This window comes from Coregonus clupeaformis, chromosome 27 (assembly GCF_020615455.1).
Source record: "Coregonus clupeaformis isolate EN_2021a chromosome 27, ASM2061545v1, whole genome shotgun sequence".
Lineage (NCBI taxonomy): Eukaryota > Metazoa > Chordata > Actinopteri > Salmoniformes > Salmonidae > Coregonus > Coregonus clupeaformis.
In genome coordinates this window covers 35,228,239-35,472,031 of record NC_059218.1, presented here as the reverse complement: position 1 = coordinate 35,472,031, position 243,793 = coordinate 35,228,239, and the positions used below count along the sequence as shown (strand labels likewise).

The window sequence follows — 243,793 nt, the reverse complement described above, 5'->3', positions numbered from 1 at the left end:
TTTGGAGGAGGAGGAATACTGCCTATGACCCCAAGAACACCATCCCCACCGTCAAACATGGAGGTGGAAATATTATGCTTTGGGGGTGTTTTTCTGCTAAGAGGACAGGACAACTTCACCGCATCAAAGGGACGAGGCCATGTACCGTCAAATCTTGGGTGAGAACCTCCTTCCCTCATCCAGGGCATTGAAAATGGGTCGTGGATGGGTATTCCAGCATGACAATGACCCAAAACACACGGCCAAGGCAACAAAGGAGTGGCTCAAGAAGAAGCACATTAAGGTCCTGGAGTGGCCTAGCCTGTCTCCAGACCTTAATCCCTTAGAAAATCTGTGGAGGGAGCTGAAGGTTCGAGTTGCCAAACGTCATCCTCGAAACCTTAATGACTAGGAGAAGATCTGCAAAGAGGAGTGGGACAAAATCCTTCCTGAGATGTGTGCAAACCTGGTGGCCAACTACAAGAAACGTCTGACCTCTGTGATTGCCAACAAGGGTTTTGCCACCAAGTACTAAGTCATGTTTTGCAGAGGGGTCAAATACTTATTTCCCTCATTAAAATGCAAATCAATTTATAACATTTTTGACATGCGTTTTTCTGGATATTTTTGTTGTTATTCTGTCTCTCACTGTTCAAATAAACCTACCATTAAAATTATAGACTGATCATGTCTTTGTCAGTGGGCAAACGTACAAAATCAGCAGGGGATCAAATACATTTTTCCCTCACTGTAGGCCTATTTATCAGAGTTAAATAATAAGCCAGGTTCAAGTAACTTACATTGTGGTGCTGAGACTTGAAGCAGCAGCCGCGGCACAATCAATCGGAAATGGACAGCTCATGGTGCTAAAAGTAGACACATTCGAGTAGGCATAATTCATTTGAACCGTATTCATTTTAATTAAACTTTACTAACAAGAGGGCTTTGTGTTGGAGCCTATTTCTTCCTATTTAAGAGATAAGAGGTAGGCTTACCTGTTTGACAGAAGAAATTAGGCTATAGGCTGCTATATCCATAGATTTGTCGGTAAATTCCTCAACCCACCATGCACTCTTTAAATAACAGCCCATCACTGACACGAAGGTAGGCTAAGTTAAAACCAAAACTCGAATTGAGGGGGTATGAGATGTTATGCCATATGCCTACTTTTCTAAAACTGTATATCAAAGGCTCTGGTCTGTCCAAGAAGTGAGACTGTAGACTTTCTCTGCTATCCAATTCGTTTTATTATTATTTTGTGTTCAGGGAGGGTTTAGGTCAAATATATTTTGCTGAAGGGAGAACCATCCATTTTCTTTTCAAAGAGGTCAAATTTTCTCCATGTAACTCTTATTATAAATAACATTTACTCCCTAAATGCAGTCTATTTCATTAGTGTTGCTGAATCTTAGCCTTGCACAACACATATGTCAGGTGAAACCACTGTCTATAAATGGTCTAGTGATATGCTGTCCTGGGATTACTCCTGTGTTCATCTGCTGCAAACTCTCCAGACATCCGTGCCCTCCTAAACATTGAGAGAGCAGAGTTGGGCTATGGCTCCCAAGCACCACTTGCCTCTGGAGCGGTGGCACTGCACAGAGCAGTAGCTGGCTTATGGACTGCGTGTCACTGTGCTGGTGGTGGTGGGTCCGGGGTCCGTTTGGGTGAGGGTGAGGTGGTGACTACCACAGTGGACACTGACTTGGGGGAGCATGCTGCAGAGCGCTGCTGGGCTGTCACCGTCTGGATACGCACCTGGAGGAGACAGGCACATCAACCACTCCTACCAACTACTATACCTGATGCCTAGGGTCAGGAGTTTCCCCAGTCACATGGTCAGGAACAACTTTTTTCCTACAACAGAATGCAGTTTGTTTGGGAGCTGGCTGAGTAATGGGTAACAGGTGAGCGACTGACTGACCTGTGTGGCCTGTCCCTGCTGCTGCAGCTGCTGTAACTGTTGAGCCGTGACAAAGCTGACTGGCTTGTTCCCAGCTATCAGCTTGGTGCCTGCAGGCATGGTGGTGAGGATGATGTTCCTTCCCAGGCTGCTGATACTGCACCGACCAGAGAGACACACACCAGTCAGTCTACATCAGGCTGCTTACTGCCATGGGGACAACTGACACATACAGTGCCTTCGGAAAGTATTTAGACTCCTTGACTTTTTCCACATTTTGTTAGGTTACAGCCTTATTCTAAAATGGATTACACTGATTTTTTCCCCCTCATCAAACTACACACAATACCCCATAATGACAATGCAAAAATAGGTTTCTAGAAATGTTTGCTAATTTATCAAAAATAAAAAACAAAATATGACATTTACATAAGTATTCAGACCCTTTCCTCAGTACTTTGTCGAAGCACCTTTGGTAGCAATTACAGCCTCGAGTCTTCTTGGGTATGACGCTACACGCTTGGCACAACTGTATTTGGGGAGTTTCTCCCATTCTTCTCTGCAGATCCTCTCAAGCTCTGTCAGGTTGGATGGGGAACGTTGCTGCACAGCTATTTTCAGGTCTCTCCAGAGATGTTCGATCAGGTTTAAGTCCAGGCTCTGGCTGGGCCACTCAAGAACATTCAGAAACTTGTCCCAAAGCCACACCTGCGTTGTCTTGGCTGTGTGCTTAGGGTTGTTGTCCTGTTGGAAGGTGAACCTTCGCCCCAGTCTGAGATCCTGAGAGCTCTGGAGCAGGTTTTCATCAAGGATCTCTCTGTACTTTGCTCCGTTCATCTTTGCCTCGATCATGACTAGTCTCACAGTCCCTGCCGCTGAAAAACATACCCACAGCATGATTCTGCCACCACCATGCTTCACTGTAGGGATGGTGCCAGGTTTCCTCCAGATGTGACGCTTGGCATTCAGGCCAAAGAGTTCAATCTTGGTTTCATCAGACCAGAGAATCTTGTTTCTCATGGTCAGAGTCTTTAGGTGACTTTTGGGAAACTCCAAGCGTGCTGTCATGTACCTTTTACTGAGGAGTGGCTTCCGTCTGGCCACTCTACCATAAAGGCCTGATTGGTGGAGTGCTGCAGAGATGGTTGTCCTTCTGGAAGGTTCTTCCATCTCCACAGACGAACTCTGGAGCTCTGTCAGAGTGACCATCGGTTTCTTGGTCACCTCCCTGACCAAGGCCCTTCTCCCCCGATTGCTCAGTTTGGCCAGGCGGCCAGCTCTAGGAAGAGTCTTTGTGGTTCCAAACTTCTTCCATTTAAGAATGATGGAGGCCACTGTGTTCTTGGGGACCTTCAATGCTGCAGATACTTATGTAAATAAGGTATTTCTGTTTTACATTTTTAATAAATTAGCACAAATGTTTTCTATATTTGCTTTGTCATTATGGGGTAGTGTGTGTAGATTGCTGATGATTTTTTAAAATCCATTTTAGAATAAGGCTGTAACGTAACAAAATGTGGAAAATGTCAAGGGGTCTGAATACTTTCAGAAGGCACTGTATACAGTGAGCTACAAAGGTATTGGGGATGGTGACACATTTTTGTTATTTTGGCTCTGTACTCCAGCACTTTGGAAATGATAAAATGACTGAGGTTAAAGTGCAAACTGTAAGCTATAATTGTAGGGTATTTTCATCCATATCGGGTTAACCATTTAGAAATTACAGCTCTTTTTGTACATAGTCCCCCCATTTTAGGGGACCAAAAGTATTGGGACAAATTCACGCATCCTGAATGAATCGTGAATAAGGATGAGTGAGAAAGTTTGAGGCATAAATATCATACCCCTCTAAAAATGCTAACCTCCCCTGTTATTGTAATGGTGAGAGGTTAGCATGTCTTGGGGGTATAATATTTGTGCGTCTGTAACTTTCGCACTCATCATTATTCACGATTCATTCAGGACTATCTGGAATCATGTTAGCATCCACATTAATGTAGACGTGTTTAGAAACATATTCTATTCATTTTGCATCATATGATGCTGCGCTTTGCATCACATGATGCTAAATGCATCATTCAGGGATGATTTCTGTATTTTTTTAAGTTACATATCTTGAAAACTTGATTGCTGACAAGCAAAACATTTTGGGACTATGTCAACAATGGACTAATGAAACAAACACCAAAAGATCGTTTTGGGGTGGAGTTTTCCTTTAAGGCTGAACTGAACATGAGGACTCACTTGGTACTGAGGTTTCCTTTCAGTATGGGCGTGGTCATCACACTCTTGCTTTTCAGTGGTTGGCTGAGGACAGACAGAGGCACTGTGAACCGAGCTGGTAACTTCCCCTGGGGAAATAAAAGAGAGAGAGGGAGACAATCATTGGATGATAATTTCAAAGGTGGGGTGGTGGGGGCTATAGAGAATGTGGCTATATAGAATGTCTTGAAAATAAAAGAGATCCTATGTTAGCCCTTCCAACAGAGGCAGACAAGGTGTCTGGATACAGAAGTGCTACAGTGCTGTTATTACACAACCATCCTGAATCCCACAGTAAATATAAGAGGGGAGTTAATAATCATGTTGGGTCTTACTGGTTGTGTGGACACCACTGTGGCTGTGACGGGGACCTGGCGGACAGTAGCTGTGGCTGTTCCCAGAGTCAGAGAACCTGAGGCAGAAGAGCCTACCGTCACCCCTTTAGCTCCGGCCAGTCCGCTGGTGGCTATGGTGACAGTGGCAGCTCCAGTGGAGACTGGTTTGCTGCCAGTGGTGGTTGTCATGGTGATGGTTTGGCCCTGTTTCTGTGGGATGACCCCGAGGCCGGGCATGATCCGTATGGTGGTGCCACTCTTCGAGTCAGACGAGGAGACGGTGGAGAAGGTTCTGGTCTTCTGCTCAGCCATAGTGACTGCTAGGGTGGGCATCAGGCGGATAGTGTCCCCTGCAGTCTTCAACATGGTGGTGGTGGTGCCAGCGGAGGCCTTGCTGGTCCGGATTTCACCCGAGGAGGAGGCTGGGCTGGAGGTGGAGTGGGGTGGGGTCATATGGAGAGTAGCAGATATGCTCTTGGTAGTGGCAGTGCCTAACATGTCGGGGGTGAGTTTGACGGTGGTGAGGGGGGACTTGGTTAGGGTGGCCATCATGTCAGGAGTGATTCGCAGCACCGTCTGTCCTTTAGAGTCTGTGGTGATGGAGGAGGGGGGCAGGCGTAGCACATCCTTGCCCTGGATGCGAAGATTGGTAGCCGTTATTGGAAGACCCGCTCTACCTTGAGACTTTATGCCCAATTGGCCTGTGATAGCCACCTTTAGAGAGATAAATTACATGAGAATAAAACATACAGGAAATACTCTCACAAATGAAAAAATGAAAGCTCTTTCATGAACACATTACAGCGAAACTACAATGATCTGAAACATTATTTACATGTAAATCCTTAAATGCCTCCTAATTAAATGTAATAACTTCCTGTTCACCTGTTTGATGATGTTCTGGCTGGTGACTCCCTGTCGGACAGTGGGGGAGGTAGGGTTGTGTACTGGGCCGCCAGGGGAGCCAGTCTGAGGTTTGGCTACAGTAACAGCAGTGGTCAGGCCTGACACTGACAGGGTTGTCTGCCCTCTGGACGCCTGCACCTGGATGGGGCTACCAGCAGACTGGGTCCTCAGTGGTAATGACACCACGGCCTGCTCACAGTTACAGGGTGGAGAGAGGAGAAACACAACCCTTTAATTACATGCACCAGTGCCTTACAGCAAAAAATGCCTCTTATCTGTGGTTCAAGACCATGTCTGATTAATACAGTTAAATATGGTGCAAATTCCAGGTAAATGTTTTTAGCTCTACTCGATTTAACACTGAAGAGACTCTCAGTTCTCTTGATAGTCAGCATTGGATTGTTTTGTTGGTAACAGAATGGTCAGTGATTAACCTGTGTGATGCCCTTGGTTCCCATGGTGACCGGCACTCTGATCTGATGAGGGGTCTGGTGCACCAGCGTGGCCTGCTGTCCTCCTGCTGTCTGGTTAGAGACCACTCGTACCTGTGAGAGAGAGCCTGACTGGTGGCCCACTATCCTGGCTGTGTGCTGGGATGTAGCTGGCTGAGAGACCTGGGGGCCAGACTGGCTGCTGGACAACAGGGTCCCCAGCTGGGGCATGGGTGGAGGAGACACCAGTAGAACACTAAGGGTGAAGAGAGCAGGGCATTAGTACTTACATAACATCAAGAAGTTATATAATTGAGCCTGATAAGAGTTAATCCATGGAAGCTGGGTTATACTGACCCAGGACTGTTCTTGACTGAATCTTGGATCCCAGCTTTGGTGGGGGTTGTGGCTACAGTGGCGAGGGGTGATTTGGGGGTACCAGGGGTGCTGGTAGTGGGGGTGGTGGGAGTTGGGGACATGGGACCCCCCACATCACCTGCTTCCAGGCCTCCAGGGGTCTTACCACCCCCCTCCTTACTTCCAGACTTCTATAACACACAGGGTGCATAGTCACCATCAACACATACCACAACCATGACATACAGTTAGAGCCAGATATATTGGCACCGTTGCCAATATAAAAACAGCTTCTATCTCCAGGACATCAGACTGTTAAATAGCCATCAATACCCAGCCTCCTCCCAGTACCCTGCCCTGAACTTAGCGACTGTTACTAGCCGAAAACTAAAAACAGGGAGGTTTTCCAATGCCTCGCAGATGGGCACCTATTGGTAGATGGGTAAAATAAAATGCCAATACAACACATTACTGAGTACCACTTTCCATATTTTCAAGCATAATGGTGGCTGCATCATGTTATGGGTATGTTTGTAATTGTTAACAAAATGTGGAATAAATCAAGTGGTATGAATACTTTCTGAAGGCACGCCATCATATACATACAGTGCATTCGGAAAGTATTCAGACCCCTTTACTTTTTCCCCATTTTGTTACGTTACAGCCTTATTCTAAAATTGATTAAATTGTTAAAATAATATTTTTTCTCAGTTTACACAATTCCTCATAATGACAAAGTGAAAAAAGGTTTAGAATTTTTTGCAAATGTATTAAATATAAAAAACAGAAATACCTTATTTACATAAGTATTCAGACCCTTTGCTATGGTGCTCAGGTACATCCTGTTTCCATTGATCATCCTTGAGATGTTTCTACAACTTGATTGGAGTCCACCTGTGTTAAATTCAATTGATTGGACATGATTTTGAAAGGCACACACCTGTCTATATAAGGTCCCACAGTTGACAGTGCATGTCAGAGCAAAAACCAAGCCATGAGGTCAAAATAATTGTCCATATAGCTCCGAGACAGGATTGTGTCAAAGCACAGATCTGGGGAAGGGTAGCAAAACATTTCTGCAGCATCGAAGGTCCCCAAGATGGCCTCCATCATTCTTAAACAGAAGAAGTTTGGAACCACTAAGACTCTTCTGGAACCACTAAGAAGGGCCTTGGTCAGGGATGTGACCAAGAACCTGATGGTCACTCTGACAGAGCTCCAGAGTTCCTCTGTGGAGATGGGAGAACTTTCCAGCAGGACAACCATCTCTGAAGCACTCCACCAATCAGGCCTTCATGGTAGAGTTGCCAGGCGGAAGCCACTCCTTAGTAAAAGGCACATGACAGCCCGCTTGGAGTTTGCCAAAAGGCACCTAAAGACTCTCAGACCATGAGAAACAAGATTCTCTGGTCTGATGAAACCAAGATAGAACTCTTTGGCCTGAGTGCCAAGCGTCACGTCTGGAGGAAACCTGACATCATCCCTACGGTGAAGCATGGTGGTGGCAGCATCATGCTGTGGGGAGGTTTTCAGTGGCAGGGACTGGGAGACTAGTCAGGATCGAGGGAAACGGAGCAAAGTACAGAGAGATCCTTGATGAAAACCTGATCCAGAGCTCTCAGGACCTCAGACTGGGGCGAAGGTTCACCTTCCAACAGGACAACGACCCTCACACAGCCAAGACAACGCAGGAGTGGCTTCATGACAAGTCTCTGAATGTCCTTGAGTGGCTCAGCTAGAGGCTGGACTTGAACCCAATCAACCTTCTCTGGAGAGACCTGAAAATAGCTGTGCAGTGATGCTCCCCATCCAACCTGACAGAGCTTGAGAGGATCTGCAGAGAAGAATGGGAGAAACTCCCCAAATACAGGTGTGCCAAGCTTGTAGTGTCACACCCAAAAAGACTTGAGGCTGTAATTGCTGCCAAAGGTGCTTCAACAAAGTAATGAGTAAAGGGTCTGAATACTTATGTAAATGTTATATCAGTTTTACATTTTTAATACATTTGCAAAAAATTCTAAAAACCTGTTTTTGCTTTGTTGTTATGGGGTATTGTGTGTAGATTGAGGAGAAGAAGAAAAAAAACGTAATAAGGCTGTAATGTAACAAAATGCGGAAAAAGTATGTGGACACCCCTTCAAATTAGTGGATTTGGCTATTTCAGTCACATCCATGCTGACAGGTGTATAAAATAGAGCACACAGCCATGCAATCTCCATAGACAAACATTGGGAGTAGAATGGCCCGTACTGAACAGCTCATTGACTTTCAACGATGCCACCTTTCCAACAAGTCAGTTCGTCAAATTTCTGCCCTGCTAGAATTGCCCCGGTCAACTGTAATTGCTGTTATTGTGAAGTGGAAACCGCTAGGAGCAACAACGCTCAGCCGCGAAGTGGTAGGCCACACAAGCGGGACTGCAGAGTGCTGAAGCGCGTAGCGCATAAAAATAAAGATATGCATCTGTTGGTCACAGATACACTACATGACCAAAAGTATGTGGACACCTGCTCGTCGAACATCTCATTCCAAAATCATGGGCATTAATATGGAGTTGGCTCCCCTCTTTGCTGCTATAACAGCCTCCACTCTTCTGGGTAGGCTTTCCACTAGATGTTGGAACATTACTGCGGGGACATGCTTCCATTCAGCCACAAGAGCATTAGTGAGGTTGGGCACCGATGTTGGGTGATTAAGCCTGGCTCGCAGTCGGTGTTCCAATTCATCCCAAAGGTGTTCAATGGGGTTGAGGTCAGGGCTCTGTGTAGGACAGTCAAGTTATTCCACACAGATCTCGACACACCATTTCTGTATGGACCTCGTTTGTGCACGGGGGCATTGTTGTGTTGAAACAGGAAACGGCCTTCCCCAAACTGTTGCCGCAAAGTTGGAAGCACAGAATCATCTAGAACGTCATTGTCTGCTGTAGCGCTAAGATTTCCCTTCACTGGAACTAAGGGGCCTAGCCCGAACCATGAAAAACAGCCCCAGACCATTATTCCTCCTCCACCAAACTTTACTGTTGGCACTATGCATTGCCAGAGAATCCACTAATTTGAAGGGGTGTCCACATACTTTTGTATATATAGTGTAGCTACACTGGTACATGGAAAAAAAAGTTATTAACTACTGAAACTACCAAGATTTGAACTGAGTTCAACTACCACCAAGCTATTGCAAAATGTAGTTGAATTACTAGTTGAACTACATGTAGTTCACTACTCCCCAACACTGCTTGTCTAACCATTCCAGGGTGCTTTTGATGTGTGTTAGGTGTTGTTGTCCTGCTGGAAGACCCTCAACCGAGACCCAGTTTTTGGACACTGGGTTGAACATTGCACTCCAAAACACCTTGATAATCTGCTGTTTTCATGATGTCTTGCACACGTTCAAGGCCCCCAGTACCAGAGGCAGCAATGCAACCCCACAGCATTATCAAACCTTCCCTATGTTTGACTGTAGGGAGGGTGTTCTTTTCTTTGAATGTTTCAGATCAGTGCTGGGTTTACCGACGACCAAATGAAGCGTTCATTGAAAAGAACACCCTCCCTACAATCAAACATGGGGGAGGTTGAAATCATCTTGAAATCAGCAGATTATCTGGTGTTTTGGAGTCCAAAATTCAACCCAGTGTCCAAAAACCTGTTCTCCATTGAAGGTTGTGGGTCTTCCAGCAGGACAACGACCCCAAATACAAATCAAAAAGCACCCAGGAATGGTTCAAGAAGAAACACTGGACTGTTCTGGAGTGGCTAGTCAAGAGTCCAGATCTAAATCACATCCAAAACCTACGGCGAGAGCTGAAAACAGCAGTTGGTGGAGGGCAACCCTCAAACATTGAAGAATTAGAGCAGTTTGCTGCTGAAGAGTGGGCCAAATTGCCAGAAGAAAGGTGCAGCAAGCTCATTGATGGTACAAGAAGTGTTTGTCTGCAGTTATCTTGGCCAAAGGCTGTGCAACCAAGTACTAGCTCCGGGTGCCAAATTCTTTGTCCATGCCATTTGTCTTTATTTTCTAAATTAAAATTGTAAACTTAAGTTTACAAGACTAAAATTGGTTCTACAATGATGAAATTCAAATAACAAGGTGTGGAGACCAAAAGTGTTTAAAATGTCTAATTACACTGAACAAAAGTATAAATTCAACATGCAACAATTTCAACAATTTTACTGAGTTAGAGTTTATATAAGGAAATATGTCAATTGAATAAATTAATTAGGCCCTAATATATGGATTTTATATGACTGGGCAGGGACGGAGCCATGGGTGGGCCTGGGAGGGCATAGGCCCACCCACTTGGGAGACTGGCCCACCGACTGGGGAGCCAGGCCCAGCCACTCAGAATTCGTTTTTTCCCCACAAAAGGGCTTTATTACAGACAGAAATACTCCTCTGTTTCATCAGCTGTCCGGGTGGCTGGTCTCAGATGATCCCGCAGGTGAAGAAAACGGATGTGGAGGTCCTGGGCTGGCGTGGTTACACGTGGTCTGCGATTGTGAGGCCGGTTGGACCTACTGCCAAATTCTCTAAAACGACGTTGGAGGCGGCTTATGGCAGAGAAATGAACATTACATTCTCTGGCAACAACTCTGGTGGACATTCCTGCAGTCAGCATGCCAATTGCATGCTCCCTCAAAACTTGAGACATCTGTGGTATTGTGTTGTGTGACAAAACTGCACATTTTAGAGTGCCCTTTTATTGTCCCCAGCACAAGGTGGACCTGTGTAATTATCTTGATATGCCACACCTGTCAGGTGGATGAAGAAATTCTTACTAACAGGGATGTAAACAAATTTGTGCCCAACATTTTTGTGAAGTAAGCTTTTTGTGCGTATGGATCATTTCTGGGATATTTTATTTCAGCTCATGAAACATGGGACCAACACTTTACATGTTGCGTTTATATTTTTGTTCAGTATATTTGAGAAGAAATGGGGAATTATTTAAGAAAAGTGCAAGGGTGCCAATATATTTGTCCGCAACTGTATGTTAGACAACAACAGACCTAATTCCATAGTAACAGTTTGATCAGCCCATCATCAGGATTCTAGACAGAAGTAACAAGTGGTATAGCAAGACTTTCCACATTCAAAGATGCAAATTCTCCAGTCTACATATAAGCTGAGAGGGTATGTCAGTCTACATTCAAGCTGAGAGGGTATGTCAGTGTGCATTAGCTGAGAGGGTATGTCAGTGTACATTAGCTGAGAGGGTATGTCAGTGTGCATTAGCAGAGAGGGTATGTCAGTGTGCATTAGCAGAGAGGGTATGTCAGTGTGCATTAGGAGAGAGGGTATGTCAGTGTGCATTAGCAGAGAGGGTATGTCAGTGTACATTAGCTGAGAGGGTATGTCAGTGTACATTAGCAGAGAGGGTATGTCAGTGTACATTAGCAGAGAGGGTATGTCAGTGTACATTAGCAGAGAGGGTATGTCAGTCTACATTCAAGCTGAGAGGGTATGTCAGTGTGCATTAGCTGAGAGGGTATGTCAGTGTACATTAGCAGAGAGGGTATGTCAGTGTACATTAGCAGAGAGGGTATGTCAGTGTACATTAGCAGAGAGGGTATGTCAGTGTGCATTAGCAGAGAGGGTATGTCAGTGTGCATTAGCAGAGAGGGTATGTCAGTGTGCATTAGCAGAGAGGGTATGTCAGTGTGCATTAGCAGAGAGGGTATGTCAGTGTGCATTAGCAGAGAGGGTATGTCAGTGTGCATTAGCAGAGAGGGTATGTCAGTGTGCATTAGCAGAGAGGGTATGTCAGTGTGCATTAGCAGAGAGGGTATGTCAGTGTGCATTAGCAGAGAGGGTATGTCAGTGTGCATTAGCAGAGAGGGTATGTCAGTGTGCATTAGCAGAGAGGGTATGTCAGTGTGCATTAGGAGAGAGGGTATGTCAGTGTGCATTAGCAGAGAGGGTATGTCAGTGTACATTAGCTGTGAGGGTATGTCAGTGTACATTAGCTGTGAGGGTATGTCAGTGTACATTAGCTGTGAGGGTATGTCAGTGTACATTAGCAGAGAGGGTATGTCAGTGTACATTAGCAGAGAGGGTATGTCAGTGTGCATTAGCAGAGAGGGTATGTCAGTGTGCATTAGCAGAGAGGGTATGTCAGTGTGCATTAGCAGAGAGGGTATGTCAGTGTGCATTAGCAGAGAGGGTATGTCAGTTTGCATTAGCAGAGAGGGTATGTCAGTGTACATTAGCAGAGAGGGTATGTCAGTGTGCATTAGCAGAGAGGGTATGTCAGTGTGCATTAGCAGAGAGGGTATGTCAGTGTGCATTAGCAGAGAGGGTATGTCAGTGTGCATTAGCAGAGAGGGTATGTCAGTGTGCATTAGCAGAGAGGGTATGTCAGTGTGCATTAGGAGAGAGGGTATGTCAGTGTGCATTAGCAGAGAGGGTATGTCAGTGTACATTAGCTGTGAGGGTATGTCAGTGTACATTAGCTGTGAGGGTATGTCAGTGTACATTAGCTGTGAGGGTATGTCAGTGTACATTAGCAGAGAGGGTATGTCAGTGTACATTAGCAGAGAGGGTATGTCAGTGTACATTAGCAGAGAGGGTATGTCAGTGTACATTAGCAGAGAGGGTATGTCAGTGTACATTAGCAGAGAGGGTTTGTCAGTGTACATTAGCAGAGAGGGTATGTCAGTGTACATTAGCAGAGAGGGTATGTCAGTGTACATTAGCTGTGAGGGTATGTCAGTGTACATTAGCTGTGAGGGTATGTCAGTGTACATTAGCTGTGAGGGTATGTCAGTGTACATTAGCAGAGAGGGTATGTCAGTGACATTAGCTGAGAGGGTATATCAGTGACATTAGCTGAGAGGGTAAGTTAGTGTACATTAGCAGAGAGGGTTTGTCAGTGTACATTAGCAGAGAGGGTATGTCAGTGTACATTAGCAGAGAGGGTATGTCAGTGTACATTAGCAGAGAGGGTATGTCAGTGTACATTAGCTGTGAGGGTATGTCAGTGTACATTAGCTGTGAGGGTATGTCAGTGTACATTAGCTGTGAGGGTATGTCAGTGTACATTAGCAGAGAGGGTATGTCAGTGACATTAGCTGAGAGGGTATATCAGTGACATTAGCTGAGAGGGTATGTCAGTGACATTAGCTGAGAGGGTATATCAGTGACATTAGCTGAGAGGGTATATCAGTGTACATTAGCTGAGAGGGTATGAAACGTCTATTTGTCAGAGGTAGAGAAATTACAGCAGAGTAGAGGCAGTGGGACTCACAGGCTTGGACGCAGGTTTAGGTTTCTGCTGCAGAGCCTTTCTGGCCTTGGCAGCAGCAGCTTGAGCCTGGTGAATCCTCTCTAGATGGGGAGTGAATATTTAGTTTTAACAATGTGCCTGTGGGCTAATGAGGTAAGCTATGTCAACCACATTAATATCTTTTCACTTTCCATTGGTAGAAAGTAATGCTCACCAAACTCCTCCTGACCGCGGTCGCGGTGCAGATAGATCCACAGCTTGCGGCCGATGTCATACTTCACACAGGGGTCCTTCTCATAGTGCAGCCTGTCCAGAGCCCCACTCACAACTGTGTTCACCTGCAGGAAACATTACATGAGGTACAGTGCTCAGTCACAGACAAACAAGGACAGACTGACCACAATAACCCAGTTGCCCTGAGTATCTAACCTGAGCACTGGTGACATCTGGTGCCAGGAACTGAGAGTCCTTGAGCAGCTCACAGATCTCAGCTCTGGTCCCCTCTCCGTTGGGCAGCCGGGCTGCTGCGTCCCGCACTGAGGGAGAGGAGGAGCAGAACAGTCCTATCTAACGTGTGGCTACTGCAACAACACCACACACTGATGGCAGGTGTCTACATGACTGTGACTGGTTACATTGAAAGGGTCAAGTCTTACCCAGGGAGAGGATGGTGACATAAGCTGGGCGGTCTGAGCGCAGCAGAGTGTGTTCTCTGGCTTTGTTGAGAGACATCTCCTTGTCAAAGACCCCCTTAACAGGCCCCACCACAGACTCAAAGCCATGCATTCTGAAGGTGAAGGCTTTGTGCGGCTGGTCATACCGCTGCTGCTCCTGATGATCAAAACAAGAACATGGATGCATAATGATTACAGAGAACACTGTGTGATCGTTGGAAATAATACTCAATACAGAAGAGATCCTAGACTAAAAAGGTAGAGACGTGACACTGACCTGCACTTGGAAAACATGCCTCTCATCTCCCGTGCTGGGCCGCACCACGAAGTCAGTCCAACTGCTTAGTTAAAGAGAGAACAGCAAACAGTATTACAATAAAATCAAAATCCCACTATGGCAATAAACACATACACTACCTAAGTCATTCTGAGTAAGAGCATCTGTGAAATGAATAACGTGGAAACTTACACTCTAGGGGTGGGAGAAGTCATCTCTGTTAGTTCTTCACATTCTGTCTGTAGAGGACATTGTTATTTTATTCAAGTGTATTAGAGGGAACAGAGAACGACCATACTGACAGAGTAGTGAGAGGTGGAAATGTGTACTTGCAATACCTTGACCACAACCAAGTCCTTGGAGTCGACCCACAGCTGACACAGAGCACTCAAATCCTTCTCTCCATCCTGACTGGGACCTTCGAGACATGAGATCGAGACAAACCTCAGTCTCAAACTATAAATATTTTCATTTGCATTGTGCCAGAATTTGGACAGATCAACTGACTGACAAAAAGGAGATCTTACCAATCCATTTCCATCGCTGTGAGTTTTCCCTGAACGCCACATAGGGAGTGAAGCCACTGGGAAGAACCAACATACCGACTGAGTGAGAGAGGAAGATAGTGAACAAAGGAGAGAGAGAGAGAGTGAGTGAGTGAGATAAGAAAGATGAGAGGATGATGATATGACATACTACTGCTTTAACGATGCAGAGAAGAAGATGTCTGCCTGATCACCTTTAGTCTCCCCAGCCAGGAAGTGCAGGGCCGGCAGCACCATCTCTGACCAGCAGGAGGCCGAGGAGAACCAGGGGTTCAGGGAACTAGCTGGAGATGTCTGCCACTGTTGGACCTTCTCCTCCAACTAACAACAGGACATACATGAATCATTATATACTCTTAAAGTGTTACAACAGTTCCACTTCAAAGTTACAGCTCAGCTCACCACATACCAACTCAGTGGCCTTGTGGTTAGTGTCCGCCCTAAGTTATACCAAAGACCCCAAAAATGGGACCCGATTCAACTCTGCTTGGCACTCGGCAATAAGGAGATAGATTGGGGGTAGAAAGGCACTGTGATAGACTAGCGTCCTGTCCAGGGGGTGTGCTTGTACGTCAAGCTGCCTCACGCTACAGAAACAGGAAATAGGATCCTGCTCCTATGAGCCTTTCTGGCTCGCTCGTGCAAAGCTTCTTACTGATCACATACGCCACCATGTCGCCAAACCTAGTAGCAATGTACTTGTGTAGGTACAGTGGGGGAAAAAAGTATTTAGTCAGCCACCAATTGTGCAAGTTCTCCCACTTAAAAAGATGAGAGAGGCCTGTAATTTTCATCATAGGTACACGTCAACTATGACAGACAAAATGAGAAGAAAAAAATCCAGAAAATCACATTGTAGGATTTTTAATGAATTTATTTTACAAATTATGGTGGAAAATAAGTATTTGGTCAATAACAAAAGTTTCTCAATACTTTGTTATATACCCTTTGTTGGCAACGACACAGGTCAAACGTTTTCTGTAAGTCTTCACAAGGTTTTCACACACTGTTGCTGGTATTTTGGCCCATTCCTCCATGCAGATCTCCTCTAGAGCAGTGATGTTTTGGGGCTGTCGCTGGGCAACACGGACTTTCAACTCCCTCCAAAGATTTTCTATGGGGTTGAGATCTGGAGACTGGCTAGGCCACTCCAGGACCTTGAAATGCTTCTTACGAAGCCACTCCTTCGTTGCCCGGGCGGTGTGTTTGGGATCATTGTCATGCTGAAAGACCCAGCCACGTTTCATCTTCAATGCCCTTGCTGATGGAAGGAGGTTTTCACTCAAAATCTCACGATACATGGCCCCATTCATTCTTTCCTTTACACGGATCAGTCGTCCTGGTCCCTTTGCAGAAAAACAGCCCCAAAGCATGATGTTTCCACCCCCATGCTTCACAGTAGGTATGGTGTTCTTTGGATGCAACTCAGCATTCTTTGTCCTCCAAACATGACGAGTTGAGTTTTTACCAAAAAGTTCTATTTTGGTTTCATCTGACCATATGACATTCTCCCAATCCTTTTCTGGATCATCCAAATGCACTCTAGCAAACTTCAGACGGGCCTGGACATGTACTGGCTTAAGCAGGGGGACACGTCTGGCACTGCAGGATTTGAGTCCCTGGCGGCGTAGTGTGTTACTGATGGTAGGCTTTGTTACTTTGGTCCCAGCTCTCTGCAGGTCATTCACTAGGTCCCCCATGTGGTTCTGGGATTTTTGCTCACCGTTCTTGTGATCATTTTGACCCCACGGGGTGAGATCTTGCGTGGAGCCCCAGATCGAGGGAGATTATCAGTGGTCTTGTATGTCTTCCATTTCCTAATAATTGCTCCCACAGTTGATTTCTTCAAACCAAGCTGCTTACCTATTGCAGATTCAGTCTTCCCAGCCTGGTGCAGGTCTACAATTTTGTTTCTGGTGTCCTTTGACAGCTCTTTGGTCTTGGCCATAGTGGAGTTTGGAGTGTGACTGTTTGAGGTTGTGGACAGGTGTCTTTTATACTGATAACAAGTTCAAACAGGTGCCATTAATACAGGTAACGAGTGGAGGACAGAGGAGCCTCTTAAAGAAGAAGTTACAGGTCTGTGAGAGCCAGAAATCTTGCTTGTTTGTAGGTGACCAAATACTTATTTTCCACCATAATTTGCAAATAAATTCATAAAAAATCCTACAATGTGATTCTCTGGATATTTTTTTCTCAATTTGTCTGTCATAGTTGACGTGTACCTATGATGAAAATTACAGGCCTCTCTCATCTTTTTAAGTGGGAGAACTTGCACAATTGGTGGCTGACTAAATACTTTTTTCCCCACTGTATAAGTGACTGAATACCATGGCGGTGCTGGCGAGGCCGTCTAGTCTCAGGATGTTCTCCAGCAGGTTGAAGAAGCTCACAGCGATCTCCTCCACCATGACAGGGCTGTTCTGCACCTCCTCCATCGGCCTGCAGAGAGAAAAGTATGGCGTGCAGTGTTCAACTGAATTCATGATAGCATCTAAATGTCTGTAGCACAAGAATATCAGTAAAGCTGTAATTTTCCTTCACTCATTGAATGTATGTACACAGATGTTCTATCATAACAATAGCATGCGATATTTCATTACAAACTTGTCAGGTAAAAGTGCCATCTTTGTGGGATGAGTACATAGACTTCGCACTGTAACCAGTGCCTGTAATCTGGTTAGGGTTATTAATCAACCTACAAGGGTGTTTACAAACACTACAGGAACAAGATCATCCATATGTATTGATCACATTTTTACTAATACTGTAAAACTTTGTTCTAAAGCTGTATCCGTACCCATTGGATGCAGTGATCACAACATAGTGGCTATATCCAGGAAAGCCAAAGTTCCAAAAGCTGGACCTACAATAGTGTATAAGAGACACTTATGTGGATGTTAAAAATATTTGTTGGTCTGATGTGATTAATAAGGAGCATCCAGATGCTGCACTTGATGAATTCATGAAAATGCTTCTTCCAATTATTGATAAACATGCACCTGTTAAGGCTCCATGGATTGATGAGGAATTTAAAAACTGTATGGTTGAAAGAGATGGGGCAAAAGGAGTGGTTAATAAGTCTGGCTGCACATCTGACTGGCTGACTTACTAAAAATTGAGAAATTATGTGACTAAACTCAACAAAAAGAAAACGTATTATGAAGCCAAGATCAATCAAATATTAACTTTAAATGAAATTATGGGCAGAAAAAACTAATTGAACTCCATTTCATCGAATCAGATGGCTTATTCATCACAATTACACAACATTAGTTTAATGATTACTTCATTGGCAAAGTGGGCAAACTTATGCAGGAAATGCCAACAATGAACAGTGAGCCATCATCCTCATGTATAAAAAAATAAAAAATATATCTAGGTAGCTTAGTGGGTAAGAGCGTTGTGCCAGTAACCGAAAGGTCGCTGGTTCTAATCCCAGAGCCGACTAGGTGAAAAATCTGTCGATTTGCCCTTGAGCAAGGCACTTAACCCTAATTGCTCCTGTAAGTCGCTCTGGATAAGAGCGTCTGCTAAATGACCAAAAAATAAAAAATAAAATAATAAAAGAAAAGCATTGCAAATTAGATTTTTGTAAAGTTAGAAAAAAAAAAAAAATTATAATGACAAACCTCCTGGCATTGACAACTTAGATCGAAAGCTACTGAGGACGGTAGATGACTCTATAGCCACTCCTATCTGTCATATCTTTAATCTGAGCCTAGAGGAAAGTCTTTGTCCTCAGGCCGGGAGGGAAGCCAAAGTCATTCCACTACCCAAGAGTGGTAAAACGGCCTTTACTGGTTCTAACAGCAGACCTATCAGCTTGCTGCCAGCTCTTAGCACACTGTTGGAAAAAATGGTGTTTGACCAAATACAATGCTACTTTTCTGTAAACAAATTAACTACAGACTTTCAGCATGCTTATCGAGAAGGGCACTCAACATGTACTGCACTGACACAAATGACTGATGATTGGTTGAAATAAATTGATAATAAGAAGATTGTGAGAGCTGTACTGTTAGATTTCAGTGCAGTCTTTGACATTATTGGCCATAACCTGTTGTTGAGAAAACTTGTGTGTTATGGCTTTTCAACCTCTGCCATATCATGGATTCAGAGCTATCCATCTAATAGAACTCAAAGGGTTTTCTTTAATGGAAGCTTCTCCAATGTCAAATGTGTGATGCATGTGTCCATGTATGCTGATGATTCAACCATATACAATGCATTCAGAAAGTCTTCAGACCACTTTCCTTTTTCCACATTTTGTTATGTTACAGCCTTATTCTAAAATTGATTAAATAAATGTTTTCCCTCAATCTACACACAATACACCCATAATGACAACGCGAAAACAGGTTTTTAGAAATGTTTGCACATTTATTCAAAAATAAAAACAGAAATTCCTTATTTACATAAGTATTCAGAGCCTTTGCTATGAGACTCGAAATTGAGCTCAGGTGCATCCTGTTTCCATTGATCATCCTTGAGATGTTTCTACAACTTGATTGGTCCCCATCATTCTTAAATGGAAGTTTGGAACCACAAAGACTCTTCCAAGAGCTGGCCGCCTGGCCAAACTGAGCAATCGGGGGAGAAGGGCCTTGGTCTGGGATGTGACCAAGAACCCGATGGTCACTCTGACAGAGCTCCAGAGTTCCTCTGTGGAGATGGGAGAACCTTCCAGAAGGACACCCATCTCTGCAGCACTCCACCAATAAGGCTTTTATGGTAGAGTGGCCAGATGGAAGCCACTCCTCAGTAAAAGGCATTTAACAGCCCGCTTGGAGTTTGCCAAAAGGCACCTAAAGGACTCTCAGACCATGAGAAACAAGATTCTCTGGTCTGATGAAACCATGATTGAACTCTTTGGCCTGAATGCCAAGCATCACGTTTGGAGGAAACCTGGCACCATCCCTACGGTGAAGCATAGTGGTGGCAGCATCATGCTGTGGGGATGTTTTTCAGCAGTAGGGAGACTAGTCAGGATCGAGGGAAAGATGAACAGAGCAAAGTACAGAGAGATCCTTGATGAAAACCTGCTTCAGAGCTCTCAGGATCTCAGACTGGGGCGAAGCACACAGCCAAGACAACCCAGGAGTGGCTTCGGGACAAATATCTGAATGTCCTTGAGTGGCCCAGCCAGAGCCCGGACTTGAACCCAATCAAACATCTCTGGAGAGACCTGAAAATAGCTGTGCAGCGACACTCCCCATCCAACCTGACAGAGCTTGAGAGGATCTGCAGAGAAGAATTTGAAAAACTCCCCAAATACAGGTGTGTCAAGCTTGTAGCGTCATACCTAAGAAGACTCGAGGCTGTAATCGCTGCCAAAGGTGCTTCAACAAAGTACTGAGTAAAGGGTCTGAATACTTATGTAAATATGATTTCAGGTTAATTTTTTATAAAATGTGCAAAAAATTCTAACAACCAGTTTTTGCTTTGTCATTATGGGTTATTGCATGCAGATTGTTGAGGGGAAAACAATTTAATCAATTTTAGAATAAGGCTGTAACGTAACAAAATGTGGAAAAAGTCAAGGGGTCTGAATACTTTCCGAATGCACTGTACGCATCAGCAACCACAGCTAATGAAGTCACTGAAACCCTTAACAAAGAGTTGCAGTCTGTTATGGAATGAGTGGCCAGTAATAAACTGGTCCTGAACATCTGGAAAACTAAGAGCATTGTATTTGGTACAAATCATTCCCTAAGTTCTAGACCTCTGGTAATGAATGGTGTGGCCGTTGAACAAATTGAGGAGACTAAATTACTTGGTGTTACCTTAGATTGTAAACTGTCATGGTCAAAACATATAGATGTAATGGTTGTAAAGATGGGGAGAGGTCTGTCCGTCATAAAGAGATGCTCTGCGTTTTTGACACCACACTCCACAAAGCAAGTCCTGCAGGCTCTAGTTTTATCTTATCTTGGTCAAGTGCTGCAAAGAAAGACCTAGTTAAGCTGCAGCTGGCCCAGAACAGAGCGGCACATCTTGCTCTTCATTGTAATCACAGAGCTAATATTAATACTATGCATGCCAGTCTCTCTTCTTATATACAGTGGGGAAAAAAAGTATTTAGTCAGCCACCAATTGTGCAAGTTCTCTCACTTAAAAAGATGAGAGAGGCCTGTAATTTTCATCATAGGTACACGTCAACAATGACAGACAAATTGAGAGAAAAAAAATCCAGAAAATCACATTGTAGGATTTTTAATGAATTTATCTGCAAATTATGGTGGAAAATAAGTATTTGGTCACCTACAAACAAGCAAGATTTCTGGCTCTCACAGACCTGTAACTTCTTCTTTAAGAGGCTCCTCTGTCCTCCACTCGTTACCTGTATTAATGGCACCTGTTTGAACTTGTTATCAGTATAAAAGACACTTGTCCACAACCTCAAACAGTCACACTCCAAACTCCACTATGGCCAAGACCAAAGAGCTGTCAAAGGACACCAGAAACAAAATTGTAGACCTGCACCAGGCTGGGAAGACTGAATCTGCAATAGGTAAGCAGCTTGGTTTGAAGAAATCAACTGTGGGAGCAATTATTAGGAAATGGAAGACATACAAGACCACTGATAATCTCCCTCGATCTGGGGCTCCACGCAAGATCTCACCCCGTGGGGTCAAAATGATCACAAGAACGGTGAGCAAAAATCCCAGAACCACATGGGGGGACCTAGTGAATGACCTGCAGCGAGCTGGGACCAAAATACAAAGCCTACCATCAGTAACACACTACGCCGCCAGGGACTCAAATCCTGCAGTGCGAGACGTGTCCCCCTGCTTAAGCCAGTACATGTCCAGGCCCGTCTGAAGTTTGCTAGAGTGCATTTGGATGATCCAGAAGAGGATTGGGAGAATGTCATATGGTCAGATGAAACCAAAATATAACTTTTTGGTAAAAACTCAACTCGTCGTGTTTGGAGGACAAAGAATGCTGAGTTGCATCCAAAGAACACCATACCTACTGTGAAGCATGGGGGGTGGAAACATCATGCTTTGGGGCTGTTTTTTCTGCAAAGGGACCAGGACGACTGATCCGTGTAAAGGAAAGAATGAATGGGGCCATGTATCGTGAGATTTTGAGTGAAAACCTCCTTCCATCAGCAAGGGCATTGAAGATGAAACGTGGCTGGGTCTTTCAGCATGACAATGATCCCAAACACACCGCCCGGGCAACAAAGGAGTGGCTTCGTAAGAAGCATTTCAAGGTTCTGGAGTGGCCTAGCCAGTCTCCAGATCTCAACCCCATAGAAAATCTTTGGAGGGAGTTGAAAGTCCGTGTTGCCCAGCGACAGCCCCAAAACATCACTGCTCTAGAGGAGATCTGCATGGAGGAATGGGCCAAAATACCAGCAACAGTGTGTGAAAACCTTGTGAAGACTTACAGAAAACGTTTGACCTGTGTCATTGCCAACAAAGGGTATATAACAAAGTATTGAGAAACTTTTGTTATTGACCAAATACTTATTTTCCACCATCATTTGCAAATAAATTCATGAAAAATCCTACAATGTGATTTTCTGGAATTTTTTTCCTCATTTTGTCTGTCATAGTTGACGTGTACCTATGATGGAAATTACAGGCCTCTCTCATCTTTTTAAGTGGGAGAACATGCACAATTGGTGGCTGACTAAATACTTTTTTCCCCCACTGTAGCTCAAGTGAACAGCAAACCTGGTTTCAAAAAACAAATAACGCAACACCTCACGGCACAATGCCTCTCCCCCATGTGACTTACTTGTTGTGTGTATGTACGGACATGTACGTGTAACTGATAGATGCACACACACACTACATGTTCATGTTTTTAAATGTATGTAAATTGTAAAGTATTTCGTCAGTAATGTATTTTTCGTTATATGTCGGGTTCATAATAAATCAAATCAAATAGACTCACTCTTCTTTGACACTGGACAGTGGAGTGACTGGGGTCTCAGGCAGAGCAGCTGTGATGTTAACGGATGGGGCTGGGGCTTCTGAAGGCATCAGAGCCTCACAGGGATCCTCAGACTCCACTTTAATTGTCCTCATCTTCTTCTTTCTCCTCTCCTCCCTCATCTTCCTCTTGGGCAGAGCCAGGTCAAACAGCGCTACATCATAGAAGATACTAGTTAAGAATGTTTCTACACTAGTTGTGCCTTACATTATTCAGAGGATCTAATACAATATAGCTATATACACTACAGGGCCAAAACTATGTGGACACTCCTTCAAATTAGTGGATTTGCTATTTCAGTCACACTCGTTGCTGACAGGTGTATAAAATTGAGCACACAGCCACATTTACATTATTTAGCAAACGCTCTTATCCAGAGCGACTTACAAATTGGACGCAATCTCCATAGACAAACATTGGCAGTAGAATGGCCCGTATTGAAGAGTTCAGTGCCTTTCAACGTGGCACCTTAATAGGATGCAACCTTTCCAAGAAGTCAGCTTGTCAAATTTCTGACCTGTTAGAGCTGCCCCGGTCAACCGTAAGTGCTGTTATTGTGAAGTGGAAATGTCTAGGAGCAACAACGGCTCAGCCGTGAAGTGGTAGGCCACACAAGCTCACAGAACGGGACCGCTGAGTGCTTAAGTGCGAAGCGTGTAGAAATTGTCTGTCCTACATTGCAACACTCACTACCGAGTTCCAAACTGCCTCTGGCAGCAACGTCAGCAAAATAACTTTTCATCGGGAGCTTCATGAAATGGTTTCCATGGCCGAGCAGCCGTACACAAGCTTAAGATCACCATGCGCAATGCCAAGCGTCGGCAGGAGTGGTGTAAAGCTCGCTGCCAATGGACTCTGGAGCAGTGGAAACGTGTTATCTGCAGTCCGACGGATGAATCTGAGTTTGGCGGATGCCAGGAGGACGCTACCTGCCCCAATGCATAGTGCCAACGGTAAAGTTTGGTGGAGGAGGAATAATGGTCTGGGGCTGTTTTTCATGGTTAGGGCTAGGCCCCTTAGTTCCAATGAAGGGAAATCTTAACACTACAGCATACAATGACATTCTAGATGATTCTGTGCTTCCAACGCTGTGGCAACAGTTTGTTTCAGCATGACAATGCCCCCGTGCACAAAGCGAGGTCCATACAGAAATGGTTTGTCGAGATCGGTGTGGAAGAACTTGACTGGCCTGCACAGAGCCCTGACCTCAACCCCATCGAACACCTTTGGGATCAATTGGAACGCCGACTGCGAGCCAGGCCTAATCACCCAACATAAGTGCCCGACCTCACTAATGCTATTGTGGCTGAATGGAAGCAAGTCCCCACAGCAATGTTCCAACATCTAGTGGAAATCTTTCCTAGAAGAGTGAAGACTGTTATAGCAGTAAAGGGAGGACCAACTCCATATCAATGCCCACGAACTTGGAATGACATGTTCGACGAGCAGGTGTCCACATACTTTCGCTTTATGATTATGATTTTGGTATTTTGGTCATGGACTTGACTTGTACTCACCCATCATGGAGCCTTTTCGACCTATGTTCACTCTAGACATCATGTCACCCAGGCGGATGTCAGAAGTCATCAAGTCTGGATGGTCCTGTGCAAACAGAATGACTAGGATTAGGATACAAGGAAATGTTGTAGAAGATGATATTAGGTAGATAGTGTCCCCCATTTCCAATCACACCTTGATTTTGTGGACAGCAGAATTCTGTGATGTTTTTGTGAATGGATAGAAGAAACTAACCGGTTGTCGTCTCCTCTTCTCTCTATGTCTCCGTAGCATGGCTCTCATGTCCTTCTCTCCCAGCTCTGGCTTATCTGTGTGAGCAGACACCACATATCTTCAGTCACTATTTCTGCATAGTCTTTACGTACATTACAGCAGTAGAGCTGGGAATTGCCAGGGACCTCACGATACGATATTATCACGATACTTTGGTGCTGATACGAAATGTATTGTGATTCTCACAATTCTATATGTATTGCGATTCGATACTGCGATTTTATTACGATTTAATGTTCCAAACATATTGCTCACTATATGTCTGCTGCAGTGAGACAGAACATAAGAACATGTGTTTTGATCAGTCATGCAACTTAAAGTGCTGAAAACATGTTGGCTCACTATTGAAAAAGAAGATGGAGAACAAGCTATAGGATGAAAAATAGATTAGTTTTGGCACACGTACAGCTGACTAGCGCAAGCTAGTGCTATCTAGCGAAATCGATACTTAGAGTCAAAGTATCTACACTACCGGTCAAAAGTTTTAGAACACCTACTCATTCAAGGGTTTTTCTTTATTTAAAAAAAACTATTTTCTACATTGTAGAACAATAGTGAAGACATCAAAACTATGAAATAACACATACGGAATCATGTAGTAACCAAAAAAGTGTTAAAACAAATAAAAATATATTTTATATTTCAGATTCTTCAAATAGCCACCCTTTGCCTTGATGACAGCTTTGCACACTCTTGGCATTCTCTCAACCAGCTTCACCTGGAATGCTTTTCCAACCGTCTTGAAGGAGTTCCCACATATGCTGAGCACTTGTTGGCTGCTTTTCCTTCACCCTGCGGTCCGACTCATCCCAAACCATCTCAATTTGGTTGATGTTGGGGGACTGTGGAGGCCAGGTCATCTGATGCAGCACTCCATCACTCTCCTTCTTGGTAAAATAGCCCTTACACAGCCTGGAGGTGTGTTGGGTCATTGTCCTGTTGAAAAACAAATGATAGTCCCACTAATCCCAAACCAGATGGGATGGCGTATCGCTGTAGAATGCTGTGGTAGCCATGCTGGTTAAGTGTGCCTTGAATTCAAAATAAATCACAAACAGTGTCACCAGCAAAGCACCCCCACACCATAACACCTCCTCCACCATGCTTTACGGTGGGAAATACACATGCGGAGATCATCCGTTTCACCCACACCGCGTCTCACAAAGACACAGCGGTTGGAACCAGAAATCTCAAATTTGGACTCCAGACCAAAGGACACATTTCCACCGGTCTAATGTCCATTGCTCGTGTTTCTTCGCCCAAGCAAGTGTCTTCTTCTTATTGGTGTCCTTTAGTAGTGGTGTCTTTGAAGTAATTTGACCAATAAGGCCTGATTCACACAGTCTCCTCTGAACAGTTGATGTTGAGATGTGTCTGATACTTGAACTCTGTGAAGCATTTACTTGGGCTGCAATTTCTGAGGCTGGTAACTCTAATGAACGTATCCTCTGCAGCAGAGGTAACAGTCTTCTATTCCTGTGGCGGTCCTCATGAGAGCCAGTTTCATCATAGCACTTGATGGTTTTTGCGACTGCACTTGAAGAAACTTTCAAAGTTCTTGAAATGTTCCGGATTGACTTACCTTCATGTCTTAAAGTAATGATGGACTGTTGTTTCTCATTTCTTATTTGAGCTGTTCTTGCCATAATATGGACTTGTTTTTTTACCAAATAGGGCTATCTTCTGTATATCCCCCCACCTTGTCACAACACAACTGATTAGCTCAAACGCATTAAGAAGGAAAGAAATTCCACAAATTAACTTTTAAGAAGGCACACCTGTTAATTGAACTGCATTCCAGGTGACTACCTCATGCAGCTGGTTGAGAGAATGCCAAGAGTGTACAAAGCGGTCATCAAGGCAAAGAGTGGCTATTTGAAGAATCTCAAATATAAAATATATTTTGATTTGTTTAACACTTTTTTGGTAACTACATGATTTTATATGTGTTATTTCCTAGTTTTGATGTCTTCACTATTATTCTACAATGTAGAAAATAGTAAAAATAAAGAAAACCCTTGAATGAGTAGGTGTTCTAAAACTTTTGACCGGTAGTGTATATAATATCGTCCAAAACAATATTGCGATATGTAACCATCAATTTTTTTCACAATCATTATACAGTATCTCTATAGATATACTGTAACTGACCGGTGGTCTTCATGTCCTGGGTGGAGAGACTGGGCAGAACCCTAACAGAAACTGTGGGCGTTGGAGAGGAAGGAGATTGAGGAGTTGGCTGCCAATAGGCTGTATCTGCAAACACAACGCAAAGGACAACTATGTGAAATAGAAAACATTGAAAGATGAACTCTGACACTTATTGAATGCTGCTAAATGCAATTAAAATATCAACAATCTAGGCTGATGAAAGCAGACTCACCATCATCGTCAGATGAGGCATTGCTGTCTCCACACTCAGTTTTAACTTCCCTCAGTATCCGGCACACTCTTCCTCTGACCCTCTGTTCCTGCACCTCACCATGTGTCTGGGTGGGATACTTTCTGTTCACCGCAATGTCAGGGCCACTGCGGACTGCCAACTCCAGTAGTTCCTAAACACACAGAAATGATATAACTGAACATACTGAGGAAGGCCATTCACCTTGTGCTTGAGACTGAAGCTTGAAGATATCTGCCATACCTTTCTAGAGACCAGGATCTGTTTGAGGAGTTTGTGGTAGTACTGCTGCAACGAGTTCAGCTGGCGTTTTTTCTGGGACTTGGCACACAGCTGTCTGTACTTAACCACTTCTGGATTAAAATGGCCATCTGGGGAGAGCACAGTGGGACATGATATCACTGATATGCCATACATAGTCCAGAAACCTACTCAAAATTAAGCTGTTTGAGAGAGGTGGAGTGTTACCTTGGAACAGTTTCTGTGCAAGGTGCAAGGGGTTTCCGAAGCAGAAGTTCTGTTTGTTGAAGAGTTCGCTGATGGTGCTGTCCTGCTCAGTAGTGTTGTCTTCTGGAAAGTGTGGTAACAGTTGACGGAGATGCTGTCTCTGGTCATCTGTCAGTACTTCAGACCAGGTACTTTCACTCAGCACAGAGAAGAAGATTTCAGGCTGTTCGCCAAAACAAATAACCAAAAAATATATAAACAGAACTGTAAATGTAACAATCGATATACAGTAAACCTATATATATATATATATATATATACAGTCTATGCAGAATACACAAATGATAAACAGCATATGATAAAGTTAACACAGAAATCAACGCAGTATGCTATTATTAGCTACTCACATCCTCAAGCAGGTCTTCTGGAAGACTCACTTGACAGTTTCCCAACATGCACTCTTCAGTGATGCACCCATCATTGCCCTCCCCTGAGTCCAGGGGGTCGGTCAGCATGTGATCAAGGACATCCATTCTGAACTTCCTTCACAACCTGAAAAGTTCAGAATGAATTGGGCGGCAGGTAGCTTAGTGGGTAAGAGCGTTGTGCCAGTAACCGAAAGGTCGCTGGTTCTAATCCCCGAGCCAACTAGGTGAAAAATCTGTCGATGTGCCCTTAAGCAAGGCACTTAACCCTAATTGTTCATGTAAATCGCTCTGGATAAGAGCGTTTGCTAAATTACGTTAATGTAATTGCATTGGTAGCTACAGTGGCTATCTAACTAAAAACACGAGTCCATTGGCATTGATAGCTAGCTAAGATACGGTAAAATAGAACAGTTTAGTCTACATTTCAACAGAAAACATTATCTAGCTGGCTAACTAGATATTTCATGGATGACAAACAAACCAAAAACACATGTCAACGCGAGCTAGCTAAATTATGCTAGCCAGCTAGCTAAGGCAAGATAACTGACAGCAGCAAAATTACGATTCAACGTGTGCTTAAACAATATATAACTAGTTTAACTAACAAAGACAAAATTAACGAATTTACCTGAAAATAGAGCACACTGACATCGGATAAAAGAGTCAGAGGGGAATCATAACAACGACGTACCGATACTATTTCCGTTCCGTCCGCTAAATCTACCGTGAGTACTTCCAATTTCCTAGATCCTGGTTGCATTCGATGCACGAAATATTCAGCGATGATTAAAACAAGTTATTTAGATAATACACAACTAAAACAAGTTCTTTAGACAATACACAACAAAAGCAATTTCACTTCAGACTCATTTCCCCAATCATACAGGATATTGTCATTTAATATGAAATCAGGCTTGACATAGAATGACACTGAACAATTGCACATTGTGGGAGTGCCAATCTCAATTTTTCAGAGATGGTGAAATTACTGTGGAGTACATTACAATAATCACAAACCACAAACTCAAGTAAAACCAAAGGTTGTCAGGACCCTGAAATTACACAAATACCCTTGTACAAGTCTTTGTGGGGTTGTTACTAGGCCTTTGTGTATTACAAGCTCAGCTTGACACTCACACAACACACACATTTAAAATGATCAATACAAATTTGCTAAACTGTACACAAGAAAAAGAATCTAACTTACATACCACAACTAATTCATTATATACTGTATGCACCAGAATGGAATGGATACATAGAACAGAGTACATAGGCTGCGTTAAAAAAAGGCAGCCCAATTCTGATATTTTTCCACTTTGACCAATCAGATCTTTTCATATCATATATTTTTCAGATCTGATTGGTCAAAAGACCAACTAGTGGAAAAAAGATCTGTGTAATGCAGCCATAGTAATGTTAACATCACTTGCTAAAATGTGTACTAGGAGCATTGAGATGTACTTTAAACGTATTTATAAACCTAGAAAAGGTCCAAGCAACCAACCATATTGGCATACTATAAACCAGAAATATATTACACACTAAACGCTCTATGACATTTACATATTGAATACAAATTTAAATCTGGCTGGGGAAGAAAATATACAAATCAATGAACTGAGTCTAAAATCACAAAAATACCTTCATTCAAATCTAAAATGTTTGTGTAAAAGTATAGCTCCCTGAATATGTAAAATATTTTCCTTGACCATTGAAAACATCCCAGAGTGGGCCCTGTTCAATCAAACCATTAACTGAGTACCCAGGACAGTCATTTTTAGTCATATGGTATCTCAGAAACCCAGTCACCTGTTTTGATCGAAAAGGACCCTAAATCTCAGAGCATGTTAGACAGTTTAAAAAAAATCTGGTACACAAGCTGTCAGGTTTACTGAGCTACAGCTATCTGAAGATCAATTAAAAAATAAATATAAACAGGCAATGAAAACATATCCTAAAAACCCCCACCTTACATTAACAAAACACTATATAAAAAGACAAAGACATATGAGATTATAATAATCCACAAAACTTAATATAACATAACTTTTGGATAAACAAACTATTGCCTAGGCAATGTAAGGATAAGGATTCTAACACATGAACAAAGCAAAAGGGAATGTCTACAAGGTCACAAAAGCTGGCAATTTAGTGCACTTGGGAGCAAAAATCCATCTTTAACCTGCAACCAATGCTTGCTATATGCAATTAATGCTTGCTAAATATTTATTTAAGCAAGATAAAACCACAGCTAATGTAATGCCCAGTCTATTTTTAAGTAAGTGTATGTATAAGTATGTAAGAATAGCATTTTCTTTATAAAGCAATACTTTTGGATAGAACCAAACACCACGTATAAGTATAAATTAATGAAAACCCCTTGTTGAGTCTTGTAGAGTCCCAGTCGTCACATTGTATGTCTACCAAGGTTATTATAGTTTTGTGTTGGTATATTTGTAAAAATTTGAAATTCAGTTTAGTTTCAGTTCGTTTTCAGACCTGATTTGTATTTTTTTTTTAAATATACACTACTATTCAAAAGTTTGGGGTCACTTAGAAATGTCTTTGATTTCAAAAGAAAAGCAATTTTCTAGTCCATTTAAATAACATCGAATTGATCAGAAATACAGTGTAGACATTGTTAATGTTGTAAATATCTTCAGTTTCTTGGCAATTTCTCGCATGGAATAGCCTTCATTTCTCAGAACAAGAATAGACTGACGGGTTTCAGAAGAAAGTTATTTGTTTCTGGCCATTTTGAGCCTGTAATCGAACCCTCAATTGCTGATGCTCCAGATACTCAACTAGTCTCAAGAAGGACAGTTTTATTGCTTCTTTAATCAGCACAACAGTTTTCAGCTGTGCTAACATAATTGCATAAGGGTTTTCTAATGATCAATTAGCCTTTTAAAATGATAAACTTGGATTAGCAAACACAACACGCCATTGGAACACAGGACTGATGGTTGCTGATAATGGGCCTCTGTACGCCTATGTAGATATTCCATTAAAAATCAGCCATTTCCAGCTACAATAGCCATTTACAACATGAACAATGTCTACACTGTATTTCTGATCAATTTGATGTTATTTTAATGGACAAAAAATTGCTTTTCTTTCTAAAACAAGGACATTTCTAAGTGACCCCAAACTTTTGAACGGTAGTGTATATGTAGTTTTTATATTATTTCGTTTTAGTGTTAGGGACAAAGCATTCGTGGGATGCTAGGAGCCATTTGGGTTGTATAGTTTGTTGTTTTTGGGATGTCACTTCTTACCACTGAAGGGCAGTTATACACAAGGTGATGGGTCAGCTCATAGGCTAGGTTAGGTTTACATTATAAAGTCAATCTCAATGTGACTTGGATTTAAAAGTAATAGAGCTGAGACTGATGAACAAAAATAAGGTGGAAGGAAACTCTCTACCCGATATTTACACCAATCCAATGCTTTTTTTAAACTTAGTAGTACATGTAAGAGGAATCAAGTTAGCTACCTAGAATATGTTTCCCCTGTTAGCTAATGATAGCTAGGGATAGTGATACACAAACTAGGCCTATTTGAAACGTCACCATCTCCTGGCAGCATTTACCCACCAGATTCAGTAGCTTAAAAAAGCTTGACAACTTTTTACATTGACATTTTAGTCATTTAGCAGACGCTCTTATCCAGAGCGACTTGCAGTATTGAGTGCATACATCTGTCAGTTATCAGTTGCAGCCTTCATCCGCCATTGAACTCCATTAAAAACCCCATTGAAAACCCAATTACAAGTTGAGAAAAAACCCAAAACTGACTAGAATCACTACTCTCGGCGGGTCTGACCTAGAGTATGTGGACAACTACAAATACCTAGGTGTCTGGTTAGACTGTAAACTCTCCTTCCAGACTCACATTAAGCATCTCCGATCAAAAGTTAGCTGCCAAACATGCCCTCGTAAAACTGACTATTCTACCGATCCTTGACTTCGGCGATGTCATTTACAAAATAGCCTCTAACACTCTACTCAGCAAATTGGATGTAGTCTATCACAGTGCCATCCGTTTTGTCACCAAAGCCCCATATACTACCCACCATTGTGACCTGTACGCTCTTGTTGGCTGGTCCTCACTACATATTTGTTGCCAAACCCACTGGCTCCAGGTCATCTATAAATCACTGCTAGGCAAATCCCCGCCTTATCTTAGCTCATTGGTCACCTTAGCAACACCCACCTGTAGTATGCGCTCCAGCAGGTATATCTCACTGGTCATCCCCAAAGCTAACACCTCCTTTGGCCGCCATTCCTTCCATTTCTCTGCTGCCAATGACTGGAACGAACTGCAAAAATCTCTGAAGCTGGAGACTCTTATCTCCATCACTAACTTTAAGCATCAGTTAGGTGAAAAATCTGTCGATGTGCCCTTGAGCAAGGCACTTAACCCTAATTGCTCCTGTAAGTCGCTCTGGATAAGAGCGTCTGCTAAAATGACAAAAAAAAAAAAAAAAATTGTCAGAGCACCTTACCGATCACTGCACCTGTACACAGCCCATCTGAAATTATCCCACCCAACTACCTCATCCCTATATTGTTATTTATTTTGCTCATTTGCACCCTAGTATCTCTATTTGCACATCATCTTTTGCATATCTATCATTCCAGTGTTAATACAAAATTGTAACTATTTTGCACTATGGCCTATTTATTGCCTTACCTCCATAACTTACTACATTCGCACACACTGTATATATATTTTCTGTTTGTATTTTTGACTTTATGTTTTGTTTACCCCGTATGTAACTCTGTGTTGTTGTTTTTATCGCACTGCTTTGCTTTATCTTGGCCAGGTCGCAGTTGTAAATGATAACTTGTTCTCAACTGGCTTACCTGGTTAAATAAAGGTGGGGGAAAAAAATAAAAAATTATTCATGAGGGTTTTTGTTTAATTTTAGTTAGTTTTGGAGTCAAAAATAATAGTTTCAGTATAGTTTTAGTTTTTTTAAACAAGTTTGTTAATTATTTAATTTCAGTTTACTAAATCGTTTTTTCAAGATTCGTTTTCGTTTCTGCATTAGTTGACTATAATAACCTTAATGCATACCAATCAAGGCCTGAGGATTTTAAGAACTTGCTCAGGCTTGACAACCCGGTTTCCCACTCAGCTACACCCTGGTCTTCTCAGCTACACCCCGGTCTTCTCAGCTACACCCTGGTCTTCTCAGCTACACCCTGATCTTCTCAGCTACACCCTGGTCTTCTCAGCTACACCCCGGTCTTCTCAGCTACACCCCGGTCTTCTGCTTTATCCAGTCCCTGTATTTGGTGACGTGGGTGTAGACGCCAGGTTTGTTCCTGCGGGCACAGCCGTCCCCCCAGCTCACCACTCCGGCCAAGAAGAAACGTCCACTGTGCCCCATGGAGGATAACGGACCTCCAGAGTCTCCCTGTCAGAAGGAGCAGGGCAAAGACAGCATGATGATGATAACGTAAAGAGGGGGAAAGATAAATATGCAACAAGAAAGATTGTCTAGCTGCTGGGTGGGTTACCTGACAGGCATCTACTCCTCCATCCAGTACACCAGCACATAACATGTTGGAAGTCGTCTGTCCTTCCATCAGGGTGTTACACACTGTGCCATTAATGATACGGACCTCTGCCTTCTGCAACATTGATGCCTCGAAACCTGGGATAGTGAATGACACTCAGTCAGCATCAACAGTAGTCAGAGGTTAAAACAAGAAGAAATGGGGCCTCCCGAGTGGCGCAGCGGTCTAAGGCACTGCAGTGCTTGAGGCGTCACAACAGATCCGGGTTCGATCCCAGGCTGTGTCGCAGCCGGCCGTGACCAGGAGACCCATAAGGCGACGCGCAATTGGCCTAGCGTCGTCCGGGTTAGGGGAGGGTTTGGCCGGCCGGGATGTCATTGTCCCATCGCGCTCTAGCGACTCCTGTGGCGGGCCGGGCGCATGCACGCTGACACGGTCGCCAGTTCTAAGGTGTTTCCTCCGACACATTGGTGCGGCTGGCTTCCGGGTTAAGCAAGCAGTGTGTCAAGAAGCAGTGCGGTTTGGCAGGGTCATGTTTCTGAGGACGAGTGGCTCTCGACCTTCGCCTCTCCGAGTCCGTACAGGAGTTGCAGCGATGGGACAAGACTGTAACTACCAATTGGATATCACGAAATTGGGGAGAGAAATTATAATAATAATAATAATAGCAGAGGAAATGTGAAGTGTATTACTACAGAACAAGGTGGGGGAAACTACTGCAGCTATACACCGGATTCTACTCACCCCCCTCTCTGGTGGTCCCCCAGCCAGTGATCCACACTGGCTTGCCAGCAGGGAAGTCATGCGTGGCTGTGGGAAGACAGATTGGCCAGATGTTCTGGTTGAGTGTGACAGGACTGTCCAGTTCCATAAGAGCTATGTCATTGTCGTAGGTATGGGCTTGGTAGCCAGGGTGGGGGATGATCTGTTTCAGGTTCTTCTTCACCGTCCATTTGTTAGTCTGACTCTGAACATGAAGCCCAAGGTATGCTTCCCATTGTTGAGGTTGAGAATACCTGTTGGAACACACACTCTTAGTTCACAGATTTTGAAAGCTGAACTGAAAACAGGAGCGGTTACAGGGAACAGTCCTTAGAGCAGTAAATAAAGTGGGAAAACGTACAGTGGTGTGAATAAAACGTAGTAAGAGTAGGAACAATAAAGTGAGTACGTACTTGACTTTGACGTCATCCTGGACACAGTGGGCAGCAGTGACGAGCCAGCGGTCGTTGATAACTGAGGCTCCACACACATGTTTAGACCCTCGGATGTGAAGGCTAACCTGCCAGGGCCACTCCCCCTCAATGGAGGCCTGCCCACCCACAATACGGGAGTGTCTGTAAGGCCGTATACCACACTCTGCACACAGACACACGCACAAACAAATCTGCAAATGAATGAGGACCACAATGGAAACAAGTCTGACTTTTTGTCTACATAATCCTCTGGGATTTTGGTACATGTATTGGTTGCCTGTTGTTTTAAACTGTCAAATAAAATTACATTAAAATGACATTCAGAAGTCAGGGTAATGGTGGTAAAAGTTGGTCTGATGATGTAGAGGCAGCTGTGTGAGATATCTAAACTTACGACAGTTTGCCTCGTCTGAGCCATCATCACAGTCCTCTTCTTCATCGCACTCTGGGTTCAGCTTGCTAATGCACATGTTGTTCTTACACTTGTAAGTATACTCTGAGCATTGCAGGACTAGAGCTGGACACAAGGAGATGAGGAGTCAGTCACACAAAGGTCAAAGGTCATGATTATATTGGTAGCCAGTTGTATTCTACTACAACTATTTCTCTTTGGATACGTACATTTTGCGCACTTTGATTCATCAGAGCCGTCAGCACAGTCAGCACGACCATCACATTTCAGTCTCTCTGAGATACAGCTTCCATTCCGGCAGGAAAACTCTCCTGATTTACAACTCCCTGCAGAGAGGACATAGGAAACAACATTCAGTAACACACAGTGGTAACAATGATGAGATAATCTTATGTGTGACCTCTCCACTGATGTATGTTGTTGACTTACCACAGTTTTCCTCGTCTGTGCTGTCCCCACAGTCATTGACGCCATCACACTGCCAGAACTTGACTTTACACAGACCATTTCTACATTTGATTTGATCTGGCTCACACTCTGTACAGAGACAAGACATCAACTTAGATCACATAATAATTTGGAGGTAGCCTAATCTCTCTTGTAGAGTCAAATCAAGTATCCGTTTATGAAGGTGACTTTATAAACATAAGCACACTCAGACGGAAACACTTGAGAAGAATAGACATGTTATAATGTAGTTATTGGTCTGTAATCACTGCAAATCTGTACTCACAACAGGTTTTAAAGTATACACTGTAGATGTTAGTTTAAGAAAAAACGGTGTACTGATAACAATGTTTCTGGCTTACGAGTAGTTGGCACAAAGGCTTCAAACTCAGCAGTGAAACCTGAATCCACATAGGACATGTCCGAGTTAAATATCACCACTATCTTGTTGACTGTGTTGGTGACCACAGTGCTGTAGGGCTTATCTCCACATAGCCTGCAACACAGAATGTCAAAAAGAGGCAAAGATCAGCAATGTGCATCAATTAGGGACATTGCTGATATTAATAGTACATTCTTCAAAATTCATAACGGATATACTGACACCAAGAAGATACCATGACTCACTTTTCACTGTTGACCTCTACATAGTCCTTAGGACAATTATTATTGTTCTGTCCTGGCTCAGACATCAACAGCTTGTTGAACTGCACCTTGACAGACTTCCCTTCTGGGACCTGAAAGAGAATAGAATGGTAGGTTGAAGTTAAAATATACAGATTCTCACTCTATAAGGGCAGCAGCAGCAGGCTCCACAACAAAAATGGAACATTTGTTTACCTCAATGTCCCAGACACACTTGGTGAGAGGTGGGTAATGGGAGGGAAAGTTTGGAGATGTGAAGGTGCCATTAAGTCCTGATAATTTACCACCACAATCTACACAGAAAGAGAAACATATCATGAGTATCATGACCATTGGGGACACAACATGATATTCATTCCACACCCCATGATCATCCTAATAGTAGCTGCACCTTGGCTCTTGAGGGGAACCTGAGAGTAGGTGGCTCTGAAGCCAGGGTAGTTCTTCTCCTTGTTGGTTACCAGTGTCAGCAGCATGACGTTTCCAGAGGAAATGAACGACAGAGGCTCATTGCGAGTGTAATATCCACATTTCCTGGACAGAGATCAACACATGATTTAACTGAGGCAGACAATTGCACTTGGATGGAACTCATGAGTCACGAGGCAGGAATCTGAAGGAAATATCAGTGGGAAAATGTTGACTATGTTTCTTGTCTCCACTTTCTCTTGATCCTAAAAGTACTGTACAACTCCTTACTACTCACTCTGCCATGACACGCTGCTCCAATGGCACCAGGGAGTCATACACCTTGATGAAGTCGCTCTGACAGTCAGCCTCTAAGCTGAAGGTGTCAAACTCCAGTTTAATCCTGTAGCCTCGGTCAGCATGTAGTCTCCACGCTACGTATGTGTTTGGAGGGTATGGAGAATCAGGAAAGCCAGGTGACTGTAATGTGGCCGTGTGATTCTCACTGATGTGATAGTAATAGGTTTGGGGGGCTGAGAAACGGACAGACAAATATAGTAGACAAGCTCAGTGAGATGCATTTTGACGGCCTGTAGCTCAATTGGTAGAGCATGGCGCTTGTAACGCCAGGGTAGTGGGTTCAATCCCCAGGACCACCCATACGTAAAAATGTATGCGCACATGACTGTAAGTCGCTTTGGATAAAAGCGTCTGCTAAATGGCATATTATATTATATATTATTATAATAGTTGAAACCATAACAGCGAATGTTGTTTCTCACCATTCAATATGGCCTTTGTCATACGTGCATCCAGAGCTGTGAAATTGAGACACATATAAGACAGTAGCATGGAGCAAATAAAACAAAACTGGTCTGATCTTTAACAGCTCTTTTTTTTATCCTTTGGATAGAGAATGTGAAAGAAATGACTAAAAAAGCTCCTATTAACATAGGCTATAATAGGGATGCATACAAGAGTATAGGTACCTTTTCACATCCCAAGGCTGAGTGATATGAACCATTTACTGTACCTCCAGACATCACATTGTTGATGAGCAGGGAGCTGGTCGGCCGGCGACCCATCCCCATCCTCCCCTTCGGACTTCCCTCCATCGGATCCATGGAGACAATAGCTTCATCCACTGCAGACTTCCGACCGATCGGTACATCAAACTCAGACAGGTAGTAGGCCACTACATTGTCCTCACTCCCTCCGTTACCTTCACTACAGTGGAAAGACACATTGTGATTTAGAATAAGCAGCAAGAAAACATAACAATTGTGGGTTGAATTGAAACAAATGTACTGTCTGCTACCCTTTGTTGTAATGTCTTTATAATGTCATCAACTTTAGGTAAGCAACCATAACTATCTGTGTATTTCAAAGTGACCTTAAGGGAGTGGTTAAATGGGGAACTAATACCTGAAGGCTTGCACTGTGGATCCCACTAAATATTTATCCAGATCTTTATGTTTAGAGTAGATCAGCTTCAGCTGAAAAGCAGCAAGATAAAACATGTTATTGTAGCTACCAGGACCTGCTCTAAATCATAGAGAAGGTGATAAAGTAGAAACAACAGAAAACAGCAGACACACAAATCCTTTATTCAACAGCCATTTAGCAAGGTGTGGTTTTAGTGTAGAGGACTCCTAAAGATACAGATCCTCATCATCCTGTCTTACCTGCTGTGACACCTGCATGGCCAGTTGTTTGAACTCATTGCTGTTGGGGTTGTCGTAGGAATCTATAAATCTTTGGTTGGTGATACTCATAGAGCCAATGTACATCTTTTTCAATCTCACCTCTCCTCTACGCACTGCAAAATAAGAGAGGGACAGGAGTGTGGACCAGAATAAGTATACTAATGGGACCAGAATAAGTATACTAATGGGACCAGAATAAGTATACTACTGGGACCAGAATAATTATACTAATGAGGCCAGAATAAGTATACCAATGGGACCAGAATAAGTATACTACTGGGACCAGAATAAGTATACTACTGGGACCAGAATAAGTATACTACTGGGACCAGAATAAGTATACTACTGGGACCAGAATAATTATACTAATGAAGCCAGAATAAGTATACCAATGGGACCAGAATAATTATACTAATGAGGCCAGAATAATTATACTAATGAGGCCAGAATAAGTATACTAATGAGGCCAGAATAAGTATACCAATGGGACCAGAATAATTATACTAATGAGGCCAGAATAATTATACTAATGAGGCCAGAGTAAGTATACCAATGGGACCAGAATAAGTATACTACTGGGACCAGAATAAGTATACTACTGGAACCAGAATAAGTATACTACTGGGACCAGAATAAGTATACTACTGGGACCAGAATAATTATACTAATGAAGCCAGAATAAGTATACCAATGGGACCAGAATAATTATACTAATGAGGCCAGATTAATTATACTAATGAGGCCAGAATAAGTATACTAATGAGGCCAGAATAAGTATACCAATGGGACCAGAATAATTATACTAATGAGGCCAGAATAATTATACTAATGAGGCCAGAATAAGTATACCAATGGGACCAGAATAAGTATACTACTGGGACCAGAATAATTATACTAATGAAGCCAGAATAAGTATACCAATGGGACCAGAATAATTATACTAATGAGGCCAGAATAATTATACTAATGAGGCCAGAATAAGTATACTAATGAGGCCAGAATAAGTATACCAATGGGACCAGAATAATTATACTAATGAGGCCAGAATAATTATACTAATGAGGCCAGAATAAGTATACCAATGGGACCAGAATAAGTATACTACTGGGACCAGAATAAGTATACTACTGGGACCAGAATAAGTATACTACTGGGACCAGAATAATTATAATAATGAAGCCAGAATAAGTATACCAATGGGACCAGAATAATTATACTAATGAGGCCAGAATAATTATACTAATGAGGCCAGAATAAGTACACTACTGGGACCAGAATAAGTATACTACTGGGACCAGAATAAGTATACTAATGAGGCCAGAGAAAGTATACTAATGGCACCAGAATAAGTATACTACTGGGACCAGAATAAGTATACTAATGAGGCCAGAGAAAGTATACTAATGGTACCAGAATAAGTATATTAATGGGACCAGAATAAGTATACTACTGGGACCAGAATAAGTATATTAATGGGACCAGAATAAGTATACTACTGGGACCAGAATAAGTATACTACTGGGACCAGAATAAGTATACTAATGGGTAATGGCTCTATAGGGGTTGAGTGAGGGTGGACAATATACTCACAGTGGAAATGCCAAACCAGCAGGCCTGTCGTGAGTGCAATGACTGCTGCCAATCCCACGAGGCCAATCCCAACAAAAAGTGTTTTATTCCCTCTCTTTTTCTCCAGCTTCTTGGTGTCTGGGGCTGGCAAGAATGTGACAGAATTTTCCCAGTCATCATCCTACAAGTGAGAAAATAATGTTATTTTACTTGCATTTCATTTCAACATAAACATGTCAGTGCTCATGACAATGGCAGCAAAAAAACATGGAGAAATGTCTCCCTAGATAGTAGTTGGGTTTATATCGACAGCACATTCAATCAATCTATGACAACATGAATGTACTAACCTGTCAAATGATCTGTCCTTAGGTGTGTTATCAGCTTCCATATTACTACTTATGGTGCCTTCATAACGCAGTTATATCAATTGTTACTGCAATTGAATTAACCAGTGCAAGTCAAGTCCTGTCTGATTCAACAACTACTACATTTTCCAACAACCACACCCTACTTGAATGTATCAGTTATAGACTACTCTTGAGTGTCTAAAGAGCCATACCCTTTTTGACAAATTGTCTCACATGCAGCCTATGCCATATGATCTACCAGGCATTCCATTTCAAAGGGAGCAGCACTGAGAGGAATGCTGCTTACATAATACACTGAGTATACAAAACATAAAGGACACCTGCTCTTTCCATGACATAGACTGACCGGGTGAATTCAGGTGAAAGCTATGATCCCTTATTGATGTCAGTTGTTAAATCCACTTCAATCAGTGTAGATGAAGGGGAGGAGACAGGTTAAAGAAGGATTTTTAAGCCTTGAGACAATTGAGACATGGATTGTGTATGTGTGCCATTCAGAGGGGCAAGACAAAAGATTTAAGTGCCTTTGACCGGGGTATGGTAGTAGGTGCCAGGCGCACCGGTTTGAGTGAGTCAAGAACTGCAATGGTTCTGGGTTTTTCACGCTCAACAGTTTCCCATGTGTATCAAGAATGATCCACCAACCAAAGGACATCCAGCCAACTTGACACAACTGTGGGAAGCATTGGAGTCAACTTGGGACAGCATCCCTGTGGAACACTTTCGACACCTTGTAGAGTCCAAGCCCCAATGAATTGAGGCTGTTCTGATGGCAAAAGGAGGTGCAACTCAATAGTGGAGTGAAGTCCACGGGGTTCCTTACAAATTCTTCCAGCCGCTTATTTATTTGGAAGAGACACGACTGAACTACAACTTCCGTTTAAGAAGAAAACAGAACTCAACAGTATTTGGAGTACATGTTTTTGTTGCTTTTCTGTTACTTTTTCAACAGAATCGCTGCAATGAATACACCCCTGGTTTCCACTCTAGAAATACACTGACATTGTACGAATGTTTTGTGCAGTCAGTGTATTTCTAGAGTGGAAACCAGGGGTGTATTCACCCAAATATATTAAAATTACACATAGCCTACATTTGATTATGTTTATCAAGTGTGCTGAGGTGGAGGAGGTGGACTTTGCTGGCTGGATGTGTAAAACCATGGGCCTCAACCAACCCAGCACCCCCACCCGCGTCACAGAATGAACAGCCCAACGCCAAGCTGCTTCCCACATTAGGATCCCTGGTGTCTCACTTTGACACACACACACACACACTTTGGCACCTGTTTCGTCTTGCTCTTAAAGGTTTCAGCACTCTCTCTAAAGTACACTTATCATCAACAGGGCCCATTGACTCATTGTATGACCACAGATTTCCCATGCCAGTGTCAGGGTGGATCTACACACAAGTCATGCTCTTTTTCTCCAATCATCATGTTAACGAGAAGGTACAAAGCATGAAAGGGCTGCCAGGTTATAATTTAATTAATTGCCATTGTTATCATCTTACCACATTTGTATTGTGAACTCCTGTAGCTCAATTGGTAGAGTATGGCGCTTGCAACGCCAGGGTTGTGGGTTCGATTCCCACGGGGGGGCAGTATGAAAAATGTATGCACTAACTGTAAGTCGCTCTGGATAAGAGCGTCTGCTAAAATGACTAAAATGTTTTAAAAAATTGATGAAACGTGCTATGATGAATTGCTTAGATTAGAGAAAATCGATAACATAACAACTGTATTAGTTACAGTACAATACCTGCGTTTTCGGGGTGAACTTCGTCCCAGAATCCATAACAGAAGAACGTCACGTGTGGAAATTGACAGATATTTGATTTCACTGTCCTTTAAAATGTTATTTATTTTTTCAGTTTCGGTCAAATTCTACAAGCCTTGAGAATGATTATCGACAGCCTCGGTCCATTGTCTTCAATATTACGGCGACAGGTGTCTCGCAGGTAAATCCACACCAGTCATTACGAATAGGTTGTCATTTCCCCCCGTTAGAAAGTATTCTGAAGGATATCAAAACAACCGAAAAGTTAATTAATTTCGATAGTAATTTGTGTTTATTTAAAAAGTCGATAGTATGCCTATTGTGGACAGATCCAAGCGACAGAAACCAAGCCGCCTATCCATTCGACTTCCTGTGTACAGGTGATATACTGAAAGGTGGGGGAGAAGACGACTGACTGAATAGAGAGAGGAACAAGGAAATAAAACCTGTGGCACACATTCTGCTCATCCATAGGTTACTATTAAAATCCTGATGTCTTCAGTTTAGACCACCCTATCCTGCTCATAGTTTTGTATCCTGTAATATTTGTCAATTTTGAAACACATAAATTTGTTGGTTTGCAAGACCAACAGCTTGAGTTGCTGGGCCTGGGGTTCATGTTGGCTTCACTAACATATGTATGGTGGCGTGGCTTATGGATCTGGAGCAAACTTGTGTGTCTGAATTCATCTTAGGGCTAGTGACTATCAAACAGAAGACAAATCACTGCCATTTAGATCAAATAAAGATATGGAAAGAAGTAGTCCAGTTGAGGACCCGAACTGATATCATTATACGACAAGTTGGTATGCTTAGGCCACACACTGTATATAATAACGTATGTCTTTCACTGGAGGGCCAGTAGTCTGTCTGATCCAGCAGCACTAGAGGGCGTAGTATAACATTACAATATGACTGTGAGTCTACCTGGTTACTATTGTTGTGCAGTTAACAATAGCTCCTGCGTCATCAGAGTGATGTGTTTAGTGCAATTTCATTGCAGTTTGACAGCATCGGCAGTATCAAAAAAACGACTGCCATATTTAGACCTGGGCAGAGCGGTGTACTGAAAGAGCAGTACTGAAACACTGTGGAAAAGAAACAGCTTGATGAGTTAGTTGGTTGTATCTTAATCAAATAGATTGAGATACTTACATTTACATTTTAGTCATTTAGCAGACGCTCTTATCCAGAGTGACTTACAGTTAGTGATTGCATACATTTTCATACTTCATCATAGCCGCGGGAAGTAGTTTGGGGGTGAGGTGCTGCGATTTTTTTTTCCAGCGCTGAAGACATCTATATCGGTCTGCTAATACAGGACTAGTAAAGGACCAGTGCACTACTTTTGTGGAAAAATGTACAGTTGAAGTCGGAAGTTTACATACACCTTAGCCAAATACATTTAAACTCAGTTTGTCACAATTCCTGACATTTAATCCTAGTAAATATTCCCTGTTTTAGGTCAGTTAGGATCACCACTTTATTTTAAGAATGTGAAATGTCAGAATAATAGTAGAGATAATTATTTATTTCAGCTTTTATTTATTTCATCACATTCCCAGTGGGTCAGAAGTTTACATACACTCAATTAGTATTTGGTAGCATTGCCTTTAAATTGTTTAACTTGGGTCAAACGTTTCAGATAGCCTTCCACAAGCTTCCCACAATGAGTTGGGTGAATTTTGGCCCATTCCTACTGACAGAGCTGGTGTAACGGAGTCAGGTTTGTAGGCCTCCTTGCTCGCACACGCTTTTTCAGTTCTGCCCACAAATGTTCTATAGGATTGAGGTCAGGGCTTTGTGATGGCCACTCCAATACCTTGACTTTGTTGTCCTTAAGCCATTTTGCCACAACGTTGGAAGTATGCTTGGGGTCATTGTCCATTTGGAAGACCCATTTGCGACCAAGCTTTAACTTCCTGACTGATGTCTTGAGATGTTGCTTCAATATATCCACATAATTTTCCTTCCTCATGATGCCATCTATTTTGTGAAGTGCACCAGTCCCTCCTGCAGCAAAGCACCCCCACAGCATGATGCTGCCACCCCCGTGCTTCACGGTTGGGATGGTGTTCTTTGGCTTGCAAGGAACCCCCTTTTTCCTCCAAACATAACAATGTTCATTATGGCCAAACAGTTCTATTTTTGTTTCATCAGACCAGAGGACATTTCTCCAAAAAGTACGATCTTTGTCCCCATGTGCAGTTGCAAACCGTAGTCTGGCTTTTTTTTCTGAGGTCATGGATGATTTCTTTTGATTTTCCAATGATGTCAAGCAAAGTGGCACTGAGTTTGAAGGTAGGCCTTGAAATACATCCACAGGTACACCTCCAATTGACTCCAATTATGTCAATTAGCCTATCAGAAGCTTCTAAAGCCATGACATCATTTTCTGGAATTTTCCAAGCTGTTTAAAGGCACAGTCAACTGTGAATTATAAGTGAAATAATCTGTCTGTAAACAATTGTTGGAAAAATTACTTGTGTCATGCACAAAGTAGATGTCCTAACTGACTTGCCAAAACTATAGTTTGTTAACAAGAAATTTGTGGAGTGGTTGAAAAACTAGTTTTAATGACTCCAACCTAAGTGTATGTAAACTTCCGACTTCAACTGTATATTTTCCAGTTTCTTGAAATACTTTGCAAATGCAACATATTTCAATGTGAAAACTGAAATGGTCTATTCATTCCTTTTCCATTTTAGTAGGCGCTCTTACCCAGAGCAACTTACAGGAGTGAGTACATACATTTGTATACTTTTTCATACTGGTCCCCCTGTGGGAATCAAACCCACAACCCTCGCATTGCAAGTGCCATGCTCAACCAACTGAGCCACATTATCACATTACATCATCACAAATCACTTGATGTCTCAATGTACTCAGTTACTGTTCTGCACATTGTTTTTCTTCATAGTGATGGAAAGTCTACAGGTACAAACCTAGATGACCAGCCTATGTACAAGACAGTAATGTACATTTACATTAAGTGGTTTGTAAGGATGGTAAATGAATACTGCACAAAAGTTGTTGTTTTCCATGTTATTTGATCAAGAAAAATATTTAATTTGATGTGGATGTTTTGTGTCTTTGCCCATAACTTTGCACCTTTTAATGTAAAAATGTTTGAGGACAAGGTTTTGTTCTTTCTGGATTCCATTAGAATGACAACCACAGAGAAAGGGACATGGCAACAACTCTTACAATTCCAACTGTTGAATCCTGCAAGATATGGTTTTTAATGATACAACTACCTTTTTTTGCCAAAGCAGAGATGCTGAAAAACATTTTTTTTGCCTGCACTACAGATGTCTATATCAGTCCGCTAATACTAGTAAAGGCCCAGTGCATTACCTTTGTGAACATTTTTTAAATCCCAAAAATACTATTTATTTTATTTATATAATTTTTTTATTCTGATTTTTCAATGGGTGCTACAGCACCCTCAGCACCCCTACTTCCCGCGGCTATGTACTTCACCTTAAACTGTGTGTCCTGACTTGCAGGCCTCATTCGTTTGAGGGAGTCGTTTATGGTGAGAGTTTTGCTCATTCTTCCTCTGACTCACTTTGCTGGACTATGCTGCAGCTGTCCAGCCATAGTGGTTTATGTAAGTACAAGTAAATTGCATCAGGTACTAAACAAAAGCCCACATTTGCCTCTCTCTCCATGTATTACAAATATTGAGAAAAATGATTTGTTAATTGAAGAGTGCAGAGATCCTTTTTCATCTATGCTGATTGCTGGACTCTATCATAGGATAGATTGCACAATGTTGTTCTGCTCATGTAGTCAGGAACATTTTCCTCTAAATTGGCTCAAAAAGTAACAAAAACATTTTCAAGGACCTGCACCTTAGGTGTTCTGTAAGGAGGATATAGTACCCATTTTTACCCCAAAAGACACCTCTCTTTCAATAATACTCTGCAATTGTGATTTGGACAGTGACCATTGACTCCTCCCCCTGGGAGTGAACAACTGTATAAATGCAGCATCAGCCCTGGGAACTGCATTTGCCTGAGAACTTAGTGTCGCCAAAACATGAAGGGATTGGGCTTGGTTGTCCTTGTACTTCTCCTGATGCTTTCGGCTGTTGAGGGTAAGCAGTGGATACAGCACTTTGGCTTTGTTATGTAATGGTGCTGGTCTGCATCATACCTGTAAAATGGGATTTCATTAGTGGACTTGCTGAATAGTTGATATGGTTTTGGAGTTGTTATTTTACCATTAAAGACATTGCAAATGTCTGATTATACAGATCCTACAGTAAATGGGCCTTTACAAGTAGGCCGTCATTGTAAATAAGAATTTGTTCTTCACTGACTTGCCTAGTTAAATAAAGGTTCAATAAAAAAAAATGTATGATCTTCAATGGTAATGTTATAGCCTGACATTGGTAATACTGTTAAAATTGATTGATCATCATTAAAGGTAATAAAATAACAGGTGAACATTTGATGTGAAAGTATTCTAGTCATTAGCAAATGACGAAAATAGTGTAGTTGAAATGTTCTGATGGTTTTACTGTTGTTCTAACAGCTGATGATGCGGGGATGCAATATTGGACGTGTGGTTATAGAGGACTCTGCAGACGGTTCTGTTATGCCCAAGAATATATTGTTGGACACCATGGTTGTCCTCGCAGATACAGGTACATGAATGATCTATTTGAAATGTACAGTACATATGTAACTATGGTGAGATTGTATATCATGTATATTGTCAGAGAGATCCTGATGGAGTCAGATCAGCTTTGTCAGACATCCACAATATGAGTATGTGTGTTGGATTGTTGCTGTTATGATGTAACACTTAGTTGTTTTTTCTTGATATTTCAAATTCAGTTGAGTTCTTTCAGCTAAGAACTATCCAATATACCTTTTTGCACAAGCCCTCACTGTGTATTTGTTCATCATTCGCAGGTGCTGTGCTGTGCGGTTTTAGCAGTGACTGACAGTCTAATGATACCTGTAGCAGGACATCACAGGCTGAGGATTGGTGTGCTTCTTTGGCATGGATTCGATTGAAAGGGGTACACTCCTCTTGCATAGAAAAGGATGATCATGGTAGCACCTATGGAACTAATCTTGGAGACTCTTTTGGATAAAGCCTACTGTGATCAAATTGCAAGCCTCTTGGTAAACGACAATGACAGTGTTTGGGGGAAATTTCAGCTGATGTCGAGATCAATTTTATTGTATTTTGCTATGGAATCTGAAGTATGTAGTTGACTTGAAGTGACTGCTTGAAGTGACTGCTTTAATTACAGTACATTTGACACGACACATGGTAATGCAACTAAAATGGAGTTAATTTGAAACGCAGTACTCAAAGTATTAAAATAATCTCTAAAATACTGTAGGATCAATCTTATAGTCCACAGTGAAATTATTTCCATAGCTATTATCAATGCATTGTCAAACAGTTGATATGTGTTTTGGAAATGAGTGGTTGACAATAAATGTGTATCAATACTTTCTTAGTTGTTTTGTTTTTTATTTTAAATATCAGGTCTTTTAATTATCTCATGTTAGATGATAGATTCCACTCTGTCGACCAGACTTGATGATTATTAAAATGGGTGTTTCAGGTACTCCATTTTACATCCTTTGTCTGATGTAATGCTAATTTGTCAATAACATTGTCATGTTTCTTTGGAAGGAGAGAAAGATATGACTATAAGGTATAGACTGATGCATGTACTCTGAACAGTGGTTGAATTAATGTTTGAAAAAAAGAAAAAAAGAAAAGGAAGGGTGCTTTATTATTTATGACCTTTCTACAAATAACAGCATACAAAGCATGATAGTGGGGGGACAATGACAGTCAGGTGACTGACCCAAATAGCTTTGGTGGAATGGTGCTTTGTGAATGAAGTGTGACAGTTGATGCTCGTATTTATGTCATCTCACAATCTATGGATATGTTTGTTTGGCATTTTCCATGGCATAACTCTGTCCTAGGCCATTTTACTATGTTATAACACCAAAGCATTACCGTTTTAGTGGGATGACTAATATGGTAGACACTACAGATGTAAAGTAGCCTCTAGACTTGTTTGCCTGCTGCTATCTTGAACAAGGTCACCTTTCGCCATAGTACAAATACATTGAGACCAGTTCATAAATAGTAATAATATCCCCAAATCATATTAAACTTCCCTTGAAATCCAAATTGATGCATACCCAAAGAGAAAACCAAACAAACTTCATAAAATGCATTGCCTACTCAGTGCTTTAACTAGATAACAACCAGTTATGGACTTGTAGGAGTGTTAACCCCGGTGTCCTGGCTAAATTCCCAATCTGGCCCTCATACCAACATGGCCACCTAATCATCCCCAGCTTCCAATTGGCTCCTTTTACATTTTTAGTCATTTAGCAGACGCTCTTATCCAGAGCGACTTACAGGAGCAATTAGGGTTAAGTGCCTTGCTTAAGGGCACATCGACAGATTTTTCACCTAGTCGGCTCGGGGATTAGAACCAGCGACCTTTCGGTTACTGGCACAACGCTCTTACCCACTAAGCTACCTGCCGCTGTAACTGTTCCCCAGGTCGTTGCTGTAAATGAGAATGTAAATGAGAATGTGTTCTCAGTCAATTTACCTGCTAAATAAGGGTAAAAAAATGAATAAATGAAGGACTCAGTCATTGTCTAAAGCTATGGCTTGTGACTGGCCTGGTGCAGTAGAGGTTAAAGGCATGGATGTTATCTGTAAACATGTGCTACTGCTTTGTGTTCTTCGTCTATCATTCTATCTTTGTACCTCTGCTATTCAGTCAGCACAGCGTGACACTACCACAATAGAGTAAACCCCCACAAATCTGTTTACATGAGGCTTTCTGTCTTCACAGTTATATCACGGCAAACCACACAGGCCTCACACCAGCTGGTTTAGCCCATCAATTTGGGGGTGAACAGGGGGGTTTCAGATGTTATTTACTGGTTCTTTATTTTGGTGAACTACAACGTTTTAGTAAAAAAAAAAAGATTTGAACATATAGTCAACTCTATTTGAAAGTTAGCTTAGTTGTGCAGAGTTGAATGTTGTTAAACAGAATCATGAATGCTGTTTTCTGGAATAGGACGGTGTAACTTTGGATAGTTTGCTCCCTGTAGTTGATCACCTTTATTACAGTGATGTTTGATGTGTGTAAAAATTATGAACATTAAAGATTAAGATTAAGTTATGGGTGGACAATCAAATGCATGCTTTTGCTTTGAAAGGGAGTCAAAAAGACGTACCTTATTCATTTAATGTTGTCAAATCAAATCTTATTGGTCACATACACGTGTTTAGCAGATGTTATTGCATGTTTCACGAAATGCTTGTGTTTCTAGCTCCGACAGTGCAGTAATATCTAACAAGTAATATCTAACAATTTCCCAACATATACCCAATACACACAAATCTAAGTAAAGCAATGGAATTAAGAATATATTAATAAATATATGGATGAGCAATGTCAGAGCAGCATAGACTAAGATACAGTAGAATAGTATAGAATACAGTATATACATATGAGATGAGTAATGCAAGATATGTAAACATTATTAAAGTGACTAGTGTTCCATTTATTAAAGTGGCCAGTGATTTCTAATCTATGTATATAGGCAGCAGCCTCTAATGTGCTAGTGAAGGCTATTTAACAGTCTGATGGCCTTGAGATAGAAGCTGTTTTTCAGTCTCTCGGTCCCAGCTTTGATGCACCTGTCCTGGCCTCGCCTTCTGGATGATAGTGGGGTGAACAGGCAGAGGCTCGGGTGGTTGTTGTCCTTGATTATCTTTTTGGCCTTCCTGTGACATCGGGTGCTGTAGGTGTCCTGGAGGTCTGGTAGTTTTCCCCCGGTGATGCGTTGGGCAGACCGCACCACCCTCTGGAGAGCCCTGCGGTTGCGGGCGGTGCAGTTGCCGTACCAGGCGGTGATACAGCCAGACAGGATGCTCTCAATTGTACATCTGTAAAAGTTTGTGAGGGTTTTAGGTGCCAAGACAATTTTCTTCAGCCTCCTGTTGCACCTTCTTCACCACACTGTCTGTGTGGGTGGACCATTTCAGTTTGTCAGTGATGTGTACGCTGAGGAACTTGAAGCTTTCCACCTTCTCCACTGTGGTCCCGTCGATGTGGATAGGGGGGTGTTCCCTCTGCTGTTTCCTGAAGTCCACGATCATCTCCTTTGTTTTGTTGACGTTGAGTGAGAGGTTATTTTCCTGGCACCACACTCCCAGAGCACTCACCTCCTCCCTGTAGGCTGTCTCGTCATTGTTGGTAATCAAGCCTACTACTGTTGTGTCATCTGCAAACTTGATGATTGAGTTGGAGGCGTGCTTGGTCACGTAGTCATGGGTGAACAGGGAGTACAGGAGGGGGCTGAGCACGCACCCTTGAGGGGCCCCAGTGTTGAGGATCAGTGAAGTGGAGGTGTTGTTTCCTACCTTCACCACCTGGGGGAAGTCCAGGACCCAGTTGCACAGGGCGGGTTTCAGACCCAGGGCCTCAAGCTTAATGATGAGCTTGGAGGGTACTATGGTGTTGAATGCTGAGCTATAATCAATGAACAGCATTCTTACATAGGTAGAGCACTGCGCTTGTAACACCAAGGTAGTGGGTTCGATCCCCGGGACCACCCATACACAAACATGTATGCACGCATGACTGTAAGTCGCTTTGGATAAAAGCATCTGCTAAATGGCATATTATTATTATTATTATTTTATTATTATTATTTATCTTGTCCAGATGGGATAGGGCAGTGTGCAGTGTGCAGTGTGATGGCGATTGCATCGTCTGTGGATCTATTGGGGCGGTAAGCAAATTGAAGTGGGTCTAGGGTGGCAGGTAAGGTAGAGGTGATATGATCCTTGACTAGTGTCTCAAAGCACTTCATGATGACAGAAGTGAGTGCTACGGGGCGAAAGTCATTTAGTTCAGTTACCTTTGCTTTCTTGGGTTCAGGGACAATGGTGGCCATCTTGAAGCATGTGGGGACAGCAGACTGTGATAGGGAGAGATTGAATATGTCCACAGAGAAGAATGGGAGAAACTCCCCAAATACAGGAGTGCCATGTTTGTAGCATCATACCCAAGAAGACTCGAGGCTGAACACGTTGGCAGAATGTAGGGGTCAGGGGTTGACCATGGTATGCAGCAACACAATATTTCCTGTAATATTTCCAGTAATTTAAACGAATGAAAATTCCAACCATTGTTTATGTTTTGGTTGTGATATGAAATAGTAAAGAAAAATAATGTATGATGTTTTTTTAAAGTAATGATTCTCTCATAAAAAGTAATTCCTTGAACACAATAGATTATAGAAATGAAGTGCTATTTGCATTGTGAAAATCTAATGGGATGTAGTTGCTCCATTGTTTGTTTTGGTTGGTGGCCCTGGCCCACTGTTTGATTGTATGCACATTACGAAGTGTGGCTCTGACTCTGGTAGACTGTAGCCAGCACTCCAATCCGCTAGGTGGCAACACGGCTGCTTATCTACTACTAACCAAATACCGGCGGGTACTGCAGAAGTTGTTCAGCGGTGGACGAGATCAGGAAGAGATGGGTGAAACATCCTCGGATGAGAATGAATTTGATGACTGGTTTATCGAGTCTTTGAAAATGTAAGTACGAGTTATTTTGTGAAAGTGAGTTGAGACTTAGATTATATATTTTAGTTGAATAAATCATGCTTCACATAACATGTTTCTGTGGGAAAACAACAGGGGTACATTCACAGGCGTAACGTTTTAGGACATTGCAGATAGGACTAGATTATAGAACAGAATCAATTTGCTGCTTTGCTTATTAAGTGAATATGTGCTGCACCTGCTCTAAACCAAGTTCCCCTACACCTCTCTTTCAGATACAATAATATTCATGAGTATCAACTTGAACATCCTACAAGAGTAATTGAATGGACAGCAGAAAAAAGTAGCTTTATTTATAATTGTCCGATGTTACAAGGCTAGTGTACATTTTGATTATAACCAACCAACCACATTGATTGTGTTTCAATGCCTTTTTGTCTTTACCCGACAGCTATCTGTGTCGCAGGTTACAGTTTATCTAAAAATGACATTTTAGAGCTGCTTTTGCCTCTGAAACTCTTCGCTGATGACAATCAGGTAATGGATTGAAATGATAAATGCTTCAAGATATCAGTGATGTATTGGAATGTCAATGACTGCCAATGTGTCTGTCTATTCAATGTGTGCAGGGTCTTTGTGCAGAGCGAGATTTCAAAGTGGTCCATGGAGGTTTCTCAGATGGTGCCGTTCATTGCCTTAAACACATTCCAGGAACAAGGTAGATATATCATATTAGCCATTGCAAATGTAACTTCCTTTTGCTGTCAAGAACTTTCATCTTCTTACAGTTTTTCTCAATCGTGTACAAGCAATTTTGGGATCTGTGTTGAAACGCATCTACAGCAGAACAGCAATGACCAAATGCTCAAATATACAGAACTTCTGATCATTTCCTCTCCTTTGAACCTCACTTGCATATCTTAATCCACCTTTTGCAGAACTTTAAATAGAAAATGTCATTAGTGAATACAAACCACTGTTAAGTGTTTTGTTCACAGAATATTAACACATTGTTTTAATCAGAAGAGAAATTTGTGCAATTGTGTTCACTGTTTCCAGCAATCAGTAAAGACTACTGCACAACATTTTTAATCATCCCATCAGGTTCATACCATGTACAATATAGGGAAAGACCTAGGCAATAGGAACTGTCTCTTTTTTTAATGATTTTGTACAATATTGTGGACATGCAGAGAATGTAGTTGGGGTACTTCTAAGTAAATTGGGGTACTTGTAAGTCATCATCTCGAACATTGTCACCTTCCATTAGGCTATAGAGCTTCGCTTTGGTTTGGATTGAGGCCTATACATTCATATCAGTTGTGTTCCTCCATTGGAATCACCTTTCCTTATTTCTATTGTGGATCGTGTTTCTGTGAGCCAATGAAAAGTCTACAAAACTATGAGCAAACCAGCATTCGGAAAGTATTCAGACCCCTTCACTTTTTCCGCATTGTTACGTTACAGCCTTATTCTAAAATCGATTAAATTGTTTTTTCCCCCTCATCAATCTACACACAATACCCCGTAATGACAAAGCAAAAACAGGTTTAGACATTTTGTGCAAATGTATTAAAAATAAAAAACAGATATCACATTTACATAAGTATTCACACCCTTTACTCAGTACTTTGTTAAAGCTTTGCTCCGTTCATCTTTCCCTCGATCCTGACTAGTCTCCCAACCCCACAGTATGATGCTGCCATCACCATGCTTTACCGTAGGGATGGTATTGGCCAGGTGATGAGCGGTGCCTGGTTTCCTCCAGCTGTGATGCTTGGCATTCAGGCCAAAGAGTTCAATATTGGTTTCATCAGACCAGATAATCTTGTTGCTCATGGTCTGAGAGTCCTTTATGTGCCTTTTGGCAAACTCCAAGCAGGCTGTCGTGTCTATTACTGAGGAGTGGCTTCCGTCTTGCCACTCTACCATAAAGGCCTGATTGGTCGATTGCTGCAGAGATGGTTGTCCTTCTGGAAGGTTCTCCCATCTCCACAGAGGAACTCTGGAGCTCTGTCAGAGTGACCATCGGGTTCTTGGTCACCTCCCTGACCAAGGCCCTTCTCCCCCGATTGCTCAGTTTGGCCGGGCGGCCAGCTCTAGGGAAGAGTCTTGGTGGTTCCAAACTTCTTCCATTTAAGAATGATGGAGGCCACTGTGTTCTTGGGGAACTTCAATGCTGCATAATTATTTTGGTACCTTTCCCCAGGTTTGTGCCTCGACACAATCCTGTCTCGGAGCTCTACGGACAATTCCTTCAACCTCATGGCTTGGTTTTTGCTCTGACATGCACTGTCAACTGTGGGACCTTATATAGACAGGTGTGTGCCTTTCCAAATCATGTCCAATCAATTGAATTTACCACAGGTGGACTCCAATCAAGTTGTAGAATGATGATCAATGGAAACAGGATGCACCTGAGCTCAATTTCGAGTCTCATAGCAAAGGGTCTGAATACTTATGTAAATAAGGTATTTCAGTTTTTTTATTTTTAATACATTTTCAAACATTTCTAAACCTGTTCTTGCTTTGTCATTATGGGGTATTGTGTGTAGATTGATGAGGAATTTTTTTATTTAATCAATTTTAGAATAAGGCTGTAATGTAACAAAATGTGGATAAAGAGAGGAGATCTCGAATACAATGTGCTTATTTTTTTTTTTTTTTTTGATCAGGAATAATATTTGATTTGATGTGTATGGAATTGTTTGCTGAAATATGCATAATTACCCATAATTCTGCACCTTTGGATAGTTGTACTTCCAATTTTGATCATCATGATTTAGTGACTACAAAGGAAATCTATTGATGTACTGGGCTTTTTAAAATACAGATTCACTTTCTGTTTTGTCTGCTTGGACTCAAGCGATAAGTATGGTTGCATTTGTCTTTTTGCAGGCAGTCTTTTTTTTAAATGAATGTATTTGCTATTATGACGGTATAATATAGTTTTGATGAATGTATTTATATTTTAGGAAGGCAATTACATTTTGAAAACGCATTTACTGTTTTGCAAAAGGCCACAGAGTTCTGTGTCTTTTGCTAAACAGAATCGACAACATTGTTCCGAAAAATGCTTGTACGCGATTTGAGAAACCATAAATGGTTACTTTCTTGTTAAGATGTGTCGTTACCAATGATGGCTTCAGCTCCAAGCTCCTGGTGTGGGACTTAGGAGGAGATGATTGTGGTGAGTAAACCTACACCTAGTGTAATGAGACTGAAGTTCGTATCTACTCTCCACTTTTTACTGTAGCTACATCCACTAGGCATGGATGATTTATAACCTGATTAGGCCACAGTACGAATTGGTCTTGCCCACATTGAAACCACATTTCTGTTACGTGATTTGTTTTCAAATGATAGATGTCATAAAGAGGACTGGAGACATACAACCAAAGAGTGCATCATCAGATAAAGGTGTCAAGATAGCCTCCGGATTAACTGGAAACCCCTGCATTCTTCATGGCTCTCAGATCAGCGATATTCAACTGACTGAGCTGACGTCAGGGAAACCACTCTACTCTGTAGGTAATAACCTGTTTTATACACACTGTAGCCTTTTTGGATTGTGTCAAACTATAATTTCCTCTACAGTATAATATTGGGTATAGAAACACATGAATAACAGTTTTCTTCTATCGTAGAAACAGACACTCCAGAAGCACTGAGCTCCCTGCAGTTTGTGAGTGGCAGTGTATTTCTCGCTTGTGCCTGCAATGGTGACCTGTATGTGGGGGACACACGGAAGCATTCAGCTCCTCAGCAAACCCCAGCTGGAGGGAGAGAGGGAGGCCACTGGTGTATGGGTGTTAAGACAGACCTGTCCTCATCAGACCCATCCTCCTGTAGTGTAGCACGGCTCTCCTCCTCCTGCCAAGTGGTTGTGTCTGATCTTAGGAACCTAAGAGCCCCCATGAGTAAAGCCCAGCTTGATGTCCAGAGGAAAACTACCAGTGATAACTTCATGAATGTGACATGGGCGCCAGCTTTAGACAACTGCCTTGCTGTGTCAGGTAAGCAAAATGTCACTCTTTCATTTCTGCTTGGATTAATGAATGTCTTATGGACAGAACAAAGTTGTTCTTGCTTTTTTAGAACGGCTGTCATAATAAAGCAGTTTCCTCCATTTTCAATTGAATTTGTCTCCTCTTCTAGGTTTTGATGGAATGGTGCAAATCTACAACACTGCCTCTTGGAGACCAGAGTTGATGGAATTCCAGCCTCTTTTTATCCACCGTGGTCACATGATGTCTGAGGATCAGTTTGACACATCATCAGCTGTGGTCACCACTCATGTTTGGCATCCAAGTCGACCTAAGACTGTCCTCTCTGCTGCTGTAGACGGGTCTGTGCATGTATGGGACTGGGTCGACAAAGCCACTGCCAGCTGTTGACATTCAAACACACTTACAGCTCAATGTTAATCATTATGTAAATATGTAAGGAAAAAACATCCTCTGTAAAGCACCATTTATTGTGATGGATAAGATGATGTAAAAATGACACTGTTATTAGTAGTTATTCAATGTTATGAGTAGTTATTCTTATACTGTACACAAAGTTGCATTATGGAAGAGGTATTCTGAGTTTATACTATTATATTTTATAAGAAAGCAAGATTGTTCACTTTTGTTACATATTTTATAATAAAATTTTAATAAGTAAACTCTGATGCTAAATAAGTCAAACCCTGGCCTGGAGATAAAGGTGGAAGGCAGTTGCATCACATTATTCGCTCACAACACTGTAAATAAAAAAGCTAAACAACACCTCTTGTCAGATTTTTCAAATTTATTTTCAAAAGATAGTTCTGCATGCCATTCACAGAAATTATTAACAATATGTTTTTATGCATTTTCTGCATAGCCAAGGATGCAGGCAGGGACAGGCTTGTTCAGGTAGTTGAGACAGGACTAATATTGTAGCATCTTTTAGAGACAGGGAACACAATCTAATTTGGCACATTGGAGTTCTCAGCAAATTAAGCTGATCTGTCCTTTAGCAGAGACTTTTCAGAGTGACTCACTGTCCGTGCATTACAGAGGGTCTGAACAACAGCATAAATTATATAAATAAAAATCACAAATTACGTAGTCATAACATTCATAATGCTATGGGGAATGTTTGAACTGTCCAGACAGGAAGGATACAAAGTGCTTAAAGACAGGATTGGATAGTATGGCTTTGGGAAGCCCATGCAGTTTGAACAGATGAGTCACAGTAGATGACAAACAACTTCATGATAGAGGGATAGTCTGTTCATTCAACAGGGAGCAGGGTTGTGGCCTGATCATGGCCTGTAGGTGGTTGTTCTCTTCACAGTGTGCTTGGCAAGCATGAGGAACTGAAACCATGACTCAATGTAGAGGTGAAAGGAGTTACATTGCAGAACTAAGTAACAAACATATGCTGTTTAAATAGACTGTCATCCCCATGACAGCATGCATTGCAGTCCATAGTCAAACTTCATAAAATGATCACATCTACAGATTATATCACATTTAACTATGATTGCGTTTCAATGAAATTGTAGTGTAAGTTGCTTTTTCTACACAAAACTACTTTGATATAAATGATCATGTTCCATTATTTTCAGAAGCTTATTTTTCTATACTAATAAAGTATAGCGATGATAGTGCATCTACTGACCACTGAATCTGATTGGAGTTGGAGTGTAGTACTGAAATAAAACCCTAACAAAAACCTAGAAGGTATTTTCTTTTTCATCAACGGTCTGCATGACATCACTGAGTGGAAAAGACACAAAGGCGATCTGTTCAATCTCACTCTTCTCCCCACATTCCATCAGGCAAGCAAAGTGCTCAGTGTCCTCACTGTAGGCCAAGTCTGAGTAGCCACTGGGTCCACTGTGGACGATCCAGGGCCGGTCCCAACCTGACGTGTGCAGTGGGGAACGGTTCAAATACACTCCCAAGTCTTTCCTCTTCCTCTTATTGGTCGGGTGGGTGAAGAGTAGCCAGGTTTGCGTGTCAGAGGCCCGTGGTGATGATGTGGTGCCACCCATGCCCTCTTCACCTTGCTCAGGGGCAGGGAAGCCAATCACACTACCTTGGCAACCACCATGGCACGGCTCCACTAACCTCGGAGCCAAGCGAGGTTTGTCATAGTAAACCCCACTGCTCTCACTCAGAGCCTCCACTCTGTGGCCTCTATGGCGGGCGTTGCAGTACAGGTGACTCCTGCCCTCGTGGTCTATGATCTCTGCCATCTCACATTCACAGGACTTTCTTTGAAGCATCCTGCCCATTTGCCATGTCTGACCGAAGTCGTCACTGTATATTGAGAGAGCGTGAGGCTGTACCATGAAGGGGAAAGGGAAGGAGAAGCATTTGAAGTGGATATAATAGGCATAGGCCGGAATGATCAATCTTCCACTCTCCATTTGAATGCCATGGCCTGGTCCCACAGCAAATGTAGCCCACCTTCTGACCGTTTTGCCAATCACACTCTCTGTCAAGTCCTTTGTCTGGCTCCAGCTCTGGCCCTCATCATTACTTGTGATGTAACACAGGTGGGCCTTATTCTTGCCTGTCCAGATCTGATGGTGCTCTGAAGTGTTCCCTAAAATGCAGATGAAAAACAGGAATAGAGTCTTGGTATTCTTCTCATAAACCGGGCAGGGGTTCATGGTGCGGTGATCTGGTAAACATGCTGATAACAGCTCCTGGGATTCTGACCACTGGGGAACAATGGAAAAGTATTTAAACAATAACGAACAAGTAGAAACTGTAAGCAGAATGTAACAACTCAATTAAACATGAAACCCTTCAACTGCGTATTGTGACTGTGATGTGTTTAGATTTGGAGGGGACATTTACCTGAGTGGATCCATTTTGTTGAGTTCCTCGCCTCATAACAATACTTTTTGTATCACCATCACTGAGGGAAGAGCGCTTTTCTGCAAAGGCAAGGAATGTCTGACTCTCTTTTAGGTAGATGAGAGCTGGAATTCTGTATCTTGTCCCAGTTTGCTCCTGTTTGAACAGAGTTGTTTTTGCAGGTTGCATTTCTATTCCTTGGAAAGAACTCCTTGATGATGTATTCCCCATAGCTGAATTTGCTGGTTCCTGCAAACAGAGGGATTACTTCAAACACATATGACTAAACCACTAAATTCACTATATTTATTCCCGGCTAAGCTCTTCGCACGACAGCTAGCTGACATTCAAGTAAATCAAGCTAATTATTTTACATGCAGAATGATAGTCTACTACGTCGACGTCGTAATAAGCCAAAACACATACTTACAGGAGCAGGCTTTTTAGCCTACAAATCACACCGTTGAGTCGTGAGACCCAGTTAAAACGACCATAGTTCAGCTACCTCTAAAACGATCTATTTTGATTATTTTTCCTTTCGCTGTTAAATTTGGAAGCGTTTCGTGAAATAACAGCGCACGTAGCTCGTCTGGGGTGTATTCATTACGTCCTGCAACGGAAACGTTTACCGTTGAAGAACCAAACGGAGGCAAACAGAGCAAATGGAACAACACGGGAAGGGACCTATCAGAGGTGTAATCATTACGTCGATTCTGTTTGGTTCTTAAACGGTAAACGTTTTCCGCAATGAATAGCCTACACCCCTGAATTTGTCCAATAGAAACTCTCGTTTTTGTTGCAAAACGTTTCCATTTGGATAAACGTGTCTGTTGCAACAGATTAGACGTTTGGCAACAGAATTGTCGTAATGAATACACCCCTGTTGTGTGAAGTCAGTGGCGGCAAAAGAGACCAAGATATTCTATACCGCCAACAGCTGGCGGGAATGTAGTCAGACTTGTTGACGTGTTGCTAGGATACAGGAGTCTTGACTGATACAATGTTTCTTCAAGTTCGCACATCATGATGGTTGGCTGGTTATGGTTATGGTAGAAGAGGTCAAATTGGCCTGTAAATTGTGTAAATAATCTGGACAGCTCGCAACAAACAGGTACTTGCTGTAGATGTAACAGTGGACGTTAATGGCTGCAGCCGGACTCTACAAATTAGATGTGGGAGACAGTTACCCCGCCAATTGTTTTCCCATCCGACCATTCTTTCATCAACGAAAAGAAGGTATGAATTCACCACTCTCCACCAACAATATTATTCACTGTTCGCTGTAGTCTTATCACTTCACTGATAGGCCTATTGAATGGCATTTGATTCATCTATCCAAGACTGTCTGGAATAAAATAATTCTGCATTGTGCTTGCTTTCTTGTGATTCTTTAGGGGCGGGTCACTGGCTGGTTGCTCACAGAAATGCAGTGGAACATAAATACAAGAATGCACAAACTAAGAAATCAGAGGGACACAGTTTTGCCTCAAACTCAATTGTGTCTGAGTGCACACGGGTTGACAAGTCTGGGACATCAGATATTCCTGGCTATACATTGGATGCTCATCTCCTGGTAAGCAAAGAACACATTTGGTTTACAACTCTTTTTCATTTGAGAAAAAACCGCAAACCCATGCCAGGAAGCTGATGACAAAGTAACAATGAACAATGTATCTATGAAATAATATATTTATTCTCATTAGTTAATAAAAAGTAACTATTTTGAGATTTGTTTCATATTGCCTTGTAGTTGTCATTGCATTGTGTGGACAAGCCATCTGACCTGTGCTCTGTTGACATCAGTGAGCAGAGATTGCATTTGGTAAGCTTTGCTCTTTGAGAGATTAACTGAATTTAGTGTTGGATTAATTCAAACAGTCTTAGCATTCCAAGGGGAGAGAGTTTATAGGTAGACACATAGCTTCATAAAGTCATGTTTGAAGTTTTTCTCTCTTCCTTCAACAGATCAATACAGAAGATTTACTAGATTTTGAGAACGTTGCTTATGTCAACGCATCTGACAACAGTCTTACCATAGGTATCATATCATGTCATTATGTTTAAAAAAAAAAACGTTTTATCATTAAACATCTTAGACATAAACGTTTATTTGAACAGAATAGAAAAGTAACAACAAAAAAATATTTTCTGTTTCAGAGCCTTTTGGTAAATTCCCCTCCCTGAGGGAACTTGAGCTATCCTTGAATGGCCTCTGCAATGTGACACTCAATGCTGAGGATTTCCCTCACCTGGAGGTAAAATTACTATGGTTCTACAATACCCTGTACTCTCATGATTAACATGTCGGCAAAGGTTTTTTGGAAAGGCAGGTAAATTCATTGTTTATGCCAGATGTTTTTTGATGTTCTAATTGAATCACTACACTGACTTGGATTGAGACGGAATTACCTTCAACTCTGCCAACTAAATTATGTTTAGCTGTATTTCATTTGACACAGGTGTTGGATTTGGCCTACAACAATCTGTCTGGTGATGACATCATGTCCATTGGTCTACTTCCCTGTCTGAAAGTCCTTCATCTCACCGGGAATCAGCTTCAGGCTCTTCCCCCCAACCTGGCAGCCCCTCGCCATGGCCCCTCACAGCGGTAAGTTTATGTTACTGGAATCAAATCATTTTTATTGTAAATAGTCAACTTTTTACTGTGGGTATGTGCAGTTTTCTGGTTTAGTTCACCCAGTCATTGATTAAACATTCCTACTCAACAGGGTTTAACCACAGGAATGAAATTAGTGGCTTCCTGATGTGCAAGTGTTCAGAAATGTGGCTCTTGTGAATTGTTATCTGGTTAAAGTTTATGGTGTAGTACCCTACATGCCATTGGGTGGCAGTATAGAATGACAAAGAAGAGAGATTTACATTATGTCTTGTCATACACTTTTGCACGGAATACCTGCAAACAGTGATGGACAATACACACTTAAGTAATTTTATGAAAACTATAAGTATATGGAATAATAAACTCATATTTACTCCTACTGAATAGGGCAAAGGATAATGGCATGCGATTTCAAACTCTTGAAGTGCTGATGCTAGATGACAATAAGCTGTCCTCTGGTGTCTTCAGCAGCCTTGCCAACCTGAAAAGGTCAGTCATTGTTTAAAAACTTAGTACTAGTACTGTCCACAGTATGTTAAATTAAGAAAATAGCCCAATACATTACAGTGCATAATACACACCTACCTGTATACCTACTGTATCTATCTGTAAACTGCCATGGTAATATGTCATGTCCATTTTAGACTACAGCATTTAAACCTGCAGGGGAATCACATCTCAGAGGTACCAGAGGTGTTGCCGAGGAACCTGCAACAGAAGGGATATTTGCAACACCAGCAGGTGTTTCACAAACAAAATAGTGACGGACAGGACCTCGGGAATCACTGTGTCTCTGAGGGGTTAGAGACTGAATACATGAATGGTTGGTATGCTATATTTTCAAAATAACGTAGCTGGCTTGTACACTTCTTTGGACAATATTCATTTGTTTACTATATCTTAAATCTAGCCCTCTCCGATGTTCCGAAACACCTGCATGAACATGTCAAGAACAGTTCAGAGGTACAAAGTTGTTATGGTGATTTTTTATCACTTCTTTGTGCTTTTATTACTTCTCCATGCTCTATAACACTAACACTTGCAACTTGTTGCTCTTTTTTCTGCGTGTTCTTTCTCCTATAGGATGAGTGTGGTCAATCCAAAAACTATAACCCCATTCACATATCCCTTGACACTGAGGAATTTTCTGGAGCATACAGTTTGCCACTACCAGAGCTTTGTTTCCTCAATCTGGCTGACAATAAGGTCTGTATATTGTCTGGATATATTTGGGAAGACTATACTGTGAGTCAGTGAAGTCACTTGTGTCTCATTATTGCCTCCAGATTGTTGAGGAAGAAGCACTGTTGTCTGTGGCCCTGTTTCCTATGCTCAGTGAGATTGTTATTCACTCCAACCCACTGACCACACAGAGAAGTGGTATGTTGACTCTCTGTACTTATGTGAAGCCTTTATTAGATATAAATTTGCGCTTTTGTTAAATAATCTATTTAAGTATGAACACATACATTTTATTAAAGGTCCACTGCAGACGTTTGTATCTCAATATCAAATCATTCTGTGTAACAATTAAGTACCTTGCTGTGATTGTTTTCATTTAATATAGTAAAAAATATTTTAAAAAATAGCTTCTTAGCAAAGAGCAATTTCTCAATAAAAATTTTAGCTAGGACTGTCTGGGAGTGGTCTGAGTGGGGAGGGGAACACTGAAAACTAGCTGGTGGCAGAGAGATTTGGAACTCTCTTTCTTATTGGCTAATTTACCGCCTGGTGATGTCACCAGGAAGGCCAATACTCCATCCCACCAAAACAGGCTGAAGTTTCAGGCGGTCTTTTCAAACAGCTGGTACACTAAAAGGGCATTTCTCATAATTTTCACAATTTCACAGTATTGTTCCTAACTCATAGTGTAGAAATATATATAAAACACAGGAAAATCATTTATTTTGACTGAACTGGGCCTTTAACTTAAAAATGTTTGCTTATCATTAATTGTATTTCCATCCAGGTGACCCACCACTGCTGACATACTTCCTCCAGGAAAGGTTGGGTATTAGAATTAGGCGCAAGAAGATATCAGAAGTTGTGAAGCCCCCTTTGATATTATGTATTGACTCAAAACGAAAGGTTTAAATGCAATATTTTTTATTCACATTTAGGCATAGCACATACTCATTCAACTAGGAAGTAAGATATAACTGCACGTTTTTGACTGCACATTCTTAGTTTTCATTTAAATATTTTTCAAACACAATGAATTTTTCATCATTCGGGTCTGACAGAGACTAACTTTTGATATTGAAACTAATTGAGGAACATTCATATTTTTCTTTTTCTTTAGGTAAAAACGAAAATTCCAAAGGTACCAAAGGTGCCTTTACTGATTCTCCTTGAAGCACCTTGTAGTCCTGCCTTACATGATCCTGTCTCTCTGGAGGAGAAGCATGTTGAAGATCACTGTACGAGTCCTCTCTCAGTAGAGAGAAAGTCAACCGAAAAGTCTGGCTGTTCCTCACACGCAATGGATATGGAAAATAGACCGGAATCTATGGGAACTGCTCATAGAGTTGAGGCAATAGATGATGCAATAGAATCATCAGATGATACTTTCCAACATGCAGAGTCATTCTTTGTGACCCAGGTGATTTGCATGGTCTCTTTCATGACATTCAGGAGGATAGTTATTTGCTTTGTGGTTTAACCTAGGTACAGTATGGTGACATGAGTATAATAGTTCACTTGTTATTCTCAGGTGACAGATTTACATGATGAATCTGAATACCATCTGCTATCTGACGAGACAGAAGAAGTCAAAGAGATTGAGGAGAAAGATGAGTCAAATGCAATTCTAGGAAAATTCAGAGGCTTTGAATTGCTATTGGATGCCAAGCCAGATCCAGACATGGTGGAGCCTGTTGGTGAGGAGGACCCTTTTATGAATAGTTTAAGTAGAATTTTCCTACGAGTCAAAGGGATTGTGTGCAATTTCAATGCTGCACTCCCTTAAGGAATGTAATGTTATGTGTTCTACAGGACTACAACATGCTGTGAGAATGTTGGAACAAAAACTCAAGAATCTCCTCGTTTACAGAGATTCCAAACCTAATCTTGATTGCCTGCAGAAACCATATAAAGAGAAGGAGAAAAGGGTGAGCTATGTGAATAACAGTCGAAGCACATGCCTGCTAGTGAAAATGTCATATGATCTTATCTGTTACAGGTTACCTGCTTCAACCAGCTGAGTTGTGTGTCAGTCAGCCATATTTAATAATAAAACAACAACCTTTAATTCTCAGATTGTAAATCTACCATCTCTGAGACCAAGAAAGCAGAGAGGAGAAAGAGTTGAAGAGATGCTCATACAAATAAAGGAGAGGAAAACAATCAGCAAAATCCCTCTAAGTACTAAACCTCTTTTTATCCTCATCAATAACATGGGAAGTGAATATCTATCTATTATATGTAATATTCTTTGTTGAATATGTAATCCTGTTCTTTCATAGCCAAAGTCTTAGAAGGCAAGGGCTTCTTCAAGGAAGAGTATGAAGAGGCTTTGACTTTGCTGAGGGATATGAAGAAAAGGTACAAGATGGTTCACATGAAGGCAGTGGAGCAAGCAACACGTACTGAGTGTGAGAGGACCACCAACCACAAGTAGAGAATCACAAACTTTGTTACTTTCATGAAATATGAACATTAAACAATTAACCAAACACTCTTCTTCCAAGTTATTCACGTGAAGATAATGATCAGCTACAAATTATTTCTGGGAAAACGTTCTTATTGAGTTTCTTTAGCCCATCTATTACAACTGTTATGTATAACATTATCATCATGCATTTGTTTGCCTCGATAGTCTGTTTCATTATTAAATAGCTGTGTTTCAACTTTATTTAACCTTGACAAGAAGGTGACACAGAGGATCTTGCAAATGAAGGCGCTGTCACCCAGGCTCGTGGCAGTTTTTTATTTCAGCGGGGTATTAATAAAATCTGTTTTAATAAATGAGTTGATAAAGCAGTCTAATAACTATTCCACTACTGTCCATCTTTCAAGGGGCCAATGTGAAATGGGGTGTCGTGTCATCACTTCAACTTTGTGTGTAATGATGATTCTGTACAAATGCAACAGACCCCGAACGCTTGATACTCTTGAACATATCACGCGCAAACACACATAACAGGAAATAAATAAAGCGCCGTCAGTGACGTCAGTATGTTCGCGCCTGAAACCGAAACTAAGGAGGCAAAACAGCTATCGAGATAGTACCGTAACATAAATTGGACAATGGATTACCTTTATTTGGATAATATTGATGAATTTGTCAACGACCAGAATAAAATCGTAAGTCACCTAGCTAACTAATCTATCTCGACCGATCCAACTAGCTGCTGGAGTCAGCTATCTGACTGTGCTGAGCCTAGCAACGCTAGATAGCTATCACTTGCCCACCTTGCTATTGAATGATGCAGTGGTTTTAAGACAGCATCAGGCCCCCAAATGTTGTGACTACACGGTCGGTTGGGGAAGCTTGGAGCTGCATTCCTTCCTAGAATATAGGAATACAGCAGATCGAGCATGCAAAGGTCTCTGGGTAAACTACATAAATTGTGTTGTATGCATCCCACATATCTCTGTTGGCAACAGAGTGTTTGCTTGTTATTGTGTGTATTCTAACAGGTGACCTACAAATGGCTGAGTCTCACTCTTGGGGTCCATGTCAACCTAGCCAAACAGTGAGTATCCAGATCCAACCTTCTAAACTGCCTTTTGAAAAATTAAAAAGGTGTTTAAACCACCAGCTGTAAATTACAACCCATGAGTCCATCATGATGTGTATATTTCAGAATGCTATATCATTACCTGGACCACAAGAGGAAAGAAAGCTCAGCTCCGCTCCATGCTACCTACCTTGTGTCTGGCAAGTTTGTCGAGAATGGTACCACGGTAAGAGAATAAGCCAAAATGCCCAATTTCATTCACAATGCCCCTACATACCTCGACATAAAGCAGTAGACCCATTTGGAAATAAAACGTTGGACATCGTATTCTTGCTTTGTTTTGGTATGTTTCAGTGTTTGTACTTAGGTCCTTTTTCAACGTTTTTTTTTTTTTTGCAGAGTCACAAGGTGTCAGTAGTGCAAGAGGATCAGTTGGAGGGTAATTTATCAGTTCTCCTGCCTCCTTTCCTAACTGTGTTTGATGTGTTGTTTCTTTGTCATCAAGATGAATAAGTGCTGTGAATGTGTTAACAAAATGGAATCTGTCATGTGTTGTAGATGTGAAGTCGAAGCTGAGCCTGACCGTCAGTGTACACGTGTACAGTGTTCAGAAGGCTGTGCTGAAAGACAGTGGTCCCCTGTACGGTGCGGATTATGATGCTGTGAAAGAGAACCTAAGGAACTGCAGCAGGTACATCCGTCTTCAAACTTGATTCAATCAAAATAATAGATTGAGAAATTGCTGTTAAATATTAAGTTTGGTGGCCTATTTATCAGAACATACCAATGTATTTGCAGGTACAGTGCCATTCGCTGTGCAGATGCAGTACCCATGTCCTCAGCAGAGGTGCAGCAGGCTCATGAGATTGCACAGGCCCCACCACCAGAGACGGAGCACACCAAATCTGGCATCAATGGTCATTCTAGTATGTCCTCTAAACCCTCCTCCAAGCAGCCCAAAGGCATTATGGGAATGTTTGCAAACAAGAATGTCTCCAAGAATCAAGAGTCTAGCAAAGAGAAAACATTGGCGCAGAAAGAGGATGCACCTGTGGTATGTGTTAGTGTTTCTATGCTCTGTAAATGGCATGTGATGTTCATTTCATCCAGTGCTCAGAATTGCAACCCATAATGCTATACCTTGTGATGTCACATTTATTTGATATTGTAGGTTGAGACCTCCAAAACTAAACCAGCTGCAAAGACACATCCTATGAGTAACTTCTTTGGGAATCAAGCAACCAGTGAGTTTTTCAACAATCCCATATCAAATATGGGGATATCGTTCTATAATTTAACATCTCTAAGATAAATCCTGTATGTCCGCCACAGAAAAACTGGACAAATCCATCAAGGAAGAGGTAGAAGCAGCCCAGATGTCCTCTTCAGTGGATGAGAAACCCTCAAGCCCAGCCCCTAAAGCAGAGTCTCCTGTCAAGGAGGAACTACCAAAAGGTGCTGTAGTTGAGAAAGATATTAGAAGGTGTGTATTATTAAATATTGTAGGAGTCCTTGTGTCATAATTACAATACCATGGGTACTGAAGTGATTATAAGAGGAAGTATTTGTTAGACACTGAAGTTGTATAGTATATTAGAACCAGTGATGGAACTGTGATTTTGGTCACCGGCCAGACGGGCTAGTAGACTGTGATTTTTTACTAGGCCGGGTATTATTTGGATCCAAAATCTGTGCCGAGCGATACTTGGAGAGAAAAAAAAATGTCACTGGCCACCGGGCTAGTTTATGACATTTTCTACTAGCCCAGTCTGAAAAGTACTAGCCTTGGGATAGCGGGCTAGCTTAACTTCATCCCTGCTCAGAACCAACATCTCGCAGAAACCTTGTCGTCTTGGTGAACGGTGAGTGTTTTGAATGGCAGTTCCAGAATATGCTTTAACAGAATATTTTCCTTTCAGTAGTAAGACCAAGCGTCTTGAACATTCCGATAGTGAAGAGGAGAAGAAGAAGGAGAAGAAGCGACGGAGGATAAAGAAGGCCCAGCCAGAGAGTAGTGATGATGACGGTAAGATCAGCTGTAAAGGGAGGGCATGCTTATTGCTCAGGCTCCCCACAACATTCACACTGGACTTCAGCATTCAACTGTTTCATGATTAAAAACAGAACTATTCTATGCTACAGTTATACCAGATTCTCCTCCACGGTTGCAAGAACAGAGGGACCCATCACCAAGCCCTGTGAATCAAGTAAAGAAAGAAGCTGTTGCTGTTTCTCATTCAGATGTAAGCTTTCACATTGTATTTATTTAAGTAGTAAACTGTTGAAGTTGCAGGATATAATTAGTAAGACATTTTAAATATTTTTTTATATTTTTATCACCAATTTGTAATGATCGTTATCTACCTATCAATCCATGCAGGAGCGTTCAGATTGTAAGTGGAGGAAGAGGAGACGCGTCTTGAAATCGCGCACCTTTTTGGATGACGAGGGATGCATTGGTAAATTATTGAGTTCTTTTTTGTTTTGTTTCTATTCAACTTTTCTTGTAAACATTTTGCTAAAGTCTAATGCCTCTGACATGCACATGAAGCCTGTTTCTTCTCCCCGAAGTTAGTCTATTGTTTATATGTTAAAGCTAAGATGTCAGATAGGCTGATCAATGTCTTAATGATGTCTGATCGCAAAACCATTTAAAACTGTCTACCTTCCAGTGACTGAGAAAGGCTATGAGAGTGAATCCTACTCTGAGACGGAGGACGACTTTAAGGCAAGTAAACCAGCCCAGAAGAATCCAACCCCACCAAAACCATCAACTGGCAAGAAACAGGAGGAGAAGAGAAGTAAGAAAGTTGCTGCAGCTGCTAATAAATCAACTAAGCAGGCTTCTATTATGGGATTCTTCCAAAAGAAATGACAGAAGCCATACTCTCATTGTACTGAGCACTGAGAAGATTAACATCCATTTTGAGGGACTTGAGGGCCAGATGGAGAGAATTTAGACTGACGCACATTATCAAATGCTCCGGAGGATGGATGTAGTTACTTCGCTGGCAACATTTGGAAGAATGCTGTAATCTACTATTCTGCAAGTGTTGAAGGGTTCATACTGTGGGGAACCAGAACAGATTCTGAACAGCTGCAGTGTGGCATGCTCTTACCTGCCTCTTTCACTAGTGCTTTTCCTTTGGTCTTGTGAAAAAAGTCTGTCAGAATATTATTATTTTTTATGGTAGAAAATTAACTTGAATGTTTAATCTGCATATTCATTAAAGATACAGTATTTTCATATATTTACTTGTGTTCTCTACAGTATATTAAAGCCAAGTTGAAAAGTGTTCAATATTCACAAAATACAGTATGATCAATCACAGAAGTGGTTTGTGTAGAAAATTGTGGTGGCATTTTAAATGCATCTTATCTTTGAGCAATAGGTTTGCTTCCTATTGTTTTGACATGCATGAGATCACTCGGGCACGATCAGGCGCTCAGGTTACGTTTGATACACAATGGTCTGCCTTTGGCAGGGCTTAACTCTGGAAGCACATTTTGGAATCAACTGTCTGATCCAGTGCCACAGCCGTGTTATTGCTTGCCGCATGGCTTGCAACGTCCCTTGATGCAGGATAGTACCCGGTCCCTTTGACAGGCTTATCAATTGAAACTGGCTCTCTGAAATTCACAGGACAAGATGAAACGACATTCATGTGCTTTGGGAATGTATGTTTGGATTAATTTAATCAATCAACAGTAACCAAATCTGAACTGACCCCAATCTTACTTTAGGTGCTCTGGGTAACGAGCATGAAGGTTGTCTTATTTTAGACGCCAACATAAGACATCACACATTTGTAATAAATCATATTAGTGAATAATACAATTACACATTGTGTGTCCCACACAGTAAGCAGATTTGTTCTCATGGGCAAAAGGCAACTGTTGAGCAAACCCATGCAATGGAAAAACAGGCCATGGACTGTCTAAACTGAGGCAGGGTTCCATCTCCTTGACTTGGCTATGCAATGAGGGAACATGATGAACGGTTTCCAGGTTTCTTCAAAGGTACATTCGAGTGAGGGAGAGGCTGGGAGGTTCATATACTATCACACAGCTGGAAAGAACGCTTTACGAGAGGATGGGGCATGCAGGTATGTGTTTGGACTAATGAATCTTAGTTTTTTGGTACATAAAACGATACTGTCAAAATACCTGCATCTAGACTGATAAAAGTGATACTCAAAGAAATACTGTGAAAGCTGTAAACAAAAATTTTACCAGGCAAATAAAAGTGAAAACACTGAATGGCTTGTTATTTGCAGATCTGAAGTTTCAGAGCCCAACAGCAGCACAACATCAAATGTACTCTACAGATAGTTACCTATGGAGTCTAGAAGCTAATAGCATTATGTATTATTAAACATATGTATTATTAAGAACTGACAGGCTGAGACTTCATGATTAAAACTGAATTCAAGGAAAGAAAGAAATTAAAAGACTTGTCAGTCAGCTGTGCGTTTGCTAAAGGAGTGACATTATTTCACCAATTTCAGAATTAGTTATACATTCAGCATAGATTAAAAATCTGTACTATGTAACATACAGTCAATTACAAAGTACTTCAACATTGAGGTCTAGTGCTGCCACACCACCTGAATGTGGTACTGAATGTGTACTCAAACTGATCCATGTAATTTCAAACACCCAACTATTCTGTTCTTTCCACATAATAGTTTCTCTGTCCACCCCTTGTTCTTTCCCTCTCCTTGATTTCATGGTCTTGCCCACCGTACGATTTCAATTATATTCCAGCTAGGCAGATGTGGAATGCACTTTTAAGCCCAGGTAGAATAAATCAGTAGGCATTTAAAAATATATATCAATTGATTCCACATTATTATATTCAAATAGGCATTGAGCACTGGATTTCTTACCAGTCTCTGAATACATAAGATACGATGTTGTCTGTGGTAAACAGGCCTTTCCCCTGCACATTCCTTCTGCAGTTTTAATTACAAGTATCTCTGTCAATAATCACATAAAACAACTAACATACACTACATTAATAGTCTAACAAGCAGAAATGCATGATGAAATCAGAAGACAAGATGGCATGGTAATTTATCTGCACATTTTAGAGCAAAAAAGTGTTAAAAGTGTGGACATCATTCTTACAGCATCCAGATGATTAAAAAACACTTGCCTGTAGAACAACATCTATGATTGATTTCATGCATACAAATAATAAATACAGTGGGGGAAAAAAGTATTTAGTCAGCCACCAATTGTGCAAGTTCTCCCACTTAAAAAGATGAGAGAGGCCTGTAATTTTCATCATAGGTACACGTCAACTATGACAGACAAAATGAGATTTTTTTTCTCCAGAAAATCACATTGTAGGATTTTTAATGAGTTTATTTGCAAATTATGGTGGAAAATAAGTATTTGGTCAATAACAAAAGTTTCTCAATACTTTGTTATATACCCTTTGTTGGCAATGACACAGGTCAAACGTTTTCTGTAAGTCTTCACAAGGTTTTCACACACTGTTGCTGGTATTTTGGCCCATTCCTCCATGCAGATCTCCTCTAGAGCAGTGATGTTTTGGGGCTGTCGCTGGGCAACACGGACTTTCAACTCCCTCCAAAGATTTTCTATGGGGTTGAGATCTGGAGACTGGCTAGGCCACTCCAGGACCTTGAAATGCTTCTTACGAAGCCACTCCTTCGTTGCCCGGGCGGTGTGTTTGGGATCATTGTCATGCTGAAAGACCCAGCCACGTTTCATCTTCAATGCCCTTGCTGATGGAAGGAGGTTTTCACTCAAAATCTCACTATACATGGCCCCATTCATTCTTTCCTTTACACGGATCAGTCGTCCTGGTCCCTTTGCAGAAAAACAGCCCCAAAGCATGATGTTTCCACCCCCATGCTTCACAGTAGGTATGGTGTTGTTTGGATGCAACTCAGCATTCTTTGTCCTCCAAACACGACGAGTTGAGTTTTTACCAAAAAGTTATATTTTGGTTTCATCTGACATTCTCCCAATCCTCTTCTGGATCATCCAAATGCACTCTAGCAAACTTCAGACGGGCCTGGACATGTACTGGCTTAAGCAGGGGGACACGTCTGGTACTGCAGGATTTGAGTCCCTTGCGGCGTAGTGTGTTACTGATGGTAGGCTTTGTTACTTTGGTCCCAGCTCTCTGCAGGTCATTCCCTAGGTCCCCCCGTGTGGTTCTGGGATTTTTGCTCACTGTTCTTGTGATCATTTTGACCCCACGGGGTGAGATCTTGCGTGGAGCCCCAGATCGAGGGAGATTATCAGTGGTCTTGTATGTCTTCCATTTCCTAATAATTGCACAGTTGATTTCTTCAAACCAAGCTGCTTACCTATTGCAGATTCAGTCTTCCCAGCCTGGTGCAGGTCTACAATTTTGTTTCTGGTGCCCTTTGACAGCTCTTTGGTCTTGGCCATAGTGGAGTTTGGAGTGTGACTGTTTGAGGTTGTGGACAGGTGTCTTTTATACTGATAACAAGTTCAAACAGGTGCCATTAATACAGGTAACGAGTGGAGGACAGAGGAGCCTCTTAAAGAAGAAGTTACAGGTCTGTGAGAGCCGGAAATCTTGCTTGTTTGTAGGTGACCAAATACTTATTTTCCACCATAATTTGCAAATAAATTCATTAAAAATCCTACAATGTGATTTTCTGGATTTTTTTTCTCTATTTGTCTGTCATAGTTGACGTGTACCTATGATGAAAATTACAGGCCTCTCTCATCTTTTTAAGTGGGAGAACTTGCACAATTGGTGGCTGACTAAATACTTTTTTCCCCCACTGTATGTTGAGTTGTGTTTAAATACTTTCTGTCATCATCACATGAAGTCCTATGATTTACAGAGCACATCTGGAGGTTGTTAAGACGGTTCATTGCCCTCCTGTTTGTCTTTATGTATAAAATACTGTTTGGGATTATATTTATATTTATTTTAGGTCTGCAGAAAATCATATCTCAAGGTAAAGCATGCTGTAATAGATCTACATCTACAATATGAAGACATGCTACAGTACAAATACAGCAAACATTTGACTACTAGCACAGCCACTGCTCAACCTCTTGATACAATTGACTAAATTGCAAAGGCACCTATTGCCAGTAACACATTATTTATTTAACAGATCTCTCTCACTCTCTCTCTCTCTCTCTCTCTCTCTCTCTGATTCTAGATGTTAGAGAAACATGTGGTTGTGAATTGCTTACAAACAAGCGTTTAAGAAAAACTGTTTTTGTTCTTGTTTTCTATTTTGAGTTCTTGTTCAGATTAATCTCAACAAACAACTTTAAAGGCAAATAAACATTCACATTTTACTTTAATAATCCCTTTCTTTTCTTCTTGAAAAACTCTTCAAAAGAAAATGATTAATTGAAAACAGGTTTTTACATATGCTCTTAGGAGTTGGTGATCTAATAGAATCTGGCAGGAGAAAATCGCTCTGCTCTCTGTCCAAAAGAAAAGATAGGCAGACATTGCTGGGAAAGGCAAAGAGGATTCTGAGGATCTTCAGGAATTTATATCCTCGGGTCAATTTCAGTGTATCTGGGTGCGCCAGTATCTCCACATCTGGCTTAATCGTTGCAATCAAGCCTGAGAGATGTTTGGATACAACTGTTGTTTTGGATCATAAATTGAGGCCTAACAGTAGGAGAATACTACTGTGTGGGGAGGCTGAAACAGTGCATTTGGCTCTGGGGCCAAGCAGCTGATTACCTCACCAACACTCCTCATTAATCAATGTGCCAAATGAGTTTATTCAAGATTGGCCCAATTCATCATAGTCTTTTTGATGCAGAAATATACTTAGAAACTGTAGTACACACTTAACATGAAATCATAGGGAGAGTGATTGAATGGTGTGACTGTCTTTAAAATAGATGCCTCCATAATTGTAAATTTGTAGTACATCTTTTGAACAATAATCATTTCAGCGATGAACCAAAATATTCTTGTTAAACGTGGTCTGGGTCTATCAATCATGCCTCCATCACAAGCATGTGTTTAAAAAAGTGAACCTCTAACAGTGGGGTTCAGGAAAGAGGGTGTAATGACTGAAGTGTTTATGACATGAATCTCAGTATTGTCCATATTTTCTTGGCACGGCCCTGATCATCAGCTGAAATGATCAGGGCCAACTTAATTAAGGAAAGGGGAAGGGTGTAAAAAAACAGTGCCCTTAATAGATTTCGGAAGTATTTTGATGAAGCAAAAACTCAGGGGTTCTCTTGAACACCTTAATCAGCTATGAAAGCAAACACATCTATCAGACTTAATTAACTTAACACAATTTGGCTCCCTTTGAATCAAAAGGCTGCCTGATTGATTTTCAATGCTTCAGTTCCTCACAAACACTGTTTCTGTGAGGCACCATAATTATGGTGTAGCAGCCTAGGGGCAGATATTTCTGATATTTATTTAGTTTGCTCACCTCACCTGCCTCCATCTACTGCAACTAATGGCTCGCTGTAGCCCGTTATCCACAGGAAATGGCTACATTTAGGATAATAAGTCGTGGGCTCGTACAGTAGGGATATATACTGTAGCTGTCTTGTAGCATACAATAATATATTGTTGCTATTCACATGTTGAGACACTTTTCAATATAACACCAGAGAAGAGAACATTTCAAACTACAGATGTAATTACAGTATCGTGGTAAATATTCTTACTCCGATTCTAAACTTGAATGTTTCTTCAGCTCTGGGAGAATTTCCTGGTCTGACATATTCTCTAACAATGGGCAGCAGCAGGGTTGTGTAGACATGCTCCTACAGAGAGCTGACCCCACTACCTGATTTATACCCACTGACTGCCCCCAGCTGTTACTATTGCCTGAGCCAAGACTAAGCATGCATAGCTGAATTGGCCAAATGCTACTTAGAGGGAATTTGAAACGTCCACTCCCAAAAATTAACAGACTATATAAATGCAGAAAAGTTTCAAGGTTTTCCACCAGCAATAAAATATAGAATCTTGAGGTATAAAAATGTAAACGTGCTAAAATTGTCAGCACCACCACCCCTGTTCACTACCTGGCCTGCCACAATGAGGGATGCTGTACTTTGCGTTATTATCTGGGATTGAAATATACAGTTGAAGTCGGAAGTTTACATACGCCTTAGCCAAATGCATTTAAACTCAGTTTTTCACAATTCCAGACATTTAATCCGTGTAAAAATTCCCTGTTTTAGATCAGTTAGGATCACCACTTTATTTTAAGAATGTGAAATGTCAGAATAATAGTAGAGAGAATGATTTATTTCAGCTTTTATTTCTTTCATCACATTCCCAGTGGGTCAGACGTTTACATACACTCAATTAGTATTTGGTAGCATTGCCTTTAAATTGTTTAACTTGGGTCAAACATTTCGGGTAGCCTTCCACAAGCTTCCCACAATACGTTGGGTGAATTTTGGCCCATTCCTCCTGACAGAGCTGGTGTAACTGAGTCAGGTTTGTAGGCCTCCTTGCTCGCACACGCTTTTTCAGTTCTGCCCACAAATGTTCTATAGGATTGAGGTCACTGATGGCCACTCCAATACCTATTTTTGTTTCATCAGACCAGAGGACATTTCTCCAAAAAGTACGATCTATGTCCCCAAGTGCAGTTGCTAACCGTAATCTGGCTTTTTTATGGCGGTTTTGGAGCAGTGGCTTCTTCCTTGCTGAGCGGCCTTTCAGGTTATGTCGATATAGGACTTGTTTTACTGTGAATATAGATACTTTTGTACCTGTTTCTTCACAAGGTCCTTGGCTGTTGTTCTGGGATTGATTTGCACTTTTGGCACTAAAGTACGTTCATCTCTAGGAGACAGAACGCGTCTCCTTCCTGAGCGGTATGACGGCTGCGTGGTCCCATGGTGTTTATACTTGCGTACTATTGTTTGTACAGATGAACGTGGTACCTTCAGGCGTTTGGAAATTGCTTCCAAGGAACAGTCAACTTAGTGTATGTAAACTTCTGACCCACTGGAATTGTGAAACAGTGGATTATAAGTGAAATAATCTGTCTGTAAACAATTGTTGGAAAAATTACTTGTGTCATGCACAAAGTAGTTGTCCTAACCGACTTGCCAGAACTATAGTTTGTTAACAAGAAATGTGTGGAGTGGTTGAAAACAAGTTTTAATGACTCCAACCTAAGTGTATGTAAATTTCCGACTTCAACTGTAACACTGCATTCTGGCATATAGCAAATACACATAACATAGGTCTACTATCAAGTCGGAAGAGAAATAAGATGTGTTTTCTTTAATGGAGAAGTGGAATGAGGCACATCTACCTCCTTTATGGAAAAGGACCACCTTGAACCTCTCAAAATAAGATATTTCCAGGAACTGTCACGTCCAACAGCCTGCAGAAATATATCACAGCTTCATTGTGAAACTATTAAGGTCTACAACTGAGGGGCTTCTGTTTCAAAATATTTTGTCAGGCCTTTAGTGAGAGATGGGTAGCACTGTCTGGCGCAATGTGTGAAGCCAACACAATGAGTCATTGTGGCTGTGAAGGGAGAGAGTGGACTGTTGGAGTTCACAGAGGAGGGATATTAGTCACAAGTCTGTGCACTGCTCCCATATTGACAGGATTCTGTGTGCGGCTCTAGTCTACTGCAATGAATATGGCACAGGGACAATTGGGCTTATCTTGCACCTGTTGACCTAAACAAGCCTGTTGGCAAGCTGTTCACAGGGCAGCTCAACGGCGAACATGGATTTCAGATGATGTGCTCATAAACCATCTATCTCAATGTGTGTAGAACAGTAATGACATGCTATCTCAATAACTTGTCATAATAGTTATTTGATGTGGTAGAAAAACACTCCAATAATATCCTCCATTTTTAAAGACCAATTATTTATTTTTCTTGGGTTTGGTGCAATTTACATACCGCAAATAATCAAATTGTGTCTAACTATTTGACAAGCATGTTACAGTTGTGTCTAGGCCAGGGTTTCCCAAACTCGGTCCTGCCCATCCCAACCCCCCCATTCTACACCTCTGTTTTAAAAGACTGGGTCCTCCATCAATAGTATTCTTATTTTTAAATATGATTCCTCCCTGAGCCTTCTTTTCTTCTTCAGTTCTCTGTATTGGAAAATGTTGGTGTCCTTCCAACTCATGACCTACATTTATATCAAATGAACAGAGCTGTACTGTTGTGCTCATCCTGATAGGCCATTATAACCCTTGAGAAAACAAACTATAGCACTGGAGCACAAATCCAAATTACAGTCACAATTTATAAAGCAGAAACACCCCTGGTCCGACTGGGTTCACTGGAGGGTAGTCCAAGGAATAACAACAGCCTGATTTGTGAAGGAATTCCTGCCTCAGGTAGAGCTCAACTATTTCATATTTTTGGTTGGCTCCAACTTTTAGCCTTGTCATTACGTATAAGAATGCCTTGCAACTGTGCAAAGGGAAAAGATGCATCAAGTACTGAAATCCCACATAATCCTATGGAAACTTGGTCTGTAGAAAACTGGCCAAACATAATGATAAACACCTCAGATAACATAATAGAAAGTAGTTCCACCAAACCAATGTATCCACTCTCATGAAAGAATACATACAAATGCTGTTGCAGGGCAATACCAATGCCCAGATATCAAACCCACATTTTCAGAGGAAATCCCTATATGTATAGCCCAATGAGCTAAAGCCATGGCATCGCAGGCAAGGACCTTCAAGTACACACTCAAATGTACAAACAAACATATCAAACAAATCAATGTTATATGCTCTGCCTCAAAATGACATATGTTAGCATATTTGTATTTACAATAAATATGTTGATTAATATTTCTCGGTACATTTTGAAAAGGCATATAATTTCAAACAGCAGTATTTAGCAGAACAGTAAAGTGATTGTAATAATTATCTACTCTATAAAGGTGTTATTGCCAGATGGCTATCTAATTTGCTCAGTGTATTTTTCTATTATATACACTACCATTCAAAAGTTTGGGGTCACATAGACATTTCCTTGTTTTCGAAAGAAAAGCAATTTTTTTGTCCATTAAAATAACATCAAATTGATCAGAAATACAGTGTAGACATTATTAATGTTGTAAATGGCTATTGTAGCTGGAAACTATTTTTATTGGCCAGTCTGAGATATGGCTTTTTCTTTGCAACTCTGCCTAGAAGGTCAGCATCCCGGCGTCGCATCTTCACTGTTGACGTTGAGACTGGTGTTTTGCGGGTACTATTTAATGAAGCTGCCAGTTGAGGACCTGTGAGACGTCTGTTTCTCAAACCAGACACTCTAATGTATTTGTCCTCTTGCTCAGTTGTGAACCGGGCCTCCCACTCCTCTTTCTATTCTGGTTAGAGCCAGTTTGCGCTGTTCTATGAAGGGAGTAGTACACAGCGTTGTACGAGATCTTCAGTTTATTGGCAATTTCTCGCATGGAATAGCCTTCATTTCTCAGAACAAGAATAGACTGACGAGTTTCAGAAGAAAGTTCTTTGTGTCTGGCCATTTTGAGCCTGTAATCAAACCCACAATTGCTGATGCTCCAGATACTCAACTAGTCTCAAGAAGGCCAGTTTTATTGCTTATTTAAATCAGCACAACAGTTTTCAGCTGTGTTAACATAATTGCAAAAGGGTTTTCTAATGATCAATTTGCCTTTTAAAATGATAAACTTGGATTAGCAAACACAACGTTCCATTGGAACACAGGACTGATGGTTGCTGATAATGGGCCTCTGTACGGCTATGTAGGTATTCCATAAAAAATCAGCCGTTTCCAGCTACAATAGCCATTTACATTAACAATGTCTACACTGTATTTCTGATCAATTTTATGTTATTTTAATGGACAAAAAATAAAAATAAAAATAAAAACAAGGACATTTCTAAGTGACCCCAAACTTTTGAACGGTAGTATACATGTACACCTGTATTTTTTAGATAATACCGTTTTTAATGTATTCCTGTATGCCAGAAAACAAAAATGAGATACAACTGTAATTCATTTAAAGTATTTTTTTCCATTTTGGTTTCTTCTACTACAAAATGCTATCAACAATGTTGACAATTCTGCTGACTAATTGTTACTGAGAATATGGAACATCACATTGTTATGAGTTATGATGCCATTTCAAAATAAACAAAAGCTTGTTATTCTATAACCAATAAGCAGTGCTATGTTTCATGTTTAATGAGATGCATATGAATGCTGTGCATTTTCCATTGATGTCCGCCATAGTAAATATGTAACTTCAAAGTCAAGCGATGAGAGTTAAGATGAGCACAGGCTTTCCAGCTGGTCTGGGTACAAGAACTTCACTACCTCCCGGATCCCATCCTCACAGGTCCTGGGATTGGGAAATTCCTTATGATTGTCTTCTTCCTCCTTGAATCTTTTCCAAGTCTCTGTGTAAAAAGAATAAAGAATTTACATGTTGCCATCCAACAGTAGACAAAAAGCGTACAAATCCATAACAACTTTTTTTTCCCCCAGCAGGAAACAAGATGGTTACTGACAAGAGGAAGCAGCCATTTTTTAATCAGTTGAAATGAAATTCCATTTCCTTTGGTCTACAATATGTCTGGTCTATGACCTTATGTCTATAAATGGTTTGAGCTGTATTGTCCAACAATTCAGATGGGCAAAACAATGGAAAAGCTCTACTTAAAAGAAACTAAAGGATGACAAGATTTATAACTAGAGAACTACTTTTAATTACCGGAAAATAAAGGTATGCATACAAAAACAAAAAAAACATACAAAAAACATGGATAAACTCACCTTCATCCAATGTTGCCAGTAAAGTGTAGTTATCTGGATTATCTATAAGGTCTTTCTTCAGAACATCCCCAGTTTCCATTAACTGTAAAACTCCTGGGAAAAGTGAAAATAAATATTGGGTGACATTCTGAATAGTTAGGTAATCCAAAGCTGTAACTTTGTTATTAACACTGCCATGCTAGTGCCCTCTAATACTCCCCCCTCCTAGTTACCTCCTACTGTCTTCCATACTTGCACTTCAACTTCAGCAGTCCCTTGTCTTTCAATAGCAATTATCCTAACTGTGTCCTCTGTGTGAACCTTTGATGATGGCTTAACTTTGTACACCAAGAGGTTGTTATTGTCATGTCCAAGATTCATGTTCATGTAACAGTCAGTCCTGTTGCTCTCAGCATTAAGTTCTAGGGGCAAAAAACAGAGAGATTACAAATATATATATTGTTAAAAGACATACTGTTGTAAACTGGTTTTGTCAAAACCTATGGTTAAAATACTTTTCTGAATTGCATTGTGAATAATGCTGAGCTACAGTACCTGGACAAATCTTGCAGCACTTCCCCTCGGTTTTAACGGGATGTTGGCATGGATACTGGCTAGGACATGTGAGGCGTTTGCAGTCCTGCATGCCATCCTTACAGGTGCATAGGATGCACTCCAGGACCTTCCCCAGGACTGGGTGCCACACATCACCATGAGAGTATGTGTTGCCGCTGTACTGACATGCTGAGAGAAAAAGGAAAAACATACACTACCGTTCAAAAGTTTGGGGTCACTTAGAAATGTCCTTGTTTTCCATGAAAACATACATGAAATGAGTTTGAATAGGAAATATAGCAAAATGAATAGGAAATGTAGTCATTGACAAGGTTAGAAATAATGATTTTTAATTGAAATAATGATTGTGTCCTTCAAACTTTGCTTTCGTCAAAGAATCCTCCATTTGCAACAATTACTGCCTTGCGGACCTTTGGCATTCTAGTTGTCAATTTGTTGAGGTAATCTGAAGAGATTTCACCCCATGCTTCCTGAAGCACCTCCCACAAGTTGGATTGGCTTGATTGGAACTTCTTACGTACCATACGGTCAAGCTGCTCCCACAACAGCTCAATAGGGTTGAGATACGGTGACTGTGCTGGCCACTCCATTATAGACAGAATACCAGCTGACTGCTTCTTCCCTAAATAGTTATTGCATAGTTTGGAGCTGTGCTTTGGGTCATTGTCCTGTTGTAGGAGGAAATTGGCTCCAATCAAGCGCCGTCCACAGGGTATGGCATGGCGTTGCAAAATGGAGTGATAACCTTACTTCTTCAAGATCCCTTTTACCCTGTACAAATCTCCCACTTTACCACAACCAAAGCACCTCCAGACCATCACATTGCCTCCACCATGCTTGACAGATGGCATCAAGCACTCCTCCAGCATCTTTTCATTTGGTCTGCGTCTCACAAATGTTCTTCTTTGTGATCCGAACACCTCAAACTTCGATTCGTCTGTCCATAACACTTTTTTCCAATCTTCCTCTGTCCAGTGTCTGTGTTATTTTGCCCATCTTAATCTTTTATTTTTATTGGCCAGTCTGAGATATGGCTTTTTCTTTGCAACTCTGCCTTGAAGGTCAGCATCCCGGAGTCGCCTCTTCACTGTTGACGTTGAGACTGGTGTTTTGTGGGTACTATTTAATGAAGCTGCCAGTTCTCGCATGGAATAGCCTTGATTTCTCAGAACAAGAATAGACTGACGAGTTTCAGAAGAAAGTTATTTGTTTCTGGCCATTTTGAGCCTGTAATCGAACCCCCAATTGCTGATGCTCCAGATACTCAACTAGTCTCAAGAAGGCCAGTTTTATTGCTTCTTTAATCAACACAAGAGTTTTCAGCTGTGCTAACATAAAGGGTTTTCTAATGACCAATTAGCCTTTCAAAATGATAAACTTGGATTAGCAAACACAACATGCCATTGGAACACAGGACTGATGGTTGCTGATAATGGGCCTCTGTACGCCTATGTAGATATTCCATTAAAAATCAGCCGTTTCCAGCTACAATAGACATTTACAACATTAACAATGTCTACACTGTATTTCTGATCAATTTGATGTTATTTTAATGGACAAAAAAAATGATTTTCTTTCGAAAACAAGGACATTTCTAAGTGACCCCAAACTTTTGAACGGTAGTGTATATACTTTAGTATTACACATTATTACAATCACAGAGCTGTAAGAGTTATAATACATGGGCTGCTCAATGACCAGGGAAGTGACCCCCTATTGTAGGACATGAAAATAGACCTACAATTAATGGGATAATAATAACAATAATAACAATAATAATAATAATAATAATAATAGAATGAATAGCATGAATGAATATGATTAATTATTGTAGGGCTATCATTTAACTCTCACCCTTCTGGTGCTTTTTCTGCAGCAGGAAATTCACTGTGGTCTCTGCAGCACCTTTGAAGTGGAGTTTGGGCAGGCTCAGGCCTCTGGGAGTACCCCTGACTGTGGATGGAGTAGAACCGACAGACCGCCCTCGGAGCAGCTCTCCAGCACACTGGTCCACTGAATGCCTCTTGTGTATTCACAGACACAAATATACACAGTTATTTTGGATTTATGTGCAGTTCCAATGCCACTGAGTTGGATCCCCACCCCACCCCAGGTAAAGTTGATTTACATGCCCCACAAATGAAGATTAAATATTAATTGTTGTCTTCTCTGCACAGGTGGCGTGTTTTGGATGTTATGGTTTTGCTAATCTACAAGACTAAAGACATGAATGAATTAACAGAAAAACACATACAACGCCTCGGTTCAGCTGTTGGCCTACATCCTCCACTGATGAGTATCCATTAATGCCACCATCTAATCAAAGAGAAATGAGGATATACATTGACTTTGATTACAACAGAAGGGTGAAAATCTGCTGTGTTAAGAAACAAATGTGATCACCTTTGCACACCAGACAGCAGGTATCTGGGAATGAGACTGGTGAGGAGCAGGTCAGCGGCTGGCAAGTTTTCAGAGCACAGAAGATATTTCCATTCTAAAAACAAGGGAGGAAGAACGCCAAAGGTGAAGGAAGAACAGAAGTGATTGTAGACATTGCCGGCCCTAAGCTACATTTTGTTGGGGGGCCCCCCAACTCGCAGGCAATTCATTTTAGTGGCCCCCCTCTTGACAGTGGAGATAAAAAGAAAATGTACGAGTTAATTTCCTGCAATTCTACTCATTTTGCCATGGGGCGTAGATAGAAATGTGCAGTTTTAAAGCTAATTTCTTGCAGTTCTACACACTTTGCCATGACTTATGCCATGTTAATATGATATCTGAGTGAGTGTGACTAACAAAATCAATGGATAGAAATTTGGGCACATGCCTGGGCACATGCCCTTTCTTGCCCGGTCGACAATTCAACCATGATTACTACAAGTTTAGATAGTTGGCTAGACTAATTTACCAATCTAAACAGTTTTAGCTGACATGGGCTAATTTAGTGACTGTCTGTGACTGAAATAACAAGAGAAAAACTGCTGATGCATAACCAAATTTCAAAATTGCACCTTGTGTATTCTACTATTCTAACTCTCAACAATAAATTGAGACCCAACTGAGTTCCTACAAAAAAAACAAAAAAAAGAGTTGCTTATGCTTGGGGCGGGCACTGCCACAGGGGTAGATACATTAAAAGCTCCATTATTATGGCTGACACATGAGGAAAAACTCCCAGTTATGTTCTCAGAGTAATAAGCTGTACACTATAAACTAGAGGAAGAGAGAGTGTGATTACCGAACATGTGCACATGACACACTGGTTGGTTTGTCGAGATGGGAAGAGGTCATGGTTGGTAAAGGTCTCCCCTGGTTGGTAGAAAGTTCCATTATACCGGCAGGACTTCACTGGGGCTCTCAAGCCTGCTGGAATCCTAGGCTCATCTGAGCAGATAATGAATGGCAAGCACAAGATGTGTAAGTGAATGCCAAAGCAGGAGGTTTTTCTTATGTTTTACAGACCTCTAGCCTTCTTTTCCTCAAGGATATAAATGGTGGATACAATTGAAGATCAAGTCCTGTGACTAGACATGACATAAAAGCACACAGGTACTAGTATTCCAATGGTGTCATAGAAATGATTAAATAACTTTAATTGTACTGCCTGTGTGCTTATTGTATGAGAATGCCTGATCCTACCTGTACAGTGAGGGCAGCACTGCTGAGAGTCAGTCACTGGGTTCTCACACCGCAGAGTAGGACACTTAATTGTGTTACATTTCACATGGCCTGTCTATGAGGGAAACGTTACATGGTTTACGGGCATACCTTAAAATCCCACCCACCAAAACCCTTTCAAGCAACTGCTAATATGATATATAGCTAGTAGCCTAAATCCTCTTTGCACACAGTAGCCTACAATCCAATATCACTCAGATTCAGACAGTTTGATACAGTAGTAGTCTATAGGGCAGTGTTGGGCTCCTCTTGGTACACTTTTACATGGTTTCATATTAGGCTACAGATGTGACAAAACTGACCAATGACTTATTCTAATTCTATGGGTACGGTACCTCAGTGCAGGAACACCGCATACAAAACATGAATCCAAAGGGTTCCAGATAAGGATGCCAGCTGTCTCCTGGACTGTATGTTTTGTCTTTGAAAGAACAGAAAACTGCAGACACTGGGTGCAAAAAAAGGGAAAGTAAAGATGGAAGGTAAGATGGAAAGCTATTTTAGCAGCAGAAGCACTTTAATACCATATGAAGCAAAGCAGGAATTTTCATAAACAGAAAACGAATGAGACTAATGTAATAAAAAATTATCTTCCATGGCTCACAAACCTGTCAGAGTAATAACTGGCAATGTCTTCTGGCAAAACACACGTGGATTAAATCAGTATGTATTGTCATAAATTATGTTATATGGTTATATAATTAATCAATTTCAACCGGAATTAGCACAATTTAATACAAAATAGTTTAATACTACACTGACCTTATAGACAGGCCAGAAATACACGCACTGTATAATCTTGCCAAATATAGAAAAAAGTTGGTTGCAACAATGATGAGAAAAGTGAAAATAACAAACCCATATTTAATCGCAAGTAGCGAGTAGTTGTAGTGTATTCCTATAGTAAAACTGTTTGCTTTTAACTACATAGACGCATTTAATCAATTGCGGATAACGGTTTAACTTTAGATTTGCAGAGAACGTCTGTCCTACCTTTTCTTGTTCTTATAACATCCGCAGCACAACCAGCGAACAAACGGATGCAAATGAATAAGAAAATATGCTTCATGTTGGGGGATAAGTCCTTGTCAACATGAAATGAAATAGCACCAACTGCGACAGCAAACCCCAGGACAGTGTGAAACTCCCCATAAAAGCACGAATTTATTCTTGGTTTTCATCGAAGGCGCCTCCTACAGGAAGAATACGCCAATTTATAAACTGGGGTGAAGTGAATGATGTGATGTTGTCAAAGTTCAGGTCAGGACTTTGAAATCATTTGCTTTCAAAGAAAGAGGATGGAATGAATAAGTCTCTTTAAGGGTGTTGGTTGTCAAGTAGGCCTAACGCCTATATTGTCAAATTACTAATTGGAGGTATAGAGCATATTAATACTGTCTCTAAAATGCACATGTAGCCCTAAAATAAACCCTATTAGACATTTCAGTGACATTATATAATGAAAGTGGGATGGGAGCCTGTGATGTCATAATAAAAATGGGATGGGAGCCTATGATGACATAATGGAAATGACATGCCCTCCTTGAGCTCAAAATCCTGCTGCTCATTTGTCAAAGATTCTAAGGCAGATAAGACCTTTCAATACGGAGAATCACCCTCTTACTGGAGCACAATGGTTAGGACCCGTGCGCAAGTGGCGCTGCTTGCTCAACGCAACGACCAGCGCCTGGGTCGCCGTGGAGGGCCACAAAGTCTGAGGCCCCGTCATGACAGACATCAGAGAGATAGGCCACGGAGTCGACGCCCCCGATGTCAAGTGGGTCCGATGGTTGAGAAATGGAGATGGCCGCGAAAAAGATTAAGCTTGCTTCCACAGTCAAGATCATTTGCAGATGTGAGACGAGGACTGAAGGGCCGACGCATGGTACTTCGTGTTGGAGAACTGCCCAATTAGAAATTAAAGTACAGAGGCCACAAAGCATTAAAGCATTTGTAAAGATACTTTTAGGCCTCCTGTTTTTGTTCTCTAGACATCTAGCTACCCTCCCCAAAAAAGCTGAAAGGGCCTACAAGGGCTACCAACACACTGCAATGTTATGGGACACAACATAAAGGCCTATTAATCAACATTTCTCCAGCATTTATTCAAACATACAGGAAACATACAGGGATTAAAACAGTTACAGCTAGATGCCATCATGCTGACATCTTTACAGACAGAGCAAGGGAAAGAGCGCATAGAATAAAAGATCAACACAGCAATGTCCATATAGCATAGGAAACTCATTTCAATCCTCATTTAAAATGTGACTGATTCAGTTTGACCAGACTAGATTACACAATGGAGTAGAGCTGTATTACACTTGCTGAAGGTAACAGTGATTTATAGACAGTGAGATCCCAGTGTTTTGCATCTCTAAATGAGACACTTCCCCATGAATATGACCCCAAAAATTGTATCATCAACTTGATGTTTGCTAATATCTCTACCATGTAGGCCTACAAACTGCAGTGGTTTCATTCTCAAGTTAAGTCTTTAGCCCCCTTGACTTTTAATTTGTGGGATCGAAACGCTGTATAGGCCTGAGAACAAAGACTTAGGGCTCTATTCAAACCATACCGCAGAAGTTCAGTGTTACCCACTGGGCACAGCCGTCAATCCTACGTCTATTCCACATTGGTTCAACGTAATTTCATTGAAATGACGTGGAAACAACATTGATTCAACCAGTGTGTGTCCAAGTGGGTACAGCGTGTTTTACATTTAGTGGAGACTGCATTCATGGTAAACGCCGCATATGTCAGCTCAATCGGGAATCACCTTTACATTTCTATCACACAATCTGTAACGCTTCAGCGATACAGATTGAATAGAGCCCATTATGTAGCTAAAAACACACAAAAACGTTCTAATAAAAAAATTGTTGTAACGCCTAATTGCCACTAGATGTCACAATAGGAATAATTTTCCTTGTAAAAGTGAAAACAGACAAAGGCTAAACCCTCGGCAACTTACTGTTGCCCCTCATGGTGGTGCTACTCTCCTCTTCGCTTTCACTGAGAAAAAGGACTCATTTGTGTGGGAGAAATTACAGGACTTTGGGGTAGACAGAAAGAAAGCCAACAGAGAAAATGCTCTTATCAGACTTCCACAAGACCAATTTGGTTGGAACATAAAAACAGTCAACCAGAGTCAAGGACAGAGGAGATACATAATTCAAGAACCTTCCGTACATACCCACAAGTTTCACCTATTGTATATGTCCTGGGAAAGATGTAGGATCTTTCAATGTAGTAGGCCTACTGTAGGTTAAGCCTGTACAAGAACAGTTTAGAGGTACTCCCTCTGCGCTCCTCATACGTTTTCTCTCTTTTACACTCAGTCACTTACTCACACACATATACAAGCCCTCTCAGGAGGTGGAGGTGCTCCCTGCCCCGGTGTCTTCATCTCCTGTCTTCTGACGTTTCTTGGCCCGGATCTCATTCATGGCCTGCTCTATGGAGCGGGTGTCCCTTTTGTTGGCCACAGGTACTGAGGGGGGAGAGACAAATACATTTTTGTTAGGCAAAGAACACAGCACACACCATGAGGAGATGTGATTCACTGAGGATGAGAAATCACATACTGAGCCTCTTCACACTCACCCATGCCATATGCCTGGTTGGCCTCTAGCGTATGTGCTGCATCCTTAGCAGAAGAGGTGCCGATCAGATGGCTGTACTTGTCACGGTAATTGGAGCTGGGAGATGCTGCCCTCTTCTGTGTCTTACTGGCGGTCTCCTCTTCCAACGCGGCCTGCTCCTGAAGAGCAGTGGGCAGGTTTAATTATCAAACACTTTCTTTGAGCAACAGCTCTGAACCCAACCTACACTCACTAGCACAGAGAGGCTGCTGCCTACATACAGACTTGAAAATCATTGGCCTCTTTAAATGGCCTCTTTAAATGGAACATTAGTCACTTTAATAATGCCACTTTAATAATGTTTACATATCTTGCATTACCCATCTCATATGTATATACTATCTTAATAATGTTTACATATCTTGCATTACCCATCTCATATGTATATACTGTATTCTATACCATCTCAATAATGTTTACATATCTTGCATTACCCATCTCATATGTATATACTGTATTCTATCCTATCTATTGCATCTTAGCCTATGCCACTCTGATAATGACATTGCTCATCCATATATTTATATATTCTTATTCCATTCCTTAGATTTGTGTGTATTAGGTATTTGTTGTGGAACTGTTAAATATTACTTGCTAGATTTAGCTGCACTGTCGGAACTAGAAGCACAAGCATTTCGCTACACTCGCAATAACATCTGCTAACCATGTGTATGTGACCAATACATTTGATTTGAGATATTGTGCTGAGTGAAGGCAAGACAGCAGCATATTAGAGAACAAAGGGTTACCTGCCAGTGGCGGCTCCTGAAAAAATTCTCAGGGGGGGCAATTTTTCTGATGATTTAGGTGACCTACACACATTTTAAAAAAGATATGTCCAGCAACAACATGAAGACAGGGGCAGCATATAAGTCAATGCCAGAAGCATTTATTGACTGATCTCAAAAGTGTTGGCTTACAAAAGCAAAATAAGTTATCACAGTAAAAATAATCAAGGGTGTTCTTTCACATTCCTCAACACTGCATAAACAATATGCATTTCCATAAACAAATGAAATATCAGCTGAAAATACAGCATCTTGGTATTTGTTCAGATTGCAGGATCAACAAGAGCTTTTACCACATTTTTTGCCTCATGGTTGAATTGGAAATATGTGCACCTGAGCATAATTCACAACAAGCAAGCAGGAGCTTTTGATAGAGGCTACTGAAAACATTGATGCAAGTTATTGGTAATAAGAAATTTTTATAGACTTCCATATTCTGTCCTCTTGTATAGATTTGTGAAAATGAACAGTGATAGACATTTTGCCTGAAAACAGAATTTGAAAATAATTTATAGAAAAGGTAAACACAGCTATCTGCATGGCTTTGTAAAAATGAACAACCATATTCTGGCCAATTGTATAGATTTGTAAATATGAACAACCATATTCTGGCCAATTGTATAGATTTGTAAAAATGAACATGAACAGATTATTTTATTTTTTTTACTTTTTTTAAAATGAAAAATAACTATTTTAAACAACATCAACTGTGAACTGATTTGGGCGTGTGTGTGTTAAAGAGACAGACAGGGAGGGACAAAGAGAGAGAGAGGCTACATTACTTGTACTGAAACTGTTCTCTTCTCTCTTTCAATGCAGCAAAGCGGTCAATGACTTTCTCATTGAAATCAGGCATGCTGAGGACTAGTTCCCTCTCCATGGAAAGCATGGCCAGTGCATTCAGACGTTCCTGGCCCATTGAATTTCGCAGGAATGTCTTAACTCGTGTCAAAGTTGAGAAACATCTCTCAGCTTCAGCTGTTGTCATGGGAGTAGTTATGAGGATGTTCAACAGAGTCACAGTCTCAGAGAACGTCTCCTGGAGGTTGTAGCTCATGAGAACCTGGTACGGTGCCAGTGCACCACAGTTTGACTTTCACGTCGTCGGCAAAAAGACCGTTCAGTCTCTCCAAAAGCACACTGGCGATTGAGACTGAGGTTGATTCCGAGATGGGAAGGAACTCAAAAAAGCGCTCCTGCACTATGTGGTTGCTATCTATGTACCTCAGCACAAGCACCAGCTGTGTCTGTGTAGAAACGTCCGTGGTCTCGTCAGCTTGGATAGCTACGAAGTTCGCCGACTTCACCTCCTCCACAATATGTTCCCTCATGACCGCTAGCATACACTCCAGAAGCTCGTTTTGAATGGTCTTTGATGTGAACTTCTTTCAAAGAGACAATCGAGTTGCACTGAACGCTAGCCATGTTGATAGTAGTACGTGAATTGATTGACGCTGCTACCCGCTCTTTTCTTAGTTACGTTCATGGTTATGTTACGTATGACGAAAGCGCGTAAGTGCAAGCCCTCAGAAACCCATAGAGATTGTATTGAAAGCTCTGATATTTGAAAAAAAAAGATTTTACATGACAGGCTATGAGAGACCCCTGGGCGATTTTCAACCTGACTGAAATCGCCCCAAAAGGGGCGGGGCCATTTGAAGCACGACTTTAGCCTGATTGGACATTTAGTGGCAGATCAGACGTCTAGATTAGAACACTGATAACTACTGTTGCCGTGATATAATTGATTAGAAAAAAAATCCCTTCCTTTTCCCGTTTGGCAGTGCGTCGCCCATATCGCCCTAATGAACACACCGCCCCTGTTACCTGCAACATGTCAATGAGTACAGCTAGAGTGATTACATCTATTAAGGTGTAGCAAGACTCAAGTGTGAACCATCAGTACTGCTATGTTATAACAAGTCTGCATTACTTTAATCGGATTTTTCTCTGTGTAAATTAATGTATTCTGCCAAATGATATACAGTTACGGACATGTATAGTATAATATGTGCTTCTCTTCAGTTTTGTTCCTCAATGAGTGTGAGTGACTGTTTGTGTCTCCAGTCTTACTTTAAGTCTGCGACGGTATTCAGCTTTCTGGGGGTCCCACTCCTCTCCTTTCCGGTAAGCCTCCAGCTCGTCGTCTGATGGAGCAAACTCCTGCCAGAGTCATTTTGAATACATATTTTCAGTTATGCATCAGGGAGAATAACAAATATACACATAATAAAATGCCAGCACTATGCACTAAAATCATAGTACAACTCATGGGAAGGGCATGCCAATCTGGTGATATTTGTGAATGCAGCCATAAAGAATATCCAAAGAGGTCTTCTTTACCTTCTTAAAAATCATGACGTATCTGCTCTCCTCATCCTCTTCGAAAGAAAACGATGCCAGACCAGCGACTTCTGCAACATCATGCCTTTAACAAGCCAGGATGTCAGTAAAAGTTTACATGTAAAAAGAGATGCGCAACTGTTACATATTATGTTTGTAGTCCTCTCATAAAATAAAGTTAAAGTTTTATTACATTATGTTCTCTATTTATAGATTAAAATATATATTTATAATTTTTCACTTACAATATGCTCCTTTCAATCTTTCCCATGGGACTGTACTTCCTCTTCTGTTGCTTAGTGTCTTGAATGAATTCTGACACCTCTTTCTCCATCTGAAAAAGAGATGAAGGCGGTATAAACTGGATTGATCTTTGCCCACCAAAGATCAGTCAATGAAGAATTGGAAACAATTCTTGGATTTGTTTCTTGGGATTTAGAGCTGTCTTGTCCAAGTTACTGACTGGACATTCCACTGGGTGAGCAGAAAATGACCCCACAAAAGGAGTCAGACAGAACATAATGACCCAGCTTCAGACAGAGCCTCTCACCCTTTTCCTGAACTCTGCTTTCTTTTTCTTCTCATCCTCCTGCATCTTCTTCATTCTTGCCGCCTGTTCTGTTGAGGGATAGAAAACAAGGTTATATTATTACATTGTTTTCATACTGAAAATGTAGGCCTATTAATTCCCACGAGTAGATGTTATAACAGATTGATTGTCTGAATAGCCTATAATTATATATATTATATATTTCCTATACCATACTTTTATTACCTGGACATTACTTTCATTATGTTGGTAAACTCTGGATTTAGTGTCATCTGAGCAAATGCATCCATAGAGCAAGAGGATCCTATGCTATAGCTGCTTACGTGTAATTCATATATCATTTCCGGACGAGGTTCTACTGACATAACCTTAGTACATGTGACTTGCATAAGAACTGTTCAGTCTGATGTTCATTATTATCAAATAACGCACCCACTGGGCACACTACGTCATTTCAACGTGGATAATTGGATAATATTTGGTTGAGACGTTGTTCAATAAGATAACAACCTATATTCAGCCACTCAAAAAGACAGCCAAAGTTAGTTGAATTTCCAATGTGTTATCAATATGCTTTCAACCATCTTCCAATGGAAAAACAACATCTGTTTTTTGTTTAGTTGTCACCTAAATGTCTATCACTGCACTTTCAACCATTTAAAAGCACAGCAATGTTCAAATAGGAATACAATGTCAGATATTTAGTTTGTTTATACAACAGATGAATGTGTTATCACTGTGCTTCATCTAATAGCAGAACCAAATGACCTGGATTGCAGTTGAGATTACATTAAAAGTACATGGCACAAGTAATAAATGTCATTCGAGATTCTGAGCAGATTATTAAAGCAATGTGAAGATCTCCACAGACCTGTGATGACCTATGCATGCTATCTTGAAAATGCACACTTTATATGATTGCATAAGAAGAAATGTATAGTAACAGTAACCTCAAACTGTGGCCATGGGTGTTATTCATTTAAAGGTTAAATGTTATATTAGTTTGTGTTAACTTTAGGTTATTTACTGTATTACAAAAGTAATAGACAAAAGCTATAGAATAGGACTAAATCAAATCAAACTTTAAATAAAGTTTGATTTGATGTAGTCCTATTCTTTAACTTAGATTTTTGGTTGAGATGGAGACTTGAATCCAACATATCAATTTGTAAGATTGAACTATCCAAGCAGAAGACATCTCCATCAAATGTTGATATTTGGTTGCGTTGACACCAAACAATTCAAAATCAATAAATATCATAACATTTTAAATCAACCCGAGGTTGAAACCCTAGGCCTATTGTATTGTCAATTTTCTGTTGAATTCTGGGTTGAATTCTAACAGTTGCTCGATGACTTGCAAATGCTATATAAAGTGCATTCAGAAAGTATTCAGACTCCTTGACTTTTTCCACATTACAGCTTTATTCTAAAATTGATTAAATAAAAAAATATCCTCAATCTATACAAAATACCCCATAATGACAAAGCGAAAACTGGTTTTTAGAAATTATTGCACATTTTTTACAAATAAAAACAGAAATACCTTATTTACATACAGTGGGAAGAACAAGTATTTGATACACTGCCGATTTTGCAGGTTTTCCTACTTACAAAGCATGTAGAGGTCTGTAATTTTTATCATAGGTACACTTCAACTGTGAGAGACGGAATCTAAAACAAAAATCCAGAAAATCACATTGTATGATTTTTAAGTAATTCATTTGCATTTTATTGCATGACATAAGTATTTGATACATCAAAAAAGCAGAACTTAATATTTGGTACAGAAACCTTTGTTTGCAATTACAGAGATCATACGTTTCCTGTAGGTCTTGACCAGGTTTGCACACACTGCAGCAGGGATTTTGGCCCACTCCTCCATACCTTCAGGTCTCGGGGCTGTCGCTGGGCAATACAGACTTTCAGCTCCCTCCAAAGATTTTCTATTGGGTTCAGGTCTGGAGACTGGCTAGGCCACTCCAGGACCTTGAGATACTTCTTACGGAGCCACTTCTTAGTTGCCCTGGCTGTGTGTTTCAGGTCATTGTCATGCTGGAAGACCCAGCCACGACCCATCTGCAATGCTCTTACTGAGGGAAGGAGGTTGTTGGCCAAGATCTCGCGATACATGGCCCCATCCATCCTCCCCTCAATACGGTGCAGTCGTCCTGTCCTCTTTGCAGAAAAGCATCCCCAAAGAATGATGTTTCCACCTCCATGCTTCACGGTTGGGATGGTGTTCTTGGGGTTGTACTCATCCTTCTTCTTACTCCAAACACGGCGAGTGGAGTTTAGACCAAAAAGCTATATTTTTGTCTCATCAGACCACATGACCTTCTCACATTCCTCGTCTGGATCATCCAGATGGTCATTGGCAAACTTCAGACAGGCCTGGACATGCGCTGGCTTGAGCAGGGGGACCTTGCGTGCGCTGCAGGATTTTAATCCATGACGGCGTAGTGTGTTACTAATGGTTTTCTTTGAGACTGTGGTCCCAGCTCTCTTCAGGTCATTGACCAGGTCCTGCCGTGTAGTTCTGGGCTGATCCCTCACCTTCCTCATGATCATTGATGCCCCACGAGGTGAGATCTTGCATGGAGCCCCAGACCGAGGGTGATTGACCGTCATCTTGAACTTCTTCCATTTTCTAATAATTGCGCCAACAGTTATTGCCTTCTCACCAAGCTGCTTGCCTATTGTCCTGTAGCCCATCCCAGCCTTGTGCAGGTCTACAATTTTATCCCTGATGTCCTTACACAGCTCTCTGGTCTTGGCCATTGTGGAGAGGTTGGAGTCTGTTTGATTGAGTGTGTGGACAGGTGTCTTTTATACAGGTAACGAGTTCAAACAGGTGAAGTTAATACAGGTAATGAGTGGAGAACAGGAGGGCTTCTTAAAGAAAAACTAAGAGGTCTGTGAGAGCCGGAATTCTTACTGGTTGGTAGGTGATCAAATACTTATGTCATGCAATAAAATGCAAATGAATTACTTAAAAATCATACAATGTGATTTTCTGGATTTTTGTTTTAGATTCCGTCTCTCACAATTGAAGTGTACCTATGATAAAAATTACAGACCTCTACATGCTTTGTAAGTAGGAAAACCTGCAAAATCGTCAGTGTATCAAATACTTGTTCTCCCCACTGTAAGTATTCAGACCCTTTGCTCTGAGACTAACTTGAGCTCAGGTGCATCCTGTTTCCATTGATCATCCTTGAGATGTTTCTACAACTTGATTGGAGTCCACCTGTGGTAAATTCAATTGATTGGACATGATTTGGAAAGGCACACACCTGTCTATATAAGGTCCCACAGTTGACAGTGCATATCAGAGCAAAAACCAAGCCATGAGGTCGAAGGAATTGTCTGTAGAGCTCCGAGACAGGATAGTGTAGAGGCACAGATTTGGGGAAGAGTACCAAAAAAGTACTGCAGCATTGAAGGTCCCCAAGATCACAGTGGCCTCCATCATTCTTAAATGGAAGTAGTTTGGAACCACCAAGGCTGGCCGCCCGGCCAAACTGAGCAATCGGGGGAGAAGGGCCTTGGTCAGGGAGGTGACCAAGAACCTGATGGTCACTCTGACAGAGCTCCAGAGTTCCTCTGTGGAGATGGGATAACCTTCCAGAAGGACAACCATCTCTGCAGCACTCCACCAATCAGGCCTTTATGGTAGAGTGGCCAGACGAAAGCCACTGTTCAGTAAAAGGCATATGACAGCCCGCTTGGAGTTTGCCAAAAGGCACCTAAAGTCTCTCAGAACATGAGGTCTGATGAAACCAAGATTGTACTCTTTGGCCTGAATGCCAAGTGTCACGTCTGGATGAAACCTGGCACCATCCCTACGGTGAAGCATGTTTGTGGCAGCATCATGCTGTGGGGATGTTTTTCAGGGACTGGGAGACAAGTCAGGATCAAGGAAAAGATGAACGGATCAAAGTACAGAGAGATCCTTGATGAAAACCTGCTCCAGACTGGGGTGAAGGTTCACCTTCCAACCGGACAACGACCCTAAGCACACAGCCAAGACAATGCAGGAGTGGCTTTGGGACAAGTCTCTGAATCTCCTTGAGTGGCCCAGCCAGAGCCCGGACTTGAACCCGATCGAACATCTCTGGAGAGACCTGAAAATAGCTGTGCAGCGACGCTCCCCATCCAACTTGACAGAGCTTGAGAGGATCTGCAGAGAAGAATGGGAGAAACTCCCCAAATACAGGTGTGCCAAGCTTGTAGTGTCATACCCAAGAAGACTCACGGCTGTAATCGCTGCCAAAGGTGCTTCAACAAAGTACTGAGTAAAGGGTCTGATTTGAATTGAATACTTATGTAAATGTGATATTTCTGTTTTTTATTTTATAAATGTGCTCAAATTTCTAAACCAGTTTTTGCTTTTTCATTATGGGGTATTGTGTGTAGATTGATGAGGGGAAAATACCCTATTTAATCAATTTTAGAATAAGGCTGTAACGTAACAACATTTGAAAAAAGTCAAGGGGTCTGAATACTTTCCGAATGCACTGTAGGCCTAAATAACATAATTGGTGATTGATAAAGTATCGTCATATTGAATTTGCTCTGTTAAACCTACTCTTTGGAATGACTTCGAAAGCAACAGTGAAGTTTAAGTGGAGATCTCTCAATAAATCATTCTCACAATAGCACATGGGTAATAGTCAGTGACAAATATAGCTGGGCTTGCTTAAAACTTTGGAAGGGAGCCCAAAGGGTAGATAGATAAATTCTCCAGTAGGAGGTGCTGCCCAGCCTATTTTTCTGATAGCAGATATGTTGAAAATCTGACTTTTTTTAAAGGTACAAATTCAACATTTTATACAAGGTTTGTCTATGTTGAAATTTGGTTACCATGAGGACATAATCATGTGGTTTAAATTTCACCCTCAAACAAGTTTAAGTTTATGACGTTATTCAAATCAAATGTATTTTCCACGTAGATTCCACGTCACAATACGTTGACAAATTACGTTGAAACAACATTGATTAAACCAGTTTGTGCCAGTGACTGTAAAAGAGGCGGTGCTGCTTTGCGTGCGCAAACATAAACATTGAATGATGGATCATTTGGCCAATGAGAGCACTAGAAGGACTGATTTTGACCAATCGGAGACATCTTAAATAAGAACGCAATTCACTACAAGGGCAAATCGTTCGTGACTAGTTACTTTTCTGTACAGATGATCGGGAGGTTGAGAACTCAACGGAAGGGATCCTGTATCCAGCTAAATTTACGAAAAACTCTTATCTTTACAATCGAATAATTACAAACGAATTGAGGATAAATAACTATAGATTAATATTGATTATACCTCGGGCCTTTCGTCGGCTCTCCTTGTCGCCGACTGTAGGAGGTTTTTCCATCGAACTCAAGATTGAGCCCAGGAGGTCCGCCATCTTGGACTGAATGATCACTACCGGAAGCACGTTGTTTAAAATCATTCGTGGTGAGGGAATACGCATGCGCATTCAACAAAGAATATTATAATAATCAGCATAACAGGCTATTTATTATAGCCTTCTATGGACAAATTATGGATAGTATTAGTGAATGTACTGAAATAATATATCCAGTAGTCATCTTTTTTGTTTCTTGAGTTTAATTACGGTGCCTTTTTTTCTGTTGTCTGATTGTCTGTGTATGCTACACGGAAAAACCCAAATAAAAAACACTTTTTTTTTCAATGTATTGCAATTTGCAATATACGTTTATCTAATATTTATAATAGCTCTAATCAATGATAGAACATTTTCTTCAAGAAATAAATATCAGGTAGCCTAGCAGTAGCGGTTAGGAGTGTTGGGCCAGTAACTGAAAGGTTGCTGGTTCGAATCCCTGAGCCAAGTAATTTAGGTGAAAAATCTGTTTATGTTCCTTTGAGTGAGGTGATGAACCCTAATTGCTCCTGTAAGTTGCTCTGGATAAGAGCGTCTGCTAAAATGTAAGACATTAAATATAAAGCATTAATATCCCTTTTCATGAAAACATACAACTAGAGATTGATCAGTTGAAGGGAGGATTATGTCTTACAGTTCAAGTCACACTAAATGTATGAAAAGAGGAACTCTGTAAACAGTTGTAGAAGACAGAAGTCTAGTAAACCATGCAGTGTGTATACGGATGCGTCATTGAACTTCATTGACATTGTATCAGTCAATGTGATTTCTCTCTGTCAAGAGGTGAAGAATCTTGTTGATCTTAAGATGAGGTATGAATCAGCTCTTTCATTCACACACTAATGGAAGGAGCAGCAGGTAGAACTTGTAACATAGTATACCTTTTCCAGCAAAATGATGGTGTTTGGACGATTTAATCTGACATAAATTCTGGTTTTCCAGTATGTGCAGTGCATAGTTCTAACACAAAAGCTGTCATTATTGGCAACACAACAAGTAACCTTGATGTCTCTCCCTGCCCACTCCCCGTTTCTCACTCTGCAAAGGTCAGACCTCCAGTTGTCTTGAGGGTTTATTTCAACACAGGAAATGGGGCAGAAGGAGAGAGTCAGCAAAGGGAAGTAGTAGTGACAGACAGCAGACTGGAGGGGGAAGATGTGAAGTGCATGAAGACTCACCAGGACGCTTCTGTACTCTGGCTGGCCATTATTCACTCACATAGTGTCTGAGCCCTGTGAAAAATAAATTCCACAAGGTTGAGAAGAGCCTGTAAATGCACTGGGAAAGGGTGTGGGTCCATGAAGGTGTGTCCATTAGAGATGTGGATTGACATTCATTTAAAAACAAATTAGATTAAGAAGGCATAGAACAAGGGGGTGACCGGTGTGGATAATATATGGCTGTCTGCTAAACGTAAACCACCTTGTCTTCTTTCTGCTCACACACAAATGGATAACCAGATCCCTCAACGAGTGACTTTGTGATGAGCATCTAAATAGCATCAGATTTGATGCATACAGTATAAGGGATGCATCAATAGAAAGCCACTAGAATCTTTTCTATAACCTGTTTGTAGCATGCAATAACTATTAACAAACCTGTTCAAAATGTCAATATTGTAAAACACTTTAGCCATTTTATGGTTATCGTGGGAGCATAGATATACTGTACGGAAGCTTGATATTATTGAAAATCAATGCAAAATATTTATCTTATCATAATTTTCACCATAGTCGGAAGGCAGACAGACCATGAAATCTACTGTGTTTGTGTGTGTGGCCCTGCCAAGCTGCTGGTAGATATGTTTGCATGACCACCTACAAAATACATAGGAGTTATATAAGATATAATTTTGTCTGATATTTTAAGGGCAAGCATAATACATTCAAAACAGGGCTTCTTTCTCTCTTTTTTTTGTTTCAAGACAACAAAATATAAGTTATGCAGGCAAGTTACAGTCTTAAGGAGTAATCTAGGCATTTATGTACATTGGGTAGTTGATTTTCAGTTCAACTTAGATTCTGTTAATAATATTACATAAACACAGCACAAAACTACATGTCAATCTGGTTGGATCTGTCATTTGCTCACTTCAGAATACTCACATGAATTCAACATGTTCCATATTCCAATTAATAACAGTAAAGTATTTACATACACCAGGGATTAAAACATAAACAAACAAGTATCAAAAATCACCGGGAACACTCATCAGTAATGACAGGGGGGATGACAATGGTGGAACAAATCTCTCTCTCATTCCAAAATCACTAGTGCCCTGGAGCATTTCCTGAGCCTTATCACAAACCAAGGGTTTACATGAGAGGTTCACATAGCAGGAGTAAGTCCTGATACTGGGGGTAATATCTACATGTAATTAACAGAAGTTAAATAGAGACGAAAATTTACAGAAATATATAAATTGGGAGAGATTCGAGAATAGTCATATTTTGTATGGAAAGAAAAACTACAATGAGCTACAGAAATATGCTAAGCAGCTGTGTGTCCAGGCTGTCCAATAAAATACCCAATATAATCTGCTTCCAAAACAACAGTCTAAATCTCAATCAAAGTCAGAATCATCATTTATGTCCCTGACCCCAAATATACCACCTCCCACCAGTCTAAATCCTGATTGCCCTTAGGTCCTGTGCATTTATTTACATATTTTGCAAAATATAGAAATACTATTTTACAGGCTGATGACAGTGTAAGTGAGTACATGTGTTTCTGTTTTGTTGTTTGTCAGTGTGCTCACCCATCATTTCTCCACTGCTAAAAGAGTTCCAAACTTCCTATGTCTAAAACAATAGTCTCATCAATTCAAACACCCCACTGGGCACAGACGTCAGTTCAACGTCTATTTTTGATTTACATTTGGTTGTCAAATAGTGTGAATACAAGTTTAAATTAACAAAACATGGAACCTTGTCATTGGATTTAGGTTAAAGGTTGGGTGAAAAAAAGAGGAAATTCCCTGACATTGACGACTTTTTACAAATCCAATCAGTTTTCCAAGTTGATTCAACATCATCACATAGATTGTTTTTTAAATTACAACATTGATTCAACCAGTTTTTGGCCAGTGGAACTTGACTTCACTCTGCTTCCCATCTCTCTGTCTGACTCATTCCCAGTGAGCTGAACACAGACAACATTATGGGGTGAACATTGCACTTTGAGGACAGCAGAATTCTTGATGTAAAGGTTATGATTTGCATGTTATGTGGCCTCATTTAAATGTTTTTGTTGCTAAAACAAAGCATCATAAAGACATTAAAAGACTGCTAGTAACCACAGTGGCTTGTACCCAGTGTCTTAGGCTGAGTAGGAATGATCTACTGTGCCTCTCATTACGGGGTCCACACTCCAGTCTTTAATGGAGGAGTAAAGAGGTTCTTCCAAACAAGCAGGGAAAGCCTTGGTTTTCATTGTCATTGACGCAGAAATGGTTTGATATGGAGGACAATACACGTCACATGGACACAGACCGTGTCAGCGGGCTGCAGACAGTAAATAAAGCAAAATGCCACGATGTGCCTGCCAGTGCAGAGCCTGGATCAGCCCGTCCCACCTGCTAGTGCAAAAATACTGCTTAGAGGGGCACTGCAAATCTGCACAAATAACTAAAGCCATGCCACATTTACACCCTGCTTGGGCTGGTCTCTCTTAAAGGGACATGCGCACAGTTTACACACAGAGAAGATACAAAGGAAGAAACTGCTGTTAAAGGACGCAGAGTGACGGGTCAGTCACATACGGAGATGACGACTCAGACACTCATGTGATGCTAACCTTTGGCTCTCTGCTGGGTACTAGGCATCATACGGACTCACAGGCAGCTGCAGAGAAAAAGTGTATGTCCTATGACAGCACTAGTCACACAGTCAGTGTGAGAGCTGTGCCTCATGTTGCTTCGTGGCATCAAAGAGTTCTCATCTCATTGATAACACTGTCATTGTTGATGAAGTATGGTGCAGTTTGCTTGAAGATACCGAGCGCCTCCTTCATTCAACCACCATCACTCTCCATCTCCAACTTTGCCCTCATTGGTCTCTCTGGAAGACAGAAACCTAATGCTCCATGCTATGGCCTCACCCTCTGTTTGTGGACATTATCAGTCAGTGAGGGATCTGTAATATATATGATCTAATCTTTGTTTTTGCACATTAAAATATTTCCTTTTTTTATACATGATACAATGCAATGCTTGAAGCAAAAATGTTGCTGAGGACATGCAAGCGATTATACTGGAGAGAGAAAACGTTCCTTGATGTCATCGTCTTTTCTCCATGTTTCTCTGATTGTCCTTGGCACCATCGTTTCCTCTTCATGCTCGCGACTCTTTCTTGGACTGGGGCTTGTTTCCCAAGAGTGAGTCAATCTCAGCCACGGTCTGTGGAGTCATCTGTGAAATAAGCTGCAGACATAACATGGCATGTCAGTTTAGGACTAGGACATAATGGTTTGGTGATTGCTTGCTTGTTTGCTTAATCTATAATGGAATTTTAAGTGACATTAATAAGAATGCCTAAAAATACAGGTTCTTTTTTTGTATCATAAAAAAAAAATATATATATATATTTATATACAGGTATGCTTATATCACGACAATGTTATTAGTTTTATGAGCTCTGATTGAGTGTGCATTGCAGTGTAAAATGAAGATGGTGTGATGTTGAGGGGACGTTCGTTACCGTAAGGGCACCCAGGTTTTCCACCAGCTGGTCAGTGTTGGAGACACCCATCAGCACTGAGCTCACTCCCTCACTGCGCAGACACCAGGCTGAGAGGACAGAGATGGACAAAACAATTAACACACAAACACATGCACACACGCACACACACACACACAGAGTCACACACACACATGCGCATACACAAACACACACTGTACCGATGGCTAGTTGTGCGGCGGTGCAGCCCAGTCTGTCGGCCATTAGGTGGAGCTCTTTAATCTTGGCCAGCTGCTTGTGTCCCTCCTCACTGTTGACACGCTCCTTCAGCCACTGGTAACCCTGCACCAATATTAAACGGAACGAACACAGAAATATTGAATTGTGTCATGCACGGTTGTAGGCCTAGTGGACCAGTGGTGGAAAAAGTACCCAACTGTCATACTTGAGTAAAAGTAAAGATACCTTAATAGAAAATGACTCAAGTAAAAGTTAAAGTCACCAAGTAAAATTCTACTTGTGTAAAAGTCTAAAAGTATTTGGTTTAAAATATACGTAAGTATCATAAGTAAATCTAATTGCTAAAATGTACTTAAGTATCAAAAGTTAAAGTAAAAGTATAAATCATTTCAAATTCCTTATATGAAGCAAACCAGATGGCACCATTTTCTTGTTTTAAAATGTATGGAAAGCCAGGGTCACACTCCAACACTCAGACATAATTTACAAATGAAGCATGTGTGTTTAGTGAGTCCACCAGATCAGGCAGTAGGGATGACCAGGGATGTTCGGTTGATAAGTGCGTGAATTTGACTATTTTCCTGTCCTGCTAAGCATTCAAAATGTAACGAGTACTTTTGGGTGTCAAGGAAAATGTATGGAGTGAAAAGTACAATATTTTCTTAAGGAATGTAGTGAAGTAAAGTACAGATACCTAAGAAAACGACTTAAGTAGTACTTTAAAGTATTTTTCCTTAAGTACTTTACACCACTGTAATGGACAAACAGTGGGGTAGCAGCTACAGAACTCCAATTAAGTAGAAAACACAGGGGAATATACACTAATTAAAAACATGTTTATTTTGTCTGGAGAACTCACTTTTATATTAGCCCTGGAGATGTCAGGTACACCCTCACTGTACTTCCCTGTAATCAGTCCACACGCAAGGGGAGACCAGGTCATTGCCCCTACACCTAGACAAGAGAGGGAGAAAGACAAATATAATGTCTGAAGAGTTCACCGCAAGCAGCATTGTGAGGACATCCGGTGCTGTTTGCTGTTTGCTGAGCTGTGTGAGTGTGGATGACTGACCTATCTTGTGGTAGAGTTCAGGGAGCTGCACCTCCACCTTGTCCCTCTGGAAGTAGTGATACTCAGCCTGCTCACATACAGGTGGGATCAGGTTGAACTGACGCGCCACTGAGTACGCCTCCTGGTGGCAGGGGAACAGAATAACACCATCACCACAGAGCACCAATGGCCTTATGTCGTTGACTGTCAAGAGCAGGTGTTTACTGGGCTGTATTAGGTAACAGGGAGAGATAACAGGGGACTCACCATGATCTCCATGGCACTCCAGCGAGAGGTGCCCCAGTACATGGCCATGCCCTGATTTATTACAAAGGTCATGGCCCGGACAATCTCTGCAAATGTCATGAACCAACTTGTTACACACTGGTAATAAACATACTGTAACAAAGATATGACATGCTTAGAATGTAAACATTAAGACACTTTTTAACGAGTGCATTCAGTAATACACACCACAAAGGGTTGTGAGCAGAGCAGAAGACACATTTCTGTTGTAACAGATGGACAATAAAGTAGAAGGACTGGTGTGACTGTGACTGACCTTCCATAGGGCTATTGACGTCATTCCGGTTGGCAAAGACAATGTCCACATAATCTAACTGGAGTCTGGACAGGGATCCTCTCAAACCTGCAATGTAATGGGCATCATCATCATCTTCATCATTATTGTCTTCATCATCATTATTGCCACTGTATCCTATTATAAGTCAATTTGACTCTACCTTCAATGATGTGCTTTCTGGAGAGTCCCCTTTCTGTCTCTGCCCTGTAGAGTGATAGCAACAATACAGAGTCACTTTGTCAGAACAATGGAGAAATTATGACTGTTATATCTGGCATCTTTTTCCCAGGATACTTACTGCCCTCCCCAATAGATCTTGGTTGTCACAACATAACTAGAACGCCTGCCAAATAAATGTGAGGAGAGGTTAGAGGGTACAAGGAAATAGACTATATTTTCATCACATAGTAATTTGATGTCAACCACAGAGAAGCTAAAAGCATTTGAAAAAGTGCCAACAGATCCAGCGATGATAAAATAGTATGAAAATAAACATCAATTTATTCAAACAATCTATCATATGTTAAAAAACAAGGTCTGTCTGTTCTTAAGAAATGTGAAAAGCAAAGTTCACAGAAAAATATTTATGATGTAATATAGTTAGACAGACAGCTATTCATATCCACATGGGTCACATTAGAAATATGAGTAATATCACCTCCATCCTTTCTTCTTGACGATGTTCCCTAGGGTGATTTCAGCCCTGTGGAGAGAAGACATGATGGAATAAAAATATGGGGGGAAAAAGGGAATAAAACAGTGGGTAGACTGAAAGATGGACAGAAAGAGATGGAGTGATAGACAGCGGCAGGAAGTGTATAGAGACAAAGACAAGGAATAGAAGAGAGCAGTGAAAGGAGGTGTGAAAAGCTGACCTGCCGGAGGCATACACCTCTGCTGTGTCAAAGAGGTTCACCCCGGCCTCATAGGCAATGGTCATCAGGTTCTCAGCCATCTGAGGGGACAGAGAGACAGACACTGAGAGAGAGAAACTGAGGGAGAGAGAGAGAGAGAGAGAGAGAGAGAGAGAGAGAGAGAGAGAGAGAGAGAGAGAGACTGCTGAGAGAGAGAGAGAGAGAGAGAAAGAAAGAAAGAAAGAAAGAAAGAAAGAAAGAAAGAAAGAAAGAAAGAAAGAAAGAAAGAAAGAAAGAAAGAGAGAGCGAGAGAGAGAAAGAGAGAGAGAGAGAGAGAGAGAGAGAGAGAGAGAGAGAGAGAGAGAGAGAGAAAGAGAAAGAAAGAAATAGAGAGAAAGAGAGCGAGAGAGAGAGAAAGAGAGAGAGAGACTAAAAGAGAGACTGAGAGTGAGACAGACAGAGAGACTAATATTGTGAGAGCGATACAGAGAGAGAGAGAGCAAGAGAGACACAGGAATTATTTGCTAGGATAATAATTGCTTGTCAATAAATTAAATGTAATACGGGTTATATGTTAAAATCCTACGCATGAACTACCAACATTATTACGCATATTAATTGATAATGATGGAAAATAGGATATGCATTCTTTTTAAAAAATAGTTATATGTTTTGTGGGTGGCACTGTGTGCTGTTTTCGATGGATGGGTCCTGGCCTCTCGGGGCCTTAGGGATCCGGAGGGACGTGGGTGGGATGCCGATCACTGGGATGACGGCTCAACTTGGGATGGGGAGGGGCTTTAGCGGGGGAATTAGTGGAGAACAATTGAAGGGTTACTCCGTAGCAATGCAAATATCACGGTACAGCTATATGGACACTCAATCATTACTGTATTTTTTATTGGTAAATTTACAAACATATATAATGATAAATAGACTTGAAACTTGTATCTCATTATGGTGTATGGTGAAATAAGTATAGCCAGTTATAATTGTAATGGCTTAGCTGATAATAACAAAAGAATAACAATATTTACATGGCTCAAAGAGAAGGAATATAATATTTATTGTATACAGGAAACTCATTCAACAATTCGAGATAAAGTTGCGTGGAAAAAGGAATGGGGGGGAATATACTTCTCCCATGGGCAAAGAAATTTAAAAGGGGTGATGATATTAATTAATAGCAATTTCGATCCGAATGTGCAAATTGTCCAAATAGATACGCAAGGTTGATGGATTATTTTAAATATGTTATTGGACCATAAACAGATATGGCTCATTAACCTTTACGGACCAAATAATGATGATCCACACTTCTTTGACAATATATATAATAAATTATCAACCCTGCAAGCAATTCAAGACAATATTATTATGGTGGGGGATTATAATACTGTTTTAAATAGCTCAATGGACCGTAAAGGAAATCACACCACAAACAATCACCCACATGCTCTTAAGGAAATTGTGAATGTCATGGATACATTAGAACTAGTAGATATATGGAGGATGAAATATACTGATCTAGTGAGATATACATGGCAGAGACTTAATCAAGCTAGTCGTCTTGACTTCTTTCTTATCTCATTCTCGTTGGCACCAAAAGTTAAAAAAGTGTTGATAGGGGACAGAATGCGGTCGGACCATCATATAATTTGCATATACATTACTCTTACTGAATTTCCACGTGGGCGAGGATAATGGAAATTTAATCAAAGCCTATTGGATGATAATTTATTTATAATTAGAACAAAGGAATTTATAACTGACTTTTTCCGACGTAACATAGGTACAGCAAATCCCCTTATTGTATGGGACACCTTTAAATGTGCCTTTAGAGGCCATGCAATTCAGTACTCATCTCGAAAACAAAAGCAATTTAGGTCAAAAGAGTTTATACTAACAAAGGAAATAGAAAGTCTAACAGAACAGATTGATGGCAATAAAAACTGTAACATAGAGGCTCAGAATAAATTAGAGGAAAAACAAAAAGAAATGGAGAAACTTATTCAAGATAGATCAAGTGTAATATATTATAAAAATAAAGCAAACTTAATGGAATATGGGGAAAAATTCACAAAATTCTTTTTTAATCTTCAACATAGGAATGCTACCAAAAATAACTTTATGAAACTGGTTACAATTGACGGAGTCACCCATGATTCACCAAATGATATTTTGAAAGAGGAAACAAAGTACTTTAAGCATATGTTTTCGTTCCAGTCGCCTCCATCTCCTCTAACTGAAGCTAATTGTAGAGATTTTTTTTCTATTGATAATGTAAAATTAACAGCCATACAGAAAGACTCATGTGAAGGTGAAATTACAGAGGAGGAACTTCTGGATGCAATTAAAGACTTTAAGTCCGGGAAAACTCCAGGGTTGGATGGCATACCAGTCGATGTATACCAAACCTTTTTTGATATACTAAGAGGACCGTTATTAGCATGTTTTAACCACTCCTATGTAAATGGTAGATTATCTGACACTCAAGAAGAAGGTCTGATCTCATTATTACTGAAACAGGATACAAGTGGAAAATATAAAGATCCAGTCCATAAAAAAAATTGGAGGCCCCTTACACTTCAGTGTTGTGATGCAAAAATTCTAGCAAAATGTATAGCGCATAGAATTAAAAAGGTATTGTCGGATATTATTCATTCTAATTAGACAGGTTTTTTACATGGAAGATACATTGGAGATAATATAAGGCAAGTATTGGAAACAATAGAACACTATGGAAAATATGGGAAACCAGGCCTGCTATTCATAGCAGACTTCGAAAAGGCATTTGATAAAGTACGACTGGGGTTTATATATAAATGCCTGGAGCATTTCAATTTTGGAGAATCTCTTATAAAATGGGTCAAAATCATGTATAGTAACCCTAGGTGTAAAATAGTAAATAATGACAATTTCTCAGAAAGTTTTAAACTGTCAAGAGGAGTGAAACGAGGTTGTCCACTATCGGCATATCTATTTATTGTAGCTATTAAAATCAGATCCAATAATAATATCAGAGGATTAGAAATCCAGGGCTTAAAAACAAAGGTGTCATTGTACGCTGATGATTCATGTTTTCTTTTAAATCCACAACTAGAATCCCTCCACAGCCTCATAGAGGATCTAGATACATTTTCGAACCTCTCTGGATTACAACCAAATTATGACAAATGTACTATATTACGTATTGGATCACTAAAAAATGAAACATTTATATTACCATGTAGTTTACCAATAAAATGGTCTGATGGTGATGTGGATATACTCGGAATACATATCCCAAAGGAAATAAATGATCTCACTTCAATACATTTTAATAGAAAGTTAGCAAAAATAGATAAGATCTTGCTACCATGGAAAGGTAAATACCTGTCAATTTGTGGAAAAATCACCCTGATTAACTCTTTAGTATTATCCCAGTTTACCTATTTGCTTATGGTCTTGCCTACGCCTAGCTAACAGTTTTTTAAATTATATGAGAAAAAAATATTCCGTTTTATTTGGAACGGCAAGCCAGACAAAATTAAAAGGGCCTATTTATATAATGAATATGAATTCGGAGGACAGAAATTATTAAATATTAAAGCATTAGACCTATCACTAAAAGCTTCAGTCATACAAAAGTTATACTTAAATCCGAACTGGTTCTCAAGCAAATTAGTAAGATTGTCTCACCCAATGTTCAAGAATGGCCTTTTTCCCTTTATTCAGATTACAACCACTCATTTTCAGTTATTTGAAAAGGAAATCATCTCCCAAATATCACTATTTCTAAAACAAGCCATAGAAAGTTGGTTGCAATTTCAATTTAATCCTCCAGAAACAACAGAACAAATAATGAAACAAATATTGTGGTTAAATTCAAATAATTAATTGACAAAAGAAACGTAATTTTTTGACAGAATGATTAAAAAAGGTATAATCTCCGTAAATTATATCATCAGTAGGACTGGTGGAGTTATGTCGCACATGCAGCTAACAAAAACATATGGAAATGTCTGCTCTACCCAAAATTACAACCAAATAATTGCAGCCTTACCGCAAAAATGGAAGAGGAAAGTGGAAGGGGGAGAAAGTAAGGAACTTGTCTGTCGGCCTTGCATTAAAGAACATAATTGGTTAAGGAAAACTGTGATAAATAAAAAAGTATATCAGTTTCACTTAAGGACCAAAGGATTGACAGCCGTCCCATATAGATTGCAAAATAGTTGGGAAGAGATTTTTGACGTACCGATCCCATGGCATAGTGTTTATGAACTGACACGCAAAACGACACCGGATTCAAAAATTAGAATCTTTCAAATTAAATTATTATATAAAATTCTTGCTACCAATAGAATGTTATTTATATGGGGGATTTTGCTGTGAAGAGACAGAATCATTAGATCATTTGTTTTGGTTCTGTCCATTTGTAGCTTGTTTTTGGACACAGGTCCAGGAATGGCTAAAGGATTGCAATATTTACCTGGAGCTAACCTTGCAGATAGCATTACTGGGTGATCTGAAAAGTCATAGTCAATCAATCAATAATATAATAATACTTTTAGCAAAAATGTTCATTTTTAATTCACAATCTGTAGAAGCAATGAGAATAGAAAGGTTCAGAACTTTTGTAAAACATCACAGTACGGTTGAAATATATATGGCAAATAGAAATCCAATATGGATGGTGTTAAGAGATAGATGAGAGGTGTTGAATGGAGTTGAAGAATGGGACTAATAACAAATAACAACAAATAATAACAAGATAACTAATAATGTAAGCATACTGTGTCCATAATAAGTATATAGGTTGTATGTTGGGAGCTTTTGGGAAAGAGCACAGTTAGAAAGATATGGCATATAGAAGCAAACCGGATGGACATCATGAAAATGATCGGAGAGGTTGAGAGTAGAAGAAGTTCAGGAGCAAAAACAAATAAAATAGAATTATTGTAAAATTGACTGTGTCCATAAAATGTAGATAGTAAGTATAAGCTGGAAGTAGAGGCCTAAACATTGTTGTTCACTAATTTACCCCAAGTAGGGAAAGGATGGCGGGGTTGAAAAGTAATAAAGGGGAGTATATATATAAATAACATGGGGGATTGGAAGTGATGCAGACAATTACATTGATGGAAGTTACAATCTATCTGCAATATTAAGCTGATCTACCCCCCCAAAAAATAAAAAAGAAAGAAGAAAGAAAGAAGAAAGAAAGAGAGAGAGCGAGAGAAAGAGAAAGAGAGAGAGAGAGAGAGAGAGAGAGCGAGAGAAAGAGAGAGAGAGAGAGAGAGAGAGAGAAAGAGAAAGAAAGAAAGAAAGAAAGAATGAAAGAAAGAAAGAAAGAAAGAAAGAGAGAGAGAGATAGAGAGAGAGAGAGTGTTAATATTTATTGTTTATTTCACTTTTGTTTACTATCTACTTCACTTGCTTTGGCAATGTTAACACACGTTTCCCATGCCAATAAAGCCCTTAAATTGAATTGAATTTAATTGAATTGAGAGAGAGAGAGAAAGAAAGAAAGAAAGAAAGAAAGAAAGAAAGAAAGAAAGAAAGAAAGAAAGAAAGAAAGAAAGAAAGAAAGAAAGAAAGAGAAAGAAAGAAATAGAGAGAAAGAGAGCGAGAGAGAGAGAGAAAGAGAGAGACAGACTAAAAGAGAGACTGAGAGTGAGACAGACAGAGAGACTCATATTGTGAGAGCGATACAGAGAGAGAGAGCGAGAGAGAGAGAGAAAGAGAGAGAGAGGAGAGAGAGAGAGGAGAGAGAGAGAGAGAGAGAGAGAGAGAGAGAGAGAGAGAGAGAGAGAGAGAGAGAGAGAGAGAGAGAGAGAGAGAGAGAGAGAGAGAAAGAGAGAGAGAGAGAGAGAGAGAGAAAGAAAGAAAGAAAGAAAGAAAGAAAGAAAGAAAGAAAGAAAGAAAGAAAGAAAGAAAGAAAGAAAGAAAGAAAGAAAGAAAGAAAGAAAGAAAGAGAAAGAAAGAAAGAAATAGAGAGAAAGAGAGCGAGAGAGAGCGAGAAAGAGAGAGACAGACTAAAAGAGAGACTGAGAGTGAGACAGACAGAGAGACTCATATTGTGAGAGCGATACAGAGAGAGAGCGAGAGAGAGAGAAAGAGAGAGAGAGAAAGAGAGAGAGACTAAAAGAGAGACAGAGTGAGACAGACAGAGAGACTAACAATGTAAGAGCGATACAGAGAGAGCGAGAGAGAGAGAGAGAGAGAGAGAGAGAGAGAGAGAGAGAGAGAGAGAGAGAGAGAGAGAGAGAGAGAGAAAGAGAGAGAGACAATTAGACACAACCAAATCATGAGAAAACAAAAAGAGAATTACTTGACACATTGGAAAGAATTAACAAAAAAACAGAGCAAACTAGAATGCTATTTGGCCCTAAACAGAGAGTACACAGTGGCAGAATACCTGACCACTGCGACTGACCCAAACTTAAGGAAAGCTTTGACTATGTACAGACTCAGTGAGCATAGTCTTGCTATTGAGAAAGGCCGCCGTAGGCAGACCTGGCTCTCAAGAGAAGACAGGCTATGGGCACACTGCTCACAAAATGAGGTGGAAACTGAGCTGCACTTCCTAACCTCCTGCCAAATGTATGACCATATTAGAGACACATATTTCCCTCAGATTACACAGATCCACAAATAATTTGAAAACAAACCCAATTTTGATAAACTCCCTTATCTACTGGGTGAAATATCACAGTGTGCCATCACAGCAGCAAGATTTATGACCTGTTGCCACAAGAAAAGGGCAACCAGTGAAGAACAAACACCATTGTAAATACAACCCATATTTATTTTCCCATTTGTACTTGACCTATTTGCACATTGTTACAACACTGTATATATACATAATATGACATTTGAAATGTCTTTATTCTTTTGGAACTTCTGTTAATTAACTTAATTGTTATTGTTTATTTCACTTTTGTTTACTATCTACTTCACTTGCTTTGGCAATGTTAACATACGTTTCCCATGTCAATAAAAAAAAAGCCCTTAAATTGAAATTGAAATTGAGAGAGAGAGAGAGAGAGAGAGAGAGAGCGAGAGAGAGAGAGAGAGAGTGTAGAGAGAGAGAGAGAGAGAGAGAGTGAGAGAGAGAGAGAGAGAGAGAGAGAGAGAGAGAGAGAGAGAGAGAGAGAGAGAGAGAGAGAGAGAGAGAGAGAGAGAGAGAGAGAGAGAGAGAGAGAGAGAGAGAGAGAGAGTCTAAAAGAGAGACTGAGAGTGAGACAGACAGACAGAGAGACTAACATTGTGAGAGAGAGGCTGAGAGGTCAAACAGGTGCAGCCTCAGAATGAGGTAGCCCTTTCCTGCAGTCAATTACCAAAAACACTCTCTTTGGCCTCATGGGTGGAATGTTATTAATATTTTTCATAATTCCATAATTCACAAAGATTAATAGAAAACACCTGACGAAAATCCGGTGTTTCTATGTCAAACAGTTTTGTTATATTTCAGTGATGTATATAAAGTGTAATATTGGGATGCAAACTCTAAATATCTGACATGGTACAGGTGTCTTCTTTTTTTTAAGCCCATAACCATGTGTGTGATGTGTACACTTTTGTTTCAAAGTAGATTTGTTGAAGACTACCAAGAATCAGTCTGTGACCCTGATTTAGCCCACTGCAGTAATTAAACAGGGTGTCCCAAATCATTGTTACATAACTCACCTCGTCAGATATCTGTGATCCAAATGTCACCCAGGTGCCTATGGTCAGACAGACAGAGAGACAGACAGACAGACAGACAGGCAGACAGATGGACAGTTCTGTTACATTGCTCAGGGAGTCTCTAATGCATATTGTTATCAGTTCTGTTACATTGCTCAGGGAGTCTCTAATGCATATTGTTATCAGTTCTGTTACATTGCTCAGGGAGTCTCTAATGCATATTGTTATCAGTTCTGTTACATGTTACATATTTTTCTGGTCCATTTATTTTGTACCCACCCAGCCCCAAGCAGGACACACGCAGACCAGACTTCCCCAGGTTCCTGAGAAAGAGAAAGACAGGGGTCACGGGTCAGGGAAAAGAAAACAAGGCAACAGTAAACATGTCGTCCCCCACAAATGATGCAGCGCCCCCCCATTGGGCCAATTGACATATTGCGTGTGTAATCAGTGTAATTTTGTAAATGCCGGATCTCTATGGCAAGACGCATCATTCACCCAAGTTTTGTCAAAATCGGGCCAGTGCTGTCTGAGATATTGCGTGTGACTAACGTATGAAGGAACGGATGGACGGAGACAGATCCACAGTTCCCTCCCCAATGACAATAAGAGGTATGAACACTTTCTTAGGGACATGACAAAGATTTACAGTATACCATTACCATGACAAAGTGAAAACCGTTTTTTAGAAATCTTTGCACATTTATTAAAAATAAAAAACAGAAATACCTTATTTACATAAGTATTCAGACCCTTTGCTATGATACTCGAAATTGAGCTCAGGTGCATCCTGTTTCCATTGATCATCCTTGAGATCTTTTACAACTTGATTGGAGTCCACCTGTTGTAAATTCAATTGATTGGACATGATTTGGAAAGGCACACACCTGTCTTTATAAGGTACCACTGTTGATAGTGCATGTCAGAGCAAAAAGGTTGAAGGAATTGTCCGTAGAGCTCCGAGACAGGATTGTGTCGAGGCACAGATCTGGGGAAGGGTACCAAAAAATTTATGCAGCATTGAAGGTCCCTAAGAACACAGTGGCCTCCATCATTCTTAAACGGAAGAAGTTTGGAACCACCAAGACTCTTCCTAGAGCTGGCTGCCCGGCCAAACTGAGCAATCGAGGGAGAAGGGCCTTGGTCAGGGAGGTGATCAAGAACCCGATGTTCACTCTGAGAGAGCTCTAGAGTTCCTCTGTGGAGATGGGAGAACCTTCCAGAAGGACAACCATCTCTGCAGCACTCCACCAATCAGGCCTTTATGGTAGAGTGGCCAGACGGAAGCCAAACCTCGAATCCGAGTGGCGCAGTGGTCTAAGGCACTGCATCGCAGTGCTAGCTGTGCCACTAGAGATCCTGGTTCGAATCCAGGCTCTGTCATAGCCGGCCGCGACCGGGAGACCCATGGGGCGGCGTGCAATTGGCCCAGCGTCGTCCAGGGTAGGGGAGGGAATGGCCGGCAGGGAGGGATGTAGCTCAGTTGATAGAGCATGGCGTTTGCAACGCCAGGGTTGTGGGTTCGATTCCCACAGGGGGTATGAAAAAAAATCAAAATAAATAATGTATGCACTAACTGTAAGTCGCTCTGGATAAGAGCGTCTGCTAAATGACTAAAATGTAAATGTAAAAGGCACATGACAGCCCACTTGGAGTTTGCCTAAAGGCACTGAAAGACTCTCAGACCATGAGAAACAAGATTCTCTGGTCTGATGAAACCAAGGTTGAACTCTTTGGCCTGAATGCCAAGCGTCACTTCTGGAGGAAACCTGGCACCATCCCTACGGTGAAGCATGGTGGCAGCATCATGCTGTGGGGATGTTTTTCAGCGGCAGGGACTGGGAGACTAGTCAGTATCGAGGCAAAGATGAACGGAGCAAAGTACAGAGAGATCCTTGATGAAAACCTGCTCCAGAGCACTCAGGACCTCAGGCCGGGGCGAAGGTTCACCTTCCAACAGGACAACGGCCCTAAGCACACAGCCAAGACAACGCAGGAGTGGCTTCGGGACAAGTCTCTGAATGTCCTTGAGTGGCCCAGCCAGAGCCCGACTTGAACCCGATCGAACATCTATGGAGAGACCTGAAAATAGCTGTGCAGCAACGCTCCCCATCCAACCTGACAGAGCTTGAGAGGATATGCAGTGAAGAATGGGAGAAACTCCCCATGTGCAGGTGTGTCAAGCTTGTAGCGTCATACCCAATAAGACTCAAGGCTGTAATCGCTGCCAAAGGTGCTTTAACTAAGTACTGAGTAAAGGGTCTGAATACTTAAGTAAATGTAATATTTAAATAAATATAAATATAAATTAGCAACATTTTCAAAAATCCTGTTTTTGCTTTGTCATTATGGGGTATTGCGTGTAGATTGATGAGGGAAAATAACAATTCAATCAATTTTAGGATAAGGCTGTAACCTAACAAAATGTGGAAAAAGTCAAGGGGTCTGAATACTTTCCGAAGGCACTGTATATAGTCGTATATCCGTAATAACATATTCTCCTCTCCACACGGGCTGATTTAAATGATTTCTATGGTTGGAGAGCCCAGTATTGGGCATGCCACATCTGATTACCCAGAAATCTGACCTTTGAAGGTAAGGATAGAAGTGGAATCAGAGAGCTGCAGTGAGTCCTGGTCATGGAAGTGTGTGCCACTGAAATTCTGCGGGCTTCATCCCTGCCCTCCTCCTCCTCCTCCTACTCCCCACCTTCGTGGGTGCTCTCCTCCATTCTAATTAGCTGAGGAGCCAACTGGAGAGGCAGCAGAGCTGCAGCAGAACTCATTGCTGCTAACTGTCTTTTCATCTCCTGCGCCTTGCCTCTCTACCTGTCTGCCTACCTGCCTGTCTGCCTACTTGTCTGCCTGTCTGCCTGTCTACCTGTCTGCCTGTCTACCTGCCTGTCTAACTGTCTGCCTGCCTGTCTGCCTGTCTACCTGCCTGCCTGTCTACCTGCCTGTCTAACTATCTACCTGTCTGCCTGTCTACCTGCCTGTCTGTCTACCTGTCTGCCTGTCTACCTGCCTGTCTACTTGCCTGTCTAACTGTCTGCCTGTCTGCCTGCCTGCATACCTGTCTGCCTGCCTGCTTGCCTGCCTGCCTTCCTGTCTGTCTGTCTGTCTGTCTGCCTGCCTGCCTGCCTGCCTGCCTGCCTGCCTGCCTGCCTGCCTGCCTGTCTGTCTGTCTGTCTGTCTGCGTCCGCTACAAATAGCTCGATGGAAAGAGACAGACTGTCAGAGCGTTTAGATCGAGGCAGTCGAGTGCTGTTTTATTTTCCCTGGTCTATTGTTATTAGCCTGGCCAGCTATTTTTAGAATTGTGCATTTGTTTGCCATTGTGTGTGTACATACATAGGCATGATGTGTGTTTGTGTGCCAGTCACATGTACTCTCAATAAATAACGCATGTGTAATTGATCCAACGTAGATGTATCTGCAGGGAGAGAGAGGATGGAGCACTTTTTTTAGTAAATTACATTAGTCATTCTATTTCCCCAAAAAATCCAGACCCTGGGAAAAACAGTGTAGCTCTCACTTTCAACACTGACAGGGATTCAAATCATAACATACTGACCACATCAACACAGATATATGACATTTTAGCTGATACAGTATCTACAAAAAATCTCAACCCTTTCCTGAAAGCCTGTTTTCACAGCTCCCATAGTAGCTTATGTCTCTACACTCTTAGAAAACAGGGTTCCAAAAAGGTTATTCCGCTGTCCCCATAGGAGAACCCTTTTTGGTTCCAGGTAGAACTCTTTTGGGTTCCATGTAGAATCCGCTGTGGAAAGGGTTCTACCTGGAACCAAAAAGGGTTCTTCAAAGAGTTATCCTATGGGGACAGCCGAAGAACCCTTTTAGGTTCTAGAGAGCACCTTTTTTTCTAAGAGTGTAGCTCAATATGCTTGCTTAATTATATCCTCTAATTTCTTTGGAGAACACAAACTGAGGCTGAAGCCTTTAGCGTATATCATGCATCAATGTGACTTTGAGAGTTGAAATTAAGTTAGGATCGGGCCCTGATACAGTCAGAGAGACAAACACACAAACAGAGGGGCATGTATGAATTAGAGCTGCCACTGCTAGATATACAAAATACACATTATTATTATTATTGTATTATTTATTATTTATTATTATTATTATTTTTGGGGGGGTTCTGGGTGATGGAGTGTCACTGTCATTGTCAGTATGTGTGACAACTGCCCCCCTCCCCCCTCTGCAGTGCTGCGATCCGCAAAGCTGCTGTCTGTCAGTCTGTGGGGGACTATATGAACACACACATGCACACACACACACACTCACACTCACACACACACACACTCACACTCACACTCACACACACACACACACACACACACACTAACAGAAAGAGAAAAGCATAAGAACACACAAAACATACAGTACACACATACTACAGTACATACTACAGTAAATACAACATTACATACTACAGTACATACTACAGTACATACCACAGTACATAACACAGTACATACCACATCACATTCTACAGTACATGCCACAGTACATACTACATACTACAGTAAATACCAAGGAACATAATACAGTACATACCACAATACATACTACAGTAAATGTTTTCTTTTTTCTTTATTTAACTAGGCAAGTCAGTTAAGAACAAATTCTTATTTACAATGACGGCCTACACCGGCCAAACCCGGACGACGCTGGGTCAATTGTGCGCCGCCCTATGGGACTCCCAATCACGGCCGGTTGTGATACAGCCTGGAATCGAACCAGGGGGTCTGTAGTGACGCCTCAAGCACTGAGATGCAGTGCCTTAGACCGCTGCTCCACTCGGGAGCCCAAATGATACATTACATACTACAGTACATACCACAGTACATACTACAGTACATACTACAGTACATACTACAGTACATACTACAGTACATAGCCTACAGTACATACTAAAGTATATGAGCATATAAACATGCATACATGTGAGCGGGTCTGTGAGCTGGTCTGTGTGTTGGTCTGTCCGCTGGTCTGTGAGCTGGTCTGTGAGCTGGTCTGTGTGTTGGTCTGTGTGTTGGTCTGTCCGCTGGTCTGTGTGTTGGTCTGTAAGCTGGTCTGTGAGCTGGTCTCCCACAACCTTCTCCTAACAACCCTACCCTAACCTGACCTTGTTCTCCTGGCACTCTTCCATCAGCGGCTCTTCTAATCCTGGGCCCGGTTTCCCAAAAGCATCTTAATGCTTAGTACTTCTTAGCACCTTCCTAGGAGCATTGTTAACTCTCCGAGCTGTTTCCCAAAACAATCGTTATTAACGTTGCACTTGAAAACGTTCAGAATCCTGCCTCAGACCACTCGAACAGCTAAGTTGCTTTTTTGCCCTCCCGCGTTACTTTATACACAAAAGATCTCCGCTAAACATAGAATCATATGGTTTAGCTGTCTCTCTGTGACCGCCACAATAACTTCAGAACAAAGTTGACTGCAAATACAAAATTGCCATTGTCTTTGCAATAGATACAAACAAGCGATGTATAAAAAGACGGTTCAAATGAAAACCGAGATGACCGCATTAAAATATAAACATGTCAGCTTCCTGCTTCCCCTGTTTGTCTCCTGGCCTCTAGAGGTCAGCTGTGTTCCCCTTTGCCTTAGTTTTTCCTCATGTGTCCTAATTAGCTTATCTATGTCACCTGTGCCTTGTTTCCCCTTGAGTATTTTAGCTGTGTGTTTTCCCCTTGTTTCTCACTTGGTTATTGCGTCCTGTCTATGTGTCTCCTGCTTTGTCCCACCGTATCAGTCCTAGTAAGTTATTCGAAGTTATCTTTAGTTTGTTTTTTCTCCCCTCGGGGAGTTGTTTTGTTTTGCCTCCTGTTTTGAACATTAAATCTACTTACCTGGAGTATTGCCTGGGGTGTTTCATTTGGGTCCTACAACATCTCCTCTGTGGCAAGGGGTAGTACCCCAGCTCTACACATTTGAGACCGGAGTTCTAGCCCGGCTTGTGACAGAATAACCAAGTCAATCATGGACCCAGAAACACTCAGTTCCCAGGACCTGGTGGCGGTGATCATTCGACATGAGGCTTCTTTCCAGCGCCATGAAGCCGTTCTCAGCCGACAAGAGGAGCTGATGGCTAGACATTCTCAACTCCTGGCCGAAATGATGAGTTCCCTTCACCAGCTCTTTGAACGCCTCCTTGGTTCTCCCCCTTCCCCCGGTCACCTCCCAGTGACGACAGGCCTTCTCGGTTGGCGGAGCCCCGACTACCACCTCCCAAGCCCTTTTCTGGGGATCCAAGCTCTTGTCAGGGTTTCCTCACCCAATGCTCCCTCACCTTGAGCTCCAACCCTCAAGTTTTCCCACAGACCGTTCCAAGATTGCCTACCTCATTACCCTTCTTTCAGACAAGGCGCTCGCCTGGGCCTCTGCGGTGTGGCAGTCCCAGGAGGCCTGTTGTGACTCCCACGCTGCATTTGTAGAAGAGTTCAAGCGGGTGTTCGATCATCCTGTCAGTGGGCGGGAGGCTTCCAAGCGCCTACTGTCTCTCCGTCAGGGCCCCCGAAGCACGGCAGATTTTGCCATTGAGTTCGAACCATAGCAGCAAGGGGAGCGGATGGAATGATGAAGCGCTGAGGGTCTGCTTTCAGGGAGGGTTATCTGAGCCCCTTCAAGATGAGTTAGCCACCCGTGAACCAGCTGAAGATCTCGAGTCCCTCATAGCCTTGGCCATCCGCCTGGACAATCGTCTAAGAGAGCGGAGAACGGCTCGCCGTCAGGTGTCTCAGTCCCAAGTTCCTCTGAGCAGCTCTGTTTCTCCTGTTTGGACTCCGTCATTCAGAGCTGCCCCGGCTCCTGAACTGCCCCAGGATTCCCCGGAGAGCATGCAGTTAGGCCGTTCCAGGCTTTCTTCCAACGAAAGGGAACGTCGCATGAGGGAGCGTCGGTGCCTCTACTGCGGGGTTGCCGGCCACTTCCGCTCCACTTGCCCCCGAGCTGGGAAACGCCTGTCCCCGCCCAGCTACAGGAGGGTTGTGATGGGGAAAATTAGAGCTCCTCCTACTAACGCGGTCCTAGCTATTCCAGCCACTCTGTCCTGGGAGGGCCACCAGCATCGGGTCCAGGCTATGATCGATTCGGTGCCGCAGGTGATTTTATGGATGTAACCTTGGCTAAGGAACTTAAGATCCCTACCCAACTACTTCCTCAACCCCAGGCAGTTACAGCCTTAGATGGCAGACCTCTGGAACCAGGAAAAGTTACTGAGGCGACTCAGTCCCCTGCGACTTACCATCTCTCAACACCAGCAGGAGGAGACCTTCTATCTCATTGACTCTCCCGAGTATCCTATTATCCTGGGTCACCCTTGGCTATGCAGACATAATCCCCAGATCGACTGGCCTACTGGCACCATTCTTAGCTGGGGTCCCACTTGCCAACTCACCTGCATGCTTCAGAGTTCCTCAGCCCCTAGTACCCAGTTTCAAGAGTCTGTTGACGTCTCCCGAGTCCCCAGTGTTTACCATCGGTTCAAAGCAGTGTTCAGCAAGGCCCGGGCTACTGCCTTACCGCCTCATCGCACTTATGACTGTGCCATTGATCTACTCCCTGGGTGCTGCCCTCCTAGAGGTCGGATCTTTTCCTTGTCCTCCCCCGAGCACGCAGCTATGGACACCTACATTAAGGAGTCCTTGGCAGCCGGCCTCATCTATGCCTCTACTTCCCCGGCTGGGGCGGGCTTCTTTTTTGTTGAAAAGAAAGACGGGGGTCTGAGGCCTTGTATTGATTACCGGGGGACTCAACAAGATCACGGTTCGGAATCGATACCCTCTTCCTCTCATGGCCACTGCTTTTGAGCTGCTTCAAGGGGCTTCCATTTTTACTAAGCTGGATCTCCGCAATGCTTACCATCTCGTGCGGATCCGGCCAGGAGATCGAATGGAAGACGGCGTTCAACACGCCCACGGGACACTATGAATATCGGGTGATGCCGTTCGGGCTCACCAATGCCCCGCAGTATTCCAAGCCCTGATTAATGATGTTCTCCGGGATATGCTTAATCTGTTCGTCTTCGTGTACCTGGACGATATCCTCATCTTCTCGAGGTCACTGAAGGAGCATGAGGGGCATGTTAGCCGGGTTCTCCAGAGGCTCCTTGACAATCACCTCTACGTTAAGCCTGAGAAGTGTGAATTTCATGTTTCTCAGACTCAGTTTCTCGGGTTTATTGTCTCTCCCGGGCACCTAGAGATGGATCCCAAGAAGGTCAAGGCGGTCCACGATTGGCCCACACCTGCCACGGTCAAGGAGGTTCAACGGTTCATTGGCTTTTCTAACTTCTATCGGAAGTTCATTAAGAATTTCAGCTCGGTGGTAGCCCCCCTTGACGACGCTTACCAAGGGAGGAGGGACCAAGATTCACTGGGGTCCGGAAGCAGCAGGGGGCCTTCGAGGATCTCAAGCGCCGCTTCACTTCTGCTCCGATTCTGGTGACCCCCTGACCCAGAGAGACCTTTCGTGGTGGAGGTGGACGCCTCAGAGGTGGGGGTGGGAGCCGTCCTGTCTCAGAGGGGTGCGGATGGGAGATTACACCCTTGTGCCTTCATGTCTCGCCGCCTGTCTGAGGCCGAGCGCAACTACCACGTGGGGGATCTAGAGTTGCTTGCGGTTAAACTGGCCTTGGAGGAGTGGCGCCATTGGCTTGAGGGGGCTCAGCACCCTTTCCAGGTTCTCACAGACCACAAGAACCTGGAATATCTCCAACAGGCTAAGCGGATGAACCCTCGGCAAGCACGATGGTCCCTTTTCTTTAATCGATTCCAGTTCATCCTGACTTACCGACCTGGCACCAAGAACGTCAAGCCGGATGCTCTGTCTCGAGTCTATTCTCCCGAGGTACAAGAGAAGCCCTTGGCATCGATTATTCCGAGGTCTAGGATCGTCGCACCTCTTCAGTGGGAACTAGAAAGAGGGGTACGAGAAGCTCTTGCCCATGAGCCCGATCCAGGCGGTGGTCCTGCCGGTCGCCTGTACGTTCCTCTCTCGGTTCGGGCCCGCGTCTTGCAGTGGGGTCATGAGTCGCCCTTGACATGCCATCCTGGCAGTGCTCGCACACTGGAGTTCCTCCGACGGCGGTTTTGGTGGCCGTCCATCAAGAAGGACGTGCAGGTCTATGTGGAGGCCTGCCCTGTGTGCAACCAGGGAAAGTCGACACGCCAGCGACCCCAGGGACTGCTCCATCCCTTACCTGTTCCTCGAAGGCCATGGTCACACCTTTCTCTGGACTTTGTTACGGGACTTCCTCTATCCCAGGGCAACACCGTCATCCTTGTGGTGGTAGACCGTTTCTCTAAGGCTGCCCGGTTTATTCCCCTGCCCAAGCTGCCCTCGGCTAAGGAGACTGCGGAGCTCCTCATGAACCATGTCTTCCGGATATTTGGCATTCCCCCTGGACGTGGTCTCTGACCGAGGTCCCCATTCTCGTCCCGGTTTTGGGGGCCTTCTGCAGGCTTATTGGGGCCACAGCCAGCCTATCGTCAGGATTCCATCCAGAGTCTAATGGCCAAACGGAACGGATTAATCAGGATCTGGAGACCACCCTGCGGTGTATGGCGGCCAGCAATCCCACGTCTTGGGCCACCTATATCATTTGGGCTGAATATGCCCACAACACCCTCCAGTCCTCAGCCACCGGATTGTCCCCCTTCGAATGCCAGTTCGGTTACAACCCTCCTTTGTTTCCAGAGGAAGAGGCGCAAGTTGGTGTTCCCTCGGCCCAGCGCTTTGTCCAACGCTGTAGGCGGACCTGGAAGAAGGCCAGGTGTACCCTCCTTCGGACCTCCCAGAGATACCAAAGTCAGGCTAATCGCCACCGCCGGACGGCCCCTAGTTTCCGAGCTGGTCAGAGAGTTTGGTTGGCCACTAAGAACTTGCCCCTCCGGGTCGAATCCAAGAAGCTTTCCCAGAGATACATCGGCCCTTTCCGCATTTCTAGAAAGGTTAACCCTGTGTCGTATCGTTTAGTTCTGCCTCGCTCCCTTAGAGTTAACCCCACTTTCCATGTTTCACTCCTTAAACCTGTCTTGTCTTCTCCTTTTGCCCCCCACACAGACCCCCGCCACCTCCCAGGATCATAGACGGCCAGCCAGCCTACACAGTCCGCCGGATACTGGACTCCCGGAGGGTCCAGAACTCTCTGCAGTATCTGGTGGACTGGGAGGGCTACGGGCCAGAGGAGCGCTCCTGGGTTCCGGCCAGGGACATCCTGGACCCAGGGTTGATCCGAGATTTTCGCACCCTGGGGCCAGGGTGTTCTGGAAGGAACGTCAGGAGTCGTTCCTAGAGGAGGGGGTCCTGTCAGCTTCCTGCTTCCCCTGTTTGTCTCCTGGCCTCTAGAGGTCAGCTGTGTTCCCCTTTGCCTTAGTTTTTCCTCATGTGTCCTAATTAGCTTATCTATGTCACCTGTGCCTTGTTTCCCCTTGAGTATTTTAGCTGTGTGTTTTCCCCTTGTTTCTCACTTGGTTATTGCGTCCTGTCTATGTGTCTCCTGCTTTGTCCCACCGTATCAGTCCTAGTAAGTTATTCGAAGTTATCTTTAGTTTGTTTTTCTCCCCTCGGGGAGTTGTTTTGTTTTGCCTCCTGTTTTGAACATTAAATCTACTTACCTGGAGTATTGCCTGGGGTGTTTCATTTGGGTCCTACAACATCTCCTCTGTGGCAAGGGGTAGTACCCCCAGCTCTACACATTTGAGACCGGAGTTCTAGCCCGGCTTGTGACAAAACAGGCCCATTTAATTCATATTGAAATACATTTCATGTTCAATAAATTGAGTTATATTTTGTTACTTGTGGGCTACTGTCTGTAATTTGTCTCAATATATTTATTGATGTGGAGAAGCCTAACGTGCGCAATGATCTGTGATTTAGAGTATTTATATTGGGTAAGCATTAATTAGAAAAAGCTGCCTCAATTGTTGCAGCCGTAGGTGGTAACATCTAGGAGCTGATCCGTCTTCAGTATTGTGAAATAATTATAATGTTAAGGTAAGATTTAAATTGAGAAAGCTGATCTGAGAACAGCGCTGTCTTTCTTTCGATCAGTTTCGACACATGGTCCAACGACGCACTGTTCTCTCTGCGTGGTGTTTTGGGAAACGCATGTTACATCTTCGGCCGTTGTAGGAAAGATGCATTGTTAAAACACTAGTAAGCCTAAATTCCATCGCTATGGGCAAACCGGGCCCTGGAGGCTTCCCTCTTATATTAAACTCTTAGAAGAAAAGGAGCTATCTAGAACCTAAAAGGGTTCTTCGGCTGTCCCCATAGGAGAACCCTTTGCAGAACCCTTTTTGGTTTCAGGTAGAACCCTTTTGGTTCCAGGTAGAACCCTTTTGGGTTTCATGTAGAACCCTTTCCACAGAGGGTTCTACCTGGAACTCAAAAGGGTTCTACCTGGAACCAAAATGGTTCTACCTGGAACCAAAAAGGGTTATCCTAAGGTGACAGCAGAATAACCGTTTTGCTCCAACTCAGACCAAGACTGGAACATACAACAAGAACTGGAACATACAACAAGACAGGGGAGTTTAATCTCAAACTGGATAGGCAGAGTATGCAAATATACATGTACACACTGCATTGCTTAAGCATCACCCAAAGGAGGGCTTTAACACATGAAGATGTGTCGTGCACACACACACACGAACACACACACACACAAAACAAACAAGCTGTCATGTTCATACATACTAATGCATGCATACTCTCATACAACATCTACACCTACTGACGTTCTATATGAAAACGAATATAAAACACACACACATGCATACAAAGACACACACATACATACAACTGATTCTCCAGACTACGGTGCAGAGAATGCTGCAATGCACCGCAAGTGTTGACTGAGAAGAGGAGAGTAAGGGAGTGTAAGAGGGAAAATGAGAGAGGGGAGACAGATCAAGGGAGGAGTAGAATGGTGGAGCGAGGGGAGAGAGATTACAGGGAGAGAGAACATTTAGAGAATTAGAGAGGAGACAGGAGTGAGAGAGAGTGAGAGACAACATTATAGAGAGAAAGAAAAAGAAAGAGAGAGACAGACAGACAGACAGACAGAGTGTTAGTGACACTGGTGGCCAGTGTGTTGTTTATAATTATAATAATTTGGTGGGTGCTTATATTTGTCCTGTTTCACACATGTACAAGTGTGTATTGTACGCATGTTTCTAAAAATAAACACTTCCATTTCACACGTGTATAATACACACACACGTACATGTGTTTTTCTCCGCTATTTTGCGACCTGCCAAAGAGGAGTCCCTCTCAGCTCTGATGAATGCTCTGGCTAATGAGTTCGAATATGCAGTTAGGGAACATGTAGAGAAAAGGGAGGTAGTGATATCACCAACCTCCACCTCCACTCCCCTTTCTCAGCTGTTTCCCTCAGAGTGGATGAAGACATGCAGAACCAGAAGACTCACACAGTCAACACAGGGGGGCTCGCTACAATCACTATCATCACTGTCTGCTGTTCTCCTTAAGAGAACTTTAATGAGCATGCCTTATAGTAGATACTTGTGTGAGGTAATGTCAATTTATGATGGTGGGGACAGTGATACTGATTAAGCTTGTTTTAGGAGAGAAGGCCTAGTATTCGCTGGCCATTTTAGTTAGCGTGGGAAAGGGACTTAATATTCTATGTTCATATTCAAACTGATTCTCATGCATAACATTTTACTGTAACGTGTGTCGAAAATAATGTTTCAGACGAATAATAATAATATATGTATTTATTAAGTGCACTCTGATAATCATCCTTGCGCATGGGGCTTAGTGACACTGTTCCCTGGGGAGCGATGGTGGTGGCAGCAGGGTGAATTTGGAGATGAGTGCTCCGGTAGAGGTAGTCTAATAAGGACCAGAGGTGTCTTCTGCTTTGGAAATAACACACACTGTGGGCACTAGGCACCACAAGGTTGTTACCGCTGGCAACTGGAGCAGCTGTCCCTATTCCATCACCTTATTCTCATAAAAAAATAAAAAATCAATGACAGAACCATTTACATTTTAGCAGATGCTCTTATCCAGAGTGACTTATAGGAGCAATTAGGGTTAAGTGCCTTGCTCAAGGGCACATTGACAGATTTTTCAGCTAGTCAGCTCAGGGATTCAAACCAGCAACCTTTTGATTACCAGCCCAACGCTCTTAACCACTAGGCTACCTGCCGCCCCTTCAGGGGTATTATTCCCCATCCAATGAAATCAATATATGCATAAATGAAATAAACCACTATGTCCTGGCATCCCATTTCCTCCTGAGCCTCATTCCCTATTTAAACTGCCTCTTAAATGAAAACATAATTGAGTGAAGAGAATGGTGTCAGGGTTGAGCTAAGGGGCATTTTCTTTTACCCATCCAGAATATAGCTGCCTATATACATGATCTGATGTAGGCAGACTTCAATCTGATAAAGACTGTTCAATTCTATTACGTTCAATCTGATTCTGGAATGAATAAAAGGGATTACAGATCTGTCTTTCTGCTGTATTTCAATATCACTATATGTGAAATAGAAACAGTCCCATTATTGTTTTCATCTGGTGATAGTAATCCTATTGAATGAGCACATAGTACCTACTGTACTTTGCAATATAACGTTCACAGCTGGATGAATTCGACGTTTATAAATGCTCAGGAAACCATCTTAATATGATGAGGATTTCCATCGTAGCTTACACACACATGCAAGAATAGACATGAGAGACACAAACACCAAAACTCCCAGCCCCATAAATGATGTAATCCTAATGCAGTTGTTCACCCTCCACGACAAATCAGGTGTTAATTGAAACGCAATGAAGTTACCCCTGGCAGCCGGTGCTGTCTGAGAGGCCCTTCATGGTAAGTGGAAGTGCTCAGGGGTAACCTGAGCTGCCGTCATGTTCCAGGGAGTGAGACGGCAGTGTCTGAGTCCTTCATCATAATGATCCATCGTTTAGGTAGAGGTTAATGAGCCTTCATTACTCTTCAGGCACAACATAAAAAAAAAAACACTCATTGAATCAGATACCCTCCCAACCTGTATGTGCCAGCTCTGTTGGCATGCCCTTTCCCTCTCCACCCAAAATAATCAGCACTCCACTCCGTACCCCTCCCTCCCCCTGCTCACCTGTATTTCATGCTGCTGTGGCGCCCTATTGCCTCCTTCATGTGGGCATGGCCCTGGGGTACCGGGCGGGACCCTGACTGCTCCCTGGGCTTGGCTGAGCCCTGGGTGTTGTAGTTGCCATTACCCCCTTGGCTGCTCCCTCCACCCCCTCCTCCGCCTCCCCCACTGCCTCCCCCAGGGGGTGGCGCAGTGCGAAGGCCACAAAGCCGGTCCTCACTGCGGCTCTTCAGGTTGTGCTCCGTGCAGGCAAAAGAGACCTGCATGGTGACCACTGCCTAGTCTCTGATAAACTAAACTGGCCCCTGGAGAGGCTCTTTGGGGTGCTGCTTAGGGTCAGACCCCAAAATACTAATGTCTGCTAAATTGATGCTTCAACTTTAAGCTGCTTTGGTAGAGTGTAGATTTACATATATATATATTTTTGATGTGATAGAGCTAAGATGTCCCTGTCCAGACAAATGCCCAAACAGGAAAGGTTTGTCTTATCTGTCCAGAGCCACAGGCGCCGGCAAGAATCCAGGCCCAACCTGGCGCACGCAGAGTCAGCGTCTGGTCTGTCTCGGTCTCTTCTCTCCTGTCTGGTGTTGTTGCAGCCCAGGCGGAGCTCCTCAGAGTTCGCTCAGTCTCAAGAGGTTTCTAGTGAGAACATTGATTCCTCCCATCATCATCAGCGGGGAGCTAGTACATAGTGTCGTCCTCCTAGGCTGATCAAGGGGCGCAGCTCCATGGGCTCGGGTAGGCTACCTCTCGAACTGCGCTCTCCAAGGACGGCGAGCGCAACAGATTCCTCACTTGAGACGAGCCAGCTGACTTGCCTAGTCTTGCAGAGACATCCGGAAAGATCGTGGTGGCGAGGAAGACGCTTGCTATATGTTTTTGCTACAGCTTGATAGATCGGTAGGGTGGTAAATCATTCATCAGCTTGCTTGTCTCCTCTTCAGCTACAAACGTAGGTTAGTCTATCAGTGTCGAGCCCAGCTTGAGCCCCGGAGTGCGCTGCGACAATCACACTGTAGATGAGCTACAGACATATTTTCGCACATCCCCATAAATGCTAACAGAATTCAACACGCGCTAAAACACCATGATCTTCTAATGCACACATCCAGTGTATTAACCCTATTTGGCACAGTGCCCAGCCTCATGCAACATCGAACTGATGCAAAAGGAAGCATCAGCAGCGCCAAATCGTGTGCTCATTTCATCCACTTTGATGAATATTGTCAATAGCATAACTGCTATAATAATCTATTTCGGATATCAGTCAGGCTATACATTTCCCTCATCAGAAAGGATCCTTGCACACTGTTACCATTTCAAAGCATAATTGGCATGATCGGCAAAAATGAGATGATTTAATCAAATGCATAAATCGATGCCACAGTTTCCCTGTGTCCATCTGTTTCATTTGAGATGATGATGGCAATTCTCTTCAGAAGTATCATTCCAATCCCTGGTTTTCCTTGCAGAGGGTCCCAACGTCTTAATCACGACACATGCAAAGTCGATGATTGCAAAAGGCGCCCACCCACCCCTCTCTCTCTCTCTCTCTCTCTCTCTCTCTCTCTCTCTCTCTCTCTCTCTCTCTCTCTCTCTCTCTCTCTCTCTCTCTCTCTCTCTCTCTCTCTCTGTACTCTCTCACACACACTCTCTGTACACATCAAACAAAACGGGTGCTTTCTAACACAGAAAATAACTATCTATTCTGCGTGAATCTAATAGCACAATTCCAACGTGGTCGTCTCAGAACATTTCATATTATTCTGTAAGGAAATCCGAGACACTCCAAGTATGATATGTTACGTTTTGTATGGTATGTATTAATTTGTGGACTTCCATCATCCATTACCAAGTGCAATTCGTACAATATGTTACAAATTGCAATTCGTACAATATGTTCCAAATATGCAAAACGTACAATATGTTACGAATTCGTAAAATGTATGATATGTTACAAATTCCAATTTATTGTGGCTAACGTAAGCTAGGTGGATAACGCTAACGTTAGCTAGCTGTAGGGGTTAGGGGTTAGGATTAAGTTAAGGAGTTAGGTTAAAGGGTTAAGATTAAGGTTAGGGAAAGGGTTAGCTAAATAAAAGGGTCAATGTTAAGGTTTAGCTAACACGCTAAGTAGTTGCAAAGTTGCTAATTAGCTCAAATGCTAAAGTTGTCCGTGATGAGATCCGAACACACAACCTTCTGGTTGCTAGAAGTTTTTTTTGCCTTAAGTAGCCTTCTATCTTATGTAACCATACCAAACATAACATATTATACTAACTTCAGTTGCCCGGATTTACATTTACTATGTCATGTCTAGTCTATGAGACCAGTCTTACAATTCACAAATAAAGAAACTAATGAAAAATTATAAAATCCCTTTCACTGGTGCACAGGCATACACATCGATAAACCTGGACTGCACTGCCAGCCTTAAATTCAATACATTGTATACATGCACACTCATGTCTGTTAAAGGCAACCTCCCTTTTTTCAATAAACCCTAATGGCCACTCCCTTTTCAATAAATACTCAAGCATATGGAGGATGATTCCCCCTCCCCCTATTTTTCATTCCATCTCTCTGTCTCTGTCACCCTCTCACTCTCCCTTTATTGAAACACAGGCTTACAGTCGAGCAATCTCTTGATAAACCACAGTCTGTGAGAGAGTGCTAGTATTATGCAGCCTAGTACTGTTGGCAGATAAGAGTGAATGGTGGGGATAGGGATATATGTGGATATGACTCAATGGTTGAGACAGCTCTTATTCAATTGGCTTTTGGGGGAACCATGACATAAGTCATCAGGTAGTCTACAGTATTGGTGCCAGATGGTTTGCTAGTGTACTGAGGGAGACCAAAACAAATCAATGATCCTAAAAGCAAAACTAAAGCATTTATCTTTTTGTTGGGAATCTGAGTGCTCCACAAACCCATCCAACTAGGATTACATACACAGACTATATTAATACATGTCTATGTCAAAATGATACATTTACAGTTACCTGTTTACCTGTAACATTTACTAACATTTACCTCATGATTAAATAAAATGTGTCATCATAATATCCCTTATGAGACTGACATTAATATACAGTAGATAAGACAACCTCAGCTGTGTGAAATACAAATACACTTTACATAATAACATAATGGTAAAGTTGTTGTGCATAGGAGTGAATGTCAGTGGCCGTTTACCATTGCTTGCAAATGGTGTCTCCAAACTACAGGCATAAACCCATGTGCTGTTGAAAACACCAGAGAGACTGGTGTGAACCAATCACACAGGATTAATTCGGCTCAGTGAGCCAATAAATGAACAGTGCATCTGTGCAGTGAGAGGATAGAATCTGCTCATTGCTCAGAGGTGAGGGTAAAGTCCAAAGTAACCAGATGCATGAATGTAACCTCATAATATACTAGAGAGCTATCTCAGCTCCAAGAAACTGTCCTTGAATCACACAGCCTCTCACAGCTGAAAAGACAGATAACTTGTGTTACTTTTCCAGGATACATCGTTCTGCACAATGACATTACATCATATTGTGGAATCTTTTAGCAGGAGAGGAGATGACATGATGATGTGTAACAATAGAATGGATATGAATACCAAGCAGTAAATAGGAATGCGCACTGGATAGTTAGCTAGGATTGTGAGTAAAGGCCTGGTATCTTTTCCATGCTTTTTCATTGGTGTGCAGAGTTTATGATGTATGTATTAGCTTTTTCAGCACCAGTGATGATGTGAGGGTGAAAGGTCCAATGCAGACATGTTTATATCAACATCAAATCCATTACTGTAAAAGATTTCCATAAAAATTGGCATAAATAGCTTTTTAGCAAAACACTATTTCTCAAGCAATACTTTTTCTAGGACTGTCTGGGAGTGGTCTGAGTGGGTAGGGGAAAACTGAAAACTACACTGAACAAAAAATATAAACGCAACATGTAAAGTGTTGGTCTCATGTTTCATGAGCTGAAATATAAGATCCCAGAAATATTCCATATGCACAAAAAGCTTATTTCTCTAAATTTTTGTGCACAAATGTATTTACATCCCTGTTAGTGACCATTTCTCCTTTGCCAAGATAATCCATCCACCTGACTGGTGTGGCATATCAAGAAGCTGATTAAACAGCATGATCATTACACAGGTGCACCTTGTGCTGGGGACAATAAAAGGCCACTCTAAAATGTGCAGTTTTGTCACACAACACAATACCACAGATGTCTCAAGTTTTGAGGGAGCGTACAATTGGCATGCTGACTGCAGGAATGTTCACCAGAGAATTGAATGTTAATTTCTCTACCATCGTTTTAGAGAATTTGGCAGTATGTCCAACCGGCCTCACAACCGTAGACCACGTGTATGGCATTATGTGGGCAAGCGTTTTGCAAATGTCAACGTTGTGAACAGAGTGCCCAATGGTGGTGGTGGGGTTATGATATGGGCAGGCATAAGCTACGGACAACAAACACAATTGCATTTTATTGATGGCAATTTGAATGCACAAAAATACCGTGATGAGATCCTGAGGCCCATTGTGAGGCCATTTTCTTTAAAGGTATCTGTGACCAACAGATGCATATCTGTATTCCCAGTCATGTGAAATCCATAGATTAGGGCCTAATGCATTTATTTCAATTGACTGATTTCCTCATATGAACTGTAACTCAGTAAAATCTTTGAAATTGTTGCATGTTGCGTTTATATTTTTGTTCAGTATAGCTGTTATTGACAGAGAGGTTTGGAACTCTCTTTGTTATTGGTCTATTCACCAATTTACAGCATGGTGATGTCACCATGGAAAGCCGAAACTCCGGCCCATGCAAACCTGTGTCACGGTTTCGGCCGAGGCTGCTCCTCCTCCTGGTTCGGGCAGGCTTCGGCGGTCGTCGTCCCCGGAGTACTAGCTGCCACCGATCGATGTTTCATGTTCGTTTGGTTTTGTCTTTATGTTGTACACCTGTGTCTTGTTAGTCCTCGTTAGTGTCCTATTTAGTTCTCGTTGGTTGTGTTTGTCTTTGTGTGTGATTGCTCTTCTGTTTTCGTGTTGGAGCTACGTACTTCCCTCCAGTGTTTTGGAGAGGGTTTTCGCACATGTTTGTGCGCCGTTTGTTTGACGCCTGTGTGCGCCGTGATTTAGCCTTCGGGCTTATTGTGCTTATTTTCTACGTGATTATTGCACTAAAGTCTTTTGGACTGAGCTTCTGCGTCCTGCGCTTGATTCATGCACCACACCCACCTTCAGCACCCCTTGACAGAATCACACACCAGAATGGAATCAGCAGGATCTGCAGTTACGCCTGAGTCGCTCGAGGAGCATGTCCGCGGCCAAGATGACCAGATACGACAACTGGGGACCGCTCTACAGGACGTCATCAACACCTTGCACCGATGGGAGGCCAGCGGGGTACCCACGCCTCCACCTACCCTGCCAATCCCATCGGCCGGTCCACCAGTCCCAGGTCCGGAACCCAGGGGGATTCGGCTCTCGCTCCCGAGGGCGTATGACGGAACAGCTGCCGGGTGTCAGGGGTTCCTCCTGCAGGTGGAGCTCTACCTGGCCACTGTACACCCGGTGCCCTCGGGACACGAGAGCGTTTCCGCCCTCATCTCCTGTCTCACGGGCAAGGCGTTGGAGTGGGCTAACGCCGAGTGGAGGAAGATGGACGCCAACACCATCTCCTACGCCGAGTTCCCTCGTCGCTTCAAGGCCGTGTTCGACCATCCGCCTGAGGGCAAAGCGGCGGGGGAGCGTCTAGTCCACTTGAGACAGGGGAGGAGGAGCGCACAGGCGTTTGCTTTAGAGTTCCGGACTCTAGCGGCGGACGCAGGGTGGAATGAACGGGCCCTCATCGACCATTTTCAATGTAGCCTACGGGAGGACGTTCAACGTGAGTTGGCCTGCAGGGATACCCATCTTACCTTCGACCAGTTGGTCGATATGTCCATCCGTCTGGACACCCTGCTGGCCATCTGTGGACGTCCCGAGGGGGGTCCGTCCATTCCGCCCTCCGGCACCTCCGAGCCGAGCCCTATGGAGCTCGGGGGTGCCGGCGCTAGAGAAAGGAGGAGGAGGAGCCCGAGGGGGCCTGTCTCCTGCACCAAGTGCGGTCGTGGAGGGCACACTGCGGCCAGGTGCTGGGGAGGGTTCTCCGGGGGAGAAGACAACAGGCCACGCACTGGGGGGGCCTCCCAGGTGAGTAGACGTCCCACTTACCCAGAGCTTTCTGTTGCGCACTTTTGTATACCTGTTTGTTTTCCACAGGTTGCACCTCATTCCCAGCTGGGAATTTTGTTGATCGGAAGTTTTGTGTAGATTTAGGGATCCCTCTCCTACCTGTTGACAAACCTTTTCCCGTTCATGCCTTAGATAGCCGCCCGTTGGGGTCGGGGTTGATTAGGGAGATCACAGCGCCACTTAGGATGTGTGCGCAGGGGGGTCATGAAGAGACTATACAGCTGTATCTGATCGACTCTCCTGCGTACCCAGTGGTGCTGGGAATTCCCTGGTTAAGCACCCATAACCCTGCTATTTCGTGGCAACAGAGGGCTCTCGATGGGTGGTCTGCTCAGTGCGAGGGGCGATGTCTGGGTGTTTCCGTGGGGGCGACTTCGGTGGGAAGTCCAAACCAAGTGCCCGCACTGCACCTTCCGCCTGAATATGGGGATTTAGCTCTCGTGTTTAGCAAGACTAGGGCGACGCAGTTGCCTCCTCATAGACAGGGGGATTGTGCGATTGATCTCCAGGCAGGAGCAGCGCTCCCACGGAGCCATGTGTATCCTTTGTCTCAAGAGGAGAGAAAGGCTATGGAGACTTACATAGCCGAATCTTTGAGACAGGGATACATTCAGCCCTCCACTTCTCCCGCCTCCTCGAGCTTCTTTTTTGTGAAAAAGAAAGATGGAGGGTTGCGCCCGTGCATTGATTACCGTGGTCTCAATCAGATTACTGTGAAATACAGTTATCCACTCCCTCTGATTGCGACCATGACGGAGTCATTGCATGGAGCGCGGTTTTTCACAAAACTGGATCTCAGGAGCGCGTATAACTTGGTGCGCATTAGGGAGGGAGACGAATGGAAGACAGCGTTTAGTACCACGTCAGGTCATTTCGAGTATCTTGTCATGCCATATGGGTTGATGAATGCTCCATCAGTCTTCCAATCCTTCGTAGATGACATTTTCCGGGATATGCAGGGACAAGGGGGGGTCGTGTACATTGATGATATTCTGGTGTACTCGTCTACCCGAGCCGAGCATGTAACCCTGGTGCGTCGTGTATTGAGGAGGCTGTTGAAGCACGACCTATATGTCAAGGCAGAGAAATGTCTGTTTTTCCAGGAGTCGGTCTCCTTTTTGGGTTATCGGTTGTCCGCGTCAGGGGTGAGAATGGAGGTGGATCGTGTGTCCGCTGTGCGTAATTGGCAAACCCCAACCACTGTAAAGGAGGTGCAGCAGTTCTTGGGCTTTGTGAATTACTACCGGAGGTTTATCCGGGGTTTTGGACAGGTGGCAGCTCCCATCACGTCCCTTCTGAAAGGGGGTCCGGTGCGCCTGCAGTGGTCAGCTGATGCGGACAGGGCCTTTGGGAGACTGAAGGACCTGTTTACGTCGGCTCCGGTGCTGGCGCATCCGGATCCTGCATTACCCTTTCAGGTTGAGGTGGACGCGTCTGAGGCAGGTATAGGGGCCGTTCTCTCTCAACGGTCCGGCTCGCCACCTAAACTCCGCCCCTGTGCTTTTTACTCTAAAAAGCTCAGCCCGGCGGAGCGTAACTATGACGTTGGGGACAGGGAGCTGTAGTTCAAGCCCTTAAGGTGTGGAGGCATTGGCTTGAGGGGGCTCAAAACCCTTTCCTCATTTTGACTGACCATCGGAACCTGGAGTACATCCGGGCAGCGAGGAGACTGAACCCTCGCCAGGCTCGATGGAGTATGTTTCTCACCAGGTTCGTATTTAAAATCACGTACATCCCTGGGTCCCAGAATGGTAAGGCAGATGCACTGTCCCGGCGGTATGACACGGAGGAGAGGTCCATTGAGCCTACTCCCATACTACCGGAGTCTTGCCTTGTGGCACCGGTGGTGTGGGAGGTCGATGCCGAAATCGAGCGAGCGTTGCGTACCGACCCCAGCCCTCCACAGTGTCCTGAGGGTCGGAAGTACGTTCCGCTCGAGATTCGGGATCGACTCATTTACTGGGCTCACACGTCACCCTCCTCTGGACATCCGGGTATTGGCCGGACAGTGCATTGCCTTAGCACTAAATACTGGTGGCCTACTTTGGCTAGGGATGTGAGGGTTTATGTCTCCTCCTGCTCGGTGTGCGCCCAGTGTAAGGCGCCCGACATCTGCCCAGGGGTAAGTTACAAACCCTGCCCGTTCCCATAACGACCATGGTCCCACCTCTCGGTGGATTTTGTGACAGACCTTCCCCTCTCTCAGGGGAATACCACCATCCTGGTCGTTGTGGACCGGTTCTCAAAGGCCTGTCGTCTTCTCCCTATGTCGGGTCTTCCTACTGCCCTACAGACCGCTGAGGCCCTATTTACCCACGTCTTCCGGCATTACGGGGTACCCGAGGATATAGTGTCTGATCGAGGGCCCCCAGTTTACCTCCCGTGTTTGGAGAGCGTTCATGGAGCGTTTGGGGGTCTCGGTTAGCCTTACCTCAGGGTACCACCCGGAGAGTAACGGCAGGTAGAACGTGTCAACCAGGATGTGGGTAGGTTTCTGAGGTCGTATTGCCAGGACCGGCCTGAGGAGTGGGCACGGTACATTCCCTGGGCCGAGATGGCCCAGAACTCTCTCCGCCACTCCTCTACCAACCTAACCCCCTTCCAATGTGTGTTAGGTTACCAGCCGGTTCTGGCACCGTGGCAGCAGAGCCAGATCGAGGCCCCTGCGGTGGATGATTGGATGAGGCGCTCGGAAGTGACGTGGAACGCTGCCCACGTCCACCTGCAGCGGGCCGTCCTTCGTCACAAGGCGGCGCCGATCTCCACCGCAGTGAGGGGCCGGTGTACGCACCCGGAGATCGAGTCTGGCTCTCTACCAGAAACCTACCCCTCCGCCTGCCCTGCCGGAAGCTGGGTCGGGCGGTTTGTGGGGCCCTTTAAAGTCCTGAGAAGATTGAACGAGGTGTGTTATAGGTTACATCTACCTGTTGAGTATAAGAATATTAACGCCTCGTTCCATGTGTCTCTTCTCAGGCCGGTGGTAGCTGGTCCACTCCAGGACAATGAGATAGGAGAGACTCCTCCACCCCCACTGGACATCGAGGGGGCTCCGGCGTACACCGTTCGGTCCATCTTGGACTCCAGACGCCGGATGGGGGGTCTCCAGTATCTCGTGGAGTGGGAGGGGTACGGCCCGGAGGAGCGGTGCTGGGTGCCGCGGAGGGACATCCTAGACCCATCTCTCCTGTCGGAGTTCCACCGGGACCATCCCGCGCGCCCTGCTCCGCGTCCTCCTGGTCGTCCCCGAGGCCGGGGTCGGCGCACGGCTGGAGCCGCGCGTCAAGGGGGGGGTACTGTCACGGTTTCGGCCGAGGCTGCTCCTCCTCCTGGTTCGGGCAGGCTTCGGCGGTCGTCGTCCCCGGAGTACTAGCTGCCACCGATCGATGTTTCATGTTCGTTTGGTTTTGTCTTTATGTTGTACACCTGTGTCTTGTTAGTGTCCTATTTAGTTCTCGTTGGTTGTGTTTGTCTTTGTGTGTGATTGCTCTTCTGTTTTCGTGTTGGAGCTACGTACTTCCCTCCAGTGTTTTGGAGAGGGTTTTCGCACATGTTTGTGCGCCGTTTGTTTGACGCCTGTGTGCGCCGTGATTTAGCCTTCGGGCTTATTGTGCTTATTTTCTACGTGATTATTGCACTAAAGTCTTTTGGACTGAGCTTCTGCGTCCTGCGCTTGATTCATGCACCACACCCACCTTCAGCACCCCTTGACAACCTGCTGAATAGAAGGTCCTGTGTAGATTGTATTTTCAACCAGCAACTATCAGAAAATAACACTGATCAAATGTTGTCACACTTTTACAGTGGTAGTTTCATCAGCTGTTGTACCATATGATATAATACACAGGAAAAACTGAATTTTGACTACATTGGGCCTTTAAACTGGGAGAGCATAACTGAAATAATTTCAGCACCATGGGCAGGTCCCTATCCAACTGCTGAAAGTGAAAATACATAATCCTGACCTCAACCACAACCTTTGACCCTTAACCCTAGCATTAGTCCAAACCTTAACCTACAGCTGTAAAATCATGTATCTAACATTGACCTTTAACCTTAACCATAACCCTGTCAAGCTGAGGGTAATGGGCTAGAAGTGGTCGGCTGTTGGGTAAAAAGAGGATGCCAGGGAGTGAGAAAGGCGGCTCACATCCTACGAACACTGACATGATTAGAATGTCAGGCACAAACATGCATTTTTACAGTCAGAAATATGGTTCACACAACCATATTTTACACCATCTGTGTGTAGAAATCCTGTTATCCAGTGCTGGGCTATTGGGACACACTAGCATTCTGTTGGTCTCTAGTGGGGAAATGTATAACTGCAAGGTGACATTTTTTCTAAAGCAGCATGCACATCTGTCACACTTTTTTAGGTCATATCACCATCATCTCTTAGTGATGATAAACAAGCCAGGGGCTTTCACCTGGGTTCTGGAGTAGAAAACAACACACACACCAACAACAGGCCATTCAAAGTGACAACTCCGTACCGAAAATGTATTTTTAAAACAGTTTGCCAGTGGATTAGCCACAGCTAGCAGGAGTAATGAGAGCAGGCTGTTCCCCTGTATGTCGCTCTCCCAAAGCCTGATGTTTGATTTGTCTCAACCCACACCCTACGCCCTTCCTCTTATATGAACAATCCCATCCTCTCTCTCTTTCTCACAATTCATTTGATTCTGTGTGAGTGAAATCAGGAGGCTTTCCTCCACTACACTAGGAAATCAGATTTAAAACGTATTGGAATATAAATCTGTTCTCATAGTTTACAGATTGATTGAATCTGAGTGAACGTGATGAGAACATACATTTATTTTCTAGTCTACACTCTTAGAAAAAAGGGTTCAAAAAGGATTCTTCGGCTGTCCCCATAGGAGAACCCTTTTTTGGTTCCAGGTAGAACTCTTTTGGATTCCACGTAGAACCCTCTGTGGAAAGGGTTTTACATGTAATCCAAAAGGGTTCTACCTGGAACATAAATTTTTACACCAAAAGGGTTAGACCCCGAACCAAAAAGGGTTCTTCAAAGGGTTCTCCCACACTGTAAACCCTAATAAGTTCACATAACTCAAAAATTATTTTGTAACAGATTACACAAAAATATTTTAGTGATGTTTTTAAATGTTTTAAGTTTACATAAAATAAAAATTACATTTACAGTTGCCTTAAATTATCTCAATGTTATCTTATAAATATTGATATTCCTCAACTTATAATTAGGGAGTAATTCACTCAAAACTTTCAATATTTTTCAACTCATATAATGTGGGAAATATACTCAACATTTTCAATATTCTTCAACTCATAAATGTGGGAAATACACTCAAAATATTAAATATTCTTCAACTCATATAATGTGTGAAATACACTCAAAATTTTCAATATTCTTCAACTCATAATGTGGGACATGCAATCAAAATTAATTCTAAACTGAAATACTGATGTCGGTCCATTACACAATTATAATCAGCGAATAATGTTAGAAAACATGAAAGTGACACCACAGTGACAATTTAACTTTTTTTTTATTCAACACAATGTGCTTTTAAAAAGGCACGAATCAAAAGGAGCTCAGTCAAAACAAAGTGCTTGTCATAAATTAAAACAAAAAAGGAAATGACTCCATAAAAACAAAATGTGTTTTAAAGTACATTAAGTGTTAATAGTTCCATATTCTGATAGTGGTCATTGCTACAGAGGGTAGATTCAGTATTTTGGGTCTCCATATCACATTATTCAGTAAACATTATGATAAAAACTCACAAAAGCTTCATGATAAAAATTCAATAAGATTCTAATTATAATCCATCCTCAACAGCAATGACAACTATTAGAATGTGGAGCCATTTAAAACGTTTTGGCACTTACTGTACCTTGAAGGCTGCAACTCACTTTTTTAAAATAAAACATTCAAATAAAAGTACTGGTTTCTACTGTGCCGTACTTCAACTGGCAACATCAAGGTAAGCATTAGGTCACACAACATTAAACATGTATAGTGCATGAATTCAACAGTCGCTTTCCCACAAGTACAGTACAAAAACTTGGGCTTGGCAATACTTCAATGTTGTGATATTTATCTATTAACAATCAATGTATTAAATCTGAGGTAGAAGAGGCAAACAGTGTAACATATTAAACATGAGGTAGAAGAGGCAAATTATTACATTTGTAAAGAGGGGAAAAAAACAAACATCCTCAATACTCAGCTCAACAAATAGTCCATTCTGAGTGATTCACTCATTGAACAAATCATTCTTCAGTGTCAGTAGACGCTCTTTCAGTGGTTTGTTGTCCTCAAGACACATCACAACTTTTTGGATAAATGTGAATGTAAGCTCAAGATTCTTTGGGTACTGTAGGTCTAGTGCATAGACATACCCAAAGAGCAGGAGAAATGAGTCAGCCAGGTGTGTGGGACCACTCACAAGTATTTCATCTTCCACGACAATACAGATGCTCTCAGGGCTGAAGAGGGCCGCATCAGTAGTATCATCAGTGACAACTGTCAGGAGAGCCACCGGAGTGTCAGTGAGGTCTGGACCATCTGCTGACTATAAAACACAAATAATACAAAAATGAGTTCAGCCCCTCAAGGATACAAATCATGCTAATGATGTCTAGACATTACGGTCACTTTGCACTTAGACTGCAACTAAGCTACATGTTTAAACTATTTTCTTTACACATGCTTATTATTTTATGTTAGTTTCACACCTACCTGTAAGCATACTTTTTGTTTAGTGGAATTCTTTATACTTACCTTTTCATTTATGTAATTTCTACATGTCAGTTTGCAGAATAACAACTCAAGGAAACTTCATAAACAGGTCCTGGGGGCTATTCCAGAAAGGAGGTTCAACAAACTGAGCCTAACCCTGAACTCAGAGTTGACTTACCCTGTGAAGTGAAACTGAGTTTTCAGTTACAGAACAGCTGATCTGAGTTAGGTAAGTTGACTCAGAGTACGTTAACTCGGAGTTGAGCTTGTGCCTGACGACTAGTAAAAAGCCATCATCAATGGAGCTCCGATACGGTTATTCACCATGGCAACGGGAGAAAACAGGAAGCAGACATTTTCTGGCTGCGGCTGTTATATAAATCACTGACAGAGTTTCAGATGCAGTCGTCTTTTCATTTTGAATTTAACATCACTTTATTTTATATTAGCCTTTAAGGAAGTGGTTGAATGTTGTTCAATGTTTTATATTAGGCTATTTTGTTTTATTTAAATCGGCTGAAAATGAAATATAAAAACATTTTATCTCATACTCAATGCGGCGACAAACTAGAAACACGGACTTTGAAATTACGTTGTTGGAAAAAATACAATTGGCTATACTGATGGTTTTCACATAACCTGCTTTCTGGAATGCCCCTCTGGTTCTCCTAGAGTTCTTTGAGTGATGTCATGTTTAAGCTGACTGAATAGCTAAGCAAAGGGATTGATAGTGAGGCCAGTACACTTACATTACAGGTCCTGAAAAACTTGGAGGCATCTTCACGCAGGTACACAGGAAGTGCACGAAGGACGAGGGCCCGTCTCATATTTACATCACGTTGTTCCTACATGGACAAAAAATATCCATTACAATAACAATTACACAAATATCAAAAACATTCATTGTACACTAATTATAGTAAAAATGAAAATGTTAAAAGATAAGCAAGTTAGTTATTAACAAGCAAAGCATCAAAGTTGTGTGCTTATAGATCTGCTATTTCTGTTGTTGTTCTTTGTATTTAACAAAGTATTAATAAAGGGTTCAAGTGATCAACTGTTGACCCCACAGTTGAGATAAAAACATTTAGAGAAATAGCAAAAGAATGACTGTGGAAACACAAAATAAAACCAATTATTAGTGTAATCCTCTCACCAGGCTCGAATTTGACTCTCACGATATTACCTTATTTAGAATATCTGAACAGCATGGGATATTAGGTGAGAAGGACATCTCCAATAAGAATCCCTATTGTAAACTTGCTAGGGTGAATGACAAATAGGGTATTAACTTCAGATAGAATGATTATAGACTTGGTTATTGTTATAAGGATATGCTTTCCCATGCATTAAATGAAACTGAAACAGTAAATGACTCCACCAATACAACAGACATAAGGTTCAAGATCTATATTAATCAAATGTTCAATGTATCACATCAAAAGAAATACAAATTATAAACCCCAATGATTTTTCCACAACCCCATGTCCAAATTATTTGCAAGCTTGCTTATTAAACCCTGGGCGCGCGTTGGAGCTCATAAAAAAAATTACGACATACATAAAGTCCCGAAGTCCACCCCACATTTGTAGTTACTCACTACTTGTAGATAATGCCTCAGCAAAATATAGTAGTTCCGTGCAGGTGTCCTCACAAGATCCACAGCTATCAATGCAGCCAGTACTCGGTAGCAGCAACAGACATCCGTTGGAAACCCGAACTGATCGTCACAAGCAATTCTCTCCAAGTCTTGCACGATGCTAGGCTAACCTCTAGGATGTCGAATGTCTCCACAATTCGACGGCAGCTTCAGTCTCCACTTGGTCTTTCTTAACTAAATAATAAACACTCTCTTATAGAAATAAAATCAGGATTTCCCTTAAAAAAACTCTGTAGGTATGGTTTTGTTCTCTCTTTATCGTTTCCTTTGGTCGTTTTTCCTTCACCAACCCCACTAACGTCTCTCCTCTCCCTTCTTTCAACTTTTCCCTCCCTTTTCTTTCCCGGCAACCAGTCCACTCTCCCATTGGCCACAACTTAACAAGTTAGCTCATTGGTCAAAACTTTAACGAGATACGTGGGAAATTTAAACTTAAAAGTAAACCAACCTATTCACTTGTAAAACATTTTTAAACATTGCTTCAAAAAAGAAATGCATTAATGACATTACAAATCAGGAGCTATTCGATCACCTTTTAAATCTAATACCAATGAATTATAACAAATACACTCTATACTTGGTTTTAGCAATGTATTACATTAGTAACACTATTTCATAATACATCCTACCTGAACTGTTAAAAGGATTTCGAGATGATCTCACAACCACACACTTGAGCCTAGGAAGAAATACAAACACAGGCCTGGTTAGCATCATGATAACACACTCACATTATGTTGTTTAGCATTGTTCGTTTCACGCTAGCACACACGTACACACAGCTCGATAACGTATAATATTTACTGTGTAAGGCAGACACTTATTGAAATAAGTATACTCACAGTACGCACTTGCATTACCGGCGAACAGCGAAAACTCATGGACCTTCCTCCACCGTCAATGTCCCGGGCAAACATTCATTATGGGAAATGTAGTTCATCCAGGAGACCTGCTGATAACGTTACACCGTTGTAAGATGAAGTAACGTAACGTATTTGTCACATATTTAACAACTTCTAAAGTTACAATTACTTGGATTTTTAAACTATTTACAACAAATATTCACTGTGCACATTGTACAAATGTATTCCCAGTTCCACATTTAAGACTATCGAAATTAAATTTGAAAAAAAACAACAACATTAGAGTTACTTACCAAATCAGAGGTGATGATAAGATGGCGCTTAAGAAAACGAAGGCAATAAGACTAATGATAAAAACGGAGGTGGTGGTGGTTTCAAGCGGGCAGCATAAAAGTGCGCATTGCAAACAAATTAAAACAAATTAAACTGTGTTCCACATCCCCGCATCAAGGCAAATTCAAGATGGCTGACTCAGCTTTCCTGAGGGAGAGATGACCCACCCACCAGAACGTCATGACGTCGATAACGTCATGACACTACCTAAACTTTTTTGAGCGTTCCACACAAATTACCTATAAAATATTGAGCCCTCTTCAATTAAAGTGGCATAAATCTCAACAGAGCTCAACACTTTATAGTTTGGTCAACTGCATAACGACATTTGACTGTTATGACCTTATTACTTATGAGCTAGTACAACTGTTTGGGATTACAGTGCATAGGGACAGCCAAAGAACCGTTTTAGATTCACCTTATTTTTCTAAGAGTGTACTACCACTGATAAATTAGGACAAGACATACAAGGTGTTAAAAGGAGATGATTATGTTTTGTACCATTCAACATTTGAATATGTATCACTCATTTTAGAGAGAGTGGGGCTACACTCTCTCTTTCATCTTTCTCTTCACTCTCTCTGTCTCTCTCTGTCTACCTCTCTCCTACCTGTATATCATGGTAGTGCTCTCCGTCTACCTATCTCCTACCTGTATATCATAGTAGTGCTCTCCGTCTACCTCTCTCCTACCTGTATATCATGGTAGTGCTCTCCTCCGTCTACCTCTCTCCTACCTGTATATCATGGTAGTGCTCTCTGTCTACCTCTCTCCTACCTGTATATCATGGTAATGCTCTCCGTCTACCTCTCTCCTACCTGTATATCATGGTAGTGCTCTCCTCCGTCTACCTCTCTCCTACCTGTATATCATGGTAGTGCTCTCCGTCTACCTCTCTCCTAGCTGTATATCATGGTAGTGCTCTCCGTCTACCTCTCTCCTACCTGTATATCATGGTAGTGCTCTCCGTCTACCTCTCTCATGGTAGTGCTCTCCTCCGTCTACCTCTCTCCTACCTGTATATCATGGTAGTGCTCTCCGTCTACCTCTCTCCTACCTGTATATCATGGTAGTGCTCTCCGTCTACCTCTCTCTCACCTGTATATCATGGCAGTGCGTTCAGCCTCATAGTCAGTCTGGGAGATTGCACATTCTCTGAGGTACAGCTCCAGTCTGCGTTTCTCCACCAGCCTGTGGGTGGCCTCCAGGATCTGGGTGGCCAGCTCTGACTCACTCCTCTGCTGGGCTCTCCTGGACCCGCTCTTGGCAGTTGTTTCCCAAGCAGAGGACGAAGATTTGGGTTTCTTGCTGATGCCATACATGTCTTCCACCGAGAACTTCCCTCCCTTACCACTGTCACCTCGGTCTCCAGCAAACATGGCTGCTAAAAGTATTTTGACTAAGGTGAAATTGACTGAGCAGATCTGAGCAGATCTTACTTTCTTACTTGCTGCCTACAAGTCCTCTTTCTTCTGCATTTATGTGACCAAAAAGTAGGAAAAAATATGCACACAAAAAACGTTATGCAAACCAGTATCACTGTTACAGATCTACAGGTTTATTTATATTTACATTTACATCATTTAGCAGACGCTCTTATCCAGAGCGACTTATAAATGATGAAGGTAGGATATGGCTGTGATGAAGAGTTCAAAAATCCATCTTGGTCCCACTGATTCAAAACACCTGTTAAACGTCAACGAGTCTTGATAGCGCTTTTCTGATGTCTTAATCCAGAATGCATCTGAGTCAATCCTAAAGTGACAACAACATTCAAACACGGAGACGGACTGAGGAGCATTGCGTCTTTGGCTGAAGATGGACAGAAACAATTAATCCAGAATGCATCTGAGTCACTCCTAAAGTGACAACAACATTCAAACACAGAGACGGACTGAGGAGCATTGCTTCTTTGGCTGAAGATGGACAGAAACAACAATCTACATCTCTCTCTCTCTTTATGTCCCTCTCAGATGAGGGACAGAGGGGGATTTATGTTGAAGCCCCACCAGTTTACATTTACCCAGATTAGCACGAGGCCTGGATGAAAGAAAAATAAGATAGGAACAGAAGACAGGGAGACCAAACCTATCAATCAGCTGTGTTAACATTATGGGAGTCCACACCATATTGAACCCCTCTATTGATCTTTATCTCACACTCCATGGGGATTACAGCCATGCCAGTAGGAGCCAGCTCAGTGAAGGAGTCTAAAGATCTGCTCTCTGACCTTTTACTGGGGCACTGACAAACTCATACTCTTTCATTAGTAGAAAAAACAATCTATTGATCCTTAAATCTATTCATATATTATCCTCCTCGTCAATAATGGATGTGTTATAACAACTGAGGCTCATGTTCTCCAGCTTCCATTGGCTACTAGAGTGAGAGGGTGGCGTCCAGCCAGCAGCTGGTACAGGCATCTGGCCAGCGGTGAGTGTAATTGGCAGGTGCTGGGCTGGTGTTCTGGCTGAGCCCCAGCACTTAATGAGAGAACATCTCTCCTCAATGGAGAAAAGCCTCTTATGGGCCACCACTCCATCTCTCACCGATTAAGTAGGACAGGACAGGATCATCTGGGTGCATCTGCTATGTAATGCAGTGGGCTCCTCTGTCAGTCCATCTCCCAGAGACGGTTGGGGAAGTAGTGAGAGAAAAGAGAAAGAAGATAAAAGAAAGAGCAGATGGTATGAAGTAGAAAGAGGGAGAGAGGCATGCTGCCCTCACGAACATTCAGAGCAACACACATTACTGATGGGACCTAAGAATGATGCCTCAACCAAATGAGTTTCTGAAAAACCAGACTGTTAAGCCTTGTTCACACTGCAGGCCTTAATGCACAAATCAGTTTTGTTTTTCAAATCTATTTTGGACTGCTGACTGTCCAAACAGCAAGTTACAAGTGACCTAATCGGATTTATGTGTGTTCAGACAGCAGCCATTTGCTGACAAGTCTATGCTAGTTGTCATAGTAATGATGGGTGTGTGTGCAATGGTGTAGGCTGATTGGTGGTGGTGCTTGTGCTTCCTATCACTCAGAAGTTATGTACCAAGCTAAGGTGACAACAATGCCTACCAAGGACTTTCCAGTTGCTTTGAATGTTCAAAATCATTGGGTAAGAACACTTTTAATGCCTCAAAGGATAAGATGATTCAACTTTCAAAGCAAGTCCTTTTTGGCTAGCCACAGCAGTCAACTAGCTAGCTAGGTAGCTGTTTAGCTTTCTAGCACATTCCCTAATTTGTTTGTAAACAATTAACAAACTAGTTAGCTACCACATGTTCTTGTCAAACTGTCAACAGAGTAGCTATCAAGCAACAAGATATACCGAATAACAGTCGAAAAACCACTTGAGGGCAAATAAATCAGAGTTGACCGTTCAGACACAAGCCACATGGCCAGGAATCAGATTTGTATCTGACTTGAAATGTGTCTTGAAATATCAAATTCCATGTGCTTTTTGGCTGTTCAGGCTGCAGGAAAAAGAACAGATTTGAATCGGATATGCAAAAAAATAGGATTTGAGTCACTTCAAACTGCCACTCGGGGAGACATTTGTGGATCAATAGTCCTGAGCCCTCATAGAACGCTCAAGTTTTACAGAACAAATGTCCTTAGCAAAACGGCCTGACTTTTACTTGAGATATAGGCTACTATTCTACTATTCTAAACTACAGAAAATATGATTAAGCCTAAAGGAATCTGGAACTCTGTTTGGATACAATGTGAGGTCTGACTGATGACAGCTTTTGAATGCATGAATGAATGAGTGAGCATCAGTACAGAAAAACTTGGTGATTCCCTCAAAGCTCATTGATGTTCCAAAAAACTTTTCAGTTGTTTGAGTGGATTTATCATTAGGTCTATTTTTTATCTGTCTGTCTTGTGCAGGGCCATCAGTTAGCCTCGTGGAGGCGGCAGGAGGGACTATTTCAATGCTGTGTTAGTCCTGGTCAATGCTGCAGTGGCGATTATCTGGGATTAAGCTTCTCTAAGTGCGCTTTTGATTGACTCAAATCACACTGGCAGCTGGTTAAGGTCAATCTCTCTCTTCCCGTTGAACATTACAGACCCCAAGGTTCTCTAACAGCTATGCACCTTAGAGCTTAGGAAACCATGGTTACTAATAGCGAGGGAGAGAGCCAGTGTGAATGCATTACTAGGATCTAGGCTCTTCAAACAGAAATAATGGGTTGGCCTTTATTCTCCTTCAGTGCCTCCAGGACTGCAGTTGAGTACATTTCAGGTTATGTTTCATACTCACATTACACGAGTTTGACCTAAAACACATTTTATTCACTGTCTGCCTATACTGACCTGTGCCTCAAGGCACAGAGGAAGAGGTCAGTCTGGACGATTGAGGCATTTTCTTTTGCAAACACAATGAGTGTGCACATGTGAGCGTGCGTCTGTGTGCTTCATCCCCAATTTGTTTCCCTCAAATAAGTGTCTAGGCTAATCCAGTGCAGCAGTGGAGGCTAATAAGGGAAGGACAGCTCATAATAATGGCTGGAATGGAGTCAATGGAATGGTATCAAACACATCAAAGATGTGGTTTCCATCTGGTTGATACCATTCCATTAACTCTATTCCAGCCATTATTATGAGCTGTCCTCCCCTCAGCAGCCTCCACTGCAGTGCTGGTTATTAGTATTATTATCTGTTACATAACTGTAAAGAGATGTAAGAACCTGGCACATTGACAATCCCACAGATGCCTACAAATACAAACACACACACACACAATAAGTAAAGGAAGCGGATGTGATGTTTTGAGACAGGGTGGACCTGGAAGGGCACAGGACCAGCCAGAGGGCATGGTGACTCCATCTGCAATGCAGCGACAGCACCACCACCATCACATCTGTGGGTAGCCTGAGGCATCCTCACAGCTTAAAGATACGCTGCTGCAGCAGCTGTGAACCATATCGGGTGTTGTTGCCTAAAAATGTATATTTGTGTCATAGTCCTTGGGATGGTAACACCATCAATGTATGCACACCACAAGTCTTTAGAAATGGTAGTATAGAGTAGCATCAACCCTTGTGCAGACCTTCTTCTTTTCTGATTTAAAAAAAAAGTAATGTATTCTAATTAAATTCAACAAATGAATGGTCAGAATGAATTACCAGAACACTAATGGTCACTTCCATCTTCTGCAGTCTGCTGTTCTTTTATAATACTTCCATCTACACAGTACCCCTACTGAAGCTCACTGCTGCAAAGCTTTTCCCCAGTCCCCCATGAATCACACTACATGTTTTAAACATCATCCCAATCAATAACAAAATCCCTGGAGCAAAATTCAATCTTGCCTTAAGAAATAGTTGTAGCAGAACCAATACCAGAGAGTAGTTCAGTGTTTCACAAATAATCTTACTGAGAATATTTGAGAATTCCCTTCATATCATGTTATCAAAGCATACAATAATACGTCAAGAAGGTCTGGCATTAGGCTTGCTCATATATAGATACTGAAAATCGAGAATTTGCTAAATTCATGATTTGACTATCGTCTAGAACTGGTACTCCCACCTATGGAGTTGTTATTCTCATGTAATCCAACAGGTGGCGATAGTCAGCACAACATAATTTGTTAAACCAGACCACCAGCGAAGAAGAACATTCTTTCGTCAACCGTCAAGATGGCTGCTGCGTACATGTCAGCGAACCGGTCCGAAAATGCTTTTAGTACAGCTGATTTGGTACCAGAGTGGGCACAAGAAGAAGTTAGCACTGGGGTGAGGAAATGTAATATAGCACTGTTCACTTTACATAGGTTTGAATGCGTTGCCCAAGCTGAACACAGAGACATTTACATGCCGCTTCAGCTAGCTAGATAGCTAACAATGAGACTGCAGAACTAAGCGCTCGCCATGTTACATGTATCTATCTAGCTAGTTAGCTAGCTAGAGCATCTTACAGCTGATGATGATGTTGCTGCTAGCCAGCTAGCCATTACTGTTTCTTCTTCATAATGTCCTTGGGATTCTTTTCACCAAAATAAAGCGAAAATGTTGTGCTGATTCTTCATGTCTAATCGCAGACAACCATTATGGCAGTGGAGTTTGATGGAGGGGTTGTGATTGGCGCTGACTCCAGAACAACAACAGGGTAAGTTACTTTGGATCAAGCAGCTGTCTCTTACCGGTTTCCTGACCTAATAGAAATAGCTTGCTGATTAAGTCGGCCTCTATTCCATTTTCGTACTAAAAAATTATAGCCAGAGCTGCCTAATACTCCCAATCGTTATTTCTTTCCCCATCTGGTTGTAGTGCTTACATTGCCAATCGAGTTACTGACAAGTTGACTCCCATTCACGACCGCATCTTCTGCTGCCGCTCTGGGTCTGCAGCTGACACACAGGCCGTTGCTGATATAGTCACCTATCAGCTGGGCTTTCACAGGTAACACACCCTAGGGGGCTATGGGGGAGGGGGACAACGATCATTCAACATTGACATACCTCTACACAAAGATCAAAAACTCCTCAGCACAGCTCTCTTGATACCACTCCCAGGATAAAATAAGTGCTTTTAGGACTTTCAAAATATGGTCTTGCGTGTCTGATTCAAGTTATCAAGTTTTAATGTCACATGCACAAGTACAGTGAAATGCCTTTCTTGAGTGTCTGATTCTATATTTATTCACCATGAAATATCTCTCCCTCTGGGCCTGCTGCAGTATTGAGCTGGATGAGCCTCCACTTGTGCAAACAGCAGCCAACCTCTTCAAGCAAACATGCTACAGATACAGAGAGGAGCTGATGGCTGGCATCATTGTGGCTGGCTGGGACAAAAGAAGGGGTGGACAGGTGAGTTCCCAGCATCTGTATTTAGATCATACACTCGAACCACTTTTCCCCCACTGTCTCTGAGAAATGTGTAGGGTCATTCCACCTCAAAAAGCAAAGAAAGGGTTTCAGAACAATCTGAGATGGTGGCGGGCAGGGCATAAAATTAACACCTGCCAAATGCCGGTAGATTTGGGTATTGGCGGGTAAGAATGTGTGTTTCACCAGCCACGTTGGCGGGTGGTCAATTTGCAGGGCTCTACAGTAAGAGCATTACATTTGTGAAAAAAAGAGTCAAGTATGAGCACGTGCGAGTTAGGGTTAGAAAAATTCTGCAGTAGCTGTTTTCAAAGTGTTTCTGCTGTTTTGTTTCATAGCTGTTAATTGCACAAAGAAATAGGAATCCTATATCCCACCTCGCACAAAAACATTGCCTGACAGGGGAGCTGTGTGCAATGAGTGAAGTGCTGATAGATTCCTTTTAGAAATCGCTGTGCACAGGCATAAGTTGGTCTAATTTACTCAAAAGTCTACAAAGTAAGACTTTGTCTTCGTGTCTCTTGGCAGTTTAAATTTAGTTCACAAGCTCAGTTGTTTTTCAATGTTAGTCAGATCGCAAATCTCTCACACAAAGACACACTTGACAGGACTCAAGTGGCCTTGTTTCCTTAAAGGGGCAGCTAAACATTTTGTCGCTGATATTTTGATTAAAAGACTCAGGTCACAAAAAATGAAATGAAATTGAGCAATATACCACATGACTTCTTACTAATACATTTTTTGTTTTAGAAACATTACAAAGCATGGTCATCCGTTTGTGTTTTGTTATGTAATTATGGCAAAAAAATATTTTGGCTGGTAAAAAATCTGAGTGGCTGGTAGATTTTTTAAATCCACCTGCCACAGTGGCTGGTGGACCAAAAAGTACATTTTAGGCCCTGGTGGCGGGTGTCATTGGCTTGCTGAAATGACATGGAACGACTCTACAGTGACCCTTCCCTCCTCTTCCCCAGGTGTACACAGTCCCAATGGGAGGTATGATAGTGAGGCAGCCAGTGTCAGTAGGTGGTTCTGGCAGCTCCTACATCTATGGCTTCATGGATTCTAACTACAAGCCTGGGATGACCAAGGAAGAGTGTCTTCACTTCTGTACCCAGGGTGAGTAGGGCCAGAGGTTGACAGTCTAGCACAGTGGTGGGTAATTCCAATCCTGGAGAGCCGCAGTGTGTGCAGGCAATTGTTCGAGCCCTGAACTAATAAAGCTGATTGAAATATACCTAATAGCGTTGTTTGAAATGTAAGACCTTGATAAGTTGATTATTTGAATCTGTTGGGAAAGAACATATGCCTGCACAAGCACAACAGATCCTGTAGCCCACCTCTGATCATGACACTGTCATTAGGCTGTTTCAAATCTCTTCAACTGCTGCTTTTCTAATCTCTCTTCCCACATTGGTCATGACTACTGAACTGAAAAGACTTGATAGTTGGATATGTAATATGTTGGTTGTTGGGTCACATCTAGGTGTTGTTAATGTCCCTCTCTCAATACAGCCCTGGCGCTGGCCATGGAGCGGGACGGTTCTAGTGGAGGAGTGGCCCGTCTGGCAGCCATCACAGAGGAGGGCCTGGAGAGACGGGTTGTTCTGGGAAACCAGCTGCCCAAATTCTCCAATGCCTAGACAAGGAGCAGAGGGAAGTTCCTTTGCTGTGCAGACAACACACCCCCTTTCAAGTCCATCCACATAAGCGCTATACCTAGTCCTGTGCAGTCATAGGACTTTGGAAAGCCATGTGTTTGTGTCTCACATTTATTTTTGTTTTGCAAATTAAAGATTTGTCATGCAATAAAAAATACTGAACCTTAGATACATTTGTGTTCTCATCCCTCAGGCCTGTTTTGCATTATATATTATTTATTGGAAATGGAGTGAAACTGCACCCAAGATGGGCTATAAAGGATAACTGGAAGAAAGATTTTGTGATTTAGAGAAAGAGCTCCCAGCTCACCTAACCACATTTGTCTGGATGTCACTACAGAATGAAACTAGAGGTTATTCAGTCCAAGCATGGAATGTTTTGCCATTTAACCTACAATTGGTCAGAAGAACATTGGAGATTAGACAGAGATAAAAGGAAAGGTAGCTATGTCTGCAAGGTGACGTTCAGAGATAATTGGCATAACATTTTCAGAGGTGATTGCAGTGAGTTGGAAGTAGACTAACGAGCAACACCATTTCTAAGATGTATTGTGAGTAATGCAGACAGACACCATGGGGATGACTTTTAGCAAAAACTACCCCGAGAAATGTTGCATAAGCATGCGATACTAACTCGAAACGGAGGTGAAGCAAAGGAGTAGATCTATTATGTTGATCTGCTGTGTATTTTCCTTGCGTGCTGCTAATTTTTTTTATGGCACGCGCTCACGTTTTGCGCGGGACTTTTATATAGTTCGTTGACGTTAAATGCCGGCTAGATTGGAAACCGACTGGCTAACGTTAGCCTAATAAAATACATATTTATTTTTGTGGCGTTCTGGTCTGGTATTGGCTAGGATACCTGACAATAGTTTTATTTCAAAAGTATTATTCATTGATTTAAAGGTCACATTCTACATTAGTATTCGTATTTCAGCTGCTCTTCCCTCCCAGGGTAACAATGTGGCACCTAGCAGACACAGTACAAAATAATGATGCTGGGCATATCACTCAGATAGAACAACCAGAGGCAGAAGATGGTGATCAATTCCTCTCGTTTGCCAAGTGAGTTGCTTATGTTGCAAGAATTCTGGATGTATTATTTTGAAAGATAAGCCATTATTTGAGGTGATATGAAGCTTTCTTTGTGTTGTGTTTTCCACACCCTCAGGAGGTCCAAGGTTGTGCAGCGTCAGTGTTCAGAGATGGTGACTGAGCCTAGCCCTCCCCCACAGTCTAGCTCCTTGTCAAAGAGTAGAGAAGATTTCTGGCACAGGATTCTATGTCAGCCAAGGTGGATGTCCTCTTCACTCTCACCACCAACAAGCTCACTATTTTATAAACATATCAATGTTAAGAAATGCTCCAGTCACTCTTACTGATAGAGGTCTGTATGTTGTTCGTTAGTGAAGTGTCTCCTGAGCCCACCACATCCTACAGCCCCTTTCAGATGCAGATGTTATCAAATAAACCTGAAGGACTAGTGAGTAAACCACAGACGAGTAGCCTAAGACTTGGTAAACTTATGTTTCACTGTGGCTGTCATATTTGTTTTTATGGTACAACCTACGGTTGAGGTAAAAAGTTTAAAGATTTGTTTCCATTATGTGCACACGCAGGTTGGCGTGGACATGACAGGATCACCTCCAGCAGGACAGAGAGTTAAAAAGGGGGGAAGGCTGGGTCTAGGGAAGCTACCCTCTCCAGCTGAACTGATGGGCCGGAAGAAGAAGGGGAGGACAGGGAGTGCAGCACAGGGCAGCCAGGTGGTGCAACCCAGGGTGGCAGCAGTGCTGCAGCACATTGGGGACCTCCGCAGGAGACAGAGCTCTATTGACCAGTAAGTGAAAGGCTTCTGATGCAAGATAGTGCAGAGGGGATATTGGAGATGGATGGCCTGAGCCTGTGGCTCGATGGTTTTACTTCTTGGTTTTACTGTGCCCTCAGGGTAGAATGAGGGGAAACAGATTTTAATTGGATGCCATGGGGGAAGAAATGTGGTTATGCATTCAGTGCAGGTGTAAAGGACATCATGCTGCTTGCTTAGCGAGTACCACTTCTTACCGATTCGGCCCATACCTGGCGTGAACTCAGGACCTCTGCCTTGTTAGCACACGTGACCGCCCTCCTGAACCGTCTTACCAGTCAGCGCCACGCAAAAAGCTACTGTAGCTATTCGCTGGCGCAAGTGGGGACACTTCAGGCTGAGGAGTAAGTTTCACACATCCTCATGTGCTACACAGGGATAGAGATTTACAAAGGCAACTCTGAAATGCTGTTGAGTCGTAGTAGAATATCATAGGTGACTGAATAAAACAGAAAAACTCATATTATTTTTACTTTTACCATTGTTGGTGGCCTTTGGAAAATAAGCATTAAATATAGAACCCTAGTTCTTCAAATGAACCAAAACACTATCCTGTCCCAGGTTGAAGCGGGGGAGTTGGTGGGGCTCCAAACCCAGGTGTAAGGCAGAAGAGGGCCGTTCCCAGTGGCCAGCAGAGGACAGTAGCATGTCTCAGGCTCAGCTGGAGCCCAGCCTGGCTTTCAGCACTACAGTGGAGAAGCAGGATGAAGCTACAGACTACCTCAGTCCAACCCTCACTCGTCCTTACACCCAGCAGGAGGTATGGACTCACAAATCTCACTGACTGATATTATATTTCAGAGTAACTGGAATTGAGGAAGCAAATGTGGATATCCCTTATTCTACTGTGATGTCTTTGCAGGGGATGTTTGGAGGATTTGAACAAGCATCCCATCTTGCTCCTGGAGGGAATCCGATGATGTCATTTGTCCTGGCAACTGCTGATAGACAAGCCAAGGGGGGTTGGCAAGGCACTTGTCTGTCCCACAATGAATTCTGGGGCATTGGGCACACTCCAGAGGAGTAATTGTATTTTGGTTATATTTCTCCAAAGCACTTGTACAGTTCACATCGTATAAGGGCTCATTGTTTGTGTTGATCAGATTCAGAGTTTGAAGGATATGTTTTGCCATATTACAATCAATTTTTTCAGATTTTATTTTGTCAGTTCATTATATACCAGATAGTATAAAAAAAGTAAATACATCAAACATAACATTGCATTCCAGTGTGACTAGTATGGTCTTGAACTGGGGAGTGTTATATTAAGAAATATATTAGAGGAAAAAAGGATTTGACTTGGCTGCTCACTCCGCTCCTGTTTTGAAAGACAGAGCCCATCCCTCTCCTCTGAGAAGTTCCCCGAAGGGCTGTTGAGGCGGTCTTTGAGGTAGTGAAGTGTGAGACTGGTGGCATTAGCCTTCAACTGAGTCTATCTCTCAAAGGACCCTTTGACCTTGTTCTGTCAAAGCCAGACAAGCACATAGGCCTGACTAGAAGTGAATGTATTTATGTTTGGCTATCAAGGATGCTGTAAAGTAGGCATTTTCCCTTGAAAGCCAAGCATATACACAGTACCAGTCAAAAGTTTGGACACACCTACTCATTCAAGGGTTTTTATTTATTTTGACTATTTTCTACATTGTAGAATAATAGTGAAGACATCAAACTATGAAATAACACATATGGAATCATGTAGTAACCAAAAATGTGTTAAGCAAATAAAAATATATTTGAGATTCTTCAAAGTAGCCACCCTTTGCCTAGATGACAGCTTTGCACACTCTTGGAATTTTCTCAACCAGCTTCATGAGGAATGCTTTTCCAACAGTCTTGAAGGAGTTCCCACATATGCTGAGCACTTGTTGGCTGCTTTTCCTTCATTCTGCGGTCCAACTGTTGACTGTTAAATTCTGTTGAAGTAATATGGCTACAGTTTCACCTGCCTCACCTAAAGCCCATTCTGGTGGGAAGCTGCTATAGACCACCAAGTGCTAACAGTCAGTATCTGGATAACGTGTGAAATGCTTGATAATATATGTGATATCAATAGAGAGGTATACTTTCTGGGTGATTTAAATATTGACTGGCTTTCATCAGGCTGCCCACTCTAGAGAAAGCTTCAAACTGTAACTAGTACCTGCAACCTGGTTCAGGTTATCAATCAACCTACCAGGGTAGTTACAAACAGTACATGAATGAAATCATCAACATGTATTGATCATATCTTTACTAATGCTGCAGAAATTTGTTTAAAAAGCAGTATCCAAATCCATTGGATGTAGTGATCACAATATAGTAGCCATATCTAGGAAAACCAAAGTTCCAAAGGCTGGGCCTAATATTGTGTATAAGAGGTCATGCAAGACGTTTTGTAGTGATTCCTATGTTGTTGATGTGAAGAATATTTGTTGGTCTGTGGTGTGCGAGCAAACAGGCGCTGCACACTTGACATATTTATGCAATTGCTTATCCCAGTTACTAATAAGCATGCACCCATTAAGAAAATGACTGTAAAAACGTTTAAATCACATGGATTGATGAGGAATTGAAAAATGGTATGGTTGAGAGGGATGAGGCAAAAGAGATGGCAAATAGGTCTGGCTGTACAACTGATTGGCAAACGTACTGCAAATTGAGAAATCATGTGACTAAACTGAATAAAAAGAAGAAGAAACTACACTATTAAACAAAGATAAATGACATAAAGAATGATAGTAAAACGCTTTGGAGCACCTTAAATGAAATTTTGGGCAAAAAGGCAAACTCCGCTCAATCATTAATTGAATCTGATGGCTCATTCATCACAAAACCCACTGATATTGCCAATTACTTTATTTATTTTTTCATTGGCAAGATTAGCAAACATAGGCATGACATGGCAGCAACAAACGCTGACACTACACATCCAAGTACAGTGGGGGGGAAAAGTATTTAGTCAGCCACCAATTGTGCAAGTTCTCCCACTTAAAAAGATGAGAGAGGCCTGTAATTTTCATCATAGGTACACGTCAACTATGACAGACAAATTGAGAAAAGAAAATCCAGAAAATCACATTGTAGGATTTTTAATGAATTTATTTGCAAATTATGGTGTAAAATAAGTATTTGGTCACCTACAAACAAGCAAGATTTCTGGCTCTCACAGACCTGTAACTTCTTCTTTAAGAGGCTCCTCTGTCCTCCACTCGTTACCTGTATTAATGGCACCTGTTTGAACTTGTTATCAGTATAAAAGACACCTGTCCACAACCTCAAACAGTCACACTTCAAACTCCACTATGGCCAAGACCAAAGAGCTGTCAAAGGACACCAGAAACAAAATTGTAGACCTGCACCAGGCTGGGAAGACTGAATCTGCAATAGGTAAGCAGCTTGGTTTGAAGAAATCAACTGTGGGAGCAATTATTAGGAAATGGAAGACATACAAGACCACTGATAATCTCCCTCGATCTGGGGCTCCACGCAAGATCTCACCCCGTGGGGTCAAAATGATCACAAGAACGGTGAGAAAAAATCCCAGAACCACACGGGGGGACCTAGTGAATGACCTGCAGAGAGCTGGGACCAAAGTAACAAAGCCTACCATCAGTAACACACTACGCCACCAGGGACTCAAATCGTACAGTGCCAGACGTGTCCCCCTGCTTAAGCCAGTACATGTCCAGGCCCGTCTGAAGATTGCTAGAGTGCATTTGGATGATCCAGAAGAGGATTGGGAGAATGTCATATGGTCAGATGAAACCAAAATAGAACTTTTTGGTAAAAACTCAACTCGTCGTGTTTGGAGGACAAAGAATGCTGAGTTGCATCCAAAGAACACCATACCTACTGTGAAGCATGGGGGTGGAAACATCATGCTTTGGGGCTGTTTTTCTGCAAAGGGACCAGGACGACTGATCCGTGTAAAGGAAAGAATGAATGGGGCCATGTATCGTGAGATTTTGAGTGAAAACCTCCTTCCATCAGCAAGGGCATTGAAGATGAAACGTGGCTGGGTCTTTCAGCATGACAATGATCCCAAACACACCGCCCGGGCAACGAAGGAGTGGCTTCGTAAGAAGCATTTCAAGGTCCTGGAGTGGCCTAGCCAGTCTACAGATCTCAACCCCATAGAAAATCTTTGGAGGGAGTTGAAAGTCTGTGTTGCCCAGCGACAGCCCCAAAACATCACTGCTCTAGAGGAGATCTGCATGGAGGAATGGGCCAAAATACCAGCAACAGTGTGTGAAAACCTTGTGAAGACTTACAGAAAAACGTTTGACCTGTGTCATTGCCAACAAAGGGTATATATTGAGTAACTTTTGTTATTGACCAAATACCTATTTTCCACCATAATTTGCAAATAAATTCATTAAAAATCCTACAATGTGATTTTCTGGATTTTTTTTCCTCATTTTGTCTGTCATAGTTGACGTGTACCTATGATGAAAATTACAGGCCTCTCTCATCTTTTTAAGTGGGAGAACTTGCACAATTGGTGGCTGACTAAATACTTTTTTCCCCACTGTATATCTGACTAAACTATGAAAGACAAGCATTGTAATTTTGAATTCCATAACGTAAGTGTGGAAGAGGTGAAAAAAAGTATTATTGTCGATCAACAATGACAAGCCACCAGGGTCTGACAACTTGGATGGAAAATTACTGAGGATAATAGCGGACGATATTGCCACTCCTATTTGCCATATCTTTAATTTAAGCCTACTAGAAAGTGTGAGCCCTCAGGCCTGGAGGGAAGGAAATTTATTCCCCTGCCTAAGAATAGTAAAGCCCCCTTAACTGGCTCAAATAGCCGACCAATAAGCCTGTTACCAACCCTTAGTAAACTTTTGGAAAAAATGGTGTTTGACCAGATAAAATGCTATTTTACAGACTTTCAGCACGCTTATAGGGAAGGAAATTCAACAAGCACAGCACTTACACAAACGACTGATGATTGGCTGAGAGAAATTGATGATAAAAATATTGTAGGGGCTGTTTTCTTCAGTGCGGACATTATCGTGTTCTTTAATGGAAGCCTCTCCAATAAAATCCAGATAGAATCAGGAATTCCCCAGGGCAGCTGTCTAGGCCCCTTCCTTTTTTCAATCTTTACTAAGGACATGCCACTGGCTTTGAGTAAAGCCAGTGTGTCTATGTATGCGGATGACTCAACACTATACACGTCAGCTACTACAGCAACTGAAATGACAGCAACACTTAACAAAGAGCTGCAGTTAGTTTCAGAATGGGTGGCAAGGAATAAGTTAGTCCTAAATATTTCAAAAACTAAAAGCATTGTATTTGGGACAAATCATTTACTAAACCCTAAACCTCAACTAAATCTTGTAATGAATAATGTGCAAAATGAGCAAGTTGAGGAGACTAAATTGCTTGGAGTACCCTGGATTGTAAACTGTCATGGTCCAAAAAGTTGATACAACAGTAGCTAGGATGGGGAGAATCTGTCTATAATAAAGCGTTGCTCTGCATTCTTAACAACACTATCAACAAGGCAGGTCCAGCAGGCCCTAGTTTTGTCACACCTGGACCAGGGCCGGCCCTCCCATTAGGCAAGATTAGGCAGCCGCCTATGGTGGCACTTGAATTTGGGGCGGCATTTTGACAATTGGCTGCCGCCCTCCGGCGCCCCTGATCGGGTGCTACACCGCAGACGGCACCCCAGCCACCAGCTCATAGCGTTGCTGCTGTTCCCGCCCTCACCCCATTCCCGCTTCTCCCCAAGTTCACTCCCACTATCCTTGGTAGCTATGGTGATGTGTATGTTTATATGGGATTATCCAATTGTGAAACATTAATAAAAATGAATCTGCCAATTAAATGATTGTTTTGTTTTTTATGTTTGTGTATGAGGAAGACTATTAGTGATTAAGGCAGTAGCCTAACCTAGCCTGTTAATGTTAGCTAGCCACTACTAGTGGATATAATTTTAGCTAAAGGTAAACTATAGAGATTTGAAACAATTTGCTACCATGTCTAAGAGACAAAAACTATCAGGAAGCGAATATTTTAAAAAAATGAATGAGAAAAGAGGCAGTCTCTAAACCAAAGAAATTCGCTGCTGAAATGTATCAGTTTGCAGCAATGTCCATCAGCTGGTGTGGAGAATGGCAAGCCTCTGAGGACAGGCCATTCATTCGCGGAGAACAACAAGCCCCCGTTCGCTGATTCTAGCAGCGAAGAGGGAAACCCGGAGGAGTTCGAGCCATGCACTTCCACTGATGATGACAGCTCTCTGGCTGGACAAGAACAGGTGGTTGCACCATTCCTAGCCACACCTCCAAACAATGCCGGCGAAGACCCTACTATCTTGGACCCGGACTCAGATTTGTCGCTCCCCGTCCCCGATGACAGTGGTGGTGCTGCTGTTAAATCCAACTCCCAGACAAAAAACATAAAAGATCCCGGTGAGTGGCCAAAATATATGAATGGATCTTTACGGGATATGGTACTGCAGGCTGGGCCACATCAGGACAAAGAAAAGGAAAGAGGCCACTTTAGGCGGAGACTAAATAAATAAATGCTGAAACTGATGTTGGACAATGAAATTCGCTATGTAAATAAAAACAATTAGTTAAGGCTGGGTCATTGACATAAAGCTTCTTTTACACTTCTCCAGCGAAACGAGGCCCGCCATGCATTTATGACAGCACTTGTTTCTACAGCTCAAATGATCTCACTCTTTTGTACAGTTCTACAGGAATATTAAAATATATGTTAAATATGTTATATAATAGTGTAATGACCTGACTAGATCATAAAAGAACAACTGTCCAGACAGAGGATTGAGTTTACGAATGGACGGTTTATTAAACCAACTTTACACAGGCTACTGTTTGGCCGTAGCCCACGCCAAATAAATGAAAGATAACCCACAAGCCAATCGTGACCTTCTCTTGTGAAGTCCAGACGTAAAAAGAGAGAGAACAAAGGCTAAACCTGGTCTTAACTTCCAATGCTCCATCCCCCTGCCCAACCCCCCTCCACGCCACTCCGCCAACCACCAGGATGCCCGGCATCAGAACATTCCAGGCATTCCCGTGATTGGCAGATAGCAGGTTGATTGACATGTCGGACCCCGCGAACACTGGGTACTGGTAGGTACAACACAACCATCTACTAGCCTAACACATAACACACAGCTGTCTGTGCGGGTCGCTACACAGCCCCCCCACCACAAAGTCCCTCGTCCCCGAGGGAACAAACAAAGTCTCTGAAGCGACCCGGAGGTCTCCTTTGCCTGCGTGGCTGTGATGGCCGCAGAGTGCCCCTCTGGGAACCAGGGGATGAAGGCAAGGACATGGGGGGACAAGGAAGCGGGAACGGGTAATACAGTCCGTGGCTCTGGGGAACCACGCGGTGACACAGGGGGAGTGGGCTGTCTGGAGCCTTGTCTGCGGCACCTGGGGGTGGGTGCCTGGAGAATGTCATTGCCAGAGAGGGGAATTGTGGGGGTTCCTGGGGTTTGGGGAGAAGAGGCCCCTCTATATGGGGCTAACCTGTCCCGGTGCAGTGTCACCTTTCTCCCCCTGGGAGGAAGCCGCACCCGGTAAACAACCTCCCCTACCCTCTCCAGGACACTGCAGGGTCCCACCCAGTGACTGTCCAACTTGGGGCATCTGCCTTTTTCCTTAGCGGGCTGTAGACCCAGACCAGCTCCCCAGCCACAAAGTGCCTTCCCCGGGTGTGCACGTCATAGTTCCTCTTCTGCCTCACACCTGCATTCAGCAGCTGCTCTCTGGCGAAGGTGTGGGCTGTCTCCAGGCGGTCCTGGAGTCTCCGGGCATACTCCGGCCCCGGGGAAACATGAGGGCTATCCAGGGGCCGATCAAACGCCATCTCCGCAGGGGTACGGATCTCTCTCCCCAGCATGAGGAGGGCAGGCGTGCAGGAGGTGGAGTCTTGGACAGCGGAGCGGCATGCCATGAGGACCATAGGCAGGTGCTTGTCCCAGTCACGCTGGTGTTTGGAAGAGACGATGGCCAGCTGCTGTCCAAGCGTTTTTGTTGAAGCGCTCCACAAGGCCATCACTTTGAGGATGGAGAGGAGTAGTGCGGGTCTTGTGCATACCCAGCCTCTCACACATGGTGGCGAACACACGGGACTCAAAGTTTCTGCCTTGGTCGCTGTGGATGGACTCTGCAGCTCCAAACCTGCTGAACATCCCGCTGTCAGGGCGTCGACGATGGTCTCTGCCTCCTGGTCAGGCAGAGCATAGGCCTCGGGCCATTTTGTGAAATAGTCCATGGCCGTGAGCACCCAGCGGTTTCCACTGTCTGTGGTGGGGAACGGCCCAACTACATCCACTCCCACCCTCTCCATGGGAGCCCCCACTGGGAACTGTTGGAGCTGAGCATGAGAGCGGCCTGGGGGGCCCTTTCTCGCTGTGCAGTTGTCACAGCGGCGGCAAAAGTCTTCCACATCCCTCTTGTGCTGCCCCCAGTAAAAGCCCTGACGGAGGCGGCGCAGTGTTTTTGTGACCCCAAAGTGTCCAGTCCCCACCCCCCATGAGTACTCTGGAGCACAGCCTCCCGCAATGCTTTTGGGACCACCACCTGCCACCTCTCCTCCCCGTAGCTGACTCCTTCCATGCCCGCTGTAACACGCCATCAGCCAGCCGCAGTCGCTCAAACTTTGACCACAACCCTTTGGTCGTGAGTGAGAGCGCTGTCACCTCTTCCCATGGTGGCCTCACCTGCGCCTCTACCCACTGTAGCACTGGCTGTAGGTCTGTGTCCCGTCCCTGCTGCTGCCCCCATTCAGCCGACGCCATGTCCCGTCGGCCCTGTACTGCAGACGGCTGCTGCCACTGTGAACGGAGAGAGGGACGGGAGAGAGAGCTGTGTGCAGAGGAGGGGGTCTGTGCCACAGTGTGTCGGGCGAGCGGGCCTGTCTGCTGTGAGCTGCAGACTGTCGACGTGGCTGAATGGGGGCAGCAGCAGGGACGGGACACAGACCTACAGCCTAATGCCTGGGGAAAAGTCACACCCAGATGTGGGGGAGGGGGGGCAGCCATGAGTCTCTGCTGCTTTAACTGTTGGAGTAAAGGGTTTGTTGGGTTGAGTGAATGTGACATTAGGGGCCATGGTGACCTCCGGCCCTCCCTGGAAGCTCAGTGTGCCCCTATTTAGGTCTAACTGGCAGCCTGTGCTCCTAAGAAAGTCCAACCCCAGGATACAAGGGTCCTGCACAGCCGCCACCCACACAGGATGACGCACAGTCCTGCCCCCTACTGTCAGAGTCATTATTCCCTTCCCTTTCATGGGTGCCAGCTCACCTGTGACTGTGCGGAGCTGCACAGTTGTAGGCTCACACTGAGTCCAACCTGGCACAATATCTGGCCTCACCAGGGTTACTGTGGACCCAGTGTCCACCAGGGCGGAGCAGGGCACCCCCTCCACAGTGACAGGGACATGACAAAGTCCCCAACACAGGTCCGGCCCACCACAACAACAGGCTCCATCCGCTTGCCCTCGTCTGCTTCTGGGGGAAGTGGAGCCTTGCTTCCCCGTCTGTGCCGGTGGGCTCCTCCTGAAGAAGATGGTGGTTGGGATAGAAAGCCAGGGGTCCGCACTACCCGGTCTATGCGGACCCCGAGCCGTTTCCCTGAGCTCTGGGGGACATGGGGCAATCTCGGCGCAGATGGCCTGGCTGGCCACAACCCCAGCAGACCCTGGGACCAGGGCGTGTGTTTCGTGCCGCCTGTAGCGACACAGCACGAATTAGTTCTGTCATTTCAGCCACCCATGCAGGCTTTTCCGGCTCCGGGCTGCTCTGCCCCCCAGCTCGCACAGAGGGTCTGTCTCCTGCACCCCCACCAAAGCCCCAGCTGAAGCCCCAGCCCACACCAGCTCCCTCTCCAAAGCCATCTCCAAGGCTACCTGCAATGACTCAGGATGAGCCAGCTGGGTCTGTATGCGCAGCTCCGTAGGAGAGAGCGCCTGTATGAACTGGTCCCGTGCTAGCTCGCTCTGCACGGAGGGGGGCATGTGAGCATATGCCCGCCGAGAGAGGCTCTCAATGTCATTAGCTAGCACCCGTAGAGGCTCTCCAGGCTGCCTGCGTCTATTACTCAGTTCGGAGCGCAGTAGCCCGGGCTGTACACACTGTCCATAGCGCCTCCTCAGTGCTCCCACTAAAGCACCATAATCACGTCTGTCCTCGGGGCTAATCAATATCAAACAGGCCAGAGCTTCATCCGTGAGGCATAAAGCCAACTGCAGTGCCCTATCTTCATCCGACCACCCCCTAAAATGAGCTAACAGTTCAAACTGAGCATGAAAAGCTTCCCAATCCGCCTTACCGGAATACTTCGGGGTCTTAACGGATACGGACGCAGCCGGGAACTGGGCGCCGCCATGTTTGTTTACATCCTGAGCCCCAGATTCCTCGTCCCGTCGCGTCGACGTCACTCCCCTTCGGTCCGCCCACCAGAATCCGCGCGAAACACAGTCGACAAAGCACTCATGCCCGCTTCAGCCGCCATCACTCTAACGTCCTCCCTCAAGCGGCCTCTGGGCTCCGATGCCCTGGCGATCTCCTCAGCCAGAACCCCCGACGTCCATGCACACGCACCTCCTTGGCCATAATCGTCCCTACCTCCACCTTCACTTTCGGATTCCCTCGAAGCATCTTCAACCCCCGTTCTCACCTACGGTAGCTAGCCACAGAAGTCAGCTAGCTAGCTGGCTAACTTTTATCAACGTTTTTACTTCTGACACCAATGTAATGACCTGACTAGATCATAAAAGAACAACTGTCCAGACAGAGGATTGAGTTTACGAATGGACGGTTTATTAAACCAACTTTACACAGGCTACTGTTTGGCCGTAGCCCACGCCAAATAAATGAAAGATAACCCACAAGCCAATCGTGACCTTCTCTTGTGAAGCCCAGACGTAAAAGAGAGAGAACAAAAGCTAAACCTGGTCTTAACTTCCAATGCTCCATCCCCCTGCCCAACCCCCCTCCACGCCACTCCGCCAACCACCAGGATGCCCGGCATCAGAACATTCCAGGCATTCCCGTGATTGGCAGATAGCAGGTTGATTGACATGTCGGACCCCGCGAACACTGGGTACTGGTAGGTACAACACAACCATCTACTAGCCTAACACATAACACACAGCTGTCTGTGCGGGTCGCTACAATAGTGTTATTTTTATTGTAATTGAAACAATAATGGGATCGTGCCATGTGGGATAACAGGTGGCATATTATTAATAAGAAAGTCGGTTTCCTACTATAGGTAGTTGGCTGCAAAGTGATAGCAACATTGTAACTCTCCGATGCACGGGGTTAAAGTAAAATTCCCTTCTGCCTGGTAAGGGACCTCCTAAATTATATGTGCACGCGTGCACCAACATTTTTTATGGGCATAATCATAGAATTACATATATAATTGGAGCCTATTTCTTCCTATTCCAAAAAATAAGTGGTAAGCCTACCTGTTTGACAGACACAATTATGCTATCCATAGATGTCGGTATAGCCAAATACTCCAATACTGTCGCATGCACTGATTAAATACCTCGGTGCCTGGGAAGGGCTTGGTGTGTTTGGTTAAAACCAGGGCTCGAATTGAGTGAGGGTATCACATACCCGTTGTTAAAGAAAAGGGCAGATTTTTTTCTCGCACCTAGAGCGGCAGAACGTCCAGGGCCGGCTCTGAACTGGACTACTGTTCTGTCATATAGTCAGGTGCCCCAAAGACGGACTTAGGAAAATTGCAATTGGCTCAGAACAGGGCCAACGTGGTCAAAAGTTTTGAAAATGACACAAATATAAATTTTCACAAAGTCTGCTGCCTCAGTTTTCATGATGGCAATTTGCATATACTCCAGAATGTTATGAAGAGTGATCAGATGAATTGCAATTAATTGCAAAGTCCCTCTTTGCCAGGAAAATGAACTTAATCCCCCAAAAAACATTTCCACTGCATTTCAGCCCTGCCACAAAAGGACCAGCTGACATCATGTCAGTGATTCTCTCTTTAACACAGGTGAGAGTGTTGACGAGGACAAGGCTGGAGATCACTCTGTCATGCTGATTGAGTTAGAATAACACACTGGAAGCTTTAAAAGGAGGGTGGTGCTTGAAATCATTGTTCTTCCTCTGTTAACCATGGTTACCTGCAAGGAAACACGTGCCGTCATCATTGCTTTGCACAAAATGGGCTTCACAGGCAAGGATATTGCTGCTAGTAAGATTGCACCTAAATCAACCATTTATCGGATCATCAAGAACTTCAAGGAGAGAGGTTCAATTGTTGTGAAGAAGGCTTCAGGGCGCCCAAGAAAGTCCAGTAAGCGCCAGGACCACCTCCTAATGTTGATTCAGCTGCGGGATCGGGCCACCACCAGTGCAGAGCTTGCTCAGGAATGGCAGCAGGCAGGTGTGAGTGCATCTGCACGCACAGTGAGGCGAAGACTTTTGGAGGATGGCCTGGTGTCAAGAAGGGCAGTGAAGAAGCCACTTCTCTCCAGGAAAAACATCAGGGACAAACTGATATTCTGCAAAAGGTACAGGGATTGGACTGCTGAGGACTGGGGTAAAGTCATTTTCTCTGATGAATCCCCTTTCCGATTGTTTGGGGCATCCGGAAAAAAGCTTGTCTGGAGAAGACAAGGTGAGCGCTACCATCAGTCCTGTGTCATGCCAACAATAAAGCATCCTGAGACCATTCATGTGTGGGGTTGCTTCTCAGCCAAGGGAGTGGGCTCACTCACAATTTTGCCTAGGAACACAGCCATGAATAAAGAATGGTACCAACACATCCTCCGAGAGCAACTTCTCCCAACCATCCAAGAACAGTTTGGTGATGAACAATGCCTTTTCCAGCATGATGGAGCACCTTGCCATAAGGCAAAAGTGATAACTAAGTGGCTCGGGGAACCAAACATTGACATTTTGGGTCCATGGCCAGGAAACTCCCCAGACCTTAATCCCATTGAGAACTTGTGGTCAATCCTCAAGAGGCGGGTGGACAAACAAAAACCCACAAATTCTGACAAACTCCAAGCACTGATTACGCAAGAATGGGCTGCCTTCAGTCAGGATGTGGCCCAGAAGTTAATTGACAGCATGCCAGGGCGGATTGCAGAGGTCTTGAAAAAGAAGGGTCAACACTGCAAATACTGACTCTTTGCATAAACTTAATGTAATTGTCAATAAAAGCCTTTGACACTTATGGAATGCTTGTAATTATACTTCAGTGTACCATAGTAACATCTGACAAAAATATCTAAAAACACTGAAGCTGCAAACTTTGTGAAGATCAATACTTGAGTCATTCTCAAAACTTTTGACCACAACTGTACACAGAGAGCTAACATTAATAATATGCATGTCAATCTCTCCTGGCTCAAAGTGGAGGAGAGATTGACTTCATCACTACTTGATCTGTGAGAGGTACAGGTTGAATGCACCGAGCTGTCTGTTTGAACTACTGGCACACAGCTGGGACACCCATGCATACCCCACAAGACATGCCACCAGAGGTCTCTTCACAGTCCCCAAGTCAAGAACAGACTATGGGAGGCGCACAGTACTACATAGAGCCATGACTACATGGAACTCTATTCCACATCAAGTAACTCATGCCAGCAGTAAGATTAAAAAACAAATAAAAATACACCTTATGGAACAGCGGGGACTGTGAAGCAACACAAACATAGACACATGCATACAAACACACAATAACATACGCACTATACACACATGTACACATGATTTTGTGTTATAGATATGTGGTAGTAGAGTAGAGGCCTGAGGGCACACCCTTAATATGTTGTGAAATCTGTTATGAATGTATTGTAATGTTTTTTAAATGTATAACTGCCTTAATTTTGCTGGACCCCAGGAAGAGTAGCTACTGCCTTGGCAGCAGCTAATGGGGATCCATAATAAATGCAAATACAAATACAAACTAATTCTAAACCATCTCAATTGGGTTGATGTCGGGTGATTGTGGAGGCCAGGTCATCTGATGCAGCACTCCATCACTCTCCTTCTTGGTCAAATAGCCCTTAAACAGCCTGGAGGTGTATTTTGGGTCATTGTCCTGTTGAAAAACAAATGATAGTCCCACTAAGCGCAAACCCGATGGGATGGCGTATCGCTGCAAAATGCTGTGGTAGGCATGCTGGTTAAGTGTGCCTTGAATTCTAAATAAATCACTGAGTGTCACCAGCAAAGCACCATCACACCTCCTCCTCCATGCGTCACGGTGGGAACCACACATGCGGAGATCATCCGTTCACCTACTCTGCGTCTCACAAAGACACGGCGGTTGTAACAAAAAATCTCAAATTTGGACTCATCAGACCAAAGGACAGATTTCCACCGGTCTAATGTCCATTGCTCGTGTTTCTTGGCCCAAGCAAGTCTCTTCTTCTTATTGGTGTCCTTTAGTAGTGGTTTCTTTGCAGCAATTCGACCATGAAGGCCTGATTCACACAGTCTCCTCTGAACAATTGATGTTGAGATGTGTCTGTTACTTGAACTCTGTGAAGCATTTATTTGGGCTGCAATCTGAGGTGCAGTTAACTCTAATGAACTTATTAGGTGCAGCAGAGGTAACTCTGGGTCTTCCTTTCCTGTGGCGGTCCTCATGAGAGCCAGTTTCATCATAGCGCTTGATGGTTTTTGTGACTGCACTTTAAGAAACTTTCAAAGTTCTTGAAATGTTCCATATTGACTGACCTTCATGTCTTAAAGGAATGATGGACTGTCATTTCTCTTTGCTTATTTGAGCTGTTCTTGCCATAATATGGACTTGGTCTTTACCAAATAAGGCTATCTTCTGTACACCACCCCTACCTTGTCACAACACAACTGATTGGCTCAAACGCATTCAGAAGGAAAGAAATTACACAAATTAACTTTTAACAAACACACCTGTTAATTGAAATGCATTCCAGGTGACTACCTCATGAAGCTGGTTGAGAGAATGCCAAGAGTGTGCAAAGCTGTCCTCAAATATAAAATATATTTTGATTTGTTTAACACTTTTTTGGTTACTACATGATTCCATATGTGTTATTTCATAGTTTTGATGTCTCCACTATTATTCTACAATGTAGAAAATAGTAAAAAATAATGAAAAATCCTTGAATGAGTAGGTGTGTCCAAACTTTTGACTGGTAATGTACATTAATTCATTATAATGTAGACTGCAGTGCTGCAACCCCACTGAACTGTATTCCCTTTTCATTCCGTTATTACAATCAGTTATTTTTATTTTTATGAACTACTTGCTTGTCTTGGTCACTGCCTTTCTCAAAACAAGTATAAACATTTAATAAAGACAAGACATTAACTTTAGCTTTAGACTTCAATGTAGGATAGTCCTATTGGCCTTCTGTGGCCTATCACTTTGTTTTCACAGGTCCTCCAGGTCTTCATAGCAGTTTTGTAATCCGAGACTGTATGAGTCATCATTTTCCAAATAATGCGATGATGACATTCAGAAAGTGAAAGTACACATTATAACGGGATCATTACGGCCCTGACAAAGCCTTCATTGAAAAAGGACGCCATCCCCTCGTCCTCGTAACAGTTGGTATGCCTTTGTGACATAATGACAAACCGTTATACAGTACATTTTTATGGCTCATATCTGCTGTACGCTGTGTCGCTGTTCTTGGCCTGCCTAATGGTCCTGCAGTCCAACCGGGTCAGAGAGATTCAGGTCGAACTGCGGGAGCTGCGTCAGTGGACCAGTCTGGTGTGCGGGGACAGAAAGGAATCATCTGCTGATAGCTCTCGCTGCGGGGTAGGTGAGTTCATACATTTACTAATAGGTTATAGTCTACACGAAAAAGAAAACACTATTGTGAAACTTTGCTTGATGTGTAAAGTAGGTCTAGGTTTTTGAGAATTTACAAGAAGTCAATAAATATTCTTAGGCTTACCCACTAGGCCGTTTTAGATTTTGAAGTAATGAATCAAGATGCTTGTTAATGCTTAGAACAATAAGGCCTATTCCACCACACTTCTCAGTAGAGTTGAAGTCTGGAAAATGACTTCATTGTTTACCACCAGGGTTGGGGAGTTGTTACATGTAATGTGATTACAAAAAAACTGCAAAAATATTGAAATCAGATTACAGATACTTTTGAAAAACTAGATGATTACTTCTTGGATTACTTTTAAAGCCAGAAAGGATGTTTGTGAAAAAATACATGATCATACCTTTCTGTTTTCTCAATGACATTCAGCATCGAAAATAGGTGCAAGTTTAAGTTTGTTCAGCCTGACAGAGTCTGACCACAAGACAGAGACCACTATGATGACACACCAAATGCGTTTTATGGATCATTTTTGTCTTCTTCTAATACCACTTAAGGGGAAAGTTATCCAAAAGTAAAAGAAAGTAATCCGATTATGTTACTGAGTTTGAGTAATCCAAAAGTTACGTTGCTGATTACAATTTTGGACAGGTAACTAGTAACTCGAGCGGATTACACTTAGAAAGTAGCCTACCCAACCCTGTTTACCACATATCTGAAACATTTGATTCCTATCACACTATCAGGTGATGTGTAAAGTATGTTTTCGAGAACTTATGAGACATCATCAATTCATATTCTTAGGCTACTGGGCTATTTTGAAGTTATTAATGCTTAGGTGTTCGAGCAATAAGGCTTATTATCCACCACACTTCTCAATGGAGTTGAAGTCTGGAAAAATATGACAATTATGTGATTGTTTACTACATTTCTGAAACAACTGATTCTTGTCACACTATGAGGTTCACATCTGATGTCATCTGGCATTTGACACAGATATCTGACTCTCACAGACATACACAATGGAATGGGATTCGAGGAAAGAGGGAGATTTCAAGAAATGGGAGACGGAGGCAGCGGCGCACTGGTCAGTCTCTACCGACACACACATACACACACACATACACATACACGCACAACTTGCTTAATATTTTATAATTTCCATTTCATCCAGCAGGGAGGAGTGCCTTTCTTCACCTTGTTCCTCTGTCATCACACTCATATGGTGAGTCGAATGTACACGGACATCACATCTATACTGTACATTCTCTTTCTCTCTCACACACACTATAGCCCTGTTTAGTCATCTACACCTGTCTAAAAATGTGGGCACATTCGGAATGTGGACAACATCAGGAAAAAGGATGCATGTTAGAACCAGGTATAAACGGGGCTTTGCATTAACTACAATACTCTCCAACATTATTTTGTCTCCAACATACATACACACACATACACTCCATGTTTTTAACCACTATGTTGTCTCAGATGAAGATGACTACACTCTGGTAAAATGGGCTCTAGGACTGAGTCGTCTAGGGGAGGGGCTGCAGGTCTCTGGAGAAAAGGTCACCGTGGTAACCGAAGGGACTTACTTCATCTACAGTCAGGTAGCCTATTAAAACTAGACATTGTCATCTCTTGAGAGGCTGTCAAGCCAAGGTCCTCTCTATACCATCACTGTGTTTGTGTACAGGTGCTGTATAAAGACACCACATGGACTATGGGTCATGTGATCAAGAAGCGTCTACATGGTATGGAGACCATCTTGATGAAATGCATACAGAGTATGCCCAGCAACATCACTGTGGCCCAAAACACCTGCTTCACAGCCGGTGAGTGTACCCAACCCCCCGGCCAGTGTGTGTTACAAACGACATTCAAATGAATTACTTATAATACGGAACACAATTACTGCACTACTACACCCAGTGCTGAAGTTACTGGTGTTTATCTCCCAGGTGTCCATTACCTGGAGCCAGGATCCACTCTGGAACTCTCCATTCCCAGGAAATCTGCTGGGCTTGTCCTCAAGCCTCAGTCCACCTTCCTTGGCATGTTCAGGATCTGACACTGAGTGACGATCTAACACAAAACCATGTCCCTCCAGAACCCTACAATCCCTCACTGCCTATGATAACCCAACATGTTGACCTACTGCATTGAGTTGCCTTATATTTAAGAAACTCTTATCAATATCAAACGTTTTTCAAGTACTACTCAGCCAGTGTTTTCCTTTCAGCACTCATATTGTGGTAGCCTGATACAGAACAGTTACTAAATATCACAACATTCACCACTAACCTATTTTAGTATTGGAAAGTTCACCGATGTAATGTTTAAATTCCATTATTGAAAATATATGGATATTAATCAAGCAAACAAAATAGTACAGTAGTACAGTGACCCAATATCAAGTTTCAAGGTCATGTGCACAAGTACAGTGAAATGTCTTTCTTGCGAGCTCTAAACAGTACAGTGAGTGGTGACCCGATATGAGTACTGTTAAGTGTACAGCATCGTTGTGAATTAACCTCTGCTAAATTAAACTTTCTGTTTGCCATCCTTATCTATTGAGTGACCTCTTGTGGTCAATATATTGGTGACAATGGTGTATTGTAGTCAATGGGCTGGGGGTTGGAGATGATCAAGATTCATGACCATTGGAATAATTATTTAGATAAGGGCACTGACCTGAGTTAGGAGTTGTGTTCAAATCTTGGGTACTTGTTGAATATTGCGTCATGTAAATTAATTATGACGTCATTTAAGTGTGATGAAGTCACTCGCGAGCGAAGCTTTAAAAGCTCAATCGGTATAGTGAAAATTACCATACAAGAAAGAAGTGGTCTTATTTAGATTTTTTTGTGTGTCTGCGGAGCGTGTTTTAAGATTCAAAAAGATATCGGAGTGGAATGTTTCCTGTATGGATTTTCGTAGCAGGGCGCCTATCAAGGGGGTTATTTCTGGAGTGGTGCAAGAAGTAAAGGCAGAGGATATAACTGAAGACATCGATGGAGTGGTTGGTGCATGTTGATTGACCTGTATGGTGGAAGGAGAAAATAAATTCACTTCATCCATGCTACTGTTCATTGATGAAGAGTCTCTCCCTTCTCATATAAAGTTAGGATTCATGAGATACCCTGTAAGAGCTTTTGTGCACAAGCCCCTTCTGTGTCATAAATGTAAAAGACTTGGTCATATGTCAAGTGTGTGCAGAAGGGAAGAGTATCGTATGCCAGATGAAGGGAAACTATACACTCAACCCCCTTTTGACCTCCTCCTTTTCCGCAGCAACCAGTGATCCGGGTCAACAGCATCAACGTAACAGTGTTGCTTCCGTCCCTCTCCTCGCCCCTACCTGGGCTTGAACCAGGGACCCTCTGCACACATCGACAACAGTCACCATCGAAGCACCGTTACCCGTCGCTCCACAAAAGCCGCGGCCCTTGCAGAGCAAGGGAAACAACTACTTCAAGGTCTCAGAGCGAGTGACGTCACCGATTGAAATGCTACTAGCGCGCACCGCTAACTAGCTAGCCATTTCACACCGGTTACAGTGGCAAGGGTAAGGAGTGTCCAGCGTGTCTCCTATCTGGAGGCGGTAAGAAGATTGGAAGGAACGAGTGGCGGGGAAGGAACAATGGTACACGCTCCACGACCAGTTAAGGTTTCTCATCAACCGAGGGATAGTGAAATGCTACATGTTAAAAAGGTTACATGTTAAAAAGGTGGACTTTGTATTATTTATTGCAATGGTCATAAACTGTACAGCACAAGCGTAGAATAAGTCTAAGAAAATTGGAATCGTTGTGAATGCCTCTGAACGTTTTTTGGGTCTTCGTGATTTCACAGCTGAGGCCGTGCAAGAAATCCCGTCGGTGAATGTACCGCCATCACAGGCCCCTGAGCCTGTGTAGGGATGGGTGTATTTTGGAGTGGACTGTGAATGAAAAAGTGGGATGGGTTTCGTAGTTGACGTGTTTTATTTTGTATGATGTCGTTTTCCCCCTTTCCCGCAATGTTTTTTTCGTTTCTAATTCAATACCCCGTCCAGCTGGTGGCGGTAATGCACCATTAACATTGGATACCAACCGCCGTTAAACACCATCGAAGAAGAAGAAAATTACATCCATCATCAGAATGCGCACACGCTCCTCACCATAGCTAAGAGTTTGTACTTGTGTCTGTTGGGAGTGATGTGTTATCACGCTTGCTTAATAAATACCAGAATAAAGAAGGAGGGTGCAATTGCGGCCCGCAATTCGGGGCGTTCCTGCGGAACTGCTCTTTATACTTCTATTAGTCCATTTTTAAGCTAGGACTCCGGAACACAGGCGGGGGCGTTCCAGTACAGTAAGTGGCGGTAATGCACCTTAACATTGGATGCAAACCGACCATAAACCCCACAGAAGAAAAGGCAGGGGCGACAACACCGGTTACAGTGTTGCCAATTTAGCGACTTAGTCACTATATTTAGCGAGTATTCAGACCCCTCTAGCGACATTTTCAAAAAATCGACTAGCGACTTTTTCTGGTGTTATTGGAGACTCTGATGTGAAAGCACGTATCGTTCTTACTCTTCTCAATGAGCAGCGGGTGCTGCCGTGGGCCCCACCCCCGTCCCAAAGCACTCACAGGTGGCCCAGTCCTCGCGCAGCAGTCAGAGCAGGAGATGTTCACCCCTCCGCGTCCAGACTGCAAATGAACCACGCATGTGGGAAGCCGCCGCAGGCTGATCCCGCCCTTATTTTTTTGGGGTCGATTTACTTCTTCTTCAGTGGGGTTTATCGGCGGTTGGCATCTAACATTATGGTGCATTACCGCCACCTACCGTACTGGAATGTGGGCCAGAGACAGGGAGAAACTAAATCCTACCTTCCAACCACGTTTCTCTTTAAAAAGATAACAAAATATTTGAGACTATATCTAATGACGTTCTGCTCAATATACTCTTTAAACTAATTTCCTGTATCCCCTTCTCCCTCATACTAAATCTCATCCTCTCTCTTTCCCTCTGATACTGCCCACACTGTAGCAATACATGCTACACAGTCTCTATTTCCTGACAATAATCACACTTTCCTGATGGATGCTTTCCTATCACGTTTAATGTCTTATTCAACTGGCTGTGTCCCACCCTTAATCTTGTAAAAGCCTGTAGCCTCCTCTCTTCTGGCCCTTCCTGCCATCCTCCCCTCCCTGACTTTCCTCTGTACCTGAAATAAATGCCTTCCCTTATTATTTCTATTCCACTGCTCCTGCCATCTCTGTACCATTTTGCCTCTGTCTTGCTCATTGACACTTCAACATCAACATCTCCACTACTAAGTGCTTTTGGTCCATTTAGATTGTTAATGTAGATTGTATACAAAAAAAACAATCAAAAAAATGTCTCTCCCACAACGTTATTCCTCTCTCCTATAGTGTCCATCACAATTACATGCACATAGCCAATTATGCAAATTAGACGATGACGTCATTTAGCGACTTCTAGTGACTTTTAGGACAGCCAATAGCTACTTTCCTTACTGAGGAGTTGGCAACACTGCACCGGTAGCTAGCTAGGACAGCGGTAGAGTGTCCATCGGCCCCGCATGTAGGGCACTGTTTTTCCGCAGTTCTGTTAATGATGGTGACGGCAGGTGTTTAGCAGGTGGGAGCAAAGAACACTGTGCTAGCTAGCTAGTCAACTAGGATGACTCCAGTACATAGCAGGCAGCATAGCATAGGGGCGACACCGGTAGATACCAGTAGAGTGTCCTCCTTAGCCCCTGAAAAACTCATAATACTTTTATTTCCCTTTTGACCCACATTTTAATAGCATAGACCAGGGGAAGGCGATATGGACAAATTATATCACAATATTTTTATTACTGTATGACGGTATTTATTCTAAATGATGGTATAAGTTCTAAATGTGGCAGCAACACAAATTATAAGTAATTTCAATGGGGCTTACTCCATTCTGAATTTTTTATACTGTTCAATCCAACTGCAAACAACATATTTTTTCAGCATTGTCATCAATTTATGCATTTTCTGCATTTCCACACTGCCACGCAGCATGATTTGGGCAAAAGATCTAGGCCTAGTTAATTGATGAACTGTTGGCATCATGGAAATAGAATGATTATTCTAATTCTATAGTTGGAATATAGTGGGCAGCACCTTGAAACCATTGTTTGATAAGGCAACAAAATAATAAAACAGGGAGGAATTATTGACAGGGTAGGAACCATCCAGGTGACCCTAAATAGATGTTACATTACATGTTGTTTTCTTACCTCATATAGCTAGCCAACATTTCATGCTTCGCCTATTCCTCTCTGATAAGATACCGTTGCACAAACATGCTTATCTAGGCCTACACCAGCACTGGTACCAGGCAGTATTAGCTAGCTAGCTATGTTTGCTCTGACTCTTAGCACATTTAGCAAGCTAACTAGCCAGCTAACTAGATTAGCATTAGCGGCTAACACTAATTATTTTTGCAACACCATGCTAAAAAAAGACAAACTAGCAGACAGTAAGATACAAAGTAATAGTGTATAGAACGCTTGTGGAAAGCAGCATGTCACCAACATTGTTGCATCCATTTAACCATGCAGAGTGAACAGCAAGAAAATGCTCCTGACTCCATGGTCAAGCAACTTTGCCATGTCCGGGGTTTTCCTGCTAAATTGGGCTACTTTGAAAAAGATGCCGAGGGTGAAAATGTATTGGTCGCGGGTTTTGGGGCTACTTCTAAATTGCACCGCCGCCATGGCATTTCTCTTAAAAATATATACTGTATATTTCACTGTCAGTGTTGCCAACGCCTCAGTAAGGAAAGTAGCTATTGGCTGTCCTAAAAGTCGCTTTAATAATTTGCACAATTGGCCATGTGCATGTAATTTTGATGGACGCTGTAGGAGAGAGGAATTAATTCATGGGAGAGACAAAAAAGTGAGTAAAAAACACCCTACATTTACATCAGCCAGCTGCGGCTTCCCGCATGCGCGATTCATTTGCAGTCTGGACGCGGAGGGGTGAACATCTCCTGCTCTGACTGCTGCGCGAGGACTGGGCCGCTTGTGAGTGCTTTGGGACTGGGGTAACAAAGCACCCGCTGCTCGTTGAGAAGAGTAAGAACGATACCTGCTTTCACGTCAGAGTCTCCAAAAGTCTCCAATAACACCAGAAAAGTTCGCTAGATTTGTCACTAGTGGCTTTTTTGAAAATGTGTCACTAGAGGGGTCTGAAAAGTCACTAAATATAGCGACAAAGTCGCTAAATTGGCAACACTGTCTGACTATCAGGCAGTGACGCATCACACACGCCGCCCTCCCCCTCCCCACCACTCACGCCGCCCTCCCCCTCCCCACCACTCACGCCTCAGCCTGGCTGACTTCCGCCGGAACGCAGAGTTTGACGCATCTGGTAGACATGAGCGGTGTTCGAATACCCATACTAACATACTGTATGCTACATACTCAATTTATGTCACAAATAGTACTGTTAGTGCGGTTAGTATGATTATTCGAACACAGCTAATACATAAATGCAGCAGCCTGTACGCCGAAACATCAGCGATCTCACATGCTGTTTTGCACTAGTTTTCTGTCTGATCAACTGTAGGCTGCTACTACTAACAAAAGCAGGAGCTGCATAGTATAGCCTGTATATAGCCTCGCTATTGTTATTTTTACTGCTGCTCTTTCATTATTTGTTACTTTTATTTCGTATTATTTTATATTGTATTTTTTTTTGTATTCTTTCTAATAACTGCATTGTTGGTTAAGGGCTTGTAAGCATTTCACTGTAAGGTCTACACCTGTTGTATTCGGCACATGTGACAAATAACATTTGATTTGATTTGATAGCCTACTATGTGCCCTGTCCCTCAAGGCAGGGTAAATAAAGCAGTAACATTGTGTGTTTATAGGCCATTTGTTTGTGAGAAAATGTGAATGGGATCAAATGTGGTTTATATTCAAACTTGGGCTGACTAGGCTACCTAGACTTTTTCAATGCCAAATTATTAACTGGAATTAATCAATAAACACAATAGCTGACAGACTGTGAGTTAATTCTTTAGTAGGCATAGGGCAGGACTACACTTACACGGTGCAAACCTGCATCAAGCAAGCTCAGCCCTGAGTTTTATTGTCCAATCATGTTGCTTTCTCTGTGTATAGGAAACCCCCCTTCTTTAAAATATAATTAAGTACAAGGTTGCTGCAGTTTGACAGAGTTTTCTTCCTCCCCATGGCCAGGAATCTTTCCAGGAGTTGGCACCCAACCTTGAGAGGGTGGAGAGGAGGATCTGATGGTTCACAGTGTCGAAGGCAGCGGATAGATCTAGGAGGATGAACTGTCACACTTTACTCACAGAGCTACAGAGTGGTCCTCTGTAGCTCAATTGGTAGAGCATGGCACTTGTAACGCCAGGGTAGTGGGTTCGATCCCCGGGACCACCCATATGTAAAAATGTATGCACACATGACTGTAAGTCGCTTTGGATAAAAGCGTCTGCTAAATGGCATATTATTATTATAGGAGGCTGATGTCTGATGGGAAATGTGTCTGTGTCGTAGATCACCTCTCCAGGATCACCTGAGCGGTTGTCTTCACACTGGACTGGACCCTGCAACACAACACATAGTAACCTACAGTATCAATGTGTCTGAAAAATGTTTTTAATCACAACAAGTCACTGATTATTTGCCAAAAATAAAGATGTTCCTGAGACATCGTTCTTCTAAGTGTGTGTGTGTGTGTGTGTGTGGATGTGTTTACTATTCTTGTGGGGACCAGAAGTACCCACAAGAATAGTAAACAAACAAACATTTGACCAACTGGGGACATTTTGTTAGTCCCCACGAGGTCAAATGCTATTTCTAGGGGGTTTAGGGTTAAGGTTAGGAGCTAGGTTTAGGGTAAGAGTATGGATTAGAGTTAGGTTTAGGGTTAGGGAAAATAGGATTTTGAATGGGACTGAATAGTGTGTCCCCACAAGGTTAGCTGTACAAGTGTGTGTGTGTGTGTCACCATGTTCAGGTATCTACAGAAACAGGTCAGACAGCCAGACAACAGCCAGATATGAACTGAAGGTCTCTGAACAGTCACACTTTACTCACAGGAGGCTGATGTCTGATGGGAAATGTGTCTGTGTCGTAGACCACCTCTCCAGGATCACCTGAGTGGTTGTCTTCACACTGGACTGGACCCTGAAACACAACACATAGGATGAGGGGTGGTGCTGGGAGGAGGGTTGGTCTCTCCAGAGAGGGGTTCTGGGACTGCCTGGTCAGGTTGCTCTGCTGAGATCTGAACAACATGTTGCAACATTAAAGCAAGTCTCTATATCTTCACATGTTGGCATAACGTCACATGTTGCTACACATTACAGAATGATCACATTGTAAATTGTGTTTATTCTTTAAATTGGGTTATCATTTATTACATTGTAATAAGTAATCAAAACATGTTAATATGATTGAGAAGTAGAAGAAGAAAACAAGACGCCATTAGGTAATAAAAACATCTGTCCTACAACCACGATGCAATAAAACATCTGTCTGAAAAGGCCATGCAATAGAGATGAAACATTGAACCAAACTTAATACACAATACTACGATACCTATAAAATAGCAGTATATAGCCTCAACACGTTTTCATAACAATATGCTTATTTTATCTTTAAAAACTCTGTACAATTTTAGGCTAAGCATGTCAGTCCCAGCTCTGAGTTCGACAATGGTGGCTGCAACACCAAATTCTCGTCACCAAAAAATCAACCAAGGCCAAATCTAAACACTTGTTAATACATTTTTCAAAAAGCTGTGTTGTAATATAGTGTATGTGTGAATCACTGAACGTTTTGCCCCTATGGTCTGCTCCACACATGGTTTTGCTGTTTCATTAGCATGCCTCATCCAAAACTTCAAAAACATTCAAATCATATATTCAAATGTAACACAAGCAACAGATCAGAACAAAGTACTGTAGCTTGGATGTCTGTTGACTAGCCATATCATCACATATCTTCACAACATTCTTCGGTAGTATCTGTTATGATGTACTGTTGATGCTAAGCATGGTCGGAAAATTGAGGACTAGTCTACCTCACGTGCGCTGCTCAGGATGGAAACCACCACATCAGAGAAAGTTAAATTATATGCTTCCAGTACACAACATATATATAATAGTAAACATTTAACAAGTTATGATATTAGCTGATAAACTTACTTCCATGTTCATTATCAATCGACGACACAAGGTAACCCCAGCTATTAAAATGGCGAAAAATGTACCTGTACGGTAGTGCATACGTCACTCTGTGGGCCTTAAATGGTGTGGTAGGCGTTATGGCAAGAGATCTCAAACAGTGAATATGTATATACTAAATTCTAAATTGTATGATCCTACATACGTTGCCGTGTGTTTACATTTTTACCCAAACAATTGAATCACACATTCTCAATAGAGAATCTCCATGAAAAGTGTTTTAGTTTTGGACTAGGCTTAATCTGGAAAAACTGCCCCTCAAATTTAAAAGTTAGTAAAACTGGTCCAACATACCTTGCTCCTCCTTCATGTGGACCTCTGGGCAGGTTGAACTGTAAAATAAATTACTTTATCTGTTCCATGACTAGTTTGAGTTTGGTCTGGTGGTGTCCTAGTGCCCCAGACTCAGGACGGATCCTAGTGGCAGAGGTTCAATCCCCGAGTCTTCCACCGTTCTGCCCATTTCCTCTTCATGTTGGTCCCTCTCCTTCATATCTGGTTCAAGCTCAATGACATTACAAAATGTACAAAAATAGGTGCTCAAACTCAGAGGTTTTCCTACAAGTCTGAGTAACAACAGATCTGATGAGCACTATGGTTTCTAATCAACAGATAAATGAACTTCCTCATCCAAACCTGTTTGACTGCGTACATGTACACAGAGATATTAGCACTGTTGCCATGTACGTACAGTACCAGTCAAAAGTTTGGACACACCTACTCATTCAAGGGATTTTCTTTAGTTTTACTATTTTCTACATTGTAGAATAACAGTGAAGACATCAAAACTATGAAATAACACATATGGAATCATGTAGTAACCAACAAAGTGTTAAACAAATCAAAATATATGTTATATTTTAGATTCTTCAAAGTAGCCACCCTTTGCCTTGATGACAGCTTTGCACATTCTGGCATTCTCTCAACCAGCTTCACCTGGAATGCTTTTCCAACAGTCTTGAAGGAGATCCCACATATGCTGAGCACTTGTTGGCTGCTTTTCCTTCACTCTGCGGTTCAACTGTCAGCGTCTGGGTGAAGTGGTGAAATGGAATCAGGCGCAGGACACAGAACTGAGCAAAGTATGGCTTTACTAAACACAAAGTAAACCATAGCAAACCCTCCACACAGGAAGAGCAAAAACAACAGCTCAACAGACGACGTAACAACGAACAATCACGTACAAACCCAGGAGGGAAAACAGAGGTAATATAGGGAAACCAATAAGCCTAATGAGTAACAGGTGTGAATAATAAAGACAGGACTAGTGTGACACAGAAACATCGATCGGTGGCAGCTAGTACTCTGGTGACGACGAACGCCGAAGCCTGCCCGAGCAAGGAGGAGGGGCAGCCTCGGCTGTATCCGTGACACCAACTCATCCCAAACCTTCTCAATTGAGTTGAGGTTGGGTGATTGTGGAGGCCAGGTCATCTGATGCAGCACTCCATCACTCTCCTTCTTGGTCAAATAGCCCTTACACAGCCTGGAGGTGTGTTGGGTCATTGTCCTGTTGGAAAACTAATTATAGTCCCACTAAGCACAAACCAGATGGGCTGACGTATCACTGCAGAATGCTGTGGTAGCCATGCTGGTTAAGTGTGCCTTGAATTCTAAATAAATCACTGACAGTGTCACCAGCAAAGCACCCCCACACCATCACACCTCCTCCTCCATGCTTCACGGAGGGAACCACACATGTGGAGATCATCCGTTCACCTACTCTGCGTCTCACAAAGACACAGCGGTTAGAACCAGAAATCTCAAATTTGGACTAATCAGACGAAAGGACAGACTTCCACCGGTCTAATGTCAATTTTTCATGTTTCTTGGCCCAAGCAAGTCTCTTCTTCTTATTGGGGTCCTTTAGTAGTGGTTTGTTTGCAGCAATTCGACCATGAAGGCCTGATTCACGCAGTCTCCTCTGAACAGTTGATGTTGAGATGTGTCTGTTACTTGAACTCTGTGAAGCATTTATTTGGGCTGCAATCTAAGGTGCAGTTAACTCTAATGAACTTATCCTCTGCAGCAGAGGTAACTCTTCCTTTCTTGTGGCAGTCCTCATGAGAGCCAGTTTCATCATAGCGATTGATGGTTTTTGCGACTGCACTTGAAGAAACTTTCAAAGTTCTTCAAATGTTCCGAATTGACTGACCTTCATGTCTTAAAGTAATGATGGACTGTCGTTTCTCTTTGCTTATTTGAGCTGTTCTTGCCATAATATGGACTTGGTCTTTTACCAAATAGGGCTATCTTCTGTATACCACCCCTACCTTGAGTCTCAAATATAACATATATTTTGATTTGTTTAACACTTTTTGGGTTACTACATGATTCCATGTGTGTTATTTCATAGTTTTGATGTCTTCACTATTATTCGACAATGTAGAAAATAGTAAAAATAAAGAAAAAGTAGTCCCCTGTAGCTCAGTTGGTAGAGCATGGCGCTTGCAACGCCAGGGTTGTGGGTTCGTTTCCCACGGGGGGCCAGTATAAAAATGTATGCACTCACTAACTGTAAGTCGCTCTGGATAAGAGCGTCTGCTAAAAAAAATTAATTAATAACTTGAATGAGTAGGTGTGTCCAAACTTTTGACTGGTAGTGTATATCTGTCTTGCTGATCTCGTGATGTCTGTGAGTTGTGTTCTATTTTACTGTTGTCTCCACCTCTGGACAGGCCGTCATTGTAAATAAGAATTTGTCCTTAATTGACTTACTAAAAAAAAGTGCTTTATAAATCCAATCAATTGTTATTTATTTTCATTAAAATGCACAAGGATAACAAACACATCTGAATACAACCAGTAACAGAATAAAGGACAGATGTCATACACACGTCCGTCCATCCGTCTGTCTACCTGTTTCTATCTGTCCTCTCAGGCAGCTTGTCTGTTCTCTCTTCTTTCCTACTGCTCATTTTCCCTGAGAACAGAAAGAGACAGAGACAGCAGAACCCAGATGTGTGTTAGTTCAGTCTGTGGGCCAGAAGTCATCAGTGTCAAACTCACAATATGCTGAACATACAATGCATACGGAAAGTATTCAGACCCCTTGACTTTTTCCAAATGTTGTTACATTACAGCCTTATTCTAAAATTGATTAAATCGTTTCTCCCCCCTCATCAATCTACACACAATACCCAATACTGACAAAGCAAAAACAGGTTTTTAGACTTTTTTGCAAATGTATAAAAAATTAACTGAAATATCACATTTACGTAAGTATTCAAACCCTTTACTCAGTACTTTGTTGAAGCACCTTTGGCAGCGATAACAGCCTTGAGTCTTCTTGGGTATGACGCTACAAGCTTAGCACACCTGTATTTGGATGGGGAGCGTCACTGCACAGCTATTTTCAGGACTCTCCAGAGATGTTTGATCAGGTTCAAGTCCGGGCTATGGCTGGGCCACTCAAGGACATTCTAGAAACTTGTCCCGAAGCCCCTCCTGTGTTGAAAAACATCCCCACAGCATGATGCTGCCACCATGCTTCACCGTAGGGATGGTGCCAGGTTTCTTCCAGACGTGACAATTGGCCTTCAGGCCAAATACTTAAATCTTGGTTTCATCAGCAGAGAATCTTGTTTCTCATGGTCTGAGAGTCCTTTAGATGCCCTTTGGCAAACTCCAAGCGGGCTGTCATGTTACTTTTACTGAGGAGTGGCTTGCGTCTGGCCACTCTACCATAAAGGCTGATTAGTGGAGTGCTGCAGATATGGTTGTACTTCTGGAAGGTTCTCCCATCTCCACAGATGAACTCTGGAGCTCTGTCAGAGTGGCCATCGGGTTCTTGGTCACGTCCCTGACCAAGGCCCTTCTCCCCTGATTGCTCAGTTTGGCCGGGCGTCCAGCTCTAGGGAAGAGTCTTGGTGGTTCCAAACTTCTCCCATTTAAGAATGAAGGAGGCCACTGTGTTCTTGGGGACCTTCAATGCTACAGAACTGTTTTGGTACCCTTCCCCAAACCTGTGCCTCGACACAATCCTGTCTCGGAGCTCTATGGACAATTCCTTCGACCTCATGGCTTGGTTGTTGCTCTGACATGCACTTTCAACTGTGTGACCTTATATAGACAGGTGTGTGCCTTTCCAAATCATGTCCAATCAATTGAATTTACCACAGGGGGACTCCAATCAAGTTGTAGAAACATCTCAAGGATGAACAATGGAAACAGGATGCAACTGAGCTCAATTTCGAGTCTCATAGCAAAGAGTCTGAATACTTACAGTGGGGAAAAAAAGTATTTAGTCAGCCACCAATTGTGCAAGTTCTCCCACTTAAAAAGATGAGAGAGGCCTGTAATTTTCATCATAGGTACACGTCAACTATGACAGACAAAATGAGAAAAAATCCAGAAAATCATATTGTAGGATTTTTAATGAATTTATTTGCAAATGATGGTGGAAAATAAGTATTTGGTCAATAACAAAAGTTTCTCAATACTTTGTTATATACCCTTTGTTGGCAATGACACAGGTCAAACGTTTTCTGTAAATCTTCACAAGGTTTTCACACACTGTTGCTGGTATTTTGGCCCATTCCTCCATGCAGATCTCCTCTAGAGCAGTGATGTTTTGGGGCTGTCGCTGGGCAACACAGACTTTCAACTCCCTCCAAAGATTTTCTATGGAGTTGAGATCTGGAGACTGGCTAGGCCACTCCAGGACCTTGAAATGCTTCTTACGAAGCCACTCCTTCGTTGCCCGGGCGGTGTGTTTGGGATCATTGTCATGCTGAAAGACCCAACCACGTTTCATCTTCAATGCCCTTGCTGATGGAAGGAGGTTTTCACTCAAAATCTCACGATACATGGCCCCATTCATTCTTTCCTTTACACGGATCAGTCGTCCTGGTCCCTTTGCAGAAAAACAGCCCAAAAGTATGATGTTTCCACCCCCATGCTTCACAGTAGGTATGGTGTTCTTTGGATGCAACTCAGCATTCTTTGTCCTCCAAACACGATGAGTTTAGTTTTTACCAAAAAGTTCTATTTTGGTTTCATCTGACCATATGACATACTCCCAATCCTCTTCTGGATCATCCAAATGCACTCTAGCAAACTTCAGACGGGCCTGGACATGTGCTGGCTTAAGCAGGGGGACACGTCTGGCACTGCAGGATTTGAGTCCCTGGCGGCGTAGTGTGTTACTGATGGTAGGCTTTGTTACTTTGGTCCCAGCTCTCTGCAGGTCATTCACTAGGTCCCCCCGTGTGGTTCTGGGATTTTTGCTCACCGTTCTTGTGATCATTTTGACCCTACGGGATGAGATCTTGCGTGGAGCCCCAGATCGAGGGAGATTATCAGTGGTCTTGTATGTCTTCCATTTCCTAATAATTGCTCCCACAGTTGATTTCTTCAAACCAAGCTGCTTACCTATTGCAGATTCAGTCTTCCCAGCTTGGTGCAGGTCTACAATTTTGTTTCTGGTGTCCTTTGACAGCTCTTTGGTCTTGGCCATAGTGGAGTTTGGAGTGTGACTGTTTGAGGTTGTGGACAGGTGTCTTTTATACTGATAACAAGTTCAAACAGGTGCCATTAATACAGGTAACGAGTGGAGGACAGAGGAGCCTCTTAAAGAAGTTGTTACAGGTCTGTGAGAGCCAGAAATCTTGCTTGTTTGTAGGTGACCAAATACTTATTTTCCACCATAATTTGCAAATAAATTCATTAAAAATCCTACAATGTGATTTTCTGGAAAAGAAATTCTCAATTTGTCTGTCATAGTTGACGTGTACCTATGATGAAGATTACAGGCCTCTCTCATCTTTTTAAGTGGGAGAACATGCACAATTGGTGGCTGACTAAATACTTTTTTCCCCCACTGTATGTAAATAAGGTTTGTTTGTTATTTTTAATACATTTGCTAAAATTTCTAAAAACCTGTTTTCGCCTTGTCCTTATGGGGTATTGTGTGTAGATTGATGAGGATAAATGTGTATTTAGTCAATTTTAGAATAAGGCTGTAACGTAACAAAATGTGGAAAAGGTCAAGGGGTCTGAATACTTTCCGAATGCACTGTAAATATGTCTGATGACATCATCGAAAGCAGACAGTTGGTGGACATCAATCTAGACATGTTTAAGACTGATGGATCTTTCTCAATTCATCTTTCCCTGGCCTTTTCTTGTTTGGGCTAAAGTCTGTCCTCCACCCTCTCTACTCCATACTCTCTCCTCCGTGACCCGGAAACCGTTAAGTGGTTGAGTGGTCGAGGAGTTGTCAATTCGTTAGTAGGCGAACAGAAGAGTTTTGAAATCTTCCACACCCCCTTTTGAATCAGCTTTGGTTTTGTCGGCGGAGAAAAGCATGCACACATTTAAAAACAATCTGCTGCTTATTGTTTTACCTATAAAATGTCTTGCACAACTAACTTCATTTGTTTTTATCACTTAACAAATTTTTGGGGGATCCAGCCCTGTAAAAGTAATTTTTCTGATGACGCACGAGTGGAGAAGGAAAGTCTCACTTCATACCAGCACATTTTTGTCCACGCTCCCTCTCCTCAATTACATTTGACCTTTTGTAAACGGAAGTGAGAGAGGACATAGGAGAGAGGACGCAGGAGTTGAGCAAATCCAATTGAGAAAAGCCTGTAGATTCCTCGCATCCTCTCTCCTCGCCGCCTCCTCAAATCAAAGGACTTTGGATGAGAGGTCCGAGGGGAGGGACCTTAGACCTTCTCCACCAAAGGAGGCGAGGAATGGCAGAAAGATGAATTGAGAAAGATACTGTGTTTCCAAATTTTCTGGTGATATGTTCACTTTTTCATAAAAGCATGACACTTAGAACACTTGTACAGTTTGGGGACCTGAACATTTTCAGATATGGCGCTATCGCAAAAATGTATCCTGGCAGCTGTGGCGGACATGTTCCCTTCCGCCATAACCAAATAATGTATTTTGCGTATCTCCTGAACCAAACATGATGACACAGAAATGGCGACGTCTACCCCTATGTTGATGGTAAAGGATTACAACAATGCCATGCAAAACATAAAAAACGACTTCAGGTGGCCGCGGCAGACATTTTGCTATTCCGCCATTACTGGACAATGTATTTTCCGTCTTATCTGTAGAAACAATCATGATACCACAGAAAAGCTGATGTCTACACCTATGTTTTGATGTCTATACCTCAGGTCAATGAATACAAAGGTGCCATGTACAACATCATAAACAGTTCCGATTATTATATAATAGCAACGTACACAATATCATATTATTTATGTGGCATACAGAGCCATACAGTTGTCTAATGCTGTCGTCTTGTCCCTGGTTGTGAATGTGGATACTGTGTGACACTGTAAATTCATGGAACATAGGAAGGCCTTTGAAATTGTCTGGACCCAGGGACTTCGTAATTTCATGGGCATGTATGTACCTCAAGTGCTTGTCGGTCCCAAATGCCACCCACCACTCCTCAAATTATATTTCAGAAGAGAAGGCTTCCATTTTGGAGCAATTCACAATTCTCCTTTATGCACACACAACATCGGAAACAACTACAGGTGGCCATTTTGCTATTCCGCCATAAACAGACAATGTATTTTCCGTTATATCAGTTTAACCTAAACATGATAACACAGAAAATATGTCTACCCCCATGTTTTGATGGCCAATTATTAAAATGCCATAAACAATTCAGATTATTATGTAATGGTGGACTGCCATGGGAAGAAATCCAATGAAAACGCTGTTTCTGACAATGTACGCAATATAATATTATTTCTGTGGTTGATAAGAAAATTTGATTGCACTTTTTAATTTATTTTTTATTCTGCTTTACCAAAAATCTATACATGGAGTCACCATTTGACACCAAGCTAAGGCAGGAGCAACTGCACACCGCTAACCCTAAACCTGATAACACAGAAAAAAAGGCTGGAAGTTTCTGAGATTCTACGGTATACTAATCAAGATTGATACAATCATAGGGACATTTTTCAACTACTTCAAATGTAGTGTCATTATGGGCAAAACCCCAGAGTTTTCAAACCCTAGTTCCAAGTGGTCAATACTACTGGGAATGTCTTGTGAAGCAGACTCAACAGACACGCCGGGGTTTGGGGAGTCAAAGGGAGAAGAGAACATGTATTTCTTAGTAGTTGTTTTTCTCTCAATCTAAAGGCACAACCCATATTCAAGCCAATTTCTCAAGTAGCTGAACATGTCATTACTACAACCTTGTGAAAGTGACAAACTGACACGTTTTCATTGGTCAAAAACAACTTTATCTTGATTTGACGGCCTGCATCATGCGCAACATGCACGTCTATTTGGCAGTACCCTCTCTAGGTGGTTCCCTGTGCAGTCTGGAGTGAGACGTCACTCATCTCTCCTATCCTCTTCCTTATTACCACCGACTGGTTCATGACCAAAACCACATCATACTACAACCCAGAGGTATTTAGTGGATCCTGTTCTACCCAGCTGTAATCTCTCATTGTCCCATTTGGAGGTCTGAGCGGAACAGCCTCAATACAAATATCCACCTATAATACAACAGCAACGTCAAATCTGTTCTGTTGTATACTTTGGAGTGTTGCCGTGTAACGAAGAATGACATGAGAAGGATAGAGTCTTTCAGCAGTGGATGTCTCAATAGGATATTCTGCATCCTCTGGCCGAATAAAATACACTAAAGTAAGCTATACAAGAAGACCAGTTATGGACTTCTGTCCTGATGGGGATGAAGTGGATTGAAGTATAGAATATTGACAATTTGTCTGGCCTAGATGGTCATATGCACTCCAACCTTCCACTCGGTACAGCTAAAGGAGGTTCCTTCCATCTTTTAATGTTTACTTTGCTGCTGCTTGCTCTTTGGGGGTCTATGCTGGGTTGTTGTAAAGCACTCCGTGACAATAGTTGTTGTGAAAAGGGCTATTTGTATTCACTGATTTTGATGCGCTGCACAAATGCATCATTAGCGGGAGGATTTGCTCATTTTCTGTTCCTTACATCATGAACATCTGAAAATGAGCTTGATTTATGTTATCTTGACTGTTAGTGCAATCATAAAGGATAATTGTGAATTGCTCCAAAATGGAAATGTTCTGTTATGATGTTACAGGCTTTGGTTTTCCACGTACATTTCGAGGTTGGACGTTAGCACGTCGGACGCACAGATTGGTGTCACATCGTTAGTCAGTACGTGTTACACCTGTGCTGGCTTGTTCATCTCGTTAGTCGGAAGGTGTTTCACCTGTGCTGTCCCAGGTGATGTTTGAGAGTGGCTGGCCAGTTGTCTTGAGAGATGTGGAGGGTCAACACCTTTAGTTGGTTCTCCCTATTGTTTCGAACAATCCTTTATCTGACCTAACCTGTTTTCGTTTTGCTCCACTTTTTGGTTTTCTTAAAGTATAAGTTTGGTGTGGGTTTTTCTTTTGTTTGCCTCTTCTTCCTGTCTAAGTTTGGGGTGGGTTTTTCTGTAGTTTGCCTCTTGTTGGGCAAATTTAGTGGGCACTCACGGTGGGTATCTTTTAGGTCCCAGTTGTTGTTTCTATGCAACTTTCAATGGACACCCCCATGAGTGTCTTTCAGAACCCCTCCTAAAACTCCACCTCTTTCGTTTTGGTTGTTAGCAGTGACTCTGTTAGTTCCCCCTTCTGTTTGAGCTAAATGTTTGGTTTTCTTGCTGGGGAACGTAACATATCATTTGAGGAGTGGCATTTGAGACCCACTGTATGTGCCCATGAAATCACCAAGTCCCTAGGTCCAGACCATTTCAAAGGCCTTCCTGTGTTCCATGAATTTACAGTATCCACATTAACAGCAAGAGGAACGACAACAGCATTAGACAACTATAAGGCTCTGTATTCCACAGAAATAATATTATATTGCATACGTTGTCAGAAACAGCCACTTCTTCCCATGGCAGTCCAACATTATATAATAATCTTAACTGTTTATGTTATACATGGCACCGTTGTAATCCTTGACCATCAAAACATAGGGGTAACATTTTCTATGTTATCATGGTTGGTTCTACAGACACAGTTGCGGCCAAATATATTGGCACCCTTGCACTTTTCTTAACGTTATGTATGGTTTTAGTTCCTGTGTAGGTGTGCCTTAATACCTTCTTGATGATGCCCCTCATGGCCGCTAGTTTTCCATTATCTGTTTCCATCAAACAGCAGCAGTTTAATTTAAGGACCAAAGGATTGACAGCCGTCCCATATAGATTGCAAAATAGTTGGGAAGAGATTTTTGACGTGCCGATCCCATGGCATAGTGTTTATGAACTGATACGCAAAACGACGCCGGATTCAAAACTTATAATTGTTCAATTTAAATTATTGTTTAAAATTATTGCTACCAATAGAATGTTATTTATATGGGGGATACAATCTTCCCAGCTCTGCAGATTTTGCTGCGAAGAGACAGACTCATTAGATCATTTGTTTTGGTACTGTCCATTTGTAGCTTGTTTTTGGACACAGGTCCAGGAATGGCTAAAGGATTGCAATATTTACCTGGAGCTAACCCTGCAGATAGCATTACTGGGTGATCTGAAAAGTCATAGTCAATCAATCAATAATATAATAATACTTTTAGCAAAAATGTTTATTTTCAATTTACAATCTGTAGAAACAATGAGAATAGAAAGGTTCAGAACTTTTGTAAAACATCACAGTACAGTTGAAAAATATATGGCAAATAGAAATCCAATATGGATGGTGTTAAGAGATAGAAGGATGGTGTTGAATGGAGTTGAAGGATGGGACTAATAACAACTAACAACAACTAATAACAACAAGATACCTAATAATGTAAGAATACTGTGTCCATAATAAGTATATAGGTTATAGGTTGAAAGCTTTTGTGAAAGAGCACAGTTAGAAAGATATAGCAACCCATGCCCACCATTTTTCTCTGTTCTGTTCATTTTCCCTATTCACTCTCTGGAAGAAAATAATCTCAACAATAATTTTTACATTCTAAATTCCTGTCCAATCATTCAAAATGGTTAAATTCCTGATTCATTGCAAGGGTACTATTTCTTGCTGTAAATGTTTATTTGTGCAAACCGGATGGACATCATGAAAATGATCAGAGGTTGAGGGTAGAGGAAGTTCAGGAGTAAAAACAAACAAAATATAATTATTGGAAAGTAATAAAGGGAAATATATATTTTTTAAAGGATATACAGTGGGGAGAAAGTATTTGATACACTGCCGATTTTGCAGGTTTTTCTACTTACAAAGCATGTAGAGGTCTGTAATTTTTATAATATGTACACTTCAACTGTGAGAGACGGAATAAAAAAATAATAAAAAAAATCCAGAAAATTACATTGTATGATTTTTAAGTAATTAATTTGCATTTTATTGCATGACATAAGTATTTGATCACCTACCAACCAGTAAGAATTCCGGCTCTCACAGACCTGTTCGTTTTTCTTTAAGAAGCCCTCCTGTTCTCCACTCATTACCTGTATTAACTGCACCTGTTTGAACTTGTTACCTGTATAAAAGACACCTGTCCACACACTCAATCAAACAGACTCCAACCTCTCCACAATGGCCAAGACCAGAGAGCTGTGTAAGGACATCAGGGATAAAAGTGTAGACCTGCACAAGGCTGGGATGGGCTACAGGACAATGGGCAAGCAGCTTGGTGAGAAGGCAACAACTGTTGGCGCAATTATTAGAAAATGGAAGAAGTTCAAGATGATGTCAATCACCCTCGGTCTGGGGCTCCATGCAAGATCTCACCTCGTGGGGCATCAATGATCATGAGGAAGGTGAGGGATCAGCCCAGAACTACACGGCAGGACCTGGTCAATGACCTGAAGAGAGCTGGGACCACAGTCTCAAAGAAAACCATTAGTAACACACTACACTGTCATGGATTAAAATCCTGCAGCGCACGCAAGATCCCCCTGCTCAAGCCAGCGCATGTCCAGGCCCGTCTGAAGTTTGCCAATGACCATCTGGATGATCCAGAGGAGGAATGGGAGAAGGTCATGTGGTCTGATGAGACAAAAATAGAGCTTTTTGGTCTAAACTCCACTCGCCGTGTTTGGAGGAAGAAGAAGGATGAGTCCAACCCCAAGAACACCATCCCAACCGTGAAGCATGGAGGTGGAAACATCATTCTTTGGGGATGCTTTTCTGCAAAGGGGACAGGACGACTGCACCATATTGAGGGGAGGATGGATGGGGCCATGTATTGCGAGATCTTGGCCAACAACCTCCTTCCCTCAGTAAGAGCATTGAAGATGGGTCGTGGCTGGGATTTCCAGCATAACAACGACCCGAAACACACAGCCAGGGCAACTAAGGAGTGGCTCCGTAAGAAGCATCTCAAGGTCCTGGAGTGGCCCAGCCAGTCTCCAGACCTGAACCCAATAGAAAATCTTTGGAGGGAGCTGAAAGTCCGTATTGCCCAGCGACAGCCCCGAAACCTGAAGGATCTGGAGAAGGTCTGTATGGAGGAGTGGGCCAAAATCCCTGCTGCAGTGTGTGCAAACCTGGTCAAGACCTACAGAAAACGTATGATCTCTGTAATTGCAAACAAAGGTTTCTGTACCAAATATTAAGTTCTGCTTTTCTGATGTATCAAATACTTACGTCATAAAATAAAATGCAAATTAATTACTTAAAAATCATACAATGTGATTTTCTGGATTTTTGTTTTAGATTCCGTCTCTCACAGTTGAAGTGTACCTATGATAAAAATTACAGACCTCTACATGCTTTGTAAGTAGGAAAACCTGCAAAATCGGCAGTGTATCAAATACTTGTTCTCCCCACTGTATATATATATTTTGCGAGATAAAAAAAACATATGGGGGATTGGAAGTGATGTAGACAATTACATTGATGGAAATTACAATCTATCTGCAATATTAAAGCTAATCTACCCCCTAAAAAAAGAAGAAAAAAAAGAAAACAGCAGCTCCTGTTCAACTGTCTCTACTGCTGAGTTCCTGAGGAGAACACACAATGTTGAACATGTATTTAGACCGTTATGAGAAGAGGATACAGCAGGTAGGAGAAAATATGAGAAGGGTGGATGTAGGGATTGAACCCCAGTCTCCGGTGGGGAGCTTCCAACCAGTGTTAGCGCTCAATAACGGCTCTGCACAGAAGAGAGGGTGGTTATGGGTAGTGTAGTGTAATAGAAGCAGGTGGTTATGGGTAGTGTATTCTAGTTGAATACAGGGTTATGGGTAATGTAGTACCTGTGTCTGAAGTTAACAGAGAACAGGTTGTCCAGATTGAGGCGACACTATTGTTCCACGTCTGAAGCACAGCGGGTCAGGCACATCACAGCCATACGGTTCTGTGCACTGCCACGGTTTACCTGACGACAGACAGACAGAGAGGAGGTAGAGGACAGGTGAGATTCCACAGGTGGACAGAGAGAAGAGCTGTGTGTGTGTCTGTCCGTGTGTGTCTATGTTTGTGTGTGTGTGTGTGTGAGAGGGTGTGTGTCTGTAGATTGTGTGTGCCTGTGTATATATACACAATGCCTTCAGAAAGTGTTCACACCCCTTGACTTTTTCCACATTTTGTTGTGTTACTGCCTGCAAAGGGCACCTATTGGTAGATGAAGAAGAAAATAACAAAGCAGACATTAAATATCCCTTTGAGTATGGTGAAGTTATTAATTACACTTTAGACGGTGTACACCCAGTCACTACAAAGATACAGCCGTCCTTCTTAACTCAGTTGCAGGAGAGGAAGGAAACCGCTCAGGGATTTCACCATGAGGCCAATAATGACTTTAAAACAGTTAGTTTAATGGCTGTGATATGAGAAAACTGAGGATGGATCAACAACATTGTAGTTACTCCACAATACTAACCTAATTTACAGAGTGAAAAGAAGGAAGCCTGTACAGAATAAAAATATAATTTAATACTGCAGAAATGTTGGCAAAGCAATTTACTTTTTGTCCTGAATACAGTGTTATGTTTGGGGTAAATCCAATCCAATACTGAGTACCACTTTCCATATTTTCAAGCATAGTGGTGGCTGCATCATGTCATGGGTTTGGTTGTAATCGTTAAGGACTGGGGAGTTTTTCAAGATAAAAAAGAAACGGAATGGAACTAAGCACAGGCAAAAACCTAGAGGAAAACCTGTTTCAGTCTGCTTTCCACCAGACACTGGGAGATGAATTCACCTTTCAGCAGGACAATAACCTAAAACACAAGGCCAAATCTACACTGGAGTTACTTACCAAGACGACAGTGAATGTTCCTGAGTCGCCGAGTTACAGTTTTGACTTAAATCTGCTTAAATGGTTGTCTAGCAATGATCAACAACTAATTTGACAGAGCTTGAAGAATTTTGAAAATAATAAATGGGCAAATATTGTACAATCAAGGTGTGCAAAGCTCTTAAGAGACTTACCTAGTAAGACTCACTGCTGTAATCACTGCCAACGGTGGTTCTAACATTTATTGACTCAGGAGTTTGAATACTTATGTAAATGAGATATTTCTGTATTTCATTTTCAATAAACTTAAAAATAAATTTAAAAACATGTTTTCACTGTCTTTATGGGTGTTGTGTGTAGATGGGTGAGATTTTTTAATTTATTTAATCCTTTTTAAAATTCCGTCTGTAACACAACAAAATGTGACCGCCTGCCTTGATTCAGTCTTAGGTAGCAACATTTGAAATTGTGTTTTTTTACATTGGATAAAAGCAGAGCCACGGAAAAACAAAATGGTATATCATACACTGCATTTGAGGAACAATGGGAAAGTAATTCTGATTTGAAAGTTGATAAACTTGTAACCCCACTTTTGAGAAAATGGCCCTTGAATGTTTTGGTACACCTACTGGAAAGCTCTTCTTTGTCTACACCCATTCAGCATTGTTCACACCCTCTTAAGCCAGCCCCACCCATCCATCTCTTTAAGGATTCACATGTGATGTCATGTGCTAAACAGCAAGTAATGTAGTAAAGATTAAGACTAAAAGTGGTCAAAGTAGTAGCCTACAATAAGGAAAAATTCCAGGTAAACAGAAAGTGTAGAGATAAAAATATTAATTGACGCTTACCCAGACACTTGTCTAGATTTATGGATAATGTGAAAGAAATGCATACATATTGCTAAGTGGATGGGTCTCTACAGAAGGTGTAAATGGTACAGCGAAATGGTTACTTGCATAGTAGCAATATCAAAAATAGATAGTGTCAATATAAAGAAAAAATGAACAAGTGTCAATGCCAGTAGGGAAAGAACAAAATAATATACAGTATGTACAAGAACAATATCAATAACGATAGCGGTGATACTGGTGATAGATGAGGTAGTTATATGCATACAATCAGGGGTAAAGTGGCTGAGCAGCAGGATAAAAAAATTAATCGTAGCAGCAATGTATGGTGTGTGTGTTAGGAGAGAGTCATGTGAATAGATGGACTGCAGATAGTGCTGATGACTGGGAACTCGCCCCCAGTGATGAACTGGTCCGTCCAAACCACGAATGAACAAGGGAATCTATATTCGGAGTGCCTGTTTCTGTCCTACCCTTGACTTTGGTGCGGGGCATGTGATGTCCATAGCCTCTTCGTCACAAAACTCCCTGATCTTCTCAAAAAGAGAAATTTGTCTAGTTGTGTCCAGTCCAGGTGGTGCTTGTACAGGCAGACCATCTATGGGAGGAAGGATGTCAGCGTTGGGCAGCAGCTGAAACCTGATCTTGATGAGTCCGAATGCTCCTTTGCAACAACACCAGGCTCCAGAGTATCGAAGCTGTAAAACAGGAAATAACAAAACAAATTGAGAAGACATTACAACCTTGCATTAAATCAATTCACCTCCCAAGTTTAGATAAGAACAATAACCTCATACAATGCAATGAAAATTATATTCACCCGAAGTGCTGGTACTGCTTGATCTGTGGCAGTTGCCTGAAGTACGGAGTCAGGTGTTGTTGCCAGCCATAACTTTCCACCAGCACCGTACCATCCTCCAGTCCAACCAGCTGTGGGATGTTGACCCCTGTCACAGTGCTGTCCTTCACAACACCAGAAATCTCTAAAAAGTGTTCTCTGGTCTTTCTAAAGCGCTGCTTGATGAGGCCGAAGCACCAGTCGGGGGCAAACTTGGTGTGGCCTGTGATCAGGAAGTGAAGGTCCAGACTGTGATGGAGCTTGTGCATGGTCCGCCAGGCACAATACCTTGTTTTGGCCACTGCTCCACACGTGTTTCCCCAACTCCGTAGTTGGTGAAGAAATGGTGCATGTAGTTGATGACTGCGCTGCTGCCTTTGCTGGATGACATGCCTTCATCAATCAAGTAGTTGACTTGTGGTATTCCTTCACAGCAGACACCAAACAAGCCATACTTGCGAGGAATTAACAAGGTGATGGGGCCTGGCTGCATAGGGCCAGAAGGATAGTGCACCTGCAAACAACAAAAAAAGAACATTAAGATAAGTTAAAATGAATTGTCTCACCACTGTCAGTTTTTCTTTATTTTGACTATTTTCTACATTGTAGAATAATAGTGAAGACATCAAAACTATGAAATAACACACATGGAATCATGTACAGTGAGGGAAAAAGTATTTGATCCCCTGCTGATTTTGTACGTTTGCCCACGGACAAAGACATGATCAGTCTATAATTTTAATGGTAGGTTTATTTGAACAGTGAGAGACAGAATAACAACAAAAAAATCCAGAAAAACACATGTCAAGAATGTTAGAAATTGATTTGCATTTTAATGAGGGAAATAAGTATTTGACCCCTCTGCAAAACATGACTTAGTACTTGGTGGCAAAACCCTTGTTGGCAATCACAGAGGTCAGAAGTTTCTTGTAGTTGGCCACCAGGTTTGCACACATCTCAGGAGGGATTTTGTCCCACTCCTCTTTGCAGATCTTCTCCAAGTCATTAAGGTTTCGAGGCTGACGTTTGGCAACTTGAACCTTCATCTCCCTCCACAGATTTTCTATGGGATTAAGGTCTGGAGACTGGCTAGGCCACTCCAGGACCTTAATGTGCTTCTTCTTGAGCCACTCCTTTGTTGCCTTGGCCGTGTGTTTTGGGTCATTGTCATGCTGGAATACCCATCCACGACCCATTTTCAATGCCCTGGCTGAGGGAAGGAGGTTCTCACCCAAGATTTGACGGTACATGGCCCCGTCCATCGTCCCTTTGATGCGGTGAAGTTGTCCTTTCCCCTTAGCAGAAAAACACCCCCAAAGCATAATGTTTCCACCTCCATGTTTGACGGTGGGGATGGTGTTCTTGGGGTCATAGGCAGCATTCCTCCTCCTCCAAACACGGCGAATTGAGTTGATGCCAAAGAGCTCGATTTGGGTCTCATCTGAACACTTTCACCCAGTTCTCCTCTGAATCATTCAGGTGTTCATTGGCAAACTTCAGACGAGCCTGTATATGTGCTTTCTTGAGCATGGGGACCTTGCGGGCGCTGCAGGATTTCAGTCCTTCACGGCGTAGTGTGTTACCAATTGTTTTCTTGGTGACTATGGTCCCAGCTGCCTTGAGATCATTGACAAGATCCTCCCGTGTAGTTCTGGGCTGATTCTTCACCGTTCTCATGATCATTGCAACTCCACGAGTTGAGATCTTGCATGGAGCCCCAGGCCAAGGGAGATTGACAGTTATTTTGTGTTTCTTCCATTTGCGAATAATCGCACCAACTGTTGTCACCTTCTCACCAAGCTGCTTGGCGATGGTCTTCCTTGTATTCTTTCTGATTGAGAAGGGGTCAAATACTTATTTCCCTCATTAAAATGCAAATCAATTTATAACATTTTTGACATGCGTTTTTTCTGGAGACTGCGAAAATCAGGCCTTCATGGTCGAATTGCTAGAAAGAAACCACTACTAAAGGACACCAATAAGAAGAAAATACTTGCTTGGGCCAAGAAACACGAGCAATGGACATTAGACCGGTGGAAATCTGTCCTTTGGTCTGGAGTCCAAATTTGAGATTTGTGGTTCCAACCGCTGTGTCTTTGTGAGACGCAGTGTAAGTGAACGGATGATCTCTGCATGTGTAGTTCCCACCGTGAAGCATGGAGGAGGTGGTGTGATGGTGTGGGGGTGCTTTGCTGGTGACACTGTCTGATTTATTTAGAATTCAAGGCACAAATAAACAGCATGTCTACCACAGCATTCTGCAGCGATACGCCATCCCATCTGGTTTGGGCTTAGTGGGACTATCATTTGTTTTTCAACAGGACAATGACCCAACACACCTCCAGGCTGTGTAAGGGCTATTTGACCAAGAAGGAGAGTGCTGCTTCATATGACCTGGCCTCCACAATCCCCTGACCTCAACCCAATTGAGATTGTTTGGGATTAGTTGGACCGCAGAGTGAAGGAAAAGCAGCCAACAAGTGCTCAGCATGTGGGAACTCCTTCAAGAGTGTCGGAAAAGCATTCCAGGTGAAGCTGGTTGAGAGAATGCCAAGCGTGTGCAAAGCTGTCATCAAGGCAAAGGGTGGCTACTTTGAAGAAACTCAAATAAAAAATATATTTAGATTTGTTTAACACTTTTTGGGTTACTACATGATTCCATTTGTGTTATTTCATAGTTTTGATGTCTTCACTATTATTCTACAATGTAAAACTTTTTAGAAATATAGAAAAACCCTTGAATGAGTAGGCATGTCCAAACTTTTGATTGGTACTGTGTATGTATATACACACACACATACAGTGGGGAGAACAAGTATTTGATACACTGCCGATTTTGCAGGTTTTCCTACTTACAAAGCATGTAGAAGTCTGTCATTTTTATCATACTGTGAGAGACGGAATCTAAAACAAAAATCCAGAAAATCACATTGTATGATTTTTAAGTAATTAATTTGCATTTTATTGCATGATCATTTCTGTTTTAGATTCCGTCTCTCACGGTTGAAGTGTACCTATGATAAAAATTACAGACCTCTACATGCTTTGTAAGTAGGAAAACCTGCAAAATCGGCAGTATATCAAATACTTGTTCTCCCCACTGTATATACATAATTAATCAGCATAAAGGAGGAAATGGTGCTTACTTGTTGAGCAAAATCAAAGCTGTAATGCATCCTGATGTCTTTGCTTGCTGGTTCAGTAGGGCCCCCCAGAGACAACTGCAGGTCTTGTCAGGTGGTCTTGCAGTCAGCAACCATCTTCTGGTAGACAAGCAGGAGATGCTGCTCTTGTTTCTTCAGCTTTGCTGACTTAACAGCTTCTGGCAGATTGGCAGATCTGAAGACCTGATAGTTGTTCCTCTTGCACTGCCAGCTAAGGTACAGTGATGGAAAAAAGTATTTGATCCCCTGCTGATTTTGTACGTTTGCCCACTGACAAAGAAATGATCAGTCTATAATTTTAATGGTAGGTTTATTTGAACAGTGAGAGACAGAATAACAAAATCCAGAAAAACGCATGTCAAAAATGTTATAAATTGATTTGCATTTTAATGAGGGAAATAAGTATTTGACCCCCTCTCAATCAGAATGATTTCAGACTCCCAGGTGTCTTTTATACAGGTAACGAGCTGAGATTAGCTTCTCAGCTTGTTACCTGTATAAAAGACACCTGTCCACAGAAGCAATCAATCAATCAGATTCCAAACTCTCCACCATGGCCAAGACCAAAGAGCTCTCCAAGGATGTCAGGGACAAGATTGTAGACCTACACAAGGCTGGAATGGGCTACAAGACCATCGCCAAGCAGCTTGGTGAGAAGGTGACAACAGTTGGTGCGATTATTCGCAAATGGAAGAAACACAAAAGAACTGTCAATCTCCCTCGGCCTGGGGCTCCATGCAAGATCTCATCTCATGGAGTTGCAATGATCATGAGAACGGCGAGGAATCAGCCCAGAACTACACGGGAGGATCTTGTCAATGATCTCAAGGCAGGTGGGACCATAGTCACCAAGAAAACAATTGGTAACACACTCCCCCGGGAAAGACTGAAATCATGCAGCGCCCGCAAGGTCCCCCTGCTCAAGAAAGCACATATACAGGCCCGTCTGAAGTTTGCCAATGAACATATGAATGATTCAGAGGAGAACTGGGTGAAAGTGTTGTGGACAGATGAGACCCAAATCGAGCTCTTTGGCATCAACTCAACTCGCCGTGTTTGGAGGAGGAGGAATGCTGCCTATGACCCCAAGAACACCATCCCCACCGTCAATCATGGAGGTGGAAACATTATGCTTTGGGGGTGTTTTTCTGCTAAGGGGACAGGACAACTTCACTGCATCAAAGGGACGATGGACGGGGCCATGTACCGTCAAATCTTGGGTGAGAACCTCCTTCCCTCAGCCAGGGCATTGAAAATGGGTCGTGGATGGGTATTCCAGCATGACAATGACCCAAAACACATGGCCAAGGCAACAAAGGAGTGGCTCAAGAAGAAGCACATTAAGGTCCTGGAGTGTCCTAGCCTGTCTCCAGACCTTAATCCCATAGAAAATCTGTGGAGGGAGCTGAAGGTTCGAGTTGCCAAACGTCAGCCTCGAAACCATAATGACTTGGAGAAGTTCTGCAAAGAGGAGTGGGACAAAATCCCTCCTGAGATGTGTGCAAACCTGGTGGCCAACTACAAGAAACATCTGACCTCTGTGATTGCAAACAAGGGTTTTGCCACCAAGTACTAAGTCATGTTTTGCAGAAGGGTCAAATACTTATTTCCCTCATTAAAATGCAAATCAATTTATAACTTTTTTGACATAACTTTTTTCCCTCACTGTATGTCCTGGGCTTAGTGCTTGAGATGTGGGGCAGCAACTTTCTCCATAGATTCCTGAAGGAAGACAGCCCGACGACACGTACCGCTGGAAAATAATGTGAGATCAATAAAAGTAGTGCCAATCATGTTGGAGGTAAATTAAATAATAAAAACGTGGTGTTTATGCTTTACATACCAAGAGTTGTCATCGATTCCTTGTAGAGACGCCACACTGCTGCTTTTGTCACATGAGATGGCAGCAGCTTTCCACCAAAGTGTTTGTGTCCTGGGTGGCGTCCTGGTAATACTATTGCATTATCCTCTGCGTAGTTGTTGATGAAGTTCACAACTTGCTGCAAGTCCTCATGCTGCAGGTGTAACCTGTGTTTGCTTGGGCCAGCTCTCTCTTTGATGGGAGGCATTAGACCATTGTCCTTGTATGACTGGTGGAGGAGAGTCAGGCGTGTACTACTGATGCTGAAAGACAAATTCCAGATACAAATATTTTAGTATTATTATACAGTAGATGGCCGTAATCACTGTCAGACACACCTGGCTAACTTGATGGGTCATGTAATCATCTGTCGAAGTGGAGTCTTTTGTTTAGACATATAGCTAGCTAGCTAAACAATGAACCATAATCCCAATCCATAGAGTACTAGCAATACAACCCGATTGTCATAGCTAATTTTCCCCTAACTTCGGACACTCTCTAGCGGTTGGAGGACTAAATCACCTCGAGCTCAACATTTAAATGGACTGGAAAAGAACGGTAAGTTTTGCGACTAACGACACCCTTCTAGCTAGCTGACCACCGATTTTCAGTGCAATTTGTGTAAGTTAAGTTAGGTTTTGAGCGTTTTCAAAAAAGTTATATTTGTACACTTTGTGGAACACACTGCATATTGTAAAATTTGATTGCGCGACAGACCACACATAATTTAATATCCAACTTTTTACCTCTGAAATATAGCTAACAGATTGTCTAATGTTACTAGCTTAGTTGCTAAATGTTGATAGAACTGCTAAGACAGCAAAAAGGTAAGAAATTGTAAGCGTTAGATAATACATATCACGAAAACAGCTGAATGTTGTCAAGCTTTACCGTATCAAAATTGGAGTCCTCTGACGGAGGCGTTTTGCACAATCTGCAAAAATGTATTTGGAACTTTGAACCATTAACTTTTTGACACCTATCACTGTTGGTTATGTTTCATCTTACAACAGCTACATAGAGGCAGTATTTAGTCAAATTGTACAATGTATGCATCAATATTAAACTAATTGGGACACTAATTTTCATTACAGATAACATCAAACAAAAAATTTGGGTACACTTTCAGTTATTGTGAAAACTTTCATCACCTTTCAATGCCTTAGCTCTGAAATGTAAATGTTTATACATATTCAGATTGAGTTATTTTTCTAAAATGTGTATAGTATGCCAAGTTATTTAGCTACGTGTATTAACACCACAGCATGGAGAAAGTCAAGAGGAAGCAGTGGAGTGAAGTGGACATGTTCCATGCCATGGAGGACTGCGGGGCAGGGATGGCTATCCGCCAGGCTGCCAAGGTTAGGCATCTTTTGTTTTTAGGAGATTACCATGTGTATGTGAATTTTATCTGCTAGTAACAGTTTTCTTTTCTTATCTACCAAGGTGCATGGTGTACCTCGGCAGACCCTGGCGGACAGGCTGAGCGGCCGGGTGACCCATGGTTGTCGCAGTGGACCACCCACATTGCTTGCACCAGAGGATGAAAATTATCTGGTGCAGTACTGTATCTACTGCGCCAGCCATGGGTTCCCCTTCACCAGACAGAGGCTGATGAAATACGCCGACAAAATACGCAGGTATTTGGTGTTCTATGTATTTATGTATGTAGATTGGTGGACTGACTGTTCTCAATGTGTGTGATGTAAATGTGGATGTGTATGGTGATGCCAAAACAAAATGTTCATCCTGGATGGACAATTATATATTCTATTCTATTGTAGGTTTCGGCACCCAGGGGAAACAATCCCACCACTGGGGAAGAGGTGGTGGGAAATGTTCAGGAGGCGGCACAAGAACCTGAGCATGAGTAGGCCGGACACCCTGGACAGGGGGAGTGCTGAGTGTGCCACACATCCGACGATGGACACCTTCTTCACTTCTTATGAGAAGCACTTGGAGGAGAGTCGGTTGAGGGAGAAACCCAGACAAATCTATAACTGCGATGAGTCTGGGTTTCATAGCGACCAGAGCAGGCACAAAGTGCTGGCTCCCCGGGGCGCAAAACACCAAGGAGCACATCACAGTGCTGGCCTGTTTCAACGCAGCTGGGGAGGACGTCCCCCCGTTTATAATCTACCCCAAGTGTTTCCCCGGTGGCCAATACACACTGGGAGGCCCCCCCCCCAAGCCTTGGCTAGCAGTGGCTACATTGACGAGGACCTGTTCAGGAAGTGGTTTCAGCACTTCATTAAGCATGAAGTGAAAGAGCGCCCTCTCCTTCTCCTCTTCGATGGGCACAAGAGCCACATGGACCCAGAGGTGCTCGCGGCGGCACTAAGAGAAGGGGTTATACTTTTTTGTCTTCCACCACACTGCACCCATGTCCTGTAGGACGTGGCATACTTTGGCCCTTTAAAGGCTGAGTTCTCCAAGGAGCTGGAGACCTTAGCCATTTTGACCACTCCTACATTGTAAACAAATCAGAATTTGCCAGAGTATTCTGCTACCCGTACCAGCGATGCAAGGACATGCGCTATGTGGTGGAAGGGTTTAAGAAGTGTGGCCTCTTCCCTTTGACCCTTCAGCCATTGAAGGGTCCCGTTTAATGCCGTCTCGGTCCCTACCGGGTCCCACCACCGCCTCTCCTGGAACCAGCAGCACTGTGCCGTCCATCAGCACTTCCTCCCCAGTGACCACAGGAGGACCCTCAGCCCCTGCTCCAGTCCCAGGCCTAGCTCTAGAAGAGCACCCCCTAATAGAGGGGGGGCTGATAGCGATGGACCTGGGACACATCCGTACTGTCCTGTAGTATCAGCTGGACCGATACAGAAGACTCCATGTGGTCGCCACATGCCTCACCGGGGAGGAATACACGCGCCAGTGGTAAGAGAGGGGTGAGAAGGAGAGGGCAGAGGCAGAGGAGAAAGAGCGTCGGGCAGCCCTCAGAACACAGAGGGCACAGGAGAGGGCTGCCATGGATGAGACCATTGACGCCATCGCCTCTGCAGGACCCTCTGCTGGAACCACTCCTGACAGTTGCATCACCACTGCCAGTGCCTCCCAGTGTGCAACACCTGTAGGAGCCGCCGGAGTCCACAGCTGCAGAAGAAGGCCACGTGCCTGCTCTCCCGGCTACAATCGTCGGCCCCTCAACCCCACCATTAAACACCAGCTCCTCCAAGACATCGTCGGCGGTTTTGTCCACCACCACCACGATGCACACCACCCACCCTGTCTGTCACTGCCAACACAGCCTCCTCTGGACCAACTGCCTCCTCAGTCTCCCCTGGTCACACCACCATAGCAGCCTTGTCTGGTGTCCCTGCCCCCTGCAATTTGAATACCGCCACCTCCACAGGTAAACACATGTTAAATTACAAAAAAATGACTGTTTGTTATCTGTTTTATAAAACAGAAATGTAAAAAATGTTTTTATCTCTTTACATATCTACAGTACATAGCATCAGCCCTCAAGTCATCTCCACCTCCTCCAAAACCTCTGCAGCTTCCTCCAGAGGTATTGATGTAAAAAAGTTGAAAAGGGTTTTCATGAAACATGCTCTGTCTAACACTACTTTTTCTCAAACTGCAGCACAGAAAAGGAAGAGAAAAGCTCCACCGGTCACATCTGTCACACCACCCATGGCACCACTCTCAGGTACTTCATCTGCTTTTCTCTCTCTCTCAGTTGTATCAATTACTATTGTTGCTGAAGAACTTCTACATTTTGCAAAACCATATTAATCAATTGTATTATTATTTTATTTTTTATAAAAGAAGACCACCTGCTGTGCTCGCTGCGGGGAGCATGATCCGCCTGCAAGCTCCTCTCAGGAGTGTAGATCCGAGGTGCCGTGGTTGTGCTGTGACTTCTGTCAGCACTGGTTCCACTGCAGGTGTGTGCAGTGGGATCAAGAGGTAGTGGTGGAGCTGGATTTCTATTGTGATTTTTGTGATAATATAGGGATGAAGGTCGAGATTTAATTGTTTGTTTTGTTTGTGTTCATATGAAATTATTTGTACAAAAAATAAATGTCTAAAATATAATATACAGTGGGGAAAAAAAGTGTTTAGTCAGCCACCAATTGTGCAAGTTCTCCCACTTAAAAAGATGAGAGAGGCCTGTAATTTTCATCATAGGTACACGTCCACTATGCCAGACAAATTGTAGGATTTTTTATGAATTTGTTTGCAAATTATGGTGGAAAATAAGTATTTGGTCACCTACAAACAAGCAAGATTTCTGGCTCTCACAGACCTGTAACTTCTTCTTTAAGAGGCTCCTCTGTCCTCCACTCGTTACCTGTATTAATGGCACCTGTTTGAACTTGTTATCAGTATAAAAGACACCTGTCCACAACCTCAAACAGTCACACTCCAAACTCCACTATGGCCAAGACCAAAGAGCCGTCAAAGGACACCAGAAACAAAATTGTAGACCTGCACCAGGCTGGGGAAGACTGAATCTGCAATAGGTAAGCAGCTTGGTTTGAAGAAATCAACTGTGGGAGCAATTATTAGGAAATGGAAGACATACAAGACCACTGATAATCTCCCTCGATCTGGGGCTCCACGCAAGATCTCACCCCGTGGGGTCAAAATGATCACAAGAACGGTGAGCAAAAATCCCAGAACCACACGGGGGACCTAGTGAATGACCTGCAGAGAGCTGGGACCAAAGTAACAAAGCCTACCATCAGTAACACACTACGCCGCCAGGGACTCAAATCCTGCAGTGCGAGACGTGTCCCCCTGCTTAAGCCAGTACATGTCCAGGCCCGTCTGAAGTTTGCTAGAGTGCATTTGGATGATCCAGAAGAGGATTGGGAGAATGTCATATGGTCAGATGAAACCAAAATATAACTTTTTGGTAAAAACTCAACTCGTCGTGTTTGGAGGACAAAGAATGCTGAGTTGATTCCAAAGAACACCATACCTACTGTGAAGCATGGGGGGTGGAAACATCATGCTTTGGGGCTGTTTTTCTGCAAAGGGACCAGGACGACTGATCCGTGTAAAGGAAAGAATGAATGGGGCCATGTATCGTGAGATTTTGAGTGAAAACCTCTTTCCACCAGCAAGGGCATTGAAGATGAAACGTGGCTGGGTCTTTCAGCATGACAATGATCCCAAACACACCGCCCGGGCAACGAAGGAGTGGCTTCGTAAGAACCATTTCAAGGTCCTGGAGTGGCCTAGCCAGTCTCCAGATCTCAACCCCATAGAACATCTTTGGAGGGAGTAGAAAGTCCGTGTTGCCCAGCGACAGCCCCAAAACATCACTGCTCTAGAGGAGATCTGCATGGAGGAATGGACCAAAATACCAGCAACAGTGTGTGAAAACCTTGTGAAGACTTACAGAAAAGCGTTTGACCTGTGTCATTGCCAACAAAGGGTATATAACAAAGTATTGAGAAACTTTTGTTATTGACCAAATACTTATTTTCCACCATAATTTGCAAATAAATTCATTAAAAATCCTACAATGTGATTTTCTGGATTTTTTTTCCTCATTTTGTCTGTCATAGTTGACGTGTACCTATGATGAAAATTACAGGCCTCTCTCATCTTTTTAAGTGGGAGAACTTGCACAATTGGTGGCTGACTAAATACTTTTTTTCCCCACTGTATATATTTATTGAACCCATCTTGTGTATTTCTTCCTTTACTTTCCAAGTGCACCTCTGCAACACAAACTCCAACAGTGTTTTCATTGTTTATGTCAATGCACATAACATAAATTAGTTTTATTTTATGTAAATTATTAATACTCATATTATAGTATTCAACTGTTATATAATTTCTCAAAACATAAGATTAATCTGTAAAACAAATGATGAGACATTATTTGGTTACAACACTGAATATGTTGGTGAAGAACCATTTTTTAAGAGTCCACAGGAGGGCGCACAGGGCTACGCAATGAAAAGTTGACAGGCAAGTCATTATTTTTTACCGGAAGGCTAGCCAAGTAGTCAAACTATCTAGTAAACACTTCGGGTACGTGGTTGGTGTCTCTTTTTTGAACAAAATTTAACGGATTTATGTTGTAATTGAACATTATGCCGATAATACGGGACCTATGTTTTTGCTAAACCGCTTATCAAAAAGCTGCTAATAGTAGTATTTCCACTGAAATGTCAAACTTGCTAATTGCTAACCCGTTAGCTAACATTTTTACGACACCAATAATCACATAACATTGATGGCTTGATCACAAGATAACACTGTTGAAGTTAATATATACTTTAAACGCTGTTGAATATGCCGAAAATACGGGGTTCCATGCTAGCTAAAGTTAAGCTTTAACTTGCAATGAAAACAACTTTCTGACAAAATTAGCAACGTATAATATCTGAAACTGTAGCTAGACTCTTACCCGTATACAAGGATGAACGCTTAACAGCACAGCAGACTGCAACCCCTTTCATTAAATAAGACGTCCTGTGTCGTTTCCGTTTTGTTTTTACAGTTTGTTTGGCCCATTGTGTCAAGTCACTCTGGTTCACACTTACCGTGTGCAATGCCATAAGAATAGTTCTCCTGAAAGTAGTTCATCACAACTTTTTCCCACTGACCTTCGTCGATAGCGCATGATAAATTCAGGGCAGCAATGTTATTGAGAGCAGTAGAAACACATTTGCAGTTCTCCATGGCTAACGTTATATATTTCGAAAAAAACTGCAGTAGAAAGGATTACGCTTCTTTTCTTCTTCAGTGGGGTTTATCGGCGGTTGGCATAAAACGTTTTGGTGCATTACCGCCACCTACTGTACTGGAGTGTGGGCCAGAGACAGGGAGAAACTAAATCCTACCTGCCAGCCCCGTTGCTCTTAAAAAAGATAACAAAATATATGTAATGGGTGAATAGTTATGCACGCTCAAGTTTTCAGTTTTTTTGTCTTATTTCTTGTTTGTTTCACCCCCAAAAATATTTAGCATCTTCAAAGTGGTAGGCATGTTGTGTAAATCAAATGATACAACCCCCCAAAAAATCAAATTTAATTCCAGGTTGTAAGGCAACAAAATAGGAAAAATTCCAAGGGGGGTGAATACTTTCGCAAGCCACTGTATCTACACTACCAGTCAAAAGTTTGGACACACCTACTAATTTCAGGGTTTTTCTTTATTTTTCTACATTGTAGAATAATAGTGAAGACATCATAATAGTGAATCATATAATCTGAATCTGAGAAATTGACTCAGCTATCAAATACAGATGAAGACGGTGATGTCTTTCAGCCTCTTCACCTCTTCCTGGTCAGCTGCAGACAGAGAAACATTACATTATAACTTTACATTGTGTTTTATTCTGTGTACTTCAGGTCTGTGTCATTTGTAAAGCATTTTGTTACATATACTGAAGAGAATCATGTTTGTGTATCTGGTTATCTTCTAGACTAAGAAAAGTATTCTCATCGATTCTCTTGCCACAATTCATTAAGAACACTGGCAACATGTTTATTTTGTATTCACCTAATTTATACAATAATGTACCAATGACTTACAAGGTAGGGGGTTGAGAGGGTGCAGGCCCCACAGACTAGACGTCATCACCATGTTCAGGTATCTAGAGACAACATGAGAGTCACAGTCAGACAACAGCCAGATATGATCTGAAGGTCTCTGAACTGTCACACTTTACTCACAGGAGGCTGATGTCTGATGGGAAATGTGTCTATGTCGTAGACCACCTCTCCAGGATCACCTGAGGGGTTGTCTTCACATTGGACTGGACCCTGAAACACAACACATAGTAAACATAGTAACCTACAGTATCAATGTGTCTGAAAACTGTTTTTAATCATAAGGAGTCACTGTTCATTTGTGAAAATAAAGATGTTCCAGAGACATTTTGTGTGTGTGTGTGTGTGTCTACACTCACAGGAAGAGTTGTGATGCTGGGAGGAGGGTTGGTCTCTCCAGAGAGGGGTTCTGGGACTGCCTGGTCAGGTTGCTCATTTGAGTGTTTATTCTGTAAATTGGGTTATAATTTATTACATTGTAATAAGTAATCAAAACATGTTAATATGATTGAGAAGTAGAGGAACAAAACAAGATGCCATTAGCTAAGAAACATCTGTCCTACAACCACGATGCAATAAAACATCTCATGTCTGAAAAGGCCATGCAATGGAGACGAAGCATTGAACCAAACTTAATACACAATACTACGATGCCTATAAAATAGCAGTATTTAGCCTCAACACATTTTCATAACAATATGCTGATTTTATCTTTACAAACTCTGTGCAATTTTAGGCTAAGCATGTCAGTCCCAGCTCTGAGTTCGACAATGGTGGCTGCAACACCAAATTCTCTTCACCAAAACATCAACCAAGGCCAAATCTAAACACTTGTTAATACATTTTTCAAAAAGCTGTGTTGTAATATAGTGTGTGTGAATCACTAAACGTTTTGTCCCTCTTTGCTACGCTGATCTGCTCGACACGTGGTTTTCCTGTATCCTAGCACGCCTCATCCAAAAACATTCTAATCATTCACATTCAATATTCAAATGTCCCACAAGCAACATATCAGAACAAAGTACTGTAGCTTGGATGTCTTTTGACTAGCCATATCACCACATATATTCACAACATTCATCTGTAGTATCTTTTCTGTACTGTCGATGCTAAGCATGGGTGAGGACCACGTGCAGTCACTTGCGCTGCTCAGGATGGACACCGCCGCACGAAAGAAAGTTACATGACACTTCCAGTACACAACATATATAATGGTAAACAAACAACTTATGATATTAGCTAATACACTTACCCCCATGTTACAATAAGCAACAATGTTGAATACTGAGCTGAAGAAATGTCCCTTGACAGCGGTACGTCTCTTCCTGTCTTTACCTTGTATAGAGTGGTAGATGTTACCGGAAGAGACGTCAGGTAGTATCTTCTGGTAAACCTACAGAGATTTATAGTACATACTCAATTTTAAATTATATTATCCTGCATAGATTGTCGTGTGTTAAAATGTTTACCCCCCAAAAATGATCCCACAAATTCTCAATAGAGAATCTCCATTAAAAGTGTTTTCGTTTTTGGAATAGGCTTAATACGAGTCTGGAAAACCTGCCCCTCAAGTTTAATAGTGAGTAAAACTGGTCCAACATACCTTGCTTCTCCTTCATGTGGACCTCTGGGCAGGTTGAACTGTAAAATAATGACTATCTGTTCCATGACTAGTTTGAACACTAGTGGTAGCGTAGTGCTCCGGACTCAGGACGGATCCTAGTGGCAGAGGTTCAATCCCCGAGTCTTCCATCTTCCTGCCTGTTTCCTCTTCATGTTTGCTCCGAGGTTTTCCTACAACCCATGTGACGAGCAATATAATGCAAATGATGCAAATGAACTTCCTCATCCAAACCTACTTGACTCCTTAGCAGTTGCCATGGATATCTGTCATGCTGATCTCTTGTAATGTTTGACGTCTGTGTGTTGTGTTGTTCTATTTAACTGTTGTCTCCACCTCTGGACAGGCCGTCATTGTAAATAAGAATTATTTCTTAATTGACTTACTCCGACAAAACAAAGAAGAAATCCAATGAAATCACTGTTTTTGACAACATACGTAATATAATATTATTTATGTGGAATACAGAGCCATACAGTTGTTTGCTGCTGTTGTCTATCCCCTGGCTGTGAGGAAGAGGAAGCGAGGGGTGAGAGAGAGAGAGAGAGAGAGAGAGAGAGAGAAAGAGGTGGGAGATTAAGTAGGTAGGGAGTGAGAGGGGGAGGGAGGATGGGGTGGGAGATGAAGTAGGTGGGGGAGTGAGAGGGGGAGGGAGGAGGGGGTGGGAGATGAAGTAAGTAAAGAGTGAGAGGGGGAGGGAGGAGGGGGTGGGAGATGAAGTAAGTAAAGAGTGAGAGGGGAGGGAGGGGAGATGAAGTAGGTATGGGAGTGAGGGGGGAGGGAGGATGGAGTGGGAGATGAAGTAGGTAGGGAGTGAGAGGGGGAGGGAGGAGGGGGTGGGAGCTGAAGTAGGTAGGGAGTGAGAGGGGGAGGGAGGAGGGAGTGGGAGATGAAGTAGGTTGGGAGTGAGAGGGGGAGGGAGGAGGGGGAGGGAGATGAAGTAGGTAGGGAGTGAGAGGGGGAGGGAGGAGGAGATGAAGTAGGTAGGGAGTGAGAGGGGGAGGGAGTGGGAGATGAAGTAGGTGGGAGTGAGAGGGGGAGGGAGTGGGAGATTAAGTAGGTAGGGAGTGAGAAGGGGAGGGAGGAGGGGGTGGGAGATGAAGTAGGTAGGGATTGAGAGGGGGAGGGAGGAGGGGGTGGGAGATGAAGTAGGTAGGTAGTGAGAGGGGGAGGGAGGAGGGGGTGGGAGATGAAGTAGGTAGGTAGTGAGAGGGTGAGGGAGGAGGGGTGAGAGATGAAGTAGGTAGGGAGTGAGAGGTTGAGGGAGGAGGGGGTGGGAGATGAAGTAGGTAGGGAGTGAGAGGGGGAGGGAGTGGGAGATGAAGTAGATAGGGAGTGAGAAGGGGAGGGAGGAGGGGTTGGGAGACAAAGTAGGTAGGGATTGAGAGGGGGAGGGAGGAGGGGGTGGGAGATGAAGTAGGTAGGGAGTGAGAGGAGAAGGAGGAGGGGGTGGGAGATGAAGTAGATAGGGAGTGAGAGGTGGAGGGAGGAGGGGGGTGGGAGATGAAGTAGGTAGGGAGTGAGAGGGGAGGGAGTGGGAGATTAAGTAGGTAGGGAGTGAGAGGGGGAGGGAGGAGGGGTGGGAGATGAAGTAGGTAGGGAGTAGGAGGGGGAGGGAGGAGGGGGTGGGAGATGAAGTAGGTAGGTAGTGAGAGGGGAGGGAGGAGGGGGTGGGAGATGAAGTAGGTAGGGAGTGAGAGGGGAGGGAGGAGGGGGTGGGAGATGAAGTAGGTAGGGAGTGAGAGGGGAGGGAGGAGGGGGTGGGAGATTAAGTTGGTAGGGAGTGAGAGGGGGAGGAGTGGGAGATTAAGTAGGTAGGGGAGTGAGAGGGGGAGGGAGGAGGGGTGGGAGATGAAGTAGAATGGGAGTGAGAGGGGGGAGGGAGGAGGGGGTGGGAGATGAAGTTGGTAGGGAGTGAGAGGGGGAGGGAGTGGGAGATTAAGTAGGTAGGGAATGAGAGGGGGAGGGAGGAGGGGGTGGGAGATGAAGTAGGTAGGGAGTGAGAGGGGGAGGGAGGAGGGGGTGGGAGATGAAGTTGGTAGGGAGTGAGAGGGGGAGGGAGTGGGAGATTAAGTAGGTAGGGAGTGAGAGGGGGAGGGAGGAGGGGGTGGGAGATGAAGTAGGAAGGGAATGAGAGGAGGAGGGAGGAGGGGGTGGGAGATGAAGTAGAATGGGAGTGAGAAGGGGGAGGGAGGAGGGGGTGGGATATGAAGTAGGTAGGGAGTGAGAAGGGGAGGGAGGAGGGGGTGGGAGATTAAGTAGGTAGGGAGTGAGAGGGGAAGGGAGGAGGGGGTGGGAGATGAAGTAGGTAGGGAGTGAGAGGGGGAGGGAGGAGGGGGTGGGAGATTAAGTAGGTAGGGGAGTGAGAGGGGTGGGAGATTAAGTAGGTAGGGAGTGAGAGGGGGAGGGAGGAGGGGGTGGGAGATGAAGTAGGTAGGGAATGAGAGGGGGAGGGAGTGGGAGATGAAGTAGGTAGGGAGTGAGAGGAGAGGGAGGAGGGGGTGGGAGATGAAATAGGTAGGGAGTGAGAGGAGGAGGAAGAGAGAGAGGAGGGGAAGAGAAGAGAAGAGAGAGAAAAAATAAAGAGAAAGTGGAGGGAGAGAGAATATATTGGTTTCAGTTTGGTTCATATTTTCCCTGCCTGCGTACTGTAGTCCTTGTTGGAGCTGGGCCTGTATTTTTACCATATTACTGTTGGAGCTGGGCCTGTATTTCTTACCATATTACTGTTGGAGCTGGGCCTGTATTTCTTACCATATTACTGTTGGAGCTGGGCCTGTATTTCTTACCATATTACTGTTGGAGCTGGTCCTGTATTTCTTACCATATTACTGTTGGAGCTGGGCCTGTATTTATTACCATATTACTGTTGGAGCTGGGCCTGTATTTCTTACCATATTACTGTTGGAGCTGGGCCTGTATTTCTTACCATATTACTGTTGGAGCTGGTCCTGTATTTCTTACCATATTACTGTTGGAGCTGGGCCTGTATTTCTTATCATATTACTGTTGGAGCTGGGCCTGTATTTCTTGCCATATTACTGTTGGAGCTGGGCCTGTATTTCTTACCATATTACTGTTGGAGCTGGGCCTGTATTTCTTACCATATTACTGTTGGAGCTGGTCCTGTATTTCTTACCATATTACTGTTGGAGCTGGGCCTGTATTTCTTACCATATTACTGTTGGAGCTGGGCCTGTATTTCTTACCATATTACTGTTGGAGCTGGTCCTGTATTTCTTACCATATTACTGTTGGAGCTGGTCCTGTATTTCTTACCATATTACTGTTGGAGCTGGGCCTGTATTTCTTACCATATTACTGTTGGAGCTGGGCCTGTATTTCTTACCATATTACTGTTGGAGCTGGTCCTGTATTTCTTACAGTATTACTGTTGGAGCTGGGCCTGTATTTCTTACAGTATTACTGTTGGAGCTGGGCCTGTATTTCTTACAGTATTACTGTTGGAGCTGGTCCTGTATTTCTTACAGTATTACTGTTGGAGCTGGGACTGTATTTCTTACCGTATTACTGTTGGAGCTGGACTGTATTTCTTACCATATTACTGTTGGAGCTGGGCCTGTATTTCTTCCATATTACTGTTGGAGCTGGTCCTGTATTTCTTACCGTATTACTGTTGGAGCTGGGCCTGTATTTCTTACCGTATTACTGTTGGAGCTGGACTGTATTTCTTACCATATTACTGTTGGAGCTGGTCCTGTATTTCTTACCATATTACTGTTGGAGCTGGTCCTGTATTTCTTACCATATTACTGTTGGAGATGGTCCTGTATTTCTTACAGTATTACTGTTGGAGCTGGGCCTGTATTTCTTACCATATTACTGTTGGAGCTGGTCCTGTATTTCTTACCATATTACTGTTGGAGCTGGGCCTGTATTTCTTACCATATTACTGTTGGAGCTGGTCCTGTATTTCTTACAGTATTACTGTTGGAGCTGGGCCTGTATTTCTTACAGTATTACTGTTGGAGCTGGGCCTGTATTTCTTACAGTATTACTGTTGGAGCTGGTCCTGTATTTCTTACAGTATTACTGTTGGAGCTGGGCCTGTATTTCTTACCGTATTACTGTTGGAGCTGGACTGTATTTCTTACCATATTACTGTTGGAGCTGGGCCTGTATTTCTTCCATATTACTGTTGGAGCTGGTCCTGTATTTCTTACCGTATTACTGTTGGAGCTGGTCCTGTATTTCTTACAGTATTACTGTTGGAGCTGGGCCTGTATTTCTTACCATATTACTGTTGGAGCTGGTCCTGTATTTCTTACCATATTACTGTTGGAGCTGGTCCTGTATTTCTTACCATATTACTGTTGGAGCTGGGCCTGTATTTCTTACCATATTACTGTTGGAGCTGGGCCTGTATTTCTTACCATATTACTGTTGGAGCTGGTCCTGTATTTCTTACAGTATTACTGTTGGAGCTGGGCCTGTATTTCTTACAGTATTACTGTTGGAGCTGGTCCTGTATTTCTTACAGTATTACTGTTGGAGCTGGGCCTGTATTTCTTACCGTATTACTGTTGGAGCTGGACTGTATTTCTTACCATATTACTGTTGGAGCTGGGCCTGTATTTCTTCCATATTACTGTTGGAGCTGGTCCTGTATTTCTTACCGTATTACTGTTGGAGCTGGTCCTGTATTTCTTACAGTATTACTGTTGGAGCTGGGCCTGTATTTCTTACCATATTACTGTTGGAGCTGGTCCTGTATTTCTTACCATATTACTGTTGGAGCTGGTCCTGTATTTCTTACCATATTACTGTTGGAGCTGGGCCTGTATTTCTTACCATATTACTGTTGGAGCTGGGCCTGTATTTCTTACCATATTACTGTTGGAGCTGGTCCTGTATTTCTTACAGTATTACTGTTGGAGCTGGGCCTGTATTTCTTACAGTATTACTGTTGGAGCTGGGCCTGTATTTCTTACAGTATTACTGTTGGAGCTGGTCCTGTATTTCTTACAGTATTACTGTTGGAGCTGGGCCTGTATTTCTTACCGTATTACTGTTGGAGCTGGACTGTATTTCTTACCATATTACTGTTGGAGCTGGGCCTGTATTTCTTCCATATTACTGTTGGAGCTGGTCCTGTATTTCTTACCGTATTACTGTTGGAGCTGGGCCTGTATTTCTTACCGTATTACTGTTGGAGCTGGACTGTATTTCTTACCATATTACTGTTGGAGCTGGTCCTGTATTTCTTACCATATTACTGTTGGAGCTGGTCCTGTATTTTTTAAACCATATTACTGTTGGAGCTGGGCCTGTATTTCTTACCATATTACTGTTGGAGCTGGGCCTGTATTTCTTACCGTATTCCTGTTGGAGCTGGACTGTATTTCTTACCATATTACTGTTGGAGCTGGGCCTGTATTTCTTACCATATTACTGTTGGAGCTGGGCCTGTATTTCTTACCATATTACTGTTGGAGCTGGGCCTGTATTTCTTACCATATTACTGTTGGAGCTGGGCCTGTATTTCTTACCGTATTACTGTTGGAGCTGGACTGTATTTCTTACCATATTACTGTTGGATCTGGGCCTGTATTTCTTACCGTATTACTGTTGGAGCTCGGCCTGTATTTCTTACCGTATTACTGTTGGAGCTGGACTGTATTTCTTACCATATTACTGTTGGAGCTGGTCCTGTATTTCTTACCGTATTACTGTTGGAGCTGGGCCTGTATTTCTTACCATATTACTGTTGGAGCTGGGCCTGTATTTCTTACCGTATTACTGTTGGAGCTGGACTGTATTTCTTACCATATTACTGTTGGAGCTGGTCCTGTATTTCTTACCATATTACTGTTGGAGCTGGTCCTGTATTTCTTACCATATTACTGTTGGAGCTGGGCCTGTATTTCTTACCGTATTACTGTTGGAGCTGGGCCTGTATTTCTTACCATATTACTGTTGGAGCTGGGCCTGTATTTCTTACCGTATTACTGTTGGAGCTGGGCCTGTATTTCTTCCATATTACTGTTGGAGCTGGGCCTGTATTTCTTACCATATTACTGTTGGAGCTGGGCCTGTATTTCTTACCGTATTACTGTTGGAGCTGGGCCTGTATTTCTTACCATATTACTGTTGGAGCTGGGCCTGTATTTCTTACCATATTACTGTTGTAGCTGGTCCTGTATTTCTTACCATATTACTGTTGGAGCTGGGCCTGTATTTCTTACCGTATTACTGTTGGAGCTGGGCCTGTATTTCTTACCATATTACTGTTGGAGCTGGGCCTGTATTTCTTACCATATTACTGTTGGAGCTGGGCCTGTATTTCTTACCATATTACTGTTGGAGCTGGGCCTGTATTTCTTGCCATATTACTGTTGGAGCTGGTCCTGTATTTCTTACAGTATTACTGTTGGAGCTGGGCCTGTATTTCTCACCACATTACTGTTGGAGCTGGGCCTGTATTTCAAATAAAATAAAATAAAATGTATTGGCCACATGCGCCGAATACAACAGGTGCAGACATTACAGTGAAATGCTTACTTACAGCCCTTAACCAACTGTGCATTTATTTTTTATAAAAAAGTAAAATAAAACAACAAAAAAAGTGTTGAGAAAAAAAGAGCAGAAGTAAAATAAAATAACAGTAGGGAGGCTATATATACAGGGGGGTACAGGTGCAGAGTCAACTTAGATTCCGTCTCTCACAGTTGAAGTGTACCTATGATAAAAATTACAGACCTCTACATGCTTTGTAAGTAGGAAAACCTGCAAAATCGGCAGTGTATCAAATACTTGTTCTCCCCACTGTATATGTGCTTTCTTGAGCAGGGGGACCTTGCGGGCGTCCTTCACGACCTTGCGGGCGTGCTTCACGTCCTTCACGACGTAGTGTGTTACCAATTGTTTTCTTGGTGACTATGGTCCCAGCTGCCTTGAGATCATTGACAAGATCCTCCCGTGTAGTTCTGGGCTGATTCCTCACCGTTCTCATGATCATTGCAACTCCACGAGGTAAGATCTTGCATGGAGCTCCAGGCCGAGGGAGATTGACAGTACTTTTGTGTTTCTTCCATTTGTGAATAATCGCACCAACTGTTGTCACCTTCTCACCAAGCTGCTTGGCGATGGTCTTGTACCTGACATCCTTGGAGAGCTCTTTGGTCTTGGCCATGGTGGAGTGTTTGGAATCTGATTGATTACATTTACATTTTAGTCATTTAGCAGACACTCTTATCCAGAGCGACTTACAGGAGCAATTAGGGTTAAGTGCCTTGCTTAAGGGCACATCGACAGATTTTTCACCTAGTCGGCTCAGGGATTAGAACCAACGACCTTTCGGTTACTGGCACAACGCTCTTACCCACTAAACTACCTGCCGCCCCATTGATTGATTGCTTCTGTGGACAGGTCTTTTATACAGGTAACAAACTGAGATTACGAGCACTCCCTTTAAGAGTGTGCTCCTAATCTCAGCTCATTACCTGTATAAAAGACATCTGGGAGCCAGAAATCTTTCTGATTGAGAAGGGGTCAAATACTTATTTCCCTCATTAAAATGCAAATCAATTTATAACATTTTTGACATGCGTTTTTCTGGATTTCTTTGTTGTTATTCTGTCTCTCACTGTTCAAATAAACCTACCATAAAAAGTATAGACTGATAATTTCTTTGTCAGTGGGCAAATTTACAAAATCAGCAGGGGATCAAATACTTTTTTCCCTCACTGTATGTGCCTTCAGAAAGTATTCACACCCCTTGACTTTTTCCACATTTTGTTGTGTTACTGCCTGCAAAGGGCACCTATTGGTAGATGAAGAAAAAAAACAAAGCAGACATTAAATATCCCTTTGAGTATGGTGAAGTTATTAATTACACTTTAGACGGTGTATTCGTACACCCAGTCACTACAAAGATACAGCCGTCCTTCCTAACTCAGTTGCAGGAGAGGAAGGAAACTGCTCAGGGATTTCACCATGAGGCCAATGGTGACTTTAAAACAGTTAAGAGTTTAATGGCTGTGATATGAGAAAACTGAGGATGGATCAACAACGCTGTAGTTACTCCACAATACTAACCTAATTTACAGAGTGAAAAGGAGGAAGCCTGTAAGGAATACAAATATTCCAAAACATGCATCCTGTTTGCAACAAGGCACTAATATAATACTACAAAACAAATTGGCAAACAATTCACTTTTTGTCCTGAATACAAAGTAAATCCAATACATTACGGAGTACCACTCTCCATATTTTCAAGCATAGTGGTGTCATGGGTATGCTTGTAATCGTTAAGGACTGGGGAGTTTTTCTGGATAAAAAAGAAATGGAATGGAGCTAAGCACAGGAAAAATCCTAGAGGAAAACCTGGTTCAGTCTGCTTTCCACCAGACACTGGGAGATGAATTCACCTTTCAGCAGGACAATAACCTAAAACACAAGGCCAAATCTACACTGGAGTTACTTACCAAGAAGACAGTGAATGTTCCTGAGTGGCTGAGTTACAGTTTTGAATTAAATCTGCTTAAAATGGTTGTCTAGCAATGAATCAACAAACAATTTGACAGAGCTTGAAGAATTTTGAAAAGAATAATGGGCAAATGTTGTACAATCCAGGTGTGCAAAGCTCTTAAGAGACTTACCCAGTAACACTCACTGCTGTAATTGCTGCCAAAGGTGATTCTAACATGTATTGACTCAGGGGTGTGAATACTTACGTAAATGAGATATTTCTGTATTTAATTTTCAATAAATGTGCAAACATTTCCAAAAACATGTTTTCACTTTCATTATGGGGTATTATTGTGTGTAGATGGGTGAGAAAAAAATATATTTAATCCTTTATGAATTCAGGCTGTAACAACAAAATGTGGAATAAGTCAAGGGGTATGAATACTTTCTAAAGGCACTGTATTATACACCATCTCCTGGTGTAGGTGTTTCAGTCTCTTCATGGATGTCTTCTCTCCATCCCTCCCCTCTTTCTGTCCTTCAGACTTCCTGTCTGCAGAGGAAGACTACAGAGATAGATAGAGGACTCATCTTTGTATCTGTGCCATCGTCTGTGACAGCGAGTTGAGGACCAATGAAATCAGATTTTCCCTCTCGCAAAGATTGCATCATCCACTAGATTTGATGAAGATAACTGATTAATTATTTTATTAATCAAATGTGTTTTTGTGTGCTAAAATAGTAATGATAAAATACCTATCACATTACACATTTAGTAATGACAAATGCATTTAAACTTCATGCACAGTAAAACTTTTGTATGAATTAATATAAGTATTTTATTATTAGGAGTGGGGGGAAAAGGTGCTTGTGCACTGATAAGCACACCAAATCAGAATAAATTAATCCCTACAAAAGGCCTTTATTACAGACAGAAATAGTCCTCACCCCTCCTCAGACGATCCCGCAGGTGAAGAAGCTGGATGTGGAGGTCCTGGGCTGGCGTGGTTACACGTGGTCTGCGGATGTGAGGTCGGTTGGACGTACTGCCAAATTCTCTAAAACGACGTTGGAGGCTGCTTATGATAGAGAAATGAACATTAAATTCTCTGGCAACAGCTCTGGTGGACATTCCTGCAGGCAGCATGCCAATTGCACACTCTCTCAGATTCTCTCAACTTGACACATCTGTGTCACTGCACATTTTGAAGTGGCCTTTTATTGTGAGGAGAAGATCTGCTCCATCTTTCTGTTGGGACCTCGCCATCTGGAACACAACACACTTGTCAATGACAAGACAGCTGTCTGAAATATTTTTTATACAACTAGCTCGTAAATCCTAATGTGATTTCTGTCCTGAAACGTGTTACTAATCTTTCAAGGTGATGTTAGCTAACTAAACAATGTAGCTAAACAATGCTGCAATGCTGCTTTTGGAGGTAGTTAGCTAGCTAATAATTTAATCTGTGACTTCCATTTATGAAAATGAACAAAATGATAAGATGGAGATTTATTCATTACATAAAAAAATTTCGGCACAAAACCAGTAAGTCTACAAACAAGCACACAATAACAACAGATTTTCTAGCAGCTAGGGGGTACAACAAATTACAGATTATACAAAGGCCTTAAAAGACACATGTATTGACAACAGGCACAACTCCGATATAAAGTCGTTTTTTCAAAGTTGCCGAAATGCCAAGTGCTCCACTTCTATCCAATGATGTGTACTAACCCTGGATGACTGACGAGGTTAATACACACTGTATTGAAGCCACCACACAGCCATCTTGGTGGTCCTCCTCAATTGTAAAAAAGATTTAGGAAGCTATAGAAATGCATTTATGAATGTCTACTTTTGTTTTTGACACGTTTAATATATTACAGACCCTAATGCATACTTTTAAATTATTATGTGAGCTAAAAAATAAAAAAAGTATATATAACATTTTCCTTAAAGTATATGTATTTTTTGTACTAATGTTACTGTCCCCACTACACCATTAAAATATACTTAAATACATGTAATTTTGTCCTTGACACATTTAATTGAAATACTGTAGTATTCCATTAATTCCTATAGAATACCACAGTCTGAGTCATAAAACCTAGCGGTCAAAGAGGGAAATGGTTCCAGTCATTTTTCCACATAGGGGATTTTAAAAACACTTCAATAAGGGCTGTGTTTCGTGTAAGCTAACCCTGGCATGACGTTTTGATAACCATGTAAATCTGTAAAAGTTTGATGGTTTTAGGTGACAGGCCAAATTTCTTCAGCCTTCTGAAGTTGAAGAGATGCTGTTGCGCCTTCTTCACCACACTGTCTGTGTGGGTAGACCATTTCAGTTTGTCAGTGATATGTATGCAGAGGAACTTCAAACTTTTCACCTTCTCCACTGCTGTCCTGTCGATGTGGATAGGGGGGTACTCCCTCTGCTGTTTCCTGAAGTCCACGATCATCTCCTTTGTTTTGTTGACGTTGAATGAGAGGTTATTTTCCTGACACCACACTCTGAGAGCCCTCACCTCCTCCCTGTAGGCTGTCTCATCGTTGTTGGTAATCAAGCCTAGTACTGTTGTGCCGTCTGCAAACTTGATGATTGAGTTGGAGGCATGCATGGCTACGCAGTCATGGGTGAACAGGGAGTACAGGAGGGGGCTGAGCACACACCCTTGTGGGGCCCCAGTGTTGAGGATCAGCGAAGTGGAGATGTTGTTTCCTACCTTCAACACCTGGGGGCGACCCATCAGAAAGTTCAGGACCCAATTGCACAGGGCGGGGTTGAGACCCAGGGCCTCAAGCTTAATGATGAGCTTGGAGGGTACTATGGTGTTGAATGCTGAGCTATAGTCAATGAACAGCATTCTTACATAAGTATTCCTCTTGTCCAGATGGGATAGGGCAGTGTGCAGTGTTATGGCGATTGCATTGCATCGTCTGTGGACCTATTGGGTCGGTAAGCAAATTGAAGTGGGTCTAGGGTGACAGGTAAGGTGGAGGTGATATGATCCTTGACTAGTCTCTCAAAGCACTTCATGATGACAGAAGTGAGTGCTATAGGACAATAGTCATTTAGTTCAGTTACCTTTGCATTATTGGGTACAGGAACAATGGTGGCCATCTTGAAGCATGTGGGGACAGCAGACTGTGATACAGTCTTGCCAACTCCTCAGTAAGGAAAGTAGCTATTGGCTGTCCTAGAAGTCACTAAATGAAGTCATCACCTAATTTGCATAATTGGCTATGTGCATGTAATTGTGGCGGATGCTGTAGGAGAGAGGAATAACGTCGTGGGAGAGACAATAAGTGAGTAAAAAGCACCCTAAATATGTTTAGAACTACAAATGAACTTTCTTCTGTCGATTCTTGTTTTTTTAAATGTCACAATTCTAACCCTCCTCCTTTATCCGGGCTTGGGACCGGCAAAAGTGACCCAAAAGAGACACTCTGGCGGAGTTACTTATTTTATTTTTATTTTTTTTAGTTGTTTTCTTAAGTTTGGTTTGGTTTTTAACCTTACGGTCCACTTAGGAGCCTACAACAAGTTACAGTAAAACATGAACATTTTTAACCATAACATAAAAAAAAATATGTTGTATATAATCTACATTAACAATCTAAATGGACCAAAAAGAGACAATAGATTTTTTTTTAAATGGCAATGTGAGAAAATGGTGGTAACTAGTCCCTAATGGTGGTAACTAGGCCCTAATTCACGTTAATAAAAAAATAAAAAAATGTCAGACCCCCCTCCACACACACACAGAGGCTCTGCTGGCTCACAGAAAGAGTGGGTCATCGTCATTTTGGTCAAGGCTCTCTATGGCAGGTTCAGCAACTGAGGGAGCTGACTTAAATGAGTTAGCAGCTGATGTGCCAAAAAGCTGCAAAACATTATCAGGCAGCTGGTGCTCATAGCAAGCCTCACCAGACAGCTTCAGTCCATATCGAATGTACAGGATGGAGTTAAGGGTCTGCAAGGACATCCGATTTCTAAGTTCGCTTTTTACCACACATCTGGCTGAATACTCTCTCGACTTCAGCATTCGAGTGTGGCAAGGACAACACAGACACAGCAGCCATGGCAAGTTCTTGAAACGGGTTGATATCAGCTGCATCCCTTAACTTCCAAATCTCACTCCAGAAGCCCAGTGTGTTTTTTGTCTCATTCCATTTACTAAGATGGATGGCACGCCATTGCTGGACAATCTTGTCTATCTCTGCAGGGGAGTAGCCAAGGAGCTCGGCTATTTTTTCTATTTCTCCAGGGCTCTTATTGTGCTTTAGAGTTTCCTCCACATTGAAAACTGACATGTACTGCAATGCTTCGATGTTGTCCGGCAGTCTCACCCTCAACTCATTAGTGAGGGAGATGGTGAAGGCTACACACCGCTTTCGGACATTGTTTTCATCCTCAGGCGCAAGGTGGAGCCCAGCTGCCTTTGACTCAAAAAGGTAACCAAGGTAAGGTTTGGGACTGATGTATCCATCTATTGGCCCTTTGAGTACATCAACATTTGCCAGTGGATTCAGCACCCTGCTGCTCACAGACTTGATCAGTCTAACCAAGCTGTCAAGTTGCTTAAGAGGATCTACTTGCTCTCCCTCAAAAGCCTTGATGGCCAACTGTACCTCACCCAGCACTGACTTCAAAAAAGTCAGATACAATATGTTTTGAGGATCACTGTACATGGAGTATAAAACCTCAGCCATGTAGCAGTGTTCACTGGACTTGGTGACTGCGAAATGCAGCCTAAGCTCCTCCCACTGGTCCAAAATGCATGAAACCGCAGGTTCAATGGAGAGCCAACCTGTGGCACACACCTTGGTTATCTGTAAAGGTTTCTCCCCACAGTTGATGGTCTCATATATTGCCTTGTAGGCCTCCCTGCGCTTATAAGTCTCTCGTACCAAGTACTCCACACTACAGGGGATGGTGTCATTGGAAGCATGACTTACAGCAAGCTGCAGAGAGTGGCACACACAGCGAATAAGAACCAGATCTTTGAGGCCATACTCCTCCTTCAGCACTTTATGGACCCCATTGTTAATCCCCATCATAACAGAGGCATTGTCAGTCCCTATCCCCAGAAGTTCTCTTTTTTAAGACAACATTTCTCGAGGAAAGCCACAACAGCACGGGCTATAGATTTGTCATCTCCTCCCTCCAACTCAACAAGCCCCAGAAATGTTGATACAATTGTCTGCTTGGTGTCATAAAAGTACCTTATCATAACCCCCAGGTACTTAGAAACACTTACATCCGTGGACTCATTGAGGGAGGCTGAAACTATGGCAGGTAAGAGCGTAGTGCCAGTAACCGAAAGGTCGCTGGTTCTAATCCCCGAGCCGACTAGGTGAAAAATCTGTCGATGTGCCCTTGAGCAAGGCACTTAACCCTAATTGCTCCTGTAAGTCGCTCTGGATAAGAGCGTCTGCTAAATGACTAAAATGTAAATGTAAAATGAAACGCTGGTCACCCACAGCTGCGACCAACTTTTTCAGAAAGTATGGTGCTAGAACACCATTAATAATTTCTGTGCACTTTGTCCTGTGCATTTTGAAGTGGGTAGCAGCAGTGGAGTATGAGAAAGCAGCTCTACATGCTTCTCCAATGTGATCACATGCCAGCATGGAACAGTGTTCAGCGATTGCTAATGCCATGGTGGCCTCAGGCTTTTTTGCAGAGTAAATTTTTTAAAAACATAAATGGCAGCTTGTTTTGGGTGGAACTGTTATAAGGCTTTGCCTTTTGAGTATGTGTTTTTTTACATCACTAAGTTTGGCGTAGAAATCAGCCTTACAATACAGGCAGAATGCCCGTGTATCATCTCCAATAAACGGCTTCAACCAGCCTTTGAATTCAGGGTTTGATTCACACTCCTTTCTGTATTTTTGAGGTGTACAGTTTAGACAGACATGATGAGCTAGCCAGCTAGATGTTTAGCTTATGTCACAGAGAGGCACACACACAGTGGACGAGGTGAGTAAGTGACTGAGGCTGTGTGAGTCAAATGCAGTGATTTATTTTTGTGCAGTGAATTATTTTAGACAAAGAACATTTTACATTTACATCCCGCCCTGAATGTAAGCCAGGGCGGGATCAGCCAGCGGTGGCTTCCCACATGGCATTCATTTGCAGTCTGGAAGCAGAGGGGTGAACATCTCCTGCTCTGACTGCAGCTGGGAGGGACTGCTGCGCGAGGACTGGGCCGCCTGTGAGTGCTTTGGGACGGGGGTGGAGCCTGTGAGTGCTTTGGGACGGGGGTGGGGCCTGTGAGTGCTTTGGGACGGGGGTGGGGCCTGTGAGTGCTTTGGGAGGGGCCCACCACAGCACCCGCTGCTCATTGAGAAGAGTAAGAACGATACGTGCTTTCACGTCAGAGTCTCCAATAACACCAGAAAAAGTCGCTAGTCTATTTTTTGAAAATGTGTTGCTAGAGGGGTCTGAATACTCGCTAAATATAGATACAAAGTCGCTAAATTGGCAACACTGCTGTGATAAGGAGATATTGAATATGTCAAAAACACACCAGCCAGCTGCAAGAACACACCGCCAGACGCGGCAAGAAATGCTGTCTAGGCCGGCACCCTTGTGAGGGTTAACACGTTTAAATGTCTTACTCACGTCGGCCACGGAGAAGGAGAGCCCACAGTCCTTGGTAGCTGGCTGCGTCGGTGCCACTGTGTATCCTCAAAGCGGGCAAAGAACGTGTTTAGCTTGTCTGGCAGCAAGACGTCGGTGTCCGCGACGTGGCTGCTTTTCCTATTGTAGTCCGTGATTGTCTGTAAACTGTGCGGTTGAATTGCGACTCCACTTGACTCCTGTTTGATTGTGTTTGATTGCCTAGCGGAAGGAACGACCACTCTGTTTGTATTCTGCCATATTCCCCGTCACCTTGCCATGGTTAAATGCCGTGGTTCGTGCTTTCAGTTCAATCAATCAATCAATTTTATTTTATATAGCCCTTCTTACATCAGCTAATATCTCGAAGTGCTGTACAGAAACCCAGCCTAAAACCCCAAACAGCTAGTAATGCAGGTGTAAAAGCACGGTGGCTAGGAAAAACTCCCTAGAAAGGCGAAAACCTAGGAAGAAACCTAGAGAGGAACCAGGCTATGAGGGGTGGCCAGTCCTCTTCTGGCTGTGCCGGGTGAAGATTATAACAGAACCATGCCAAGATGTTCAAAAATGTTCATAAGTGACAAGCATGGTCAAATAATAATCAGGAATAAATCTCAGTTGGCTTTTCATAGCCGATCATTAAGAGTTGAAAACAGCAGGTCTGGGACAGGTAGGGGTTCCATAACCGCAGGCAGAACAGTTGAAACTGGAATAGCAGCAAGGCCAGGCGGACTGGGGACAGCAAGGAGTCACCACGGCCGGTAGTCCCGACGTATGGTCCTAGGGCTCAGGTCTCTCAGTTGGCTTTTCATAGCCGATCATTAAGAGTTGAAAACAGCAGGTCTGGGACAGGTAGGGGTTTCGTAGCCGCAGGCAGAACAGTTGAAACTGGAATAGCAGCAAGGCCAGGCGGACTGGGGACAGCAAGGTGTCATCATGCCCGGTAGTCCTGACGTATGGTCCTAGGGCTCAGGTTCTCAGAGAGAAAGAGAGAACGAGAGAATTAGAGAGAGCATACTTAAATTCACACAGGACACTAGATAAGACAGGAGAAGTACTCCAGGTATAACCAACTAACCCCAGCCCCCCGACACATAAACTACTGCAGCATAAATACTGGAGGCTGAGACAGGAGCGGTCCGGAGACACTGTGGCCCCATCCGAAGAAACCCCCGGACAGGGCCAAACAGGAAGGATATAACCCCACCCACTCTGCCAAAGCACAGCCCCCGCACCACTAGAGGGATATCCTCAACCACCAACTTACAATCCTGAGACAAGGCCGAGTATAGCCCACAGAGGTCTCCACCACAGCACAAACCAAGGGGGGGCGCCAACCCAGACAGGAAGATCACGTCAGTAACTCAACCCACTCAAGTGACGCACCCCTCCCAGGGACGGCATGAAAGAGCACCAGCAAGCCAGTGACTCAGCCCCTGCAACAGGGTTAGAGGCAGAGAACCCCAGTGGAGAGGGGAACCGGCCCGGCAGAGACAGCAAGGGCTGTTCGTTACTCCAGAGCCTTTCCGTTCACCTTCACACTCCTGGGCCAGACTACACTCAATCATATGACCTACTGAAGAGATAAGTCTTCAGTAAAGACTTAAAGGTTGAGACCGAGTCTGCGTCTCTCACATGGGTAGGCAGACTGTTCCATAAAAATGGAGATCTATAGGAGAAAGCCCTGCCTCCCGCTGTTTGCTTAGAAATTCTAGGGACAATTAGGAGGCCTGCGTCTTGCGACCGTAGCGTACGTATTGGTATGTACGGCAGGACCAACTCGGAAAGATAGGTAGGAGCAAGCCCATGTAACGCTTTATAGGTTAACAGTAAAACCTTGAAATCAGCCCTTGCCTTAACAGGAAGCCAGTGTAGGGAAGCTAGCACTGGAGTAATATGATCAAATTTCTTGGTTCTAGTCAGGATTCTAGCAGCCGTATTTAGCACTAACTGAAGTTTATTTAGTGCTTTATCCGGGTAGCCGGAAAATAGAGCATTGCAGTAGTCTAACCTAGAAGTAACAAATGCATGGATTAATTTTTCTGCATCATTTTTGGACAGAAAATTTCTAATTTTTGCAATGTTACGTAGATGGAAAAAAGCTGTCCTTGAAACAGTCTTGATATGTTCGTCAAAAGAGAGATCAGGGTCAAGAGTAACGCCGAGGTCCTTCACAGTTTTATTTGAGACGACTTTACAACCATCAAGATGAATTGTCAGATTTAACAGAAGATCTCTTTGTTTCTTGGGACCTAGAACAAGCATCTCTGTTTTGTCCGAGTTTAAAAGTAAAAAAGTTTTCAGCCATCCACTTCCTTATGTCTGAAACACAGGCTTCTAGCGAGGGCAATTTTGGGGGCTTCACCATGTTTCATTGAAATGTACAGCTGTGTGTCATCCGCATAGCAGTGAAAGTTAACATTATGTTTTCGAATAACATCCCCAAGAGGTAAAATATATAGTGAAAACAATAGTGGTCCTAAAACGGAACCTTGAGGAACACCGAAATGTACAGTTGATTTGTCGGAGGACAGACCATTTACAGAGACAAACTGATATCTTTCCGACAGGTAAGATCTAAACCAGGCCAGAACTTGTCCGTGTAGACCAATTTGGGTTTCCAGTCTCTCCAAAAGAATGTGGTGATCGATGGTGTCAAAGGCAGCACTAAGGTCTAGTAGCACGAGGACAGATGCAGAGCCTCGGTCTGACGCCATTAAAAGGTCATTTACCACCTTCACAAGTGCAGTCTCAGTGCTATGATGGGGTCTAAAACCAGACTGAAGCATTTCGTATACATTGTTTGTCTTCAGAAAGGCAGTGAGTTGCTGCGCAACAGCTTTTTCAAAATTTTTGAGAGGAATGGAAGATTCGATATAGGCCGATAGTTTTTTATATTTTCCGGGTCAAGGTTTGGCTTTTTCAAGAGAGGCTTTATCACTGCCACTTTTAGTGAGTTTGGTACACATCCGGTGGATAGAGAGCTGTTTATTATGTTCAACATAGGAGGGCCAAGCACAGGAAGCAGCTCCTTCAGCAGTTTAGTAGGAATAGGATCCAGTATGCAGCTTGAAGGTTTAGAGGCCATGATTATTTTCATCATTGTGTCAGGAGATATAGTACTAAAACACTTAAGTGTCTCTCCCGATCCCAGGCCCTCGCAGAGCTGTGCAGATCCAGGACAGCTAAGCCCTGGAGGAATACGCAGATTCAAAGAGGAGTCCGTAATTTGCTTTCTAATGGTCATGATCTTTTCCTCAAAGAAGTTCATGAATTTATTACTGCTGAAGTGAAAGCCATCCTCTCTTGGGGAATGCTGCTTTTTAGTTAGCTTTGCAACAGTATCAAAAAGAAATTTTGGATTATTCTTATTTTCCTCGATTAAGTTGGAAAAGTAGGATGATCGAGCAGCAGTGAGGGCTCTTCGGTACTGCACGGTACTGTCTTTCCAAGCTAGTCGGAAGACTTCCAGTTTGGTGTGGCGCCATTTCCGTTCCAATTTCCTGGAAGCTTGCTTCAAAGCTCGGGTATTTTCTGTATACCAGGGAGCTAGTTTCTTATGACAAATGTTTTTAGTTTTTAGGGGTGCAACTGCATCTAGGGGTATTGCGCAAGGTTAAATTGAGTTCCTCAGTTAAGTGGTTAACTGATTTTTGTCCTCTGACGTCCTTGGATAGGCAGAAGGAGTCTGGAAGGGCATCAAGGAATTTTTGTGTTGTCTGAGAATTTATAGCACGACTTTTGATGCTCCTTGGTTGGGGTCTGAGCAGATTATTTGTTGCGATTGCAAACGTAATAAAATGGTGGTCCGATAGTCCAGGATTTTGTGGAAAAACATTAAGATCTACAACATTTATTCCATGGGACAAAACTAGGTCCAGAGTATGACTGTGGCAGGGAGTAGGTCCAGAGACATGTTGGACAAAACCCACTGAGTCGATGATGGCTCCGAAAGACTTTTGGAGTGGGTCTGTGGACTTCTCCATGTGAATATTAAAATCACCAAAAATTAGAATATGATCTGCTATGACTACAAGGTCTGATAGGAATTCAGGAAACTCAGAGAGGAACACTGTATATGGCCCAGGAGGCCTGTAAACAGTAGCTATAAAAAGTGATTGAGTAGGCTGCATAGATTTCATGACTAGAAGCTCAAAAGATGAAAACGCCATTTTTTTTTTTGTAAATTGAAATTTGCTATCGTAAATGTTAGCAACACCTCCGCCTTTGCGGGATGCACGGGGAATATGGTCACTAGTGTAACCAGGAGGTGAGGCCTCATTTAACACAGCAAATTCATCAGGCTTAAGCCATGTTTCAGTCAGGCCAATCACATCAAGATTATGATCAGTGATTAGTTCATTGACTATGACTGCCTTTGAAGTGAGGGATCTAACATTAAGTAACCCTATTTTGAGATGTGAGGTATCACGATCTCTTTCAATAATGGCAGGAATGGAGGAGGTCTTTATCCTAATAAGATTGCTAGGGTGAACACCGCCATGTTTAGTTTTGCCCAACCTAGGTCGAGGCACAGACACAGTCTCAATGGGTATGGCTGAGCTGACTACACTGACTATGCTATTGGCAGTTGTTCGTGAATGCTGCCATCTAGCCACGGTTTCTGGTTAGGGTAGGTTTTAATTGTCACAGTGGGTACGACCTCTCCTATACACCTCCTTATAAACCCATTAACCGAATCAGCGTATACGTCTATATTATTCGCAGAGGCTACCCGGAACATATCCCAGTCCGTGTGATCAAAACAATCTTGAAGCGTGGATTCCGATTTGTCAGACCAGCGTTGAATAGTCCTAAACACGGGTGCTTCCTGTAATCGTGTTGTTTAGAATGAGTGCAAAGGAGAATTGAGTCACTGCACACGCGCACTTCACAAAGGAGGCGTTCCCTAACGGAAATCTGCAGATGTTTGCTAGAACGAGCCAAAAATCTTTGCTACACTCGCTTACTCGCTGGCTATACCGTCAACTGTTCGCAGCATCGATTCTCCACACAATACTCATTGTACATTAATGAAGAAATATCGGGAACAACACCATTACCTTAAATAGCTCAGCATCTTTTCCAAACCTCTTGAAATCAAATTTGGCTCCGAGCTTTCGAAACAAGTTGAACGCGTCCATTGAAACAGCGTGGAGACGATAAGGGCATGACGAATCAATCCCGGTCTCGTTAAACCAACCGGTGACTCAACGATCGATTACAAAGCCTGGATGTGGTTGTGTGGTTGTACTTCGTGTGTCCAAACGGTGTCGCTGTTGTCCTATCATTAGAGATAATGAACGATTATGATAACCAACCCATAGTTTATGAAAGGTTTCGCCATTCATCTGTGGGATAAAACTTCAGAAATGGAATATGGAAACAGAAGTATTTTGCATTGTCACACATGTATTTCATATTAAATGTCTTAACTGGCAGTATTGGTAGTAAAAATATTCAACAATATTATTTAATACCACTGTGATGTTTGTATCCTTTATTTCTTCCTATGTATTGATCGTCTCTCATTTACAAGACTGGAGTTTTGTGAGTGAAGATAGAAACACATTCAGCTAGTGTTTGTCGTGGAGACAAAAACCCCGATGAATGTTATATTTTACCACAGACTGTCCAAGGCATCGGAAGACCATCTACATTACCGGTCAAAAGTTTTAGAACACCTACTCATTCAATAGTTTTTCTTTATTTTTACTATTTTCTACATTGTATAATTATATTGAAGACATCAAAACTATTAAATAACACATATGGAATCATGTAGTAACCAAAAAAGTGTTAAACAAATCAAAATATATTTTATATTTGAGATTCTTCAAATAGCCACCCTAGCTATTTTACCAAGAAGGAGAGTGATGGAGTGCTGCATCAGATGACCTGGCCTCCACAATCCCCTGACCTCAACCCAATTGAGATGGTTTGGGATGAGTCGGACAGCAGAGTGAAGGAAAAGCAGCCAACAAGTACTTAGCACATGTGGGAACTCCTTCAATACTGTTGGAAAAGCATTCCAGGTGAAGCTGGTTGAGAGAATGCCAAGAGTGTGCAAAGCTGTCATCAAGGCAAAGGGTGGCTACTTGGAAGAATCTCAAATATAAAATATATTTTGATTTGTTTAACACTTTTTTGGTTACTACATGATTCCATGTGTTATTTCATAGTTTTGATGTCTTCACTATTACTCTACAATGTAGAAAATAGTAAAAAATAAAGAAAAACCCTTGAATGAGTAGGTGTTCTAAAACTTTTGACCGGTAGTGTATATAGCGAGACCGCGGCCTAAACATCAGCGCCACAGGTAACTTCCACAAAGCTGTGAACGATCTGAGAGACAAGGCAAGTAGGGCCTTCTATGCCATCAAAAGGAACATCAAATTCGACATACCAATTAGGATCTGGCTAAAAATATTTTAATAAGTTATAGAACCCATTGCCCTTTATGGTTGTGAGGTCTGGAGTCTGCTCACCAACCAATAATTCACAAAATGGGACAAACACCAAATTGAGACTGCATGCAGAATTCTGCAAAAATATCCTCCATGTACAACGTAAAACACCAAATAATGCATGCAGAGCAGAATTAGGCCGATACCCGCTAATTATCAAAATCCAGAAAAGAGCCGTTAAATTCTACAACCACCTAAAAGGAAGCGATTCCCAAACCTTCCATAACAAAGCCATCACCTACAGAGAGATGAACCCGGAGAAGAGTCTCCTAAGCAAGCTGGTCCTGGGGCTCTGTTCACAAACACAAACAGACCCCACAGAGCCCCAGGACAGCAACACAATTAGACCCAACCAAATCATGAGAAAACTAAAAGAGAATTATTTGACACATTGGAAATAATTAACATTTGGCCCTAAACAGAGAGTACACCGTGGCAGAATACCTGTCCACTGTGACTGACCCAAACTTAAGGAAAACTTTGACTATGTACAGACTCAGTGAGCATAGCCTTGCTTTTGAGAAAGGCCGCCGTAGGCACACCTGGCTCTCAAGAGTAGACAGGCTATGAGGTGGAAACTGAGCTGCACTTCCTAACCTCCTGCCAAATGTATGACCATGTTAGAGACACATATTTCCCTAAGATTACATAGACCCATAAAGAATTCGAAAACAAACCCAATTTTGATAAACTCCCATATCTATTGGGTGAAATACCACAGTGTGCCATCACAGCAGCATTGTAAATACAACCCATATTTGTGTATTTATTTTCCCTTTTGTACTTTAACTATTTGCACATAAAATTACATTTGAAATGTCTTTATTAATTTTGAACTTTTGTGAGTGTAATGTTTACTGTTAATTTGTGCATTGTTTATTTAACTTTTGTTTATTATCTATTTCACTTGCCAATGTAAACATATGTTTCCCATGCCAATAAAGCCCCTTAAATTGCTAAATCTGCTAAATGACGTAAATGTAAATGTTAAATTGAATTGAGAGAGAGAGAGAGAGAGAGAGAGAGAGAGAGAGAGAGAGAGAGAGAGAGAGAGAGAGAGAGAGAGAGAGAGAGAGAGAGAGAGAGAGAGAGAGAGAGAGAGAGAGAGAGAGAGAGAGAGAGAGAGAGAGAGAGAGAGAGAGAGAGAGAGAGAGAGAGGCCAGCGCCTAATTGGTACAGTGGTCTAAGGCACTGCATCGCCATTAGAGATCCTGGTTCAAATCCAGGCTCTGTCGTAGCCGGCCGCGACCGGGAAACCCTTGGGGCGGTGTGCAATTGGCCCAGCGTCGTCCAGGGTAGGGGAGGGAATGGCCGGCAGGGATGTAGCTCAGTTGATGGAGCATGTCGTTTGCAACGCCAGGGTTGTGGGTTCGATTCCCACAGGGGTATAAAAAAATAAATAATGTATGCACTCACTAACTGTAAGTCGCTCTGGATAAGAGCGTCTGCTAAAATGACTAAAAAAAACAAAAAAACATGTAAAATGCAATAAACACTCAGCAGTAATAATAGTTTTGTAATCATATTTTACAGTAATGTAATAATAGGATCAACACAAAGCAGAAATAATTATATACTGTAGCACTGTAATCACCTTGGCAGTAGTAAAATAATAACACTGCAGTTGTATAACATTAATTGTACTGTAATATTATAACATTTATAATAGTACTCATGGCCGTAACTATACTGAACTACAATATGAACGCAACAATTTCAACGATTTTACTGAGTTACAGTTCATATAAGGAAATCAGTTTATAAAAAAAAAGAAATTAGGTGTCACGGAATCAGCCGAGGCTGCTCCTCCTCCTTGCTCGGGCAGGCTTCGGCGTTCGTCGTCCCCGGAGTACTAGCTGCCAAATCTATGTTTCGGTCTTTGACTTGTTTTGTCCTGATTGTGTACACCTGTTTCCCATTATGTTGTATTGTATTCCCTATTTAACCCTCTTGTCGTTCATTGTGTGTTGTGTGTTATTGTATTCGTCATCGGCAGTGTTCGTGTGCGGGTTGTTTTTCCTCCTTGTATTGGAGATTGTTTTCTTCTCTGGTTACTTTCAAGTAAAGTACGTTTCCAGTAAGCTCTGTGTCCTGCGTTTGACTTCGCCTACCGCATTTCACCGTCACATTCTGACATTATGCCTAATCTATCGATTTCACATGCCTGGGCAGGGGAGCAGCCATGGGTGAGTCTGGGAGGGCATAGGCCCACCCACTTGGGAGACTGGCCCACCCGCTGTGGGAGCAAGATCCAGCCAATCAGAATGAATTTTTCCCACAAAAGGGCTTTGTTAGAGACATAAATACTTCTCAGTGTCATCAGCTGTACGGGTGGCTGGTCTCAGACGATCCCGCAGGTGATGAAGCGGGATGTGGAGGTCCTGGGCTGCGGTTGTGAGGCCGGTTGGACGTACTGCCTAATTCTCTAAAACGATGTTGGATGCGGCTTATGGTAGAGACATGAACATTACATTCTCTGGCAACAGCTCTAGTGGACATTCCTGCAGTCAGCATGCATATTTCATGCTCCCTCAAAACTGGAGACATCTGTGACAAAACTGCACATTTTAGAGTGGCCTTTTATTGTCCCCAGCACAAGGTGCACCTTTGTAATGATCATGCTGTTGAATCAGCTTCTTGATATGCCACACTTATCAGGAGGCTAGATTATCTTGGCAAAGGAGAAATGTTAACTAACAGGGATGTAAACAAATTTGTGTACAAAATGTGAGAGAAAAAAGTTTTTTGTGCTTATGGAAACATTTTGGGATCTTTTCTTTCAGCACATTCACCATTCTCTCAAATGGCTAACTCCGCGCTCTTGTGGCACAGGCCAAAGGCCTGAAACGAACTACCCCGGCTCGCAGTCGGCTCAATAGGCAACTAGAGACGCTGATGACTTGCCTGGCTCAAGGGGCCACAAAGACAATAAGTTGAATAATTCATTTGATGTTTTGTTTACATTTCATTCGCTCTTCTGACTGTCCATCAACTCCTGGCTGAACCCTATGTCAAAGCCACTAACAACCCATATGCCTGGAATCCTTACATCATAACGTAGCAAGAGAGAGTGGTTTCATGGCTGTGGCACATTCTGAGATTGATTTACAGCCAGTAATAAAAAACAATTCTGAGATTTTAAACAAAGTCTTAGAGGGACAATATTAATGTGAGATGAAAGGTGAGTTCCTAACGACTTCAGGAAGCCAAGCTAGAGCTATGTGAGACATTTACAGCAATGGGGGCAGACGCTTTGATCAAGAGAGACCTTTAGAAAATATGCACATTTTCTCAAACACTAAATATACAAATATGTATTTTACAGTTATAAAGAAGGTGAAATCTTATAGTTAGTCATTTTATAAATTGATTATACTATATTTAGAAAAAATATAAGTCATTTCAAGCCTTATCAGTTAGAATCAGCTTATAAGGGAATGGAGTTTGACTTTTAACATTGCAGCCCTGAGGGATTGGTGGAGGAGGAACGACACTTTACACGACTACAAGATATGATTAGAGATTGGTCGCCGAGTTACAAAGCAATCATATCATAATAGAGTGGAAAATTCCACAGCTAATCTTTTCATATGTAATAACTGATAGCTAATTATGAGCAGATAAACAATGAAACTGTTTGAAACGCAGAACAGCCCCCCACTAACCTGCCAGCTTCTAAGAAAAACACACAAATTGTTCAAATACAATAGCTAAAGGATTTGTGCATTAAAACGTTAATCCGTTCTGCTGGGTAGCAAATGGGCCAAATAAAGCGCCGATTGAGCAATGTCTGTTGTCCCCTCCAGAGATTGGACAGTTTGATGAGCTGAGCTGGTGATCCCTGTTCTCTGCGTCTGGGGGTATAGTGTCCATCAACAGGGCATGGATATCATCAGCCTGAAGGAGGAGGAGGAGTTACTGGGTGTGATAAGGGGTTTCCCCATGCATGCGTGTAAAAATACTGTATATTGGATGGGAATTATCGTGAGCAGACTACCTCATTAAGTAAGACACAGTTGTGTCCACGTGCTATAGAGGAGAGACAGAGGAGAGGAGAAGTGACAGAGGAGAGGATAGGAGAGACAGGGGAGAGGAGTGACAGAGAGGACAGGAGAGACAGGGGAGAGGAGTAGCAGAGAGGACAGGAGAGACAGGGGAGAGGAGTAGCAGAGAGGACAGGAGAGACAGGGGAGAGGAGTGACAGAGAGGACAGGAGAGACAGGGGAGAGGAGTGACAGAGAGGAGAGGAGAGACAGGGGAGAGGAGTGACAGAGAGGACAGGAGAGACAGGGGAGAGGAGTGACAGAGAGGAGAGGAGAGACAGGGGAGAGGAGTGACAGAGAGGACAGGAGAGACAGGGGAGAGGAGTGACAGAGAGGACAGGAGAGACAGGGGAGAGGAGTGACAGAGAGGACAGGAGAGACAGGGGAGAGGAGTGACAGAGAGGACAGGAGAGACAGGGGAGAGGAGTGACAGAGAGGAGAGGAGAGACAGGGGAGAGGAGTGACAGAGAGGAGAGGAGAGACAGGGGAGAGGAGTGACAGAGAGGAGAGGAGAGACAGGGGAGAGGAGTGACAGAGAGGATAGGAGAGACAGGGGAGAGGAGTGACAGAGAGGACAGGAGAGACAGGGGAGAGGAGTGACAGAGAGGAGAGGAGTGACAGAGAGGAGAGGAGTGACAGAGAGGAGAGGAGTGCGAGAGACAGAAGACATGATTTAACCTCATCATGACTTGCCCAAAGACTGATGAAATCCAAGCTGTTCCATATCTAGGAACTTTCATCATAGTGTGGGTGTTTTGACAGAAACCGGTAGTCCAAATCAGAGTTACGAGTTAGATTATTTTCTGTGGGAAAGGGACCAAAACACAGTTTTAAAATAACTTTTAGAAAACAGTACTGTATGTAAGATTTATGGATAGCATTATCAAAAGTTTGTGTTATACTTCTAAAGCCATATGGTTATGCCTCTCATCAAAGCTCATACAACATATTTGATGCACACAAGCACCAGTGTCAATCCAAATGTAGAGGAGAATATAAAAGAGAATCTTTGTATTTAACCAAGACGCTGTACTACTATACCATTGAGGATCTGCTGCATGGTTTGTCGTATTGGATCCTCTGCTCAGCTGAGGTGTGGGAACATTGCCTGGTGATGTCAGTGGCCTGCCGCTCCATTGTGGTCAGCCAGGTAGCTCTCTGGTAGAGAGGCAAGGAATCAGCAGCGGCCGGCCTGGAACACACATTAAAGAACACCCTCTGTGTTCTGTTAGACAGGGAACTCTTTATCCACAATATAGCAGGGGGTTTAAAGCCATAACACATACGTTTTTCCAGCAGCAGACTATGATCGATAATGTCAAAAGCCCCAATGAAGTCTAACAAAACAGCTGGTAGTCCAAAATGATAGTCCACTCACGCTAATAAAGAAGTATGGGATAGAGAGGAATAGAGAGTGTGGGTTTGTGGGTATTGGATTTGGATCTTCTCTGCTCAGCTGAGGCGTGGGAACAACGCCTGGTGACGTCAGCAGCCTGCAGCTCCACTGTCGTCAGCCAGGTAGCTCTCTGGTAGAGAGGCAAGTGGACCAGCAGCAGTCGGTATGTAACCTGACACCGCTGGAGGTCTTGATGGTATTTGTGTAGGACAAGAAAGAAAACAAGTAGGCAGCCAGTACAAGTAGAACACTTTACAGATAAATGGAACTATTTACAGATAACATATACAAAATAATACACATAAGTAGGAGAAGATTAGCATATAAATAGGAGTAGATTAGCATGTACATTGAGTGTACAAAACATTAGGAACACCTTCCTAATATTGAGTTGCACCCCCTTTTGCCCTCAGAACAGCTTCAATTCATTGAGGCATGGACTCTACAAGGTGTCGAAAGCGTTCCACAGGGATGCTGTCCCATGTTGACGCCAATGCTTCCCACAGTTGTGTCAAGTTGGCTGGATGTCCTTTGGGTGGTGGATCATTCTTGATACACACGGGAAACTGTTGAGCGTGAAAAAACAGCAGAGTTGCAGTTCTTGACGCACTCAAACCGGTGTGCCTGGCACCTACTACCATACCCCGTTCAAAGGCACTTAAATATTTTGTCTTGCCCATTCACCCTCTGAATGGCACACACACACAATCCATGTCTCAATTGTCTCAAGGCTTAAAAATCCAATGTCTCCTTCCCTTCATCTATAATATAATAATAATATGCCATTTAGCAGATGCTTTTATCCTACACTGATTGCAGTGGGTTTAACAGGTGACATCAATAAGGGATCATACCTTTCACCTGGATTCACCTTGTGTCTATGTCATGGAAAGAGCAAGTGTTCCTAATGTTTTGTATCAGGATGCACAACCTTCCACTTCTGTAAGGGGTTCTTTATCTTGTCAACTCTGATGCAGCACTTGTTGATTGTTTTTGAATAGCAGGACAGAAATAAAGTACCTCATGCTGTACTCATGTTGAAAAGACAGGTTGAAGAGATCTCTTGGCAGGGCTTAGAAAGGATGGACCCCCTAATTGAGTGCACGTGTAACAGGTCAAAGAATTACAGATTTTTGCAACCGTTCATTTTCTATTTTTTATTTTATTTTGTGAGTTGATTTCACCAAAATATTGTATTGTTCAGCATTTCGTGTAGTCTACAGATATTGGGAGAGTTAGTTGTGTAAGTGCGCCCTCTAGAGTGTTGGTTTGGTTATATGCGGAGGGGTGTCATGCTTTTCTCAGTCTGCATTGTACTTGACTGAGAGAGGTATGTGTTCACTTCGGCGTGACATAAACTTGATATACCTGTTAGAACTAAAACGTTTCAGTGCACATAGTAACTTGTATGTATATTATATGATGAGTGTACGTACATTTAATCAAGCTGTTTCGTGAATTTAGCCATTTTTGAGAGTTGAGAAATTGCTAACTTAGCTAACCTCGTGTTCTGTTTAGCTGTAAGTTAGCAATCGTCATTCTATCCTCTTGTGTTGAAGCCCACGTTGTTCTTTTTATGTTAGGCGGATTCTGGTCGAGGGTAGAGTTTTGAACATTTTCTCTCCTTGATGTTGAACAGGTATGTATTCCCTATATCAGGTTAAAAATATGTGTTCATTTAAAATGTTTTCATGTATTGATTAGTGTTTAATGGCACTGAAAAGCTCAAATGTGAAGGATTACATGTTGCTTCGTGCATATTACTGTATGTATTACCTATTTGAAAGATGGTTTATGTCATGTTGCACAGTATTAATGTAAAGGCTAAAAGCTCAGAGTTTTTGGCAGAGATAACATGCAATATGACACATACATAAGATATACACCAGATGCGATGTTTATTTTCCAATTATGTTGTATTTTATTCCTTGTATTTTTGAATGTGATTATACTCTGTCTGCATTGTACTTGACTGAGAGAGGCGGATTCTGGTCGAGGGTAGAGTTTTGAACATTTTCTCTCCTTGATGTTGAACAGATTGAGAGAGTTGTACACAATAAAGTGCCTTCAAGTACGCCAGTGTCTTGTCTTCAGTGCACCGGAACACAACGCAGTAGTCGGCAACGAGCAGACCGCGCCGGCTACACACGCGCTTATCCTAACAATTGTCCCTAATAATAAAGACATCATTTAAACTGTAAAAAGGAATTACCTTTTAATGGGGCATGAACACAACCAGTAATTATATTTTCATCTGATTGTCAAACAAATCACTTCAAAAAGTACAAAAATGGGATGGTCACACTGTCAACTTAATAAACTAGGCTACAATGTGTATTACCATCAACTTGAAATAGACCTATAGCCAGTGATGTAGTGTTTTAAAAAATGTGGGTAAACTCTGTTTGCTGGTCACACTGAAAGAAGTAACGCTCCCTATAATTGTTCTGTACCCAATTTTCAAGGAAAATAGATTAAAAGGGAAACGTGTTGCACTCGTTGTCGATAAACTATATATTGACAACCAAATGTTCCGAGACACAAAGATTACTCCATGGCTATTCTGAAAGTTCTAATAGAGGAGTCGAATAATGGAACACCCAATACTAGCCATGATAGGGATTGTAAATATTAAAGAACATGTATAGTATTTTATAAAAGGATAAGACGATATAGCAAGAAAAGATAACAAGCATAATAATACATCTTCAAATACAACTAATTAGAATATTGCATTTTTGGCAGGCAATTGTTGTTTTGGCGGACGGTTGTTGTGGTTGGTCCTGTGTTCTCCCTGGCATCCTTTCCCCCTTGCGGCAGGTGTGGGATGCAGGCGCGCGCTCGGCCCCTATCCTCCGCAATCAGCCATGTGGTGTGCGTTTTTGTGTTTGGAAAAGTCGGCGTTAAGTGAGTGAGAGGGGAAATGGTTGCATATCCCAGAACCAACGGGTGTCTATGAGCAGGGGTTGTGAGAGGGAGCTTTCAATTTTGTGTAGATGAGGGATATACATTTTTAAATATAGTATACATCTAATCAATTTTTTTATTGTCCTATCATGATGGAACGATCCCCAACCATATATCCTGGACACCCACCTGAGTGACCCATACACCAAAAGAGAAGTTCCCATCTGTTTTATGGACCTGCTGTGAATTGCCTATATGCAGCCAAAACAGAGAAATAAATGCGGTCAGAGACCTACTTGAGCAGCACCGCCCCCTCAAGATTCTGAGCATGCCTGGCAGGGTTGGTCCTACAAAGCCAGAGCCCCTGATGGGGGAGCATAATATACAAGGAAATTCTCAAAGTTGCTAATGAGAACCTTGACGACCTTGTACCTAGCCGGTGGGGATTCCGGTGGGGTACCCCCACCCAGGTAGTGGCAGTGCTGGCAACACTGGCTGCAGTGACCCATGGGGAGGGGGTCACACTCGGACAATCAGAGAGGGGGCTTACTATTGTGGCCCTAGTGGCATAAAATAATCAAAGGTATGACTGCACGGAGATGCTTGGGAAAAATGGTTACAACGGGGGACCAGAGAGTTTGTGTCTCAGGTGAAGAGGGTGGATCTGATCTCCATCACCTAGGACTTAACATAGATTAAATAGATTAATCAAATCTCACATTGTTGTTCACTTTTGCTCAATCTTGCATGCTTTCTCAAACGGCTGTAACTGTATATGCATTCGTAAATCAGGTCCTTTCTTGAGTTGGGCTCTGGGATGTATCAACCATTGAGCATCTGATCTTGTGGGTGGGTGGGGGGGGTTGAGTGTGTGAACATGTGTGCGTGGGTGTTAATTAATTGATAATGATGGAAAATAAGATATGCAAGATATTTGAATATATCTTTTTTAAATAGCTATATAAATATATTGAGGTGAGAGTATTGGAAATGCTTTTGGTGGTTGACCTGCTTCTGTTTTGTGGGTGGCACTATGTGATGTTTTCAATGGATGGGTCCTGGCCCCTCGGGGGCACAGGGATCTGGGGGGACAGGGGTGGTATGCTGATCACTGGGATGACGGCCCAACTTGGGAAGGGGAGGGGCTATAGCGGGGGAATTAGTGGAGAACAATTGGAGGGTTACTTAGTAACATAGCAAATATCATGGTATAGCTACAGTGAGGGAAAAAAGTATTTGATCCCCTGCTGATTTTGTACGTTTGCCCACTGACAAAGACATGATCAGTCTATAATTTTAATGGTAGGTTTATTTGAACAGTGAGAGACAGAATAACAACAAAAAAATCCAGAAAAACGCATGTCAAAAATGTTATAAATTGATTTGCATTTTAATGAGTGAAATAAGTATTTGACCCCCTCTCAATCAGTAAGAGCATTGAATATGGGTCGTGGCTGGGTCTTCCAGCATGACAACGACCCGAAACACACAGCCAGGGCGACTAGGTGAAAAATCTGTCGATGTGCCCTTAAGCAAGGCACTTAACCCTAATTGCTCCTGTAAGTCGCTCTGGATAAGAGCGTCTGCTAAATGACTAAAGTTTTAATGTAAGGAGTGGCTCCGTAAGAAGCATCTCAAGGTCCTGGAGTGGCCTAGTCAGTCTCCAGACCTGAACCCAATAGAAAACCTTTGGAGGGAGCTGAAAGTCCGTATTGCCCAGCGACAGCCCCGAAACCTGAAGGATCTGGAGAAGGTATGGAGGAGTGGGCCAAAATCCCTGCTGCAGTGTGTGCAAACCTGGTCAAGACCTACAGGAAACGTATGATCTCTGTAATTGCAAACAAAGGTTTCTGTACCAAATATTAAGTTCTGCTTTTCTGATGTATCAAATACTTATGTCATGCAATAAAATGCAAATTAATTACTTAAAAATCATACAATGTGATTTTCTGGATAAAAATTACAGACCTCTACATGCTTTGTAAGTAAGAAAACCTGCAAAATCGGCAGTGTATCAAATACTTGTTCTCCCCACTGTACATGGCGGTACTCAATCAAGCTAGTCATCTTGACTTCTTTCTTATGTCATTCTCGTTGGCACCAAAAGTTTAAAAAGTGTTGATAGGGACAGAATGTGGTCGGATCATCATATAATTGGCATATGCATTACTCTTACTGAATTTCCACGTGGGCGAGGATATTGGAAATGTAATCAAAGCCTATTGGATGATAACTTGTTTTTAACTAGGACAGAGTAATTTATAACTTATTTTTCCGACATAACGTAGGTACAGCAAATCCCCTTATTGTATGGGACACCTTTAAATGTGCCTTTAGAGGCCATGCAATTCAGTACTCATCTCTAAAACAAAAGCAATTTAGGTCAAAAGAGTCCACACTAACAAAGGAAATAGAAGGTCTAACAGAACAGATAGCTAGCAACTAAAACTGTAACATAGAGGCTCAGAATAAATTAGAGGAAAAACAAAAAGAAATTGAGAAACTTATTCAAGAAAGATCAAATGTAATATATTATAAAAAATAAAGCAAACTGGATGGAATATGGGGAAAAATGCACCAAATTCTTTTTTAATCTTCAACATAGGAATGCTACCAAAAATTATTTATTGAAACTGGTTACAAATGATTCACCAAATGATATTTTGAAGGAGGAAACCAAGTACTTTAAGCATATGTTTTCGTTTCAGTCGCCTTCATCTCCTCTAACTGAAGCAAATTGTAGAGATTTTTTTTCTATTGATAATGTAAAATTAACAGCCATACAGAAAGACTCATGTGAAGGTGAAATTACAGAGGAGGAACTTCTGGATGCAATTAAAGACTTTAAGTCCGGGAAAACTCCAGGGTTGGATGGCTTACCAGTCAAGGTATACCAAACCTTTTTCGATATATTCAGAGGACCGTTATTAGCATGTTTTAACCACTCCTATGTAAATGGTAGATTATCAGACACTCAAGAAGAAGGTCTGATTTCATTATTACTGAAACAGGATACAATTGGAAAATATAAAGATCCAGTCCATTAAAAAAATTGGCGGCCCCTTACACTTCAGTGTTGTGATGCAAAAATTCTAGCAAAATGTATAGCGCATAGAATTAAAAAGGTATTGTCTGACATTATTCATACTAATCAGACAGGTTTTTACATGGGCGATACATTGGAGATAATATAAGGCAAGTACTGGAAACAATAGAACACTATGAAAAATCTGGGAAGCCAGGCCTACTATTCATAGCAAACTTCGAAAAGGCATTTGATAAAGTACGACTGGGGTTTATATATACAGTGGGGAAAAAAAGTATTTAGTCAGCCACCAATTGTGCAAGTTCTCCCACTTAAAAAGATGAGAGAGGCCTGTAATTTTCATCATAGGTACACGTCAACTATGACAGACAAATTGAGATTTTTTTTCTCCAGAAAATCACATTGTAGGATTTTTAATGAATTTATTTGCAAATTATGGTGGAAAATAAGTTTTTGGTCACCTACAAACAAGCAAGATTTCTGGCTCTCACAGACCTGTAACTTCTTCTTTAAGAGGCTCCTCTGTCCTCCACTCGTTACCTGTATTAATGGCACCTGTTTGAACTTGTTATCAGTATAAAAGACACCTGTCCACAACCTCAAACAGTCACACTCCAAACTCCACTATGGCCAAGACCAAAGAGCTGTCAAAGGACACCAGAAACAAAATTGTAGACCTGCACCAGGCTGGGAAGACTGCATCTGCAATAGGTAAGCAGCTTGGTTTGAAGAAATCAACTGTGGGAGCAATTATTAGGAAATGGAAGACATACAAGACCACTGATAATCTCCCTCGATCTGGGGCTCCACGCAAGATCTCACCCCGTGGGGTCAAAATGATCACAAGAACGGAGAGCAAAAATCCCAGAACCACACGGGGGGACCTAGTGAATGACCTGCAGAGAGCTGGGACCAAAGTAACAAAGCCTACCATCAGTAACACACTATGCCGCCAGGGACTCAAATCCTGCAGTGCCAGACGTGTCCCCCTGCTTAAGACAGTACATGTCCAGGCCCGTCTGAAGTTTGAAGAAGAATGTCATATGGTCAGATGAAACCAAAATAGAACTTTTTGGTAAAAACTCAACTCGTCGTGTTTGGAGGACAAAGAATGCTGAGTTGCATCCAAAGAACACCATACCTACTGTGAAGCATGGGGGTGGAAACATCATGCTTTGGGGCTGTTTTTCTGCAAAGGGACCAGGACGACTGATCCGTGTAAAGGAAAGAATGAAAGGGGCCATGTATCGTGAGATTTTGAGTGAAAACCTCCTTCCATCAGCAAGGGCATTGAAGATGAAACGTGGCTGGGTCTTTCAGCATGACAATGATCCCAAACACACTGCCCGGGCAACGAAGGAGTGGCTTCGTGAGAAGCATTTCAAGGTCCTGGAGTGGCCTAGCCAGTCTCCAGATCTCAACCCCATAGAAAATCTTTGGAGGGAGTTGAAAGTCTGTGTTGCCCAGCGACAGCCCCAAAACATCACTGCTCTAGAGGAGATCTGCATGGAGGAATGGGCCAAAATACCAGCAACAGTGTGTGAAAACCTTGTGAAGACTTACAGAAAACGTTTGACCTGTGTCATTGCCAACAAAGGGTATATAACAAAGTATTGAGAAACTTTAGTTATTGACCAAATACTTATTTTCCACCATAATTTTTCAAATAAATTCATTAAAAATCCTACAATGTGATTTTCTGGATTTTTTTCCCTCATCTTGTCTGTCATGGTTGATGTGTACCTATGATGAAAATTACAGGCCTCTCTCATCTTTTTAAGTGGGAGAACTTGCACAATTGGTGGCTGACTAAATACTTTTTTCCCCCACTGTATATGCGAGAAAAAAACAGAAAAAAAGTAACGCTCCCTATAATTGTTTTTTTAGAGGAGGGTAAACAGTGTTTACTTGCGTTTACCTTCCACTAGGCCTACACCACCGCCAGTAGCCTACCCCGCCAGTAGCCTACCCTCTCAGCCGAGGCCATTTAAAACACATTAACACACGCAGAATAGGTCGTCTACATTCAATATAATACATGAGTTGAATCAAAACGTGTTTTACACCCTAGTTTATGAGTTGTCCATAATTCATGAGCTAATGCTTGGAGTCTTCACAGATTGTGTAACATAAAATACTAGCTTTCTTTCCTTACATTAATAACTTTTATGACAGTGTTATGTGTTATTTGTCATTATTAAGCATTTAACAATTGAATTAGAACATTTAACTTAAACCCTGTACGAATCATACGTTGGATTTATTGAACATATGCATCAAATTGTATGCATAGAAGACTTGATGAAAATTCTGCTACCATTTCTGTCAAGCCGTCTACGCATAGCATACAATTTGATGCATATGTTCGATAAATCCAATGTACATTGAGGCAGGGGATCAAATAATGTTTTTCCTCACTGTATGCACAACACAGAACAAACTGCAACTGCTTCTGCAACACAATGCTGCAAGGCAAATGCAGTGTCCCATTGGAAATTAATGTACTTCTGGTGTACCACAACGCAATGACGCTGTCGGTGTGATCGAGGCGTTAGTTTCTTCTCTGCAATGTAGCAATGTAGTGAACGAGCAGCGGAAGAATTCAGTTTGTGTCATCAGGAAAGCTGATGACAGTATGTTTGCAAGATGCCAGACAAAAGGCAATTTTAAAACAGTCCCGCGACTGCTGCCATGTCTACAAACATCCCCCAAACAAACAAAAACCGACTCTCTGAGAATGAGAGCACAACTGATAAACAGAGACTTCTATTGCAGTAGACTAAAGCCTCGATCTACCTATAGCATCATTGCCAAATGGTACACAGCATCATCTGGATATGTGTGCAACAAAAGTTCAACATTGCTACCATTTCTGTCAAGCCATCTACGCATACAATTTGA

The 243,793-nt window shown here is 42.6% G+C and overlaps 12 protein-coding genes and 2 long non-coding RNA genes across 22 annotated transcripts; 6 read left to right on the top strand and 8 right to left on the bottom strand.

The window, feature by feature from the left end:
* Nucleotides 1-686: 686 nt before the first annotated feature.
* On the bottom strand, nt 687-28,651 carry nfrkb (nuclear factor related to kappaB binding protein). 3 transcript variants are annotated; one of them, XM_041851272.2, is made up of 26 exons: nt 28,537-28,651; nt 27,888-28,032; nt 27,502-27,703; nt 27,277-27,404; nt 27,016-27,187; nt 26,784-26,888; nt 24,594-24,667; nt 24,359-24,443; nt 22,803-22,995; nt 17,222-17,333; nt 15,086-15,212; nt 14,874-14,951; nt 14,685-14,764; nt 14,539-14,585; nt 14,347-14,410; nt 14,052-14,226; nt 13,825-13,931; nt 13,610-13,733; nt 13,417-13,496; nt 6,174-6,361; nt 5,820-6,072; nt 5,365-5,574; nt 4,480-5,193; nt 4,127-4,233; nt 1,904-2,039; nt 687-1,737 (listed from the first exon to the last, which is right to left on the bottom strand). In XM_041851272.2, exons 2-26 carry the CDS (start codon nt 28,011-28,013, stop codon nt 1,609-1,611), a joined length of 3,816 nt encoding a protein of 1,271 aa, XP_041707206.1. In that variant the 5' UTR covers nt 28,014-28,032; nt 28,537-28,651; the 3' UTR covers nt 687-1,608. The 3 variants fall into 3 exon arrangements, with proteins under 3 accessions (XP_041707206.1, XP_041707204.1, XP_041707205.1); XM_041851270.2 differs by having other exon boundaries at nt 6,174-6,364; nt 28,537-28,650; XM_041851271.2 differs by having other exon boundaries at nt 6,174-6,364; nt 14,347-14,407; nt 28,537-28,650.
* Nucleotides 28,652-32,832: 4,181 nt separating this feature from the next.
* On the bottom strand, nt 32,833-42,325 carry st14b (ST14 transmembrane serine protease matriptase b). The gene is made up of 18 exons (XM_041850201.1): nt 41,954-42,325; nt 39,844-40,003; nt 38,233-38,366; nt 37,973-38,043; nt 37,581-37,774; nt 37,330-37,365; nt 36,846-37,080; nt 36,531-36,673; nt 36,335-36,432; nt 36,122-36,231; nt 35,857-35,990; nt 35,477-35,584; nt 35,257-35,373; nt 35,030-35,152; nt 34,615-34,798; nt 34,184-34,455; nt 33,440-33,576; nt 32,833-33,336 (listed from the first exon to the last, which is right to left on the bottom strand). The coding sequence occupies exons 1-18, from the start codon at nt 41,987-41,989 to the stop codon at nt 33,175-33,177; spliced, it is 2,454 nt and encodes an 817-aa protein (XP_041706135.1). The 5' UTR covers nt 41,990-42,325; the 3' UTR covers nt 32,833-33,174.
* A 9,173-nt stretch (nt 42,326-51,498) lies between these two features.
* On the top strand, nt 51,499-56,337 carry LOC121541896 (WD repeat-containing protein 73-like). Its single transcript, XM_045208168.1, has 8 exons — nt 51,499-51,598; nt 51,841-51,908; nt 52,017-52,102; nt 52,195-52,283; nt 54,688-54,755; nt 54,932-55,096; nt 55,213-55,581; nt 55,724-56,337. The coding sequence occupies exons 1-8, from the start codon at nt 51,537-51,539 to the stop codon at nt 55,960-55,962; spliced, it is 1,146 nt and encodes a 381-aa protein (XP_045064103.1). The 5' UTR covers nt 51,499-51,536; the 3' UTR covers nt 55,963-56,337.
* Nucleotides 56,338-56,980: 643 nt separating this feature from the next.
* neu3.1 (sialidase 3 (membrane sialidase), tandem duplicate 1) lies at nt 56,981-59,098 on the bottom strand. The gene is made up of 3 exons (XM_041851269.2): nt 58,838-59,098; nt 58,408-58,656; nt 56,981-58,268 (listed from the first exon to the last, which is right to left on the bottom strand). Exons 2-3 carry the CDS (start codon nt 58,636-58,638, stop codon nt 57,273-57,275), a joined length of 1,227 nt encoding a protein of 408 aa, XP_041707203.1. The 5' UTR covers nt 58,639-58,656; nt 58,838-59,098; the 3' UTR covers nt 56,981-57,272.
* Nucleotides 59,099-59,381: 283 nt separating this feature from the next.
* xrra1 (X-ray radiation resistance associated 1) lies at nt 59,382-64,701 on the top strand. Its single transcript, XM_041850200.2, has 17 exons — nt 59,382-59,643; nt 59,802-59,980; nt 60,158-60,229; nt 60,373-60,445; nt 60,565-60,662; nt 60,867-61,015; nt 61,415-61,516; nt 61,672-61,850; nt 61,938-61,990; nt 62,111-62,233; nt 62,314-62,407; nt 62,997-63,115; nt 63,330-63,629; nt 63,741-63,906; nt 64,022-64,137; nt 64,285-64,390; nt 64,492-64,701. Exons 1-17 carry the CDS (start codon nt 59,550-59,552, stop codon nt 64,644-64,646), a joined length of 2,178 nt encoding a protein of 725 aa, XP_041706134.1. The 5' UTR covers nt 59,382-59,549; the 3' UTR covers nt 64,647-64,701.
* A 484-nt stretch (nt 64,702-65,185) lies between these two features.
* Nucleotides 65,186-68,960, top strand: LOC121541894 (DNA polymerase delta subunit 3). 2 transcript variants are annotated; one of them, XM_041851268.2, is made up of 12 exons: nt 65,186-65,332; nt 65,669-65,724; nt 65,836-65,935; nt 66,109-66,148; nt 66,268-66,400; nt 66,508-66,763; nt 66,881-66,953; nt 67,042-67,192; nt 67,632-67,735; nt 67,852-67,952; nt 68,090-68,168; nt 68,382-68,960. In XM_041851268.2, exons 1-12 carry the CDS (start codon nt 65,276-65,278, stop codon nt 68,582-68,584), a joined length of 1,353 nt encoding a protein of 450 aa, XP_041707202.2. In that variant the 5' UTR covers nt 65,186-65,275; the 3' UTR covers nt 68,585-68,960. The 2 variants fall into 2 exon arrangements, with proteins under 2 accessions (XP_041707202.2, XP_041707201.2); XM_041851267.2 differs by having other exon boundaries at nt 67,629-67,735.
* Nucleotides 68,961-78,558: 9,598 nt separating this feature from the next.
* LOC121541224 (chordin-like protein 2) lies at nt 78,559-85,663 on the bottom strand. Its single transcript, XM_041850199.2, has 11 exons — nt 84,714-85,663; nt 84,056-84,168; nt 83,682-83,775; nt 83,281-83,426; nt 82,443-82,536; nt 82,294-82,355; nt 81,894-82,062; nt 80,019-80,207; nt 79,697-79,885; nt 79,485-79,577; nt 78,559-79,108 (listed from the first exon to the last, which is right to left on the bottom strand). The coding sequence occupies exons 1-11, from the start codon at nt 84,787-84,789 to the stop codon at nt 78,975-78,977; spliced, it is 1,359 nt and encodes a 452-aa protein (XP_041706133.1). The 5' UTR covers nt 84,790-85,663; the 3' UTR covers nt 78,559-78,974.
* Nucleotides 85,664-86,524: 861 nt separating this feature from the next.
* Nucleotides 86,525-96,656, bottom strand: spag7 (sperm associated antigen 7). Its single transcript, XM_041851265.1, has 7 exons — nt 96,376-96,656; nt 91,049-91,116; nt 90,744-90,832; nt 90,499-90,583; nt 90,229-90,318; nt 87,330-87,486; nt 86,525-87,216 (listed from the first exon to the last, which is right to left on the bottom strand). The coding sequence occupies exons 1-7, from the start codon at nt 96,530-96,532 to the stop codon at nt 87,095-87,097; spliced, it is 768 nt and encodes a 255-aa protein (XP_041707199.1). The 5' UTR covers nt 96,533-96,656; the 3' UTR covers nt 86,525-87,094.
* A 732-nt stretch (nt 96,657-97,388) lies between these two features.
* Nucleotides 97,389-127,173, bottom strand: LOC121541891 (voltage-gated potassium channel subunit beta-3-like). 2 transcript variants are annotated; one of them, XM_041851263.2, is made up of 14 exons: nt 125,688-127,173; nt 111,815-111,858; nt 111,536-111,573; nt 103,886-103,965; nt 103,669-103,713; nt 103,309-103,353; nt 103,171-103,214; nt 102,990-103,076; nt 102,695-102,780; nt 102,449-102,569; nt 102,236-102,330; nt 101,358-101,484; nt 101,158-101,246; nt 97,389-100,880 (listed from the first exon to the last, which is right to left on the bottom strand). In XM_041851263.2, the coding sequence occupies exons 1-14, from the start codon at nt 125,948-125,950 to the stop codon at nt 100,791-100,793; spliced, it is 1,254 nt and encodes a 417-aa protein (XP_041707197.2). In that variant the 5' UTR covers nt 125,951-127,173; the 3' UTR covers nt 97,389-100,790. The 2 variants fall into 2 exon arrangements, with proteins under 2 accessions (XP_041707197.2, XP_041707198.2); XM_041851264.2 differs by having other exon boundaries at nt 101,358-101,478.
* A 10,831-nt stretch (nt 127,174-138,004) lies between these two features.
* Nucleotides 138,005-141,891, bottom strand: LOC121541892. Of its 2 annotated transcripts, none has more exons than XR_005995804.2 (5): nt 141,471-141,891; nt 141,157-141,263; nt 140,944-140,993; nt 139,403-139,498; nt 138,005-138,486 (listed from the first exon to the last, which is right to left on the bottom strand). It is a non-coding gene; the product is annotated as an uncharacterized LOC121541892 (long non-coding RNA). The 2 variants fall into 2 exon arrangements; XR_005995803.2 differs by having other exon boundaries at nt 141,157-141,266; nt 141,471-141,890.
* Nucleotides 141,892-147,125: 5,234 nt separating this feature from the next.
* Nucleotides 147,126-150,171, top strand: LOC121541890 (proteasome subunit beta type-6). The gene is made up of 6 exons (XM_041851262.2): nt 147,126-147,252; nt 147,558-147,625; nt 147,787-147,918; nt 148,196-148,325; nt 149,318-149,462; nt 149,859-150,171. Exons 1-6 carry the CDS (start codon nt 147,157-147,159, stop codon nt 149,984-149,986), a joined length of 699 nt encoding a protein of 232 aa, XP_041707196.1. The 5' UTR covers nt 147,126-147,156; the 3' UTR covers nt 149,987-150,171.
* Nucleotides 150,172-150,773: 602 nt separating this feature from the next.
* Nucleotides 150,774-153,087, top strand: LOC121541223. The gene is made up of 6 exons (XM_041850198.1): nt 150,774-151,069; nt 151,176-151,298; nt 151,412-151,487; nt 151,624-151,844; nt 152,433-152,631; nt 152,734-153,087. Exons 1-6 carry the CDS (start codon nt 150,966-150,968, stop codon nt 152,896-152,898), a joined length of 888 nt encoding a protein of 295 aa, XP_041706132.1. The 5' UTR covers nt 150,774-150,965; the 3' UTR covers nt 152,899-153,087.
* Nucleotides 153,088-167,357: 14,270 nt separating this feature from the next.
* tnfsf13 (TNF superfamily member 13) lies at nt 167,358-170,747 on the top strand. Of its 4 annotated transcripts, none has more exons than XM_041850194.1 (6): nt 167,375-167,649; nt 168,662-168,752; nt 168,843-168,890; nt 169,154-169,275; nt 169,362-169,500; nt 169,627-170,747. In XM_041850194.1, exons 1-6 carry the CDS (start codon nt 167,455-167,457, stop codon nt 169,734-169,736), a joined length of 705 nt encoding a protein of 234 aa, XP_041706128.1. In that variant the 5' UTR covers nt 167,375-167,454; the 3' UTR covers nt 169,737-170,747. The 4 variants fall into 4 exon arrangements, with proteins under 4 accessions (XP_041706131.1, XP_041706128.1, XP_041706127.1 ...); XM_041850193.1 differs by having other exon boundaries at nt 168,840-168,890; XM_041850197.1 differs by lacking the exon at nt 169,154-169,275 and having other exon boundaries at nt 167,358-167,653; nt 168,679-168,752.
* Nucleotides 170,748-205,955: 35,208 nt separating this feature from the next.
* Nucleotides 205,956-208,525, bottom strand: LOC121541221. Its single transcript, XR_005995729.1, has 5 exons — nt 207,609-208,525; nt 206,716-206,805; nt 206,480-206,569; nt 206,339-206,400; nt 205,956-206,095 (listed from the first exon to the last, which is right to left on the bottom strand). It is a non-coding gene; the product is annotated as an uncharacterized LOC121541221 (long non-coding RNA).
* Between the last annotated feature and the right edge of the window lie 35,268 nt (nt 208,526-243,793).

Excerpts from the sequence above, each read along its gene's own strand:
- nfrkb (XM_041851270.2), bottom strand. The coding sequence starts at position 28,013 with ATGGATGTCCTTGATCACATGCTGACCGACCCCCTGGACTCAGGGGAG. Across the intron at positions 17,334-22,802 it reads CTGTCCAGTGTCAAAGAAGA|GCCGATGGAGGAGGTGCAGA; the intron begins GTGAGTCTATTT and ends TTCTCTCTGCAG. Across the intron at positions 14,411-14,538 it reads ACTTCTCCCACCCCTAGAGT|CAGTTGGACTGACTTCGTGG; the intron begins GTAAGTTTCCAC and ends TCTTTAACTAAG.
- st14b (XM_041850201.1), bottom strand. The coding sequence starts at position 41,989 with ATGGATTCTGGGACGAAGTTCACCCCGAAAACGCAG. Across the intron at positions 35,991-36,121 it reads GTAGAGGTCAACAGTGAAAA|GCTATGTGGAGATAAGCCCT; the intron begins GTGAGTCATGGT and ends TCTGTGTTGCAG. Across the intron at positions 35,585-35,856 it reads AGCCTTTGTGCCAACTACTC|AGTGTGAGCCAGATCAAATC; the intron begins GTAAGCCAGAAA and ends GTCTCTGTACAG.
- LOC121541896 (XM_045208168.1), top strand. The coding sequence starts at position 51,537 with ATGGGTGAAACATCCTCGGATGAGAATGAATTTGATGACTGGTTTATC. Across the intron at positions 51,599-51,840 it reads TTTATCGAGTCTTTGAAAAT|ATACAATAATATTCATGAGT; the intron begins GTAAGTACGAGT and ends CCTCTCTTTCAG. Across the intron at positions 55,097-55,212 it reads GAAACCACTCTACTCTGTAG|AAACAGACACTCCAGAAGCA; the intron begins GTAATAACCTGT and ends CTTCTATCGTAG.
- neu3.1 (XM_041851269.2), bottom strand. The coding sequence starts at position 58,638 with ATGGGGAATACATCATCAAGGAGTTCTTTCCAAGGAATAGAAATGCAA. Across the intron at positions 58,269-58,407 it reads AACAAAATGGATCCACTCAG|TGGTCAGAATCCCAGGAGCT; the intron begins GTAAATGTCCCC and ends ATTGTTCCCCAG.
- xrra1 (XM_041850200.2), top strand. The coding sequence starts at position 59,550 with ATGGCTGCAGCCGGACTCTACAAATTAGATGTGGGAGACAGTTACCCC. Across the intron at positions 60,663-60,866 it reads AGGATTTCCCTCACCTGGAG|GTGTTGGATTTGGCCTACAA; the intron begins GTAAAATTACTA and ends CATTTGACACAG. Across the intron at positions 63,116-63,329 it reads GTATTGACTCAAAACGAAAG|GTAAAAACGAAAATTCCAAA; the intron begins GTTTAAATGCAA and ends CTTTTTCTTTAG.
- LOC121541894 (XM_041851267.2), top strand. The coding sequence starts at position 65,276 with ATGGATTACCTTTATTTGGATAATATTGATGAATTTGTCAACGACCAG. Across the intron at positions 66,401-66,507 it reads AACCTAAGGAACTGCAGCAG|GTACAGTGCCATTCGCTGTG; the intron begins GTACATCCGTCT and ends ATGTATTTGCAG. Across the intron at positions 66,764-66,880 it reads AGAAAGAGGATGCACCTGTG|GTTGAGACCTCCAAAACTAA; the intron begins GTATGTGTTAGT and ends TTGATATTGTAG.
- LOC121541224 (XM_041850199.2), bottom strand. The coding sequence starts at position 84,789 with ATGAAGCATATTTTCTTATTCATTTGCATCCGTTTGTTCGCTGGTTGT. Across the intron at positions 80,208-81,893 it reads GCAGAAAAAGCACCAGAAGG|CATGTCAGTACAGCGGCAAC; the intron begins GTGAGAGTTAAA and ends TTTTTCTCTCAG. Across the intron at positions 79,578-79,696 it reads AGTATGGAAGACAGTAGGAG|GAGTTTTACAGTTAATGGAA; the intron begins GTAACTAGGAGG and ends CACTTTTCCCAG.
- spag7 (XM_041851265.1), bottom strand. The coding sequence starts at position 96,532 with ATGCGCATGCGTATTCCCTCACCACGAATGATTTTAAACAACGTGCTT. Across the intron at positions 90,833-91,048 it reads AAGCAGAGTTCAGGAAAAGG|ATGGAGAAAGAGGTGTCAGA; the intron begins GTGAGAGGCTCT and ends TCTCTTTTTCAG. Across the intron at positions 90,584-90,743 it reads AAGATTGAAAGGAGCATATT|GCATGATGTTGCAGAAGTCG; the intron begins GTAAGTGAAAAA and ends GGCTTGTTAAAG.
- LOC121541891 (XM_041851263.2), bottom strand. The coding sequence starts at position 125,950 with ATGCAGGTCTCTTTTGCCTGCACGGAGCACAACCTGAAGAGCCGCAGT. Across the intron at positions 103,966-111,535 it reads GATCACAGATATCTGACGAG|ATGGCTGAGAACCTGATGAC; the intron begins GTGAGTTATGTA and ends CTGTCCCCTCAG. Across the intron at positions 103,215-103,308 it reads AAGATCTATTGGGGAGGGCA|GGCAGAGACAGAAAGGGGAC; the intron begins GTAAGTATCCTG and ends ATCACTCTACAG.
- LOC121541890 (XM_041851262.2), top strand. The coding sequence starts at position 147,157 with ATGGCTGCTGCGTACATGTCAGCGAACCGGTCCGAAAATGCTTTTAGT. Across the intron at positions 147,253-147,557 it reads AAGAAGAAGTTAGCACTGGG|ACAACCATTATGGCAGTGGA; the intron begins GTGAGGAAATGT and ends GTCTAATCGCAG. Across the intron at positions 147,626-147,786 it reads GACTCCAGAACAACAACAGG|TGCTTACATTGCCAATCGAG; the intron begins GTAAGTTACTTT and ends ATCTGGTTGTAG.
- LOC121541223 (XM_041850198.1), top strand. The coding sequence starts at position 150,966 with ATGTGGCACCTAGCAGACACAGTACAAAATAATGATGCTGGGCATATC. Across the intron at positions 151,488-151,623 it reads CAAATAAACCTGAAGGACTA|GTTGGCGTGGACATGACAGG; the intron begins GTGAGTAAACCA and ends GTGCACACGCAG. Across the intron at positions 152,632-152,733 it reads GTCCTTACACCCAGCAGGAG|GGGATGTTTGGAGGATTTGA; the intron begins GTATGGACTCAC and ends ATGTCTTTGCAG.
- tnfsf13 (XM_041850193.1), top strand. The coding sequence starts at position 167,455 with ATGACAAACCGTTATACAGTACATTTTTATGGCTCATATCTGCTGTAC. Across the intron at positions 168,753-168,839 it reads ACGGAGGCAGCGGCGCACTG|CAGGGAGGAGTGCCTTTCTT; the intron begins GTCAGTCTCTAC and ends CATTTCATCCAG. Across the intron at positions 168,891-169,153 it reads TCTGTCATCACACTCATATG|ATGAAGATGACTACACTCTG; the intron begins GTGAGTCGAATG and ends ATGTTGTCTCAG.